Source organism: Acomys minous (assembly GCF_964271855.1).
Source record: "Acomys minous genome assembly, chromosome: 5".
Lineage (NCBI taxonomy): Eukaryota > Metazoa > Chordata > Mammalia > Rodentia > Muridae > Acomys > Acomys minous.
The window spans coordinates 108,425,574-108,712,222 of record NC_140494.1 but is presented as its reverse complement, the minus strand read 5'-3'; the positions used below and the strand labels follow the sequence as shown (position 1 = coordinate 108,712,222).

The 286,649-nt window shown below is 48.2% G+C and overlaps 2 protein-coding genes across 5 annotated transcripts; both read left to right on the top strand.

Annotated features, from left to right (window-relative positions):
* Positions 1–2,004: 2,004 nt before the first annotated feature.
* Positions 2,005–14,497, top strand: HTR3A (5-hydroxytryptamine receptor 3A). The gene is made up of 9 exons (XM_084781357.1): positions 2,005–2,284; positions 4,668–4,834; positions 5,975–6,019; positions 6,973–7,082; positions 8,651–8,820; positions 12,048–12,208; positions 12,549–12,759; positions 12,844–13,065; positions 13,697–14,497. The coding sequence occupies exons 1-9, from the start codon at positions 2,218–2,220 to the stop codon at positions 13,993–13,995; spliced, it is 1,452 nt and encodes a 483-aa protein (XP_084637483.1). The 5' UTR covers positions 2,005–2,217; the 3' UTR covers positions 13,996–14,497.
* A 71,188-nt stretch (positions 14,498–85,685) lies between these two features.
* On the top strand, positions 85,686–268,614 carry ZBTB16 (zinc finger and BTB domain containing 16). Of its 4 annotated transcripts, none has more exons than XM_084781353.1 (7): positions 85,686–85,982; positions 88,933–90,290; positions 175,897–175,994; positions 203,559–203,645; positions 255,760–255,930; positions 260,649–260,816; positions 263,147–268,614. In XM_084781353.1, exons 2-7 carry the CDS (start codon positions 89,023–89,025, stop codon positions 263,374–263,376), a joined length of 2,022 nt encoding a protein of 673 aa, XP_084637479.1. In that variant the 5' UTR covers positions 85,686–85,982; positions 88,933–89,022; the 3' UTR covers positions 263,377–268,614. The 4 variants fall into 4 exon arrangements, with proteins under 4 accessions (XP_084637479.1, XP_084637480.1, XP_084637481.1 ...); XM_084781354.1 differs by lacking the exon at positions 85,686–85,982 and adding an exon at positions 86,001–86,246; XM_084781355.1 differs by lacking the exon at positions 85,686–85,982 and adding an exon at positions 86,273–86,696.
* Positions 268,615–286,649: the final 18,035 nt, after the last annotated feature.

The following is a 286,649-nucleotide window of genomic DNA, read 5'->3' as shown; positions in this document are numbered from 1 at the left end:
CATGCCTGTAATCCCAGCCCTTGGGGAGGCAGAGGCAGGCTGATCTCTGTGAGTTCAAGGCTAGCCTGGGAGTCAAGGACAGCCAAGGCTACACAGAGAAACCCTGTCTTGAAAAATCAATAAACAAAAATAAATAAATGATAAAAAAATACATTTTAAAAGAAGGGGAGAAAGCTATAAAATGATATATGTAGTACATTTCATTTATTTATTTATTTTTATGTGTACGCATACAAGAGACTAAGGAGGTCAGAAGGGGCATTGGATCACCTATGGTGACAGACAGTTGTGAGCTGCCATTTTGGTGCTAGGAATTGAACCTGGGTCCTCTGGAAGAACATTCAGTGCCCTTAACCACCAAGCTATCTTTCTAATCTCCTATTTTTTAAATGATATACTTTATGGAAGGAACTCACAGAAGAACATACTCTTTCTGGGGTAGTAAGTCTATGGGTGCTTGTAATTATTCTTCATAATTTTCTATGATGAAAACTACATGTACTTATATCTAATAAAATGTATAAAAACAACTACACATGACATTCAAAAAAATTTTTTACAAGGCTAGGGAAATGGCTTGGAGGTTAAGAGCATATATTGTTCTTGCCAAGGACTCACGTTCAGTTCCTAGCACCCATGACAGGCAGCCTACATGGCCTGTATCTGAAGCTCTAGAGGATCCAATGTCCTCTTCTAGACTCTAAAGGCACCTGTACTCACACACGTGCATATCCACCCACCTCTCCCACACCCATCCATATGTGCATAATTAAAAGTAAAATAAATCCTTAAAGTATATACTTTATTATTGTTAGGGGGGAGTGAGGAAGAGAGGGACACACACACACACACACACACACACACACACAGAGAGAGAGAGAGAGAGAGAGAGAGAGAGAGAGAGGGAGAGAGAGAGAGAGACAGAGAGAGACAGACAGACAGACAGACACACAGACACACAGACACACAGACACAGAGACAGACAGAGACAGAGATCATCACTCTCCCATCTCAACCTCCCAAATACTGAGGTTGCAGGTGCAGATCACAGTGTCACAGTGCCTGGTCCATTTGGTTATTGAACTTTTAATTAATTTTTTTTGTTTATTTGCTTGTTTCCTGAGACAGGGTCTCATGTAGCCCAAAGTGCTCTGGAACCAGCTGTGTACCTCAGGGTGGCCTGGAACCTCTGGTCCTCCTGCCTCTTCCTCCCTGGGATTAAAGGTGAGCACCACCAGCCCTAGTCTAAAGCATCGTCCCCATGTGCCCCCCCCCCCCCCCCCGTTGCTAGGGATTGGACTCAGGGCTTTGTGCATGCCAGGCAAGCACTCACCAATATCCTCCAACACACTATAAGAATGCAATCACAAAAGGCTACACATTTAATGATAACTGTTAAAGCCCAGGAAACCAGGTAAAGTTAAGTAAAAGACACGTTTAGTTTCCCTCCATTCTTGGTGGCACCTGCCTTAAGTAATCCTAGTACTTGAGGGGTGAAGTCAAGAGGATTAGGAGTTCAAAGCCATTCTCAGCTTCTTAGTGACTTCAAGGACAGTGTGGGCTGCATGAGACCCTGGCTTTAAAAAAAAAATCAAAATGAGATCTTAAAAGATGTTTAATTGAATGAGGATAAAGGATCAAACCTTTAGTGTGACCCCCGCTATCCTCTATGTCTGCAGAAAATGTCCAGTCACCTGCTTTGCTAGGGGTAACACATCACTTTGGGAAGCCAAGGTGTATCTCTTGCCCCCTACTCCCCGCTTAAGCCCCCCTGGGGCCCCCCATGCTATACTTGTGAAGGGACAACAGTGACAGTGACAGACTCACAGTATACAACTCACAACTGTCAGGCTGCATCTTTGCTTCACAGATCCTCTAGGGCCTCTCCCCAAAACATTTCTTGGGCAAGATGCAGCCAAGCCACCTACTTGAATGGGTGGGCTGAGCTCCCTCTCCTGACATCTGCCAGCAGACTCCCCTCCCTTCCCTCCCGCCCTGAAACCTGATCCAGCTGAAAAGCTGCTTGCTAGAAAACTTGGCGGCTCCCCAACTTTGGTGGCCCGGGAGTGCCAGGCTGCAGCCTCACAAGGTGCAGACAGCAGTTGGAAGAGCAGGCTGCCTGGGACATGAGGTTGGCAGAGGGTGTGCAGGCTGGCAGTCAGGGGGACTCACCCTGAGTGGCTGCTCCGAGGCCCTCCCACGCCTGGGACGCTTGCCATGGTGCTCGGCATCCCGCAGGTGCTATTGGCGGTGTTCCTTGCCATGCGGCTCGCCCAGGGAGAAGGTAAGGAGTTTGGATGGTGAGGGGAATAGCAACCTAGGATGGGTGGGTGGCGGGGGGGGGGGGGGGGGAGAGGCCTTAGGTCTCAAAAGGCTGAAGGTAGGAGAGGCTGGAGCCACGGAAAGGCTACAGGAAAGTCAGTTATCTCCCCGATAATGAGTGAGGAAGCACTCTAAGGCATGGGGTCTAATTAGGTGAGAAGTTGAATCCAAGGTGAGTCCCATGCTGAGAAGGGGAGTGGAGTGGTTGTCAGTCTGTAAGAACTGCATAGGTAGGTGCTGGGAGATGGTTCCCGTTCTCTTTGCCTTGCCTTTCAGCGTAACAAATGGTAGCAGCTATGGACCTGTGAGCTCATTCGGTCCACTTTTTCTTCTTCTTCTTATAATCACAGTCTAGAGAGGGAGAATAATTCATTCAGGGCCGCACAGCTTTCCAGCAGCAGAGCAAGGACCGGGACCACTTTTTCTTGCGTCTGCTGGTTCGGTTGCATGGGTCCCGTGGGCTCTCTCCTCCCCAGGTTCCTCCAAGGCTCACCTCCAGTGACACCAAACTTTCCTGCCCGTTCTATCCAACCCTTTGCTGACTACCTCAGAACTAGGGCGTTCAGTCACAGGGGACCTGGTTCCTTCCACACAGCTGGCTTTTAGCACCTTGGGGGACAATGAGAAGGATGCCCCCAAGGGGTAGGACTGGCGTGAAGGTCAGGAACAGGATGTTCTCCTCTGCAAGCTGTCACTGGGAGAAGCAGGGTAGAGATGTGCATGTGGGCTCCCTTGCCTGTCTTGTTCTACCGTCCCAGTCATGACCTTGTTCTGAGGTCTGGCTGCCATAGCTAGACCTCCAAGAGCCCCCCAAAGCCCATCACAACCCCCTCCCCACTTTACAAGCTTCTCAGAGTCCCAGGTACTGATGCAGAATCTGGTTTGGATCTCAGTTTCTTGGCTAGCAGTGCATGCTATTTACCCTCCTGAGCCTTGGGGAGTCTTGTCTGTATAATGGTCTGTTTTGCTAGCTATGCTGGCAGGCTGCTCTGAGATTGAAATGGAAGACTTGTACAGATGCTATTCCATTATTCCAGAGAAGAGTCTCAAAAAAAAAAAAAGTCTCTCGAGGCTGGAGATAGAGCTTGGTTGGTGGGGAGGCCTGCCTAGCACACATGCACAAAAGCCCTGCTCCAAGCCCAGCATTGCACACATAAACCAGGAGTGGAGGGTTTTGTTTTGTTTACTGTTTTTGTTTTGTTTTGTTTTTTTGTTTTTTTTGAGACAGTGTTTCCTCTGTGTAGCCTTGGCTGTCCTGGACTCACTTTGTAAACCAGGCTGCTCTCAAACTCACAGTGATCCACCTGCCTCTGCCTCCCAAGTGCTGGGATTACAGGCATACACCACCATACCCAGCTCCAGGAGTGGAGGTATAACAAAGCCTCTAATCCCAGCATTTAGAATGGGACAGCAGAGGGATCAGAAGTTCAAGGTCATCCTTGGTCACATGGCAAGTTCTAGGCAAGCCTAGGCTGTGTAAGATCTTGTCTGAAAAGCAAAACAAAATACCACAAACTTAAAAAATAGTCTCTTGTCTTTCATTGCTAATTGCTCACCTCTGTCCCTCCAGACTGGAGGGAAGTTTATGGGGCCAGGCTGATGACACACCAGAGAAGAGCCTGCAAGAATGCCTCGTCACCTGCTGACACACATGAGGGCAGGTGATGAGGACACAGTACTGTTTAATAGTAACCAGCCTTGTTGGCCCCTGGTTTGCAAAGGACCAACCCACTCCTCAGTCCCACCTTCTTGCTGTCTGGGCCCTGGCTTTCTGGGCTGTGCTGTCCACATCCACTGCATGTTGACTTTCATTTTACATAATGAAATATGGACTGTTGTACAAGGTTGCATGTCTTCTCTGTGCAGGGCCCTCCATAACCTCTGTATCTTCTAATTTTTAGTATGTGTGCTGTCCACATCAGTGGGGCATTCATGTGTCACTCCTGCTTTCCTAGTTACTGCCACTGTTTTCCAGAAGGAAAGCAAAGGATGCTCAAAATCCCCAGCATAGCACCAGGGCCTGGAGCTAGGCTTTTTAAAAACTATGTATTGTTGTTATTGTGTGTGTGTGTGTGTGTGTGTGTGTGTGTGTGTGTGTGTGTGTGTTCACACATATGCCATATGCCATGGCATGTATGCAGAGGTCAGAGAACAACTTGCAGAAGTCCTCTCCTTCCCCCACACGGATGCCGAGATTGAACTCAGGCCATGGGGCTTGGTGGCAGGTGTCTTTACTCTCTGCACCGGTTCACCTGCCCAGAGGATGAAATTCTTTAACAGAGTCTAAACTTGGGACAAAGAGAAGCAGGGCTCTGGCATCTGTGTTACACTGTTCTCCTTCCCAGGCAGCCGGAGGGGGGCCACGCAAGCCCACAGCACTGCATGGCCCACTCTGCTCAGGCTGTCCGATCACCTCCTGGCCAACTACAGGAAAGGGGTGCGGCCTGTGCGGGACTGGAGGAAGCCTACAACTGTCTCCATCGATGTCATCCTGTACGCCATCCTCAGCGTGGTGAGCTGCCCTCGACCTGTTTGGGGGTCAGAGAAGCCATGTGAAGCCAAAGAGCCTACTGGGCAGTACAGTGGGCACTGAGAGTTCTAGTCCTTGTGGTCTGGCACCATGGCTAGTGACAGACTGAAGTTGTATCCGCATGGCTGCCCAAACCACAAACCCAGGCGGCCTAGGTGCACCCCTTCCCAGATGTGGTCACCTGCAGGTGGCTATCCTTATAGTGCACGAGGGGAATTGTGTCCCCCATATCATCTCTACACCCTTAGTGCCTTACACAGGTGAGTGGCAGGTGTCACTAAATGGCAACAGTAGACAAAATGCCAACTAACAGGTCAATTAACTAATCAATAACAAGAGTAGGGTGGGGTGCACTGCTAGGCGGATGAGGCTCAGCATTGCACGGAGATTGACAAAAAGGCAATTGCAGAATTTTGACTCTCTGCCTTGTAGTGGGAAGGTGGGACCTGAATTTACCACCTGCTAGGTTACATGCCCCTGCCCCATACAGGAGGGGATCCCAGTGTTTAGAACACCTCTGGAGAGACTAGCTAAAGGCAGGTTGTTGTGCTGCTGCTGAAAGCAGACTCGGAATCAGATGGGAAAAAGAGAGTAATCAATTTTTCCATTCTGTAGTTTTGAATTCTCCTAATTTCATAGCATAGCTGTCCACATATGTAGTACATATATTATATGCATATAATATATTGTATAGGGATATAATAAAAGGTAAGGTATCTATACATATTATTAAATATATATATGAATATGATAAACATAGCAACAGAAAATATACACAATTTATGTCTCTAGGGTTTTGTTTTCTGTTTTACTGAGACAGTGTTTCCAGGCTGTTCTGAAGCTCACACAATCTGCCTGTCTCAACACCCCCTGAGTTCTGGTGTACAGGCATATACCATGATGCCCTCACTATGTATCTTGGAAGCTGAAAAGAGACCATTTCATTTCTTTCTAGTTGTGTCCTCTTCACAGACCAGCTTCTCCTGGCTGGCCAGCAGCTCAGGTCCATCCCCTTTCCCTGTCCCGCCTTCCCAGCAGATGAGACACTCAGTGTCCACAGCAGCTCCTGCTTGGGTGGTGGGTAGCTGTGGGACCACCTGCCAGCTCCCTTTCCTTTCCTAGGATGAGAAGAACCAGGTACTGACCACTTACATCTGGTACCGGCAGGTGAGCGCACCAGCCTCTCACTTCCTTGGATGTCCCCCTCTCAAGGAGTCAGGAAACTCAATGGCCATGGTGAAGGGAAGTGGTGAGCAGGTTCTGACACACAGTAGACTGATACAAGATCTAAGAGTCTAAAATGTCCCATCTTGGGGTCAGGGGAAGATGTGGGGGACATCCTCCCAGCCCCCACCCCTGGTTTCTCACATGCTTTGGAGCATCTCCGACAAGTGCTAACTAGCTAACCCTGAAGGAAGGATAATTCTTGGCCTGAGAATTCACACCACAGTGGTGTGGCTTTACTTTAATGTGAACAGCTTCAACTTCTAGAAAGTTCTTCAATCTTCTACACTAAATTGGACGACAACCAAATTGAGCAATTGAAACAGGAAGAAGCCATCCACTTAACCCTTAGGATGCTGCCTTGTTGCCACCTGTCCAGTTCTGACAGGTGTAGGTCACACTGATATACAGATGTTTCTGGCCTTGGCTGATTTCTGAGGAGAAAGGTAACCTGGAGAGGCCTTGCCCTAGAGACTGTGTAGACACATCAGGCATACACAGGTTTCTGGAACCTGGCCATGGTCATGCCCTATCACCATCACACACTTATGGGACAGGGAGTGTTAATAGAGGGATGCGTATCCCTACCAGACACCTCCATCTTTATCTCACTGAAGGACCCCTTAATTCAGAACACACCCAGTCCGATGGCCAAGGAGACCAACAGGAATGGCTACAGGCTTCCCCAGAAGAGGCAGCAGTGGCCTGTGCTGTTACACATGCGCAGATGATTGAGAGTTGTAGGGGGTGGGGGTGGGGTCTCTCAGCAGCCAGTGAAGGGTGTAGGTCAATGCCCGGATTTCCCCCTAGAAGATGCCCACCTATTGTCTGATTTGCAGGCGACCATCACCAAAGACAGAGGGAGCTGCCTATGACAGTGTCTGCTTCTTCCACAGTTCTGGACTGACGAGTTTCTGCAGTGGACTCCTGAGGACTTTGACAATGTCACCAAACTGTCCATCCCCACAGACAGCATCTGGGTCCCTGACATCCTCATCAATGAGTTGTGAGTCCTCTCATCAAAGCATAGGGGGCTGGGAGGCTATGGCCAGGGAAGCTGGGACCAGCGACAATTACCTCTCTGGATCAGCTTAGAATTTGTTCAAGCTCTCCTTTACCCAGTTTTTTTTCTTTGATTATCCCCTCCCTCCCTCCCTCCCTCCCCCTTCCCCCCCCAACCTCCTGCCCTCTCTCTTGGATACTACAACCTTATACTTCTTAGTCCAGGATCCTCCATCAAAGGAACAGAAGCCAGTGAGTGACGTCACACTGAGTTCTAATTACTTAATAGAGACAGCTGCGTTTTTCAGAGGGGGACCAGTACATGTTTTGAACTGATGGCAGCCAATGCTCCTGGTCACAGAACAGACTGGGAGCCAAAGAACATGTTCAAATCTCCCAGGCCACACGTGTGCCTAGCAGGCCACAATTGGCACCTCCAGCGTGAAGTGGGTCCCATTAGCTTTTGTTTCCAGCAGCCCAACATGATCCCATTGCCTCCAGCCAGCTGACTTTCTCTCCATCCTGAAAGTTCATCCAGGGTCCACCAACTGGGCATCCGAGTTCAAAGGCAAGGGAAACGCGTGGGGAAAATACAGATAGAAGGGGGAAAGTAGGCTGGGGGCTGTAACTCAATTGATAGGCTACGTGCCTTGCAGGCACAAAGTCTGCGTTCCATGCCTAAACCCACTGTGGTTGCACATGGCCATCACCCCAGTACTTGGGAGATGGAGACAAGATTATAAGAAGATCAAGGACATTCCTGACTACATTGAAAGGTCAAGGCCAGCCTGAAATACATAAGACCTTTCCTCAAATAATAGGGGAATGTACCGGAGGGATTCATGCAGTATCAACTGCGCTGTCCAACTCCATGGCATTTTCTTAAAGAAGACCATGGAATTTGACCCACATAGCACAGCTGGCAATAGTTCTAGAAATTTCTTTCTGTCCTTATTTTAGCTTTTTGTTTTTTCAGTCTACCACATAGAAGGCCATGGGCTCAGCCTACCTCATGCCTTGGGGTTCAGGCTCAGTCAAGAGGATGGGCTCAATCCTTGTTGGATTTTCCAGGGCTCCTGGACTTCCTACTCATGGTCTCTACTCTCTTCCCTCTAGATGGCTCCTCTCATTTTGGGGGCTTCTAGACATGGGAAGCAAAGCAAAAATAAGAGTCAGAATGGAACATATGGTTCTTCTTTCCTATCTAACCACTGGCTATTCTGGGAGTCAGTTCTATTCTGTCTGGTGTGGGATGGGTGTGACAGCCATGAGACAGCTTGGCTAGCTCCCTACAGCCAGTGGCTTTGAGATCCATGGATTTCTTCTCTGCCTTTGAGAGCTAGGGTTGCTAAGGGAGTTAGCGAGAGAAACATCCTTTATTTTTGTAATAGCGGGTCAGAAAGCTAAGACTGATAACATTGGAAAATTAAGGCCAGACAAAATGTTTGGATTTTTCTTGCTGTCCAGACCCTCCTTGAATTCCTTTCCCTACTGGGCTACTCAAAAGATCTTTAGCCTTCCAGGGTCTGCCCCTTCAGCCCACAGATTGATCCGTCCCTCTTCCCTGACCAGTGTGGACGTGGGGAAGTCTCCAAGCATCCCTTATGTGTATGTGAGTCATCAAGGCGAAGTCCAAAACTACAAACCCCTGCAGGTGGTGACTGCCTGTAGCCTTGACATCTATAACTTCCCCTTTGATGTGCAGAACTGCTCGCTGACCTTCACCAGCTGGCTGCATACCAGTGAGTATGTGGGCTTGGGGTACGTGGGGTAGAGGTTGGGGCTCTTAGGGACTTGGGCCAGGAGCATCTTTCTGATACATCCTCCCTTAATCAAGGCACCACTTATTCCCTCCCTCCCTCTCTTCCCTTCACCTGGCTCAGGTCTTTCATTTGTCTTGTTCCTTTGTGGTTCTGGGACCTTGAACATGCTAGACAAGCACCCCACCACTAAGCAATATATCCTGCCATTTGTCTTTTGAATGTCTATGAGCCTCTGCTTCCTCTTCCTACAGATGGCACCAGTATCGCTGTTCTCACTGTCCCCCAGGATTAGTGAGGTGGTGTGAATGGGCCCCAAGGCACACAGCTAGGGACAGTTCTGAAGACCTGACAGGAAATGTGTCTTAGACTCACCCAATCCTCTTCACCCCTTGGTCAACCCCACCCCCTTCCCCACCAGGGGCGTGTCCTTATTCCCCCTCCTACCCTGGTCTTCCCCGTTCACCATCCCCGCTGTGGTTCACTGCTTCCAACTGCAGCCAGGGAGCTCTTATTAAAATGCAAATCTGATCATGTCATTTAAACCCCTCAATGGCTTCCCAGCAGTCCTGGGACCCAGTCCAAATCCTTGACCTGGTCCTGCCCACAGTGTTTCACAGTAGCTTCATCGGGTGTGTGCCAGGCCAGCTGCCTTCCTCTGGAGGCCTAGAGGTCCTGGCTGATCTCTTTATCACAGGCTGTTCTCTCTCCTAGGCTGTCTCTCCTCCTTCTCCTGCTCCCCGCACCTCAACCACAGCCTGGTCAATGCATCCACTCAGCCGATTATGCCCCAGCTCTCAAGAGCTCCTGGGAGGACTTTCCATAGCCCCCAAGACTAGCAGATTTTTAAAAAACTCTGTTTTTTCTTACTAACTTCATCACTTGCCAATGCTTGTGCAGTCCATGTCTAATTTTCTCACAGATACAATCTCGGAGGAGTGGGAAGATGGTCTCTGGTTCACTATTAGACTCCAGCACAGTGTCTGGTCCTGAGAATTTTTATTGAGTGTATAAATGCCAGATACTCAGTAGAGGGCTGGGAAAGGTATACTGCTGGAGTGCAGCAAGCTAGTCCTTTCTGTCTGACCTACTTGTTACATTAAACTTCAGTTATGGGGCCTGGAATGATGGTTCATCAGTTAGGAGCACTTGGGGCTCTTCCAGAGGACCCAAGTTCTGGTCTCATCACCCCACATGGAAGCTTACAACTGTCTCTACTCCAGCTCCATGGAATCCAGTGCCCTCTTCTGGCCTTCATAGGCACTTGACACACACAATACACAAACATACATGCAGGCAAAACATTCATAGAGATATTTTAAATACAACGTAACATGATAGAGTCTTGCAGTTCCTTCTCTATGCATTTCCACCCACATGCATGTGCACACACACACACACACACACACATGTGCTACCTATGGAAATCGCATAATGCATATACTATTCTATATAGCTACTTGATTCAACAATCAATTCTTTCTTTCTTTCTCTGTGTAGCCCTAGCTGTCCTGGAACTCATTCTGTAGACCAGGCTGGCCTCAAACTCATAGAGATTCACCTGTCTCTGCCTTCCAAGTGCATGAATTAAAGGAATGGGCCTTTAATCTCACCATGCTCAGCCCTGACCTTTTTCAAAGTTAGTGTGTATGAGGTCTTCCTCATAAATTTTAGTTGCAATAGACTCACCTAGATGTTTAATGGGTTTTTTTTTTCTTCACTAATGGACATTTAGATATTTTCTTTTGTTTTTTTTTGATAGGTGTGTGTGTGTGTGTGTGTGTGTGTGTGTGTGTGTGTGAGAGAGAGAGAGAGAGAGAGAGAGAGAGAGAGAGAGAGAGAGAGAGAGGTGTACACTGCACATGTGCATGCACATGTGCTTATATATGTGGAGGTCAGAGGTCAACCCAGGGTGCCTTCCTCAGTTGTTCTCCATCTTCTCTTTTTTAAAGGGAGGATTCCTCACTTTTCCCTGTCCTTGCCAATTTGGCTAGGCTGGCCAGTGAGCCCCAGGGATTCCACTGTCTTTCCTTCCCCAGAGCTGGGATGACAAGTGTGCATGACGACACCCAGACTTCTATGTGGCTTCTGGGGCTCTAACTGTGCTTGAACAGCAGACACTTTACTCACTGAGCCATTTCCTCAGCCCCTTCGCTACTTAAAAAATGTTTTAACTAATTTATTTTCTGTGTGTGAATGTTTTGCTTGCATGTATGTTTTGCTTGCATCCTGTGTGTTTCTGGTGTCCATGGAGAGAAAAGGACAACTGGATCCTCACAGATAGTTGTGAGCTGCCATCAGCATGTGGGGAACCAAACCCAGGTCCTCTGGAAGAGCAACAAGTGTTAACTGTTGAATGCCTTCTCTAGTGTCCACCCTCACTGTTTTACTTTTGGGCTTTGAACTCAATACATGAGATCAAACTGGCCTCTTAACCTGTCCTGGAAATCCTCCTGGCTCTTACTCCCATGTACTGAGATTACAAGCACATGCCACCAAGCCTGCCTGGATATTTAGACATTTTCCAATATTTTGTTTCAGTGAGTATTGCTGTCTTTCCAGATATATATAGATAGGTGATAGATAGATAGATAGATGATAGACAAATAGATAGATAGATAGATAGATGATAGATAGATAGACTGACAGAGGAGGATTTCTCTCTCTCTCTTTTTAAAAATTCTTCAAAGACAGTTCTGTGAAGGCAGAGGTAACAACATTGTGCTTTACCTATTTCCTAGATGAGAAACTCTAACAAAGAAACATAAAATGCTGTTTGAAAGGTATGTGTAAGTGAGTGTGAGAGACAGACACAGTGACAGCTTTTTTTCTTTTTCTTTTTTGTTTTTGTTTTTTAGACAGGGTATCTCTGTGTAGCCTTGGTTGTCCTGGACTTGATTTATATACTAGACTGGCCTTGAACTCATAGTGATCCACCTGCCTTTGCCTCCCTGAGTGCTGGGATCACAGGTATGGAGAGACAGCTTTCTAACGGTTGCTTCCTGCACCACAACCTCACTATAGGCTCGTGCGACAGACAAAGTGTGTTCTATCGCTTCTCTTCGTATAGTTGAGAAAACCAGGCTGAACGTTAAGGCCAGAGGTCTGAGGTCTAAGAGATCTGACAACAAGGCTCCTTGGGTGTCGTCCACTCTATATACCCCACTTTCTTTACTTGGGATTCTAACGCCTTTTGTCTTCTCTCTCAGTCCAGGACATCAACATTTCCCTATGGAGACCACCAGAAGAAGTGAGGTCAGACAAGAGAATCTTCATGAATCAGGGCGAGTGGGAGTTGCTGGGGGTGCTGCCTGAGTTTCAGGAGTTCAGTATGGAAACCAGCAACAGCTATGCGGAAATGAAGTTCTATGTGAGCGGGGCATGGCGGTGGATGGCAAAAGCACTTAGATCTCCACATTAGGGTAGCACCAGGAGGCAAACTGGGTAGCACATAGTAGGCCTTTTGCCAGCTCCAGGTACATACACATCCCACGCAACCTGAGCAAGGAAGGCTGGAACTCAACCGAAGCATCCCATGTTTATCCTCAATAGCCATAAGCCCAGTGCCAGAGGCAGAATATGGTTTTGTTATTCTTCTTCCTTGAGCAATCCAGGCTGGAGGTTCTATAGGAGAAGGGGCTGGGAATGGGCTGGTGGTTCCTGGGATCCTGTCTGCCCAGTCATTCCTCAAACTTCTATCCTGGTCCCAGGTGGTCATCCGCCGGCGGCCTTTATTCTACGCAGTCAGCCTCTTGCTGCCCAGTATCTTCCTCATGGTTGTGGACATCGTGGGCTTTTGTCTGCCCCCGGACAGTGGCGAGAGAGTCTCCTTCAAGATCACACTCCTTCTGGGGTACTCAGTCTTCCTCATCATTGTGTCAGACACACTGCCGGCGACGGCCATTGGCACCCCCCTCATCGGTAAGGCCTCTTCCCGGAGAAGAACTCACTGTGGCAAGGATCTGCCCTCCCCCCACACTTAGCGTGTCTCTTTCTCTGGCTCAGGTGTGTACTTTGTGGTATGCATGGCTCTGTTGGTGATAAGCCTCGCCGAGACCATCTTCATCGTGAGGCTGGTGCACAAGCAAGACCTACAGCGGCCAGTACCTGCCTGGCTGAGGCACCTGGTCCTAGAGAGGATGGCCTGGCTGCTCTGCTTAGGGGAGCAGCCCACGGCCCATAGGCCCCCAGCCACCTTCCAAGCCAACAAGACTGATGACTGCTCAGGTGAGCGATCCACATAGAGTCTGGAGGCGGTGGCATGTCAGGGATGCTGGATAGGACCTGGGAACTGGATACAGGATGGAAGCAGGGAGATGCTTCAGTCAAAGAAGTCAATCAGACTGGAACCCTGCCTCCCTTTCTACTCTTACTAGATAGCCCAGGTGACCTGGAACTTGCTATGTAGACCAGGCTGGCTTTCACAGAGATCTGTTCTCTCTCTTGCAAGTGATGGAGTTAAAGACATGCACAACCAGGCCCAGCCAGGATTTTTTTTTTGCTTTGTTTTCAAATCCCCCTCATTAGCCTAGGTGAGTAAAGGATGAGATCATGGGCTGCAAAGGGCCGGGGTGGGGCTGGGTATCGTGGTGCATGCCTTTAATCCCAGCACTTGGGAGACACGGGCAGGTGAGTCACTGTGAGTTTGATACCATTCTGGTTTACATAGTGAGCTTCAGACCAGTGAGAAATACATAGCGAGACCGTCTTAAGGGGAGAGAGAGAGAGAAAAAAAGGTGAGTGCAACTGAGGAAGACACCCATGGTTTACTGTGGCCACCATTAACACTCGAATCCACCTCCACAGTGTCAGGCTTTCTCGCTGCCTTCCCTTTCAGACCCATTCTCTGTTCTTCCAGCCATGGGAAACCACTGCAGCCATGTTGGGGGACCCCAGGACTTGGAGAAGATTCCAAGGGGCAGAGGTAGCCCTCCCCCACCACCAAGAGAGGCCTCGCTGGCCGTGCGTGGGCTCTTGCAAGAGCTATCCTCCATCCGCCACTTCCTGGAGAAGCGGGATGAGATGCGGGAGGTGGCTCGAGATTGGCTGCGAGTAGGATATGTCCTGGACCGGCTGCTGTTCCGCATCTACCTGCTGGCTGTGCTGGCCTACAGCATCACCCTGGTCACGCTCTGGTCCGTTTGGCATTATTCTTAATTGTGCACAACCTGGCAGGGAGGGGGTAACGGGGCTGGCTAGGAAAAGGATGGAGGAGTTCCCTTTAGATTCTTCATCCTGTTTCCAACACCAATTCCTCTGAGCAAACCCAAACAGTGTCTGGACCCTTGGCCCCCTAAACTTAGCGCTGAAGACTCATTCCTCCTCCCCCGTTTCATTCCCAACATCCCCATCATGGTTTTAAAGCATGATATCTTAGATCAAGAGAAACCGAGTACCTTCTTACCTTCTGACTTTACTCATCAACGCATAAAGCCCCCGTTTCCTTCCCAGGCCTTCCATGATTAAGGCCATTGGGACGGCTCACTTGCACAAAATTTGTTTTTCGATGGAAGAAAAGCAAATCCTCTAGCATAGGTGTTTGAGACTTCTGCATTCATTTTTACTGAGCCCCTAATGGCTCCCTCTTCAGCTCACCTGTAGCTACTCCCCTAGCATTTAGCTTAGTCAGTGGGGGTAGGGGATAATAAAATGCAATGATATCTTATTCTCCATCTGTGGCCATTTGTGTTCAGCTTTGGGGAAAGGTTGTAGGGTGGAATTGCCAGCAGTTTCAGCTGACTGCTGTTTCCTGGGCCAGGGAACCAGGGGACGATGTGATAGCCATCATGACGAAACAAAAGGAGGTGGCTCACGGTTTGAAGGTCAATGCTGACCACTTATCAAATGAGAGGAGAGAAATAAGGCCTTCTGAGACCCACTTGGAAGATTCTGGAAGCATCCATGTGGGCCACTGTTCGGGATTCATGGTCAACATGGGAAGCAAGGACCAAGCTTCCCCTATAAGAGACAAGTCTTCAGCACCACGGCCAGCACCCAACCCCTTGGTGCTTAGGAGATGCAGCAGAGACTGCAAGGCTTGGATTTGAGAACTTTTACTAGCCAGTGCCTGGCACCCCTAACCGAAAACCAGGACTGGGAGGAAGGCAGAGCTGAGATAGCACTTTTAGATATATCTTATCCTGGCCACCAGCCCTAGATGCCAGGGTTTAAGACATGCTAAGGAACGTCCCCAACTCAATACCACCCACTTAACAGGCATCTAAGGAAAGGAATATTCTGTCTCAGTCTCATGAGCATATAGATGAGGTTTCCTCTGACATTTTAGCTTGTTCCTACCTTATTTCTATCTTGAGTTGTTTGTCACTCATGGTAAAGCATGGTAGAGGGAGACTACACAAACATCAAGCTACAGGGACAGGACCCATCAAAAGTGTTTCCGATGATGATCAAACAGTTTCAATATGACCTAAAGTATCCCAGGGCTGCCAACAATAAGAGAGTCCGTATAAATACTCGGCGAGAATCAAACTGCCAAGCTTTGAAATTTCATTTCATAAACCATCTGGGAGGCTGAGATGAGGGCAGAACTCTGGGGCCTTGGGCTTTGTCACATCTGGAAGAGTCTAAGGCTGAAGAAAGGGCTTGTCAGGTTTACCTTTTCTTAGCTGCTTCCTGTCCCCAGATCCCCATCATATAGAAAGAACTCCTAGATTTCTAACTTGCTGCGACCTTCTCAGGTGAACTGGGATTGCAGTCTCATGGCCATCTCTACCCCAGACACACGCCCTTTTGAGATGACTTCAGGATTTCACATTTAGTTTTGTTTTGTTTGTGTGGACATCAGGGTCTGTTAGGAACTGGAGAGTGTGGGACGCAGAGTTGTCTTTGGCTGAGCAAGACCGGGCAAGAGGTGGGGACAATTCTCACTGTTCAGAATAGGCCGTGCAGTTCCTCACTTGGAGCCTGGTTTTAGAGCCAAAAGCTGCCGTACCTACTAGGACTGCTGGGCATAGTCTCACACGCTATCAGAAGGTTCTCATGTCCCAGGCCACAAGGATAGAAAGATGGACAGTCAATGCACCACTGGCCATTAAGTGGGTGGCTATTGACAAAGTGCTCAACCACAGAGCTAGTAAGACACTCATCAGCCTATTGATTCCCCATCTGCCCCTTCTCCCCCTTCATTCACAATCAATGGGGCGACAGAGCCCAGCGTTGAGGCGGCCAATTAACCACCTCAGGAATGAGCTGCCACATGTAACATCTTCTGGTCCACTGGCCACATCCAATAAGAGCATTGATCTGGCATATGGGTCATGCGTACCATAGATGGGAAACTGAGGCCCAGTACTGGAGAATGTCTCCAGTGCAGCAATTTCTACTCATCAATGCTAACTTTGGATTATATGTCCTGGGAGATCATTGCTCTGTCTGGGGACACCTCCAGTCACTTCCTTCCTCCCTCCCTTTCCTAACCCCCCACGCTCAGGCTGAGGCAGGAGGATTACTGTTAGTTCAATGTCAGCCTAGCATCCATAATGAGATCCAGGTCAGCCTGAGCTATAGTGAGACTCTGTTGGGGGGGGGGGGGTGAAGCTTAATAGTGCAGAGAGAGAGAGTTATCCAACATAGCTATATTGGAATAAATCATATAAAAGGGTACAATGACCCTAAATTCATGCTTGGGATACTGACATGAGCTTTAGGATTAAATGAAGGGAGACTTGTGGCAAGTGGCAAGAGATGTGAATAATTAATCAATCTTTGACTGGATAAAGACCTGCCTACTCCCACCCATCATTGTCTGGTGGTCCCAAGAAGTCCTTGGCTTGAGGGGTCAAGGTGGCTCTCAGGAGATACTGGCTTCTAGCCCAGAGCTGTCCTCATCTGGGGAGGGGGTAGTCTGAGGTAGGAATAAGACAAATTAGGCAGACAATCCTTGAGTGATTGATGTATAGGCCCAGAGAAGGAAAGCGCAAGGCTCTAGGTAAAAAAAGTCAGTAAAAGGCGAAGGCAGAGACCCAGCTTCTGGTTCTACTTCAGGTTAGCCTTGTAGCTCAGCACACTCCAGGTTCTAAAGGCAGGCCTGTGTTTTTAGTCTGCATGGCCCCACTGCTTCTGATTCTGTCCAACGCAAAGGGACCGGCTTCCGGTTGCCATGTCCCCGCTGCACTACTCTCTCCTCCCCACCTCACACCTCAAGTGCTCCATGTCCTTTCCCCACCCAGTATGTCTCCCCAAAAGCTCCATCAGTGACAACTGAGAGTGCATTGCAGCGCTGAGCCCTGGTGCTCCGCAAGTCTGCAGGCGAGGCTGCCAGGAGATTGCCACTGACTCCCGGGAGGGAAGCTGCTTTTGCTCCCGATGTTGCCCACCTGTGCTCAACAACACTTCAAAGGCGTGCCCTAGAGTGGACACCTGGCAGCTTTCAGGAGTGCTGGAACAGGGAGGCCGAGGTTAATGGCCAGCGCAGGAGACAGCAAGTTCCCCTAGGCTAGCTCAGAGGAAAAAGTTTCCTGGTGATGGTGGGGGGGTGGGGGTGGGGTTGAGAGTACAGCATAGTGTTCGCCAGCCAGCTTCTCCTCCCTCCCCCTGCCTCTGAATCAATACATTCTGAATCTAATCTAATAACAGAGATTTAACGAGGGGATAATGCGCGTGGAGCCGCCAGGCGCTTTGTCTCTTCTTTCAGGAGGCAGCTGGGGCCCATTATCTGGGGACAATGTCCCATGCTAATCACTCCCTCTGCCTCGATCTGCATGTTTGGGGGGAGGGGGAGTGCTGGGCAAGAAGGGGCAGCGCCTGTGACTGCTGCGCTGGAGGCAGGGAGAATAAAGTCAGATTGGTACAGCCCACCCCACACAACTGCCTTGGCCTAACACCAACTCCTCACCCTTCTCCTCCAGCCACTTGGGGTGCCTGTGCCTTGACCTTTGTGGGGTTGAAGGTGCCCCACCAAGGCAAGCACACAGCTGGGAGTTGGGTGGGCTTTTTTTGGGGGGGGGAGTGTTGTCGTTCCATTTTTCTAACTTAGTCCTCTATAATTTACACTATTCCACTGACACTTGTGATGGCCAGAGAAATTTCAAACTGTAGTTTTCAGGGAGTAAGAATACCTCATCCTGAAATAGAAGCCTAGCTCTTCAATCTCTTCCCCACCCCACACCCTGCCCCCACCCCGGAAGTGTGGAGGTTAGACTGGAGGAAGAACTTCCTGGGGAGGCCAGTGCTAACAATGATTATTAAATCAGGAGTCTAGAAAAGAGCAAATTGCCTCTCATTTCCTAGCGGCCTTTCCAAAAGAGACCTTTAGCTTCTGTCGCTTGGGAGAGGGTGCCCAGGGGGAGGACAGAGCTGCCTCAGTTTGCTATTGGAGCTTTTTAAGAGGAGGGAGCGCAGAGCTGTGCTGGGACATCCCATTACTTTCTGAAACACATTTATTGAGAACAATAATGAGCGTGTCCTGGAGGGTCAGAGCCCAAGTGGAAGATCTGTCCCCATCCCGGGTCTCTTTGCATGTCCACCTACTCATCTGTAAAGTGGGGCTCACACGGTTCCCACATCATAGGCATTACGGGCTCTGCAATCCCAGTGAAGACATGCTCAGGGAATCTACAAGGCTCTAGTAGAGACATCTGGCATCATGCTGGTCCTTCCTGATTGGCTCAGGGCACCAGTGAGAACTGAGCCTGGTAAGTGGTGGATGGGTACCTTTGCCCTGCTTGTTCCATAGTAAGGATAGGCAGAGCCAAATCCAGCTGGGAACTTACCTTAATGCCACAGGCTGAAGCGAGCCTGCATACAGACATCAGCGTCCCTTCTGTCCCCTTGGTATGTCTCACACGCACTCCATACTCTCAGCTTCTTAATAGAGTTCCTCCATAAAACATCAGCTTTGAGGTCCTTCTCTGACTGTGTGTGAGCCCTGCGTACACTAGGATCTCATTCTGAGCCTGGCCAGGTCTCCGAGGCAGCACTAATGTGTCCCTTTGTAATGCGCACTAATCCCACAGAAGAAAGAGCTTTGTGAGTGTGACACCTGGGACTACAGGGACTCTGGAACTCACATCCCCCAGCTATTAAAAACTCCCTGCCCCCCGCCCCCCCCCACTAAAGGTTCAGAAAGAAATACCCAATACCTGGCCACGACAACCACAACCATGACTTCTAGATTCTGTCCACCAGGTGGCAGCAAAGCCCAGAAGTTTTATAGAAAGTCGGTCACAAAGTCTCTTATTGCCCTCTTCCCTGCTGTGCCTCCCAAATAAAGACCCCTATCCTTCACCAGTGGTGTCTACAGCCCCCTTCTTTCAAGGCCAGGCCTGTCCTTTGGACCAGCATTCCTGAGCTGCGTCACCATCCCCTCTGTCACTCAACTGAGCCCACACTGAGCCCCTACGCTCTGAGGCTCCTGCCTATGCGCTGGCAGAATCCTAGGCTTTATCCACTCACCCACAAAGTTGGGTGGCTGGTAGTGCAGAATACTCTTACCCAAAGCTCTCTCAGCACAAGCCCTCGGAGGACTCTGTTTCTCTTTTCTGTCCAACTCCAGCCCATGCTACACCAACTTGGAACCACTCCTTTACTGTCCGGGGGAAAGAAGGGCCAGAGCGGGGTGCTGCAGAGTGGGGTGCTGGGCACAAGTAGCAGGAGATGATCAGTGTGGACAGACAGGGCAAGTGCCTGGGAAATGCTCACGCACCCCGGAGCCCGGCTCAGGAAAAACTGAAGAAGACAGGGCTCTCCTAAGCAGGGCTTTCAAGGATCCATTCCTTTAGCTATCAGGACAACACGGACAATGTCCACAGTATGGCTGCTGCCACGCCCACTAATCATGCTCCCTTCCCCCATCTGTGTCAAATCCTCAACCTCATACACCTGCCCTGTAGCAAGTCTTTGTGAACTGAAGTTTCTTTAAAAAAAAAAAAAAAAAGCCAGATCTGTGCATATTGATTGACCGATTAGAACATCCAAAACCGTGGAGACTTGGAATGTTGCAGATCCCGAGCTAAAATTACCATGAGCTATCTTTAGTGCCCATTAATAGCCATTGATCACCCATGTCTGAATCGAGCCTGACATGCTTTTGACTATCGGGTAAAATGTTGGACTTAACAGACTGCGCATGAGCTTCCATTAACCAAAGCTAAGCATGCCAGGAGATGGCACAGAACCTTAGCCCTACAGCAGGGACTTCCCGGCTTTACTGTGACCCACCTACCACAGTGCAGTTGGTAAATGCACGGACTGGCATTTGTCCTGTGACTGTAACTATTTCCACAGTGGAGTATGTCATCCAGGATAACTGAATCCACATTGCTGGCCACAGCCTCTCATATTTAACTCACCTAGAATGAAAACTGTGTGGTTGTTGGGTTTATTTTTTTGGGTGGTAGTGGTGGTGGTGTCATTTGTTTGCTGTCAACATCCTGGAGGACAGAAGTGCAAGATGGAGCCACAGGGCTCAGTGCCTCCTAGAAAGTCTAAAGGAGAATCTGCCTCCTTGCCTTTCCCAGACTTGGGCTACCTGTACCAGCTGCAGGGAGTTAGCTCTTCCTGCCTTCAAAGCCAAGCTCAAAATGTCTTAGCGCAGCTTGACATTGATATCCACCTTCCTCCAGCTCCCTCCCCCTCTCCCCCTCCCCCTCCCCCTCCCCCCTCCCCCTCTCCCCCTCTCTCTCAGTCCCTCCTCCACCTCCTTCATGGGCTTCCCTGCGTCAAAAAATCTTTGGGGAAAAGATTGAGTTTTAATTATGTACATGCATACGCTTCTGCGGGGGGAACATGTACATGAGTGTGCAAGTGCCTGAAGAAGTCAGAGCTGTCAGATGTCCCTGGTGGAGTTAAATGGCCATCGTGAGCTCCCAGGTATGTGTGCCGGGAACCCAACTCGCGTGCTCTGCAATAGCAGAAAGTGCTTTCAATCGCCGAGCCCTCTCTCCAGCCCCAACACATAATCCAGTTTTCGTGTGTGTGTGTGTGTGTGTGTGTGTGTGTGTGTGTGTGTGTGTGAGAGAGAGAGAGAGAGAGAGAGAGAGAGAGAGAGAGAGAGAGAGCTTCCTGTCCTGGCCACCTACTACTGTGCCATTCTCACCATTATGGACTTTCCACCTGAATCTGGAAGCCTAAGTAAACGTTTCCTTCCATAAATTGGTTTTGGTCATACAGTAACAGAAAAATAACTAATTCAGAAATGTATTTTCTCTCTCTCTCTCTCTCTCTCTCTCTCTCTCTCTCTCTCTCTCTCTCTGTGTGTGTGTGTGTGTGTGTGTGTGTGTGTGTGTGTGTGTGTGTGTGTGTGTGTTTGTTCTCCTGTACCCAGGTATGTGTGAACCTCAGGGTGAAGCCCAGAGATCAACTACCAGTGCTCCCCACCTTGTTTTTTAGGACATGGTCAATCTTTGGTTTGGCTCTCCCTGATTGCGCTAGATTGGCTGCCAGCCCAGGCTTCTGCCAGACTCCGCTTCCCCAGCATCGAGATTACAAAGGTGTACAACCACACCTGGCCCCTCTCTCTCCCTCATGTGTGTATCATAGTACACATGTAGAAGCCAAAGAACAAGCTATGTCAGTTCTCCCTATACTGTGTGGGTCCTAAATATTGAGTTCATGTCATTAGGGTCAAAGGTAAGTGCACCTACCCACTGGGCCCTCACGGTGGCTCCACGATCCTGGCCCTTGAAGTATATATCTTCCTAATAAACTATTTCTGCTTTTGCTGCAACTGTGTATCTCTGTTCAATTCCTCTTTCAGGGCTGCAAAGCCCTGGAACCCTGTGGAGGTGCCTTCTGAACCCTGTTGCCAGCTGCTGTATATAGCACCATCTACAAGGATGGAGTGTGAAGGGATCCTTGGAAGGTGCCTCCTTCCCTCAGGAGCACTCACACTACTCCCTTCCTCAGGAGGGCTTTCTGGTTACAGTGTCATTCTGGAAAGTTCCTGCCTTGCCACCAACATCCAGCTTGAGTCAGTTCCCCCACTGTGGAGCCTTGAGTCCTCTCTGCTATCTGCCTGTGACCTGCTTGGCTTTACACTGCCAATGGTCTCTCTTGCACCACCCCAGCTGCTAGCACAGTGCTAGGCTTATGGAAGCATGGGGGTTGAGTGGGAGCTGAGTACTGGCATGGTGGGGTTAAGGATGCTCTTGAGCCCTGTAACTGGACATAAAATGCTACGGTCTGGGAGAAGTGTCTTCTCCACTCCTCTGGTGGTGGTGGACTGAGGATTGGAAATGCAAGGCAGACTTGGGTAATGACTTAGTCATCACTACGGGACACAGCCAGCACTTTTGAACAGCCGTGCTCTCTTTTCCAGAAGAGCCGGAACTGACTCAAATCTTTCTAGCAGGTCACCCCTTGCCGTCGCTTTTTCTACCTCCTTTCACTTTGCAGTGTGGGGGTTTTTTAAAGCCTATTTTGACTCTCCCCGTTGTAATAAGAAACTAGCAATTAACTATTATAAGGCTATTTTACAATCGCGTAGAAACCCCTTTTATCCACTTTGCCTTAAATGGTTATATCTTTTATCCCTAGTTTTCAGGAATATAAAACTTTACAGCGCTTGCTGCAAACCTTCATACTTTGCTTTACGGTTTATTGTTCCCTATACAGATATAGCTTTCACATAAATAACGCCTTCATAGGTACTGTATTGGGCTGGGCCTGCTGGGGCTGCTGGGGCTGGTGCCATCGGTGGACTGGGTAGTGGAACATAAGGTGATTTCCACAGAGCCAATGTCCAGGTTGGCCACTATCAACCCATTTGCTGCCAATCAGGGCTGGGCCAGCAGACCTTGAAGGAAGTTATGGACCCCAGGGGAGAAAGACTTAGGGGTGGCCATCTCCCCCTCTCCTTATCATGCTCCTGGTCTGAGACTTGGCTTCCAACTGTTGAGCCGAGAATGTTCTAGATACTCCCAGTCTTGTATAGGGAAAGTTTCCCTCAAAGTCACTAGAGACCAGCAATCCTAAGCTTAGGCAGAGCTAGCTCTCCATGACAGGCCAGGGACAGAGGTCAAGCCATGCAGGCAGGCGCGGTCCTCAGGTGGAGTCCCTTGAATTTGAGTTTCTATCATTTAATCTGTAGTTTTGTGTTTCCGACATATGACAGCCGAGAACCTGTGCCCCATCCTTACTGCAGCCAGAGCTCCAGAATGACTCTGACATCTCACGTGGCTGGTGGAGGCCAGAGGCTTAACTGGGGCAGGTCTCTCCTGGGTTGGAGATGAAGCTCAGCTAGGAGAGTGTTGCCCAGCATGCATGAAGCCCTGAATCCAAGCCCCAGCACCGCATGAAACTGGGCATGGTGGCACCTGCCTGTGCTTGAGCACTCAGGAGGCAGAGATGGGAGAGGCGCAAACTGAGTTTTCTGCACAGAGATGTCAAACTTGATGGCAGCCTAGGCCTCAGGAGAACCTATCTTAAAGAAGAGGCTGGGGTTGTGGGGAGGGCTGCTACACTGTGCTGGAAGGCAGAGGCTCTTCCAGCACCTGACCTGTCAGAGATGCCCCCCACCCCAGTGGCCTTGCCAGACCTTTCCTTGCACTGCACAGTGGCCTAAGGAGGCACCTCCCAAACTTTCTCCCCTTCTTCCTTAATTCACGTCAGCCTTGCTATGCAGCCCAACAGTGTGGCCCTCGTTTCCTTTTATTAGACATTCCTCCTAATAAAATCCTTGCACACTTAATCCCCCTTTGACATCTGAGCTCCTGAGACCTGGAATAATGTGCATTTCATTTACAAAAGGAGAGGGGAGTGAAGGCAAGCATCGCTCACATCTCCCTCCTGTAGGCAGCTTCTAGAAAGACTCACAGCCAGGAAGATAGGCATGCAAATGTTTGTATGAAATTCTGGAAGCCAAGGTATGTGTGTGTGTATATATATATACACACACATACATATACACACACATATATACACACATACATATATACATACATGTATATATACATATATATATACATACATACATATATCCCTAGGTATAGTTTATGAAGGGGAGTGGATGTCAATAGCTATAAATACAGTTTTAAAATGATAATCATCCGACACCTTGGAATCAGTCTGTAATTAGTGGTGCTGTTCTGCGTGGGGAGAGCAATGGATGTGTAGCCACAACAGCAATTATCTTAATATACATCTTTATTTATACACGTGGTTTTACTTGATCCTCACAGCTCTTCCACGAGGGGTACAATTACTATCTCTGCATCAGAGATGCAGAAAGGGAGACCAGGAAAAGCATCCCAGAGCGAGGCAGAAGCTCGACTTGGCTGTAGATAATTTCATCCAGATGTATACATAGACGATGAATAAGTAGGGAGAAGAGGGGTTCAGAGGGCTCGGCACATGTCAGTGGATGTGGAAATGGATGTGGGACACACACACACACATGATCATGGCTTCTCATCTATAACTGAGGACCCAGAAGGGAGCTGTATTAGCCACTGAATTCAGAAGATAGTAGTATCTAATCAAATTCATTTCACTGTTCAGCAGCAATAAACGCCTCATACTTTTTTTGGGGGGGGGCTGTTTTCACTGTAACCCTGGTTGGCCTGGAACTCACAGAGCTCCAACTGCTTCTCCCTCCCCAATTGTTGGTTGGAAGGGAAAGCATGAGCTAGCACGCCTAACACAGCACAGCCGCGTATTCATCCTGCTGCAGGTGCAGCCAGCTTACTGTACAGGACAAAGAATTGCGCCAGGACATGTGGCAAAGGTGGCTTAATAAGAGGCAGCTTATTAAGAAAGTGAAAGAAACCGGGTGTGGTGGTGCATGCCTGTAAACCCAGCTCTCAGGAGGCAGAGGTAGGTGGATCTCTCTGTGAGTTCAAGGTCAGCCTGGTCTATAAAGCAAGTCCAGCACAGCCAGGACTACACAGAGAAACCCTGTGTCAAAAAAACCAAAACCAACCAACCAAGCAAACGAAACAAAAACCAAAAAGAAAGAGAGATAGGGAGAGACTCCCAAGAATGGGAGCAGCTATGAGTGAGGTTCAAAGGCGTAGGGCTTCAGGTCTCTGCCCTTATTTACAGTCATTTACATAGTGCTTGCCTTTCACATGCTTGTATGTGACTGACTTTTCTCATACTGAGCCCAGATGGGGAAGGTTCTAGTCCTCTGCCAACTGGCTTCTTTTATATGGTAACCTCTCTCCAGTCCCTACTTTCCTGCCACAGTCTATTTCCAGAAACACTAGTCCTGATGCTGGGAATTAATTAACTTTAGTACTTGGCAGATGATAATATATAAGTAACTCTGTTTTTTATATCACCATTGTTGTTGTTGTTGTTGTTTATTGATTGGCTTTTCAAAAAGAAGACAGGGCCTCACATTGTTTCCAGGACTGACCTGGAGTTCACTATGTAGCCTAGGCTAACCTTGAACTCATGGAAATCCTTCTGCTTCAGTCCCTAGAGTGCCAGGATTACATTTGTAAACAATAAACTGCCACACCTATCTCATAGCTTTGTACTTTCTGTGACTAGCCTTCTTTTTGTTTTCAGACTGAGAAGCAAGGTCAGGAAAGACTTCCCAGTTGCCCAATGGAACGGTGGCATTGTCAAGCTCACGCTCCCAGCCTTCTGTGACAAGAGCTAATAGTGTGGCCCACACACGCCAGTCTGAATCTCTTCTTGACCAGCTGAGGGCTTCTCACGGTCCACCGTGTTCCTTCCTGGTGGGAAGGCATCCTCTTGTAAATGGTAATATGCTTCCCATGAGTTGACCTTCATCTTTTGAGATGGATCCTGATTGGCCTAAACCCGAGGTTCTCAAAGACTGCTCTAAGTCAAGGGCTCCAAACTCTGGCCTGGCAAGATGGCTCAGTGGGTAAAGCACTTTCCCCACAACCTTAACCCCCTGAGTTGAGTCCTGGAACCTATAGTAGTACCTGAAAGTTGTTCTCTGACCTCTATAGACACACTGTGATATTTATGAGTCCACTCCCAACCCCTGTACCCAGTACATCCAACACAAAATAATAAAATAAGTCTAAAAACTTCATATTCAGGGCTAAGGATGGAGAGTGTTCGTCTTGCATACTTGAAGGCCTGGGTTCAATCCCCAGCACTCAAAGCAGGTCTGGTGGCACGTGCCTGCAATCCCAGTACTTAGTAGGGAGAGGCAAGAGGATCAGGAATTCAAAGTCATCCTTGACCACATAGTGAGTTTGAATCTAGCCTGGAATGCCTGTAACCCTGTCTCAACAACAACAAAACAAAACAAAACAAAAAGGCCTAAATTCTGGCAGAGCCTGGGGACCTTGTAGTACATGAAACAACCCTGTCACAGAAAAGATGGGCATTGCAAAAGCTCACTCGGACGTAGAAGAGGAGGTTGTCGGTGCAATAGAGGGCAGGACAGTGGTCATCAGGCTGAGAGGGAGGATGGGGAGAGGTTGGAGAACAGTTTCAAGGTCACAGTTAAATAGAACCAAGTTCAGGTACTCTGTTAACAGTGGGGTGACAGGAATGTACTATGAATTCCAAGAGAGCTTCGGGAAAAGCAATGTTCTCAGGCAGTAATGATACATTTTTGAAGTAACAAGCATGATAACAATGCTGATTTAATTATTTCTTCAAAGTATACACATAGCAAAAATTACATTGTATCCTATGATCCTGTACAATTACCAGCTGTCAATTAAAGTAAGATAAAGCTGAAGAGAAGGTTCAACTCCACAGGGCTCGCCTCCAGTGCAGATCTGTCGAACTGGAAACTGGAGGTGGACAGAGCCTTTTAATTTGAGGTGTTTGGGTTTTCCTGTTGTTGTTATTGTTGTCATTTGCTTTCCTGTTGCTAGGGATCGAATCCAGGGCCTTTCCCACGCTGGGCAAGGAATCTTCCACTGAGTCACACCCCAGCCTACAACCTGTGTTATAACAAGCCCTCTGAGCACTCAGATTTGAACCTATTTGTCTAAGCCAATGGTGATGGGTGGTCTTGATCTCTTCCCAGGGATTGGGTTAGACACGGTATGTGATGAGGTCACACTGTCTGCTGGTGAAGGAGTCTGTGCAAGTCAGGTGGGAGAGGAGATCCCTTTTTGTGTACCTGACACCAGCAGAACAGATGACTCGGGGACTATGACAGCCAGATCTGAGGAAGCCAAAAGGCAAGCATTGCGCTGACAATGGCAGAAAAGGAAAAAAGAAAAATAAGGGGACGTTTTAAGGGTTGGATTGAGTCCCCTACTAAGGTAAGCTGAAGCCTTCACTCCCAGTACTTCAGTATATGACCTTACTCAGAAAAAGGACGTTTGCAGTTGTAATTGGTTATGCATATGTCATATTAGAACAGGGTGGACACTAAAACCAATATGACTAGTGTCCTTGTGAGGACAGGAGAGAATTAATTACCCAAGAAAAAGACATTGCGCATTTCAGTGCTACCTCTGTGAGCCAAGGCTATGTGCATCCTCAGAGCCGAGGGAAGGGGCGTCCCCGTGTGATCAGCATCCGGAAGCCCTGTGAACAACCTGCAGCCTCTGTACACCTGGGGCCCAGCCTCTCTAGCTGTTAGTGTGTGTGGAATGGCTGGAGTGGCACAGCTGTGGCTTGGCAGTCTCCTCAGCAAGGGCAGCATTGGTCGGAGCAGCCTCAGAGGAATGTGGGTAGAGACTTTCTAAGACACCAGGAGTTCTTGGGGAAGCAGGCTGTGAGGATCTGCAGGTGGGAGCTTTGTGTCAGTATGATTTACATTTTATGGCCACCATGATGGCCTTTGCTCCTATGACCCTGTGAGGCTAAAGGACAATCAGAAGACACCATCCCAGTAAGAGGAGCTGTTCTACTTCCGTTTATGCTGTGTGATAAAATGCCTTGACCAAAAGCAACTTTGGGGGAAACAGGGTTTATTTCAGCTCTAGGCCCAGGTTACAGTCCATCTTAAATTGGAAATCACGGCGACAGACGCTTGAAGCAGTTAGCTGTCACAGTCATAGTCAAGAGCAGGGAGAAATGGGCCTGGCTCACTTCTTTCTCACTTGTTTGCTTTCTAGTATTCAGCTGAATTTCCCTACTCTTCCATAGGTCAGGTCAATCTGCCTAAGGAATGGTGTTGCCCACACTGGGCTGGGTCTTCCTACATCAATTAGGTTAATTAAGACACCCCTACACACAGGGACAAGCCCATAAGCCAAGGCAATATAGACTCAGTTCCCAAATGACTCTAGGTTGTGTCAAGTTGACAGCTAAAGCTAATCACCACAGGGGCCACATCTGACTTGACCTCAAACCTGAATGTGGGGTTACTTCAGGCTCCTTCATCTTTCCAAGTTAATTGGTCATTAAATCCTATTCTACTTCGCAGCTATTTTGTCATGTCTCATTATTGCTTTGCTGTGGCTACTGTTCTCATGGTAGCCACTATTCAGTCTCCTTTTGTGTGACAGTTTTATGCCGATATGACTGGGCCATGGGGTGTCCAGATAATTGGCCGAACATTCTCCAGGGGTTTTCCCAGAGGGTGATTTAGACAAATGGCTAATATGTAGATTTTCCACTGTTGTTCTCCTGTTTTGTTTTGGTTTTTGTTTATTTTTTTCTGGATCCCCTGCTAGAGGAAAAGGGAGGCCCATGGAACAAGACTTGTGAGGCTCCTCCTGAGGTTCTGTAGGCAGTGGCTCAGGGAGAGGAGACTTTTTAGTGAAGCTGCCTATATATTACACCAGAGAAGACTCCAGTGATGCAGTTTTTGCGAGTGGTCACACAATTTTTTTTGAGATTTTCGGTGACCCAGTTACCCAAAGTCACTTATATTCTTGTAAGTAAACTACCTTATTTCCTGTCTGTTGCTGAGATAAAATGCTGACCAGAAACAACTTAGGGGAGGAAAGGGTTTGTTTGGATGACACTTCCAGGTCACAGTCCAGTGTTGGAGGAAGACATGAGAAGAAGTTGAAGCAGAAACCACGGAGGAACACTGTTTGGAGGCTTGCTTTCAGTCTCATGCTCAGCTAGCTCTCTTGTGTAGCCCACAGCCCTAAGGGATGGTGCTGCCCAGAGTGGACTGAGCCCTCCAGCATCAACTAGTCATCAAGATAACTCCATACAGACAAGTCCACAGGGCGTCTGATATGGGAAATTCTTCAAGACTTGTCTCCGGTGATTCTAGCCTGTGTCCCCTTGGCAATTAAAGCTAACTGGGATTTGTTCCACTGTGGCTGTTTGCTGTGTTTGCTGTTGCTTTGCTGAGCTGCTGGAATCCTGGCGACAGAGTGTGGAATCCCCCCAAGGAACTGACTCTTAAAAAGGTCCATATCCTCTGTCCCTACTAACCTTTCTCCCCTACCTAGGTCGGTGGGATGGAAGGGAGGTTAAAGCATTAAGGAACCCCAAATAAAGTACACTTTAAAAAGATCAAAGCCTACACACCTCTAAGGAACAGAACTAAGAAACTACTCTATAGTTTTAGTTTCTACATAACTTCTTGCTAAATTACTGTTCCACATTGGTATGCCAAAATATTAAAGTTAATTTTATAAAATTGTTTGTTTCTCAATTTCTCTCTTTTTAAAAATTTAAAATGTATTATAATTTATTCAGAGACATCACGATTGTTATCCCCTTGCTTGTATCTTTATGTTCCCACCCTCCCTCCCTCTTCTGCCCTACTCCCCTCCCCTAGACTTCTGACAGAAGGAGACCTCCTCCCCCACCATGTGGATGCTACCTATCAGGTCTCATCCAGATAGGCTGCATCTCCTTCCTCTGTGTGCCCGTCAGGCCTCCCAACCAAAGGGAAGTGACCAAATCAAGGGCACCAGAGTTGATGTCAAAGGCAGTCCTTGCTCCTCCCCCACAATCATGGAGAATGAGCTGTCCATTGGCTAGATCCGAACAGGGGGTCTGGCTTCACTGTATGCATTGTCCTTGGTTGGTACAACAGTTTGTGGAGACCCCTCTGGATCCAGATCCACCGGCCTTGATGATCTGTGGGGCTCCTGAACCCTCAATGTCCTTCCATCCCCCCACTCTTCCAAACCACTTCCAGCACTCCATCCAGAGTCTGGAGTCTCTCAGAGGACATCTACGTTGGGCTAATATCCACTTATAAGTGAGTATATACCAGACATGTTTTTCTGGGTCTGAGTTACCTCACTCAGGATGATTGTTTTTTGGTTCCATCCATTTGCCTCCAAATCTCAAGATTACCTTGTTTTTAATAGCTGAGTTGTATTCCATTGTGTAAATGCACCACAGTTTCTTTGTCCATTATTTAGTTGAGAGACATCTAGGTTGTTTTCAGATTCTGGCTATTATGAATAAAACTGCTATGAACATAGTTGAGTAAATGTTCTTGTTGTATGGTGGAATATCGTCTTTCAGGTATATGCCCAGGAGTGGTATAGCTGGATCTTGCAGTAGCACTATTCCCAACTTTCTGAGAAAGCACCAGATTGATTTCCAAAGTGGTTGTACATGTTTGCACTCCCAGCAGCAATGGAGGAGTGTGCCCCTTTCTCCATATCCTCACCAGCATGTGCTGTCACTTGAGTTTTTGATTTTAGCCATTCCGACTGGTGTAAGGTGGAATCTCAGAGTTGTTTTGATTTGCATTTCCCTGATAACTAAAGGATCTTGAGCATTTCTTTAAGTGTTTTTTTGGCCATTTGGTGCTCTTCTGTTAAGAATTCTCTGTTAAGCTCTGTACCCCATTTTAAAATTGGATTATTTGGTTTAGTGGTGTTTAATTTCTCGAGTTCTTTATATATTTTGGTTGTTAGCCCTTTGTTGGATGTAGGGTTGGTGAAGATATTTTCCCAGTCTGTAGGCTGTTGATTTGTTCTGTTGACAGTGTCCTTTCCCTTACAGAAGCTTTTCTATTTCATAAGGTCCCATTTATTAATTGTTGATCTTAAAGCCTGAGCTATTGTTGTACTGTTCAGGAAGTTGTCTCCTGTGCCAATGAGTTCAAAGTTCTTCCCCACTTATTCTTCTAACAGATTTGGTGTATCTGGTTTTATGTTTAGGTCTTTAATCCACTTGGACTTTAGTTTTGTGCAAGGTGATGAATACGGATTGATTTTTATAGAGTGGACATGCAGTTAGAGCAGCACCATTTATTGAATATGCTATGTTTTGTCCATTGTATGGATTTAGCTTCGTTGTAAAAAATCAAGTGTCTATAGGTGTGTGGACTTACTTCTGGGTATTTGATTCAATTCCATTAATCAACCAACCTATTTCTATGCCACTACCATGCCATTTTTATTACTGTTGCTCTATAGTATAACTTGAGATCAGATATGGAGATTCCTCAGGAAGACCTTTTATTGTACAGGAGTTTGTTTTGCTTTTTTTGTTTGTTTTGTTTTGTTTTGTTTTGGTCTGTTTGTTTTGTTTTGAGCTATTCTGGTTTTTTTTTTTTCCATATGAAGTTGAGAATTGATCTTTCAAAGAATTGTGTAGGTATTTTGATAGGGATTGCATTGAATCTGTAGATTGCTTTTGGTAACATGGCAATATTTACTATGTTGATCCTTGCAGTCCATAAGCATGGGCCACCCTTCCATCTTCTGATGCCTTCTTCAATTTCTTTCTTCAGAGACTTGAAGTTTTTTTCATACAAATCTTTCACTTGCTTGGTTAGAGTTAACCAAGATACTTTATATTGTTTGTGGCTATTTGAAGGTGTAGTTTCCCTAATTTCTTTCTCAGCCCATTTGTCATTTGTATACAGGAAGGCTACTAATTTTTTTAAAATTAATGCTGTGTCCTGCTACTTTGCTGAAAGTGTTTACCAGTGAAAAGAATTCTCTGGTGAAATTTTGGGGGTCACTTATGTACACTATCATATTGTCTGAAAATAGTGATACTTTGAATTCCCTTTTTTCTGATGTGGATCCTCTTGATCTCTTTTTGTTGTCTTATTGTTCTAGCTACAACTTCAAGTTCTATATTGAAGAGATATGGAGAGAGTTGGCAACCTTGTCTAGTCCCTGATTTTAGAATTTCTTTGAGTTTTTCTCCACTTAATTTGATGTTGGCTATTGGTCTGCTGTATATAGCCTTTATTATGCCTAGGTATATGCCTTGTATTCCTGATCTCTCCAGGACTTTATACATGAATGGATTTTTTTTGGATTTTGTCAAATGCTTTTTACAGCATCTAAGGAGATGATATGGTTTTTTTTCTTTCCATTTGTTTATATGGTAGATTACATCGAAGGATTTCCATATATTGAACCATCCCTGCATGCCTGGGATGAAGCCTACTTGGTCATGGTGAATGATATCTTTGATGTGTTCTTGGATTTGGTTTGTGAATATTTTATTGAGTATTTTTACATCAATGTTCATAAAATAAATTGGTCTGAAATTCTCTTTCTTTGTTGGGTCTTTGTGTGGTTTAGTTATCAGGGTGACTGTGGCCTCATAGAATGAGTTTTGTAATGTTCATTCCATTTCTATTTTGTGGAATAGTTTGAAGAGTACTGGTATTAGCTTTTCTTTGAAAGTCTGGTAGAATTCTGTACTGAAACCATCTGGCCCTGGGCTGTTTTTGGTTGGGAGACTTTTGATGCTTGCTTCTATTTCTGCAGGATATATAGGACTATTTAATTTGTTTACCTGAGCTTGATTCAACTTTGGTAAGTGGAGTCTATCAAGAAAATGGTCCATTTCCCTTAATCTAAGGGAATCATTTTTTGTGGCATATAGATTTTTGAAGTAAGACCTAATGATTCTTTGGATTTTCTCAGTGACTGTTGTTATGTCTCCCTTTTCATTTCTAATTTTGTTGATTTGGATAGTGTCTCTCTGCCTTTTAGTTTGGCTAAGGGTTTGTCTATCTTGTTGATTTTCTCTAAGAATCAGCTCTGTGTTTCATTGATTCTTTCAATTGTTCTTTGTTTCAGTTCATTGATTTCAGCCCTGAGTCTGGTCCAGCTATCTACTCCTCTTGGGTGTGTCTGCTTCTTTTTTCCTAGGGCTTCCAGATGTGTTATTAAGTTGCTTGTATGAGATGCTTCCAGTCTCTTTATGAAGGCACTTAGTACTCTGAATTTAGTGCTTTTAGCACTGCTTTCATTGTGGCCTATACATTTGGGTATGTTGCACCTTCTTTTTCATAGAATTTTAGGAAGTCTCTTATTTATTTGTTTGTTTATTTATTTATTTATCTCTGACTGAGTTATCATTGAGTATAGAGTTGTTCAGTTTCCATGTGTGTGTAGGCTTTTTGTTATTTCTGTTGTTGTAGCGGTCCATGGTGGTCTGATAGGTTACAAGGAATTATTTCAATCTTCTTGTATCTGTTGAGGCTTGCTTTGTGACTACTATATGGCCAATTTTGGAGACGATTCCATGAGGTGCTGAGAAGAAGGCATAATCTTTTGTGTTTGGATAAAAGGTTCTGTAGATATTTGTTAGGTCGATTTGACTCATGTCATTTACTAGTATATATTTCTCAGTTTAGCTTCTGTTTCATTTACCTATCCTTTGGTGAAAGGAAGGTGTTTACACCTTCCCCTATTAATGTGTGAGAATCAATGTGTAGTTTAAGCTTTATGAATATTCCTTTTACAAATGTGAGTGCCCTTGTATTTGAGGCATAGATGTCCAGAATTGGGATGTCATCTTGGTTGACTTTTCCTTTGATGAGTATGAAAGTCTATTTTACTAGATATTAGAATGGCTACTCCAGCTTGCTTCTTGTGTCTATTTGCTTCAAAGATGTTCTTCTAGCCCTTTGTTCTCAGGTAATGTCTATCTTTGTGACTGAGGTGTGTTTCTTGTATGTAGCAGAATGTTGGGTCCTATTTACACATCCAATCTGTTAGTCTGTGTCTTTTTATTAGAGAGTTGACACCATTGCTGTTGAGAGAGATTAGTGATCAGTGCTTTTATTTTGATGTTGGTTACAGTAGTATATTTGTGTGCTTGTCTAACTTATTTTGCTAAAGTGAAGTTATCTGTTTTCTATATTTTCCTTGGTGTAGTTAGCCACTATGAGTTGTATTTTTCCTTCTAGTGTCTTCTATAGGACTGGACTTGTGGATAGGCACTGTTTAAATTTGTTTTTGTCATGGAATATCTTGTTTTCTCCATCTATAGTTATTAAAAGTTTACTGGTCCAGCTAGTCTGCACTGGCATCTGTGGCCTCTTAGGGTTTGTAAGACATCTGCCCAGGCCCTCCTGGCTTTTATGGTCTCTGCTGAAAAGTTGAGTGTGATTCTGACAGGTTTGCTATTGTATGTTATTTGGCCTTTTTTCCCTCACTGCTTTTAATATTTTTTTTTGTTCTATACATTTAGTGTTTTGATTCTTATGTGGTAGGAGGATTTTCTTTTCTGATCTACTCTATTTGGTGTTCTGTAGGCCTCTTGTATGTTTATATGCATATATTTCTTAAAGTTGGGGAAATTTTCTTCTATGATTTTGTTAAAAATATTTTCTGAGCCTTGGAGTTGGGTGTCTTCTTTTTCCTCAATTCCTATTATCCTTAGGTTTCATCTTTTCATGATTTTTTTGATTTCTTGGATGTTTTATGTCAGGAATTTTTTTAGATTTAATATTTTCTTTGTTGGTTGCATCAAATTCTTCCATTGTATCTTCTACACCTGAGATTCTTTCCTCCATCTTTTGTAGTCTGTTGGTGATGCTTACCTCTGCAGTTCCTGTTATTTTCCTCTAAGTTTTCTCTTTCCAGGCTTTCCTCAGTTTGTGCTTTTATTATTGTTTCCATTTTCCTCTTCAGATCTTGAAATTTTTTAATTGGTTTCCTTCATCTGGTTGCATTTTCCTAAATTTCTTCCTATGATTTTTTTTTAAATTTCCTCTCTATAGGCCTCTGTCATGGCCTATCTAAGGGCCTCAGTCTATTTGGTTGTATCCTCCTGTATTTGTTTACAAATTTTATTCATTTCCTCCATTATCATCTTCACAGGTAAATAGTTGAGGTCATTTTCTTGTTTTAGTTGTGTTAGCATTTCCAGGGCTGATTGCTTTGAGATAACTGGATTCTGGAGATGCCATATTATTTTGGCCTTTGTTGTTTGTGTTTTAATGTTGGCCTTTAGCCATCTTGCTCTCTGTGGCATTGGATGGTAGTTTACTCTACTGGCTATTGAAAGTGGCACAAAGGCAAGTGGTTTTAGGTTGAGACCCCTCATTTTCAGGGATCACGGAACTCTTCAGGTGGATCAAGCAGGTGACCTGAAATCAGATTTACCTGTGCTCCACACCATGGTGTCTCTTCTCAGCAAGGAGACACAGACACTGGTGTTTTGTAGCCCACAGAGTGCAGGTGCTTCACACCCACCAGGCATGTGTCTAGACTCTGGATCTGCACCAGTACCTGCTGGACCTGAGAACTTTCTGTCGATTGGCCAGGTACCTGAGGTCAGATCCACTTGTGTTCCAGACTGTGGAGTGTCCTCTGGGCTAGAAAACCCAGACACTGGTGTTTTCTAGTCTCAAGTTCAGTCTGATACCCAGAGCACAGGTATGGCATGCATGCAGTTGAGTGGCTAGACTATGGAGACTGCACACACATGCCAGCAGGGACCCAAGGACTTTTCTGTGGATTAGCCAGGTGGCTCAAGGCTGGACCCACCCGTGCTCTAGACAATGTGGACCCCTCTCATCTGGGAATCACCAGCACTGGCGTTTTGTAATTCTCAGTTTGGTCCTTAGGTTGCTGTGCAGTCACTGTTGTTCTGCTGATCAGACACAATGTGTGATTGGCTCTGCCATCTTGGGTGCCCCCCTCAATTTCTCTCTTAACCTGGCTATCACAAAAATAATTGAGACTCTTTAATACATAATCATCATCATTATCACCACCACCATCATCATCATCATCTCAACACAATAACTGAGCAGTCATTACTCTGTTCTTAACCCTCTAAGCTAATCTGGTTTCCTCCCAGTGTACATCCCAGAGATACTTGTACTTTGTAGCTTTCCCTGTGTTCCCAGCTCTCTCTCATGATGTCTTCTGGACCTCTGCTGGTGGCTCCATCCCCTATTTTATCCTTTAACTCCTCCTCCCCTGCCAGCCCCATTCTCTCCCCTGCTCAGCAATTGGCTGCAAGCTGCTTTATTGGCATACCAGAGACAATTGGGGAGCAGTGTTTACACAACATTGAGACAGGAGATCTCAGAACAAGGGTTATAACCAGATATGGGCGAGGGGTACAGAAATCAGCAGTTGAATTACACAATAACTTTATGCCTATAATAACCCCTCACCCATGTTCCTGTAGTAATCCCAATAAGATCATTTATTCAATTTCTCTTATCTGTCATCAGTGTCTTATCTGGGATAAATAATGTCAGTTCACATCTTCCCAGGAAAACTCACAGGATACCCACCATAATGTATATGGGCCTCATGCAGTCAAGTTGAAGGTCTGAACAAAGCAAAAGACTAACCATTGCTTTCATAAGACACTGTGAATTAGGACCTGTTTTCTTCTTGGCCTTTGGAGTTAAACAAGAAACATTAGCTCTTCCTTGAGCTGGCCAGTCTCCTGGGTCTCAGGCCTTCAGGGTTTGACAAGAACTGCATCCCAGCATCTCCTGGTTATTGCTTGCAGATCTTGGGACTTTATTTTTCTGGGTCTTTCTATCCATCTCACCCCTATTCATTGGGTTCTAGTTCTCTGGATACTTCCAACTCTCCTGGACTACTGCAGCAGCTTCTAGAAGGATCTCCCTGCCTTGCTGCAGCAGGCTTCTTCAGTTTGCCTCTGGGGCCATCTTGTCAGAACATGCTCTGAACGTGTCTCTGTGTCTCTATAGTCTACCTGACTGCAGTGACTTCCTATTCAACACTGCATCACCTACAACTTCTCGCCTCTCCCCTACTTCTCCGTGCTTCTCTTCTTGCTTCTTTGCTCATGTGCATAAACTCCAGCATCATCGGAAAAGCAATAACCCCTCAAAAAGGCCCGGCTACCTCCTGCCTCCAGGACTCTGCAAGCCACTGTTCCCACTCTGGAAGCCTGGGCATCACATCTGGTTTTGATGGCTTGACTCAGAGCTTGCTGCTAACGAACCTTTGCTCCCGTTCTATGCGGAGTTAAGGAATGTGTATGGCTGGGTGACAAGTCCATGTGAATGTACTGGCCAACATGCTCCAAGATGACCACGCATTTAACGATCCCCCAGGGAGAGGCCTCTGGCAAGAGCAGTGCAGAGGTCATGTGCTGGCCTGGTGTCTAGGCAAGGATGTGTACTTACTTGTCCAAGCAGAAGCAGATTTATGGACATCTAGGCTCCATGGTGCTTTATTCCAACAAATTCCTTCTAAGGACTCAGAAAATAATGTGTGCTGGGATTTTTTTTTGATACCCTTTATAATGTATTCTAATATATTCATTCTCTCTCTCTCTCTCTCTCTCTCTCTCTCTCTCTCTCTCTCTCTCTTTCTCTCTGTGTGTGTGTGTCTGTCTGTCTCTCTCTTTCTCTGTCTTTGTCTCTCTCTCTCTCTCATCTTTCTCTTCTTGAGCTTTTGATTCTCCTGTCTCTAACTCCCAAGTGTGGGATTACAGCCTTGTGCTGGTTTATACAGTAGGAAATCAATCAGTCCTAGGGCTTCATGTATACTACGCAAGCATTCTATAGACTAAGCTATATCTTTGTTTGCTTGTGTCTCACTGTGTAGCCCAGGCTGGCCTCAAGCTCACAGCAGGCTTCTTACCTCAGCCTTCTGAGTACTGCTGGGATCACAGGCATGAGCTACCCACACTTAGTTCGCCCTTATTTTATAGATGAGAAAACGGTCCCTATGGAGTTAAGTAGCTTCCTCATGTTCACCCAGGTAGAGGCTGAGGGACTAGGTCATCTGCTCTTAGTTCTCAGTGCTCTTGACCATAGGGTCACAGCCCATTCCCTAGTCACCCTCTGCTCTCACTGCGGTCTTCTCACCATTGCATTTCCTGCCACATGAACTCAGGCGACCATGGCTACGTGATTGGCAGGTATGCGATTGGGAGTGTGTGAGCCAGCCCTGGCAGCTCCAGGCTGGGGCAGGGGTCAGCATGGAAAACAGTAGAGAGGAGAGGTCAAGGGTGTACAAATCCTGCCTTGCTCTCTGACTTTGTGATCTTGCCCAAGTTACTGAATCCTTGAATGCCTTAAATGCCATCCTTAAAGCAGAGCTGAAGACATACCCAGATCCTTGTCAGCAGTAATGGCTATGATGAGCATCCTCTCTGTGTTCCCTCTTCCACCTGGTGTCAGGACAGTGCTGAGGTAGGGCTGGCCTTGCATTCTTAGAGCAGCCACACCAAGAAAGGGCAGGTGTCTGGACTTGGCCCAGCTGAGGGCTAAAATACCTGCTTTCACTTCTTGACACTGAAGCTGTGTGGGATTTGGGTCTGGTAAGGCCTCTGTGGCCATCCCCCTGCCTCCAGGCAGTCCTGGTAATATGGCACCCTGAAGAGCAGTGGCAGCACGTGGCTTCACAGAGCTTATGGTGCTGAAAGCTAGCTCAGGTTTCTATTTTGGGATCTAGAAAGGTCACAGTCAGCCCCTCCCTGTGGGAATGGCAGGAAAGACTCGTGGCAGCAGCTGGGATTCCCAGCCTCCTGGGTCCCACTAACCAGGAGACAGGAACCTCAGACCCATCAAGTACAGGGCTGACTTCCTGCTGAGGCCCATGGCGCTGCTCTGTACAGAATCCCCAGTGAGCTAAATGTAAGGAAAAATATAGAGTCTCTCAGCTCCTTCTTGGCACTTTCTGTCTCACCCTTTGCCTATCGTCACACCAATAGCTCAGCTAATTACTAAATACAGTGGCAATTAAAAGCTGTCCTTCACTGGAGCCTCTTCACTGGGTTGGGCAGGGCACTGTTGGCTCCAGAGACCTAAACCTCCAACCCCACCTCAATGCCAGTATTGAAAATGATCTTGCAAAACACCCTGTGAAAGCTTCAGGCATTAGCTGCTGCAATCAATGCTTGTCTAGCATGCATGGAGCCCCTGGGGCTTGATCTGTGGTGCTGCATAAACCCAGCACGGCAGTTCATGTCTGTAACCCCAGCACACAGGAGACGGAGGCAGAAGAACCAGGAATCCTATGTCATCCTAGGTTGCACAGCAAGTTCAGGTTCAAGGACAGTATGGGCTCTAAGAGATCCTATCTTAAAAAGGAGGAGGAAGAGGAGGAGGAGGAGGAGGAGGAGGAGGAGCAGGAAGAGGCACAGTAGCAGCAGCCATATGGCCAGTGAGCTATGCCTGTGGTCCAAGCCTCTATCCTCAGACGTTCTCTCTCATCATACCAGAGCTCAGAGCATTCATCCCTTGCTTTACTCCATTTACCACAAGTTTGGTGCTTTACAGGAGACTCTGCTCCACCTTTGCTATTGCCAGATCAACCAATTTCAAGGCATTGACCGTGATATTACAGAAGGAAGCCAGCTTTTGGGGGAGGGATCAGATTTAGGGTCATAAGTTCCCATTTTAATTCTCCCACTCAACTCACAGCTCTGACCTTGGACAGTGGTCCTCAAAGCATCCTCCTCCACACTTAGGAATTTGTTGAACACCACTTCTCAGGCTCTGAGACCTACAGACTTTAGAACGGAAACAGGGCCCTGCAGGCCACATCTCTGGGCAGGCACTCTTTCAGAAAAGTGGGGGAAGTAATGCTTTTCAGGGTTTTGCTTCGGAGACTATGGTGTATGACAGTGCCTAGCTCTTCACTTCATCCACATGCATACAATGCCGGTGGAGGCCATAAGAGGGCGCTAGACTGGAGCTACAGCCCATCCTGAGTCCAGGTCCTCCATAAGAACAGCAAGTGATTTTTAACTGCTGAGTCATGGCTCCAGCCCGTTTCTGACTATTTGAAACAATAATAAAACAGCTACTTTTTATTATCTACCTTATTCAGGCATTGCACTCTGCAGTTGGTCAGAACACTGATTGTTTACTTACTCCTCAGCAAAACACTGAAGAAGGAAGCTATTTACATTTGCTGTTGTTTCAGAGACAAGGTCTCATGTATACCAGGCTGGCCTCAAACTTGCTAGGCAGATAAATGGGACCCTAAACTTCTGATCCTCCTGCCTCTGCTGCCTGAGTGCTGATCATGGGCACATGCTGCCATGCCTGTGGCATGGGCACTGGGGATTGAACATAGGGCCTCATGTGTGCCAGGCAAGCATTGTACTATGTGGGCCACATGCCCAGTCCCTTTTCTCTGGTGAAACAAATGGGGGCCGAGTGAGGTCATGTAACATGTGCAAGACACACTGAAAAGAACAGGTCTAGAGTATTCTGCTCAGTTCTCTTTAATTCTAAAGCTATTTCCACAGTATTACCCAGCTACCACGGTTCCTCCTATATATACACTTGCTAATTTGTTAACACATAGTTTTGGACACCTACTTTGTACCAGGACCTGAGCTCGCAGCTAAAGCTCACTTGTTCTTCTGCTTTAATGTAAGGCAACATTTTGTTCTTTGTTAGGGCTGGGAACTGATTCCAGGCCTGGTATATGCTGAGCAAGTGCTCATCCACTGAGAGCTGTGTCTCCAGCCCTAAGCCAGTTTTCCTTGTTTTTTTTTTTTTATTGTTGTTGCTGTTACATTTATTTCCTCTCTCTCTCTCTCTCTCTCTCTCTCTCTCTCTCTCTGTGTGTGTGTGTGTGTGTGTGTGTGTGTCTGTGTGAGAGGAGACAGAGAGACAGAGACAGAGAGACAGAGGAGCAGAGGAGAGAGAGAGAGAGAGAACAACTCTTCAAGGCATCAATTTTCTCTCTATGAGGCAGTTCCAGGATAGAACTCAACTTGTCACCTTTGGCCACAAGCGCCATCACCAGCTAAGGCATTTTGTCAGCCTCAGCTATTTCTTATCCTGTTACCAAAAGAAAAGATAGTATTTTCCCAATCCTTTCTATTACTTGAGAAATTAAAATTGAAATTGAACCTAATAAGAAACCATGACAAAGCTGGGTGTGGTGGCGCACGCCTTTAATTCCAGCACTCAGAAGGCAGAGGCAGGCGGATCGCTGTGAGTTCGAGGCTAGCCTGGTCTACAAACTGAGTCCAGGATTGCCAAGGCTACACAGAGAAACCCTGACTCGAAAAACCAAAAAAAAAAAAAAAAAAAAAAAAAAGAAACCATGACAAGCCTGAGCCAAGATGTTTCTCCTCCTCCTCCTCCTCCTCCTTCTTTCATCTGTTCCCCTTTGTATCTCCTCCATTAGTTGAGAAAAGATTGACTAGTTTTGACTAGCCAGGGCCATCAGAAGGGCTTTGAGGAGACACCCCTTTGTATTAGAAGATAGTGGCGTTATCAATCCTTCCCTTTCTCCATACACATACCCCCACCCCCACCCCTACCCAACCCCTGACACACACATACCTTTTTCTGAGATTATCAAGGAGTTACAACAGGAGACATCTCTATTGTCCTGGTCATTTTATTAACAGCAGTGGGATACAGGCCTGAGACACAGCCCTGTTGCTCCCACTCTGGTCCCACTCCAGTCCCACTCTGGTGCCCCTTCTTTAACAGCAGGTTTCTTTGAGCAGCTATTTAAACCTTTGGAATGTGAGGCTTTCAGGGTGAGCGTGCATCACTGGCTGGGCTAAGGTGCAGGGAGTGACTTATTTGCATAAAGAGAAATTCCCAGTGTTTGCTGAACATGACTTTATAAGGAGAGAAGAAGTTTAACTTGCCTGTGACTTTGTGACCTCTTCTGGTGTGGGCAAAGGTGGGGGGCACAGGAGTATGCTTGCCATTTGCTGGGACATGCAGGCAGGGGAGGGAGTGGTCCTCACTCCTATGGAGATGAGATTTTCCGGCTTGGACAAGACTAGACCCCACTCCCGGCCCCACAAAACCCAACATGGCCATTTGGAGCAGCCTGAAGGTTTCTCAGAGACCTCCACTCAGGTGAAGAGGAGATCCTTGGCTGCACCACAGAAAAGAATTTCAAGACCAGTCAATATGAAACAGAGTTGGAGTTTATTGGGAAGAAAGTGTAACAAGTTTAAGCACAGAGTCAGGGGAGGGGAGTAACAGAGTGAAAGCATTGGGGGGCACTCAGGGAAAGAATGGGGAGTATCCGAGTGTGGGTGTGGGAGTCTTAAAAGAGTGCCCACTAGCCGTCTTTATGGTGGCTCTTGGATACACTCAAGGAGCTGCCTCAGAACATGACGGAAGACACAGGTGGTCCTGTGTGCACTGGGTGAGACTACAGCTGATAATGTAAAACCTAGCTCTCAAGATGTTTTTACTATCAAGTTTATTCGTATTTGTGAGACTTCCAGGAAATATCTGGGAAAGGAGTAGGCATATGCGAAGTAAGCATGATTCATTGCTATTTTAATATTCTTAGTTGAAAGTATCTCCGTATAAAAAAAACACTGTTTCTAGTCCAGTAACCTTCACTGGAGATGTGGTGAATTATGCTTCTCTCTTGGTTCTCTGCTGGTGATGGATTGATGTCAACCAGACTCTTTCTCCTTGTCTGCATCTCCACAATTACCCAGTCTTTCTAGCCTGCCTCAGTCTGGTGACAGGGACATGCCATAGCTTTGCCTCTTTACCCTACCATCTGATTCAAATCACAGTTTCAGATTCCTTCCCTCTGGCACCACCCCCTTAAGGGTGAAGACTAGTCTTCTGTAAGTCCAGCCATCCTAGTCACTAGGGCGACTGCCACAACTCAAGACAGGATCTCTGGTGCCCCATATTTGGCCATGTCCCTTTGTTGGGGAGGTCCAATGGCACTCGGAGGAAGGCTAGCGGACTACCAAGAAGAGACTTGATACCCTAGCATCATATTCAGGGGGAGGAGGTCCCCCTCAGTCACAGTCATAGGGAAGGGGGATTGGGGTGAAAGTGGGAGGGAGGGAGGAATGGGAGGATGCATGGGATGGGATAAAAAATGAGATGTAATATGACTTACTTTATTTTTCAATAAAAATGTGTTTTAAAAAAGGGGGGGGGACAGGCAATGTGGCAGAGGGGACAGCCCAACAGATCGGGTTCCCTTCGTGGAACAAAGAACAACAGAAAGGAGCAGTGTTGGCGACTTTTCTCAGGGCTGCAACCGAATGCCAGAGCAACTTAAGAGAGGAAGGGCTTACTTTGGCTCAGAGTTTGAGGGGAAGTTCATCATGGCAGGGAAGGCATAATGGAGGAAAGAGCTCACAACTGTGGCTTCTTGCTCACATGGAGATGGAGCAGAAGGCACACAGGAGACAGGAAGCCAGGCTGTGCTGTATAGCCTAACGATGCACCCTACAAATGTCCAATTCCAGGCCAGGCGTGGTGACACATGCCTTTAATCCTAGCACTCAGGAGGCAGAGGCAGGAGGATTGCTGTGAGTTCGAGGCTAGTCTGCTCTACAAAGCAAGTCCAGAACAGCCAAGGCTACACAGAGAAACCCTGTCTCAAAAAACAAGCAAGCAAGCAAGCAAACAAATAAACAAACAGTCCAATTCCTCCATCAAGGACTCATCTCTAAAGAGCCCACAACCTTTAAAATAGGGCCACAGCTGGGGTCAGGTGTTCAAACCCATGAAGGGGGGAAATCAAGTGTGATGGTGCATGAGTAATCCTAGCATTCAAGAGGCAAAGGCAGACAGGTCTCGGAATTCCAGGCTAGTGAGGGCTACACAGGGAGAAAGAAGAAGAAAAAGAAGAATAAGGAGGAGGAGGAGGAGGAGGAGGAGGAGGAGAAGACGGAGAAGGAGAAGGAGAAGGAGGAGGAGGAGGGGAAGGGGAGGGGGAGGAGGAGAGGAGGGGGAGGGAAGGGGGAGGGGGAGGGGAGGAGGAGTGGGGAGGATGACAAAGAAGATGAAGACAAGGAGGGGAAAAGCCCCATGGGAGGCATTTTACATCCAAACCATAACAGAATCCTCAAACATGTCACTGCTATGAAGAAAACAGGCTGGCCCAATCATGCTACAATTTTGTAGGCTTTGGTATCAGTCTCAGAAGCCATGCGGGGAGCCGTGTTAGAGCCACCACTTCCACACCTGCCCTCTACTAGGATGGGGCACTACATGCCAGATTGGCCATCAGTGGCATAAAGACTTTGAGTAGACCCCTAAGCAAAGTCTAACAGGTTCTTCTGCACATAGCACAGAGAACAGTGGTTTTGGCAGTGTGCTGGTTAACTGGAACTGTCAACCTGACAACCTAGGGTCAACTGGGAAGAGAGTCGTAATGAGGAATTATCTAGATCAGGTTGGCTTTGGGATGTTTCTATGGGAGGTTGTCTTGACTGTTAATTTACGTAGGAAGACTCATCCCAATGTGGGCAGCACCATTCCCTAGGCGTGGGGCACTGAACAGTATAAAAGAGAGAAAGCTTGTTGGGAGCAAACAACAGGCAGCATGCATGTGTTCATTTCTCTTGGCTCTTGACTATAGATGCACAAATTCCTGCCTTGACTTCCCCAGAATGAGGGGCTGTAACAGAATTGTGAGCTAAAAGAAACCCTTTCTCCCTCAGGTAACTTACCAGGAAATTTTATCACAACATCAGAAATGAAAGCAGAACAAGGCATCATCCAGATACACACCTATAATCCCAGCGTTTGGTAGGCAGAGACAGGAAGTCACCTTTGGCTATACGGAGATCTTGAGGCCAACCTTGCCTAAGTGAGACTGGCAAAACAAAAACAAAATTCTCTGACATGGGTTGCTCTTCTTGGACTGGAAGAGGGAGTAGGCAGCCTTTCATGTAGGGTATAACTTCTATAGAAGAGAAGGAAGGGGTTTCGGGCCATCTCAGAGGCTTTCATGGTTCTGGTCACACAGGTGATATCAAAGCCACTTGCACCAAAACATTAGCTGGAAAAGAGACTTGAGGTTAGAGTAGGCCCATGGGCTCATTCTGCCACACCAGCACCAAGTCCACACCACCATCAGCCTGGTCCTTGGAATAAGTTCAATGTATACCCTTATAAGTCCATTTACTTTCCAAAGCAGTTTACTCCTAGTTTGATAGCTACTGATTCCTCCCTCAGTCTTTTATGTTGCAACAGTTGCAAACACCTCATAATACTGTAGCCATTGGGAGCCCCTGTCCTGGGACGGTGATAGGCTTGTAGGAATCACTCACTGGCTCCTGGCTATGCCCAGAGGCTAGGAACTAAGTTATGCATTCCCACCCACTTCCAGCACAGTCACTTGTAGCAATGTGAAGGCCTCAAAGAGGCTTGGGTACTTGGGCTGGTAATGAACACAGCTAGGAGACTTTGAAAAAAAAAAAAAGGCAAAGGACTGGGAAGGATACAGGCAGGGCAGGATGACATATTACAAAATGCAGCTGTTGCAATATTAGACAAAGTTAGACTCCATTTCCATCTGGGCCCCACACCCAGCTAAGATTCAGTATTTGTTTTTGTTTTTCATTTTTTCAAGACAGGGTTTCTCTGTGTAGTCTTGGCTGTCCTGGACTCGCTTTGTAGACCAGGCTGTCCTCGAACTCACAGAGATCCACCTGCCTCTGCCTCCTGAGTGCTGGGATTAAAGGTGTGTGCCACCATGTCTGACTCAGTATTGTTAACTAGCACAATAAATGGATGAGCCATGATGGTGCTCTCTCTCTCTGTCTCTCTTTCTCTCTCATTCTCTCTCTCTCTCCCTGTCTGTGTGTCTGTATGTTCCTGTGTCCATGTATGCATAAAGAGGTCAGATGACAGTTTCAGGTCTCATTCCTCTGGTGCCATCTACCTTGTGTTTTGAGGCAGGGTCTCACTGGCCTACCGCTCCATGAGAAGGCTAGGATAACTGGCCAACAAGCCCCAGGGATCAGTCCACCTTGTCAGCACTGGGGTTACAAGCACACCCACTGTGCCGTGCCTTCAGACCCGGCTCTTTAAACTCAGGTACTGGAGGTCAAACTCAAGTCCTCATGCTTGTGGCAAGTACTTTACTGGTTCCCGGTGCCCTTCCACCTCCTAGGAAGGAAGCCAGGCTCCTATTCCTAGCCCCAACGTCCAGATGGAATGCTGTGGTCCCTGACGCATGCCAACCAGAAGGTCCAATTGCAGGCCTCCCAGAGCTTGACCGTAGGGAGCCGGAAGAGAAATTACAGATTGAGTCCTACAGCATCCTGGTAAAGAAAACAGTCCCAAGTGTTGGAGACTTGCAAACTTGCTGGGTGCGTGTGGGCTGCCTCAGGAGCAACAAATGAGCCTGTGCAGATGGTGCTGAGATAAACGGCACCATCTTTTTACTGTAGCAGTACAATTGTAAATTTCTAGAGACATTTATTAGGTGGCGTCTCCCTTCTGCGGGACTCTGCCCGGGCTGGCGCACAGAGCTGCTGCGAGCAAGGTGGAGAGTGGAAACTCGGCTCTAATGGCATAGTGGGCATCCGGAGCTCTCCCATCCCTCTCCTCCTGTTCTCGCTTCTGACAATTTATAGTTTAGTTTGATGTGAATAGCTGTATTCTCTCCAGTAATATGTATTCTCTGTAAGTATCCCCTGCTGTGGCGGATCCTAAGAGAACTCCATCAAATAATTATCTTCCCTTTTTTATTTATTCCCTGTCTTTTCACTTGTTCTGCACCACCATAATATATTCCCATGGTCTCTTCTGAGTAGAAAGCCGTGTGTGTGTGTGTGTGTGTGTGTGTGTGTGTGTGTGTGTGTGTGTGTATGATAGTAAAGTTTATTTATATACAGTATTAACTCTACACTCTTTGGTCATTTGTCTCAGCATTTACCGAATTTGACAGAGCTCCGAGCCTAGGAGCATTTCCTCCACCTCTCCACAGAACAGGGAGGAGAGCTCGGGTCTTGGATGTCACTGGCTTGGCCACAGGCACCAGTGGCATGGGCTCACCAGCTCAGGAGCTTCTGCCAGGCTTTTTCACCATCATCCTGACCTTGGGAAAGCAGCCCCTACCCCAGAGCCTTGGTGAACATCACTAAGGCTCCCTTCCCATAAAGCATCTCCATCTCCCTTAATCTAGAGAAACTGGTGGTCCTCAGTAGGAGACCCGAGGACCAGGATCTAGGTTTTGTACTCTTCAGGCTCAGTGCCCTACCTGATCTAGTGTCCTCTGGTCCTTTTGCAGCCTGTGGCATCTCTAGCTAGACTGATTCTGTCCCGTGAACAGGTGATATTTCTTCTGCCTTCTTGATTTTGCCCAAAGCCTTTGGCACAGGCTGGGTGTTTGGCTCATATCAAATTGCAAGAAGTTATAATCTGAACTCACTTCCAGGGAGGCACGGTCTGTTTAGGGTCTTCTTCCTAGCTCCCCTACATTCATAGTAAGTTGTATATTTAATACATAGCTCTGTCTTTTCTGTGAAATTCTCTCTAGCCAGATGACAGGATTCTGAAGTATCTTACAATTTCATGACCTCTCCAAGGTTCCACTGCCCCCCTCATCCCTGGAGTATAACCGTGGGTCCTGTGTTTGTTTTCTTTCTCTTTTTCTTTCTTTCTTTCTGTGTCTTTTTTTTTTTTTTTTTTTTTTTTTTTGGATTTTGGTTTTTTGAGACAGGGTTTCTTTGTGTAGCCTTGGCTGTCCTGGGCTCACTTTGTAGACCAGGCTGGCCTCAAACTCACATTAATCCACCTGTTCCGGCCCTTGTGTTCTTTCTTACTCCTATTTTATCTTCTACATACCTAGGTGGGTGGTGCAACCAGAGAGAAGGAAGCACAAAGTGTTCCAGAAAAAAAGAACACATTTGAAGTCAGGACACCAGGAATCTAGTCTATTCTGACACTGTCCTTCTGAGAATTATGAGATGTTCCTTGTGTATACAATATAAAGAAAACCGGCCAGGCATGGGAATGCACACTTTTAATCCCAGCAATTGGGAAGCAGAGGCAGATGGATCTCAATGAATCTAAGCCCAGCCTGGTGTACATCCCGAGTTCCAGGCCAGCCAGGCATACATAAAAGCAATAGTGGTGGTGGTGGTTGGAGTGGTGAAAACAACTTACAAGGTTTCAAAAACTAAAAGACTAAAAGGTCAGTCAGTTCTACCGTCCAGATGCCCTGTTGACGTGGTAATAAGTGGAACCCTGGGGCTTGCTGGGCAGCCAGATCTCTGAGCTCCAGACCAATGAGAGGCCCTGTCCCACAAAACAGAGTGGGTATCACCTGAGGAGGGACACTTAAGGCTGACCTCTGGCTTACACACACACACACACACACACACACACACACACACACACACACACACACGGGGGTGGGGGGGGTGGAGGGAGGGAGGGAAGGAGGGAGGGAGGGAGGGAGAGAGAGAGAGCGAGAGAGAGAGCGAGAGAGAGAGCGAGAGATAGATAGAGAGAGAGAGAGAGAGAGAGAGAGAGAGAGAGAGAGAACTGGGAGGCAAGGAGCACTGAGTCCTTCTGGTCCAAGTGTGGTTAACCATCGTCTCTAGTCTGTTTCTGCAAGGTGGATCTGAAGAACTGCTGTTGAGTACATGAGCTGCTTTGCAAGAGACAGAGGCTGCCCACTTCCGGGTACAGCCTAGCTACCCTGACTATTGTCTCCAGCTCGGAGTAGTTTGTCTTAAGAGGTGATGATGCGTCTGGCATCCAGAGTGACTGCAGGGGTAGGACTAGAGACCTGCCTGGAACATAACATTGCAAAAGCTGACAGTAACATGTCCTGGTGACTCTTTGTGCTTTCAGCCCTGACAGGGAAAGAGACGGGCGAGGTGTCACTGGCTGCTAGGTAGACATTACTTGAGTGACTAACAGGCTACATGCCTAGGTAGACAGGTGACTGGAAGTGAAGGAGACAGATGCAAGACGAAGGCAGCTGCCAGCTCCATCTTGCTTTGGGTGATGTTGATGGCCCAAGTGAGAAGCCAGTGTTCCTTAGCAAAAGCATGCTCTAAATGCTGTTTTAGATCCACCAGGATTGGAGGGACTGTGGGGAACCTATGGTCCTGCTTCCTCTTCCATTTCCCCATAGACAAGGATGGCATTAGGGTTGGGCTTAATCTTAGAGTTTGAAAAATCTCTAAAGTCTCAGTTGAGACAGAATAGAAAGATCGGGAAAAAGAAGGGGACATGGGAAGGAAAGAGACCTTTCATTGTCTCACTGCAGAGTCTGACTGAAGTATTTAAAAAAATTCTTCTTCTTCTCCTCCTCCTCCTCCTCCTCTTCCTCCTCCTTATTATTTTATATACATTGGATCCCCTGGAACAAGAGTTACAGATAGTTGTGAGCCGCCATGTGGGAATTGAACCTGAGTCCTCTGGAAGAGCAGCCAGTGGTCTTAGCAGCTGAGCTATCTCTCCAACCCAAGCCCCCCTCCCCCGTTTATTTATTTATTTTGGTTGATTGAAACCTTTATTGTGCTGAGAATTTCCACGACCTAAAAAAAATATGGTATGGAAATTGTCCACTTAGAGACAATATCCCTTTTATAGAGATGCTAAAAAAAAACCACAACAACAGTGGACCATGCTTATGGCCTAAGTGTATACGGCCAAGTATGGCCTTTCTCCTTTCCTAGTTGTAAATCTCCTAAGACTCTTACAAGGAACTCTATTTACAGGGAAAGACATGTCCTCACCTCTCAGCGCAAACACAAAGATTGATCCATGATTTTAGTTTATCAGAGCGTGAACCTATCCAAGATACCTCACAACAACCCTATCATCCCAGTTACCAAAAGAGGTGGGAACGGGTTGTTTGCTAGTGTGGTGGTCGAATGAGATGCACACATCTGAACTCTTGCTCCCTGGTTGGGGGTGGCCCTGTGTAAAGAGGTCATAGGACCTCCAGGAGGGAGAGCGTTGCTGGAGGAAGTTCACCACTAGGGAAGGACCTTGAGAGTTTATAGCCGTGCTCCACTTCCGGTTTGTTTTCTACTTCACGTTTCCTGTTGAAGATTCAACTCTTCGCTTCATGTTTTGGCTACCTGCAAAGGCGTCTCCCCACCATTATGGAGCCTCCCTCTGGAACCAAAAATAAACGTTTCTTCTGTAAGTTGATTCTGTAAGTGGTATTTTATCACACACAAAAAAGTAACTAATACACTTAGCAACCCTTTGGTATGTGACTTCAGAAGCTACCAGAACCATATGTACGGCTCTTCCAAGACACTTAAGTGTCACTGTCTGGAGAAGCTGACACCCACACTTGGCACAGATACCCTTTTCCTGCGCATTCCTCTTCCTTAGTGCTCATGCTTAAATCAACATCAAAGTTTCTTCTTAAACCCCAACTCAGCTTCGTGCTGACCCCAAGTTCTTTGCAGCACACCCAAGAAGCCTAGCTTTATCTGAGTAGGGTTTCTGAGAAGAATTTCTTGGGCTTCTATTCCTCTAGCTTGTACCCTTTTGCGGAAGACAAGCTTCTCTCATCACGAGGTCCCAGGGACAGGGCGTACAAAGCACCTGGTAGCATCCTTTTGGGTTCACAGCAATGGCTGAGCATGCAGACTTGAGGTGAGGCCAGGCCAGCAGCAGTGAAGCCGGAGGGAGAGAGGGTCTGGGTGGGGGGTGAGGTGGGGTCTTCCTTCCCTGCCTAGCAGAATTCTGCTTTTCTATTCTGTCTAAACTGACCAGAGGATCTGTCACCTCCAGTGCCTGCTTGGCATGTTGGGTCGGTACAGGTGCTTCCCTTCTCAGTCACGTTTGGAGGGAGCTTTTTCATGTCCACTTTGCTCCTTGTATTGGATGGCTGCTAAAAACGGACAGGAGGGGGTGGGGTGGGGTTTGGCTCAGAGGTTAAGAGCACTGGTTGTTCTTCCAAAAGTCCTGAGTTCAATTCCCAACAACCACATGGTGGCTCACAAATATCTATAGTGCAATCTGGTGCCCTCTTCTGGCCTGCAGGCATACAAACAGGCAGAACACTGTATAAATAATAAATAAATCCTTAAAAAACAAACAAACAAACAAAAAAACCGGACAGGAGATTCTTTATCTCTACCTAACCTTAGCAACAGTGCCTTAAAGGAGAGATAAACTTGTTTTTTATGATCCCAAGTGTTGGATTGGAATGGTCTTGTGAGAGAACAGGTGATGTTAATCCACTAGAAGACCAACCACCTCGTGTGAGAGCTTGATTGTTGTCAGCTGAAAAGATCCCATGAACAGACTCTGGGAGGAGATATATAAATGAGCCGAAAACTGGAGGCGGGGCTTTTTGGAGACTTGGGATAGTTTCTACTGTTCCTGGCTGCACTTCAAGTTGCTCCTAGAGAGAATTGCTCCAGGGAAGGCTTCAGGGCCCCGGCTCCTGCTGAGGTTCCGGGTTCTGGTTACTCCAGCTTCCAGCAGAAGAAATCCTGCTGATTACGCCAGGAGAATCGTTCCTCAGAACTGATATCCTTACGGTTTGTGTTCTTTAATCCTCATTTCCTATTGTTTTGGTTAGTCGGGATATAAGTGACATACGCTCAGTTAATAAGTTGTAATAAAATATATTGGCTAAGAAAATTGAGTCTACAGTGCCTCTTTCCTCAGGGAAGAGTTCCTCCCTGCACTTCAGACTCTGTATGTGTACCAAACTTCTTAGCATCAAATCTTCCCTTTTTGGAGGGGGACTTTGAGACAGGGGCCTCTCTATAATGTAGACCCAGCAGTCCTGGAACTTGCCATGTAGTTTAGGTTAGCCTTGGACTCATAGAGATCTGCCTGCTTCTGGCTTATGAACACTGAGATTAGAAGCATGCATGCACCATCATGCCAAGCTATGTGAAAGGTTCTGAGGGCTTTCTCCTATATATCCAACTGCTGGGCCTCCAGACCCTACCTAGGACCTCTTGTCTTTATATGCAGCGATGATGCTAAGCACACCTTAAGCTACACAAATGGGGCTTCATCCTAGCATTTGGGAAGGAGCCATGTGACCACACATTTCAGGATCTCACTTTGCTGGGTCAGACCCTTCTCTATACCTCTGCCAGCTCCCTGATTTTAGGGAACGTACTGCCTTCCCTTCCGTACACTTCTCCCTTGGCTGGCTTCCCCAGATCAGCTTTCTTCACATCTTCTGTACTTATGTGAAAATTCTCTGTTTCTAATACCCACACTCTCCCTCCTCTCAACCAGCCCCACCCATCCCTTTCTGCACGAAGGCAAGTTTAGCCCAGGCCTCTATCCCTGAAAGCTGCTCTTGTTTTGTGCTGGGGATTGATTGAACCTGGGGCCTCACCAATGTCAGGAAAAGGCTCTACCGCTGAACTTCATACCCAGCCAGGGTATGAAAAGACGTTTCTGAATCAGGCCTGATGACATGGGCTTATATAAGAGGATTTTAAACACAGGCCTACTTGGATTACAGAGCAAGTTTAAGGCCAATATGGGCAACTCAGCCCCTGTTTCAAAATAAAACTTTATAGGACAGTGTGTGTGTGTGTGTGTGTGTGTGTGTGTGTGTGTGTGTGTGTGTGTTAATTTAGCTCAGTAGAAGAATGCTTGCCAAGAAAAGTATGGAACCCTAGATTTAATCCCTGGTACTGGGAGGAGGAACAGAAGAAGGAAGAAGAAGAGGAGGAAAAGCATTTTAAGTTCTCCAAGGCAGAAGGTTGAAGCATCACCCTACAACATCTGCCTTGTACAGGAAAGGCACATGGAGATTAGCAACTGTTCAGGAGAGCCACACCCAGCTCTGGCTGACTTCAGGAGCCCCCTTTTCTGCTGCTGACCACTTCCTTCCGGGTCTCCAGGGTGAGCAGGATGTGTTTTAAACTCTAAAACTGACTTAGGAAGAAAGACATTTGCCCCAGTTCTCCCCTCCCTGGCAGCAGTGAGCTCTGCTCTCCCAGGGACCCTTGGAGACGCCTGGAAAGTTCAGTAGCAGCTGTGCAGCATTTAGACCTTACACAAAGCAAGGTTACAACGTGATCTTCTCTAGTTAATAACCTTGACTTATGGAATACTAGCAGCGATGGCTCTGTTCTTTTCCTGCAAGGGATTCTGGCTGCTTAGGAGTGGTGAGTGAGCACGGAAGCCTCTTCCAGGAGCCCATGTCTTCATGTCCCATAATGCAGGGTTAGAGAGGTCCAGAAGCCCATGCTGATGAGCAAACCTCCTCTCACCCCATCTCCTATGTGTGTCCTAGCTTAATAAACCGCCCCAACCCGAGTCACATAATACACCTTTTCTGACTCTGCTTCTTGGATCAGAGCCACAAATAGAAGAGGCCACAGTCCCGATGCCTCTACGCTCTCTCCAGGAGTGTTCCTGGCAAGGGTTAACTGTGTGTATAAAATTGATTGCGATTTTAGTAATTCGGTATAATCACAGTCTACCAGCAGGTTGCTTTTCCAGCAGGAGGGTTTGGAATTATTTTCTGGAGTTTGCAATATAGAACTTAAATTAAGCCTCAGAAGTCAGGGGAGCTCGGCAGCATCCCTAATGCGGTGCTAAATTCTCAGCAGCACAGGCTCTGTGTTAAAGCCTTCGCTGGCAATTAGGTTCATTAACTATCACAATACCTTATTTATTACTCTCCGTGCCATATGGTTTCCCAGCTAAAGAATGGCGCCCGTTCTCCTCCAGACCATTTGGCATCATAAAAATGTTAACAAATAATATTATGGCTCTCGGGGGCACAAGGCCTTGCTGGGTTCTGGGTCTTAGCGGCAGGAGAGAATATGAAAACATTTTTCTTCTATGGTGAAATAAAAACTTCCTTGAGACAGAAGTATTCAGAGAGAATCTCGCTGCATAACGTAAACCACAGTTTTATTTACTCTCATAATGGTTATGTCGATATTTGCATCAGCTGGGACTTTTACTCATCTTCCTCTCCACTCTTTTTGGGCTGTTTTCCTTTCTAGCCTCCCCTATTCTTGCTTTTTGACTTCCACGGTGTAAAACCAACTGGAGGCAGACCTACCACAAGGCTTGTGGACTGAGCTGCTGAGGAGCCAATAGCTGCTCCGGGGTTGGTTGCAGTTAGCCACTGCATCCGTCAGCTTTCCATCACTCTAACAAAGTACCTGAGACCATCAGATTATAGAGATAAAAGGGAAAATGAGCTCAGAGCATTAGGAATTCCTGTTGCTGTTAGGATGCGATGATGTAGGGCATTTTGTGGTGGGAGCACCTGGCCCACCAAAGTAGCCGGTAAGCAAAGGAGAGGATGAACCAGGAGCTCAGAACTCAAACAAACCTCTACGACATGCCAATGACAACCTGTTTTCTCCCCTGAGGTCTCAAAGGTTCTCCCATCCACCAATAGCCATTTGGGGGTCAGTCCTTTAACAGAGGGACTTCTGAAGGACACATAAAATTTGAGCTTTGGCACCTACCTAGCCTTAGTTGTGTGCTCTGCTCATCCTATCTCAGGGTTTTGTTCCTTGATCCTTCCTTTGCTAGTGTGTCCATGAAGACAGGAAGTGGCGCATGAGCCCACTAGTGTGTCCATGAAGACAGGAAATGACACACGAGCCTATGTTGCTCTGGCTTGACCAGGTATGCTCAGTCACCCAGGCTGGCAGCTTCCACTGTGGAGGAGAGAAAAGGCACGAAAAAAAACATGAGGAAAAGGCATCAGGAGGGTGGGGAAGATTGATCCCAAGTCACCCACTTGAGAAATCCACCCAAAGAGGACAAAGCATTGCCCTCTCCCCATCCCCAGATGTGGAGCTGCAGTGAGTGGATACACAGGTCCTGGCACTGAGCTTTAGCGGCTCCCGCTGTGGTCTGAATATGAACTGCCTTCCCTAGGCTTCCATAGCCTCATGGGGTTAAGCATCTGGTCCCACTGTTTGGGGAGGAAGTGAGTAGTTGGGAGAGTGGGCCTTGAGGATTATCACCTCAGCCCACTTCCAGACAAGCTTTGGCCCCTGACATTGGACACTGCACATCCAGCGTTCTCACACTTCTGCTGCCTCAGCCTGGAGCTGCGCCTGCACGGTGCCTCCCTAGCCTGGCGGAACATACCCAAGCAGGGAGCCCAGAGAAACCTTTCCTCCTTTAAGCTGCTTCTTGCCCTGTGTCTTGCTAGAACAGAAACAACATCATAACTAACGTGGCCCCCTCGCTGGCCAGTTACAGCCTTCCTCTAACGTGCAAAGTCTGTGTGGACAGAATTCCCATGCCGGTTCCAGAAAATGCTTTATGACTTCTCTTTCCTCAAATGACCTCTTTGGCTGGGAAACCCTCTTTGGAAAGCAACATAATATAGTGGTCAACATTATAACTTAAGGCAAGAGCCCCCAGTTTTGAGTTGCATAGCTTGTCTACGGCTGGGTGCTTCTATCTGTAAAATGAAAATAATGATGACAACACCTATTGTCTTTGCTTTCATTTTTGTTTGTTTTTTGAGACAGGATTTCTCTGTGTAGCCCTGGCTGTCCTAGACTCACTTTGTAGATCAGGCTGGCCTCGAACTCACAGAGATCCACCTGCCCTTGCCTCCCGAGTGCTGGGATTAAAGGCGTGCGCCACCATGCCCGGCTAACACCACCTATTGTCATATGGTTCCAAAGACTAAACGAATTAGACTTTCTTGGGACTCAGGCCTGTAGCTAGCACAAAGCAAGTTCTGTACAGGGAGAGCTGTGATGACAAAGGTCCTATTGGACCCCCTCTTTCTTTAGTCCTGAAGTTTCTTTTCATCTCTGCTATCATTGAGATTTAGGAAGTCATTAAAGACCCACGCGCTAAGAGCTTGGTCCCTAGCCATTGATGCTATTGCAAAGTTGTGCCATCTTTAAGATGTGGGGCCTAGTGGAAGGAAGCCAGGTCAGTTAGATATGTCCTTGAAAAGGACATTGGGATCCTGGCTCTATTCACTATTTTGCTTCCAGGCCGTCATGAGGTGATCAACCTGCCCTCCCACGTGCTCCCTCTGTGATGTACTCTCTCATAACAGGTCTGGAAAGTGGCCCTGGACTTGTTAGAACTGAGCCAACACAAACCTCATTTTTAAGTTGACTATATCAGGTGTTTCTTACTATAGTGAAAAACTGACCAGCACAGTTGCTTTGGGGACACTTAGAAGACTAGACCGATCCTAACTCCCTGGTTACACCATTACATCCCAAGTCTGGTCCTGATGCTGAGCTGTATATGCTGGGTGACATTCATTCCATCCCCATGTCATCGTCTCCCTGTGCCATGTATCCCCTGAGCTCCCAAACGCAAGGAGCTCCCCTGAATGTACTACCTGATCCAAAACTGTGGTGACACAGAATGATGGAGACCTGCTAGGAATCAGAGTCAAAACACCAAACTGAATGACACCTTGGAGGCGATCCGAGGTGATGCAGCCATACCCAACCATCTATGAAAGCGTGGAAGGGAATTCCCAAAGCCCCTCACCCCACCCCATCCCTCCAACCTCCTGCCCCCCACCCTCCCACCCCTCCAGCCCACTCAGGAGAGTGATGGAAGGAACAGAGTGCTACAGAGAAAAACCCAAGCTGAATGTGGTAAATGTCAATTGAGGCAAAGCTAGAAAGGCTCGGCTTGGAACAGAGCTGGCCCAGGCCTATTACCGGCTCCAGGGTCCTTAGAAAAAAAGAGCAGATTTGGGGAGAAGAATGCCTGTCCCTAAGCTGGCCTGGTGACACAGGCCAAAGAGACCAGCTACTGGGAAGGCAGAGGAAGGAGGATGGAGAATGCTGGCCTGGACTACAGCCTGGCAACATAGTGAAAGCCTTTCCTCCAAACAATACAAGCTGATTAAAGAACATTTTTAAACCCAGTCCTTCCCAAAAGCATGTATCACAGCATGAGGAGTAGGGATGGACTGTCCCCACCATCAGCCCAGAGGCTCCTCAGGACCCCTGGCTTCTTTTGAAGCTGCCCCTCTCTTCCTGCTCTTTTCCTCCCATGATTCCAGCTGACTACTGTGTTTCTTCTGTTTTCCCCAAGAGGGGGAAATCTTTTAGAAGGATTACAGGCACACATCGCCATACCTGGCTTTGCCTGCTTTGCTTTCATTGGGCGGTACCCTTAATTTGTTTTAGAGGTTTGTTTCATGTGAATGAATTGTCTGTGCATTGCCTGTGTGCCATGCTGTGACAGCCAGAAAAGGATGTTGAATCGCCTAGAATTGGAGTTACCCACAGTGAGCCACATGGGTGCTCTAGAAGAGCAGCAGGTGCTCTTAACCACTGAGATATCCCTCTGGTAGACTAGGCTTTGCTTGTTTGTTTGTTTTTGAAACAGTGTCCTGTTATTTAGCCCTCGCCTGAAATTCATAGCAATCTGCCTGCCTCTGCTTCCTGAATGCTGGGACTAAAGGTGTATACCACCATGCCCACCTGACTAGGCTATTTTTCAGCTTAGGGCTTTGTTTATTTTGTTTATGTGTGGGGTGTGTGTGTGTGTGTGTGTGTGTGTGTGTGTGTGTGTGTGTGTGTGGCACGCATGCATAAGTATGTACATATGGATTTGTACACATGTCCTTGCTTTTGCAGGCACATGCGGAGTTTAGAGGAAGATATCAGGTGTTTCCTTCCACCATTTTCTGGCTTGTTCCTTTGAGACAGTGTCTTACTGAACCGAGAGCTTCATGGAGGCTTTTCAGCTAAGCTGCCTGGCTCCAGTAATCCTCCTGCCTCCACACTCATGCAATGTGGCATCACAGGTGTGCACAGCCATGCTGGGCTTTTCACCTCGGTGCTGAGGGTCCGACTGTGGATCCTCACTGCTACTCAGCAAGTGTCCTTTCCTACTGATCCATCTCCACAGCCCCGTTCTTCGTTTTCTAAGGAACCTCCATGTTGATTTCCATGGTTGCTGTGCCAGTCTATTCTCTCCCTCTGCAGCGGTCCAGGCTTTTCTTTCCTCTCATCCTCACCAGCATTGGCTGTCATTGCGTTCGTTGATGATGCAGCAGAGACTACTAAACAATGCACATAAGAAGCTCAAAACATCATCCTACCATGTGCAGTAAATAACTGATAGCTCTAACATGATTATGTATGTAGCTCTAACATGATCATGCATGATGAGCCAGCCCACATCATCTATTATACGTGTATAATTGCTATACATTATCTCTCTTGGCTTTCACAACAGCCATGAGGTAGACATTCCCTTTTCTTTGTTAGAGAAAATGGGAGTAGATGAGTTAACACTGAGTCCACGTTTACTCTAACATCCGGTATATGCTTCATCCACTCTCTGAAAGGACAGGCATAGGGAGCCCAACATTTCACTTCCTAGGACCGGTGAGAGTGCTGAAATACTACGACAGATGGTTCCATTCTGGGAGTCTCACTGCCCCCAAATGTCACCCTAGCCCTGCACCCACAATGTTTGGGAGGGAGAGTACCAGGCCACTGAGCCATGGGGACCAGGGTCTCACCAGGCCACTGCCCTCTGGGCTGGCAGAAGGAAGGGCAGCTTGCTGGCATGGGAAAAGTAATCAGGAGTGAGTACACCCAAAGCTGTGACCCTGAGGAAAAGACGCCCAGGATCAGGAGATCGTTTCCAGGAACACTGCATAGAGACCAGAGAGAAGTAGGGGGGATTTTAATCCCACGCAGCTGCTGGAAATTAATTTAATTGTGCTGGCGCTGGCTCTTCTCCCTTCCAACCCATTTCACCCAGAGCCTGATGGAGTGCTGCGCCTGACAGGCAACTCAGTGTGCCATGCTGCCCTGGGTCCACAGCTCCACACCAGACTTCGTCCCCACGGCTGCTGCCAGAGCTGATGGAAAAAGATGTCATGAGGCATGAGGGCATGTGTGTGTGCCTGCAAACCCGTGTGTGTGTGTGTGTGTGTGTGTGTGTGTGTGTGTGTGTGTGTGTGCGCGCGCGCACATGAGCATTAGGCCAGAGATCAAACTCAGGTGTCTTTCTTAGGAGATGTCCACCTTGGTTTTTTTGAGGCAGAGTCTCTCACTGATCTGGAACTTGCTGACTGAACAAGGCTGGCTAGTCATTGAGACCAGAGACCCTCCTGTCTCTCTCTCCTCCCCTGTATTGTGGTAACAAACCCATGTAATCATGAGCTTTCAGTTGTGTGGGTTCTGGGGTTCGAACCTGGATCAGCATGCTTGCAGAGCAAACATTTTTACTGACCAGGCAACCACTCCAGTTCTTCTTCTTCTCAATCTAGACTTTTCTCCTCCTTAGGTGTGACTAGGGTGAGAGAATGTGAAGAATTTCACAACAGCGAAGAACGTAAACTACAAACAAGGGAGCGCAGCCATAAACTGTCTTTTTGAAGCATGATTTAACCCTGTATCTTGAGCTGACCTCAACTTAATGTGTAACCCATGCCCGTCTGTCTCAGGACCTTCTGCCTCAGCCTCTCAAATGTTAGGATGATAGGTATGTAACTACCTTCTCCTCTAAACCCCGAGGCCCAGCTTCATCTTCCTTAACTGCTAAGGACAGAAGAGGTACTGATGGGGGCCTTTTGCTCCCTGGACCTGTGCCAGGAGTTCTTAACCCGCCTCACCCTGAGCAGCCTGCACCCAGGCTCACTGCCTCAGCAGTAGGCAGACACTAGTCTCAAAACAGCTGTCAGGCAGGCACAAAGACCACACTGGTGCTCAGACATTCCACAGTAATCCAAGGAGACATGGCCATATGTAGGTGGCGACGTTGCAACCCACCCATGGGAGGTTTTGACTTAACTCCGAATAAACACCTGGATTGTGGTAGTTTTCAAAACTCCCAGGTGATTCTGCAGTGGTCCCCAAGACTGAGAGTCATGGATGGAGGAGAGCCTGCTTGACCGCCTGGTGTCCGGCTCAGTTCTCCGTTATGGCCACTAGAGGTCAGCAGGGCTTGGCAGAAGGGGCGGCAGGTGTCCTTGCGTAAAAAATAGAGCGGACTACACAGCCAACCACTCCTGGTCTGGCCTCTCGGCAGGAGAGAGGTTCCGGCGTCCTGCTCTGGGCGGAGGGGAGCTGGGAACACCGCAAGGGGGCGAAGGTGGCCTGCTGGCAGGATTAAGGCCTGTGAGCTACGGAAAGTCAACCTCACTTTAAAGATTTAAAAAAACTTGTCCCCATAAAACCTCACCTGACCTCTTGCACCACACCAGATTTGTAAGACCTGGTTATTCCAGGACGGTGCATAGCGGGTAGTGAATCTGTGTACAAAAGGTGGGGGTGGGAGTTGGGCGCAGGGGGGCGGGGCGGGGGGGGGGCAATAAATAGAAAGGAGAAAGTTTGCCCATAGGAAGAGCCCGCGTTTGCGCGTCAAAGGCTGTTGGTCTGGACTCACTGCTGTTTTTGCTGCCTCAGAGGTGACGCTTCCGATCTCACCGAATCCAGGTTCAGATGAGCTGGGAGACCGGGCCAGGGCTAAGTCTTGGCTCACCAAGAATAACCAGAGCAGGGGAAAAAGAGGCCTCTCCATCAGGCAGCTTAGGAGACAAAAAAGTCCCTGACTTCAGAATTCAGACCTGGGGAGACCCCTGCTCATTCCTGCCCCTCCTCCCCAGGATGATGTCTGGATGGCTGGTGGGCCGTTGAGTTATGTATGCACTGGTCAGCTGCCTTTCTGTGGGGCCCCTAGGTCCCTAAACTCCAAGACTGCTTCGTTGTAGAATAGGTTATTGTACAGAAAACAGGGATCAAAACAAAACGTTTGATGTTGTCAATCGTGTTTCAAATCTAATTTGCATATTTAAAAGCAACCTAAAGAAAACATTTCTAGATCTTTTATTATCTAGTCCCCCAAATCCTCATTCTTTTCCTCCCCATCCCCAGACAGGGTTTCTCTGTGTATCCTTGGCTGTTCTGGACTCGCTTTTGTAGACCAGGCTGGCCTCGAACTCACAGCAACCAGCCTGCCTCCCAAGTGCTGGGATTAATCTGCAAATGTTTGAGGGAAATCTGTTAAAGTTTTCCTGAGTCTCTTTCTTTTTAATCACACAACAGTAGAAATCTCATAAACTCGTGTGTGTGTGTGTTGGTGAGGTTGTGTGTGTAGAAAGAGTATAGTGCTGAGAGAGGTCAGTAGAGGTGATTATAGGTAGTTGTAAGCTGCTACGTGGGTGCTGGGAACCGGCCTTGGGTCCTCTGGAAGAGCAGGCCATGCTCTCACCCACTCTCCAGCTGCCGAGTAGAAGAACGGGCACATGTGGGGCATGCACATGCTTTGGCAAGCTGGAAAGGATGGGTGAGCAGATCCTGTTCCCAAACCTTCCCAACCTGCAACCCTCACTGTCTCCTGCCCAGGGTCCTCAACAGAACCATGAAGGAATGCATGTACCTGCTGTCAGCTTTCCTGCCTAATTCCCAAAGCAGATGTGAGGCTCACATTTTTATATTTATTTATTTTACCTTTTTTCTTTCTCTTTTTTTTTATTAACTTATTCAGATTACGTCTCCATTGTTATCCCATCACTTGTATCCTCCCTCCCTCCCGCTTTCACCGTATTCCCCTCCCCTCTGTCTATGACTGAGGGGGCCTCCTCCCCCACAATATGGTCAGAGGCTTTCAAGTCTCATCTTGGAAGCCTGCTGATTCTTTCTTTGAGTGCCACCAGGCCTCCCCACCAAGGGGAAGTGGTCAAATATGGGGCACCAGAGTTCATGTCAGAGTCAGTCCCGGCTCTTCACATAACTGTGGAGAGTGTCCTGTCCATCGGCTAGATCAGAATAGGGGTTTGATGTTTGTTGTGTTGTCCTTGGTTAGTGCCATAGTTTGAGCAGACCCCTCTGGGCCCCGATCCACCTGTCACGATGTGCTTCTTGTAGGTTTTAGGAACCCTCTGTAGCCTTCTATTTCCCCATTCTCCTATATCTTTTCTTATTTTTTTGGGCAGGGTTTCACTATGCAGTCCTGGTTGGTCTGGAGCTGCTATGTAGACTAGACTTGCCTCAAATGTGCAGAGATCTGCACGCTTCTGCTTCCAGAGTAATAGGATAAAAGGGATGAAAGGAGAGTGCCGCCAAGCCCAGCTACTGCCTTTTGAAAAACAACAACAACAAAAACAAAACAACAACAACAACAACAAAAAAATACAGCGTGTCTGAGAGTGAGTCCAAAGAGCCTGGATTGTGAAGGATGAAAATCTCCTGAAACAATAACTTCAGATCAAGCTAAGGATACACCCCCGACGATTTTATACACGCTTTGTGGGTTCTGTCTTATTGCAGATCACACTAGGTGTGGTGGTTTAAATGGGAAATGTCCCACCGTAAGCACATGCGATTGAACACTGGGACCCCGCTGGTGTATTGTTTGGGAGTCGTGGAACTTTTGGGGAAGTGAACACTTGTGGGAGGAAGGGCATCCTGAGGGAGGACTTTCAGAGATTTTTTAAAAAAATCTCTCCCCACTTCCCTGTCACTCAGTTCCCTTCATGTGGGTGGAAATGTGATCTCTGAGCTCCTTGCTCCTGCCACTTACTGCCGCGCCTCACTACCGTGAGGGATCTTCCTGCTGGAAACATAAGTCAAAACGAACCTTCTATCCTGTGTGTTGCTTTTGGCCGTGGTACCATCACTACAAGGGGTTCCTGGCTTCACAGGATCACCCTAGAGGCTTCATAGCCCTTGTTCCATGCAACTATTCTCTTTTATTAAGTGAAGTGGGGGGTTCTCTGCGTGCTTCTTTGTAACAAACACAAAATAACAGAACCCTTGTGAGAGGAAGTGGCCACAGCCATGTGAAGGCAGAGGCAGGCAGAGCTCTGCGAGTGTTAAGGCAAGCCTGGTCCACTTAATGAGACCCTGTCTTTTTTAGCTTTGTTTGTCAAGCGTGTGACCTTGAGCTAAGTTCTCCTTTGGAGATTGATGTGATAGTGTTTAGATTGAGCTGATATAATATACCAGCAAAAAGTGCATGGCTTACGCACTGATAAAATTTAGAAGTTGGGAAGCTGGAGACTGCGATGCCGGTCAGTTCCTTCGGTGGTAAAGATGCTGCTGTGGTTTGGAGTGTGTGTGTGTGTGTGTGTGTGTGTGTGTGTGTGTGTGTGTGTGTGTGTGTAAGTGATGCTGGGAATTAAAACCAAGAATCACGTACCTGCTAGGCAAGAATTTTACGACCAAGCTATTGTCTCTGCTCCTGCCTTTACTTCTTTCTTTTTTTTTGTCTTGGTTTTTTGTTTCGGGGTGTTTTTGTTTTGAGACAGGGTCTCCCCTGTCTCAAGACCTCACCTTGAATTAATCATCCTCCTGCTTTGGCCACCTAACTGCTGAGACTTTAAACCCTCACCACTAGATCTGTATTTTGGGGCTCCTGTCATCGGTGCTAATCCCATCCAGGGAAGCTCTACCCTCATCACCTTCCGATGGACCCACCTCGGTGACTGGGTTTCAGCCTTATCAACTGTGTGGATTACAAACACTTGCTTTATAGCAAACGCCCTCTTTAACGTGTATGTCCAGTAGCTGCCTAACCTTTCAGCATTTGCCTCACACGCTCAAGGCCCTGGTGAGATCCCTAACACTGTATAAAACAGACATGGTGGAGTATGTTTGTAACCCCAGTGCTGGGGCGCGAGAGGCAGGAGAATCAGAAGCTTAGGGTGGTGCTTGGCTGCATAGAAAGTTCAGTAGCAGCCTGGGCTGCAGGAAACCCTGCAGGAGGGAAGGGAAGAGGAAGGACAGAGGAAGGAAGGAAGGAAGGAAGGAAGGAAGGAAAGGGCAGAGTCAGAGACTGGTTGCTGTCTGGTTGGAGAAGCTACTCCTGAACCAACACACACATAAACTTTCCTTCCAGGATGAAGACTGGAACTCCCTGGGGACACCGGAACCAAAATGTCAGGCTGACTTTGACTTCATTGTCAAGAGCACACAAGGAAGGCAGAAAAGTTCAACACAAGGGAAGAAAGGAAATAAATAGCTGGCAACTGAGACAAAATGTGGAGGCAGTCGAGTAGCACCCCCAAAGACTGTGACTATGTGTGTGACGCCTTCAAGCCAATTACAACAACTCTGACCCTGGCAGCTTGGTCCAAATGCCAAAAGTTTAGTGATGAGCCCCAAAGCCCCAGGTAGAGTAGGAAGCCTCATAGCACTTGAGAACCTGGTTTCATCTCTTGAATGATGGGTAGGAACCACGTTGTCACAGGAAGAGGTAAACGAGTTCAAAGGTTGACTCACACTTTGCTGGATTGTAAAGTGAGTACTGCGGGCCATTGGTGGAGAAGACTCCCTACCTCTTTCTATGCAGGGAAAGTGGGTTACCACCCTAGGATGCCCTAGTGAAAGGGGTGTTAGGATTGTAGCCCTATGCCTAAGGCTGATGTGTACACCTGACTACTCCTTTGGCCCCTGATGGTGACCAGGGTTTGTGTAGGGTTTGTTCCAATTTCTCAGACAAATTATGAAGAGCAGGAACCCAACAAATGGCGGAGAGCTATGGTGACTTGAATGAGAACTGTCCCCCGCAGAGGCCGGCGTGTTCCAACACTTGGTCACAGCTGGAGCGCTGTTTGGGGAGGTTGTGGGATTTTAGAAGTGGAGACCTACCGGAAGCAGCACATCACCAGAGCTGGGGTTCTCAACTGTCCTAACGCTGTGACCTTTTAATACAGTCATCATGTTATGGCGACCCACCCACTAACTTATTTCTGTGCTGCTTCATAACTGTATTTTTGCTACTGTTATGAATAGTAATGCAGTATCTGATAGGCAGATATGAGACCCCTGTGAAAGGGCTGTTTGACCCCCAAAGGGGTCACAACCCACAGCTTCAGAACCACCGATTTGGAGTCTCCCGTGCTTCGAGCTCTTTCTTTTTGCTCCCTGTGTGTGGCTGAAAATAGGATCAGCCAGCTTTCTCTCTCTGCCACCGTGATTTCCCTATCTGTTCTTATGGCTTCCCTGCCAAAATGGATTCAGTCCCTCTAAAACCATAAGCCAGAATAAACCCTTTTATTTTTTTTAAGTTGATTTTTATCAGGTTATTTTATTACCGTAATGGAAAGGCAACTAATATAGTAGGTTACCAGAGTCCTGGTCAGACAAAATTCCATGGTACATCTATGTGGATTTTCTAGGAGCCTTTCTGATGTTGTCTGCCCCTGTGCATGTCTACTTTGATCTGAATATGTACCTGTGGGGTTATATACACAAGGACCTGTCCCTTCCTTTCTTCCTTCCTTCTTCCCTCCCTTCCTCCCTCCCTCCTTCCCTCCCTTCCTCTAACTACATACCCCACCCTCCTCCTCCTCATCGTTAAGGTGGCTTCCTGCTGTGGGAAGTCTGACAGGCTGCAGATAACCTCAGCATCTTTGTAGCTTTGAGTCTCAGCCGCCTCCTCCCACCTACTCATCCAAGTGTTCACTAGGACTTCTGATGAGGCTGTGAGCTGGGTGCAGTGACCCTGGAGTATGACACAGAAGGAGAACTATTTCAAGTTTACACAAAAGAGTGGCCCGGGTACAAGGCACACAACCTGTCCAGAGTCAGGGAAGCATGACAGTGCTAGCATGTTTAGGGAGCCAGGAGTGCGGGCTGGAGATGGAGCCGACTTGTAAAGGCTGTAAAGGTCGTGCTAAGTGGCTCACCATAGCCAGAAGTGTTCTGGGAGGATTTACGTTTGCTTTTTAAGGTTTTTATCTTATGTGGACACATGTTTTGCCTGCAAGCATCACTGTATACCACCAGTTGTCAGGTCTCCATGGAGGCCAGAAGCGGGCATTAGGTCCCCTGAAATTGGGGTTACAAACAATTGTGAACTGCCTCGAGGATGCTGGGAATTGAACCCTGGTGGATCAGCCAGTGCTATTAACTGCTGAGCCTACATTCCAGCCCCCCACCCCCACCCCTGCCCCAAAGGCTTTTGAGAAAGATTGAAAAAAAATTTTTTTTGCTTTGTTTTTCGAGGCAGGGTTTCTCTGTGTAGCCTTGGCTGTCCTGGACTCACTTTGTAGACCGGGTTGGCCTCGAACTCACAGCGATCTGCCTGCCTCTGCCTCCCGAGTGCTGGGATTAAAGGCATGCACCACCACGCCCGGCTGAAATGTCTTTTTCTTATTCCAGCAGCTATTTGCAGAAGAGCCTGTCAAGAGGTGGGTAGAAGCAAGACAGCAAAGCGGGCCACACCTTTCCCCAGCCAAGTGCTTCTTTGACAGGATTCAGGCTGTTTCTAGACAAAGAAGTTATCTGATGACCCCATAGCAAAGGCACTTGCTAAGATCGGGGCCAGAGTGATGAGAGGAAACTGGGGGTGGGTGTGGCCCAAAACATAAAGACATCACTCTTTGAAGCTGGACAAGTACCTGAGAGTGATGCCCCATAGGGCTGGAGCGTGGGTCGGTCGGCCTGGCACCCACAAAAACCCCGGGTTCAGTCTCCAGCGTTACATAGCCTGGCCTCAGCGGCACATGCCTATAGTGAATAATTAGGTGGTGAAGACAGAAGAGATGTAAGGTCATCCTCAGCTACATAGTGAGTTGAAGGCCAACCTGGGCTACTTGTGACCTGCTCTCAAAAAAAAACACAAAAAACAAAAACAAAAAACAAAACAAAAAAAAGGGATGCTTTCTGAGTTCTGCACCCTGCCCACCCTGCTGCCTTGTCCTGGTCTTGGTCCTGACAACAAAGCTCTCAGCAGCAGGGCCACTCTCAGTCTCTCCAAGGGAAAGGACGGCCACCGAGAGGCAGCAGTTCTGTGCTCGTTTGTTAAAGATTCTCACACGTAAATGTAAGAAGGCTTGGGCCGGGCGTGGTGGCGCACGCCTTTAGTCCCAGCACTCGGGAGGCAGAGGCAGGCGGATCGCTGTGAGTTCGAGGCCAGCCTGGTCTACAAAGCGAGTCCAGGACAGCCAAGGCTACGCAGAGAAACCCTGTCTCAAAAGACAAAAAAAAAAAAAAAAAAAAAAAAAAAAAAAAAAAAAAAAGAAGGCTGGCTGGTGTTGTGACAGGCCTGGGTCCGCTTCTTAGCTTTTCCACTTTGGGCCTCAGTGAAGTGGACTTAACTTCAGAAGCCTCGGGTTTCCTCCTGTAAAACGTTAAGTGAGAATCTGAGCTGGGACAGCACTGAGAACAGGACAGCACTGAGAACAGGGCGGCACAGACACCGGACACTGTCACTCGGTTCGCCGTCTCCTTGAAGGGCGCTGGTACACCCTTAGAGAGCAGGGACACAAAGATGCTTGAGGCCATTTCTTCTTGTGGCAACAACTGCCGTGTGCAAATGGCCAGTGGGAGGGACAGTTCGCTGCCTTTTCTGGCTGTTCATTATTTGGGCCTGGATCCCACACTCTCAAAAACACGTTGCCTATTTGTGTAAGCTTTCCTGGAAGGAGAGAGGAAAGAACAAATAAAGCAAACTTCTCCGTTTTCTTATTTCTTTGAGCAACCGCTTATCGTGTGCCTTGTGTGCTAAGTATCACTCTAATGCTGCTGGGTGCCCTACATAACTCAACAGTCTGGGCCTCTCAGAAAGCATAGGTTACATGGAAGGGAGGTCTGAGCAGGCTCTAGGGAAGCTAGCCAGTTAGTGAGCAAACAGTCAAAGCAAGGGAAACAATCTCTGCTTGGAAACCGGCAGCTGCCTAGGATAAGGGCAGCAAAAGGCAGCTCCGAGGACAGCTGCATCTCTCCGAGGATGCCCTATTTGGGCTGAAAGCTTGAGGCGATGGAGCCGAGGAAACAGGAGTACAGTGCTGTGAGCTGGAAGGAGCTCTTCGCATCTGCAGAACAAGGGCAAAGGCCCCGAGGCAGGAGTTGGAGAGCTGTCGTCCTGTGAGCTTGGGGTCAGCTGTGTGCCAACGGGGCTTGATTCTGGCAGAGGCAGGAATAGGCGTGTTTCTTGAGCTGCTGTATACTAAGCCTGCATTCAAGCCTCCATCCTCACTCCTTCATCTTATTTGGGTCACTGCTGAAGTCTTCTGCAAGTACGCTGACACGCCCTCATCTTGTAGTCCTTCCTCTGACCTGGCCATAACTTCCCCACTGGTATTTCCTTTTGTTTCTTTAACCACAGAACATTGTCCTCAGAGGCATCATGCCATTTCCTGCCCACACTGAAGCCCTCAGTTCAGCTGGCTCTAACCCTCTTTCCAGTTTGGATGTTCCTGTGGGTGAGGATCCCCCAGTACCTGGGTGCAGGTCAAAGTCACGATCCTGCGTCCTTGCTTTAAAAATACCCACACCACACCTCAGCATCTGAAGTCCCAGGCTTAACTTCAGTGAATCTGATACAGTTCACAGACTATTAGAGAATCGCATAATTACAGCAGAATTAGGGACAGAGCCAGCCAAATATGCTGTGGTATCCCAACTTGAGGGGGAAATACCTTGTCCAAAGGTAGAATGTGACTTAAGAGATAGGCCAGACGGCACCTCTAAAGAATAAAGCAGAGAGTTTAAAAAAAATTAAAGATACACATGAGAGGTGGAGGCAAGAAGGTTGCTGTGAGTTTGAGGTCAGTCTGGGTTACACAGTGAGTTCCAGGCAAGCCTGGGATACCCACTGAGTCCCAGGCCAAGCTGATCCTCAGTGGCAGGAACATGTCCCAAAGCAGACAAAAAGCCCCAAAGAAATGGAAGCAACCTCCACAAAAGTCAGACATTTTCCAAGATGTTTTCTGTTTGTTTTATTTCATTTTTGTGGTACTATGGATGACCCCAGGACCTTGTGAATGCTAGCAAAACTCTACCACTGAGCTAGTGCACATGCCCAGGCCTTTAAGATTTACCTACTTACTTATTTTTTGCATCTTTTGTACCATGCATGCCATGGTGCAAGCATGGAGGTCAGAGGCCAACCTGCTGAGGGAATAACTTCTGTCTTTTCGTTTTTTGGAGCCTGGGAACCAAATTCAGGTCCCGGCTTAGCAGCATGCACCTTTATCCACGGAGCCATCTCACCAGTCCAGCTATTTTTAATTTAATTTTGAAGCAAGATCTTATTAGCTGAGTTTGGCTTTGAACTTATAACCTTGCTCCCTCAGCCTCCAGAGTAGCTCCAGTTGGTTTCATGTCCGAAGAAGTTGAATCCCAGAGACATCTAGTGACTTGCCAGGGTTTACCTAGGAAACATTTGATAGAGCCAGCCATGACACCAGATCTCCTGAATAGAAATCCAATGTTCCTGACGTTGTACTATGTTCATTCTGTGCTAATGGGACAGAAAAAAAAAAAAGACATTCCAGAACATCTAAAGATATTGAGACTTGGGGAAAAAAACCCTCACTAGCCCTCCATCATTATTTTCTTTTCCTTGTCATTCATTAATGGTAAACTCAATAGAAGAAAGCCTCTTTTCGGAAACAGTCAATAGTAAGTCTTTCTTAGGAAATAAGTCATCAGTGTACAACCAGCTACCAGGATAACTTGTTTGAATGTGTCCCTAGAAATAAAGTCTCCTGGCAGGGCGTGGTGGATCACACCTTTAGACCCAGCACTCAGGAGGCAGAGGCAGGCGGATCACCATGAGTTCAAGTCCAGCCAGGTCTACAGTGAGTCCCAGACAGCCAAGTCTATAGAGAGAAACCCTGTCTCAAGAAAAAAAAGCAAACAAAAACAAACAAAGTCTGCTTTAAGGATGAAGCTTTGCAGAAGTGGGTCTCCATAAACTGGAACCATCTACACCTTTCAGTAGACTGTAGTCAATTTATAGTTTTTCCTGCTTTTCATTACATTTCTCTCCCAGGTAATATTTTTGGCATCTTATTTTTAGATATGGGTGAGGGGGTGGAAGAAGATTATTTTAAAAAACTGAAATCTAACATATATCACTGGAGCCATATATATAATATTAACATATATGCAATTTGAAATGATTCTTTCATGCAGGCTGTACACCATAGCTTTAAAAAGAGAGCGATCTGGGTGTGGTGGTGCATGCCCACCCAGAGATCCCAGAACTCAAGAGGCAGAGGCAGGCAGATCTCTGTGAGTTTGAGGCCAGCCTGGTCTACAAAGTGAGTCCAGGACAGCCAGGGTTACACACAGAGAGACCCTGTCTTGGAAAAAAAAAACAAGAAACAAACAACAACAACAACAACAACAAAAAGACTGGCCAGGCTATGCAGTACACCTGTGGAACATTCCATTTCCATTTAAGAGGATCATCCTGGCTCCTTCTGCATGGATACAGGGGGTGCCCAGCAAGGAGTCAGGTCTGGGTCTCTGACAGCCCTAGGCTAACTTCCGGTATTGTCCTTTATCATCGTGGAATCTTGGCCAAGTTCCTTCACTTCTTGGAGGTTCTTCAGAAGCTATAGTGTACCTGTTACTTTTCTTGTTTTGTGACAAAATACCTATAAATGCAACTTCAAGGAGGCTGTGTTTAATTTGGCTCATGATTTTTAAATTTTATTTGATGTTTATTTTATGTGCATTGGTCTTCCGCCTTGCCTGCATGTCTGTGTGAGGATGTCAGATCCCCTGGGACTGGAGTTACAGACAGTTGTGAGCTGCCATGTGGGTGCTAGGAACTGAACCCAGCCCCTCTGGGAGAGCTGGCTCAGCAGCTGAGAGTTCATGCTGCTCTATCATGAGGAATAGAGTTCAGGTCCCAGCGCTCACCTTGGGCAGCTCATAAATACCTGTAACTCCAGCTCCATAGGATCTCGTGCCTTCTGGGTACCTGTTCACATACACTCACACAGACATACATATACACAGAAATAAGTATTGTTTAAAAAATAAAATATATCCACCTTAAATGAATATGCCAAAATGGCTGTCACTGGGTATGTGCTTGTATATATGCATACATACACATACCTACATCAAATAATATAAATATAGAACAGAGAATAGGAATTCCCCCAAAGGAAATGATCTCTTTTACATGGTCACAGTGAGAACACCGATGGCCATCAGTGCTAGGTTATTAGTCATAGGAGACCTCAGCCTCCCTCCTCCCAGCTCCACGTGCTTGTGAGCTCACGTCTGGTCACCCAGTTTCATGACCCTCAGTGATGGCTGGCTCAGTTGTCACCTGGATAAACTCTGTAAGCAAGATGGGCCTTTGAGCATGCCTGTGGAAGGTTCTATTGGCTAGGTTAACTGAGATGAGAAGACCCGCCCACCACAGGCAGCATGAGCCTTAGGCAGGGGATGCCGGACTGTATGGAGCCGAGAAAGGGAGCGGAGCACCAGCATTCCTGTGCTCTGAGTCCTGACTATGGATGCAACGTGGCGAGCTGCTTCAAGCTCTAGGCTGCTTGACTTTCCCACCGCGATGGAGTATGCTCAGAATAAACTCTCCCTTCAGAGTATTTTATCACAGCAACAGAAAAAGAAATTAGGACATGCTCAGAGCTAGCTTTGAACACCAAACTGTTCCATGGGCCCTGACCAAAGGCTTCCAAAAGGTTCACATTGTTTACCAGGAAAGCAATTCCAGACGTCTTCCAAGAATAGCTGAATGCCTTCTGTGACATTCTCATCACAGCCCCAGACTGGCTCTGGTCCCCTGTCCTGGCTGAGCAGCCTTGCGGCTTTGGGAACAGTGTAGCACATCTCTACTCCGCTTCCTCGCTATTAAAGTGATCAGGTTGAATCGGGGGAGATTTGAAGTCCCTTTCTGCTGAAAAATGCACCAGGAGGACTGGAGAGGTGGCTCAGTGAGTAAAGCGCTTGCAATGCAGGCATGGGGGCCTGCGTCTGGATCCCCAGGATCTACATACAAAGACGAGGCAGTGAACACCTACAGCCTCATCACTGGGAGGATGGTGTATAGACACATGAGTGGATTCCTGGAGCTTGCTGACCAGTCATTGGTGAGCTCCAAGATCAGAGAGATCCTGTCTCAAAATAAAATGAGGTAGAGAAGCAATTGAAAAAAAGCAACCAACTCTGGTTTCTACCTACATGTGTACACACACACACACACATACACACTTTGAGGAGAGTTAGTTCATGGTTTTTGTTTTTCTTTTGTTTTTGAGACAGGTCTCTCTGTGTAGCTTTGGCTGTCCTAGACACCCTCTGTAGATCAGACTGATCTTGAACTCACAGAGATCTGCCGGCCTCTGCCTCCCGGAGTGCTGGGATTAAAGGCATACGCCACCTCCACCCAATTTTTGAGTTAATTTTTTTCTTTTTTCTTTTGTTTTTTAATTTTTGATTTTTGTTTTTTTGTTTTTGAGACAAGAGTTTCTCTGTGTAACAGCCCTTGCTGTCCTGGACTCACTCTGTAGACAAGGCTGGCCTTGAACTTACAGCGATCTGCCCGCCTCTGCCTCCCGAGTGCTGGGATCAAAGGCGTGCGCCACCACTGCCCGGCTTTGCGTTAATTCCTTACAGCAGTTGTGCTCATCCCTCTACAGCCCTGTAATATCACATCAGGTATCATGGACGTCATCTCCAGGGTCTGTCACTCTAGAAGTGGTCCCTTGTGAAGCTGCTGTTCAACTGTACTTCTCCAGTACCCTTGTGGGGTTGACTGGGAAACCCTTCTCATCACCACCTGCAGGAGACTGTAAAGAAACTCCGGTCTTAGCAAAAAAGCCTTTTACCGCCCAAACTTCTGCTTGAGGGCAAACAGGCAAGGCTCCCAGTGCTCCATTCCCAAGGAAGAGAGCCTCTTACCTACTTAGGATGGCCTGGCTGCAGATCTGAAAAGTCCAGTGATTTTAAGTCATCTTCATTTCACCTTTTTTCCTTCTACTAAGAGAGGCTCAGATGAATCTGCTGAGAGCAGTACAAGATAAATCAGAAAGGGAGAAGAAGGGCCTGGGAAGCTGACTCAGTGATCAAGTGCTTGGTGTGCAACCTGAGGATGTGAGTTCGAATCTCCTGCACTCCAGTGAAAGGCAGATGTGGTGGCATACACCTATAACCTCAGCTCTATGGGTGCAGAGACAAGTGGCTCCTGGGGGTTTTGCTGACCAGTCAGCCTACCCTAAAGGGCAAGCTCTAGGTCGAGTGACAGATTGTCTCAAGAGAAGAGGACACCCGGAGTTGACCTCTGGCTTCTACAGGTGTATGCACAAGTGGGCATACCCACACGTGTTGCATACCACATTCATGATATACATACTGTGGTGGTTTGATTGAGAATAGTCCCCGTAGTCTCATGTGTTTTAATGCCTGGTCCCTAGTTGGTGGAACTGTTTTGGAAGGATTAGGTGTGACCTTGTTGGAGAAGGTGAGCCACTAGGAATGAGCTAAAGACTGAGCCAGGCCCAGGCTTTGTGTCTCCAGTTTGTAGGTCCGATGTAAGTTCTTAACTACTGCTCCGGCACCATGCCTGCCTGCTGCCATGCTCCCCAATTAAATGCTCTCTTTTATAAGTTACCTCAGTCATGGTGTCTCTTCACAGTAATACAGAAGTCCCCGAGACACACATGAATCAAAAAAAAAAAAAAAAAAAAAAAAAAAAGAAAGAAAAGAAAAGAAAAGAAAAATAAAGGGGCTGTAGTTGCTGAGTTTGCAGGAGCAGGCTGCCTGCTGGCTGTGTGTTATTGGGAAGGTTACTTTGCCTCTCTGGCTCTGGCTCACCTTGAGGGACTATTTGCTGGTGACTCATGATGAAGGCCAGGGCTCAATATAATGTCAACTGCGGTTACTAGCACATGCACACTGTTCAATAAATGTCACGGCAAAAATAAAAGACAGGCATGCCTAAAGTATTTTTAAGCCTATCGTATTTGTAGCCATTCCACGTAAACTCCAGGATCCTTTTGGCAGAGTTATCTCCAGGAGACGGTGGAGAGTAGGTGAACAAGCAAGATGAGACCAGAAAGCTAGGCTGTGTGAGTTACAATGTCTCTCCCTCTCCCCAGCCTCCCACCTCCTGCCTTTCCTGTTTCCAGCCTTTGTTTATCAGACAGTAAGCCTCCTGAGTGGGCAATCTTGTTTCTTTTCTTTCAAATAAAGAAGTAACCCCCATCCTGCCTGCCCCCAACAGAGTCATGGGTGGTTGGGAAGACGGCCTTTTTTCTTCTCAGGTTTTGCAGAGACTGAACTCTGCAGAAAAGCAAGACAAACTGTCCACAGGAGGACATGCCATCCCCGCCAATCTGGTTACTCCACAAGGAGGAAAGAGAAAGACAAAGTGAGCGGATGACAGAACTAAGCACCATGGATCTGGGGCAGAGAGGAGCTTATGTGACAATTTTTCCTGTCCCTGTAGGCCTGGATGCCTGTTCCTGAACTGACTGTCATAAATATCTATAATGTTGTAAGTATATATAATTTCGGTGACCTAGCTACACTTAGGAAGTAGCCGTTGTTCCAGAAAGTTTTAGTTGCTTAGCTCAGCATTCTGCTAATAAATGGATGGCAAAGAGAAGAAATTGGCTGACGAATTATTTCTGACTATCAAGGCGTCCATAGAAGATCTCTTTTCCAGATCTTCCATAATGCCTGCTTTAAGATCTTATGAATATGAACAGAGAATACTGGATACCTTTAAATGTTTTTTTTGTCTTAGTCACTGTTCTATTGCTGTAAAGAAAGAGACTCCATGACCAAGGCAATCTTACAAAAGAAAACATGTAATTGGGGGCTGGCTTATGGTTTCAGAGGCTTAGACCATTATCACTATGACAGGGAGCAATGGTAACACATGTGCTGGAGCAGTGGCTGAGAGCTACACACACACACACACACACACACACACACACACACACACAGAGAGAGAGAGAGAGAGAGAGACAGACAGACAGACAGACAGACAGACAGACACAGACAGAGAAACTAGGTTTGGTATGGGCTTTTTTTTTTTCTTGAGACAGGGTTCTCTGTGTAGCCTTGACTGTCCTGGACTCGCTTTGAAGACCAGGCTGGCCTCGAACTCACAGAGAGCCATCCGCCTGCCTCTGCCTCCTGAGTGCTGTTATTACAGGCATGCATCACTGTGCCTGGCAGACTGGTACGGGTTTTTGAAACCTCTAAGTCCACCCCCAATGACACACTTCTTCCAACAAATCCACACCTCTTGGTCCTTCTAATCCTTTCAAATAGCACTGTTCTCTGATGACTAAGCATTCAAATATGTAAGCCTTTGGAGGCAACTCCTATTCAAACCGCCACATTCTGCTTCCTGGCCCTCACAGGCTTAGAGCCATATCGCAATGCAAAAACACATTTCGTTCAACTCCAAAGGTCCTCTCATAGGTTATCGCAGTCTCAACACTGTTTTTAAAAATACGAAGTTTGAAGTCTCTGAGACACGTGGCAATCTCTTAACTGTAACCACCTGTAAAGTAAAAATGCAGCTCACATACTTTGAACATACATTCCAAAAGGGAAGAAGGGGAACATAGTAAGGAAATACTGAGTCAACACAAGACTGAAAAACCAGCACGGAAAACTCCGTATTCTGCCCCTCTCTGTCCGATGTCAAAGCGCTATTCAGATCTCCAACTCCTTCCAGCTTTGTTGACCGCAGCACACTTCTCCCTCTTGGGCTGGGCCTTGTCTGCAGCTTTCCCTGGCAGGTGTCCCATGGCTCTGGCATCCCCGACGTCTTGGGAGTCTTCAGCACATTCCAGGCTTCACCTTCTCAGCTTCACACACGGCTTCCCCTTCTTCCGGCCTCCATGCAGGGGGGTGCCTCTGGTACTCACCCGGCCACAGCAGCTTTCCTTAGCTGTGGAGATTTCACAAACCCTTTCTTGTATCCTTGACTCTAAAGCTGGAAATCACATGATCGAAGCTGCCAAGTTCTGCTCTATGATGGAGCCGGAACTTGGGCTCCTCGCCTAACTGCATCTGCGTGAGGTTTCTGCTACTGATGGTCTCCTTTACTGCTCTAACGTTTCCTTTAATTACTTGTCAGAAGTTGGGAGGCTAGCTGGTGGGGTCTTTTTCTGAAGCCACTGTTCCCTTTATCCCATTTAGTGTCAGGTTTTTCTTTAAAACTTTTTTCCCCCCTAAGATAGGGGCCCTGGTTGTCCTGGAACTTGCTCTGTAGACCAGGCTGGCCTTGAACCCAGAGATCTGCCTGCCTCTGCTTCCCAAGTGCTTGCATTAAAGGTGTGTGCCACTATTTTTTACCTCCTTGAGCACAAGACTTAGCTCCAACATCACCTTTCCCAGTGCTCCTTTTTTCCTCAAATTGTACGTTTTTATATTTTTCTTTGTACGGCTTGCTCCTTTTCATTATACATCTGCAGAAGAGTGATTATTGCCGGGTGGAGGTGGAGCATACCTTTAATCCCAGCACTCAGGAGGCAGAGGCTGGTGGATCACTGTGAGTTCGAGGCCAGCCTGGTCTACAAAGCGAGTCCAGGACAGCCCAAGCTAACACAAAGAGACCCTGTCTCAAAACCAAACCAAACCAAACCAAACAACAACAACAACAACAAAAAGAGTGATTACTAATAACCACAGGACAGAGTCAATACGAGGCTGTCTTGAACTCTCTGCCAAAGCCATTAATTGAAAAAAATTTCAACTTAGCCTTAGGCAGACTTTTAGGGCAAAGGCAAAAAGGAGCCACATTATTATTTATTGACGAACTATCACAAGAATGGCTTCTAGGCTACTTCCTAATATTCTTCACCTCTGAAATCTCCTGGGCTGTTATAATTTGCATCACTCTCAACAGCACTGTCTTCCATGCACCTACTAGAGTGGCCTTTAAACCCTGCTTAAAGCACTCAAGGGCTTTTCTAATCCAAAGTGCCAATGCCTTCCACAGTCTTCCAAATAAAAGTACGGTCAGGCCTATCACAGCAATACCGTAGTCCCTGAAATCAACTTCTGCCTTAACCACTGTACTGTGCTATTGTTGTGAAGAGACACCATGACTATACAACTCTTATAAAAAGAAAACATTTAATTGAAGGTTTGCTTACAATTTCAGAAGTTTAGTCCAGCATCGCCATGGCCGGGGCATGCTGGCACACACGGTGCTGGAGCAGTTGCTGAGCCCTGCGTCCTGATCCACGGGCCAAAAGAGAGACACTGACTGAGTCAGGCACGGGCTCCTGAAACCTCAAAGCCCAACCCCAGTGACACACTTCCTCCAACAAGGTCACACCGAATCCTTCTAATTCTTTCAAATAGTGTCACTCCCTGGTAACTAATCATTCAAAAATATGGTTCTCAGTCAAACCCCCATGGCCACTGTCCCAGCAAGTTTCAGCTGCTCAGCTCAGCATTCTGCTAATAAATATATGGCGTAGAGAAGAAATTCTGGCTGAAAATTATTTCTGAATATTGATCGGCCCAAAGATCTCTTCTAGCTCTCCCATCATATCTGGCTTAACACCTTGTGAATATGAACACTGGAAAACCTTAAAAAATTTTTTTTAAACTTAAAAAAATTTTTTTGGAGCAACATCTCTCTATGTAGCCCTGGTTATCCTGGAACTATGTAGACCAAGCTACACTTGAACTCACAGAGAACTGCCTGCCATCAACACCCACATGTTGGTTTTAGCAGGATATCTTTCCCAACCACACCCAGAATTGACTTAACTTTTATTATTATGTTTTAAATCATGAGTATCTTTGTGTATGTGCACATAAGTGCAGTTACCCTCAGAGTCCAGAAAAGGGGGTTGGATCCTTGGAGCTGGAGTTGTAGGAGTCTGTGAACCACTTGCCACGGGTACTGGTACTCGAACCTCAGTCCTCTGCATAACAGTATACACTCTTGACATCCAAGCCATCTCTCTCTGGCCTCTGGACATGTTTGTTTGTTTGTTTCTAAACATAATCTCTTGCAGTCCAGGCTAGCCTTGAACACCCAATCTTCCTGATTCTGTCTTCCCACTGATGGGAACTACAGGCGTGTTCCCTTAAACTCCGTGCTTCTCCATCTGCCCAGCACACACCTCAAATCGCGGGCTGATGGGATGAGCCTCTTTGCTAGCTAGGCTAAGGGAACGCTCACAAGCTTGCTTCCCTGTGAAGAGATGCCAACTGGGCACGGTGGGCAGATGGGAGCCAGCAGCTTCGCTGCGGACCCCTTGGTCCTGTGAGCATAACGCTAAAGGTTAATAATAATCACAACAGGCAGCTCACCGCTGCGTCCCTATCTAGCTGAGCAGTTTACAACTTAAACTCACGGCAGAGGGAGAAATTGGCTCAATCACTTGGAGTAATGGTACATGAAGAGCCAGTTGGGCATGACCACTACTTAACTCAGGGAGACGGGGCTGCTGCATTTACCATCGGTACACACTAATAAACACGGAGTGCTGCTACAAGGTGAACATTAACACCACCCCCTGCCCACCTGGCCTTGCTTTCTATTTGCCAGCTTGCCTTGCTCTTTACAAAATAAAGGGGACCAGACTAGGGAGAACAGGGCCACAGATCACAAGTGAAATCTAAGAATTAACAGCCACTTAAAAAAAAAATCAGGGTCTTATGTAGCCCTGCTGGCCTGGAACTTACATTAAGCTGAGGGTAACCTTAGACATCTGATCCTCCTGTCTCTACCTCCCAAATACTGAGGCTATAGGTAAGCCCCATTTATACAATGCCAAGGATGAGACCCAGGGCTTCAGGCATGCCAGGCAAACACTACCAGCTGAGCTACATCTCCGGTCTCCTCCTACTTCATTCACGTGAGTGTGCCTAACTGTGTGTATGTGCACCATGGACACAGTCCTCAGAGGTCAGAAGAGGCCTCAGATGCTGAGAACTGAACCTAGGTCCTCTTGGAAGAGCAGTTAAGTGAGCTCTTAAGCACGGAGCCATCTCTCCAGCCCCAACTTCATTCGTTAGATGAGATGTAAGGGGGACAATGTGGCATATGTCAATAATATCAGTGCTTAGCAAGTTCAGGGCCAGCCTTGACTTCACAGTATCAAGTCAGCCAGGGCTAATAGCAAGATCCTGTCAAAACTAACTAACTAACTAACTAACTAACTAACTAACTAACTAACACAACCAACCAACAAACTAAAAGAAAAACAAGAGGGAAAGAAGGATTTAAAGTTTGTCAGCTCCAAGAGCTCATCTTAAAACTCTCCTACCAGAATATTAGATAGGGGGAAGTGGAGAGGTTGCCTGACGTCATTGCTAATAATATCTAACGTTTCACTTCTTTCAGTGCCGGGCTGGATTCCAGCCCCTCGCCTGTCTAGGCAAGTGCTTCCCCACTGAGCCACCTCCCAAGCCCTTGTTTTGTTTTTGAAATGAGAAAGCACTAAGTAGTCCAGGGTGGTTTTAAACCCCTCTACTCCTGCTATCGCGGCATGGGGGCTATATAGACACCCAATACCTGGATGACATTTACATCTTTGTGCCTCCTCCCAGTGACTTTAGTGAGGCGGACTCTGTGATGGCCCACAGTTTTCAGGTGAGGATCTTGCAGTGCAGGGCTCACTCAGATCCTGTGTTGGGAGTCCCAGTACTGAGTCCCTCGGATTCGAATGGAACCTAAGGATTCTGATGCCTCTCACCCTCCTGGCTCTGCTTCCAAAAATGCCTGGGCCATGGGGGTCAGGTCATAGGCAGGCAAGGGCAATGGAAGGCTCTAGGCAGAAGTTTTGTTTTGTTTTGCTTTGTTTTTAAATGGGCCAGTTCTACATATATTCGTGATCTGTCCTCACATATGTCTACCCAACTTGACAGCTAGCCTCGGGGGCTGGGAGAAGAGGTCCTACACCGAACAGGACCCGAGGTCTGGCCTTCTGGAAACTCCCAGGGGAGGGGGTGGTCAGAACACACACCAGTTAGTTAGATACGAGGCATATGGCGATAAGTGTCATGATCAACGTCCAAACACTGCACAGGGACTCACAGAGGAGGGAGAGATGGATTCTGACGGGGGTGGGGTGGGGTGGGGACAGAGGAGGACAGAGTACCAAGAGTCTGGCTGGAGTCCACAGCAGCCTCTGTTCTGTTCTGGGTCCTTGTCTCAAAAAAGCAAAAAGGAAAAAATTTGGGGAGAAAGCCTCACTGAGTAGAGACCAGGCTGGCCTTGAACTTGCAGAGATCACCTGCCTCTGCCTGCAGAGTTCTGGGATTAAAGGTTTGCTGGACTACACCAGGGTGTACACACACACACACACACACACACACACACACACACACACACACACACACACACACACGATGTAGAAGTAGAAATCAGAGGACAACTTGTGAAAGTCAGTTAGTTCTCTTCTACCGTGCGGGGCCTGGAGATGGAAGGTGGGTTGTCAGTCTTCACAGCAAGTGCCTTTGCCTGCTGAGCCATCTCCTTGGTCCCTGACAATTTCTGTCTCGAGAGGAACTTCGGAAACTCGCACGAAACGTGTGGCTGGAAGCAGAGCTTTCATGTATTCTGCTGGCTTGCCTTGTCTCCCTGGGTCAGGGTAAATGAAGGTGTGTTGCTAGAGATCTATCCCTGCCATCTTAGGAGGCAGTTTCGTCACGGTGTGAGTATGCACATACAGGCTAAGACAGCGCTAAAGACACTACCAGGTGATTACAGTTTCACAGACACTATCTTATCGGAACACTGGCACACATGTGGCCCACTATTGACCAAAACATAGTTACAGTGTGCCTAAGCATATTCTGCTTTAAGGACCCTCAGGAGGTCAGACTTTGTTTTGCAATCAGATCGTGGTAACCGTAAGTGCAGCCAGTAGTAGGGGAATAAAGCGGTTTCCATACATTTCTTTATTGTTAAGAAAGAAATGTTTAATAACGTAACAGAAGATGTCCCCAGTGGCACCTACAAGACCTTACACTCTTCCGGGCTTTGTCCATAGCTATGGCTTTCTCTCTGTAAAATAGGTGCCTTGCTTCCTCCCCTCCCCTCTCCTCTCCTCAATGTTCCCTCCCCTCTGCTCCCTTCCCTTTCCTTCCCCTCCCCTTCCTTCACCCCCCACCCCCTGTGTGTTTAGAGCTTTTTTTGGGGGGGGGGGAACAGTTTCAGTATGTAACCTTAGATGGCATAGAATTGGCCAAGTAGCCAGGCTGGCCTCAAACTTATAGATCCTCTGCCTCCTGAATGTTTGGATAAAAAGCATGTGCCACCATGTCTGTCTGTCTGTCTGTCTGTCTTTTGAGACAGGATCTCACTATGTAACTCTAGCTGGCCTGAAACTTGTTTGTAGACCAGGCTAGCCTCAAACTCACAGACATCTAACTGTCTCTGCCTCCAAGTACTGGGATTAAAGGTCTGTGCCACTACACTTAGCCCAGCCATATTTTTAAAGATTTATTTTTACTATAAATTATGTACATATGTGTGTGCCGGTATGTACATGTAAGTGTGGGCGCCTGAAGAGGTAGGAGGAAGGCACTGGATCTCCCGGAGGTACAGTTACAGGCAGCTGTGAGCCTGTAATTACAAACATGGGTGTTTGGAATGTTATTCTGGGCCTCTGCAAGAGTGCAACCATGCTTTCTTTCTTTAAAAAAAAAATTCATCTTTAATGTTTTGCCTGCATGTGTGTCTGTATACCATGTGTGTGCCTGATGCCCATAGAAGCTGAAGAATAAGATGCTGGATTCTCTGAGACTGGAGTTACAGGCAGTTGCAAGCTGCAACGTGAATGCTGGGAACCAAACCCAGGCGTTCTGGGGGACCAGCCAGTGCTCTTACCCACGGAGGCATCTCTCCAGCCCCCAAAGCAACCTTGGAATCTAAGTCCACAAGAGTAAACTGAGGAGGTAAACAGCTGCCGAATAAAAGCTGAACACCTAAAGGGTGTGACATGCTTCCCTTCTTCCCTGGCTCCTAACAAAGAAACATAAAGTTTTGTTTGTTTTAAAGGCCCCATTTCCCCAAGGAAAACTTGGGGGTTAGTTTTCAGCATGGTGCCTGGGGACTGAGTGGTGGGACTCTCATTACCTATAATGGGAGCCACGCCGACTCCCTCCATGCATGCTATATGGGAAATGCACCCCTTGATAGCTACAAAATTTTCGTTTTTTGAAATTGAGGCTGTCTTTTTCAGCGCAAAGCAGATTTCTAGAAACACCCAAAGCTATCTGGTGTTGGCCTGTGGCCTGCGTGAGTTTGTGTGTAAGGCAGAAAATGCGTGTGTGTGTGTGTGTGTGCGTGTATGTGTGTGTGTGTGTGTGTATAGACCCCCTCCAAACAGCAACATTAAAACGTTGTACCCTATAGCTGATTGAAGTAGTTGCTGTATCTCACCTCAAAGCTTTGTTAGGAGCCCTATAAACCTGGCACACAGTTTGTGACACCCAGTGAAATGCTGTACTTTCCCATAATAACCTGAGCCCTGCTGCCTGTCATTAAGGGACCTCTCTTATTAAACATCTCTTTTTTAAATGGCTGCTATCATCTGGTCCCAGTGTACATTAAATCCCATTATAATTATAAACACACTTCACCATAACATCCCGTGCAGATCTCATCCACACTGCCTGCCCCCTCAGGGCATCTTTGCACGAATAACAACTCAGATTTGCTATTTGAGTTGACAACATTAGGTCCCAACACCATTTGCAATATGCTGGGTAGAGAAAGAGGGAAGAAAACACTGTCTTGTCCTCAGTCACAAAGATCTTGGGGTCACAATGACCCTAAGGCTGCTGGAGCTAAAAAAAACATCCTTCCTTTATTCCTTCTCGAAAAGTTGTTCTCTGGTCAGGTGTATTGGTCTCTGGAGGTTATACAGTAAGACCCTGTCTCAACCGAACAATTGATCATATAGAAGCCAGCAAGAAGAGATGACTAAGTTTGCAGTCTCCACTGTTCAGTGCCTTGTGGTGGGAAAAGGATGATGAAAATTATCACCTAAGCAGCCATTTTTCTGTTTGTGTTTCCTGAGCCTAAACTACCAGAACATACAGGTCATCTCAGTACTTTGTTCTTTTTTTTTTTTTTTTTTTTTTTAAGGTATGTCTCACAGAGTTGTGCCACTTAATTCACTTATGGAATACAGAATGGGCACACACACCACACTTAAGTATGTGCAGTGCTGGGGATTCAAACCCAGGACTTGATGGTTGCTAATCAGGGACTTAATGTATTAAACTGCATCCCCAGCCCAAAGACTTGAGACTTCCCACTCACTTACAGGTAAGAGTGAAACTCCCTTTCAATATAGCCTGAGACTCAGGGGAAGGCAGGCAAGCGCAGGGAGCCTTATGGGATAGCCAAAGAACCACTCTGACTGGTGCGCTGTTTCCTAGCCTTGTCCGCAGCAGAGAAAGGAAAAGGGAATTAAGAGCCCAGAGGTTGTTTCTTTGCCTCCTGTTGGCAGCAGCCGGGTCATCTAGGCACGAAGGGCTCAAGGGCTTGAGCTGCACACTTACAGGGTGTGATTCAAAGCATCATGTTGGGTGGGAACGGTCTGTGAGCCCCACCTTTCTTATCTGCCCAAATGAGGCTGGTCACAGAATGCCAATGGGCTGTCATTGAAGGATTAACTAAAACTGGACAGGGGATGTGTTAAGGTTCACAGGGGAGGCTCTGAATGAATTCTTACACCCACCATCTCCTTCCTGTCTGTTTCCCTCAGACTGGAAGATGCTCTTCCACTAGCTGACTTTCGAGAGGGTCCATGGCTGGGAGGTACACACGGAGAAGAGGAGATGAGGGAACGAGGGCATCTGCAGTAGAATTCTGCCCAAGGCTTAATTAGCTCATCTTGTCTCTCTGCTTCTAGCATGACTAAGACTTCGAGCGTGACTCTTGGATTTTGTCAGCAAACCTTAAACCAAGGCTCTGTATTTTGTTTTGTTTTGTTTTTGAGAGACGGTTTCACTTAGGTGCCTGGGGCTGGTCTTGAACTCTGTCTCTACGGTGCTGGGATAAAAGGCAAGCACCACCAAGCTCTGTGGGTTTTGCCTTTTTAGGAGCTGACTTTCCAGTTTCCCTTACTGGAGAGAGAGAGAGGAAAAAAAAAAATCAAAATGACAGAGGAGAGAGAGAGAGAGAGAGAGAGAGAGAGAGAGAGAGAGAGAATATGAATATATCTCAATTGGGAGTCTCATCGTCTTCCAGGATCCAAGGACACAGCTCTGGCTATAAATGGTGCTGGTTTGGGAGTCGGGACTACTGTTGCTTTATCTGGGCCCAATAAACCTTATCAAACTGCTGTGCGGCCAGCCTTCATCACTAAGTGGAAACGCTCTGGAGCCCAAAGCTGGCACTCAGCCCACAGCCTTGCCTGTCTTCTCCCTTTCTGTTACCCTTCCCCACCTCTTAAATCCAGGTATTACTCTCTTTTTAACACTTACTAACAAGGGCTGGGCTCTTTAATGGGCAGAGTTTATGAAGCAGGGGAGATTTTCACAGAGTGAATATGGTGGGTGGTGGGGTAGGGGTGGGGTTGGGGGTGGGGAGGCCGGAGACAGGCAGAATTGTTCTTTCTTTTCCATTGTGTCCGCAGATCCCCTTTCCCTGATTTGAGGATTAATGGGAGAATAGGACCAGAAGTTAATTGTGTGCCTCTCTGGTGACTGCTTGAGAGAGGCCGGTAGGTGGATGTGGACCCTAGATAGCAAGCACACTTTAGGCAGGTAATCAACAAGTGCAATGTAGCTGGGCTTGGTGGCGCAGGCCTTTAATCCCAGCACTGTGAAGGCAGAGGCAGGCTGATCGCTTCGAGTTCGAGGCCAGCCTGTTCTACAAAGTGAGTCCAGGACAGCCAAAGCTGTCTCGAAAAAAACAAATCATCCTCATCATCATCAACAACAACAACAACAAAACAAAGACAAAAACAATGTTTCCATTCACCTGCCTAGGCATCCACAGGAATCTTTCCTGTTCCCCTATACTCATCCACTCTTGCTTTCTTCCTATGGCAGTTTCATCGTAACTTCCCTCAAATCCCCTTTGTCTTACAGAGGTTTGGCCTTTATATACGGTTGCGTTGCATGCCAACTGACTACAGGGGTGTTGCCCATTAGAGAGAGGGTAACTCAGCTGCTGCTTTCTCCCTTCAATTCCCTGTGCTCCCTTCTGCTGACTTCTCTGACCCACTGCGAGTCTGAGAACTGGAGTGTCACCTGCTAGGGTGGGAATGCCTTGACGTTATGACCACCACGATAGTTGCCCAGTGCAGACCCTGTGTAAGCTCTGCCACCTGGTCTTTGTGGGGTCTTGTCTTCATTCACCGCCCACCGTCCTCCTCCTGTACCTCTTGGATCAAGATGCGATTTTATGAGTCCTGTGGGACATCCGTGGCCCTTGATTGGTAAGCCAAGGAGGGTGGGGACTGTGTAGGTGACTTTTCTGAGACCCCTGGGTGGCGCTCCTCCACCACACCCCCAACATCAACGCATTGGGGCTTTTGCCTGAGGCCAGAGCTCAGAGAAGGACCTTCCATTCCCAACCCCCTGCCAGGCTCTGTGCGAAAAGGGAAAAGACAGGGCTTCCCCGCAGCTGGAGGAAGGACTTATTTTTCTTTGGTCTTGCTGCCCTATGGTTTGTCCCAACTACGCCCTTTAAAGAGGGCTAGCGACACAGGGGAAAGTATGCTAGAGCGGCTCTGCGCTCTTTCAAGCTTCCAGTCCCTCGGGAAGGCTGAGCTGAGCTAAGCGCAGGATCTTCAGACCTTTACATCCAGGTTCCTGGGGCTGGGAATGGTGTGTGTGTGTGTGTGTGTGTGTGTGTGTGTGTGTGTGTGTGTGTGTGTGTCTCCCCGAGATTGAGAGTGAGAAAGTTTTGCTTCTCAGGCCTTAGTCTCTCAGCTTGCAAATATTCAGAGAGCAAAAACAAGGTGCCTCCGCCCCCCTCGCCCCAAACCAGATCACTACTGGCCTGGCTGGATTTGACTGGCAAGCAGGAGAGGCCTGGTTTGGGACTGAAGAAACGATTCACTTAAAACCAATGTTTAGGGCAAAGGAGGATACAATCCGAGTCCCGAGGAAAAATGAAAGGCTAGGTGCCACACACTGAACTGCTGCAAATAATAGAAACCGGACAAAACTCCGCTACTGAGCACTGGAGTTGGGGGAGTTGGCGGCGCGGGATATCATGGTCAGTGGAAATGAAAAACCTGGGGCTTAAAGTAGGGACTACTCCCTCTCACCCCTTTGGTCCCTTGAGGGTTGCCAGGTACTCTGCGGCTCCTCTTCCTAGCAACCTTTTGCCCTCTCCACCTAGTCACAAGCAGCAGCGGCTGGCGCCTGGGCAGCAGCTAGATGTCAGGAGAAGCCCGGAGCGCCGAGCGCTGGGAAGGGAGGGGAGCGCCCGGGAAGGGAGGGCTAGACTAGGAGCGCGCACGGACTCTGCCAGGGCGGGGGTGGGGCGGGGTGGGCGGGCCGAGGCCGGCCAGGGGGAGGGGAGGGGGCAGCTGTGGGCAGGGAGCCGGGCTCGGCCGCCAGCACTAAAGATGGAGAGACGCCGGGGCCTCGCAGGGGAGGGGGCTTGGCGTTGACGTGGGACGCGGCGGAGGCGCCGCAGCCGGTGGTGATTTGCTAACCTAGCGGCAGAGAGGAGTTAAGGGTGATGAGAGCGGGTACTGCGAACTGCCGGGCGATGCCGCCGCTGCCGCCGTGAGATTCGGAGCAACAGTTCCCCAGCAACACCCCTTCCCCGATCCAGGCACACCCCTCACCCCCCAGGCACGCACACCCACCCTAAGCTCCTGGCTCTGCAAGCGGTGAGTGTGTGTGTGTTGGGAACCCGGGAAGGACACGCACCGCCCAGCGATCGCCTCCCGCCAGGGCGCCCTGGGGCGGGGGAGGTTTAGGCGGGTGGTGCTAGCTTTAGCCACTCGGCCCCTGGGCTCGTGCGGTTGCTCTCTGGTTGCTGCTACTGCAGCGGACGCCGGTGCCGGTTGGGGGTCAGCTAGAAAGCGGAGACGAGGTTGTCAGCTTGGGCGCAGCTGCCTCACCAACCTTCCTCCTCACAGGGCACGGTCCGGGTGAGAGGTGGCAGGCCGGGCGGTCGGCTAGGGCTGCGGGCGCGTGTGGTCGGAGACGGGGTGGCTTTGTACAGGCAACGGCTGGCGAAGGAGCAGAGAGCTTGTCTGTGGGTGCTCATATGTATGCGGACTGGAGCGCTTGGCGTGAGATAGGATTGTATCTTGTTTATTTGTGTTTATTCGCTGGACCGCTGGGGAGCTAGAACCGGAGGCGCCGAGGAGTGGACCTTGGGGGGCGGATGGGAGGGGACTGGTACCCGCTTGGGTTTTGTTTTCTTTAGAGAAAATGTGGTGGGAGCTTTTCTCTTTTTTTTCTTGATTGGACTTGATGCCCCTTTTTTTAAGGAGAGAGGGAAGCTTCGGAGAGACTCCGGCGCTCCGAGTCCTCCTCGGCTCTCGGTGGGAGCCGCCGTTGCACCGGAGCTCCTTGTGCGCTCCCGACCCCGCACGGTGGGTTCCCGGGCTCTGCACCTGATGCGTTCGGGATGCTTTTCCCACCCTGGCGCGCCGGCTGTAAGCTTGCCCAGCCCCTCGCACGCTCCCGCACGCGCTCGAAATGCGCACGATCCTGCCAGCCTGCGGACCCACCAGAATGCACAGACGCGCTCGGCAGCGACCAGCTCGCCTCCTCCCCGCCACGCTCCCAGCACGTCGGCAGCTGGTGCGGGAGGTCGGGGAACCTGCTGGTGGCTTCTCGGGGATCCCGATCCTGGGTGGGAGACGGAGGACGCGGAGATTTCTTCTCACTGGCCTCCCACCACTCGCCTTAGGGTTTTTGTGCTTCCCTCTTCTCCAGCGTGTTGCGCCGCCCGGCCGGCCTAGCTGCGGCGTCCACCCCGCTTGGACCTTCGCCTTTCCTGGTGTCTTTCGCTTTCCCTCTTTTCTTAGCTGGTTCCCTTTCTTCCAGGCACCTGACTTCCGGGGAAAAGTTGCTTTCCCAAGTTTGCCAAAGTCCTTTGCAAGTCTCGGCGGGGGTCTCTGGGAATGAGGGGTGTGTTGCGCGATCGATCCTTCCGAGCTCTGGCGGGTTAGCGCTGTCTTTTTGCCCAGAGCCGCCCGACTGGTCGCTGTACCGGTTGGATCGCAGGGTGCGGGAGCCGCTGGTTAGGGAGAGGGCACCTTGATTTGACTCAAGAACCAAAATGCTCCTTTGGGGGAAGGTATTCAGGCAGCGAACCTTTTTTCTATTTTGGCTTCTACCTCTGAGTTCTCTGAAACTCTGCTCTCTTCTGAAAGCACACCGTGTTCATGAAGCCTGTGATGAATGGATGTCTCACCCTAGTTGATACCCTACCGTTTCCAGTTTGGGGTGGACAGCCAGCCAGTACTGTTAACCCTTTCTGCATGAGTTTTGTGCCTAAGAGACCTTAAGACTCTTGTTGAGGGTGAAGGCAAGCTCTAAGAAGAGTGGATGAGAAGCCTAATTCTCTCCACCTTCTCCCCAGGCCGCTTGTTGGCTGTATGAGATTTTGGCCACAGCTAGACAGGCTGGGACATGAGCCCGTTAGGTCTTTCTGTCCATGCCTCAATGGCTGCTCAGAATCGGGAGCCCCTCGGTTATCCAGAACACGCTCTCTAGGAGAGGCCTTTGTGTTCCACCCTTGTCTTCCCCTCCTCACCTAACTCACACTAGAGGTGCTGTGCCAATGTCACTTACAGAGCCACGTTTCAGTGTCAGCTTTTTTCCTGGTCACTGGACTTGCCAACACACGGGAGGCATCCAGTCTGGCGTACACCCTCAAGGCTGCTGGAAATAGCCCCTCCTATGGGGTCTCTCTGCTTTCTCATTTTAGATCGTTCTGTCCGATGGGTGCTTGTGGCAGGAGGGAAAAGAGGCTTTGGCAGCTTGTGTAATTGTATGTAGGCCTGTTAACACTCTTTGGCTAGTGCGCGTGCACACACACCACACATCTTGGACATATGCAGTAGCTTTGAGGAACTTGTAGGTAGAAATTACTTAAGCTAGAATGCGAGGGATATGTGTGTGTCCCGCGCGCGCGCGCTTGCGCGCTCTGTTTGTCGTAGCTTAAGAATGGGTCTGCCTAATCCTTTGCAGCCTTGACTACATAGTGCAAGGACAGAAGCCTTAGAAGTCACTGGATGATGGAGAGAAAGCAAGTCTAAGAGAGGACAGCCTCATTGCTTGCAGATACGAGGCCACCATCATGTTTAGTAGCCCTGGCTAGATTAAAGTTGTCTCCTAAGGCCCTCTCAGTGAGGCAGAGCTAGAAAAACTTTGAAGACGAGGGTTTGCCTCTAGAGGGTGGACAGTAAAGCTGAATGCTTATGTTGACTAAAGGAAGGGGTTAAAAAACTCACTAATTTTAAGTAAGTTTGTGAACCTCATAGTGGACACTGGTCTAACATGGGAAAGCGCTAGTCTCAGGCTTAAAGAATGCCCTGGATTGACTGTGATCGGCATTTCCTTTCATTCAACTGATGCTACAGCACATTGGAGCAAGCTTATGGAGACGCACAACTTTCTTTTTTATTCTCAGCACCCTGGGCTTGTTGGAAATGGCTGCCTATAGACTTTTTAGGAAGCCCGGGCCCTTTCCATTAAGCCCCCAAGAGCCTCTTGCTGGAGAGCGAGCATACTGTAGTGTTTGACTCCTTATTTTTAGGGAACACTGGGGACGTTTGCACTTACTCATCTCTTTCTTCTTTCTTCTCTTCTCTTCTCCAGTCCCCTCTGCTGACTCAGAAGCCTACCCTGCCCCACCTCGCAGAACAGAGAAGGAAAGGAAAGCCCCATGCCTGAGCCCAGGGGAGCATCATGGATCTGACAAAGATGGGTATGATCCAGCTGCAGAACCCTAGCCACCCTACGGGGCTGCTGTGCAAGGCCAATCAGATGCGACTGGCCGGGACTCTGTGCGATGTGGTCATCATGGTGGACAGCCAGGAGTTCCATGCCCACCGGACGGTCCTCGCCTGCACCAGCAAGATGTTTGAGATTCTCTTCCACCGAAACAGCCAGCACTATACTCTGGACTTCCTCTCCCCAAAGACCTTCCAGCAGATCCTGGAGTATGCCTACACCGCCACACTGCAAGCCAAGGCAGAGGACCTGGATGACCTGCTGTACGCAGCGGAGATTCTGGAGATTGAGTACCTGGAGGAGCAGTGCCTGAAGATCCTGGAGACCATCCAGGCGTCTGATGACAATGACACAGAGGCCACCATGGCCGACGGTGGCGGCGAAGAAGAAGAGGACCGCAAGGCTCGATACCTCAAGAACATCTTCATCTCGAAGCATTCCAGCGAGGAGAGTGGGTATGCCAGTGTGGCTGGACAGAGCCTCCCTGGGCCCATGGTGGACCAGAGCCCTTCAGTCTCCACTTCTTTTGGTCTTTCGGCCATGAGTCCTACCAAGGCAGCAGTGGACAGTTTGATGACCATAGGACAGACTCTTCTGCAAGGAACTCTTCAGCCGCCTACAGGGCCTGAGGAGCCCACGCTGGCCGGGGCTGGGCGGCACCCTGGGGTGGCCGAGGTGAAGACAGAGATGATGCAGGTGGATGAAGTCCCTGGCCAGGACAGCCCCGGGGCAGCTGAGTCCAGCATCTCAGGAGGGATGGGGGACAAGCTTGAAGAAAGGAGCAAAGAGGGACCTGGGACCCCAACGAGAGGCAGTGTCATCACCAGTGCCAGGGAGCTGCATTATGGGCGAGAGGAGAGTGGTGAGCGGCTGTCACCTCCCGTTGAAGCTGGCCAGGGACCCCCTGGGCGACAGGAGCCTCTGGCACCGCCAGTGGAGAAGCATTTGGGCATTTACTCAGTGTTGCCCAACCACAAAGCTGACGCTGTGTTGAGCATGCCGTCTTCAGTGGCTTCCGGGCTCCATGTACAACCTGCCTTGGCTGTCTCCATGGACTTCAGCACCTATGGGGGCCTGCTGCCTCAGGGTTTCATCCAGAGGGAGCTGTTCAGCAAGCTGGGGGAGCTGGCCGTGGGCATGAAAGCCGAGAGCCGTCCCCTGGGCGAGCAGTGCAGCGTGTGTGGGGTCGATCTGCCAGACAACGAGGCTGTGGAGCAGCACAGGTAAGCCCCTGGTCCAGCCCTGAAGCCATGCCAGGCTTCTGGCCCTCACGGCCTATGCTGAATCTGGGGACCTGACTCCTTTGTGCTCTTTGGAAAACAAAAACCATACCCAAACATTTTTTTCTAATGTCGAGGAATAGGAGGGCACAGCTATTTTCAGAGCGTGGTGAGGAGAAATGGCGTCTAGCCACAGTGCCAGGGGAGTCACGGGCCCAGCTTCTAGGCCTTCCTTTCTGTTTTTTGCTTTTGGGCTTCTACCTGGCCTTCCTGTGGTTTGGTCTACGCTTTTGTTTTGCCTGGAGTGACTGTTTAATAATAAAGTCGCGAGAAGCGAGAAAAGGGGCAGGAAGTGGGGTTCAGCCTGAGGGTCTCCTGTGGCCAAGATCAAGCCATGTTATCAGACTTCAGCTTTTCCTACCCGCACTGACCATAGTTTGTGCAGTGGCAGGCCGGTGTCTGCAGCCTAGGAGAGTAGCACAGGCTGGATGCTGTTTCAAGTCCTACACATACCCGTAGGTCCCAAAATGTCTGTTCTGGCAGACACATTCCAAGACAGAGGAGGCTTTAGTTAAACTCAGAAGGATGCATAGAAGAGTTTCGGTTTTACAGCCTGTATATTCTCTTCTTATCTCTGATCATGAGGGCTAGCCTTGGTTACCCTCTGGCTTTCTGGTTTGCTCTCTGCAACCGTCCCCGACCCCCACCCCCAACCCCCAACCCCTCTTCTGAGTTCTTGTGACTTGCTTGGTTCAGGACCCAGTTCTTTACCTGGAATTGCCCATTTGTTACAATAGCCCCCAAGAAATAGGTAGTGTTTCTTTTACTAGATGGGGGGGAGACCGAATACTACCAAAGCAGAAACATTCAAACTTAAGACTTAACCTCTCTTGCATTGTGGTTCCTTGTAGCCATCCAGTGAAGAAGAGGATCCTTCCTGCAGAACAGGTGGGGGGAGCGCTGCCCAGTGCTCATCAGAGAGGGCGTCAACAGTGGACTTGCCTTTTCTGTTTGCCAGAATTTATAAGCCCATCGCCCCTCACCCCTGGGTCTGATGAGTTGTGCCCACAAACCTGGTTTTCTGTCGTTACGGATGCTAACCTTCTTCACAACTTCCGGCTGGCTGTTTTGCTGATCTTGGGTGGATTTTCCACTTTTGCCCCCCCGCTCTTGCCCCTCCTCCATCCCTGTTGCTCATTTAGGTAGGGGGCCTGGAGTGGGTGGGAAACCGATATAATCACCTCTAGCCACAGCTTGCTCCGAAGCTTGCCTGATCAGCTGCGTTGAGCTGTACCTTATGGAAAGCGGCACTCAGCTAAAAAGGTAGCCCCCCCTCCCCCCTGCACACACACACTGCGGATATTGCCTTCTTGGTACTTGGTCTGCTCAGAATTCGTCTCATGAAATTGTGCTTGATTTTGCTCACACTTTCCTTAAGAGGAAACCCCCTCCAAAACTTGACCAGTCGCCTATCACCTTCTATCTTCTCCGGATGTGAACCTGCTGTGAAAAGTGGGGTATGGTGGAAAGTCACTTTTTAGGGTCACTTTTTGGGTGAGGGGGGTGAGGTGAGAGAGACAGCTTAGTTGGTAAAGTGCTGAGGCCTTCCGTTTGGATCCCTAGCACATATGTAAAAACCCATGCGCACCAACAGAAAAACCAAGCTCAGCAAAATGCGGCTGTGATACTAGCCCTGGCGAGGTGGATTCCTGTAGGTTGCAGGCCTAGCCAAACCACACGCTACAGGCTCACCAAGATTTCTGGCTTCTATAAGCACACACATGTACACACAAATAAAATGCTATTTTTTCCAAAAAAAAATTTTTTTTTTACTTATTTATTTGCTTGAGACAAGGTCTTACTGTGTAGCCCTAGCTAGCCAGGGACTGGCTATGTAGACTAGGCTAGCCTTGAACTTACAAAGACCCACCTGTTTTTGCCTTTCCAGTGCTGGGACTATCTGGTTATACTATCTTCAGAGCCCTCCTTATAGAACCAAGGGTTTTCAGTGAGTCTTTCTACTCAAGAGGGGGGGAAAAAAAGTGATGTAACCATGTCGAGAGTTCTGGGTTCTTGTGTGAAGGGACCAAAGTGGAAAGAAAGGAGAGTTGGCTGAGCTGTATCTCAAAGCGACAGGATGGGGAGACCAGCCATGTGTAGGGTTGAGTATCTGTAGTTGTTCTCTAAGCTTTCTGAGCTCGGTTTTAGAATTGATGCTGATTGAAGTGACATCCAAAGTCACTGGGTCTGTGGCCACCATGTAGTCCACGTGGTGGCGAAGAACTTGCCTGTCTGTCACCTGCAATGCTCCAGCCTCGTTTCTACATCTTACCGTAGGCTCTGAGCTCTAATGTGTGGGGTTCCATGCTTTCCTGTGTATTGGTGCCTGTGTGAGGTGGTGTAGACTATTGTCCCTATCCTGATAAGCGTGTCACAACGAGGCTCGGTTCTGGAGTCCTTGGTGCCACCCCATAGGCTGCTGAAAGGGAAAGTGTGCTTTTGAGTGAGGGTAGAAATGACTCCTTCACCGTGAGCAGCTAGATCCGGTGCCAGACCCCCTTCTATGCTAAGCCATGAGGTCTGAGGAGATCAAGAGGTGGAGAAGATACTCCTGCGTGTGTGCATGCGTGCAGTCCTGGCCGCCCCTGGATAGATAGATGCACTTTGTGGGAGGCCTTTCCTCTCCTCTCTCCAGGCACCAGGATTAATGCATCACTTCCCCGTTTCCCACTGTTCTCTGTGCGTTGTCCCTGTCCCACCTATCAGCAATCTGAGAAATGTTCAGTGGAAGAAAAATCATCACGGCGACCGGTGCAAACAGAAAGGCAAGATAGAGCGAATCAGATGCCAGGAAGCCGTGGAATTGCCCGGGGATCCTGACAGGGATGACTGTGATAGGGTATGGGCCGCAAGGTTCAGTTTATTTTAAGGCAGCAGGCTAGAGTGTTGGTACAGATGAAGCATCTGGCATTTGTTTCTTGCTTCGGGGAAGAAGGAAGGGCAGAGCGTAGAGAAGCAAGTCGGGAAGGGGATTGTTGGTCATTGAGTTGCGTGCCTAGGTTTCCCCATAACTTGATCCCAACCTGGGGTGGCGTGGGGAGGAGAGCACCTTGTGGCTGGACAGAGAGTGGTAACGAAAACTTAGTGGGATTATATGTCATGATCCCTGGACCAAACGGCAGGGCATCAGTGAGATACAGAAGGAAGGAAGGATGGGTGGATGGATGGATGGAAAGACCAGACAAGACACCACTTGGATAAACCAGATGGACTTACTTAATGGACAGAACCTCAAGGGAACTAGCCAGTAAGAAGACACAATCGATCAGCAGCCTCTAATTTCTGGATCGCTGGGTCTTTGTCAGTAGGTCCCTAATACAAGGACAGGTCTGGAAAGGGTGTCAGGCTTCCTGTATTTTTTTTTCCTTCCTCTGAAAAATTGGAGCAGTTCTGCCTGTGGGTTGGTCTGGATACGGTCTAGGATCCAGCTCACCTGGGTCAGATGCTCCTGACCGTTCCCAGCCTTACACGTGAGCAGCAGAGTGGGCTCGTGTGGACACGTGGCCCTTGTTTATGGCTGTGTCTGCCGGACTCCCAAGTCAACAGTTACTGCACTTCTGGCCCCTTAGTGCTGTAGAGTCAGAGCGAGGCCTGGATCTTCTGTAGGAGCCTCTGCTGGATCAAATACTGAGCTGCCTTCAGGTCTTGGCTTGCTCCCTGACCCCACCTGTGTAGAAACCTTTCCAGAAGCTTCCTGGGGCCAGCTTGAGGACACATGAGCCCTGTTGCTGGACTGTCAGAGCTCCTTTTGCTCAGCTTGGCCTCTCTCACACAGCGGATACTCTTGTTTCCAATGAGGGACCATGCAGAGGTCTGATGGCCGTTAACAGTTTGTTTTGAGACAAGATCTAGTGTACTCCAGTTAGCTTTGAACTCATGATATAGCTGAGGAGGATCTTCTTTGAACATCTGATCCCCCTGCTTCTGCCTCCTGAATGCTGGGAATCACAGGTGTGTACCACCATGCTCAGTTACAGGTGATGCTGAGGATCAGATCCAAGGCTTTGTGTATGCTAGGAAAGCACTTTAAAACCTGAATACATGTACTACCGCCCCCTCCAGCCCAGAGTGGCCTTGAACTCCTGATGGTCCTCTGGCCACAGTGCCCCAGGTGCTGAGATCTTAATTCTGAGCTACCATGCCTGACTTCTAGGCACCTCTGAGGTCACACCGAGTTCTGTTTGGAACAAGGTAAGCTGTGAAGTTATGAGAGCCACAGCAAGCCACATTAACAACGCCCACCGTCCACGGCAAAGCACATCGACAGACTCTCTTCACCCTTCTTAATGGGGTGGGGAGTGGCTGACAGTCCTAGCTCTGTGATTACCCAAAGTCGGAGAAGCTCTGAAAGCAAAAAGGTTTTGTGTAAGTTTGCAGCAAACTCATTTAGCGGCAAAAGCTGATGTGAGGCTATATTTATCCTGCTTTATTTTGAATATTCATATGTTTTGCTGCAAAAATATTAATGTGTTTGATTACAGAGTGCTGCCCTAGATGCCACCGGAGCTGTTAAACACAGGTCCCAGTGAGCCCAACATCTGCGCAGGGCTGATTTCTGAAGCACCCAGGGGGTATGATAAGGGATCATGGGCCAGTATCAAGCCCCCACCCCCCAACTTAGAGATAAAGAAAAGATTAGAAGCAAGTGAGTGACTTGCTGATGGTCACACAGCTATAAATGGTTAGGGTCAGGCCTTCTGCTTCATGAGCTGTCGACACACTACAGCAGGCCTTATAAGAACATGGACAGTGCTGTTCTGGCTCCACTCCACCTGAGCCAGTCTTTAGGTACCAGCCACCACCCCTAAACTGCCAGGGTTGGAGGCTTCAGCCATCTTCCCTGACGTCAGTTCTAAAGGTCAGGTGTACCCGGGCTCTGCTTAGTGTAGCTATTTACAGCTACTATGTCATTCACAGATTTGCTCTACTCCTATTCAAACCCATTTCTGTTTCCAGGAAGTATCCTTTTTTGGGGTGATGAATGATTCTGTCCCTAATCTCCTGGGCTCCTGGAAACCTGGTCTTTTTTAGAGGTCTGTGGCTGTGAATGGAGGACGGTTTGCTAGGGTGTGACCAGGACTTTGGAGGCTGAGGTGCTGAGTTACCTGGGTTGTAGTCCCCATTCCATCCCCAACTTTCATTTCTGACTTTGATGAGTACTTTCTGGGCTGTTGGTTAATTGCATTTTATTCTGTGGTTTTGGCATTGTGGGATCAGACAGCCATAGTAGGGATCAGTTTGATTTTCTTCTGTCTGCACGGACTTGTGGTTCTATTATGGTGTTTTTTTGTTTTGTTTTGTTTTTGAGACAAGAGTCTCACTATATAACCCTGGCTGTCTTGGGATTCACTGTGTAGACCAGGCTGGCCTTGAACTCACAAGAGACTTACCTACCTTTGTCTCCTCAACTCCGGGATTAAAGGCATGCGCACCATGCCCAGCTTGCATTGGCTTGGGCTTTTTAACTTAACTTTTAAAGCCTGCCCAGGGCTACTGAGCCGTATGAGATTTAGAATGAACTTTTGAAACTTTTGTAGACCTGCATGTTCCACTTTTGATTTCTTGCTAGTTTGGAAGAAGAGCATTTCCAGTCACTACATGTATGTGCGTGCGTGCGTGTGCGTGCGTGCGTGTATTCTCGTGTGTGCATGCATGTGATGACTTTAAAACACATACAATTGAGAAGTCAAGTATAAGACTTAGGAGTCTTGCTAAATGAAAATAAAGAGATGAAAAGAAGGCTCTTGAATATTCCACAATGACCAAAAGTTCTCTGTGCTGTCTGAGGTGAAAGCGGTGACTCTTCCATAGTTATTTGGCAAGCGAGAGAGTGCGTCACAGTGTCCACTGCCACGTCCAACCCCGTGTTTTTATACATAGTGTGCTCGTGTTGACTCTGTCACAAGGCTGACTTCATCGCTTACCGGCTGTGTGGCTGGGGTTGTTGTAGTTAACCTCTCCGGGCTGCCTGTTTGTTCGTAAAGTGGGAATAACAACAGGACCTACTCAGGGGGTCACTGTAAGGAGCAACTTGTAAATATTTTGCCACGCATGGAAATGCACAATGCACGCGCTCTGTAGGTGTGTTTGCTGTGTGGTAGCCACTGGTGTTGTGCAGGAGGACCAGCCCGCAGTTCAGGCTCATGGTGTCCTGTGTCCCTTCCTACCACTGCTTCCCCGGAGACCTTGGCCTCCAGTAGGGTCCATCCATGCCTTCGGCACTGCGAAACTGCTGTCATGAATGTGTGTTGGAGCAGTGCTGCAGAGCACAGATGTGGTGTCCACGGGGCTTGACGTGGTGGAGGTTCTAGGGAGCACACTCACTACCTTACTGAGGAATGCTAGGTGCCAATCGTGCTCCCTAGGGATCCTTCCCAGAGTGGTTTAGGGACAGTGCTCCATGCTTGTCACATGTTAGCTTTGCTTAGCTCCTAGCTGGCCTGCAAGGGGGTGGGGTGTTAGTCTCATATTCCCGATGGCTTGGGAAAGCCAAGTGGTTAGAGGGCTTGCCCATGGTGAGCAGGAAAGCATGCCAGGGCTGGTGCTTTAGTCTTCTGATTTCATTGCTCCTGGTCACTTCAGAGGCCAGTCTACTGCACACACACATGGCACAGCGGACAGGTGTTTCGGGGCCCAGACCACAAAGATCCAGGAAACCTGGTGTCACATCTTAACTGACAGAGCAACCCGGCCTCTAGAGATAGAACCCTGTTATGCTGACTGGAAAACAGAAAAGCAGAGAAAGGGAGAGAAAAAGAAACACGCTTTCAAAAATAAAAATTCCGAGTTGTCAATTCCATGCCAGCATAATCAGAAATCCCCCTTTCTACTGTTTCCCCTTAAAAGCCCCTGTGTCCTTATTATGCTAGCTCAGTCTGAAAAAAAAACTATGCTTCGGTTTTGCCTATGTGAGGCTTAACACTGCAGCTGTGGGGAGGGGCTCCAGCCCTTTTTTTTGTTGGCATGGAAACTTTGGCTAAAATTCCCCGCTCCCCCCTGCCCCCCATATCCTGGTTTGAGTCTCCGTTCTGAGCTCACTTTCCACCCTGACCCTGAGACCCAATTTTCTTGAGTGTGCACAGGTTGTGTTCAGCATTACAACAGGAAGGATCCAAGTTAGGTACGAGAAGGAACGTCCTGGGGCAGCACAGCATTGCTGAGGAAATTACTAAAAGACCCGGTCACAGACATTTTGATGAAGGGGTACAAATTCCAGCCCTGTCAAAGTTCTTTACAGCCAATAGGAGTCCCCAGGAAGTAAGGACATGCAGTACCACCCATCAGACATGCTGAAAGTAAGATCCGCACTCCCATCAAGCCATTATCTTTGCGGAGGACAGGCTAGTCTTAATGCGGAAGCAAAAAAAAAAAAAAAAAAAAAAAAAGTTAACTGGTAGCAGTAAGGATAGACTGAGAAGTTGCCTACCTACCTTTCATTTCCCTTGTGACCCCAGCCTGATGGGTGAGCCACCGAGCCCCCTGCCATCCTCTCCTGGGCTAAGTGGATTAGCGGAGGGTTGTGTTCTTAATGCCATTAGGTCTGTTGGCACGAGGACTCTCCTTGCCATCATGAGAGTGGCCCTGTGGGTAATCCATCAAGCCTAAAGTTACTGAGGAAGCATTGCTAGTGTTAATTTGGGGGGGAGTCTTTTATGGTGACTAGGAAAGATGTGGAAGGATGGTTGGGAATTTATTTATTTAAGCCGTTCAGCAGGTTAGCGGCTGCCAAGGGTCTATGGAGGCCACCCCCACTCACCCCCCCTTTTCTTCAAGGAAGGCCCCTCCTTAATCCCTGAAGCTGGGGCCTGATTACTTCCAGAGTTGGAGCCAGGACTGAGCAGGCTCTTGTTTTTCACTGAGGTGCCTTATTAGGAGCACCTGGCATCATAAGCCTCTAATGGGAACCAGCACTCCCCTCTTGCATGACCAGTGACAAGTCACCCTGTCAGCCGGAGCTCGCCGCCGTGCGAGGAAGTTCTTATTAGCTTTATGGTCAGGAGGGCTTGTCCTGTTCAGGAAATGAATGTTGCCGCTAAAGGTCCTCGGCCCTGACCCCAGTGGTGTAACCTGTGCGGGGCCCGGGGAGACCCAGTCAGGATGCTTGGGACCGTATAGCCTCTCTCTGGTTCTCGTCATATGTAAAGAGGGGATCATTGTGGTGTGGTGCAGCCTTGAACTTTTGATTTATGCAGTGAGGGTAACTTAACCCTTGCTGAGCCCGGAGGCCTATGCAGTCATAGGACCCTGGGTGTGTCTCCACACACTCGTGAGTCCTTGTTTGTACATGAATGTGTGCATGTATGTTTGTACCTGTGTGCATGAGTGAGTGCACATCTGTGAGTGTGCACATGTGTGTACCTGTGTGTAGTTGGGAAAGAAGACTTACCACACACCAATGGAATGTTAGTGGCAGGGAGTGTTTCAGGGTCTCTCTCTCTCTTTTTCCCTCTTTTGTGCTTCATCCTTCTTGCCTAGAAGTCCTACAGGGGTTGACTGCAGGGAAGTGAGGCTGGGCTTGAATCTGTGCTCTTCTAGAAGCTGTGTGGACAGCTAGGGTCCCTAGCCCTTTGCATCTGGGTCAGTGGGAGGAAACCAGGAGCATGCCGTTTGGCATGGTAATATCCTGGTCAGTGGGATCACAATGCACACAGCACACACAGCACAGACACAGAGCCCCATGTGGGTGCTTGCTGGCCCTGGATTGTGGGTTTGAAAGGACATGCGGTGCTCTTTCTTTAATGTCGTCTTCATGAAGTCAGGTTTACAGAGTTAAAGAATAGTGCGTGAGTAGTGCTTGCACACGTGTGTGTGTGTGCGCCCGTGCGCGCGCGCGCGCATGTGTGTTTCTTTCAACACATCAAGTGCCCCCTCCCCCCATAGCTCCAAGTCCTTAAAGCAAAGCCTCTCTGGTTGTCATGCAGCCCCCCCACACCATGCCTGAGGGAATATTTCTAAATGTGATTTTTGCCAAGAACAGTGGCATCTGACCTCATTCTTAAGGGAAACTTCTGCCTGCTTCTTTCTGAGAGGAGATGTTTGTGAGTTGTCTGGCCAGTGGGTGCTCTGTCTGCTTTAAAGTCCTGTGGTGACAAAGGAATCTTCACCTGGAGGGGAAGCCTTCTCGGGTGTGGTCCAGGAGAGAGGGGTCAGTGCGAGCAAACACCTCCTTGGTAACTTTATAGATTGGTCTCTGTGTTCGTAGCATTGTTGGTGGTGGCTCACAGGAAAATACAAATAAGTGCTTTTCGAATTGTGGGCTTGGGGACAAAGAGAAATGACACACTGGTCAGCCAAGATGAGGCCATTAAGCCCAGAGTTTGGGAGAATAAGCCATGGGCCTGTTTCAGGCTGCGCACACTGGAAGCGAACTGTCACTTCCTCTTAAACTTTGCTTCTTCCTCAATGTGGGAACTGCACACGTCTCAGGAGTAGTTCCTGCACAGCTCAGAGAGGCGAAAGGCCGTGCTTTGAAGGCTCTGGCCACATCAAGAATTGGAAATAACTCAATGCAAAAGGGAAATCGTGACAGTTGTCCTCTGAAATGATCTGCTAAATCAAGGCCCTGCTAACATTTGTGAATCTACCTCCCAGAATCTCCCCACCCCACACCACCCCACCCCGCCCCCGCCCCCCGCCCCCTTGGCAGAAGGACTGAAGACGGTACCTAAATGCAACAGGAAGCTAAATCCAGTGAGGCTAAAAAACGCTTTTTTCCTTGAGGTTCCATGTGGGAAAACTGACTGGGCCTGTGCTGCCTACAGACTTCGTAGGGCGTCCAGCACACTGGGTTTTCAGACCCATCACTCACTTTTTCATAATTATCTGCTGTGTCTTGACAGCTATAAGAGTGTGTCCCCCTCCCCTTTTTTTGCCAAGTTGCAGATAAATACCACTTCCCCCAAGCCAGATTCAGTGGTGTTGGGGGAGGGGGGAAAAGGGGGGGGAGGAGTGTAGACCAGAACACATCTTGGCATTCCTTGTTGCAAAAGTGAAAAAATATCTCTGTTTGCAGTTAATTTTAGTGGCCAGCAGATCATGTTAACTGGGTGTAATTACTTCCAGATATGGCCGAGGGTTTTGTGTGTTGAGATGAAGGGCCGGGTAAGTACTCACTTCCTGTGTAAATTAGCCTCTTCCATTCTGTCTTTCATTCTGGCCAGCCCTGGATTGTGTCATTCTCCTGCTTTCCCCCTCCCAGCCTGCAGCCCTGGGGGTGAGACTGCTTGCCCTGTCCCCCTGAGTGCAATTCTTTTGTCACCTAGAGACAGTGGCCTCTCTGAGTTTGCACTTGGAATGAGAAGAGTTTTAAAAGGCACTGGCTGGTCCCAAGAGTATCCCCTGGTCATGTGGGTTGCATCTTAGAAATCAGAACTGGTGTGTGTGTGTGTGTGTGTGTGTGTGTGTGTGTGTGTGTGTGTGTGTGTCTGTCTCAGATGTTAGCTTTGGGTTCCTCAGGCACCCTCCACTTTTATTTTTCAGAGATGGAGTCTCTCAGTGGCATGGAACTCACTGGTTAGGTGTTAGGTTGGTTGCCCAGGAAGCCCTAGGGATTTGTCTGCTTCCTTCTCCCCAGTTCTGCGGTTATAAGGGTCACCACATCCAGGGTTTTACTTGGGTGCTTGTGATAGAACTCAAATCCCCATGCTTGCACAGCAAGCGCTTTTCTGGCTGAGCCATCTCCCCATCCCTTATTTTTAGTGTGTGTGTGTGTGTGTGTGTGTGTGTGTGTGTGTGTGTGTGTGTGTGTGTCTGTGTCTGCCTGTCTGTCACTCAGAACCCTCTCCTTTTGGAGACCGCAGCTCCCATTCTGTCTGTCTGATAGGGTCTCCTTGTGTATCTCTGGCTCCCCTGGGACTCACTATGTAGACCAGGATAACTTAGGACTCAGGCTTGCTTCTGCCTCCTGAGTGCTAGGATTAAAGGTGACAGTGACAGTGTGTCAGGAGTGTCAGAAAAAATGACATGGCTATTACCAGACTGTGAAGCTGTAGCCATAGAAAGGATTTATGTAAGTCCGGTGTGAAGCCACTAACCTTGACAAAACAGGGGGGCACTCACATATGCACAGACCCCTGCCAGAAAAGGAGGGGCGGGAGAAACCCACCTGAGCAGTATCTGCCAAGGTCCCCAGGATTAGACTAGAGAAGGATACTTAGTTCAAATTCTCCTGCACTCTGCTTCTGCTCCGTGGCCAGCCTCCTTGGTGCTATTTGCATAAGAGGTGACTGTTTATCATCCTCCATCGGCTCTACTGATAACCCTTGTGGTCCCTGAAACAATCTACTGGGAGTAGATGCCTTGATAAGGGCCACCTTTCTCAGTCTGTGAAGATAAACTGCAGGGGTCAGGTGAGGGGTGGTTAGGCGGCAGGGACCGGCCGAGGCTGTCAGATGGGGTGCAGTTGCAGGGAAGATCTTGAAGGGAGAGACAGTGGTTGTATTGTGTGGGCTGCATTGATCTCATGGTGACCCAGCTTCCTGCTATCACCACCTCACCCCTGCTTCATAGAGACATTTAGAGACTCTGGTCAACACTCATATCAAAGTGGAATGGTATTGGCCATTTTTTGTCTCTTATGGTCCTACCTTCTCCCGGTCTTCCCCCCCCCCCCCCAGCCTTTCTTGAGATAGGGTTTCTCTGTGTAGCCTTGGCTGTCCTGGATTCACTTTGTAAGACCAGGCTGGCCTCGAACTCACAGCCATCCTCCTGCCTCTACCTCCTGAGTGCTGGGATTAAAAGCATGCACCCAGTCTTAAAATTTAGGGTTTCACTAAAATGACGTCAGCCTGAGCTCCTGTACCTAACCCCAATATGCCGCTCTTGTGGAAAGCATCTGGACAAAGGAAAAACTTCTGACCCTCTCACCTGGTCAATAAGCTGCCTGATACTCAAACAAAAGAGTTTGGACTGGCTGCGAGAGGCAGGTACCCAGCTGATAGCTTTGTTTTGATGTCCTTGCAGTGTTTGCAGATCATGGAGTGGGCTATTTAGGGCAGGGGTATCCATGAGGGCAGACTTAGTGGGGAGCACAAAGTCCAGGAGATGTGGAGATAGAGCAGTGCAGCAGGGCATCAGGCATGTGTGTCGAGGGTGTGTGTGTGTGTGTGTGTGTGGACTGGGTTCCTCCCACAGAAGAGAGATTTTTTTTTTCTGGAAGGTGGTGGCAGTGTTAGTTTTTAGTCACCATTGAGTTGGCCACAAGAATGTGAGCCTTAGGGTGAGTGAGGCATGATGGCCGAGAAGCCAAGTGCTAAGATTTGCTAGCTGTGTGTGCCTTGGGCAAGTGGCATAACCTCTCTTTCTGTATGGCCTTGAGGATGTTAACATTTCAAATGCTCAGCGCAGCGAAGGTACTGGAGCTTTTGAAAGATAGAGCCGGGCTCCTTGGATGCTGCTGTTTTGGTGCAAGGGAGAGGCTATGACAGGAAGCAGTGGAATAGTGACTGAATGGTGTCATCCCTGTGCTAGCATCCAGCAGGTTAGATCATAGGAGATCGTGGAAGTGCATCAGGCTGCGGCTCAGTTGATAGAGTGATTGTCTAGCATACATGAGGTCATGGGTTTGATTCCCCAGCTCTCCATAAGCCCTAGTGCAGTGGTGCACGGCTGCAGTCTTACCAGGTGGGGGAGGTGAAGGGGTATAAGAAGCTCCCACTCAGCCGGGCCGTGGTGGCACACACCTTTAATCCCAGCGCTCGGGAGGCAGAGGCAGGTGGATGGATCTCTGTGAGATTGAGCCTGGCCTCGTCTACAAAGGGAGTCTAGGACAGTCAAGGGTACACAGAGAAACTCTGTCTCGAAAAACAAAAACCCAAAACAAAACAACAAAAAATGGGGAGAGGGGCTCCCGTTCTGCCTCAGGGTTACACAGTGAGTTTGAGGCTAGCCTGGGCCTCAGATTTTTACCTCAAACAAAACAACAACAAAGCAACCAACCAAGCAAATAAAGGTGTCTCTGCAGAAAGCTAGTATTGTAAAGAGGCCATATTTATCATAAATGTCTGTTGAACCAGGCAATGATGCTGCTAGCCCTGAGGTTTGGGGCATCCCTAGGACTTGAAGTCTACACTGCTTTCTTTTGCTTTGCCTTTGGGAGGGTAGCTTAGACTTTAGGAATCGATGACCCCAGGGGAGTTTGTGAGCGATGAACACTGGAGTGGTGGCGGGGCGCTTTCTGGGAAGGCAGGATCTGGAAGGGGCTGAACCTCTGTGAGGACTGACTTCACTTGTCAGCTAGAGAGTTGATGAGTCCAAAGGGCTTGCAACTTCAGGTGCTGTGGCTGGAATCCCAGTGAGGCAGTATTCATGGTGATGACCTGTCCTGGGCAAGACCCTTCTGACGACTGTACTAGTGTTTCTGAATTTGTGGGTCAGCCTCCTGTGAGTTTGGGTTCCTGGGAAGTCACATTGAATAACGCGCGCTTGCTCACACACACACACAGGCACGCACGCACACAGGCTCCTGCAATTTGGCCATCACTGAGAAAAGGTCAGAGTTGGAAAAGATGGATTAAGACTTTACTAAGCTATCCTAAGGTAAGTCCAGAGCCTGCTTTTGAATCCTGCTTGCACCTTTTGGGAAGGTTCCAGAAGGCTTGAGGATCGCATGTGTTCAAATTCTAGGCTAGTACCCAGCACACACTCTATGGTCTCAGTTCCCTTTCCTAACAGTTTTATTTTCCTGAGTCATGAGGTCAGAGTGGGGGGCTGTTTGCTGCTTCTCTGTCCTGGGGACAGAGTGGTGGAAAGCGGCCCTTCTGAACACACCTTAGCGTGTGTTGTTCTGTCTAGCTCTGCAGTGACCCAGCAGTCCGGCCGGGCAGGGCTTGTGCTTAGCCTGTGTGCCCCCCTTTGCATTATTTATAGTAAACCCCATGAGCACAGAGTGCTAAAGCGGAAGGGTGAGTCACCCATTGAAACCATCGATGACATAAAAACAAGCAAAATGCTTACTGTGTGTTTTGTGCAGTATTTCAGGGCAGGCTGTGCTAATTTGAACACTCCTAAACTGGATCTGTGAAATTGTACATGTGTGTGTCGGGGGGTGGGGGAGGGAGGTCAGTGGAGTGTTTGCTCTCTATCCTCTGCCCTCTGCCCCCTGCCCCCCTGCCCCCTGCCCTCTGCCCTCTGTCCCCTGCCCTCTGTCCTTGGATCCTTCTCACTTTCCACCAAGAGGACGGCTGCTCATTTGCTGTAGGTCACCCATAGTTTTGGAGGGTTAAAGAGGGGTGTGTGTGTGTGTGTGTGTGTGTGTGTGTGTGTGTGTGTGTTTAGATTCGACCTCACTCCTCCCTCTTCTTGCATCCTGCTGAGGAAGGCATCCACCTGCTTTATACATAAGGTGCTTGTGATAGTTGGCAGGGCCTTGGGGAGCCATTATTTCAAAATGCTCATTTAGGGAGGAGTTACTGAGTTCTAGGGAGGTTCTGTGATTTACCTCGGACCACACAGCAAGCTAGTGGCCAAACTAGGACTACAAAGTGGGGCTGTCATCCTCCGACTACTTTCATTCCTTCTTTATAACCCTGCCAGGAACTGCCCAGGCCTGCTCCCCACTTCCTCCATACTGGTGTCTGACTTGAGAACTATTTCAAACCTTTGCCATGGAGCCAGGGGTCAGGTGTGTTTTGGCATAGGCACTTGGGTTTGCTGCCCCCCCCCCCCCCCAGCCTCTTTTCTGTCAGCGTGGGTTGTCAGATGTCTTCTTTAGGATGAGAAGTAATGTCTTTGTTGTGGAAGTTGAGATGCAAGGACTGCTAAGACATGGGGGCTTTGCCCTTGAGTTTAGGATTTGAGCAGAGTTAAAAGTACCTGGCAGTGGTAGTGCATGCCTTTAATCCCAGCACTCGGGAGGCAGAATCAGGGGGAATCTCTAGGAGTTTGAGGCCAGCCTGGTCTACACAGTAAAGTCCTGGTGAGCAAGGACTATATTATGACACCCTGTCTCTAAATGTGTCTCTGTGTGTGAGAGAGAGATGCCAAAGAAACGGATCAATAGAAAAGGCACTTGATTTGAAGCTGAACAAGTGGGCTCAGGATAACCGATGCCATTAATCCGAGCACTTCAAGACCAGCCTGGTCTACAGAACAACCTTTAGGACAGCCAGGGCTACACGCACACAGAAACCCTGTCTTGGAGTTCCCCCAACTCCCAGAGTACTTACAGAGTATGTGTTGGTGTTGGTGATTGAGTTGAAGAGAATGGAGCGATGGCGAGAGAGAACGTGAGTGGTCAAATGGGTCGGCGTGCCCGCTGAAGGCACCTTCCTAAAAAGGCGCTGAGTTTATTTGTGATCAGCATGGAGGTGGACCTTGTAACAAAGTTGTGTGTGGCTTTGCTAACTGGTGAGAGGCATTCACCCAGTAGCCCTACCCCGTAACTGTTGTGTGGTGAGGGTGGGCAGTGCCAGGAGCCAGGATAGTGTGGGTGGCATTTGAGTGGGCTGTTGAAGGACAAGTTGAGTTCTGGGCCTGGTGGCTCACCCTTGGAACCTCAGCAGTTAGGAGGTTAGGGTGGGAGGAGGCCTGGCCACTGAGCACAACTCTGCCTCAACTACTTCTTCAAATCCAAAAGTAGGATGTTTTGTTTCGTTCTGAGACATTTTCTGCGTATCCCTGGCTGTCCTGGAGCATACTCTGTAGACCAGGTTGCCCTTGAACTCAGAGACCTACCTGCCTCTGCCTTCTGAGTGCAGGATTAAATGTACTGCCATGTCTGACATCCAAAAGAAGGATTTAAAGATGAAAACAGAAAGCGGGAACATGTGGTCAGACCCAGGAGACAGAGTAAGAAGTCTCCCATCTGCCAGGGGTGTGTGTGGGGGTCATCCATGCTCGGAGTGGGGGTGGGTTGACATCCCCTGGGCCTGCCCTTAATACTGGACCAGGCCTAGAGAAGGCAGAGTATGGCGAGGTTAACAGAGGGAGGTGCTGGAAGCTCAGTAGGCCTAAGTTCAGATTCTGACCCTTGCAGGTACCATGGCCACAAGGTCCTGAGCACTGTGGCCACCTTGTCCCCAGGTTATACACTTAGCATCACTACATAGCATGGGGAACAGTGTGATTGTTCAATAAATGCAACTGTTGTTCAGTTTGGGCTTTATCCTGGGGTAACTGGGGACCTTGGTAGGGCATTTTGAGAAGGAGCCTGGCCAGAACCCCATACGGACGTCACCTCCACTGAGAGTGCCTTTTATTGTCCCCAGCCTCTTTTCTATCTTGTAGAGTCTGTCTGAAAAGGAGCATTGAGGCTGACTGGTGGTCCCTAAAGAGTGTTGCTCCCCCTTGTTTCCTATCTGGCACACCACTAGTGAAAGATGAGATAGACCCTCCCCCCCCCGCCCTCCTCCCCTCCCCCCCTCCCCCTGCATCTCTGCATGCAGAGGGCCAAGGAGCTCTATGGTAGAAGAGTCTTCAGCCTGCAAGACCAGAGAAGTGGCACTATGACACTAGTCCCCAGACTGTTACCGGTCTCCTTGACTCTGGCTAACGGTCAAGCCTCACTTCTCGCCTGCACTGACAGCGGGGGCAGAGCTGGAGGCTATCTTTCACAGGCCATTCTGGGCTGTGGTTGTCACACCATGCAATGCCTGCAAACTGACAGTGGCCAGGGAAGATAAGGGCCCCCGTTGTGTAATGAGAGCCGTGGGCTGTTTGCCCGATGGATCTGGCCTCTAGGTAACTGCTAACCTCAACGGAGGGGTGGCTGGCTTGGCAGCGCCCAGGCCCCCTCGCTGACTTGCCGGGGCCTTTTTGTGGTTGGATAAAGGAAGCTCATGTAGGCCGCCTGCAGTGTCGAGGCTTGGCCCACAGCGCTGGCAAGGCTCTCTTCTTTGTCTTTTGTTGTTGTTGTTGCTGCTTGTTGGTGTTGAGAGAGAGGGAGAGGGGGGGGGGGGAAGAAAAGAGGAGAGAGAGAGGGGAGACAGAAAAAGAGAAGAGAGCATGCTCCCAATCAAAAGGGGACACAATTTGTCTCCTGCTTCATTTTAGCACAAAATAAAATGAATGATACAAGCTAGGAGCCCTCTAGGTCCCGAGTCCTTGAAATTTGGGAACCTTGGCTGGAAACGGAGCATGGCTGAAGTTTCTAGAAGCCAGCAGATGCTTGCAGGAGCAGCAGAGGGGGCTATGCTGCTGTTTCCTCCCTCTTTCCATCTCTGGATGCATAGGTGGACTCCAGCGTGTGTCCTTTGCCTTTTAGGAGTGATGGAGCCCAGACCCTTGTCTTCTGGTGTGTTCTGTAGTTCTCTGAGATAGCCAACAGCTGAGCAGGGCTTACGTGGCCACCGGGTTGTTTGTCACTCTATCACTGGCTCCATGTCCCCAGTCAAGAGTGGTTCTGTGGGTCTCTAAGCAACTCGCTTCATTTTCAGGGCTCTTGATGCCCTCTAGAAGTTCTTCCTGGGGAGGGGACCCCAGAAACTTGGTCAAAGCCCCTAGCTGTATTTTGTAAGGTGGGTTTGCGTATTTCCAGTTGAGGACAGTGGTTTTCCTTGAGCCATGATTTCAGTTCCTGATGTTATTCTTGTTCTCACACCTCTCTTCTAAATGTCTGACTTTGTAAAACCTGTACATCCCTGTTCTGGTCACGTCAGGGTGGCTATATTCGGTGGCATGACCGGGTGTATTTGCCAGTTTGGAAGAGAGCCAGGCTTTCACATCCATGTCCAGCACGTTAGGCACGCATTAACGTCCTCTCTCCTCGGAGTCCCTTTCCTGCTGTTTGTACTTGTGTTCTCTTGGTTGTTTCTGAGCTGTCTGATTGACCCCCAAGGCTGAGGTGTGGTATTTTCTTTCCCCCAGAGAGGTTAGGTATATTCTATCTTTTTGCCGTTAGGTTGAATGGACAGTCCTTTTAGTTAGAGGCTGCTTTGTGCCCTCTGTAGGGTTCTGGCTCAGGGATGGGCAGGAACAGGAAAGTGGTGATTTGCAGGAATCAGAGGCAGTGACTCATATTGATTTTTAGCTTATCGGACCCTTTAGCTTGAGGCTGCCCTTCCCTCAAAGTGTCCAGCGTGGCTGTGAGTTAGAGCAACTGAGAAATGTAACGAATGCCATCCTTTTCCTTGCATTAATTAGGACTGAGAAATCCATTATTTACTGGGACCTCAGCCACTGGAAGAAGGCTCTAGAGCTTTCTGTAGAGACCTGGGGGCCTTTCAAGGATCTGCAGCTAGAAGATTCCAGGTAGCGGTTGGGCAGGGAGATGGCGTTGGGAAGTTAGCAGAGGTGGCAGGTGCCTGTAGGGCGCACCTACACACTATGCTGTTGTCACTTTTCACTGTCTACCTGATTTCATTTCAAACATTCACCAAGACCTAGGCCCAGCTATGGTGGTGCACACCTTTAACATCACCACTATAGTTCCAGGATAGCCCAGTCTACATAGTGAGTTCCTGAGCAGTCAGGGCTACACAGAGAGACCCTGTCTCAAAAAACAAACCTGCAAACAAACAAACAAAAAACCCAACAAGTATCCACTCAGGGATGGCCACTGTTTGGAGAACTCACCACGATAGGAAGAGCAACGCCGTGGAGATTCAAGTCAGAAACCATTTATTGAGCACTTCTTGTGTGTGAAGTAGTTGCTTGTGCTGTGGAGAGACACAAGGCCCAAAGAGATCAAAGCTAGAGCTCACAGGAATACAAAAAAGAAAAAAAGAAAAAAAAAAAGACAGCTGTATGTGTCCTGTTGTGTGTGTTTATGTGCCTGGGCATATGTTCAACTATTGTATGAGTGAGGCTGAGGAAAGCAGAAGAGAGGAAGAGGACTCGGTGGTGCTGATAGAAAGCTCCAGGAGGGCTGCATGGAACAGGTGGCCCCTGGCTGGCCCTTGGAGAATAGCTGGGGCTTTGATCAAGCACTTCTACTCAGTAATTGTCATTTGTAGTTAGAGGGGAATAGAGATGTGGCAAAGCGAGAGTGGAGGCAGGGCTAGAGTCATGTGCTAGAGTGGAAGAGTAGTGTGGGGTGTGGGAGCCTCTCGGCAGAGAGTGAGTTAGGGCCAGGCCTGAAATGCTTTGGCTACTAGAATAGCAATCAGATTGTTTGCAAGGCTTGACTGATTGGAGTTGGGATGACAGATCTCAGCAGAGGGCATTTATGGTAAGATAGATATATGCTTGATAAGGATGCTGGACCCTCCGTGGTCACCTACCTTCCTTGCAGGCCTAGTGATAGCAGTTGGAGCTTATACCAGCTGCCCATGAGCTTGGCTGCCTTAGTAACCTGTTGGAGAAGCCTGCTTTCTGCACAGGGAAACATGGTCTATGAAGACAGCAGTCAAGGTCAGTCCCCTCTACTTATGCATGCTGGTAATGTCATGCAGAACGGTGAGTAAACACTTAGCAAACAGCAGAGCTTGGACTCATTTTACCCATAGTACATTTCTTCTCTGCAACTTAACACTTCTAGGATCACGTGGTACAACAGTTCATCAGCTGTTGGTGCTGTTCTTGCAGAGGTGACTGCTGACCTCTGTGGTGAGCCTCCTGCCCCTTTCCCCACTTCCTTGCATTCCTCTAGACTCTCTCCCTAGGTATAGGCAATCTCATATAAGGAGCTCTGGCATCGGTGACAGTCCCAGATTGGCTCCTTTCTAAGCAGCCATCTCTGTGTCCCCGGTGTGAGCTGAACACCTCTAATCTGGAAACCTGAAACTTTGTAAGCTCCCACAAGCAATGAATCTCAGATTTCAGATAGAAGATGCTCAAAGCTAAAGACCTCTGGGGTCTGGGAGGGTGGAGGGAGCAGCTCAGTGGACAAAGGAGCTTTCTACCAAGCCTGACACCCCAAGTTCAGTCCCTGGCACCCATGAGCGCTTCAGAATCTGAACACCTCTGGTCCCAAGCATTTCTAGGATGGAAAAAAGTGTGCACTCGGTGTGTCACTAGGTGCTGAAAGTGACCCTCTCCCTCAGAATGAGGGTGCTACCCAAGGCACTGTCTCTTTTGTCTCCTTTCTCTCCACATCTCTTTGTTGGCTGTCCCTTGGTTTCTGTGAATGCCTCTAAGGAAATCTAGTCTCCTAGTATTAGTTGTTTTTGTTTTTCTGAGCACACGCTTACATTCATTCCCCTTGCCTGCTGGGCATAGCAGTCCTGCCACTAACCAGACAGAATCTAGTGTCTCTCAAACTGCTGTGTAACACTGTTGCTCCAGCACCTTGGGTTGTGTCTTTATTTTGTGTGGGAGGCTCTGCCCTGTCCCAGGCATTTATCTTCAGCCTGTGGTGTTTCTTGTCCAACCGTTTGGCCTTTCATATCCACCATTGCCCTCTTCACACCGTTTCCTCACCTTGAGGTAACCACACAGTCTGTCCTGGTCTAATCAACCTCCTTCCCATGCTCTTCTCACCACATCCTTCCTAAGCAGTGCTGCACTCTGTAGTTACCAAGAAACTAGAGAACCCTCTGCTCAGAGCCTAGATCCCAGCTGCATGTCTACTGATCCCCTCTCTCAGCCTGTGTTGCAGGATGGCCACCTCTCAGGGAAGGGGATGTGTGTGTGTGTGTGTGTGTGTGTGTGTGTGTGTGTGTGTGTGTGTGTGTGTATATGTATACACACACACACATATATATACATCCACATACACACACACATACACACACATATATATGCTTTTTTTTTTTTGGCATCTGGGCTGCAACCTTGAAGTCCACTGTTCAGCTGGTGGAACTTCTTGTGTGTTCCTTGGCTCTCTCACTTGTCCTTCTCCCTGCCTCACTGTGTGGTTCAGGCCTCAAGGCCCAAGGTGCCTGATGCCACCTCCTTTGTAATGCATGTCAGCCCCTCCACTTCCAAGTGGGAACCAGCCTCCCCTTGGGACTTCTTTATATGACATAGTTTTGGAAGGCTGGCCTTCAGGGTAAGCCTGGATGGAGAGGTGAGTGCTGGCTGTTCCCTTGCTTGTGATTTTTCCTGGGGCTCATTTTCTGGACATTCTTGGAAGCCAAAGGATGTGGGTGCTGGTTTGGTTAACTCTATTACTATTCTCTTGACTCTCATTTTTCATTCTTTCTTTGTGGCAAGCTTGACATCACCCACCTCCCCTTAACCCCCACTGCTTCTCTCTCTCAAACTTGTTGTGCAGCTAGGGATGACCTTGCATTTTGGATCTTCCTGCCTTTTACCTTCCAAGAGGGCTTATAGGTGTGAGTGGTTTCCATCCTCTCTCTTTCCGTGGGGGTGGAGATCGGAGATCTTTAGTGTGGAGGACGAGGGCTGTGGTTTTTGCTCTGCTCCAACACTGGGAGGGGGCATAAGTTCGTGACCTGGGATGTACCAAGTGGGTTGGCTTGGGGAGGGAAGAACCTCTGATACCAAAGGCCCCAGGAAGCAGTAAGTCTTGTCTGTGCTGCCTGGAGACCTTCCCTGTCCACCTCAAACTAGAGTCGTGGGGGACAAAGGCTGTGAGTAAGAGGCAAGGGAAGCAGAGGGCAGATGGTCGCCACATAGTTCCAACAGTGCCTACTGGGGATGAGTCTGCACCTAGACTTGCCGAAGGCCATTCCAAGCCTGCAGTTTGTGCACCAGTGTACAGACAGAGACAAGAGGAAGTTGGTTGGCAAGAGTGAGGGGGCTAGTCACCCCTCCACCTTTCTTTCCACACCCAGATGGAATGTGTGCTTGGGGCCACCCTGGGGGGTGACCAGCCAGTCTTCAGAAAGGAAGTTGGGGATTCTGGGACACTTTGCTGCTCATGTTCTCCACTGAGATTGTTCCTGTAATGACGATGGGATGTTCAGAAAGGGACACTCAGAGCTCAGCTGGCCCATGGCCATCAAGGCAAGACAAGGAGCATCACGGCTTCGAGGCCCACTTCATGGATGAGTGACCAAGGGCCCCCACCCCTGCCCAGCACATGAGTCATTCTGAGTGACTTCCTAACGCTGCTGTGCTGTTTGCTTTCACATGCTGGTAGAGGCCCAAAGGAACAGGAGAAGGGCTCTTTTCCGAACTGGTAGCTTCATCTTGCCACAGCAGCACCTGAGTCCTGAGAGTGAGGGAACACATTCCAGTTTTATTCTCAGAGACTTAGTGCAAAGAGAGTAGCCTCTTGGATTCTTAACCTTGGAGGTCTTTGGTGGGTAGCAGATGTCTGTTTCAGCCATAGGAGTCTCATCGGTCCTTGGGCAAGATCTTTCAAGGTAGTACCTGGTTTTCTGCTGGTGAGAAAGTGGTGTAGCTTCAGACCATGTTTAGGTAGAGGTTCCAAATCTTAGGTTCAGAATCCCAGCCTATTGGGTCCCCAATCCTGGGGATCCCAAGAGCTCTTCCTCTTAGTTGTTGTGTGGGATGGGCTGGGCCTGTTCCTTCCTGGTGTTTGGCATCAACCGGACCGTTTGGCATCTCAGGTGCCCATTTCCTATAAGACACAAATGGTCAGACCAGTCCTTTGTTTATTTGTTTTGCTTTGTTTTCCTTGCAGCATTTTTTATCTCCATTGGAAAGTTAGAGAAATTGGTTAATACTTTATTAAGTTCTCCTCCTATCCCCTCCTTTCCTTTTGTGGGGTTGGTTCTGAAACCAAGAGCCATATATGTGTTAAGCGTGTGCTCTCTTACTGAGCTGCACACCTAATGGTTCAGTTGCTATAGTGCTGGCTGCAACCAGCATAAGGACCAGAGTTTAGATCCTAAGACACAAGGGTTCATGCCTATAATCTCAGCACTGGGGAGGTAGAGCCAGGCAGTTCCGGAAGTTCATTGGCTCATCAGGAGAAATAAAAAAAGCTACATGTTCAGTGAGAGACCCTGTCACACACAAAAAATGAGTGTCAGTAATTGCGGAAGATACTCAGTGCTGACCTGTAGTCATCACATGCAGGTATGTACATACTACCACATAAACATACACATGTACACACACACCCCCATTTTTGTTTTGAGATACTTATTGCCTAGGTTGGACTTGAACTCACTGGAACATAGGTGTGCCTTGAACTCGTGATCTTCTGCCTTAGCTTCCTGTATAGATGGGATCGCAGGCCTGTGCCACCAGACCTGGCATGTTTGTGTGTTCTCTCTCTCTCTCTCTCTCTCTCTCTCTCTCTCTCTCTCTCTCCCTCCCTCTCTCCCTCCCTCCCTTCCCTTCCCTTCATCCCAGATTTGCGATTTCATTTGTCTTCTCCCTGCCACTTCCCAGGGCAGAACTTGCGACTCTCTGGGTGGTATGGGGTGGGCTAGGGGCTGTGTGTCCTCCTTCCTGACCATAGATGAAACGCAGTGCTGTTTCAATAAAGAGTCTCATGCCACCTTCTCATGCCCTTGCCTGTCTGCTTGCCTACTCCAGCTGCCATCTTCCAACGCAGTCTGTGTTTGGCAGGTCTTATAATGCTGTTGTGTTTTGTTTTTGTTTTGTTTTTTGAGACAGGGTTTCTCTCTGTAGCCTTGGCTATCTTGGACTCGATTTGTAGACCAGACTGGCCTTGAATTCACAAGTCATCTGCCTGCCTCTGCAGCAGGCAGAGTGCTGGGATAAAAGGCGTGTGCACCATGCCTGGTGAGGGCTGGTTTTAAATGATGCCACTATGTGTGTGTGTGTGTGTGTGTGTGTGTGTGTGTGTTTGAAATAGCATTGACGTCAGTAGTTCAAGGCACACATAAATATTGCTGTTTGTGTCTTGTGGTGAAATAAAAACCCAGTGAGTCCACTTATCTAATCTGAGATGTGGGTTCACTCAACTCTTAGGAAGGTTTAACTTTTGGTTAGTGGGGACATAGGCCATCTCTGTGGGCAACAGAGCTGTGGCTCTCTGAGTGGTACCCACATCTAGGGGTCAGTGGGAAGCCTGGTGGGCTGACAATAAGAAGGCGGCCTCCAGATGGGGCCACCGCTGCTCAGGAAGTTCCTGTGTGGGCTCAGGCGCCGTTGCTAGTAGGCCCCCTTGGGCTTTGGTGTGAATTAGAAGAGGCACCCATCTTGTGGGAGGATGTGGTTCTAAAGGCCTAGGACACAGTAAGATGGACCTGGCTGGATCTTATATCTTCTTGCCCACCCTTCCATCTGATGTCTGTGTTCCTAGGCTCAAGGGTCTTTTGCAGCTGGAGAGGTCCCGGGTGGGTGGGTGAGTGGGTGGAAGCTGTTCTTTGTGTATGAGATGTTATGTCCTTTTGGTTCCTTGAGTTTCCAAAGATCATGGCCTTCAGAATCCATTTTGTTAGCCCCTCAGCCAGGTTGGGCCCTCAGATAATTAAGCAGTTTCTCTAGGGCATGCCACACCAGGCCACAGGTCACTATAGTTAGGTCTAGACAAATGTGGGACATCTCTGGGTGCTCTGGTGTCTCAAAGCCAGCCTAGGAGTGTGTCACATGGCATCGGCGGCATCCTTTTTAGCATGACTGTCTCTCGTGACCAAGGCCAAGAAAAATAGCACAGAGGTAGGAGTGGTGAGGAACGAAGACAAGTGCCCACGTCTCGCAGCCGTAGTCACCACAGTCCTTAGGCTTAGCCTGGGAGAGCACAGGTCTTATGTAATCAGTTTCTCACATGCTAATGATCAGCAATGACCAGGAGGACCCTTTCACTGGGCAGATTTGGGGTCTTTGCAAGAAGATCCAGCTTCCTCTCATATTTAATTTGTTTCATCAAGTCTGTGTTGTGTTGGTGTGTGCATGAGTGTGCGCGCGCGCCGGGGGTGGGGGTGGGGAGGGGAGGGAGCACAAGCGCGCAAGAGTGTACACATATTTGTGGAGACCCGAGGTTGACGTTAGGTGACATCTCCAATTGTTCTCCATGTTCTATTTTGAGACAGTCTTCTCTCCCTGAACTTGGAGCTTGCCGATTTGTCGAGGCTAGAAAACTCTGGATTCTCCTGCGTCCACCACCCTGGTGCTGGGATCACAGGTGCACCTACCACGTGGTAGATGTTGGAGAGCTGAACTCAGGTCGTCCATGTTTGCGTAGCGAAGACTTTGCTGATGGAGCCTTCACTTTTAGGTCTTTTGAGACTCATTTTTGTGCCCAGCCTGAAGGGTGGCTAGGCACGCAACATAAACCCTGGGTCTCAATGCCATGGCACGCTTGGGCACTGAGCTGACAAGCTACTGAAGTGCCCATGGGAAGTAGACCAGGCCCCGAGAATAATTTCCATTTAACTAATTATTATTCTTACTCCAATAGATTTGAAATCTATTTAACTTTTCAGGGTCCCCTAGCCTTTTAAGTGCTTCAAGTGTACTCTCTCTGATAGGTTACCTTTTCTCTCCCTGTAGGCTATAATTAGTGTCCTTTACACAAAATTGGCTTAGAATTGGATTTGGAGAAGATAAGAATCAAATTACCAGTATTTATCTTGTAAATTCCAAAAGATCTACTTAAGACACTGTATTAAAGAGAGAGAGAGAGAGAGAGAGAGAGAGAGAGAGAGAGAGAGAGAGAGAAGAGAAAGGAGAGAGAGAGAGAGAGAGAGAGAGAGAGAGAGAGAGAGAGAGAACACAGATCATTTCATTCTATGAAAAAGCACATTTCTTATGGTCTGAGCAATCCATGGACATTTAAACACTGTATTTCCAAAATTCCCATGCAGAAACCTGAAATTACCTCTTCCCATGCCTGTTTTCTTTTTCTTTTTTCCCCTCTTCAGTAGAGCATCTGAAATATGTTGCGAGGCTTTGAACAGTGGAGAGATGTGGGCTCAGCGTTCATTAAAACTCAGGGAGTTTGGCTGATCTGTTATCTCTATCTTGTGGTGAGATGTGTAAACCTCTTAAAGAATCTTAAAGAGATAGGCACGCTTTCTAAATTAAAAAAATTGTGTGTGTTTCTCTCTCTTTGTGTCTCTGTGTGTATGTGTGTTGTGTGTATGTGTATCTGTGTGTTTGTAGGTCAGAGGACAGCTTGAGCATCAGACTTTGCCTTCCCCCTTGATTGAGATGTCTATGTCTCTGTCTGTATCTCTGTCTCTGTGTCTCTGTCTGTCTCTCTGTCTCTGTCTCTCTCTGTCTCTGCCTCTCTCTCACACACACATTTGTTTGCTGCTGTGGATATCAGGCTAGCTGGCTTGAGGCATCTATGGATTCTCTGGGATATACACAGAACTACACCAGGCAGGTCTTCACAAGTGTATTGCAAATGTTTTACCCACCGAGAAAAGAAGCGCATACTTCATATTGGCATTTGAAGTTACAGCTGGTGGGAAACCAGATCTTGGGGGGGGGGGACTATGTGGCTGTTCACCCTATAAACATCACCGTGCTCCTTTGCACAGGCTGTGGAGTTAGTTTGAAGATGTCTGTGTTAGAAAACACGCCAGTGTTTTTAGCACTTTCTCAGAAAGGTACCTGGTGGTGCGGGCCTGTAGAAAGTGTCCATTAACCAACTTGGTCTATTCTCTGAACTCCACAATCTTTTGCTGAGATGCCCTGATGGTTTTGAACTCTTAAGCTTTTCTCTGTCAAGTCAGATAGGGAGAGGCTTCTGTGCCTGTCGCCGTCACGTGGCACTGGCGGTGCCTCTGTGACCACCTACCTTCTGCGTGACTTTCTGCTTTAGTAACGTCATCGAGTTTCCTAGCCTAATTCTGTCCTTTTTTGGTTTCGAAGAGAGTGTTGGATACCAAAGGGAGGGGGAAGAAAAAGACTTAAATTCTTTAAAAGGAAACAAAAATATGTTTTGTGAGTGATTCTACTTCTGGGTATCTACCCAGAAGAACTCAGGCAGGAATTTGAATAGCTACTTGGACGCCCCTGTTCACCTCAGTGCTATTCACAATAGCCAGAAGGTGGAAGCCACCCACGCACGCTCGCTGCCACATGGGTTCACAGACAGACTGTGTGGAATACTATTCAGCTTTAAAAAGGAAGGACATTCTGGCGCGTTGACTAACACAGATGGTCCTTGAAGGCGTGATACTAAGTGAAATAAAGCCAGACACAAAAGGACACATATTGTATGGCTCCCTGTAGCTCAGATTCCAACGTTCTATGACGTAAATTCATAGAGACCCAAAGTAGACTCAAGAGACAAGAGGAATGCAGGCTTAGTTGGGACAGAACTTCAATCCAGAAGCTTGTGCGGGTGGTGTCAGAGTTTTATGCATGTACCAAATGGCCTTGAACTGTGCACTTTAAAACAGTTCAGAAAACCTCCCAAGTTTATGTTGTGTGTATTTTTACTATCACAAAAACATGTTTGATGCTAATCGCTACACCTGGTGCTTGAGACAAAAATTCCTTTGAAAATACGTAGGGCATCATGCTATTAAAAAACCTCTTGCTAATTCACAGGAGTACATGGGCATAACACACACACACACACACACACACACACACACACATCTTACACACTCTCTGTTAGTTGTCTGTCCTTTAAACATCATTGTTATTAGCACTTTTTTTTTTTTTTGCTTTTAAGTCATGGTCTTGCCATGCCACTCAGGCTGACCTTTAATTAGCTGTGATCCACCTGCCTCATCCTCCCAAGTGCTGGGATTATACGAACGCCCCGGCAGGTCTCGAAAGTTTAAAGCACTTGTTTATGGTGCTGTATTGAACCTAGGGCCTTGCTCATAGTAAGCAGATGAGCAAACGTGGGACCACAAAGCTATAGCCATCCCCCTCCCCCGACCCAAGAATAGGAGAAGTTTTAGTTGTTGTTTTGGGGTGCTGGGGACTGAACCTACGACCTCGAATGTGTTAGACAGGCCTACTTGCCACCGAACTGCATCCCAGGTCCTTGCTTGTGTGTGTGTGCGCGCGCGCGCGCGCGCGCCGGTTGTATCAGCTATGTTGGTTAGAGCATTTAACTGTCATTTGTGCTTATGTGTAGCAAACATTCAAAGCGCACGTCATGGTCAAGTGTGTTGTGTAGCTCAGGCCACACTAAACGTGTTCTTGGTCTCCCCCAGAGTTCTAATGGATTTCTAGGTTGACTCCTTGTTTTGGTATTTTCTAATGAAAGTTTTCTTTGTTCGCTTTTGTTGTGTTTCTTCCTTCCTTCCTCCTTTCTTTCTTTCTTTCTTTCTTTCTTTCTTTCTTTCTTTCTTTCTTTCTTCCCCCTCCCCTCTCTTATTTTGAGGCAGGGTTGGTTATTTGGTTTTTCCCCTGTAGCCCTCGCTGTCCTGAACCTCACTCTGTAGACCTGGCTGGCCTTGAACTCAGAGATCCACCTGCCTCTGCACCCCCACCCCCATCCCCCCAACTAAAAAAGTATCCTTGGATAAATTAGAAAAGAAATTTAGCCTAGTTTGCAAAGCTACAAGAGAGGCTCAGGAGAGTTTAAGTTTGGCCCCCTTGTTAGAAGGCTTTTGGGGGCCTTCATTCCCTTCCTGGGATAGAACATACCTACTCTACAGCCTGTTGCAAATTTAGCCTGAGAGTTTTATGAGTTTCGGAGCAGAATAAAATGTCCCCTCTCTTGCTCTTTCCCCTTTCCGTTTGATTTCCACTTAAACGAAAATGTAAAAAAGCCCAAGGAAATGCAAGGCAAACAACAGCCAAACTCCCTATGCCCAAAGAAGTTGGACCAGTGAGATGAAAATTGTAGCATTGTCCCCTCACTGCCACCAGCCTCCTCACCCCCAAGGCAGGGAGCAGGGAGCAGCCAGCAGCCCCATTCTGGACTTTTGGAGGCTTAATGGCCAGCATGTGTAGGTATGGGGCTCACCATAGATATAGTACCAGGCGTGTGGGCGCACTGGTGGGGAATCTGAAAAAACATCATTTGGCATTTCTAGGTTTATTTTAGTCTTACAACCTTTAACGCCAGACACATAGCTGCGTTCCCACTTAATGTAACTATACATTGATTGCTTTTAATTAGTGTTGGATCTTTCTTGGTGTTTCACAGCTTGGGATATATAAAAAGTCTGACTTAAATTAAAAGAAGAAGAAAAAAAGAGGCAGCTAACTCTTTGGCAGTCTCTTGAGTCTTAACAGAAGCCAGCACTGGAGTGTGCAGAGCCCTAACCTCCTTACCTCTTCTTGTCTTGAGTTGTGTGGGCAGTGGAGCAAGGGCAGGGGGCAGAGGGCAGAGGGCATTTCCTCTTCAGAACTTAATTAAGCACCTGTATTGAAAAGGAGGTGGGGAAGAGCCCCCATCTTCACAGCATAGCCGATTGATGATCGGTCATGCCAGAGAAATGGGGTCCTGACCAGAAGAAGGGCGTGGGGACCTACTCTCTCAACACTTAGGGGCTGCTATGACTCATTTGTGGTTTCTGAGGCAGGATTCTCCATGTTTGCTTGCAAGCCTCTGTGGCCCTGGTGAATTCTACAGTAAATATTTCAGACATCCCCAGCCCGGCTTCCCTCTCCCTGCAGTAAATTACATATTAAAGTAACCTGGTAACTGAGCACTGGTTGCTGTGAGATAAGGGCTGGGAAATCAATATGTTTGCCATGTGGCTGCTTGTTTATGACACCTGCCTCTGGAACAGTTGAGCAATGTTCTGTTTGTTAAGGCTGCATTTCAGAAGCCGGCATCCTCCTAAAACACCCGAGATCTTAACAGGGAGAGAGAGAGAGAGAGGTGCTGCACAGGTATCGATTTTAGTTTTTCCAAGAGTGGAATGACGCTTGGAAACAGTGCTCACAGCCCATGAACCCTCCCTTCCCCCTTCTGCATCATCAATACAAGGGGGGGGGGTGGATCCTGTCTCCCGTGTATGTGTGTATAAAGGCTATTTGTATATAAGCATCTTATAATGATACAATGTGGTCAGTTAGCAGAAGGCGTACAGTGGGAGTACAGGTGTTGCTTTGATTTCTCTTTTCCACTTCTCTTATCTCCAATCCCCTCGTCTTCCCTGTTTTAAAAAAGAAAATTGCAGCCCCGGTGGTGATGGTATTGCCAAGGCCAAGGCTGGTGGATCTTTGAGTTCAGTGCCATCCTGGTTTACAGAGTGAGTTCCAGAAAAGCTAGGGCTACACAGAGAAACTCGGTTTCAAAAAAACAAAGAAAAACAAACAAACAAACAAACAAAAGCAACAAGTGAACAGGACTGTTGGGCATACCAACCTGTTGCTGGTTTTTTCTTTTCCTTCCTTTCTTCTCCTCCTCCTCTTCCTCCTCCCCTCCTCCCCCTCCCCCTCCCCCCTCCTCTTCCATCCCTCCTCCTCTTCCTCCTCTTCTTCTTTCTCTCCCCCCACCCCTTCTCTCTCTCTTTCTGAGTCAGGGTCTCATGGAGGCCATACTGGTCTCAAGGTCACTATGCATACCATGGATGGACTTGAACTCCCGATCTTCCTGCTTCTACTCACCCAGCACTTAGCGTATAGGGTGCACCACCATGTCTAATTTATGTGGTGCTAGGAATTGAACCCTCATGAATTCTAGGCAAGTATCCCACTTTAACTCAGCCAAATTCCAAGTCCTCTCTCCATTGCTCTCCCACTTTCTCCTCCACTCCTCCCCGACCGCCCCCCCCCCCCCCCAGCATTGAGACAGGATCTCACCATGTTGTAATCTTGGCTACCCTGGAACTCACTATGTAGTCCAGACTGGCCTCAAACTCACAGAGATCCTCCTGCCTCTACCTCTAGAGTACTGTGATTAAAGGCGTGCCCTTCCTGCCACACCCAGCTCTGGTGGGTTTTAACAGTGATAAGAAAGACGAGGTTTGTGACCAAACCTACTGATGGGAAATGAGTTTTTTGTTTGTTTGTTTGCTTGCTTGCTTGCTTGGTTTTTGAAATAAAGTCTTGCTGTGTAGCTATGGCTGGCCTGGAAGTTGTGTAGTCTAGGCTGCCCCTAAACACATCAATTTTACTGCAATCCTCCTGCCTCAACCTTCTTAAATCCGAAATTACAAGAGTGAGCTATCATGCCCCCACCAGGCAAGGCTTCTTAAAGCCATTGAATAACAAAACACCTCAAGTGAGCAAAAAATTAGTGTGAGCGTGTATGCATGGGTGTGCATGTGCTGGAAGGTAAGGGTGCCTGAGGCTGGCACCTTGGGAGAGAGAAAGATGGCAGCCTGGGTCCTCGCCACTTGGCCCTCCATTTTGTAAAAGAGGAGCATCATTACAGCGCCCTGTCTTCATCAGAGTGACTCCGTAGAAACAAATGTGTTTAAACTTAGTGCTCAGGAGTCCCTGGATGCCAGGCATAAAACCCGTGTTGTGTTGGCATGCCTGGGTGTGTCTGCAGCACACACCCTACAGTGTTCTGTACCTTTCTAAGGAGCATGCAACTTTCTATGTTCTGTTGATCTAATGAACACACAGCCCTCTCGGCGTTGCTTTGTCAAAAGGTGAGTTAAAGGCTTAAAAGGGATCGTGACCTCCTCACAGCAGCAGCTCAGGCAGATGCCCTGGGTATGCAGTCTTGTGGACAGGGGACACGATCTTCTAATGACACTGATGTATTCTGAGGTCTCATGGTTGTGTTGGTGTGTTTCTAAATCCAGATTGGCAGGCTCTCCTTAATCAATAGTGGCAAAATGTCTCTTTTCTTTCTACTTTTCACGTGCCGGTAAATGGCTTATCCAATCATCTCTGCTTACCCCAGAGCCCAAGATGACACTTAGGATGGAGGTAACTTAAGGTAGGAGAGCTTGGTGGCTTGAGCAGTAAGCAGCCGGGGCTGCACAGCTGGGGAGCCAGGAATTAAAGAAAACTCCTTTCCCCTCACCGTTGCTCACATCCCTGTTCCTTTATAAGATAACAGGCATGGCAGTCGACTTATTTTGAGACTACTAGCATATACTTAATATTTTGTCTCAGTTTTGTAGATTTCGCCTAACGGCATGACGAAGGTGTTTAAAGTAAGGTGGGCTGAACAAGGGTCACACACTCCATCTCAGGGCACTGAGGTCCTACAGTGATGTGGGAGTGTTGGGGTGTCAGCAAGCTGGCCCCTTTCTTCATGAATTTACTCAGGAAATGCTGGAAACAGGTGGAGCCCAGTGCGGATCCTGTTCTTTAGGTGTTTGGGGGAGACTGGGAATTTCTGAGAACCGAGAGTACGTTCTTTCTCTGTTTGGGGGGGGGGCAGGGTGGGGGTCGAACCCAGGGCTTCAGGCAGCCAGCGCAAGCTCCCTTTCAAAGGCATATATCCCAAGCCCACACTGACCTTTCTGATGGACCCTTTTATGAGATGTGACCCACTGTGCTTCGTGGAATTATTAACATTTCATGAACCTGGGCTAATGGTCAGCTCAGAGGGAGGCCAGATGATGCCACACTCCCTGCTCTCAGAAAGGCTGCCTTGGGAGCCTAGACAGAGCCAGGAGGGTGGGCCATCCCAGAGTCCCTTTTAATGATATTACTCACACATGGGTCTGCATTTCAGGGATGCAGGGGACACCACCAACAAGAAACACTTTGAATTGGGTTTTTTGTGGTGGTGGTGATGCTGCTGCTGGTGGTTTGGGTCTTGGATTGTCTCCTGTGCTGGGATTTGGAACACTTGGCTGTGACCCAGCCCTCCTTCCTTCCTCCTGCTCACCCATGATACTTTGTTGGCGAGTCTAAGATTGACTGGTTCATCTGTTTAACCAAATTTATTTTAGAGGTGTGACAGAAATCTGTGTGCCTGAACAGAGCAACACCGAGCTACACGATTCCAAACTTTGGAGTCAAGATGGGGTTTCAGCCAAGAGCTTGGCTACTGTTGAAAACTCCTGTACCATCTTTCAATTATCTTTAACATCAGACTCTGCTTGAATGAGTCTGTGTCGCCGTCCCCCTCCCCATGAGAAGGGCACGATACTGCCGATATTGATGAGGCCACATATGCATGGGCTGGGCAGATAGCTCATCGATGATGATCAAGAACACTTATTACTGCCCTAGAGCAGTTCCTAGCACCCACACCAGGCACCTTACAATTGCCTGCAGCTCTAGTTTCATGAGATCCGATGCCCATGGGCCTCCACAGGCACCAGGACCACATGTGCTACATTAAAAACTCATGCGAGAGCACGTGTGTTGCGAGCACATATACAAATAAGTAAACAAACGTCAAAAAAAAAGTGAGTGTGTATATTCCTCACTGTTACTGTAGTACACAGTAAGTGTTAGTTTTCCAAATCTTATCCTGACAGTAGAAATTCTGAATTTATTTCTTTGTATTTTTCATGCTGTGGCACAAGTGGAGATATATCTATTTATTTGTTTCTTAGGATATATAGTGTGTGCGTGTGTGTGAATATGTATATGTATTCTGCTAATGAAGAAGGAATTGCTGATGCCCCTGGGAGGGAGGAACAAGGTAAGGCTTTCCCTCATGTAAAGGCTTTTTCTTCATGAACCGGGTGATGCTCTACCAACCAGAAGTCTTTTGGACTGACCCATTTTCCCTGCCCACAGCCTCAGCATCGAAGGCTGCTAGCTGTCAGGTGGGATGGCCCTGTGAGTTCTACCATTGGTAGTGAATTCAAAGCAAAGGCTAGGACCATCCCACTCACCAACCTCTGAGACAAGACCCCTGCTGCTCTGCCCTGTGGACTCTCCTTGGCTTTTCTTTTCAAAGGAAAAGAAAAATCCTTAAAACCTACTTGGAGGAGGCGTTTTTTTGGTTTTTTTTTTTTTCCTCCTTGGCTGGAAGGCACCTGGGGAGCCGGTGGCAGCTTTGGGTTGTTGTGGTCTTAGGAGCCACGAAGCTGCTATTCCTAATGTGTGCTTGGCTTTTTTATTCCTCAACTGTTGCCCTCCAGCTCCTGGGCAAATTCCTCACTCCTGGGTTTTCAGGAGAAAGGTTTGTCATTTGTCATCACCCTTCTCATCCATCACAGCAACCAGGAGGCACTGCCTACGCCGGTGGGTAGGTGAGGGAGAAGGTTATATGCAGTTTTTCTTTATTCCACGTACAGCTCTGTCCCACCAATCCCTGCCCCCCCCAAGGCCCCCCTTTTCTTACGGAGGAGTGCATGGGCCTGAGTTTAGTGGATCCTTGTGGTGTGTGTAGGCAGAGGGCGTGTGTTGTTTTGCTGATAGCCCTGGTTGGTCTTGTCATCCCCGTGGTGTGGTTGAGTAAGAGGTAAACAGCCATTTAATTATTTATTGGGTGCCTGGAGGATTTTATAGGCGGGAAAGCTTTAGGGCAATTGAAGAAAAAAAAAAAGAGCCAGGCCTGGAGCTTCTTGTGTGGCTCCCTCTTTGAGATGGACACTTTTAAAAAATAGATTCATCTTTTAACAAATGATTTGTGTGCACATTTCTGTATATGCACAGGCGTATGGGTGCCTGCAGAAGCTAGAACGCGGTGTCAGCTCTCCTGGAGCTCAAGTTAACAGGGATAAACTGTCTGACATGAGTGCTGGGGCGAACGGAACTCAGGTCCTTTGCAAGAGCAGCAGGCACTCTTAACCCCTGAGCCAGCTCTTCAGTTCAGGCTTGGTGCTTTTCACTCATGTTGGCATGCCAGGCACCTATCGCTCCTCCTTGCTGACCAATCCCACCCATAGTAGGTATTCTGCCTGCTGTTGGGTCTTGCTTTTTTCCCATGGCTGGAGTTACTAAAAGGCCTTAGTTGCTGGCAGATGTGTGAGAGGCTGAAACCAGAGGTCGTCAGATGGCACTTTATCGCATTGATTATTATTTTTACTCTGAAGCACAGCACTGTTGTCATTGATGGTTAGAGGCTGGGGCTAAGAGGCCTGGATGTCATTGAGAGCCTACTCCCACATTGTGCGAGGCAGGGATGAGAGTGGAGATGCTGTGGAGCCGAGGCTCAGCTAGGGACAGTTTACCTAATGGGGGTAAGAGGAGTGAGGAATGCTCTGAGAGTAGATGTTGCCAGACTTGGCTATTGCCTGAACAGTCTGCCAATTTGCTTTCTCTTAAAAAAAAAAAAAAGAAGGAAGGAAGAAAGGAAGGAAGGAAAAAAAATTCCTTTTTAGTCTAGGACTAAAGACGTTTGGGTGGCTGCTTTCTTCACGTTGGGCACAAGAGGCTCAACCTGCAAGTGTGTTTTGGTGACCACATGTGACAGCTGGTGCAGCCTTTCTTCTCTTTGCTTTCTCTCTAAACCTTCCAGGGAGTGAGGCCCCTATCTCTTGGGGGGATTAACTCCTTGTGGCTCCAGGGTCGTTGGTACTCCCCCACACCCGCATGCATCCGTATCTAACCCTCCCTGCAAACAGGATGTTTTCTCTGCCTCTTATCAGATGGCAAAGGGGGAGATGCGTGTTGGAGATAGAGGTAACGATTAACTCATCTTGAATTCCTTTCACGAGCTGAGGCCCCAGACCAGCTTAACCACTGAGCACAGGGAGGTTTTGACAGGAACAAACCAGATTGGGCCCTCTGTCTTGAAAGGAGGTATAGGGGCCTGGCGATGGGGTTGCCTGCTCAAGCAGGAGCCTATCCCCCCCACCCCCCACCCTCCCAATACCACGGGTTTCCAGCTCAGCAAAGTCAAAGAGAAATTGACAAGCTATTCTTTCCTGTGTGGGGGCTAAATAATCGAATTTGTGGCTTAACCACTCTGGTTTCTTTATTTTTCTCACCCCCCTGCTTTTTCTTAAAACTAGCATTAGGGCTAAAGGGTCCGGTTTGTGCTTGTTTTTGAAGAGGCGGAAGGAAAGAGATGGGAACCCATTTAGGCACCTGTGCAGCATTTTTAAAGTGCTGCATTTGGGGTGCATAGAAGTTGAAATTTGTTTGTTTTATTCCAGGGTGAGCATTCACAGAAAACCTGTGCAACTAACAACATTTTGTTTTCCAGTCTCCTGGAAGTTCCCACTTGGGAGGCGGAAAGGACAGGAGCAGAACCAGGGAGTGGTCTGACATTTTTTTTTTTAAACAAGTAGACACCAAGCGTGTGTGAGCCTGCAGACATGGGCTGCTAGGCTGGGAAGGACCCACATACCTGGAGAAACATGTCAGCTCTCACGTCTGGTCCCCAAGATTTAAGCAGTTCTTATTCCTTGGGGTCAGGCCATTTCTACCCCATCACCACTCCCTGGGAAGGTGGTTCAGAGCTGCTGGCCCTTGGCGCTGAGTTCCCGTGCATACTCCCTTCCCTTGAATGCCAGTGCATTCTTCAGTTATGGCTGAAGCCACAGACGAAGGTGTGCCTCTGCTCATCTGGACCTCACACTGGTCTCAACCATGCTGAGTGACAGGAAAAAATCCAGCTAGGCACAAGAGAGTTTGTTATTGCAGGTTCCCCTGAGATCAGGGCTGGCTACCGCTCTGGCTCTAGAAGGCACACTTCCGGCCTGTAGCCTATTTGCAGGGCAGGGTAGCGTTCCAACCCAGATTGTAGCCATCTACCTGCACAGGGAAGAAACATTTGGGGGAAAAAAAAAAGCTAAGACATGTTGGTGAATTTGGCACCTGCAAGGTGAACATAGCAGCGTGGGTAGAAGGTTCCTTCTGTTTATCAGCCTTAGCTTAATCTTGCTATCCGAATGTATTTTAGATTCTTACAAGCATGTGAGGTAAGACTGGCTGGTCAGCCCAAAACTCGCTGAGTTAATTCTCTGGGGTTGAAACCTTGGGTGGGGCTGTACTTTGGGTGGAGGTGGTTTGAAAAAAAAAAAAAGGAGTGTGGGAAATCTATGTCGGTTTCAATTAAGGCTGAGATCTGGCTTGGCTCTGGACTCCTTGTTTGTTTATAAACTGTGCTTAGGTGAGTTTTTTTTTTTCCCCTCCACTCCCCCTCCCCTTGCGATCTCTCTTCCTCCTCTTATCCTAACAGTCTCATAGGTAAACTTAGAAGGAAGACAAATACTTCTCCAACTGTCACCGAGGGGGCCATAAAAGAGACATTTGGACAGTGGTTCTTCAGGGATCCTTGCCTTTGCTTAGTGCTAACACAAAGGGATTGGGGTAGCCCCATCACCAGGGGGGAAGACGGTTTTTCTTCATTTAGCTTTTAATTGCTTTCTTTCACTTTTATGTATAAAAGATTGTCCATTTAATTAACTCAAGAATGCAATTTCAAAACCACTAATGCTTTACACATGATAGCTTTTAAAATAAAAGTAGCGTTCTAATATTGCATAATGCTTTCCTCTTCCAACGCTGCTCACCCCTACCCCCTCCCACCCCCCCCACCCTCCAGACTCCACCCCCTCCTGCCTGTATTAACCTTTAACTGTGCAGGACTGCTGGAAGAAAATGCTGCTCCTTTCCGTGATGCCTTCCCACCTTCCCCTTTGCTGAGCTGAATCTCTGGCGGCGCCTGCCCGTTCTGAAGTGCTTTGTCACGTCTGTGAGTGTGTGTGTGTGTGTGTGTGTGTGTGTGTGTGTGTGTGTACTTCGTATCTATCTTCCAGGTGGCCCATTCCACATTGCAATTTGTCATCTTTGGGGGGTCACTGTGACCCCTCTCCTCCTCCTGCCTTTTAAGAAACATCACTGTTCTGAAATGTCTATGGGAAAATTAAAAATGAAAACGCCAATGTATTTCTTGTTTTCTTAGGCTGTAAAATTAGAAGAAGATGGTAAAGTGACACATGTGGGGTGTCTCCGATTCCACCCTCTCCTCATTAAAGTGAAAAAAAAAAAGTACTGCATTTTTATTTATTTGTGCGTGTACATGTGGGTAGGTAGATGTCCATGCTATTTTGCCACCGTTGAGGCCCAAGGATCAAAATTTCAGGTTGTTGGGCTTGGCGGCTTGGCGGCAGGGGTCTTTCCCTGCGGAGCCATCTCATCTTGGCCAGCTCTCTTCTCCTCTTTTCTGATGGGTAAGTGGTCAGGTTCGTTCTTATCTCTCATTATTATTCCCTTATCACTTCAAAAACTGTTGCGAATGTCTCAAGCCCTAGGCATTAAAAGAAAAGAAATTTTCATTAGTTTTCAGTCATTGTCCTTGTGAGTCCTACATGCAACTTCTTCTTCTCTCCTTCTTTCATTCCTCCTTTTCTCCTCCTTGTCCCCTTTTTAGGCAAGATTTCACTCTGCGGCCTGGAACTTACATAGACCAGTCTGCAAAGCTTCCTTCCCAGAATCACCCCTCCCAACCTCCAAGTGCTAGGATCACAGGTGGGTGCCACTGTGCCTACCTCCTCTGATCGGAACAGTTTTGAGCTTTGTCATGAAGTTTAGCCCAGCCCTCCTACCTCTGCCCTCAGTCAACTGTTGCATCTTGCAGCCAGACGTGGAAGGCTAAGTAAGGGTGCAGAAGGGATGGACTCTTGGACTTGTTGCTGTGATCCCGGGTCCTGAAGTGTCCACTGTGGCCTTTTTTTTTTTTTTTAAATGAGAGATAAACCAATAGGGTCTCTGAAAGGTCATGCTCCCCGTCCTCCAGGGTTCAGGTGGGATCCTGTTACCTGATAGGGGTAAGCGCCGGCTAGGGCACTCGCCGAACACAACGTACCCACCCTTGTCTACAGCAGCTGCCGTTTGCCTCTGATGACACCAAGAGCCTCCTAGACCTAAAGACGCACTGTGAACCCTTTCGTATCTAGGGCTGGGTTAATTCTTGAAGTCTCAGGCCGACCCTGTTTTCCTGTGTTCTGTTCCCCCTGGCTGCAGAGAGTGGGAGCCGCTTTGCCAAGATCCCCTTTTCCTTTATGATGCCTTTTCTCTAAAGCGCATTGCATTTCCAGCCAACCAGCATGGTCTTCTTGCTGTGTTTCCACAAGAAGAAACGGTTGGACAGCTAGTAGCTATTACTACCCAATTACTTTTTTTTTTTTTTTTTGCCAGGGTATGTGCCTCGCAAAACACTGCCTTGCCCTGAACTAGGAGGTGTGGATGCACACGTGCCTTGGGAGAGTCCTGCGCTCTGGATCTTTTTGCTGTAGTGGGAAAAAGGACCCTGGACAAATGTTCTCTGATGAGAAATAGGACTATGTTTGGGGTACAGTGGGGTGATGGTGGCTAGAGGCGACCTACCCTTAACAGCATATTTTTGTTGTTGTCGTCCACTCTTGTGGGGAGCGGGACTTTCACATTAACCTAGGGTGAATATAGTGAGAGCTTTGAACTGGCTCCATGGGTTCCCGTAGTGAGATCCCCTTCTACCTTGCATGCTTGTTTTTACTGCTGTTGCTGGTTTGTCCTTAGCAAATGGTTGTTGCAAAAAAAAAAAAAAAAATGGGGTGGTGGTGGTGGTTGTTGTCTGTGACAGAGAGGCTGATGGGAACCATGCGGCTTGGTCATTCATCAGTTCCTGGGTTTATTCATTGAGCTATTTAAGCCTGGATGTGTAAGGCAGCCACCCCGGATGGACTTTTTGGTGCCAGCTTTAGCTCTGAGACCCCAGGCTTTGACAGAGAGGACACAGAGTGGCTGAATGTGCAGTACCTTCCCTGCCGTTAGCAAGCTATTCCTGAGACTTGTGGCTTGGGACACAGAACACCCACATCTCCAACTTCTTCGGCTTCTTTTTCTTCTTTTTTTTAAGTGCAGTGTAGATATGTAAGCTAACATCTCTGGCTGCTGTGTTGGCCACGGTATCTGATTTTTATAGAATTGATGGCCCTACACTTATCCACAAGGTCTCTGTCTTGCTCTGTGCCCTTTTATTTTGGAGGGAGTTCACTTAACTATCGTGGTGACATTTGGCCCTCCTCCTGCGATACATAAGCCATCAGGACACGGCCAGCGGGGTTTGATGGCTCCAGCGGGGGTACATGGCAGAGGTGGCTCCTTTCTAACTTAGATCCGGGGAGGCAGCTACCTACAGCCCCTGAGCTGAGCGATGAGGCATATGGCTTCATTAGGTCTCTAGGACAGGCCTTGACACCCTGGTGTGACAGATGAGAAACTTCATTTCCACTGGTGAGAAGTTCAAAGTGGTCAGATATTTAGCTTAGGCTTTGAAGCTGGTATCCGGGATTGAGACTTGGGTTTTTCTGATTGCTTCGTTTGTTCGTGAAATGCTTGCTTGTATTCTCTCTGTTGGTGTTGAGATGGGCAGACTGAAGTCCAAGGTAGAACTGTCTTTATCATCAAATTGTGGTTCTTCTTTCCCCTTGTTGGTGGCAGTGGGGTGCAGACTAGATACAGCTTACTGCCACTAAGTAGCAGCCCAAGGCACCCTTTTTAGAAATCTCTGTTAATCCGGATTCTTAACTTTTCCTGCAGAAAAAAAGAACTCACAGAATGAAGCGGAACTGGAGTTTATTAAGAACACATTTTAAGGGCTGGAGAGGTGGCTCAGTGGTTAAGAGCACTGACTGCTCTTCCAGAGGTCCTGAGTTCCAATTCCCAGCAACCACATGGTGGCTCACAACCATCTATAATGTGATCTGATGCCCTCTTCTGGTCTGCAGAGGTACAATCAGGCAGAGTATTGTATACATAATAAATAAATAAATCTTACACACACACACACACACACACACACACACACACATTTTAAGAGAGACTTGGAGAGTTCCATTTAAATGTTTTAGTAGCAGCGATGGCTTCATTTGAAATTATATGGTTTTTGAGCACTCTCCATCCCTCACCTTTGGAAATGAGATTGTAGGATGGTCTCTGAGGTGCACTGGTTAAGATTACAGTGGCCAGGGTAAAACCATAGTCACAGAGCTGTGTGAAGGAGGTAAGGCATGCCTTTTACTGTAAGTGAAGTTCATACTCTTGTCTGTCAAAATTCCCAGAAAATGCCAAATTTATAGCTGAGCATGGAGAAAAGCCATACTTGATTACAGGGCCTGAAGCATGTCTATTACTATTTTAAAATTTGCATTTGAAATATCACTATATAAAAGTGATGCAGGGAGATGGAGATGGAGAGATGACCCAGCCCTTGAGAACACTTACTACTCTTCAGGTGACTGCAGTTCAGCTCCTAGCACTTACACTGGGTAGCTCACAACTGCCTGTAACTTCATCTTTAAGGTTTAAGGGATCTGGCACCCTCTCCTGGCTTCTACAGGCATCTACACACACACACACACACACACACACACACACACACACACACTCACTCACTCACTCACTGTTGGGGGGAGACCCCCCACTCCACAAACAAACAAATAAATAAGAGCCTGGTGAGATGGCTCAGTGGTTGATAGCACTTGCTGCTCTTGCAGAGAACCCAAGTTCAGTTCCCAGTAGCCACATAATGGCTCACAACTGTCTGCAACCACAATTCCAAAGAATCTGACATCTTCTGGCTTTCATGGGCACTAGATGTGCTCATGATATAAAGGCCTATACCTGTACGGGCAAAACAGTCATGCACATAAAAATATATAGGAATAATAATAATAATAATAATAATAATAATAATAATAATAATAATAATATAATAATAATAATAAAATCTTGTCTTAGGTAGGCAACCTTCACATCAAATTTTGTTAATTGTGCTCAAATCCTTCCCTCTTAGCTAGGAAGATGTTTTAACCAGACTCTGCGCTATTTCTTTTTCCTTGTCCCCTTAACTCCTCACCTTTGTATCCCTTCTCACTTCGCTTCATCAGTGGGTCTGTCCCACTACTGGTGTGGGAGGACAACAGACATTGTCCTAACCCATGACCAAGTGCTTAATTTAGCACTTTGAAGGGTGGGCTCAGGTAGAGGAAGTAGAAGAGATTGAGCGACCCCCTCATCCTTGGCATGCCTGTTTTCTCCTTCGGTGGAGTTCCTTGGTCCTGCCAGTAGATTCCCATCGAGTGTAACAGGCATCCAAGGAACCTTGTTCTTTGACTCACAGGTTTCTTTCGCTCGGTGAAAAATGGCTTTCTAGAAGCCATGGCTGTCCTGTGGTGAGGTCGGGCCCTTGTGCTTTGAGGTGTGACACCATTGGCTTAGCCAGGTCTTGGGCTAGGTCAGATATGTCTGTGTGAGTCTCTGACCCAGCCCCGTCCCTCATGACTAGTGACACTCATTTAGAGAGACTGTGGGCTTGAGGATTATGGAGTTGCCTGAGGCCAGGGTTGGGGAGCACAGGGACACCCAGATGGTTTGCATAGCTTGTCCATGGCCTTGATTAGGAATGTGTTCCCTCAGGATGGAGTATGGCCTGGAAGTGAGCCTGAGATAAACATCCTCCCTCGCCCAAGACTGTTTCACATTGGAATAGCATGGGCATGGTTTGAAAGGACAGCTTAGGAGTAGGGGAGACATCGAGGGCATAGTAGGTGGAGGGGGGGGAAGGCATAAGGACTGGCTTCTGAGACACAGCTACCCAAGGCCTGTGTCTTCCACTGTGTTTTTTTTTGTTTGTTTTTGTTTGTTTGTTTGTTTTAAAGCAGAAAACAGGCCTCACAGAGATGGTGCACTGTGAGCTGGTCTGCCTCTCCCGGGGAGTGGTGGTGGTGCTCAGGCAGTGTGTTGTGCTGGGGTGAAATATGGAAATCATGGTTTAAGTTGGCCAAGTGATTAGTGTGACAGAGAGAGAGAGAGAGGGGGGGGGGGAAGAAGAGAATGAATATGTAATTGCATAAGGGCCATACATAAACACTTTTAAAAAAATGATCATTTCAGGAAGTTGGACTCTGAGGAAACAGGGTCATGATGAGTTGGGAGGGAATTGGGGAGGGTAGGTGTAAATGCAGGAGAGGTACTTTGGGCTCTTCATAGGGACCTCTTAATGCCATGGAAAACTAGACTCTCTCTGGCTGGCTTTTTTTTTTTTTCCTTTCCTTTTTTTCTTTTCCTCTGAGAAGGAATCAGGCTTTCTCAGTGATTCTGAGATACAAGGTGGGTTACAGAATGGTCCTGTGGGACAACCTGCACACGTACCCCAAAACACGAGGAGCTTCCACGATTTTCATCTCACTTGGATATCATTCTCTCTTACAGGGGACTCAGGGAATGTTCTGGAGCTGGCAGAGTCTGGGCCAGCAAACTTTTAGGGCTTTTGTATTTTGTACAAGTCTCATTGAAAAGACTGTATAGAGATGCTATGGCTGTGGTGTTGATTTCGCTGACACAGATCCTAAGCAAGGAGAGAGGGAGAGGCCACAGCCGTGGGAAGGGGCGGCAGCCTTTCTTTTTCTCTTCTTGATACCTTCACGTCCTGATGCTCCAGTGTGCCAAGGAGAGGGGAGATGCAAACAATTCCGATTGCCTCCAGGACGCAGCATCTAATCTAAACATGATTAAGCTGATTTGATTTTATAGATTGGAATTTCTAAGTGATAGAAACGGATGAGGTTAATGTGAAATATTTACTTAATAAAAAGCCTCATTACCTGATGCTGAAGGGTACGGGGATAGAGATTCTTGGTAACGCGTTTGATCTTTTGGAAATGAAGTTGGATTCAAGTTTTCTTGGTAAAAACTGAATTCTGTGATCTTGTTTTTACACATGCTGTGCTTAAATATTAACACCAATTGAGCAAATTGCCTTTTAACTGCCTTTATTTGCTTTCATTAACAGTATAATTTAAAAGCTCAAGAATTTGCATGGAACCTGTTGTGCATGTTATGTGGTGGGGGGGAACTATTCATAAATTAATTAATTGTGAGAACATTTTTCTTTTAAGGGAGGTCACCAGACACTAGGCCAGTTTCTGAAAAGCAGTGACGTGTGTTTTGCTATTTTGTGGAGACATCATGTACTTTTGGCTTAGAGATCTGGGGTATGAGTGGTGTGTGTGTGTGTGTGTGTGTGTGTGTGTGTGTGTGTGTGTGTGTTAACTTGACTAGATCAAGAAAAATTTTAATGACTGGGCATGTTTTAAGTTAAGTTGACTGAACCTAATTACAGTAGTTTTAGAGTGCTGAAGGCAATATCGTTGGTATTTAAGTACCAGTGTGAAAATGAAAGCCAACCTATATAATTGGCTGAGCTCCCAAAATTCTTTATCTCTGTCGTCCCTCTGTCTCTGTACCCCTTTCACATCCTTTTCTCACTCCCAAACCAGTGGGAAGAGAGAGGCCCTGTCCCGCACTGCCAGTCGTGATGTTGTCCTATTTTGGGGGATAGCTCATTTGGACTGTTCTTGCATGAAATTACTCTAAATATCTTGAAATCGTCACAGTCCTCTGACCCCAGTTGCTTCCTTTTGGACAGATGTTCCTGTGGTTGAGAACCTCGGCCAAAGCAAACGTAGGATGGGAGACCACTGTGTCCTAGGGAGGCCCGGAACTCTGCCTCAGTTCCTCTGGGAGTTATTTGACACACGCTGTCCCAACAGCCCTGTTTTGACAGCAAGTCTCTGTTTCACCCTGCTCTCACATACGTTCCTACTCCTGTTTCCTCCTGGTGCTGTTGGTGTTTTTTGTCTTTATTTTTAATAATTTAACCTGTAGCCTTACCTTTTCTGGGTCTGCAGATGGCAGAACGCTGAATTTACTGATCTTGAGTGTTTTTGTTGGCTACTGCTGAGACACAGTCTTCCTTCCCCACCCCTACAGAGATCCTAGACCCTCTTGAAGAAAAGAATTTCTTGTTTTCATCTGTCAGATGTGTGTTATTTTGGGGGAAGGCTCATGCCAGAAATACTTCTGTAAGTATAACCCTTCTTCTTTGGAGGCTACTCGCCATCTCTTGCCTTTGGGTTCCCCACCATTTCTATCAGCTATGTGCCTTACCCATTGGTAAGTCACTAAGTTGCTCGGCAGATCAGTCATCCATCCTTTTCTCCTGTTCTCTCTTCTTTAGAAGCCAACACTGCAGGTATTTGGCCGTGAGTTAGGTTGAGATATGGGCTTGGAAAACAGCTGGAGTTGTGGGAAGGAGGAAGGAATAGTACCAGGCAAAAGAGGATCCTAGAGTGGTTGTTCTCAGCACCCATGCCTGACCCCACCTAAGAACCCCGTCATCATGATCACTTTCCAAAGGTGAGTGAGTTCAACAGTTCATCTTGGGTACCTGCCATGCTTTTTGCCTGGAGTTTGGCCATGGGGACGCGAGAGTCAAGAGTCTTCAATTCTGTCAAGCTATTGTTTGGTTTGGACCTTAGAAAAATTGTTCATGAAGAAAGGGAAGATAAATTACAGACATTCTGCAAATGGTCCTACTGAGTTACCTTGTCATTCATTTTTGCCGCCCGGTTTGTCCTTTCTTTGTTCGTGGCACAGTTATTCCCAAAGTTGACTCTATGGCAGATACTAAGGTAGCCATGGTGGCTAGATAGATACGCAGTTTGTCTTGAGCTGAAGCTTGGCTTTCATTCTTCTGTCTATGTGTGCATCCATCCATTCACTCATTTAGCCAGCCATTAGCAAAAACAAAAAACAAAAAAACAAAACCAAAAACAAAAAAAACCCTGCATAATTAATAGTAGCTAGATTAAACAGATTTTACATACATGGGAATAGTAGACTCTTATTTCCTCCTTGTTAGAAAGTTGAATTATTAATTAATGGTAGGAACAAGTACGGAGATAAAAATCACTATTACATGTATGTGTGTGGATGTACATGACATCTGTATATGAGTGTGGGTGCACATGGATTCTTGTGCATGTGTGGGTGCCACAGAATCCAAGCAGCAGTCAGAGGGCAGCCTGTGGAAATCCACCATGAGTTGTGGGGATTGAAATCAGGTCATCAAGATTTGGTGGCAAGCACTTTTATTATCCACCGAGACATCTACCTGCTCCTCTTTGCTTTTCAGACAGACTTTTGGGTACTCCAGGATGGCCTCACTGTGTACCCAAAGCTAGCCTTGAGTTCCTAATTCCTTCTTTTACCTCCGGAGTGCTAGGATGACAGAGATGTGTGCCACCGTGCCCAGCTAGCTAGTACTATTTTTATCTTTATAGTATATGTTCAGAAAAATAAGTCACATTTTCACTCTATTCACAAGTAAGTAAATTTAAAATTACCTGGATCCTGGGAGCAGAGTGTCTCTGATGCCTGTCTACCACAAAACAAGGGGCCCAGGAGTGCTTTTTGGAAGACAGAATAATGGACAAGGACTGGAGGGTGTATATTCCCGGCACTCAGAAAAAAAATGCTAAGTTCAAAGCTAGCATGGGCTACTAAGCCAGCCTTGACTACTCATAAGGCCTGTCTCTAACCAGAAACACCAGAGGTAGACACGATATTTTGGGTTACACAGCATGAAAGGGAAGCCATCTGGTTGGCTAGAGATAGGGTGTTTTGGGGTACCTGGATAATCTTTGATTTTTAAATTAAAAAGTTACTTGTTTGTTTATCTATAGAGGTGATTTCATTCTCAGCTCAGGCTGCCTTCAAACTCAGGACTCATCTTCTTTGAGGTCCAAGTGCTGGAGTTCCAGACGTGAGACACCACACCTAGTTTCGGCTTAGTTTTTTAAGACCTGTTGGTTGTCTGGACCATCTTTTACATTTCTTGTAGTTCCCTTACGCGGCCGACCCACAGATCCTTGGTGGTGGGGGGCTGGCTGTGGCTCAGTGGTGGGAGCCTGAAGTGATCTCAGCCACAGTGCTGTTGAGTTTGCCTTGGTTCTTATCAGAGTACTTTCTAGAGACAGAGCATACTTTCTAATATGTGGGGCAGAGGTTGGGGCAGAGATCAATGTGTCCCTGGAAATTCCAGGCCAGAGATCTCTTTCTGTAGATGATCAAGGTTCTGTAGATGTCTCTACGCAGACTGGGCAGGCTCTCGGGACCCAGAAACACAGCTTTCAGGGGTAGTGATTCCCCCCTTTTCATGCCCCTTTCTTTTGTTTGGTGGGAGGTAGGGAAGCAGGTTGTGTGGGAAGAACTTTTGCGTTGCTCCAGCTTTTTCACGCCCCTTTGACTTTCCGTCCCCCACCTGAGCTCTGACGCTTTTATTCCCACCCCTGGGAAATCCCCTCTCGTGGTGAACAGAGCCATTACTTTTATACACGGAGGAGCGGAGGGGACAGTAGGGACAGTGTGCATGTCCTCAAACAGTTAAAAGTGTTTGGGGTCTGTTGCCTCTCTAGAGGTCAAAGGTGAGGCAGACTTTTTTTTTTTTTGTTGGTGGCACCCCCTCCCCTTTTAAACTCCCTTTCCTTGTTATCTCAACCCCCAAATGTCAGCTTTGAAGTCTATTGTTGGGACTTCAAGAGGACTCTTAGCACATAGGCAGGTGTTGGTTTTAGTGAGAGGGCGGAGAGTTCCACATTCTTAGGGGCAAAGGGATGGAGCCACCACGTTTCCACCCCATGAGCAAAGGTCCCATTGCTGTGGCTCTCCCTAGGTTTGCTTGCAGAGGACCTCTGTTCCTGGTAGGTCTGGATAGTGGGTGGCACTGGGTCCCTTCTTCCTTTCTGAGTCTGTCCAACGGGATTTGCCTGAGCAGCTGAAGGGAGGTCGTCTAACAACCACGTATTAAGATTTCATTAATCAAAGACACTTCGATGGCCCCTTTACAGAAACACAACTGCTTTGGCTGTCCTCTGCTGACAGCCCGATAATTTATCTTTCCCAGAGGAAGGGAGGGGAGAGGGACAGAGAAACTCTCGGGGGTCCTACTCACAGAAGCGATCCTCATGCTAATTTCTGGCCTGTACTTGTAGGTTCACAAGTTGATTTTAGGGATCTGCACTCCAGCCTCACATGCACCATCAAAGCAGTGTGCAGCCAGCCACATCCCTCCCTGGCCCCCGCCACATCCCAACACAGTAGGGGATCACTCCCAATGTAGTATACTCCCTGCACAATAGATGGGCTGGCTATGCTTGCTTTTATTTGCAAGGAGGTGCTCTCCTCTGATTCCTAGCTCTATGATGTGCTGAAATCGGGATGACCATATGGGTGCATGTGTGTGTCTAATAGACACTTGGGGGTCACGGGAGGAGTGATGGGGGTAGTGAGACCTAGGGACCATTGATTTGAAATGTACAGTATTCCTTTTCTACTTTATAAAGGTGCTCACATGCAGAGTATCATCTGACTGTCACCCTTGGTGGCTATATGTACATTTGATCACTTCCCAGAGCCACCAGATTAGATGGCAGAACACTGCATTGGCTGCTTCTTCTGCTTCCTCCTCTTCCCCCTGTGCCTCCTCCTCCTCCTCCTTCTTATGGTCTCTACAGGGGAGTAGCTCTGAGCTCACTTTGTTGAACTCACCAAATATTTACCAGATCCCCACTAGATATGCTTGGCGGCTTTGTTGGGAATCATGCCGGTCGAGGTATACTTTGTTTCCTAGTTAGTTCTTTGGGGGCTAGAACCATCACACAATTAGCTATCATAAAAGATGTAATTTAGGAAAATCAGTTGGGGGGTGGGGGGGCGCTGCAGGAAGGACATGTGACCTTTCCCATCTGGCCAGAGTGCCCAAGGAGCATTTCTTTAATCCTGCCTGTGTGTCCTAGTAGAGTTATGAAGATCTAAAAACTTGGTTCCCAGGTTCCCAATGATGTAATAATCTAGCACGGGGGGTAGACGTGGAGATGTAGGAACACAGGACAGGATAACCCAGGAGGAAATGAAGGAAGAGTGGTGTGTGGAGGCTCAGAATGGAAACGGCCTTGTCTGTGCGAGGAGGTGCTGTAGATAGGGATATATTGGAATGATAACCTTGTGTCCTCACTGTGGCCTGAGCGGCGGAGCGAGGCAGAGAGAAGTAGGGACTGGAGGTGATGTTGGATGTTGCCTGAAGGTCCTTCTCACCCAGCAGAGGGGCCTGCACTTCATTTTGTAAGTTTTGAGAAGATCCTGGAAGGATTCAGTCAAGGAAGTAAAATAAGAGAAAGACTGTCCTAACGGGATACACTCTGAGAGCCGAATGGAGGCTGAGTATGTGGTGCTGTAAGGGGCTCACTGGGAAGCCAGTGGTTTGCTTTGGGTGGAATCAGTGATGGCGTGGTGAAGGAGATGAGGGTGGGGGTCAGAAGGTTGATGGATGCAGCGGGTTGTGGGGAGTGGGCGGAGAGACTTACGAGCTGCGAAGTAGAGAACTGGAGGGAGAGAAGAATGGGGATGTTCAGGGCAGGAACACTCTGGGTTTTGATTTTGGACATAGTATTTAAAGACGTCTTAGAAAAACCTTACATGGAGGCAGCCTGTGTACTCACAGCAATCTTGAAGAGGTGGTGTGTGTGTGTGTGTGTGTGTGTGTGTGTGTGTTATGTATATGTGTTCATATGTATGTGTTCCTGTGTGTATGTGTGTGTGTTGTTGGTGTGTGTGTTCATGTGTGTGGTGTGTGTATGTATGCATTCATGTGAGTATGTGTTTGTGTGTGTGTGTGTGTGTGTGTGGTGTGTGTGTTTGTTGTTCCTCTGTGTGTTGGTGTGTGTGTTCATTTGTATGGTGTGTGTATGTTCATGTGTGTATATGTGTGTGTGCATGTGACGTATGTTTGTTGTTCCTGTGTGTGTGTGTTCATTTATGTGGTATATGTATGTTCGTGTGTGTGTGTGTGTGTGTGTGTGTGTGTGTGTGTGTTTCTTTGTCAATTGCTCTTCACTTTATTCTGTCACTGAATCTGGAGCTCATCCGTTCAGCCCTCCTGGCTGAGCTTTCTTGGCCTCTGCAGCTACTGGGTTAGCGGAGCGTGCCAGCACACCTGACATTTTATATGGGTCCTGGGAATCTGCATTCAACCCTCAAGCGTGCACCACAAGCACTTTGCCGACTGAGCTATCTGCCCAGACTCAGGAAAGATATTTTGACAATCAGAAGACGTCAGCCTACAAATTCAGTTGTATTCACTGACTTCAGATGATATTTTCAAGTGACTACGAATCAGAAGTATCTTAATTCCACAGCAGAAAGCGGTCTTTTGGAGTTGCTTGAATCACGAGAAGTGTTTTCATCAAAGCCCTTTATTCATGGGTGTGCTGACATCTGGGGAGCAGAGATAGATATTTTTCTTAGGTCTGGACTCCTGAGCTATGAGCTCTTCCTTCGATCCTAATTAATCCTTTGTAGCTAGTGACTGATGAAATCACGGCTCTATGAAATTTTAATCCTTGGCTGTATGCAAGCAAACTGACTTTATCACAGGACTCCAGGTGTGTGTCAGAAATTAGTGTGTGGAATCGATTGCATATTTGATTGCCTTTGAAAATCCACTGGATCTGGAGAAAACAAGCCAGAATGTCAGAAAGGTTGTTTTTATTTCCATGGCCTTGCCTAATAGTCAAATGGACATTGTGTAATCTTGACCGGCGGGAGATTACTCAGTTAGCTATAATACCTTACCTGAGGAAGCCGTACACCCGGGGGAGACAAGTAGTTAGAGCCTAGGCCCTGGCATCATTTACTTTTGACTCTCTCTCTCCCCTTTGCTGGGAGACCAGATGGAAGAGCGAGTCTGTAGTGAGGGATTTAAAAAAAAAAAAAAAAAAAAGAAGAATGCTCCTGATGCAAGATGGGGCCCTGGTCTGTGATGAGATCACATGCTCTGGCTTTCACACTGTCTCGAAGGAAGTGGTGAGCTCTGCACAGGAGTAACAAGAGTTAGCCATACACGCTGTCCACCTGGTAGCTTAGAGTTTGGATGGAGAGTTCAGGTTGGCCCTTTCTGACACAGCGTTTAGGGGCAGTTGTACAGGTGTGTATGCTTGTGCCTCCATGGGTTGCTCTGTACCACTGCCATCCCCCTGTGGTAACTCTGGAATTGCCTTTTGAATGTCTCACCCAGGACTTCCTGCTGGGTCTCCTCTAGTTGGGCAGGTGCTGTACCAGCCCTCTTGGGGGGCGGGGGGATGCGGTGTGGGATTCCTGACGTTTGGAGTTAGAAACCTTGGTGACAGACTCATGGTCCCTCCTAGACAATGTGGAAGGCTTCTGCTTTAGGGGGTTCAAAGTGGTAGGAGGTGAGGTGAGTAGCTTTCCTTGAGTACCGTAGATCACAGTCCCTGTACAAGGGCTTTAAAGGCCAGATTTCAGCCAGATCTGAGTACAGCTGATAGACAGACGTTCAGGATGGTGACGCGCCGTTCTCGTTATCACACAGCTAGGAAGTAGTGGGGCTGGGGTCTTGATTCAGGGGGCCCTTGCTTTCCCCACCCCTGCGGAATGTTCATCCTCTTCTAGTAACCCAATGTGAGGGTAGTTCTCACAGGTAGGCTTTGCTCACTGTGGGGAGAGACTTTACTTTGCAGGAGGATTCTTCAGAAGCAGATTGCAGTTTTCTAACAAACAGGAAGGGCGGCGTCCAGTGGGCACCGTGAAAGACAGTGGAGGGGGATGTGCTAGGTGGTCTCTCGGGACCTCTTCTCAAGAGGGAATTCTGTAAGGAGAGAAGTGAACCATTCCATCTGATAGTGTAAAAAGGGGGCTACCTGGGGCTAGGGAGCATCTGCTGGTACTTCCCCAGAGATCCAGGAGGCTGTTAGACCCACACCAGGCTCTTTGGAATGCATATAGACCCCTAAGGCGGAGTTACTGGTCCAGATGGGGAGGGACCAGGAACAGAGCAGTAGGCCTGAGGCCATTTGGGTTCAAGACTAGCTTAGACCAGATTTCTCCAGCTCTCCCTTCACCCCTTTCCCAACCCCTCTCCCTGATTCCCCCCCACACTGTAAGGCCATTCATCATCTTGATGTTAACACATTCTATATCTCATCTTTGGAAGTTGCAGCCTCTTAGCATCTCTCCATCACTGCACTGGTACCCGAGAGTTTCCCTTCTAACTCATCCCATGTCCTTCCGGTTTCTCCCCATGGTGCTGGGTTTTGGGGTCTTCCCTATTCCTGCTCTGCATATCTTTGGGCTCTTTCTTCTAAACTTGATCAAACTGTAAGGTGTCAGTACCGTATTCAGAATTGGGCCATGATCCACTGAGGGTCTGGAGGGCATTTGACAGAGGATTGTAGTCTGTAGCAGTTCTGTCTCAGGTGATGTGCTTTGAGCAAAACAGAAAGGGTGTAAAAGGTCCCTGTGTTTTTTGTTTTGTTTTGTTGCAGCATTCTCTTTAAATCTTCTACCCCTCTCCTGGGAAGACACATAGCATTGGCCTTTCTATGATAATGCCTCCTTTGGCAAAGCCTTGTTGGGCAAACAAGCTCCATGGTTGAATGCTTGGAAAGAACACAGGAGCATCTATCTGCCCAGTTACAGTCCTGTGAAATACTACCTGCTTGTATAGAAGAGGAAACTGAGGCACAGGCAAGGGGAAGCCGTTCCTGCCCAGTTGCACAGCCTTGGCGTCCTAGAGTGAGGCTTCGAAAGCAGCAGTGTCTGACTCCAGATCCCAAACTGTTCCACAGCATCACACGATAGCGTTACACACATATGTACATGTTTTGACCTTCCTCCCAAGACAGGTATTTCCAACACAACCTTTACTCCTGCTGGCAGCTCTTCATTTCAGACTGTCAGGATGGAGTCTCTGAGGTGTGAAGTGTCATGACGTCATTTAAGGTAAATTTGGCTATGGGGTACGTACGGGCTGTCCTCTAGGATGATTCCTAAGTCTCAAGTCCACAGATTTCACAGAGACTGAAATGGCTGCATTCTTCATAGACACTGGGCTTGCCTGTTCCAAAAATGGTGATTTCTATAGCAACCATTTATTCTAGCAGATGTGTGCCTGGTATGGTTGGCAAGAAGGGTGGGATCAAAAATGGAAACGGCCTTTTATTCTTCACTTCCTGAACGCGTGCCCTGTATATGAGGCAAACAGGAGGGGGGGGGGCGGGAACATGGCATCCTTTGAGCCTGTATAACATGTAGGGCCCAGCACAAAGGGATCTGCTGCTTAAGGCTGGCTTCTGACTGCAGCTTAAGCTGGGCTGTGTTTGGTGGTGGAACTTTTCTTTGGCAGGCATTCCCGTTGGTTCCAGTTCAATGAATGTCTGTCACTTCAGTTTCTGCAAAATGTAGACGTTTATCATAAGGTGGTTAATAAATGTGGAGAGCACAGTAGTTACAGATCACAAAGTCTGTGCATTAGCCAGGGTCTTTGGCTGAAGGTTGTAGGTTGGATTATATGCATGCGTATATCCAGCTCAAGCCAAATAAAGGAACGTGTTGTCATAAAACAAGAGTTTCTTGGAGCCCAAGGGCAAGGAAACAGAACCTCCTTTGAAAGGTGAGAGAACGGAGTTAACATCTAGCTGTTGGAAACAGTTCTTTATGGCCCCCCCCTCAGTCTATGCATCCAGCTTAATTTTCCATCTTTTTGCAGAGTGACTCTAAAAATGGCCTCCCTAGGACCTGCAGGTGGACAGATGACAAGGTTAGGTTCTGCTGGCCATGTCTCTGGAACCGCAGATTCTGGGAAGGCATTCCGTCTTATGTAGCTGGGCTAATTGTACACACTGGGGCGACTCACCCACCAAGGCTTTGCAGTGAGGACCATGGGCGCAGTCTGCTCAGACTCACACAATAGCGCTGCACGGCACGGCTTATCAATAGCTGTGTGCTTCTCACTGTGCTAGCGCTTGGATTTCTGAGATCAGAGTGCTGAAGGATTCCTACAGACCATGCTCTTCCCGGCTTGTCTTCTCCTTGTCCTCACACCACCATATTAGGCTTGGGAAGTGGATGTGAGGGTTCTCTCTCTCTCTCTCTCTCTCTCTCTCTCTCTCTCTCTCTCTCTCTCTCTCTCTCTTTTTTATAAGGACACTAATGTTAAGGGATTAGGGCCCTACCCTTATGACCTTGTTTAACCTTCATTGCCTCCTTATAGGTAAGTCACATCCAGTGGTATTTGAGGTTAAGCTTCCAATATGCTAATTTTAAGGATACACAGTGTAGTCCATAGGCGTTCCATGGTTAAATATGGCTGCTGGGCTCCTTCTTCCCTTGCCTTTTGTGGATTGGAAGGGGCCTACCACAAACAGAGAGGATGGGTGTGCTTCAAGAAAATGTTGCCTGCTGGTCTTGACTACCTTCTATTTCTTTTACTTTTTTTTTTTTTTTTTTTAAATATTCTGTAGCCCTCACTAGCCAGATACTCACAGTGTAGTACAGCTAGCTTTGTACTTGTAGCAAGCCTCCTGCCTCAGCCTCAGGAAGTGTGGTGGTAAAGGGCTGAACCTTCGAGGGGCTCAGTGGGGCCTGGGAAGCCTTTGGGAAGGAGCTGAGTGTGGCTGTGGGAAGGAGGGGGTGCTACTATTATAGCTATGTGTCTCTATGCATGGCTTCTGCCTCCTCTTTGATTGCACTACATTTGAAGGTAGTAGCTATGTTGTGCGTGTATATATATGTATATGTACATGCATCTATAATGCATACATCAACATAACACGTGTATACATCTATATACATTCATGTATTTGCCCATGTGTATACATATCTATTTGTATATATATTTGCAAAAAAAAATACAGGACTTTCTAGAAAGAGGTTGCTTATGAATGGCTTTCCATCCCCTGTCTCATATTGAAACCAGCTGACCTGTTTAACATAAAGTTTGACATTGAGTAAAGTACATGTTTTTCACCATCATGAATCCTCCCATCTTTCTTGCTGAGAAACACCTCAATTTGCAATTCTGTAGTCTGCAAGTGCTGTGTGATAGAAGATTCCTGACAGTGGCCTTAAGATAGGGGTTTTAATGAAATGGAGAGAGAGAGTGAGCAAGACAGGAGCTAGGGACCCCAGACTGCTATCACCAGTGGCCAAGTGGAAATGTGGGCACCAGGCCGTTCCAGGGAGCCTCCTGCAGCATACGCTCCCGTGCCAGTGGGATACGTGCTGTGACAGAGACCAGATGATGAATATATTTTTAAACTTGGAAGCCGTGAACCACTTATTATTTCTGAATTAGGAATCAAAACATATGAATAATCTCAACAGGGGTTCAGCAGATGCATTCTGCCTTTAAGGTCACTTTGCTCTGGGGAGATGGCTGGGGGTGATGGGGAGCCAAGTCCAGCCCGATCTTCTTGTGACTCCTAAGACACTGTGTGGTGTTTGCTCAGTTAACCAGTCCCTTTGAGTGTGATGCAAGGTTATACTGTAAGAGTGATACCACAGGGTCAGGGGAACACTTGGTAGCAAAGCAGCCATCTTTATTTTTTTAATATGCCAGGGTTATTGGGTGTTGTGAGAGGAAGGGTCTGGTGGCTGTGGTAACTGAAACAGCAGTGGCCTGAAGCCCTGGGTTTTGATGCATCACACATACACATCTCTTGCCTTGCCTTTCCCTTTGCCTCCCTCTGCATCTCTTCCCCCACACCCCTGCCAAACAAGGTCCGGAACTGAGGTGCTCTGGAATTCCACCCTTGCTAAACTCTGGGATTAAGACCAGTCATTTAGGAAGGAGATGGAGGAAGGGAAGAGCCCCCTCCTCAGTGTTAACCCTTTAGCCCTGTAGCTGCCAGAGCCTCCACCATTCAGGCCCTGACAGATCAGCATTCTCTCTGACAGGGCCTTGAAACCTGAGCTTCACGCACCAGGAGACAGTTAAGCCCAGCCTAGCTGATGACAATCTCCCTGGTCATAATGACTGTGCAGGGAGCACCTGTTCCAGCCTCTTGCCTGTCTTCCACCGCCTCCCCCCCCCCCCCATTTCTCCTTGCTGCTCAGACACAGGTATTGAATAACCAGATGCAGAGTGCTACATGAGGCACTGCATAGGAGGGTCGTCGGTGGCAGGAGACTTTTTGGAACCTCAGTGGCTTGGATTGTAGCTGGAGAGCCATGTGTGGGCTCAGCTTGCTCTCTGAAGGGAGAGAGCCAAAGGTGGGCACTTGCTGGGCCTGGCCTTTTCTTCCGAGACGGGTGACTCCCAGACCCTTCGTTTTCCCTAGCTCCCTGTTTTCCAACAGACTCAAATGATGACAGTGGTGACGCCTACTATTTTGAGAAGTGACGCAAACAAATGCTCGAAGAGGTAACAGATAGCCCCTGTTTTCCTCCACCCCAACCCATTTCGTTTCTATGAAATTACTTCAGAACTACAGAAACGTTTCAGGAAAAATCCAGCATGCTCCCACATTCCCTCTGCCAATTCGGGGCATGCTCATACTAAGCCGGTTTGTTCACTGACCCCCTTCTTGGTTTCCCAGAGCCATGAGATAGCCGTTTCCAGTAGGAGGTAAGCTGTGTTTGGACATTTCCGTTTCAACCTTACAGGTTAGGAGGCCTATGGTTTCTCCTTAGGGCGGAACCTGGCCTAGCAGGAGGGGCAAGAGTGTGCTGAATGTAAGGGAGGTTGCTTTGAAGAACTAGCTTCAGACATGAGTCCAGAAAGGAAATCGCCTCACGAAAAGATCTGTTTTCTCAAGAAGTGGCAACAGAGGGAACTAGAGAGGCAAAGCAGGCCTTTCTGAGAAGAGGGTGGGGAAGCGCCCACCAGCCTCCAGGAGACTCGCATTTGGTACTCCCATCTTTTATAACAGATGCATCCTCATTGTACCAGGGGAGGACCTGAGAGCCCTGGACAGCCAGTCTTCTGCCCGCTCGCCCGCTAAGCACGGGCTCCTAGATGCATGGTTTGGAACGAGGTATACACGGAGACTGCCTTGTTGAGGGTCCTCCCACCTCTGAACCTCTCATTGCAGATTCCTTTACCTAGGAACAGCTGTGCCTTCTATCTAAGGTACCTCTGCCCGAGGTGAGTTCAGAGTGAGTTCCAGAACAGCCAGGGCTACCCAAAAAAAAAAAAAAAACAAAACAAAAAAAAAAACAAAAAAACAAAAAACAAACTCCTCTTTCAAAGGCAAAACAAAACAAAACACCAAAGAAAATCTTCCTGTTGCTGTGACCATCAGACACTTAACAGCCACAGCCCTGAGCTACCCTCATGGCCGTGGGCCTCAACAGAGACCATAAGGGAATGAAGAACTTCAGAGCCGCAGCCAGTACAGCCGCCACCTCACCAAACACATTAAATTCGTGGGGGGCACATTATCGAGGGGGGGGGTGGCGTGCTGATGAGCCAAGGAGCTGTTCAAGGTGTCCAAGGACAAGCGGGTGCTCAAGTTCATCCAGAAAAGGATGGGCATGCATGTCCATGCCAAGAGGAAGCAGGAGGAAATAAGCAATGTGCTGGCAGCTATGAGGCACTCACTGCCAAGAAGGACTGATGGCCCTGTCCCCTCCTCAATAAACATTTGTGCTAGGCTCGGGTTGGGGAGAGGCAACCACAAAACAAGAGTTTGAGAATCGACTTCTCTGGGTTTCATTGTTCGTGGACTGGTTCCAGGAAGTGTGGTGGAAAGGGGCTGAACCTTCGTGGGGCTCAGTGGGGCCTGGGAAGCCTTTGGGGGAGGGAGCTGAGTGTGGCTGTGGGAAGTAGGGTAGCATTGTCCTCATCTGGGGGTGGGGTCAGGGACCTGAGCTGCTGGATGAGAGCCTGGCTAAGTGGTCCAACATGACACCTGTTGAGAGTGAGGCTCTCTTTGTGTCCTTAAGTGCAGTGAGGGCCCCAGGTAGGGTGACTACTTGTGGTCTGAAGACCCAGTGAGCAAACAGGAGTTCTCCACCTTTCCATTCTCAACTTCCCTGACAGCATCCTGGAAACCACGAGGAGAAGTTCTTAGTGTTTTCAGGTACAGCCGCCTCTGCTTGCCTCTGCTTGTCTTTCCCACCAGGTAGAAGTCGCTTAAGGCTGGGATCTGATTTTTTTTTTCCTTCCTCAAGCAGAGACTTGGGAAATGTGACTCCTCTCCCTTTGTCCCCGTGACCCAAGGTTAGCTTTCTCTAACTCCTCTACCTACAGAGGACTAGGCCTAGTCCCTTGAGTCACAGAGCCTGGTGCCAGTGGTGTGTCTTCCTCTCAGGATGAAGGCGGGAGTGGTGTGATCATTGACGCCTTGTTCCGTACCCTGCCCCTTCACAGCAGCCCACAGAGGAAAACCAACGTGACCTGCTGAGCCACTGGGTAGAATGCCGTGGGATACATGTGTAAAACTCCCTGCCTGCTTGGCTGGGCTGGTAATCCGAATCCTTGAGGGTGGAAACAGATACCTGTTTAAATAAGCTTCCTAGATGATTGTAACATGAAAGTAGAGGTGCACTGCCTCTGTTTGATCCCCAAATACGCCCACTCTCATAAACATAAATGTGTACACCCACGAAATGGTTTTTTGATTGAAGATGTAGCTCAGTAGAACACTTGCCTCCTAGGTGTAAGACCCTGTTTAGGCTTTGTGTGTGTGTGTGTGTGTGTGTGTGTGTGTGTGTGTGTGTGTGTGTGTTTTGGTCTGTTGTTTGGTTTTGTCTTTTGAGACAGGGTTTCTCTTTGTAGACCTAGCTGTCCTAGAACTCACTCTGTACTCTGTAGACCAGGCTGGCCTTGAACTCAGAGATCTACCTGCCTCTGCCTCCCAAGTGCTGGGATTAACGATGTGTGCCACCAACCACCCAGCGCTAAAGAAAACATCAACACACACACACACACACACACACACACACACACACACCCCTTTTACTATTTAGGATGCTTTGCTGTCCAGGTGTTTGTAGGTAAACGGGGGTGGGTGGGGGCGGGGTCGGCAGTGCAGTGCTCCTGACTAGATATGCCAAGGGCCAGAGTAGGGAAGGCTGGAAGAGGGTCTCAGAATGGGGTTTTGTAGGGCTGCACAGGTGGCTGAGAGCTCAGGGATGGGCTCACTCTGACATGGATGAGGCCAGAAACTTCTACCTACTTGAGCAGCCCACAGATCTTAGCAATCAAGGAGTGGGGCTTGAGGAAATGTTATGGTGTTACTCTTGTGTTTGGGACGATACGGGTAAGCATATTAGAGTAGACTTGCAGAAGGTTGCAGTGTCCCCACAAGACGAGTGTCCGGTTACTCTTTAATTACCGACACTGCAGGTTCTAGACTCAGGGGAAGACAAACCTCTGTGGGCGTCCATCAGGGAGTTTCTAGATTAGCTATTCCTGATGGGAGACCCACCCTGACTGAAAGTGCTCCCATACATGAATTGGGGTCCCAGACTGAGTGAAAAGGAAAAGCTGAGCCCAACATCAGCATTCACGTTCCTTTGCTTCCCAGGTGCAGCCTGCTACTCCAAATTCCTGCTGCTCTGGCTGCCCTGCGGTGATGGGCTGCACCTGTAAACTGTGAGCCAAAAGAGACTCTTATTAAAATTGCTTCTGTTAGGTTATTTGTTCTTATGACGGGGAAACTAAGTTACTCCAGTAGGGGGGTGGGGGGCCAGGGCCTGAGAAAGAGAAGTCTTCCTCCTTCCACTCCCAGGCCCCTGTGTGGGTGAGTTTAAGAAGACTTGGCTGTCAGTCAGTGGGAGTGGGCGTTCCTCAGCTGGAGGTCAGGATTACCTGGGTTTCAGCCTCTCTTCCCTCAGTTAGATAATTGGAAAATCATTTTCTGGGAACTTGCCATCTTTTGTCATTGTCCCATTGGACTGCTGGGGTAAGGCTTGAGAAGCCACAAGAATTGCCTTAGGAGAGCTTGGGGGTCTCTAGATGGAGGTGATGGGGGAGGGTAGACCCAGAGTATGCGCTAGCCCCACCCCCACCCCCCCCACCCCCACCCTGCACCCTTCTCACTCCTGCCTGAGCATCTGGAAGCACCTCTTCAGGAGAACCTCTCCTAGCCTGAGGCATAAGCCTGGGCAACTTGGCTCGTGGTTAGCTTTACCAGTGGGCTGCCACCAAAGTGGCTCCTGCAGTGGCCATGTGAAAGGGGAAGGAGGTGGGCCGCAGTTCTGGAGAGCAGGTGCCATCCATGTGGGCACAATGGTGCAGGTGGGTAATTACTGATCTGCAGCCCAGGTGGGACTTAAGGGTGTACACATGTCTGCCTCATGCCTGCAGAGGTCAGAAGAGGGTCAGATCATGTGGAACTGGAGTCAACAGACAACTGTAAGCCATCCTGTGGGTGCTGGGAAATGAACTCTGGTCCCATTGAAGATCAGCAAGTGTCCTTAACCACTGAGCCACCTCCCTAGCCCCCATTGTGATCTTTGTAAGTGAAGTCCAGGTTCTCAAAGACGAAGCTGTGTCGAGGCTTGATTCTGGCCAGGGAGAGCCTAGGCTGGTTTAGACAGGGTGTGAGTTAGTCCAGTCAGCTTACCTTTCTCTGAAGTGGTCACGTGACGGTAACCTGCTCGCCCTTCCCGTGTGCCATTGACTTTTCATAGATTCTATTCTTGGGTCCACTGGAGAAGCCTAGGGTGGAGGTAGGAAGCCGACTCCAAACGGGGAGCGTACACAGTGTCTTCAGTCTCTAGAGCAAGAAGTGACAGTGGGAAGCTGGCTTCAGTGTGGGAGCAGGCCAGGTCTCTGCATGTTACCTAGATGTCTGGAACCTTGGTGACACAGGAGAGCCCTTTGTTGTAACCGTGGTCTGGGCGGGTGGTGTTCGTAGCCCAGGGCCCGCTCAGCCCCCAGTATCGTTCTGGCCTTTATTTCCGATAGCTATTTTCCTCTCATTTTCTTCATTTGGAAAATAATCAGCAAAATCCTTATTTCCATAAGCATTTTTTTTTTCCTGGCTGTAAAAAGCTGAATCCTAAACCCATTATTATAGCTGTTCATGCTATTTTAATCTACTCTGTTTAGAGGTGAGAGGGTAGCAGTGAATCTGCAATTACCGAGTACATTTGATCCATGGCACAGCCACTGGAGCCGGGGGGAGAACCCTCCCGCGTAGGGTGGTGCCATGCGTGGCAAATCACTTTCAAATTTACTAAAAATACGCCCCTCTGCAGCCATGTAGATATCATAATTTTCCTCCCCAAGCCTTCTTGAAATTTCCGTTCTCTTCCCGCCTGACGCTGGCTCTCGGCACACACTCCCTGGCTCACCCGCCGGTTTCCTTTAGTTCTTTCACTTGGCCTTCATGCCCACACACTGCCTGGTCTCTGTTGCCCTCCATGTCATGCCCGTTACTCCTCCTCCCCCCCCCCCCCCACTTTCATCTCCTGCTTAGAGATGCTTTCTATCCTGCTACCCAGCACGGTAGTGGAAACCGTTTTTGGTTTGCCACGGTCAAGAAGGAGAATACTTAGAATTTTAAATCTCCTAGCTATTTCACATTTAAACAAGCTGGCAAGCTGGACTGGTGCCGAGCCTCCTACATACAGTAATTGTTGCATCCCTAGGCTCCCTTTTCTATCTCTGTTCCTATTTCATTCATTTTTCTATTTGCAGCCAGTGCAGAATATGGGCTGCTCCCCCGCCCTAGCTCCGGCATCCCGCTTTCTAGCCAGTGACCTTGGCTTCCTTGAGCGCCGCACTGTAAATGAAATGTGGCATTGCCACATGGATCTTGATAAAGTATATCAGTGCATGAATTGATTTTCATATTGATTTCCTTGGACCAGCAAGGTGTGTGTATGTGGAAGCCTAGCGTCTTGTAATGACAGTCCTAGAGAGTGGGCGGGATGCCTGACGAGGGGCCAGGCTTTGTTTTCCTTTTCACCTAGGAAAACTTTGTGCTTGTTAGCTCTAAAGAGAGGCCCTTGTGCTCGCTGGGTTCGTTCTTGGAGGGAGAAAAGAGCCAAGGTTTTAAAGCCATATTATAGACTGACCCAAGAGAGGAAATCTCAATCTCTCCACCCCCTCTGTGTCTGTCTGTCTGTCTGTCTGTCTGTCTGTCTGTCTGTCTCTCTCTCTCTCTCTCTCTCTCTCTCTCTCTGTGTGTGTGTCTGTCTGTCTCTCTCTCTCTGTCTGTCTGTCTGTCTCTCTGTGTCTGTCTCTCTGTGTATCTCTGTCTCTGTCTCTCCTCCATGGCCCAGGCTTTGGGAGAATATGATCCCAGTGCTTCCAGCTGGTTTATTGCTAGAGAGACCTGGGGAAAGATCAGAGTAGATAGTGAAGGCCGTGTGCACACAGCTGTGGAGGGTCTGGGCTGGGGAGATGGTGCTTGCATCTTCCCCTTGGCCATTTCCTCTTTCCCCTTTTCAGGCTAGTTGAGATGCAGCACTTGTGAATTTAGGACTGATGCTCTGCCCTGAGGGGATGTGTATAATTCATGATGTGTCAACATTGATGGCTGGGTGTGTATTGGAATGTGTGCTTGCAGCTACATGCGCACACAGGCCTGTGTGCGTGTGTGAAGTTTTAAGGATGTGACTGTGACGACAGTGTCGTCCCCCCCCCCCCCACCTCACTCCTTACAGTGACTTTTATTAGTAAGCGATGGACAACCAAAAGAACAGTGTCAAGACATGATCAAAGCTTTATTTTCCCTCCTCCGTCATCACTTTCCCAGGTCCTTCTCTCAACGGCTTCTGTATAGACGCTATCAGCAATGGATCAGCTGATAGTTGATGAGATTAAGTAAACACAGCTTCATGAGATCCTGTGTGCATGTCTGTGCTTATGTAAAGAGAATAAGACTGTTGAAATAGTTGTGGTGAGTCATTGGAATTTTCTAGCTAACTAGAAAGGCCCAACTAGAAAACCTCTTTGGTCCTGAGCTCTGCTGAAGTGCCTTGCAGCATGGAGTAGTGTATCTCCTGCTTTGTTAAGTACCAGGAGGAGAAGTCGCTGAGTGCTCTGACATCCCATGAGCCTGAAGCACCAGGGGACTCGTATCTTGATCCCCAATAACTGTACAATGGCATTGGAAAACATAGAGCTGGTTTGGATTAATATAGTCAGTAGTGCTCAGGCAGGGACAGCTTTATGCTCAAGGGTGCATTAAATAAAATCTGGAGACGGCTTTGGTTGCCTCAGTGTATGTAGGAGAGTTGTTGCTGCTTTATACTGGGTAGGGCTGGGACTATTTCTCAACTCAACAGTTTCCACGCTCTGTTGCCCCACCCACTACAAACTTGTCTAAATGACAGCAGTGCTGGGGTGGAGAATCCTTGCTCCGAGGCAGGGCTTTCCATATTTTTGTTTGTTTGTTTTTGTTCAAAAGTTTGTGTTAAACTCTTACATGTAAAAATCATTTTCCCCATAGGCCTAGTTTTTTTCTTGAGTCAGGTGTTAGAAATGATCTGACATAATCAAAGTTTCTAATTCACTGGCATTTATTATTGTTCTAGAGAACAAACAAGGATGCCTGCCAGTGTGCAGATCAGCAGGCCTGTCCCCAGATGTCCCACCCTGTGAATGCCCAAATTCATTGACTCATGGAGGCCTATTCAAAGCCACAAGGATCACATGAGCTTGAAGTTGGACTTTGAGAGGCCATGGTCTCACAAGGGGACACAGTGCACCCTTGTTTTCTTTGCAACTTAAACCAAATATTCATAAACTTCTGATAGGACTTCCCAGAGATGCCAGCCAGGCTCATGGGACTGACGGTGCATCAGAGGCAGTTTGTCAGTGTGTGTATAACATCTTCAGTGTAGGTAGACATGGGCGTTGCTTCTTGACTTGCCCCGTGTGAGTCCTTGACGAATGGTTTGTTCTTGGTGAGACATGTGGGTGTGAGCACCAAGGCAGAGATTCTCTGTGTTCTGTTTCTTGGAATATATTATTGGAAGTCGATGATTCCCTTATGATCAATTTTATTAAGTAGAATCTCATCAGGTGGGGCAGGGGTTAGGAAACAGGAAGGACCTCCTTTATTGGGGTGCAGGGAAAACTAATTGCAAATGCAGCTTCAGTGTGGAACGTTCTGGAACCATTGCATATTTTACTAGCCTTCACTTCTGCCCTCTGGCTTGCTGGAAAAGAGAACTTAAATGAAGTCCGTGTGTCTGTCTGTCTGTGCTTCCGGTGAACACAAGTAATGTAGTTAAGAGACAGGGTGTTCCGTTTTTGATTGCCTGTGCCAACCACCTGTCATGGTGACCTCTGAAAGGACTTCATTGTCTCACACACACACTGAAAAGGGAAAGAAAACGGCCTCGGTAAGATTGGTTTTCCAAACCTCTTTCAAAGGGCAGAGTCGTGCTGTGGAAGTCAACTTTGTCTTCCCTGATGTATTTTTCTCTCATCTTGCCTTCCGGTGTCTGCGAGCAGGAGCAAAAGGGAGAGAAGGCTGTTGGTGGATTCCGGGTGATGAGGCTCTGGCCTGGCTCGGCAGCCTGCTGGCTGTGTGACCCTGTGCAAATTTCTCACCCTCTCTTGAGTCTGAGAGGGGTGACCGAATACTGTCTAGACCCTCTGCAGGCCTGCTTTCTTGACTAAAGTATAGAAAAGCACTGTACCTTGGCCAGAGCTGTGCATGTGTTTTGTGGGGTCAATACCAGGGTGAAAACCAGGTTTTGAATACATCCTAAGTATTGTTCCTGCGAAGGGAGAGCTTCTCTTTTCCCACTCCTGTTGTCATTATCACTCATCCGGGGTCACCTAACATGCTGTCAGCTAGATGGCATGCTTAGTAGAATTGGAGGCGTACTTGGGGTCTCCCTTAGTATGCTGTAGGTCCTGGGTGGATGTGTCTCCTATCCTTTTCTCTTGATGGAAGAATATTTATAGCTGGGTACAAGTACAGTCAGAAGGCTCTTATAAAACGCTGTTGTTACTGCAGTACAAAGTTAGAAATGCTTGAGGTTTCGGCTTCTTGGCTCTTCCACGCAGCCATGAATATTTTATGGGAAAGGAAATACTTAGTGTCTGACTCTTTTTATAGTGCAGCTACTCACGGGGCTGGGAACCTTCCAGATCTTGCCAAAATCAAAATCACTGCCTGTCCACCCGTCCCTCTACTTCCTCTTCAGAATCCACCAGAGCCCCACATCACTGAAGTGTCTGAATCTCTGAGTGGCCCCATTTGTAAAACATGTGGGGGGTGCAGCTTGTAGTCCTAATAACTGCCCCCCTGAGCCGGAGGGGAGGGGTGGGCTACCCCTCAGTCCTACCCAGTCCTTCTAGCCCTGGGCTACTGGTCAGTACCAGGTGGGCTTGCAGGCAGAGCGCCGAGTACTCTTCTAGGTGCCCACCAGCACTTTCTGCCAGAATCTTCTCTGCTCAAGAAGAGGTGGCTCAGAATCGCCAACGTCCATTGTGGTCTTGGATCATAAAAATTACCAGATTAACTTGGATGTGATGGTGTCCCTCTACAATCCCAGCACTTGGGAGGCTGAGGCAAGAAGCTCTCAAGTTTCAGATTGTCTCAAAAAGCAAAACTAAACAACACATACACACACACACACACACACACACACACACACACCCCAACAACAACAGATTAAGTTTAAAGTGTTGCAGGCCCCAAGGGGCTTGACCTTTAATGGTTAAAGGTTAAAGGTGGATAAGATACCCTTCCTTGGCCTTCTTTTTGTTCTAGTCAGTGACCCCCACAAAAATGCAGGAAAATGGGGCCTTTGTGGTTTCTGCTGTGGCTGGCTTGGTGAAGACTCAGTGAAGAGGAAAACAGGTCTCCTGGCAGGTGGACCACAGTGGGAGTTCTTCTCTGCTGGCCTCAGCGGAGCCCTCCAGGAGCAGGTGTTCATCTGGCTTGGACTCACATCCTTAGACACCTGTTATGACTACAGTTGCCCCAGACCAGGTGGCAGGTCAGATCACAGCATCCAAAAGCACTCTGTCTCGGGTAACTGGCCCAGTGGGACTTCTCAGAGGGGGACCCAGATAGTAAATGTCTCCTATGGAAGTAAAGTAAGAGGCCTCATTATTTGTACCAGCACCCCTAGACACCCAAGTTGAACCATGGCTTCTGATAAAGGCCAGGGATACAACTGGTTGTCTCTTGTGTCAGCTCGAGACATAAATCTTTGAAAGAGGTATTTTATTTTTGGTGATGTGCTGGATCCCTCGGAAGCTATGGTCACAGGTTGTTTGGACTGCCCCATGTAGGTGCTGGGAACCGAATTCTGGCCCTCTGGGGGAGTGTTATGCCCTCAATTACCACAGAGCTTCCCAGGGCAGATTCTCTTTGCAAGAACAAGGGGGGGAAATGTTTAAGTATAGTCTGAAGTTATCAGCTGGGCTCCGGGAGCTCAGGCTTGCACAGCGTCTGCCTCCCAGCCTGCCCTTGGCGCTCGCCTTGGCTTCTGGGCAGGTATGGTTCTGCACACCCTCAGTGCTTATGCTACTATGAATTAGGTGACTGTGAATATGAGCTCTTAATTCCTCATGGTGCTTCCCCCGCCCCTTTACCTCTTGCTCTTCAAACACAGCAGTACCAAAAGGTAAGGTGGGGGAATAGAAGGCTTCTGGGTCTGTGGGCTTAGAGGCTTCCATCCCTAATGGTGTGAAGGCCAAGGAGCAGGAGCCTCCTACCAACCGTGTTTATTATTCTTATTTCATGCTTAGGGCCACCCTTAGAGTTGACATATTTAGCATATTGATAGCCAGTGTCCATGTAACTACCATCTCGATGGGCGTGATAGATTGACTGAAAAATCTCAACTGGGGTTTAGCTCAGTTGGTAGGTACAGGAAGTTCGGGGTTTATCCCCTGGGATCGCTTAACCCAGACATTGTGACTTACGCTTGCAATTCCAGCGCCTGGGAAGTAGAGTCACGAAGTTCACGATAACCCTTGGCTACATAGAGATTTTGAGGCCAGCCTGGGCCTTGGGGAAAAAAAAGGGAAGTGGAGAGTTCACGGGAGACGAAGAGGCTGGTGCAAGGCTCTTTGCGCTTCTCAGCCTCACTGAACAGGAACTTGGTGGCTGCTTGTTGGGTACACAGAAGTGACACAAAGAGGCTGTTGAGATGGCAATTAAGTATTTATATGATGAGACTGGAGGGGTTCCAGGCGTCTAAATCCTCCCAGCTTGTGTGTGGAGAGAGGCTGGAGGCTTCCAACAAAGCAAATACGTGTGAGTTAGATTGTGTCTCTGGGAAAAGGAGGTGCGCTTCCCTGCCCACTCTGTTACTTTGGATCTCACTGATCTTGACTATGTCCTCCTCCTTGGTCAGAGGGAACAGGGTGGGTTCTGTAGAGCAGACAGTAAGCTATGACATTGGAGGACAGCGTTCTGAGTCCCTGCTGGGGTTGCCATCCTGGCCCCAGGGGACAGGTAAGAATAGAGGTTGAGGTGCTTCTTGACTGTCCGAGCTCATCATCTTCTTCTGGTTCCTCTCTGCACTGGTGAGAGGTAGAAAGAGGACCACTTAGGCAAGCACTTAGGTTCTTCTTCAGGTGGGCTCGCGAAGAGGGTAGCGAGCGAGGTGTGGTCTGTTGAGCATGAAGTGAGGATGGTGAAGGGACCAGGATACAAGGATGCATGGCAGCTGCTGGCTGTCACTGTGCTTGGGACATGTGCCCCTTAAGGAGGAGAGAAAACCAGTGGTGTGGGAGGGCAGGAGGTGGCTCCTAGAGCCAGGTATGGCTTTTAACTGTGGGGGTGTGGAACACACCATGTGACTAAGGAGTAGGCAGGGCTTGCTATTTCAGTCTTCTGGGTAGGCTTTAGAATTTTGCAGCAGAGGCCAAGGAAGGATGTAAGAGCCGAAAGAAGGATGGATAGAGGTTTGGAGGTGGGTGTGACCCCAGATGGCAATAATCTTTACATATGAAAAACAGGCTATTTTTTGCATAAGCTGCTTGGAGCTTCCACGCAAAACTTCTGGCACTGTTTATGCAGCCTTAAGCCTTGTACCTTCTTTTCTTGCCACCTCTCCCTGCGGCATTATCAGTGCCCTGGGTTTTGTCTTGTTTTGTTTGTTGTTGTTCTTTTTAAGTATTTGATATACAATGTCTTAACATTCCCTACTTGATTGTAGACTCTTTGCAGGCGTGGCCAGTATAACATGTTTCTTTGAAGCTCTTCACTGTGACTGGCCATATGCTTTGCATTATTAGACAGTAAGCTTGAACTGATGGTAAGACTGTTACTTGCTCTTTTCTTCTCAGGAGAGCTGTTGTTCACTTCTCCTCAACTATCCCAGGCCAGTTTTAATCTCAGAAAGAGGCAGGCGCCAGCCTCTTCCTGTTCTAGAAGTGATTCTGTGAGGGTTTATAACATGTACACTGTCAAAACATGGGTAGGTGTATAGAGATGGAGCAGTTGCTACAACGTGGAAGACCACACTCCAAACACCAGCGGAGAACCTTCTAGGCTGACATTTAGAAAAATAAAAACTGGTGTGTGTTGTGTGTGTGTGTGTGTGTGTGTGTGTGTGTGTGTGTGTATACTTACGTACGTACACATGCACTTTGGTTCTCACACACGTGCATGTATATCTGAAGAAGCCAGAAGAGGGTATCCGAGTCCTCTGGAACTGGAGTTACAAGTTGTAAGCTGCCTGATGGGCGCCGGGGGTGAAACCCAGTCCTCTGGAGGAACAGCAAACGCTCTTAACCACTGAACTGAACTGCCTCTCCACTTTGAGGGCTGGCATTTTCAATTCGTGCTCTTCTGCTACTGACTGGTCAAGATAACCCCCCAGCTCTGGAAAAGAAGGGATGGCTTCTAATTCCCTGGCACGTCTCGGTTTCCTCTTTCCCCCTGGTTACTGCTTTTATTGTGCTTCCTTCATGCCCGTGCCTTTGTGAGCGTTGCTAGTTTGTTCAGGTGCTTGCTTCAGCTTTCTTTGGAAATGGGAAAACCTAATTTTACTATAATAGTTCCTTAATGGTCCTCTAAATGGAACCTGCTTATTTCATCTGCTCCCCCACTTTTCAGATATTAAACAACTATCACCAAGAGTTTTTCTTCTTTCCCCTCAGAGAGCAGCAGTTTGCTCGTGTAGATGGTAAGAGGCAGTGTGTGTGTGTGTGTGTGTGTGTGTGTATGTGTGTGTGGTAAGGGTTCTGGGGATGATGCCCTTTTCTGTAACTTTTTATTTTTTTATTTTTTGACTTGTTAGGTTCCGACCACAGAAAAGACTGAGTATGCTGGCAAGTGGCCAAGCACAGAGTGAGTGGCAGGAAGGGCCTGTCACTTCAATATTCTCAAAAGAAATCCAGTTTTCCATGAATGGGAGGCTGTGGAGGAGGTTGGAGAAGCAAATTCCTGGCTTGTCTCCAAGGCCAGATGTTCTGTAGTGCCATATGTCATGATAGGAGGACTAGCACTGAAGCTTGGAGACTGTGTCAGACCCATGCTCTGAGCTACCAGTCCTTCCATGCCTATTTTTTTTCCTGCTTTCCAGGACCATGTCTCTCTCTTACAGCATTGTGGTTTGAACCGTTTATACCAGTCTCCAGTGCTCATACCTGCTAGAGTTGGCTTGAGTCTAGGGTGCTGCCCCTTAGCCAAGAGTGATGCTCTGCTACCAGGCAGTGCCTGATGGATCCTGGTATACTCTCAGATCAGTATTGAGCCCACCTGAGTCTTGTGGCCATTGGATATGGCACCCAATATGGGGTGTGAGTCTTGTTTTCAGTAGTGTCTTCATTTCTCCTCCAAATTATCCTTCCTTCCTTGTCTGGTATATCGTGTGTGTGTGTGTGTGTGTGTGTGTGTGTGTGTGTGTGTGTGTGTGTGTGTGGCGCGCCTGGAAAATACCAAATGTCTTCTCCCTGTGTTTAGAGATAGGTTCTCTCACTGAACCTGGAACACACTGTTCAGTTAGGCTGGATGGCCAGTGAGCTGCTAGGATCCTCCTGTCTCAGGCTCTGTAGGTTCTTGAGAGAAGGGAGACTCAGAGTAATCTTGCTTCTCACAGTATTGAATTGGTGGCCAGTTTACCTGCTAAAGAGGCAAAGTAACAGGGCACAGCCCTTCTATACCATATTGCTGATGTCTGTGCTCTGTGGCGGTGGTGGCACGCTTAATTGAATGGAGGTAGCAAGCAGATGCAACTGTTCTTTGGGTTTCCTATCGTGGTAATTTACAATCTGTGGAGCCAGGGACCTTTAGAAATAGAAGCCGCTTGGTCCAGTCTCTTTCCTCTTTCCTCTTAGGAGCATCTCGCGTTGCCATTTTGTTCTGGACTGCTGACCTAATGACTATCTTTGGAAATGTCGTCATTCTCAATTTAGAATTTGGGCACTTGGTCTCTTTCTCTGCTTCTGTGCTCCCTGCCCACACCAAGTCTTCTGCTCCCAGCTAACTCCATTGTTCGAAGAAAGGTTTTGGCAGTTCTTCAGGGGCTGTAGCAGTAGGAGCAAGTCCCCATCCGGTTTGCCAGGATTCTGCCTAATCCAGCCCAGCTTACTACCTCGGCTCTGCCTTTTCCATGAGACCACTTGTGATGAGTCAGGCCAAACTCCCGGATGCTTGCCTCTGTCATCCTAATACCAGCCTCAGACACGATGTTTTCCATTCTTAACACTACCTGGGTGGATAGAGCTATTCCATCTAAAAACATCTCAAGAGAAAAAAAACCAAAAAAACAAAAAAAAACAAGCTCAGCTTTGTCCTGTCCTCACGCCATTTTCAGCTACAGCACCCACAGTTTCTCTGTTCCTCTTTTGTACCTCCATAGCATTTTGGACATATTTGGATATATATTTTTTTGACACATTGACACATCACCACTTCCTCCTTTTTGAATCCCATCTGTCATTTTCTCCTGTTCTGAGTCTCTTCCCCCGCCCAGGTCTGAGTCTTGGGGCTGTATTATGGGCTGGCCAGGGAACAAGGATGTCTCCCTGTCCTGCAGTCCACTCTACATGTGTTGTCACCACCGCGCTTGCTCCCGTGCAGCCTCCTTTAACAGCCTAGTGAAGCAGCATTGATTGTCATTACTGCCCCTGTTGACAAGTGAGCAGCAAACTGCGAATCCCAGTCCACTGCAGACCTGGGATTTGAACGTAGGGCTAGCGCCAGAGTTTGGCTTCTTAAGCTCTCTGGACTGTACTAATCCTACAAGGCTCTCTTACCCAATGACCTGCACTGCTGCAGGCGAGCTGGTTTTGTTCTGTGTTTCAGTTTTTCTTCTCGGCAAGACAGAAGTAAAATTAATCTGTGTCTCATAGAGTTGTTCCGAGGGCAGAATGGGAAGAAACAAAATAGAACCGTTGTCAGTACCTAGCTGTGTGCTGTACAAGTCTCTCTTAGTTTCTCCTTACTGGCATCATCTAATTAAATATTATCATTTGCACTTAAAAAAAAAACAACCACCTGTTGTGTGTCTCTGGGCCTCTTTTGTGGGTAGAACAAATCAGGCTTTTGCACGTGGTGGGCAAGTTTTCTTCAACAGAGCTTCACCTTCTCGCGTCATCTTAGGACCCAGGACTGTGCTGTGCGCCTGGCTTGTGTCCAGAAAAACGCTTTGTGAATGAACACAAAGTCTCTTCTGGGCCTCCTAGAGGTGCTTCGAAGGCACATGTGCATGTGCTGTTGTCTTTGCGGCAGATGTTGACCACAAGCTTGTCTTTGCCGGTATCCAACCTTGGCAGGCTCTTTAGGGTGGCCAGAGGCTGGGGACAAAGCATGGCAGCGTTGGATGGAGGCTGCAGTCCGCAGCCCTCTTGTTGCCTGTGAACTTTTTCCTCCCACCCCCTTCCCGGTAGCTCTGTGCCCTGCCAAGCCTGTGCACAAGCCTTGAAATGACAAAGTACCCTTTAGTTAATTGCACAACGGATTGCCTAGAGTTAAAAGTTCTGATTTATATGACTATAGCTCTAACTGCTCAATAACACAGGCCTGTAATCTACTTTCATTTCAAACAGAACGGTGATTTATAGGGCAGCATGCCGCTTTAGCTCAGAAATGAGGTGTTCAACATATGCTCTGTTGACATAAATTTGGAATTTATCGCTGTTGTCAAAACTGCCTGTTGGACAAAGGTGGGTATTAAGGCAATAAATGGCTCAGAATAGTTTTCTGTCACATTTCCTAACCATTGTATTCAGTCTATTTGAGGGAAAAATATATACTTAAAAGTAATCAAATGTCCAAAATCCATGCATCTTGTTTTGAATGAAGAAAACAGAGAGGATGCAGGGGTGGCGGGGGTGGAGGGGACCCAGAGGCGTGGGGAGGGGCAGATGGGGGATGGTGAAGGCGGCGTTCTGGGAAGTTATGGTCCATTTAAGAGATTCTACTTTGCCTCCTCTTCCCATCCCCATTAGGAGGTAGGCTTTCCTTTCTCATTTACAAAAAGGGGGGGAAGAAAAATGAAAGCTCATTAAATAAAAATAGTGAAGGACATTTTTATGGGTGGGCTTAAAGCCAGCCATGTCAGTGAGGAGTTAGTGAGTGGGCTGGGAGGGGGGCAGGCAGGGATTTTGTTTATGGGGAAATAAAGCCACCAGCTGGGCTTGGGTTCTTTGCTAGGTTGGTGAGTGGTGAGCGCAGCCTTTCTTCCAAATGCCCTTCTCTAAGCTTGAAGTTCCTGTGGACTTGGGGGATATTTGATTGGCTGGCTGATAGCAGTAAGGAGCTGGTGGGCACTGTACCCCAACCAGGTCCTGGTTGATTTATTATCCACGGTGTGACCAACACCCACCAACTACTCCACTCAACAGCATATCTTTTCAGTAGCTATTATTCCCGTGCCTTTTGTTGGACTTGAGAATTCAACTATAAACAAGGTAAATCTGTCTTTTGGGGTTGCCCATCTAGAAGGAGAGACAGAGAAGCAAGGAGGCCAAGGCAGGGGATATGGTTTTAGGAAGGGAGGCACCAGGGAGGGAGATGCTGGCTCAGATGGCCCTTTAAGGGCACTAGGTCCTTCCTGGAGGGAAATGGGGTCTTGGGAATTACTCTACAAAGATAGGACTTTTTTAGTTAGTTAGTTTATTGAGACAAAGTCTTAACTGTATTATCCCCGGCTGGCCTGGAACTTAATATGCAAACCAGGCTGGCTTTGAACTCACAGAAAGCCACCTTTACCTCCAGAGTACTAGGATTAAAGTCATGTGTCACCATGTCCAGTGTCACTGTATTTTGTTAATGTATGATACGCTGCTGACATACAGATGACTACTTGCATACACCACTGGTTTTTCTATATTGTGTTATCATCATCATCATCATCATCATCATCATCATCATCATCATCATAATTATGTTTTATTATAGTATATAAAATTATAATTATATAAAATAATAATAACAACAACAACAATAATAATTGCTGTGATACAGATTGAACCTAGGACCTTGTCTGCTACTGAGCCACATCTCGATCTGTCACATATAATAAAAAGCAGAGCCCCAGTCCTTGTCACCACACCATCTCAACCAGAGTACCAGAGTACCAGGGTAGGCAATAGGCAGAGCAGGGGAACTTAGTCGAAGTTAAGACTCCCAGCACTTGGGAGGCAGAGGCAGGCGGATCTTTGTGAGTTCGAGGCCAGCCTGATCTACAAAGGAAGTCCAGAATAGCAAGGTTACACAGAGAAACCTTGTCTCGAAAAACCAAAAGAAAGAAATAAAGAAAGAAAAAAAGGAATCTATCTCTCAGTTTCAGGATAGCAACCTGCAGTGACTTGTGGGGCGGTGTGCACCATGCTGCAGGCACATCCAGGAAGCTGCACTCAGACCCTAGCAGTGTATTACGTATGGCCTGTGAGCTTGTCAGGAGGCAGAGGAACTGTCAGTACGGTGCTTCTTCTCATGAAAATGAGGCCCAGTGGGGAAGAGGGTGCATATTTGTTGCCTGCATTTTATTTTTCCTTTTATCTCTACCCACATGCTTGGACCGTCTCAACGTTGATAAATGTGCGTACTCACTCTCACTCTCCTTCACTGTTCCACGTGCACGCACACGCACACACACACACACACACACACACACACACACACACACACAGACATACATTGTCTTCATTCTCTAGCTCGTGTGTGACAACACACACACACACACACACACACACACAGAGTCTTGTGCACACCGAGCATGGACCCCAATTGTAAACCCCCCTTTGTGTGGCTCACCCCCCACCCCTTTGCCACCAACTCCTGTCCTTTTCACACAAAGCTCCCCGTTGGGAAAACTCATAATTTTTACACCACACAGTCTTGACTGGCCATTGCTGGAATTACTGGCTCTTTGAAGTGCTTTCTGTCGGGGCATTTACAGGCTGTTTTAATTACCTGCAGCTTGCAAAGGGCCTTGCTCGGTCCCTGCCTTTGTTTGTTTGTTCTTTGCAAGGAGTCTGTGCAGAAAGGGGACAAGAAGTTTAGGACCTGTGTACAGAGCTTTCCTAAGCCTCCCGCTTCAGGAAGCTCTGCCCCCTCGGGCAAGCTCTACTTGTGGCTTGCCCCACTACCAACTCTGTGGGTCCCCGCTTAGAATTTGCTCAAGATTTTGTTTGTTGGTTTGTTTGTTTCGTTTGTACATTTTTAAGACGTCTATGCATGCAAGCCATGATGCGAGGATTGAGTGTATGGCCTTACACATGCTAAGCAAACGCCTCACTGCTGGACTACACTCCCAGCCTCGTTGCATTTTCGTATTTAAGCATTAAGTCTATTTTCAGACCTCCCAGCTGAGAGAGCAGGGCTGTGACGTCACACAACCTCCTGTTGACCAGATCAAAGTTGGTTACACTTGAGCCAGGATCCTGTTCCCATTTCCAGCTAAATCTGTTGAAAGGAAGGCAGCATTAGCTTATTGAGTCTGGACTTCAGATATGGGGGAGGGGCTTGAAATAATATACATGAAAATGGTATTCAATTTGAGGCCATCTGGTGTATTCTGTCTTTTTCCTCACGTGTTTTTCCATTGACGCTTTTAAGAAGGAACTTTTCAGGGGTTGGAGAGATGGTTTAGCAGTAAAGAGCACTTGTTGATCTTGTGGAAGACCCGGGTTCAGTTGCCAGCACCCACATGGCAGCTCTCAACCACGTGAAACTCCAGTTTCAGGAGATTCAACCGCTCTTCTCTGACGTCTTTGGGTACCAGACACACACATAATGCACATACATATGTGTAGGCAAATGCTTATATACTTCCCTCCCCACCCCCCGGAGATAGGGTTTCTCTGTGTCCTTGGCTTTTCTGGAGCTCACTCTGTAGCCCAGGCTGGCCTTGAACTCACGGAGGTCTGCCTGCCTCTGCCTGTCTGAGTGTGCCTTGTACACTGATGCTCATGGCAGCAGTGTTTGTAACAGCCACAAGGTTGGAACAGCTGCATGTCCATTAGCTGATGAGCAGACACACAGGGTGTGGTATAGACATACCATGGCGTATTATTCACAGCAGGGAAGAATGAGGTAGTTTACACAAGCATGCTATGGATGAAACTTGAGCAAGTGTGTCCTGTGGGGCACAGTGAGGTCTAAAGGGGTCCATGTTGTATGATTGTCACACCTATGAAATGTTCAAGATAAGTGAATCTACAGAAGAAGGTAGGTTAGCTAGAGGCTGGGCTTGGGCAGAAGACAGAAGAGCCGGCATTGTTAGTGTAGGGAGATATTCTAGATTAGATAGTGGTGATGGGTACATGATTCTGTGAATGTACTAAAGGCAAGCGCTCTCAACAGTACACTTTAAGAGGGCAAATTGTAGGGAGCATAGATAATACCTCAATAAAGTTCTATTTAGAAATACCCACTGACTGTGTCCCAGGCACCCTGCCAGATTCTGACAGTGCACCAGACAGCTTCTGTCTTGACAAAGCTTACAGTCTAGGTGAGATTAAGAATAGTAAAAACCCACTGTGTACCTGCAGGTCGTGTTAGACCCTGGACAGGAGACATTAATAATAAGAGAGTGTAGCAACAGAACGTTGTTGGTATAGAAGCTGCGCCCGTGGGCTGTGGCTCCAGCGCAGTCTGGCTTCTGTGGGAGCTGGCGCACAGGTGCAGAACAGATACAGCGTGGACATTGGTGGGGCACGGGTCAACATGTCTTCCCTGTGGGAGCTTCTGAGATGATCCTGCCAGTGGAGTGTGGCCTCTTTTCCTTGAGGCGTCTCTGTAGCTCAGGTGAGGAAGGCTAGGCAGGTTCCTGGCAGCTTGTCAGGAAGCCCCTTCAGTGTGAAATGATGTGCACTCAGCCTTTGAGATTATACAACCTGAGGTGACTTGATTGCTACCCACCCCCTGTGTGTGTGTGTGTGTGTGTGTGTGTGTGTGTGTGTGTGTGTGTGAGAGATGTGGTGATGATGGTGTGTATGTATGTGTGTGTGTGTTATGTGGTGATGATGATGGTGTGTGTGTGTATGTGTGTGAGATGTGGTGATGATGATGGTGTGTGTGTGTGTGTGTGTGTGTGTGTGTGAGAGATGTGGTGATGATGGTGTGTATGTATGTGTGTGTGTGTGTTATGTGGTGATGATGATGGTGTGTGTGTGTATGTGTGTGAGATGTGGTGATGATGATGGTGTGTGTGTGTGTGTGTGTGTGTTATGTGGTGATGATGATGGTGTGTGTGTGTGTGTGTTATGTGGTGATGATGATGGTGTGTGTGTGTGTGTGTGTGTGTGTGATGTGGTGATGATGGTGTGTATGTATGTGTGTGTGTGTGTTATGTGGTGATGATGATGATGGTGTGTGTGTGTGTGTGTGTGTGTGTGTGTGTGTGTGTGTGTCTTTTTTCTTTCTCAGAACTGAGTCTCGCTGTGCAGCCCTGGCTAACATACAACTCTATGTAGACCAGGCTGGCCTCAAACTTAAGAGATCCTCTGCCTCCTGATTAAAGTGGATTTCTCCCTTCATTGTTCTAGAAGAAAAGGGGGGCACTAGGGTTTGGGGTTGTTGTTGTTGTTGTTGTTTGCTTTTTAAAGTAAAAATCTGTCTGAAAACTGACAAATCCCCATTCTCCAAAACTGAAAGGAAAAAAAAAATCTCTGCATCCCCTTCATTAAAATGACAATAATTTTCCCACTGTGATTTGAATGTGATTTGATGTCCATACAGATAATCTGCCCAGCTCATCTCTGGTGTTCATAACTGATGTGGAGAGCCCGGCTCTCAACTGCAGAATCCTCATAGAAAAGTAATTTAATTTTCAGTGTAGTAAAGCAGGAAGAATGAGGCAATATACATTAAAAGGGTTTTCAGAGTGGTTTAATTCTGAAGGCACCGGCTTGCAGGGGCTTTAAGAGGGCCCTGTTATTTTCCGCAATGGTCCAAGTTTGCAGGCGGGTCCCTGGCTCCCAAGAAACAATTCCTGATAACTAAGAGCCAGACATCTCCCCTACTATGCAACATGGCCAGATTACCAAAATGTCTGTAGATTCTTGAAAACTGTTTTCTTAGAAACTGGCTATTGGAATTGAAGAAAAGCCTTGTATGGGAGACAGAAAGATTTAAAAAAAAAAAAAAACACACAAAAAAAACCAAGCCCTGCTCATCCGTAACTGTAGCCTGATTCCCTTATAGGGCCGTGAGGATCTGGAGAGAACACTGGATTTATTTTTGCTTCCCCTGGGCTGACACCATCTAGTATGCATCATGGTACCCTGTTTTGGGTTTGGAAAAAAGCTCAGGAATGCTATAAATCTTGAAGCTTTTTACTATTCTTCTCTTCTCTCATTTTCTTTTTCTTTCTTTAAAAAAAAACCCACAACTTTTCTTTGTTAAAAAGAAAAACTACAAACGTGTGTATTGATTCCTGCCTTCAGATCTTAACTGCCTTGGCTGTAATACCTTGCTTACATCTGCCAGGTTTTTGTGCAGTGTTGCAACGTCTCCTTAATCCAGTGAGCATAAATAGAACATTTCAGTCATATTTGGCTACCAGCAGCTTCACAGATAAGCATGCTAAGACCTTGTTGAAAGAGACTGTATGTGATGGTGCGCGATACCATCAGCCCACAGCCTGGAGCCCAAATGAAACACTTTTGTTCTTGGTGAAATTTGTTGATAGAGATATTTCAAATAAATGACTTGGGAGAACTCAATGTTTTAAAACTAGGGGGTAGGTTATGTAACAGCCAGGAGCCTGGGGCCATCCAATCTCAGTCCCTGAGGGTCCATCTTATAACACTTCCTCAGGGAGACAGATCAACATGGTCCTTTCCTCAAAATTTCCCCCTCTTTCCTTCGGTTTTCCTTTCTTGAAAAAGGCTTTCACTATATATAGTCCTTATGCACTGGAGCTCCCTATGTACCTCAGGTTGTCCTTGAACTCACAGAGATCCACCTGCCTCTGCCTCCCAAGTGCTGGCACTAAAGGCGTGTGCTACCATCTCCCATCTTCCACTTTATTCTTTAAAACAGTGTCTCTCTGAATCCAACTGAGTCCACCAACTGCTTAGACAGGCTAGCCAATGCTCTAGGGATGGGCGCATCTTTTCCACCTTCCTAATACTAGGCTCACAGGTATACAAGACCATGACCCTCTTTCATGTAGGAGTTGGAGATCTGACCTCAGGGGGGGTCCATGTGCTTACACAGCAAGCACTTTACCTACAGAACCATCTCTCCAAGCCTCTGATGCTTTTTGAAGCATAGGACTATCCCATCTACCCACATGTCGGCCAGATTGGGGTCAATGATGTATGTATGGCTTTCATTCTGAGAGCCCATAATAGGGCAGGAGAGGGTTCTGTCTTGAGCAACAGGTACATTTATTCTTGCACTGAAGGGTGTGGGTATGTTTACAGAGGGAAGGTAGGCTTCTCCATCTCCCATATTTTCTCTTCAGACTCTCCCATTTTTGGTTTGTTTCCATCATTTAGAGAGATGCATTATGCATTTCATGGAACCCTTTGCATGTGCTGTGGACCCTTCACAAAGCTGATAGAGTACAGCCAGTGTAGACTGCATCAGCCCCACCACCGCCTTGCAGTTTGTGAAGCCGACCGACTAGCAAGAACCTAAGAGCTCATCTTGATCTAGCCTTACCTGGATTCAAAGACGTAAAGGCAAAGGCTGGAGAGACAAGAAGTTTGACCCACGATGCCCACTGGATGCTAGAATAATACCTGGTGTGAAAACCGTGTCTTCTGTACCCAGCCCAGTAGATACATATGCCTGGTCAATGCATATCTTCTATCTAGATGATTATTGAGGAAGAATGGCTCCTTTCCTTCTCCTTCCCTATAAAGACTCCACAGCAATCAAAATGGCCACTTGTTTCTCATCTCTGTGGCTTTGCGTCCCTAGCTCCTCCTACCCACCACAGCAGGGAAAGTGTTAACCAATACTGTTAGTTCTCGGTTGTTTTTTTAAATTGCTTCTTTGAAATCCTTGGCGTTTATTAGTATATTTACTTTATGGCATACATAAAGATCTGTATTAAAAAATAAATTGTGCTGTAAAAGCATTGGGTAATGTTTATTAATATTGACTAGTCAGGGAGCCACGAACTATATTGCTAGAAGAATAATTTGTAGTAATATCAGCTATGCCTTTGAAGCTTGTCAAATGCCTGTCTAATCTTCCCATTTAAAAAAAAAAAAAAGAAGTGGGTAAAAGGGCAGTTTCCCTTTTCTCTTGAGGAAATAGAAGCGACCCATTCCTAGCTGAGGCTGGAACTGTCCTTTCCCTTCCTCTGGGGCTCACCGGCCCTGCTCTCCAGCTCCAGGTGGGTGCATGGGGCTATGTGGCAGTGGCCAGGTGTGTCCCTCTGTCTTAGAGCAGCTAGACATTCCATGTCTCTGTCTGCTTGAGCCTATGCTGAAGGCGTTAAAGATGAAGGTGGAGCCTTAACGCTCGGAGTGTCCTTGAGCCTGGAGTTCTGAGGAACATATTAACAGCGTAGTTTTGAATGTTGTATATATAGCACAGTGACCCTGGGAGTGACTAATGACCTGCCCAACTTGGAATATGGCACTGCTGGTGGCATTAAGAAACATTCTCTGGGGCCTGGGGGCGGGGGTGGGTGGGTGGGTAGGAGAGGTATCTAATGTCACAGTTACAAGGTAGGGAACATTCATTAAGTGTCCTCAGGCCCTGTGAAGAGCTTGCTTTGGTTTAGGATAGAGGCCTGTGGTAACACTCATTGTTCAGAGGTTTCCGTTCCCATAAAGACCTACGGAGACAGCTGAGCATGCTGATCCACACTGTAACCCTAGCGTTTGAGATGCTGAGGCAGGGGGATTGTGAACACAAGCCCAGCCTGGGCCTCAGAGTGAGGTCAAGGTGAGTCAGGGTTGCACAGGTAGACCCAAAGAAAAACAAACCAAGGAAATGCACTAAATCAGCAGAGAATGCAGGAGGCTGGACTGGGTAGCACAAGAAGCCCCCATTTCCCTGGAACTTGGCTTTTGGGGGTGGGGGTGGGGGATTTCCTATAAGCTCATCCTTGTGTCTTTCTCAGACTACCACTGCCTGGCTGACCTTTGTCGTGTCATTTGAAATAAGGGTCTTCGAGCCTCAGAATTAGGATTTTTTTTTTTAAACCACATCAGCCTTCAGGAAGGTAAGAAAGCCCAAGATTAAAGTTTCTTTCCTCTCTCTGTTTAGTTCCTGTTTAGAAAGGTGAGTGAGCCCAGCCAGATGGTTTTACATCTGTGCTGGGAGCCTATTTCTTTTTGAGGCTGGAAGCTTTGGCCTAGTTCATGTTGTTCCCACAGGGAGAGATTGGCTGGGTGTCACTGTTTGTTGATGCAGTCTCCCTCCAGAGAAGCCCAGCAAGTTTGCATGGGGCTGGCTTCCCGTGTGAGTAGAGGACCTTCCAGAGGGTTGTTGATCCCGTGGGCTTCAGGCTTTTTTGAGAATGCATTTAGACCTTAGTCTGGATTTCATTCACTGACACTCTCATTTCTTTCTGAGGTTTGCCTTAGAATCACCGAGTGGGCCACATTCTCTCAACTTGACATAACCTAGATCCTCCCGGGGGAGAAATCTCCCTGAAGGATTGTCTTCTACAATGGGTTGGCTGATGTGCTTGTCTGTGATTGGCTGTCTTAACTTATATGGGGATGTGAGTGTGAGTGGCAGCAATTTTCCCTAAGCAGGAGATCTTGAGCTATCTAAGAGTAGAGAAATTAAGCTGGTCACGCGCAAGCAGGTGAGCATGTGTGGTGCATCACCCCCCCCCCATTCTCAGCTGCAGATGTGACCAGATGCTGCAGCCCTTCTGTTTCTCTGGACTTTAAACCTGAAATGTTAAGCAGAAATAAACTCCTCTCTCCCCCTAATATGCTTTTTGTTGTAGTAACAAAAATGAAAGTGGCACACATGGTCATGATGTTAGAAGGCAGAAGCCCTAGCTGGGGTTTGGGGGGCATGGGCCTGTAATCCCACCTGCCCTGGAGGCTCTAGGGAGATTTTTACAGTGAGTTCAAAGCTTGTTTGGGTCACAGAGGGAGTTCAAGGCAGCCTGGTGACCTAGGGAGATCCTGTGTCAGAATGGGGGGGGGGGGGGAACCACTAAAGAGGGATGCATGCTCAAGGTTTTTAGTCCCGAGTACCACTAAAAGAAACCAGCAAGGAGAGAGCAAAATGGCCGGCATCAGGGAGCTGTCATAAGCAGATCAGCCTCTGATCAGGCACTGAGTGAATTGAAAGGATTGCCTGGACCTCATTGGCCCGGTCTGAATGTCAGTTCAGAAGATACTTCAGCTAAGCAGCTGTGCATTCTTGTCCACTGTCTTTTCCTAGTTGCCAGGTCCTGATTCCCTGTACTGGTCTCTCCCTCTGCCCCCAAACTCACAGGTCAGGTCATTTCAGCATCCTTTCAGCAGAGTGAGGAAGTACAGCCCTTGGGCTAATGGAACTGAGAGCTTTTCTCTCAACTTTTCTTGCTTGTGGATAAGTCCCATCTTTGCCACCTATCCCTATACAGGCCATGGGAAAGAAATGAGACATGACCAGGGCAGGGCCTTGAGCTCTTTCACTCCCCCCCCCCCCCCCAGTCCAGAAGCCAGAGCCTCTGGTCTTTTTCTCTTGGGGATTGTGAGAACCCTCCTGTCATCTTGCCTCCTTGGTTCTTGGCTGAAGGGATGGAAGTGGCCTACTTCTGTAGAGAGCATGCATGTAGGACTCCCTTAAAGTTAGGGCCAGCTGTCTCTGGGGACTGAGGTAAGGAAGACAGGAGAGGTCACTCCTTGCTGATATTCGTGCCTTTGTGCTGTCTTTTTCTTAGCTGGGTTGACCAAGGCCTATTCTGGAGGTGTGAGAGGTTGGTCTGAAGCTCAACTTTTATCAGTGCAGGAAATTGCCATTGGTTTTCCTTATGTGGATATCAGGAAGCACTCGTGAACGGTCTGGTTCTGGGATGGAGGCTGCCTATGTAGCTGTTGTATTCAGGATATTTCTTGGATAAGCAGAGGAGTGCCCTATACCTGCTTTACCTAGAGTTTAAAAAAAAAATCTTTGAACAGTCCCTTTAAAATGGGCCTTATGAGCAAAGTCAAGATAGACATAGCATCTGTCATTGAACATCTTGTAGTCCTTCATGAGTTGCAGATTCAGTGAGCACAGACATGGCCCCAGTGACAACCTGCCCATGGTGGCCTTGTTACTGAGGGCTGCATGGGTGAGAACTGATGAGAAAAAACAAACAAACAAACAAAAATCGAGCCCTTCTCTTGTGTTGCGAAAAGCTTCATATTTTCTTAGATCTAATTTCTCATAGTGATTCTGCTTTCCTGAGAATATAGGTAGAAATGGTCAGGAGGTAACTTTTTAATCTTCTTGGATACAAGTGAACCACTGTTCCCCTGCAAGGTGAGTTACCTGTTACGTCACGTGCTATCTGAGATGGATGGAGACACTCTAGAACCAGATTGCTTTCAAAATGGTTGACCATCAGTGTGGCTTCCTCTCAGAGAATGCGTGTGGGAACTCCATCAAGGGAGAAAGCACAAAGTAAGAAATTAGGCCTTGTGAAAAGACAGGACCTGACTGGGGAGATGTGTTGATCATCGAGAGGGGAGAGGCATTTTGCTCTAAATCTTTGCGGAGAGTGGAGATGGTGGGTAAAGATGGGTGACAGTGACCTCATGCAGAGTCGACAGTTTGCTTTAGCTGGGATTAGTTTCTACGGGGCCTCCTCTGAAGACTGTGCCAGAGTCAGGTGACGGCCGGTTCTGTAGAGTGCACTCAATTCTCACCTACCACGTAATGTTTTCTTGGAAGTCAGGGAAACCTCCGTTTCAGACCTTCTTCCTGGCTGTGCAAGCAATAATATTTTTTAATGAGCAAACTCAGGTATAGGGCTCCATTGGCATCCTAGGCCCGCCTGTGAGGCTGCCCCCTTTCTGTTTTGAACTTTGTACTCTGTCTGCCTGTCCCTGCCAGGGAAGCATGGCCTTTGTCCTTGTCACATGTGGACTCACTCGGGTGCCATGCCGGTCTCTGGAAATCTGTGTGGGGCACTGAGTTAGTAGGTCAGTTTCAGGGCAGTGTGCTTCCCCTGAGAATTGGGCAAGACAGAACACCAGTATCACCAAAGACTAGAAAACTCACGGTGACCAAAATAGTTCTGAGGAAAGCCTCCTGCTAAACTTGTAGATGTTTCTTTTACTGAAAGAAAGAGGGGGAAAAAAACCCACCAGGCCTCTGGCTTAGAAAGTCTTAAAATAGATTTCTGGGTTGGTTCTAGAGTTTTGTTTGCTATATCGTAGCCTGATGGCCTGGATGTGACAGTACACCATAGTAGTCAGTGACAAACAGATCATCCCCAGGAAAATACATGTTTCTTCCAGGGGTTCCTTGGAGGCTAAGTCAAAAGGATGTGGTTGAGATTTTGAATAATAAAACTTATCTCCACCTAAAATTTCAGTCAAGGAGCTATATCCTTTTACATGTGAGAAAGAATCTGATGGCTGGGCGTGGTGGAGCACACCTCTGATCCCAGCACTCGAGAGGCAAACAGATCTTTAAGAGCTCAAGGCTAGCCTGGTCTGCATATCAAGTTCCAGGCCTTGTCAGGCCTACAGAGTAAGACCCTGTCTCAAAAAAAGTAAAATAAAAAAATTCAAGTGGCTATGACGGCATGGCTTGTTCAAGGTCTTTAGACCAGCCAGGACTGGGTCAGGGTGAGAGTCTGGGTCATGTGTCTGTGTGCTGGGCATTCCTCCGCGTGCCCTGCTATACATACAGTGCAGCAAACAGGCTGGGCTCCATCACCTTTCACACGGAGCCAGTCTGGTTGGCAACTGGAAGAAAAGCCACTTTCAGCAATTGCTGAGCAAAGCCACTCCTATCCAGGGAAAAGGCAATGGTGTTACTTAAGAGTGTTTGTCAGGGTGAGAGATTCCATCTGGACTCCTTGAGGGCGAATCAATCGAGTGTAGGATGATGGGAGGTGCTTCCCAGATCTGAAGGCTGACCATTCCTTAGTCCGTAGGGAAAACAAGTCCACATGGGGTCTGTTCTACCATGCTCTAAGCGTGGACACCTCTGGAAGCTAACAAATCACAAATGAATAAGCGGTGAAAATCAGCTGGTGCCCATTCATAGCCAACTTTCAGGAAAGTGCCTGGGAAACCACCCTTGAAGAGATTGAGCATTGTGTAGCTATCTCTTAGAAAGGCAAGTATTTATCATGCCCAGGCAAGCAAGGGACAGGAGTGTTCCACTGCCACTGCACCGTGTGTGTGTGTGTGTGTGTGTGTGTGTGTGTGTGTGTGTGTGTGTGTGAGTGAGAGAGTGACATGCCTGGGTACCTATTTAAAAACATACTTTGCCCCAAACACTATTCAGACATGCCCCAGTACCCTGCCATTGTGAAATATAATCATGGTAAAGAATGTTCAGTTAAAATGTTCTGTACTCTTTCTCAATTTGGATAGATCAGCCACAGCCAAGAGTGAGATAACACATGGGGGATGGGTGGGGCGCCCTACAGTGTTGTGAGAGACCGTGTGTTTATGTGTTTGTGCTTGAGAAATCATTTGTCTTTGGCAAGGGGGAAGAGGAAGGCAGCAAACAGAACAATGTGATTGAGAAAGAGTTCTGCAAAGGGAACTGTCTGTGATCTCTATCAGAAGGCTGTGCTCATGGTGTCTGTCGGGTGCTGTCCTCCTGCTATGGTGGCCCATTGTTTGGCATGCTACAGAGGCTCCTGCCCCCCCACCCCCATGGGGGTTGACATAGTGCTGGGATCTGTAAGTTGGTAGCAGTGTGTGGTTGGGTGTCAGTGTGATATTGGCACTGTCAGTCTCGGTACACACTACCACTCAGTTTTCTCTAGCATGGTTAGTACCAGCTCTGCAGCCCACTGTGGTTTCACTATGCCATCATTCTGCCAAGCAATTGTCCAGGCTCTCAGAGAGGACCCCCACCCCCCTACCCATGTCCCACCTGCCCCTGTCCTGTCTCTGGTTATCACTCTCTGCCCAGCTCCTTAGTAACAGGGAAGACACAGAGATTGGGGTAGGTGTTGTAGCTGGACCCTGCATCCCCAGTGGCTGCTGGGGGCTTGAGACTAGGAGTGTGGTTGGGAAGAGGGTCAGCACTGGAACCAGCTCACTTAGTAGCTCAGAGCTCCTCCCCAGTCCTCAGCTTCCCACTTTGCTGGCCCACAGGGTTCCTTGCAAATGACCAGCCCCAGGGCAAAGAAAGGGTCTGAGCAGAAACACCCCAGCAGGGAGTTAGGGAAAGAGGTGGCATTGTCTGAGAGCCTTTGACCAGTTGTTGCCATGGTGATAACATGCCACTTCATAGAACCTTAATGGTGTAAGTGAGATGACACCTATGGAAGAACCTTGGCAGGCTAAAGAACCTTGTTCTACATTGAAGTTAGCTGATGTTTTTGCAATTCTTCTGTCTGTTGGGGGTTGGAGGTTTGTCCCAGCTACTCTGAAAACATCTTCTCACACACACACACACACACACACACTCACACACACACACACACACACACACACAGAAGGGGGGGGCACATCCATGTCCATAGTACTGGTCAGTTCCTTCTTAGACTTTTATTTAGAAGCACACTGTCCTGACCATTGGAGGTGGAGAGAAAGACACAGTGCAACCTTCCAAGTCTAGCAGGTGGCAGGCACTTGAATGGTGCAGTGGTTGGTTGGGGAGGGGGTGAGTTAGTGCTGCCTGGAGGTAAACAAAGGCCAGAGGGCTTCATTCATGATCCTGTGCTGGTTGGACAGTGAGCCCTCTGTTTGACTGTCCCAGATGCTTGAACACTTCTTCTCTGAACCAATATCTGATTTCTGAGTCTGAGTACCAGTGTTTAAAGTAATAGGAAGTGCCCTTCCCTTCTAGGAACCAAATTAGGGATGTATACAGCAGTCCATGGACATGGGGGGGGGGGCAGGGGGGCACAAAGAGACTGTACCAGAATCAGGGATGGGATAAGACTCTTACCAGTGCTACCCCTTACCATCTTCTCCTTCCTCTACCCTTGCTGGGCATGGCTCTGAAAGCTTATAGGTGAGGTGGGGGCGGGGGAGGTGCCTTCTGTCCAGTTGGAGCAGCAGCAACCAGACTTTTCTTTTCCCCTACAGGAAGCTGCACAGTGGAATGAAGACGTACGGGTGCGAGCTCTGCGGAAAACGGTTCCTGGATAGTTTGCGACTGAGAATGCATTTACTGGCTCATTCAGGTAGGCGAGGTCTCCTTCGATGGCCCCGTGTTCACTCTCAACTCAGAACTGGCCGTGGTCTGGTTGTCTTCCCTGCCAACCAGGGCTTAGGTCCACCTTGGCTTGTAAATCCTCCTTCCGTGTTCCATGGAGCATAAGAGCCACCCTGAGAGTGTGCCCATCAGAGGAACCTATCCGTATGCTCTCCCCTGGGGTTCCCAGGCCATCACTGGTACCCATGCCCTGTGCGATCTACCTTCTAAAGTAGACTGCAGTTTCATTAGCAGAAACAGTTGTGGAATTAGGTTCTCGCTGTCTAATGAATCTGACTATTGGGTTCACATTACACAAGAGCCTTTAATTAAATAGATATAGAAAGGTTGGAACTCAAAGCTAGTTATAGCGTGCTGCCTTTTGCAAGTTAATTTTATCCAATTCTAGTGGGGTTGAGTATGTGGTGGCTGCTAGTAATTTTGCTCATGTTTGGGCAAAGCTGTTCTGCCCCCAAGAGGTGTGCGAAGAGGGGAGAAGCCCTTGCCATCCTGGGTGCCTGGTGTTCTGGGTACAAGGAAGGGTCCTGTAGAGCTAATTCTGCAGCCTTTGAGATAAGGGCACACAGCCTGCCTTCTAATGTGGAGGTTGTAACTTCCTTGCCTGGTCATAGACTTTTCACTCTAGTTGCTTTGTCTTTTAACTTTGCACTAGTACTTTAGGGGAAATGCTGTCTGTCTTCTTTGGGCTTGCTCTCCTTATGTAGGTGACTACCAATAACTGCCTCTGCTTTGGCCATATTGCCTCAAGCAGTATGTCCTCCAGGCATTTACCATGTGATTCACGTCCCCTCCCGTGACAGACACTCACTGTGTGGCTGTGGGTGGTTCATCCCATCTCTTGTGTCGGTCAGTGCAGGTGTCGACCCCACATAGAGGTGATTTTTCTGCTTTGAGAATTAAGACGGAAGACTACAAAATGTAATGTCTCCATAGAAGGCTCCCTGGCTTGCAGTTGGTGATTCACAGATACTGATGGCTTCTACCTAGATTTCCTTCCCTGCTCTGTACCTCTGAAGCTGTCACCTTGGGGCGTTCTCCACCATCTCGCTCCAGATGCTTCCTGCCTGGTGGGCTGTCTGTGCACTGTTCTTCCCTCACCCTGTTGTGGGGATGCTGGTATAAGTTTTCATTGGCAGCTTTGTGGTACCCCACTGAAACTTCGCCCCGTAGCCCACGTGGCTTCCCTCACTCAGTGCTTACCAAGTGCTCTGGGTCTCCTCATCTCATCGTGTCTGCATGACAGAACCCTTCTCCTACCTTTGGAGGATTTTTCCCGATGCTTTCCAAAAGCAAGGCCACCTTCTGCCATTCCCCCACTTCTCGTCAGAGGCAGCCATGCCTTCCTCTGGCACCCATGTCTCCATGTCTGTCTGATGCTCTCTTTGGGCACAATTCCATTTCCTTGTGTTACTGTTATTTCTGGGCTTTCCTTATCTCCCCTCATGAGAGGCAGGACGGCACAAAGGAAGAAACTTGGGCGTCTACCTCCTGATAAGGTGAGTTGGCCTTTCTGAGCCTCAGCATCCGTGTTAGTAAAGCAGGAATATTTAGCTCGAACTCACACAACCACTTTGCCACTATGCCCACCGTGTGGTGGGTGCTTGGTAAGTAGAGTCCTCCTTAAGAGACAGAGCTCGGGATTAGGCCTGTGCTGTGTCTAACATGTAGCCTGCCATCAGTAAATGCTTACTGAATAAGTATAGCCTAGGCATTTGATGAGGACCTCAAGAGGACTCTTAATAAGGTGCTATCTGGTCTCACCAGCAGCAGACATCCTTTCATGGCTGAAGGGCTGGATGGAATGGACACACACTGGCCTTCTTGGCCCTCTTCCAGGCACTGGGAGCAGGCATGACTTGGCTACAATCTTTGCTGTGACCCTCATGTCTACATTGTTGGTGGGTGTGGCTGAGATATGCTGCAGGCTACTGAGCTCTTACTGTTAGGTGGGTTTGTTGTCCGCAGTTCTGACAAGGTGGTGATTGTGCATCACTTAGCTGTAAGCTGGCAGGTACACGGTAGGGTTAGGGCTGGGGGTTGGGGGAAAGAGTCCATTTTGGTCGTATCTGAGTCTCCACTTGAGGCTCCCACGGGCTTATCTGTGATCTTCATGAGCTGCAGGAAGTGGGCTGTGCTTTCTTGGTTTTCCATTTCAGTGCTGCTGTATTGACCACTGAAGACTAACTCTTAACATGATTGGCCCCCTCTGAAATCCATGTGCCAGTGCCCTTGTGAAGGAGGGTTTGGCGATGAGTCTCCATTTTGTTTTAATTCACCCCAGCACACAGCTCATAGTCTGCAGAGTCTGAGGCTTGTGTGTAGTCTTTGCTTTTTTGTCCCATTGCCCTACAGACCCCCTCACTCCTATACAGGTGTGTCTTGACATTCAAGTAGTGCCAAAGGCCAGGGAGGTTAGACCACTTCCTGCCCTTTGCCCCCTGCAGAGACCTGAGCTTGCTTTAAGTTAGTGCCTAGGGCTGAGCATGTCCCTTACGCTCATACCAGACAAGAGAACTCTGTTGCTTTAGAGGACATCATCCTAACACTTGGGAGGGAGAGGCAAGGAGCTCAGGAAATCAAGGCCAGATGCAGCTACATCGAAAATTCAAGGCCAGCCTGGGCTACAAGACAGACACCCTGTATTAAAAGACAAAAGACAGCCGGGCGTGGTGGCGCACGCCTTTAATCCCAGCACTTGGGAGGCAGAGGCAGGCGGATGGCTGTGAGTTCAAGGCCAGCCTGGTCTACAAAGCGAGTCCAGGACAGCCAAGGCTACACAGAGAAACCCTGTCTTGAAAAACCAAAAACCAACCAAACAACAACAAAACAAAACAAAACCAAAAGACAGCTTTTTATTTGTTTGTTTGTTTGTTTTGAGACACAGCTTGGCTGGCCTGGGACACACTATGCACAGCATGGATTTCTTACTCTCTGGTTTGAAGGTTCTGCGCTACAAACTGACAGTGAGCAGCCTGGGGATCTATAGTGCAGACCCATTTTATAGAGGGTAGAGGGTTGGAACTGGGAAGGTGAATAGTTCAGGGCCTGGGGAACCTGTCTTTGTCCTTTTCTTTTGGTTTTTTTTTTTTTTTTTTAAGAGCAGGCTGTGGGGAAGTGAATCCCAGCCTGGGCAGGGGTCTTGGTTGCTCCATCATTGTTGCAGCTTTCCATGCTAGGCTTATCCCAGGCGGCTGTTTCTTCTGCTCCACCACGCTGCTTGCCTCTCCCTTCCTCCCTCTCTTGCTGGTGCTGGCCGCCCCACCCCCTCTTGGCTAGCACAGCCTGTGTTTGTTATTGTAGACCTGGCACAGAGCCAGGCCTGGCTGTGAGCCAGACTTGTGGGTACAGTATGTACAGTGAGTGCTCAGCCAAGTTTGTCATCATTCTTTTTTTTTTTTTTTTTTTTTTTTTTTTTCTAATCTGGAAGGGGTGGGGTGAAAACAAGAGTTTCTGCAATGCTGGAGGAGAGAAGGCTCTGAGTTCCATGATGTTATTTCTGTAAGAAAGGTGCTCCAGTCTGGCTTGCTTTACCTCTTCTGTATCTTTCCGTCCTTTCCTTGTCTTCTCTCCTCTTCACGTCCCATAGCTATCAGATGAAATCAGCCTGTAGGAGATCAACAAGGCAAGCTCTTATTTGCAGTGACTAGAATACTAAATTTACACTCTTAAATCAGTTTTCATTGTGTTGGAATTGACAATTTGTTTAATTAGAAGTTTGCCCTGTAGGAGGCCCTTCCGAGAGGCTGCGATTTCTCCCCTCCCCTCTCCCTTACTTTCTCTTTTTTAGTTGTGTTGGTTTTTTTTTTTTAAGACCCTAAATGGTGGGTAGTGAATGTTCAGTTTAATTGAAGTTTTTATTCCGATTCGAATGCATTAACTACCCAAGTGTTTATGAGATATACCTGATGATAACAGTAAGTTTAAATTAACCACCACCAACCCAACTCATTAACTAATGAGTGATCTGGCCGAGCTCTGCAGTTTGGAGACAGCTTTAGGCATCTGAAGGGATTGGGGAGTGTGGCTCACAGAGGGAAGAGCAATGGCTTCCATCCAAGTCTCTGCCAAACTTAGGCACAAGGTTGTGGCGGGGAGCAGAAGAGTGTCCCCCAGCCCACCATCCATGTGACTCTAAAACCTCCGTCACTGCCCTGTTCCCATGTGAGTCAGGCCTGGAAGCATTAATGGGTCCCCAATTCTTGGTCTTTACTTTTTAAAAAAAAGAGTTAATTTCCAGCTGTGGTGTGGGATTAGACAGACCACAGAGCACAAGCTGTGACTCAGTGCGTTCTGAACTTGCCCAGGATACGCCTTCCCATCATGCTTCTGTGAACTCTCGACGCCTTGGCTTGACATATCGGTGGCTTAGAAACACCACAACACCTTGCTCTGTTTTGGACACAGCTGTTTACTAGGACGGGTCTGGTGGGTATCTAGGTGGTCAGGTCCCATTCTGGGGGGTATTGTTCGCCTTTGGAATGGAGTGCATGTTTAATACGCACTAATTATGGGTGAAGCTGTGTGCACTTAGCAGTGATGGATGCCACAGCGTCCTTCCCCTCGAGGAACTCGGTCTAGTAGGAGGCATCAGGTTAATTATAAGACAGTGCTGAAAGAATAGTACCAAGTGTCAAGAAAGAAGAATAGGAGAGGTTCGGACGATGTGGACCCTGAGTAGAAGGTAAGAGCAGTGTTCTGGAGGGACCACAGAAAGCCGGACCTGAGGATGAACAGTACCATTTGGAGCAGAGTACGTAGGCAGGATGTGTGGAAGGCCTTGAGGCACAGAGTGATTTGTAACTCCCTACCTAGCACTGGAAACCCACTAACACATTGAGATGGGACTGAGCAGTGCCGTCTTCCCTTCAGAAGGGCTGTTGAGCTTTGGCTGTCGGCTGGCCTGGACTGTTCGGTAAATGAGACCCTTCAACACTCAAGACAGGTAGCCCACATTGGGTGTGGCTGACGTGAGAAGTATCCCAAGTTTCCCACACTAGGATAAGCTGTTGGGTGGGGATGCCCAATGCACACACTCTCTCCCTGTTTGCTCTGGCTGGTGCTCAGGTGCTGCCAGCCTTACTGTTTGAGAGCCACCCTTGTGACTAGGCTTGTCTGCCATACTCAGAGCCACAGTGGAGGGATGAAGGCTTGGGGTGGTGCGTTTTGCAATCCCAGCAGGAGCATGGGGTAACCAGGGCATATTATCTGAGATCTGAGTCATCCGTGGAGCAGGTGAAAGGGCTAGAGAAGTTGGGGCTAGATTCAAGATTGGTTTTCTTAGGCTGCTGTGGTGGGTGGGTGTGTAGGTTGAGGGGGAGGTTGGGGAATAAATACAAAGTTGATGAAGATCAGTGAGTTGACCTGGTTTCTTTGGTCCCTCCCTCACCCCCTCCTAGCACTTAGCTTTTGGCTTCAGGGTTCTTAGAGACAGAAGAGGAGGGAAAGTAGGCAGCTGGCCAGTCCCTGTGACTGCTAAATGAGGGGTCCCCACAGTGACCATCAGAAAGGCTGCTTTACAGTTCAAAGATGGCTCTTCAGGACTTCAGCTTAGAGCCGGCCAGGTATACAAGTTCCCTAAGCAGTCCTTTTATCCTGTCTCCTCTTTGGGGAATACCAACTTTCCTTTTCTGCTATCAGGGTAAAATTGGAGACGCCTGGAAATACCCTCTCCTGGAGCTCTTTAACTCCCTCCCAGGTCTTTAGAGGTGCCCACCCACTGAGCAGTCCTGTTGGCAGTGGGGTGTCTCAGAGGTCCACACACTGGGGTAACAGAGAGGAAAGAGCTGGGAAAGCACTTTCTCCCGTCTCTCCCTTGAACACACTTTTCCCTCTTCCTCTCCCTCCCTCTGAATTTGGCCAGCTTCCTGAACTTTTTCCCAGAGTGGTGTCGTCACTGGCCTGCCGGCAGGTCTGGATGTTCTGCCAGCATTCCAGAGAGTTTATGATCGCTTGCAGATGCGTCTCCAAGAACACACTGTACCCAAAGCAGAAATTAATGCAGGCTTGACTGCGGTCCAAGCCCCTACACGGGAGAGAGGAGAAAGAAAACAAAAACTGTTTAATGCTGTTTATAAATTATACACTCACTGGCTGATGAAAAATACATTTCTTTCCTGCCCCCTTCCACGCTCCCCCCTTCCCTGCAGCCCCCTCTGCGCCCCCTCCCACCCCTTCTCCATTTCTGCCTCAAGAGCCTCAGCTGAGCACAGGCAGAATATGGTTTTGCTTTTTAGCTCCTGTTTTGGCTGGGATCCGAAACCCTGCAGCTGATTTTTTAGCCAGAGTACTTTTCCCCTTTACCTGATGAAATACACTGATTCTTCCAGCCCACAAGGGCTGTTTTTGGTTTTGTTGTTTGGGTGGGTAGCTTTTTTTTTTTTTTTTAATTTAAAAAAAAAATTTTTTTTTTTTAAATTTTTTGGCCTGGGTCTGGGGTTGTGTTTACAAGTGTCCTACTTGATGATGAAGGGTGCCACGCTGGTCCCAGGAGGATAAGTCCCCCTACCACATCCTCCCACTAGTGTCACTGAGTATATACTCCGAAGTCCTAAAACCTTCGAGGCTAACTGAACTGAGAAAAGTTGGGGAAATTCTTTGCAGGTCATTGTATTAAACAATATTTCCCGTCACTTCTCTTCCAGCCCTTCACCTATAACATGTGTGACGAGGGGGCTCGCGTACCGCCCCCAGCACGCATCTCTACATATGGTAGTATAGCAAGCCTGGAGAACTCAGTCCATCTACCCAGCTTCTTCCCACACCCTACAATCCCCCCCCCCATCCCAATTTATTCTATAAATTCGTTTCTACATTATGTCTATCCATTTACATGGCTTTTGTGTTTTTTAATACTGCTAATGTTTATCATTTGCCCAACAGGCTCGACAGATTTTGCTTCCTGTAGAGCACTGAGGCTTTAGAGCCCCCTCGTTGCTAAGTAGCAGTCTCTCTGTACTGTAATGGGCTGATTTTGTATTCTGTTCAGCGCTGTATCTTATTTTTGTATGCAAGACAAAGTGTTTTGATGGAGGACGATTGCAGCAGTGTCTGGAGGCTGTTTGGAGTTTTATGGGCTGTACAGTACACTGTGTGCTCTCTGAACAGAACACAGGCTGTTGAATTTTGGATTGGATTTGTCATTCTCCCCCCCCTCCCCACCTCCCCCCTCAGAGAGGAGCCTGTCAGATAGAACATGGCTTTAAGAGTGGAAGGAAGAAAGTAGGAATTATGTAATATCTCCTTCCTCTCTCCGTCTTTCTGTCTCTCACTCTCTCTCTCGGTGATCTTTCCGTTCCCAAATAGGGCGGCACACCCCCTTTCCCATTGCAGCAGGATTTTGCACAGCTAGGTGGTGACATTCCTATTAGGACTGAATGGTGCCCTAGAGGAGAGGGTGGGACATCTGTCTGTCTGCTGTTCTCCTGAGTCTTTGGTCTCTCCTTGCTCCTTCCACCCTGCCTATGTTCTGGATGCTGTTATGAGCCCTTGATTTTGTTTGAGGATGGGTGGAATGGAGCTGCAGGGTAGCACTGTTTTTGTGGAACGGACACGAAAGCAAAGAGGTTTTATTATTCTCAGAGTTTCTATGCCTTCGTTTGGGCTTCCTACATAGGCCCCCCCCCCCCGACAGAAGTGTGTTTCTGGGTGGACTTTCTGGTGGCTGTCTCTTTCTCTAGCCTCTGTTCCCTAGTCCTTGAGCCAGGAGGGGCTTGTGTGGTGTGGAGTCCAGACCTCAGCCTGTGGATCATGACTTGCCCACCATGCTGCCGCTGTTCCCCTCAGCACTCCCTCCAGGGGTCGGGTCTCTGCCGTGGCAGGTGTTTATTTTGCAGCTCTTCTCTCCCTTGATTTCCACTCCCCTCCCCTCCCCCCCCTCACTCCCCCCCTCCACTCCCCTCCCCTCCCCTCCCCCCCTCCCCTCCCCCCCTCCCCTCCCCCCCCTCCCCTCCCCCCCTCCACTCCCCCCCCCACTCCCCAATCTCCTTCCATCTCACTTCATCTCTTTGTCACCGTCCTTGTGTCTATGTCAGCAGCAGCCGTTGCTTGACACTGCTGTGTGTTTTCTGTCTCCCTTCCTGTGTCTTCATCTGTCTTTGTCACCATCTGCCTTAGCCCGTCTTCTCTCATCTATCTGTTGGTCTGTCTGTCTCCTTTCTTACCACTCTCAGTGTTTCTGAGCTTAGAAGTTGGGCAGCAGCCAGAGTGGGGGAACTTAATGTCATTCTGGCCCAGAGGCCTGGTGAGGACTCTTGAGCACGAGACTGGAGGAAGCTTGAGGCACACAGGAGCTTACATGGGCTTCTCTCTTGCCTTCAAGGGACAAGAGTAGGTTGCTTTAGCATGGCTTCTGTTCTTCCTAGGTCCTCCTACATACTGTTTTTTAAGTGGAGTGGGTAGGTAGAAGAACAGGGTTAGGTTTTCTCAAAATTCCTGTCACCAGACCCCATGCTCACACAGGTGTGCACTATGTACCTACCAGAGCAAGAAAGCCCCCAGCCAGCCCTTGCCAATGGTTCTCCTGTACCTTTGATCTGGTAAGGTGCTCCTCGGCACACTGAAGGCTCGGATCGGTATTTTTGGATCAATGACTATCCTGTAACTAAAGTGAGGTGGCTCAGTGAGTAAAGAAAGGCACCTGCTACACAAGCCTTGGTGGCCTGAGCTCCATCCTTGGAGCCCATGTAAGATGGAAGGAGAAGACCTATGTCACAGGATTGTCCTCTGACCTACACACACGACACACACACACACACACTACCACCACCACCACCACCAGTAATAACACATACATAAAGTGTTTGTACTACTAGGGGAGATCTAGGTGTGGTGGGACCTGAAGATGATGGAGGTTTGGATGCTTATTCTGAGTGTTCGTTGTTGGAGATCTGCTAGGAAAGGAGCAGGTGCCAGAGGGGAGGAGGCAGAAAGTCTCAACAGCAGGTCCATTCTGAGAGGCAGACCTCTGCAGCTCCATCATGAGAAGCTGCTAACTGAGGCCCCCGGATGTAATAGCTCAACAGGTAGAAGATAGTGGCATCCATCCGGAAACCTGCGGGGCACAGGGAAGCCATATCTGTTGGCTTTCGGTTTCTATTCTTCAGGGCTCGAGTCCTCTTGTTTTTGGTAAACCATCACCTGTCACAGAAGCCTAGAAGCTTCTTGCTATTTCCTGCTCTGTTATCAGCCGGTAAAAACTGATTGTTGGCAGCTAGAGCCTGAGTTCTATCATGCCCAGAGCCTGTAGGCAGGTGGATAGCCATGTCACCCTGGCCTTCACATCAACAGTACTGACGAAAGTAACTGTGGGTTGTTATGGTGTTTGACCCTGTCTTGGTAATCCTTCTGCCTAGATCAGTGGCTTTGGCTCTTTTGGGGAAGAATCTAGTTAGATGCCGGGCCAGTGGCAGACTGGACATCTTGCAGTGTGTGTGTGTGTGGGGGGGCCTGGAGGTGCTGGAAGTTGCCTATAGATGTCTAAGGTCTGCTCTGTGGATCCCACAGATTCATCAGGTCCAGGCTAGGTGTGGGTAACCCTGCATAGGTGTTGAGTTAAGAAGGTTTGGAGAAACAGCCAAAATGAGGGGCAGACTCTTCATCAGACACCGTGTGCACGTGGTTGTGTGCACAAGTGTGAGAAAGGAAAAAAAAAAAGAGAGAGAGAGATTGAGACAAAGCGCTTACATGAAATACTGAAAATTGTTCCTTTGCTGTAATGGGCCCACACAGGCCATTACCTTGAAGATTAAAAAACAAAATGAGTTCATGATATCCGGTGACTGCCACCGACATCCATGCTCCGACTGCAAAGTCGGTTTTACCTTGGAATTTCTGCTTCGATTTTGGTTGTTAATTTTTGGACATTGGTGGTACATCCCCCCCGCCCCCCCCCCAACCTCCACTGCTTGGATTCCTACAGGAACAAGTTGATGGATGGATAGGTGTGTTTCTCAACAAGACCCCAAATGAAGAACCTTTTCATTTTCAAAACAATTTCTGACCTTTCCGGCCAGCAGGGCAGGTTTTCTCTGTAGAAATCCAGAGGGCCTAGGCCTGAGACTCCGGGTTGACTTCAGAGGGGGGGGTAGAAGTTTGCTTTTTTTTTTTTTTAATTTAATAATTTGGGTTTCCTATGAATGGTTCTGCACGGTGTGCAGTAGTATGCGTTTTCATAACTGTCTCTTCCACTTTGGGTAAAGGAAGGGAGGGAAAAAATAACAGCGGCAGCATTCTGTGGGCAAAGGAAGAAAACAAGAGAATGGGGCAGAGAACAGGCTAAATTTAAAATTGTAATTGGCTGACTTCCACTGGCTTGCGGGTGTTTTAATGACTCATAATAACTTCATTTAAAACCAGCTGAGCAGAAAATAGATTGGAGAGGAGCCTCGGGCCATTATGGATTTGTTTTTTTTTTTTTTTTTTTTTTTTTTTTTTTTTTTTTTTTTTGACAAGCTCGGTTTTCAGCAGCCAGGAAGGCTCTCAGAGAGGGTTTGGCATGTTCTCTCTCTCTCTCTCTCTCTCTCTCTCTCTCTCTCTCTCTCTCTCTCTCTCATATGACTGGGAGAGGTTGTATTAAAAAAAAAAAACAACCAGAGATAGTTTCTTTATTCAACTTTCCCCCTTACCCCTTTTAATTTTTTTTTTTTTAAACCTGATTAAAATAAATGCCTTGGGGTATTATTTTAGCATTTTAGGATCCTCACACACCCACACACACACTTTTGATGTGGTAAACAACATAAATAAAATTATTTTGGAAATGACTGAATTGATTAGGTAGTAAACGGCTCCAATGCATAAATTCCTTGTGCTGGTTTGCTCTCGCCGCCGTCATCCATACTTTGCGCATCCCCCTCCTCTTTCCCCAGCCCCTCCTTCCTCAGGAGGGGATGCTCCCTTTACATGGCAAGCGTCATCTAACAGCGGTTCAGTGACTCACCTTCCCCACACACATCACTGAGATCTCAATAGGACTGATTCTGTCCAGGAAGTTTCTAGAGACTCTCTCCTGCCTCTAGTCGTTTCTAAATAAAATCCTGCCTGTTTTCCCATGCTAGGAACAGTGCCAGGACCAGAGACTGGCCCCTTCTTTTCTATCTTTTGAAAGTGCGTCCACTCAGCCCCAGGGTGCGCCTGGCTGGGCAGCACAGGCTTCCTCCATATGATCGCTCTCGGCCACCCACTCTCCCCTCTCATATCTTAACACCTCCTTTGTTTAGGAGTTTAAAAAAATTTTTATTTTATTTTATTTTATTTTATTTTATTTTATTTTTAATTCACTTGCCCCTTTTCTGTACTAGGATGTAGGCTTCCTGGGAACCTGTGATTCATGTATGTCTGTGTACCCTCAAATCACCTAGCATAGGAACATGAATGGTGGTTAGAACCTGGCCTTTTGTGTAGATGAGTGGGGGTGGGGCAGGAAATGCACTGGAAGCTCCCCTTTGCGGCCTCTAGCCCCGGGAACCTGCCGTCTGGACCAGAAGAGGGAAGCAGAGGCCTTATCAGCAGCCTGTTTCCTTACCTCCCTACAGCCCAGCACGTAGTAGGCAATCAGTAAATATCTACTGAACAACGTGCATTGGTCATGGACGGGGACAGAGAGAAGGGCGCTGTGTGTGCCAGGCATTGTGAGTGGTGACATTCTGACAGCTTTGACACTCTGGTGCTACTTTATGGATGAGGACATTGAGACTCAAAGTAGCCTTTGCTTAGCCTGTCATAAGATCAGAAATTCCAGAAATTCGGGGGCTTGGCAGAGCTGGTTCCCACTTAAATCTCTCCCTGTGCCCAAGCTTGGCTGCACCGTGGACTGTCAGGATTCTCGCTTTTCTGTTTGTTAAGCTCCTGGTGCCTTAGAGATTGCGGAGGTGAGGCTGGAGAGCTAAGCCGAGTTAGACCTTGTCTGCGGTCTGTGGGACCTCTGAGATGGAAAGCACCATATGGGACGCTGCTCCAGCTCCTTGCTCTGGGCCAGCTACCAGGAGCAAGTGTGGCCTATTAACCTTTCCTGCTAGGCCAGGCCAGCATGTGGTTAGTGATTTCCTGATGCTGTCCCTCCTCTGCATTGCTTTGGAGGACTGGAGGAAGGTGGTTCTGGGAACAGCGCTAGAGGGTTCATAGGCTACTCAGTCAGTATGCGGCTTCACCTTGAGGAGAGCTTGGTAGCGTCATGCCCTTCATCCCTCTCCATCACTGTGCCCCACAGAGAGGGGGGAGAGAAAGAGACAGCTACCTGCAGTCTCATATCTTCTAGGGAAGGCACCCTGAGTTCAGGAATAAAAGGGGTAGTCCTCATGTGCTGCCACTATGAAAGGAGGATGTTGGATGTCACTGGATCCATGGGCATCCAACATCTTGGAGTGTGACTTATCACAGAGGTGTGATCGCCCTAGCCTTTCAGACCTTGTCCAGTGTGGAGCTGTAGCCTTTGGCACGAGGCTGTTTTGTCTGCTGTAGAACAACCTCATTGTCTCCAGGCACACACTGAGGGTGCTGGAACCTTCTGAAGTGTGTGTGTGTGTGTGTGTGTGTGTGTGTGTGTGTGTGTGTGTGAAATCTTCACCTTGTGAGAACCAGATTGTGAAGATTGGTCAGCTATCGAGGATCCCACCCACGTGTGGCTCTGTTTTAGGGGGAGGAGAGGAGATAATCAGTACAGACTCAGCAGTTAGCAGTTGGACTGCTGGCCAGTGGTGCGGAAACCAGGCAGAGCAGACAAGGGTTGGTGCTGCCGTCCTTACACACCTTTTGCTAGTGAGTTAGTGGAAAGGATTGCAGGAGCCTGGAAAAGAAAGGGTGTTTACTGTTTCCGTATGGGAAACAAGTGTCTGCTGTGGAAGTTTGGAGCTGTGAGAATATCCCGGGGATGGGGTGGGGTGGGAGTGAGGAAAGGAATCCAGAAGAGGGTTGGTGGTGTTTCATTGTGAGGGTGGAGTGGGGGGGGGGTCCACTGGTGGGTGGGTTGTCCGGGTGTCGTGTCCAGGAGCTCAGGCTGGCGACAAGGGGGTGGGGGTGCGGTGGGGGTTGTCTTACTTTCCAGGTGAGAAGACGCTAGAACATCTGGATGCTGGAAGCAGCCAGGCAGGCAGCTCTGCTCTTCTGCCTCCCGGGGCGAACGTTAGAAGTTTATAGTCCGGTGTCTTGCACCTGAGGGTCCTCCGGCACCCCCAGGGTATGGTGGGCATCCTTATTTGGCAGGTTGAGAAGCTCTCCAGTGAGAATGCAAATGGCCTGCTGTGGATGGGTGGCTGCCCGGTATCCCAGCACTTGGGAGGCAGAGGCAGGAGGATTGAGAATTACAGGCCCGCTTTCGAAGACTGAGGCTTGAGGGGTTTAGCTTCGTACTAAGAGTACTTACCCAACGTGCACAAGGATCTATGGGCAACTTCAAACAAACCAAGAGGAAAAGAGATAGGTAGATATGTGAGAGAGAGAGGGGGGGGGGAGGAAGAGAGAGGGAGAGAGAGAGACACACAGAGAGAGAGAGACAGATAGACACACACACACACACACACACACACACACACACAGACACAGACAGACAGAGACACAGAGAGAGTAAGTTCTGTAAGCAAGCCTCACCTGTGAGTACAGTGCTTATTGCATTGCCCCTGGGTGAACTGAAGCTACTGAGGACCAGTGGAGCTATGAGGACTTGTCCCAGCTGAACACCACGAACCGCAAACCATCTCCTTAGGTCACATGACAGATACCGCTATGTGTGCATCAGTAAGACTGAGCTGGTTCCCTCCCGTCGAAAGCGGGACTAAGGGCTGCTGTGTTGGCGGTGTCCAGGATTCAGTGTGGCACACATGCCTCTTCTAGATGCAACCCCCTTATCCCAGTGCCCCCCTGTGCCCCCCCAATTGTTGGCATACTCCTTTCCCCACACCCCCAGCCAAGCTTCATTTGGAACAGAATTCTTTCACTTGCCAGAGAAAAAGAAGAAGAAGAAAAAAAAGTCCCAAGTTCTAAACTTTTCATTAGGTAGTTGGGATAAAAAGCCTTCTGGGGTAGGCGGATTAAACCTCGCAGCTCTCTCACTGGCTATTAGAAGCTAATTGAGCACCTAGAGCTCATTGGCACTGAGTTCTGCTGGCGTAATTATGCAAGGCCACAGTCATTTCAGTAACAAGGTAACTCCAGGTAAAGAGACAATGCCCTGAAACTTCTGATTTGCTGGGGTCTTCCTCGGTTGCTTTCCTTAAATGAGCCCAGGACAGACAAAAGCCTGGGCATGAGATTTGGGGGAGTAAGCTGTTGTCATGGGTGATGACTGCCTCCCCAACCTGAGCTCTCCCATGGAAACAGCCCAGTGTGTCTGGTAGAGGCCTGCTGTGAGCTAGTTTGCTCCTTGATTGAGGTTTGGGGTCAGGGCCCTTGCGGAGCGGGAGGAAGAGGAGCAGGTGGTGTAGGAGTAGGGGTAAGGAGGTTGAGTGAGGAACAGGGAGGCTCCCAGGACAGTGTCTTCCACAGGCATGGAGGGCAGGATCTGACACAGGCAATAAGGTAGATGCTGTCTGTCTGTCCGTCCAGTGTGGTGACACTTTCTCTGCCACAACATCTTTACATTGAACCCTGTCTTTACTTAGAATCAGGATTTATGAGGGGGGGGGCTGTGTCCCTGAGGACTTGGGCTCCACAGGTGCCAACTGGACCTTGAGTGTGTTTTTGGAAGGAGCCATAGGGCATGGACAAGCTGATTGTGACCTCTAGGTGGCCCTGCCTGACCTATGGCCCTGCCACCCATCAGCCTTGAATCATGCCGTCTAGGAGGACAGCATGTAACTCGGCTTCCCAATATAGGCCCCTGCCTCCCAAGGTGACAGGAAGTCACTGTCACTAGGACACTCCATCTTCTGACACACATGGCTGGCCTGGCTCTCTTCCTTCACTCCTCAGCCCTGTATTACCTTGAATTCTGCTCCAGGGGGCCTCTGTAAAGCTGGGTTTTATTTTAGTTTTTAAGTGAGCCATTGCCCAGCATTGTTTTCAAGCCCCTGCCTTCAGCCTCTGGCCTGGGATGAATCCTTCTCACCATCTCCACAATGATAAGTTTGTCACAGTCAGAGGCTGGCTGAATGGAGGCAGAAATGTGGTGTTTGGTTAAATTGTAAAATTAGCTAGCAAAGTTAATGAGGCATTTCTGCCTCTGCCTCTGCCTCTCGAAACGCAGGAAGCTTATGAAGGTGCTTTTCAGGTACCTTGCCTAAGAAGAACAGGCGGGTGGGGGTGGGGTCTGGCTCAGCATGCTTAGAACCCCAGCACTTAGAAGTTGAGACAGGAGGATTACCATGAGTTTGAGGGCAGCTTAGAAGGCATAGTGAGTATCAGGATTGCCAGGACTACCTAGCAACAAGACCTTGTCTTAACAACAACAACGAATAAAGAAGGAAAGAGGGGAAGGAGCTTTTGGCTCATCAGATGCGGGTAAGACCTGTTTCCAGTCGATACCCCGTGTCCATTGTATGGATGAAGCCGTGCTTATTACTTGTCTGAGCTTTCCAACCTGCCGCTTCTCCAGCCTGAAGTTCACGTGGTGCCGCTTGCCCACTTGCAAGCGCTGACCCTCACGCTCTGGAAGTCACAGTCCAGAGGTGCATGCGGAAGCACTGCCAACAGTCTATTTTCTGCACACACCAAATTCGCAGGTCCTCTAATTACACCAAACAAACCGCTCTGTTTTCAAGCAGCAATTCGATGTCATTTTGGTTGTCAGGAGGACTTTAATAACGCCATGGGCTTCACCCTGGACATAGTCCCCTGCACCCTCGGGACCTTTTGTAGAGCGTGAACCAAAGACTGCCAGTCCTGTTTTCCCCCAGTTGGGGAGATGGGCATTAATTGTGACAGGCAATATTTTTGTTTTGAGAAGTGTGGCGCCTTGAGCCTTCTGAATTTTGAGCCTGAAGCCGGCAGAGCCGCGGCTGTAATGTAACACCTCAATTATGGTGCAGGGGGCCACAGAGCCAGACTCTGCAACCTACAAGGTTCCTTAGATCCCGTGGCTGGAACCACAATTAGGGCTCCAGAAACACCAAAGGCAAGCCAATGAGTGTCATTTCTAACCGGTTTGAACTTTTTACTACTCCCCAACATCAGAAGCACCCGGCTAGAGAGCTCACTTCTTGTCCTCAATAAAGCGATTAAAGCTGAATGGGTGTTGGGGAGGTTTTTAGGCTGAGAAGGGCTAAAAATAGGCCCCACTCTGTTTTCTGAAAGCCACAGCAGGCCTGGAGAGGTTGGCAGCCTGGAGGTGCTACTGGAGGGGGGCAGAGGAAGGGAAAGGGATTGTGGCAGGCTCTTGGGGTGCAAGGTCTGAGATGGGGTGGTGGAAGTGAAGCAAGGAAAACAGATGGAGGGGCTTCTCCTAGCTGCTGTCAATAGTAAAGGTGGCTTGGTTGCTTCTTTTCCCTTAACGAATCCTCCAGACGGGAAGAGAAATGAAAATAATGGTATTAGTTCTAAATGATTGGCAGGTCCAGATTTTAGAATGGATTGCCTGGACTAAATTTTACCTATTTAGCCCTTACCCTGTTGAAATCTCCTGCTGTTTGAGGTAAAGGGGTTAGGGCAGTGAGTAAATGAGCGTGTTATCAGAGGGATATGCAGAGAAAGGTGGGGGTGGGGGAACCCTGGGAGCCAAGAGGGAGGATGCTTTCAACAAAGCCTTAATGTACCATGGATGCCCAGGAGGAGTGAAACTGAAAGGACTCTGGTAACTGAAGGTCAAGCAAGAAAACCTTGTCAGTTTTAGTCTTTTGAGGGTGCTGTCCTTTGTTAACACGAGTCCATTTCTCTACTTTGAGTGAATACTATTGTTTCTTATGACAGGGCATGTTGCTTCCATAGATGCCAAAAGGAGGACTATTGGAGGAGACAGCCTGGGCTGGACACCTGGGAGAGCTGGATGTTGCTTCCGGTTGGCATTTCTAGAAGAGAAGCACCATCTTTGGGGCTTGTACAGCTCACAGTCAAGGGAATAATGCAGAACAGGCCTGCCGAGCCCTGCCAAGTGCTCTCTCTAAAAGCGCTGTAGTGGTCACACTAGTGACAGGGTTTGAACTCCTCGGAAGGGCTGTGTCTTGCCAAGTGTTGAAATATTATCACTACTTAACACGCACGCACGCACGCACTCAACACCACAGAGTTGTAAGAGGAATTGGAGAGAGATGGAAGGAGTAGGGGAGAGCAGACGATTCTAGAAAGAGAGGAGATAAGAGAACTGTCCGTATGGAGGTCACAAAGAGATCACACATTTTGAGAGGACAAGGCATCATCCTTGGTGAGAAAAGGAGGAGCCGCCTGGAGGAGGGGAGGACCAGCATGCTCCTGGGGGAGGAAGGCTTCCTAGTCCCAAAGACAAGGCCAAACGTAGTAGCAGTGTCAGGGATGGTGGTACCTGGGCAGTGTCAGGCACAAGCTTGAAGTTTTATAGACTAGGCAGTGCCCCAGTCCTTGGTTGGTATCTTTGGATACCAAGCCCTGGTTTGTTTGTTTGTTTTTTTCTTACCACCACCACCACCACCACCTTTTTTTGAGACAGGGTTTTACTGTGTAGACCAGGATGTCCTCAGACTCACATGCATCCCTCTGCCCCCACCCCCTCTCTCTGAGCTTCTGTCCAAGAAGCCATGTGAATTCTTACCCTGGGAAGTACAGTCCATGTATGCTGCAGGTGTGTTTTGTGCTGACATGCATGTGTTCTAGGATATCAGCTGGGGACCAAGCAGTCTGAGGATGTGACAGAAGGAGGAGTGTGGTGTTTAAAGATGAGAAGAGGAGGTCTGAGGCTTAGGTGGAAGATAGGGCCTTGGGGTTGCTTGGTACCAGAAGTACCTCTTACTGCTCTGAATCTCTTACCTGAACATTCCAAAGTGAGGTCAGCAAGGAAGATGTCTAGAGTATGAGATTTTGTATTCTCACAAAATGGCCGTATTTCCCCCTCGTTATTTCCCTGGCTTTTAAAAATAGAACCTAGACAAGATGGCAGCACCAACTCCCTTAGATAAAACTGTTCTGAACACCTGAAAGTTCAGCTCAACCTCCAAGGTGGCCTTTTTGGTCCATTCTGGGCCCAGGCTAATGATGGCTCCAGCACCAGACCCTGCTCCATCTGTTCCATCAGAGGTTTCCAAGCTGAACGGAGGCACCCAGCCCTCAATAAATGCAGCCAGAGTCAGCCTTCCCAGTGCCAAGGCTGAGAGCAGTCATGTTCGCTCTTGTACGCGTATTGGGCTTTCTTTGATGGTGACCTTCTGGGTGCATCTCTCCTGCCCCGCTCCATTCCCTTTTTTTCCTCCTAAACTTTAAACCAGCTCAGGCAGTGACAGTCAGAGACCTTGAACACATTTCTTTTGTTGCTTTCGGGCATGTCTTAGTTGCTCTGGAGCAGGTAATTTGCCATACTGCATCTAGGTGTGGCCTTGTTTTCTTTCCCAAGCAGTGGGGTCTGTAACCAAGAGCCTCGAGGTAGTGTCTCGTCTATCCAGGCTATTCACTTTCTGTAATGGGCCTTCCCCTCAGGAGCTGGGGGAACAGGGGAGGCACAAACCTGGGGGGAGGGGGGCTGTTACTCATCAGCCTGAGGATGTGAAGCTAGCCTGTCACCATCCTAGTGATGATGACTTGGACATTTACGATGCACTAAGTTCTTCACACAGTTTCTTATTTAAACTATTGTATGAAGGTAAACAGTTCCCCCTTTGAGAGAGGGAGAGAGATGAGAGAGATGAGAGAGAGAGAGAGAGAGAGAGAGAGAGAGAGAGAGAGAGAGAGAGAGAGAGAGAGATGATATGGATGTAAGGCTTCAGAGTTCATACTGCGCCACTAGGAACAAAAGACACCGAAGCCCCACAGCACTGTAGCACCTCCCCGGGCTTGACCATCAGCCTTGGTCCCCATCAGTATAATGTGTGTGGAAGGCTGTTTCATCCTTCATAGGCCTTATAATAAGAGGCATTCATGGGGCCTTGATTACCTAGTTACAGAAGTTGCTATGGGGAAGTGGCGCCCGAGACTGTAGTCAGGTGAGACCCTCCAGATCAGCTCTTAGACTTGAGTGTGTGTGTGTGTGTGTGTGTGTGTGTGTGTGTGTGTGTGTGTGTGTGTGTGTAAGTAACTATCATCAATTTACCAACAGACTTGGATTTTTTTTTTTTTTACATAGTTCAGCAGTCACTGGTTTTGCGTGTCACCTTCTGGATGCCTAGAAGATAATGATGTTAAAAATTGCCCATGAGTGATGATGGAAACGGATCAAAGAGACACCTTGTCCTTGACCTCCTAGACTCTGGTCTGTCCTTGTAACCGTTGTTTTGTATTGGGGTCCCCTAGCTGGGAGGCACACTGTTCAGTGACACCTGTCTTTCCTTAATTTCTGCTGAATGAAGAATTATCAGAGTGGGTAGCTTTTCTCCTTTCTTTTTCTTTTCACTTTTCTGGGGTGGAAAATGTATCCTAAATGTTACAGCGTGTCCCTCGTGTCACTTGTTTTATCCATCTTATATAGTAACTTTGGGGAATCTTAATGGTAAATTTATTGATGTTTATGACGTGTAGCATTCATTGAACAGTTACTGTATGCACGTGTAGGGCTAAAGACTTTACATGTATAATTCAAATTAACCATCACCTGATCACACAGGGAAACAACTCACGCATTCAGGGTGACAGCTAGGACTGGTAGAGTTGAGACTTGAAACAAGGTTTCTTTGATTCTGGAATGCATGTCTTTAATGACATTACTATGTAGCTCTCTCTCTCTCTCTCTCTCTCTCTCTCTCTCTCTCTCTCTCTCTCTCTCTGTGTGTGTGTGTGTGTGTGTGTGTGTGTGTGTGTATGTGTGTGTGTGTGTGTGTTGGAGGTGTTTTTAAGTCTCCTACGGGGTCTGTGTAGTCTTGAACTCTTTATCTTCTTGGCTCTTCTTCCAAAGTGCTGAGATGATGGTGTGCGCACCACCAAGCCAGACTCCAGGACTAAGAACTATGGCAGAAGTTCTTTCCAAGCCTTTCAGGTTCAAGTGGGAGGAAACTATGGGACAAGGTGTTTTGTTTTGTTTTTTGTTTTCCATATGGGACCTGAGACAGGAGACTGTAAGATTGCTACAAACTCTCAAGGCACTGGACAGCACGCTGCCTCTCCAACCCCATTAGCTTAGTGTTGTTCTCTCAGGTCTAGCAGTGCCTAGCTCTTGTCCCCAACCCATCCCAAGGCCTCAGCTCCTTCAGAGTAGACCCTGAGCCATGCACAAGGTACTAGCCTTTTCCAAGTCAACAGCTGGCTCTGCACACGGCCACCCTCAGCTCACACAACACCCGCCACACCCCACATTCCTTTGGCTTTCTGCACCCTCCCTTTGATTCGGGACCTTGGATTCCGTGGCCTCTGAGTGGGGCCGGTGTCCCCACCGCAACTGTAGTACCATAGAGCCAGACCCTGGAGCAGCACACCTGGAACCGGTGGGCTTCCATTCGGTGGCATCTGGCCACCTGTCCCCACTTTTCCTGTCCTGTGTCCCTTAGCAAAAAACGGATCCTTCCCAGTTTTTCATTTTGTTGATAAAGGAGAAAGCGAGAGCTGAAGAGAGCCAGAGCGGGTGTGAGGCTGCAGGCAGCGCTCTCCGGGAGTACACAGCTCCTTGAGGGAAGGGAACACACAGTGCTGGCCTTTGGAACTGGCAGCCAGTGTGCTGTTCTCGGTCTGATAAGAGGTACTGTAAATAAAACTGTACACTGTGGCCTGTTGTAAAATGCCCGAGTCTGTACTCTTTGTTCTGACAGCTTATGCTTTTTTTGGGTCTGCTGTTTTGGTACACTCTGTACTTCCTTATGTAAGCAGGCATGCATATCTCATCAGAACATTCAAGATGTTTATTTTAAAATCAAGAGGAATTAAAAAAAAAAAAAGGACACACTACTCAACATCAGTTGCTGGCAAGGCACTAGGTGTCCCCCACCCCCCACCCCCACCCCCTCAGCGGCTCCTTTTAAAAACATTATTATTAGCTTGGGGGTTGGGGAGGCTTTGAAGAACGAGGGATTTTTGAAAAAATTTTTTTTTCTTTTCTTTTGGCTTTAGCCCTGCTTCTCTAGAGAGACACACCCCTCTGCATCTGATTGTGTGTAGTATCTTTTATGGATTTCTACATGCCCAGGACCCCAACCCCTACTCCCAGCCCCATTTCTGGTTAGGAAGATGAGAGAGAAGGTTCTATACTTTGCCAAGAGTACTAGGGACAGGAGGAGGAGGAGGCTGCTGTGGGGAGTGCCATGGCTTCCACTGGGCCTCAGCTCTGCTCTCACTGAAATCCTGGCATTTAGGTAAAGCTTTATGGGTTTTTGTTGTTGTTGTTGTTGTTGTTGTTGTTGTTTTGTTTTTCTAGTGCCTTTGGCTGGTCTTGATTTGATTCCTGTGAGCCAGGGATGTGGGGGTGGGGTGCAGGTTCAGAGTGGGGACCCCTCCCCGTCCTGCTGAAACCTTAGACTAGCTCCAGCTTATCCTTCTCACCAAACCTTTACCTGATTGTGCATTTGTTTGTGGCCTCTGTCTAACCTGGATGGCACCAGGAAGTTGGGGCTCCCAAGGGGAAAGTGACCCTGAAAAACCCTGGCTATTCAGGCAACTCTCTGTACCTCAGTGTGATACTGAGAGCTTCCTTGGACTGTGGTATGTGGGGGTCCCTGAGTATCTGATAAGAGCAAGAATGTCTGTTTGTCTCTAACATAAATCAGACTTATTGACATCCTCCCCCAGATAAACTTAGTTGGGAGGGTGTCCCCGAAAGCAAACCTCCGCCAGCCAGTGAGTGTCCGTCCTGGCCTCCTGAGGGAAGACTGCCTGGAGATGAGAGGCTCAGAGTATATTAAAGGGAAGGAAGGAATTTGCTGCTGTTGTGGGGTACACAGCCAAGAGGAAATAGGAGCCCCATTTTTCTAACTTTTTCTCCTTTCTCTGTGCGCTGCCCGAGTCGTAGCAAGAAACAAACACGACCTAGAGTTTCTACAAAGGGCCTGTAGAGAACCCAGAAGGTGCAGATTCAGGACTTCGCCACCCCTCCCTCCCCCTTCCACACACCCCCTCCCCCCTCCTCACCCCACCCTCTCTACCCCCACCCCCACCCCTACCCCACCCAAGGCAACAGCCTGACAGTGCTCTGAATGCCCACCGTCTCCTTCTCAGGCCAGTTTTATACCCAAGTCTACTCCCATAGAGCTCCCAATGTGCTGGGGAAGGCAGGACAGAAACAGGAAGCAGGCCCATTGCAGGAGGCTGGAGGCTGTAGGAGCTCATCCCCCAGAAGATTTAAGAGGTGGATGACTGAATTGCTGTTGATGCTGACATATTGGTCCTATGGCAGATTTTTCTTCTCCCCTCAACAAAACAACCACTGCCTTTTAAATCAACAGGACAAGCGAGGTAGGATGTGTGTGTGTGTGTGTGTGTGTGTGTGTGTGTGTGTGTGTGTGTTGAAATACATCTTTACAAACGTGAGACTCACTTTATACAAGATAAATAGCTCTCAAATACCAGTGCATTGAATCTCAGTAAAATCAATCATACTTCAGGTGCACAAAGGCCATGTTTTAAAGGAATCCTAGGTGGCAGTGATGGGGTAGCCGCTGTTTACTGCTCCTCTGTCTCCACCCACAATAAGGAGGTTATGCACTTGGTCCGCATCTCTTGCCAGTTCTCTGAGGCACTTACTCTTCCTGATCCCATTTTACAGATGACATGGACAGCTCCCCAAGTGTCACAGTTGGTGAGTTCTTCTGCCACGGTTGAACTACTTTGTCCGACCCAGCTCCCAAGTCCTTTACCACAACACAGCCACCTTGGGAGGAATGAATAAATCCCAGTGATCTCTACTCAGCAAAGACTTTCGTACTTATTAGTTTTTGGCATCTGCCTCAAAGAAACAACAGAGGGGACAGTGAGGTGCCATCCTGCATAAAGAAACTTGTCAACAAACCTGAGGACCTGAGTTCTATCCCTGGGTCCCACATGGTGAAAAGAGAAGACTGACCTCCACATTCCTGCCATAGCGTGCCCCACCCCTTATCAATAAGTTAAAATGTAACGAGAAAATTAGACAGATAAGGTCAAACCCATTTTATAGCCAGGGAGCCACAGGTTTACTGAGGTAAGGAGACTTGAATCTTGTGCGATGTCCACAGCATCAAGTATCTGACTCAAGCCTGGGCCGCAGGTCTCCTAGTTCACGATGATTGATACAAAGGTTTGGATGGGACCAGCTCCCCTTCCTTCCTGTTACTGCTCCTCTTCCATTTCACATCTCCATTTATGGGGTCCCTTTCTCAGCTCTGCCAGCCACACCTCCCACAGGCCCCCCCATCTCTCTCCAGCCTGGTCTCCTTGTTCTCCGTTTGCCAAGAGGCTATTTCATGACAGCGATCTCGTTTCTTCCTGCCTGCTCTCCTGTGTTTTCCCCACCAGGATGCCAACTCATCAGAGGTTGCTGCTCTGATCCCTCCTCCGCACCCCGCTTGTCTCTGTATCACACGCTACTACCTGGCCTCTTTAAAAACTGCGTTCGCATTGTAATTATAAGCTCTATGTCACCCACCTCCTGGCTTTACGGATGGGTACCCATGAGACAGCCTCACGTAGGAAGGATGTAACAATCAGGACCATTTCAGAGCTGTGTCCCTGGAGTTCTTTTGGCTCTGGGCTGAGCCCCAGGGTAAATGTTGCTGTTAGGCCCATATGCACCCACCTTCTTTTAGCTGGCACGGCCACTTTTGACACCCCATCCCCCAGCCTTTCCATGAATGCTTTCTAAATGTATCAAGGGTAGATGATGTCACTGTTATGCATCTCAGGAATGGCGGTGTGGTTTATACAGATCGAGTTGCTTTGAATGCAAACCTGACATCACACCGAAGGCAGCAGGGAACAACATACGCACAGTAAACAGGCAGAGACTGTCTTATTGATTAACAGATGAGGCCTCTATTATCGATCAAAGCTTGGTGAGGAAATTTATCACTTTTAATTTCAGGGCTGCCAAATATTTCTGCCTCTGAGCCAGCCATTACAGAGACAAGTTAATGTACAGCCTTCTTGGGAGAGGGGATTTCATCTGGGCACTCCGCTCTGGTGTTAGATCGGCCTTGTGGAGAGTCTGAGGTGTGAGCCTCTCTGGGGAGGGGCGGAAGGAATAGTAGGGCTTCATGAATGGGATCCAGCCGTGGGAACCATTGTCTGTGCTTCCGAGTGGAGCGTTGGAGGCTGACCCAGGGTTCCTTGCGGGAGAGGGACTTTTCACATGCTGAGCTTAATATCTTGACTTTGGCAAGTGTGGAGAGAAGGGGACGTTGCAGGCCACCTGATGCGGTCAGGCAGGCACTGAGGAGGCAATCTTTTAGTAGCTGCTGTGTGCTGGTCTGTTTTTATCTTCATCCGAACCGTGGGTGATGGTGCACATTTGCCCTTCATTTCCTCCCTCCCTCCTTCCTCTCTCTGCTCATTCGCCATGAAAGCGAGACGCTCCCTACAGCCCCATTGACGGCTGTTTCTAAGACCCTCTCTGCGCCACATCCCTTTGAAGCTCACAGCACTATTGGGTTCCTAAGTTGATTACAGCTACAGGCTCCAAAGCAATGGTCCGAGCCCACGAGGTGCCTGCCCCTCCCAGTCTCCATCAGGGAGCTGTGAGAACAGATAGAACCAAAGAGAATCAGATCCCTCGCAAATCCACCGAAAATCATTGATGGTTAATGATTCAGGCTCACGGGAAGTTGCTCATTGTGAGGGAGCGGGGACTCCATCCAGCCCCAGCTTTCCCCATCCTGACCCTCTGTGTGCTTTTTTGAAGCATTTCCCGTGTGCTCCCTCCCCCAGAACATAGATGAAAGTGGTCTTAGCTGTCACCTCTGAACACACAGACGCAGCCTTGCCATCGTCCCCATAGAAATTTTCTTGGCTTCATTTTCAAAGCTCTGTAAGCCATGGGCCAGGTGCTTGGCCTGAGGAGATCCCGTGGCTCTTGGGGACACCCAGAGGTTGTGGAAGGCCTCCTCCTGCCCCCAGGTAAAACTCAGCCCCAGTCACCTGAGGCAGAGGACTATAATTATTTTGAAGTCTCTTCAGGAAAAGCAATTTCATATCTGCCCTGGAGTGTTTTCAGTCCTCTTTATTTAGTCAACTCTTGTGCTGAACACAGATTAGAGTATGCGTAGCCTGTTTGCTACTGGAGATACAGGTGCCAGTGAGGCTGAGATCGTGGTTGCTTGTCAGCCCTTGTCCTCGGCCTTGACTAGAACTGCTCTTTGGTGTCTAAGTCTTTGTGTTTTGATTCTTACCCCTTAAGGCACAGGTTTTCAAACTTACTCTTTTGACACAAAGTCTTTCTTTGTAGCCCAGGCTGACCTGGGATTCACCATGTAGCCCAGGCTGACCTGGGACTCACCCATGTGGCCCAGGCTGACCTGGGACTCACCATGTAGCCCAGGCTGACCTGGGATTCACCATGTAGCCCAGGGTGACCTGGGACTCACCCATGTGGCCCAGGCTGACCTGGGACTCACCATGTGGCCCAGGCTGGTTTTATGATCCCTCTGTTTCATTTTCCTGAGTGCTGGATTTACAAATACGCATGCACAACCATGTCTATCCTCAGCTGGGGGAAAAAAAAGTACTGGAACAATTTTTTTCCAAATGCAGTTTGACGTGAAACACTGATACATAAAGTGGGCGACTGGATTTGGTTTTGTTGCATTGTTGGAAGGGAGTGGGGAGCTCGCCTCGTTATCCATAAGGCTTATTTCCGGTTGCAAGCCCGAGGAAGCTGAAGATAAGGAGGATTAAGAGTTCTGAGATCAGGCTGCTGAGATGTGCATCTGTGTCTGCCCTCTGTTCTGTGTGACAGCTGGCACATTCTTAACCTCTCTGAGCTCGAAGGCTGTTCATCCTCAAAGCAGGGGGCAGTAGCGGTGCACACTCCAGATGTAATTGTTAGGCCTTGATGAAGTAATGCATGTTCAGCATTTAGCATGGTGCCAGGTATCTTGCAAATCCGTGGGAAATCCTACGTGGATTGAACATAGCCGGAGGGCCTGCAAATGTGCATAAAAACTGTCTGGCTCGTACAAGGTATTACTAAGACCCTTGGACACACGTAAGGAAGAGCTCGGACACAATGAACCGTACAGAGAAGATGGCAAAGGGCAGAGCAGTGACGGCTGGAGGTCATGCCCATGGTCCGTGGTCGTGTACATGAAATGGCATAAAATAAACAGGAGTGTGACTAGTACAGAGACGCGAGGAGAGTCAGGCACCACCTAAAGATGGTGCTAAGGGACAGTCTGGCTTGCTGGGTCAGGGTATGGAAGACCCTGAGGTAAAATGAAGGAATCAAGAAGTAGTACAAATGGCAAATCTCTTACATAAAGAAGTGTGAGGAAATGATACGGCCTTCAAGGGAGGATCAGGCCATATAAACCCAACCTTGAGTCTTCCAGTGTTTCAGGACTGATAGAGGATAGGGGAGGAGTAAACCCACATGGTGGAGTGGTGTCTATTGAAGACGTTTAGATGGGAAAGCACTGAGACTTGAGAAGGGGGATCCTTCGATGAGCTGTAGGAAACTGCCGAGCCAATAGTGTGATGTTTCATAGCGACATGGCGACACCGTTGCTTTGAGCTATCCAAGTACCGCTCTTGCTGGCCCTGAGAATACGGATGGAGTTTAGGTTGCCATAGTCTCCCACCCTGAGTGAGGCAGATATAGGCTGAAGACAAGATGATAATGGTTTCTCAGGGAGTCGGGCTCTCAGGGTGTCACGGCACAGAAAGCTGAGTCACAGTCACCATGCCCAGTTGTGAAGGCGCAGGTATCACAGCAGGGGCCTCGCGGATGACTAGGGATTGAGCATCTAAGGGACGCAGAGAGGCAGAAAGGTGTGGAAGAATGGGCAGTAAGGAGGAGGACCACAGCCCCTTCCTTCAGGGAGTCACCGCAGCTCATTCTGGCTAGAGGAGAATGAGGTGAGAAATGAAGCAGGAAAGAATACGGCAGCAAGATCTGGGTGCATCCTAGGAAGGACTTTAGAGCTAATATCCGAAGTACTGGGAAATTTTGCAGGGGTCAGATTCAACTGGTAGTTTGGGGGTTCACCAGTGAGTTAAATTTGCACAGACTTGAGTCAGCGGGTATGTAGATATAAGAGGCATATACTTTTTCATGAATTACAAGGCAACGTCACATGTCTCTCCGTGTTGGTGTCTGGTTTGCTCCTATCTAGCCATCCAACAGAGCTGGCCTTTCCTCTTCATGGGGCTTCTTAGCTAGACTCTGCCTTAGTTTGTCTTACTTGTGCTGGCTTTGTTGCTTCTCCTCTGGGAGGCCTGGTTGGGTGCTCACCTGTCCAAGGCAGATCTGGGCTAGCTACTGGGGCTATGGATTAGCTCCAACTCAGAACCTTCACAGGTTTCCCCGCTGCTCCCCTAGTACCTAGGACACGCCCCACCCTCTGGACGGTGGTTCTAAATGTTAACCGTTTGTTTCTTTCAGCGGGTGCCAAAGCCTTTGTGTGTGATCAGTGTGGTGCCCAGTTCTCAAAGGAGGATGCCCTGGAGACACACAGACAGACCCATACTGGTGAGTGTCCCTGTCTCTAGTCCCCCAGACTAGCCAGTATTAAAGTACGAAGGAGGTCAGGGGATTGGGTGACATCCTCTTCCTGGGAAAAATGGTATCATCATGTCCAAGGTCTTTGTGGACAGGAATGGGCTTGTATAGACGCCTGTCCATGGGGCTGGACAAGCATTACAGACAGGACAGTTCCCCCCCACACACACACCCCCACCCCCACCGTGAAAACAGCTATTCTGAGTTAGGCCAAGACTCTGTAAAAAGCTGCTGAGCTCTCATCTTCCTGAGGTGTCTTGCAAGCTCTTGCTGGGGGCCTAAGGAATCTTCTGTGGTGTTGCCTAAATTCCCATAGTTAATGGCAGGAAACCTCTTTACACTCTCTCCGGTGATGTCCAGAAGCCCTGGTGTAGCCACAGCGACTGATCCTCCCTCTGTAACCGGTTGAGTCATCGTCTATAACACATCCATCCAGACACAGGGCTGAAGAGTGTTAACAGACAGAGGTAGAGCTCTTTGGGATACAATGGTGCTGATTGCACAGTGTCAGCACCATTTTGTCACCATGATTGACAGCCCTGTTGCCATCATGGCCAAAATTCACACTGGTTGGTTGCTCATGGCATGCCATGGTCTCTCTTGGCTAGCCTTTCAGGGACCCTGTAAACTAACAGGGAGGCTACTCTTAAGTCAAAAAAAAAGAAGAAGAAGAAGAAGAGGAGGAGGAGGAGGAGGAGGAGGAGGAGGAGGAGGAGGAGGAGGAGTCCTAAAAGAGGGCAGGGGCTTGCTTAAGTAAGGAGCAGGAGTAAGCATGATGGTTAGGAGGTTGGAGTGCCTATGGCAGTTCCTAAATGGAACCGTGGACTAATTATTTAGCCTCTTTTTACGTGGGTTTCCTCATCCAATAGGAAAATGGAGCAGTGACAGTATGGATCCCCCCTACAAACAGGGCTTTGTGAGGAATAAACAAAATATTTTACCTAAAGTGCTTTGTAGAGTATTTGGTTCATAGTAAGAATTTAATAGCCAGTAGTTGATTGATACAATGTAAAAATATTTATTGGGTCCCCTCAGTGTGTCCAGGCTGGTGGAGGAATTTAGGATATGGTAGCATCCAAGACACACAATTCTGACTCTCATGGGACTGAGGTTGCTGCTGGGACATACAATGAAAAGTTAAAGTGACTGCTGCCAAGAAAAAAGAAAGCAGATGCGTGGGAGAAAATGAGAGGAAGAAATGTGGTATTTTGGATAAAATGGTTAGGGAAGAAGGCGTCTTTGAGAAGGTGACATCTGAGCAGAAGCCTGCAGTGAGGGGTGAGCTGCTCAGATTCCCCGGGAGGAGTGCCTGGGTAGTGGCACCTGCACTTGGAAAGGTCTCAAGGTCAGGTAGGGCCTCATAAGTTCAGAAGAGCAGTGTGCAGAGCAGAGAGCAGAAATGGCCAGTGAGCATGGAAACTAGGCAGGTCTCTCAGTCCTGGATTCTGAGCTTTAGTCTGTGTTTGCTAAGCATTCTTCTGAGGGGCGTGTTAGTTCCTTGTTTTACAGCTGTGACGAAGTACTTGACACAAGCAGCACAGTGGTGGAAGTGGTGATTTTTGGCTCACTGAGCTTACAAGTCAGCCATGTCCCTCCTCAGGTAAACCTCGTTGGCAACAGCTTCTCAGACAGGCCCCGAGGTGTGTCTCCCAAGTGGTTGCAAACCAGGTCGTGTTGACACTGAAGATTAACTATCACAAGGAGAGGGACACTATTTGCAAATGGCTTGCGAAATTTATAGCTAGGAAATATAAAGAGCTCTTACGAGCCGAAAATACAATACAGATAGCTAGAAAACAAACAAGTAAAGGAAATGCCACACAACTCCAAAGATAGACATAGCTAGAGAACACATAAAACGATGTTCCGTGCCATTAGCCATCAGGCAGATGCAGATCACGCCGCAACGAGATACCACTCAGTCCATCAGGATGTGGCTCTCCAAGGAGACAGATAGTGGCAAGCGTTGCTGAGGACACAGAGAAACCAAAAGCCTCACATGTTACCGACGGGAGGGTAGAGGGAGGCACAGCCACATTGGAGAACCACCTGGAAGCTCTTAAGAGGTTTAAACATAGAACCACCAGATTACACAGCAGTTTTGCTCCTTCCTGTCTACTGAAAGAGATGAAACTGCGTTGTCCATGCAGAATCGTGAATGTGAGCATCCACAGCACTGGTCAGGTGGAACAACCCACTGTCAGTTAACAAAGAAGCAAAAGACTAGGTGGACACGGTCATTGAGTTCAGTTTAGCTGTAAGAAGGGTTGAAGTGTTGAGACATGCTACAGCATGGCTGAACCTTAAAAGCATTCCCTGAAAGAAGCCAGACATGAAAGTCCATGTATTATATGGCCCCGCGCTCACGTGTAATGCCCAGAATGGGCAAATCTGTCCAGACCGGGAGTACATTAGTAGGGGCCGTAGACTGCAGATGTCAGGAGTGAATGGGGATTGACTGCTAAGGGATCCAGTGTTTCTTTCGGGGGAGACAAAACATGTTCTAGAGTTGTCTGGGGTGATGATTATGCAGTATATTAAAATCCATTAAACTGTATACTTTAAAAGTGTAGATATGCTGCATGCTGTGTGTTTTGGAGCTTTTAGAGATGGGCGAAAGTGTACGTGCGTGCATTTGCAATCTGTCTTTGTCAGGAAGACTAACTGGTAGGCCACATATGCCACCTCCTGTATTTTCATAGATAAATACAGATATAGCAATGTAAGAAAAGACACACACGCACGCACACACGCACGCACGCACGCATAGAGAAGGGAGGGGCAATAGTCCATTAAGGAGCCTTGGAGAGGGGGAACTCTGGAGAGGAACTCCCAGGCCTCGTGCTTGCTCTAAATGTGCTCTACCACTGAGTGACATTCCCATGCTCCACTGGGGCATTTTGAGTGCTAGTGATTTGGCTTGATTTGTGTGTGTGGAAGAGCACTGTGGAACTTGCCTTGGGAGTTGACCAAAGAGAAATGTCCCAGCTGTTAGTTTCTGTGTGGGGCACCACTCCGGCAACCCCTTAGAAGACCTGAGTGTTCTGAGGGTTGGTTGGGCCCAGCTGAATGGTTTTCACTTGGACTCTCTTATGGCTGCCACTGGGCGATGGTTGGGGCTGGCACCCTCTAAATGGTCCTCTGGGGTGTGTGTCACGGTGACTTCTCTGCTTACACATCTGACTTAGGACTCATCTGGCTTGGCCTGTCAGCAGCAGAGCAGCTTTTGTCTGTTTCTACTGAAGACTTAAAACCTCAGGCTACGGGAGTCATGAAGCGCTGATAGCAGCCCCATTCCTGCTGGGAACACAACTAGAAACATACAGTCTTACTTCTGTTCTATTTTACTGTTTAATATTGTCACAGGTCAGCCCCACATTTAAAGGAGTACAAGCCTAGATTTCCCTCCTAGTGAGAACTTACAGAGAAAGAAATTAGTGGCAGCCATCTTGGAGACAAGCAACTACAGTGTCTGGAGGGGACAAAGGAAGATTAGGTTGGATTCTGGTGTTTGTTTTTTTTTTTTTGAGGCAGGGTTTCTCTGTGTAGCCTTGGCTGTGCTAGAGTTTGTTTTATAGACCATGCCAGACTCAAAATCACAGAGATACACCTGCCTCTGCCTCTGTGAGTGCTGAGATTACAGGTGTGCACCACCACTCCTGGCTTCTGGTGCCATTTTCTTATTGCTAGACCATGCAGACTCAGGAATCCCATTCCAGGAATTCTGACCTAGGGTAGCTGGGGGGGATTTTGAGGCAGCTTTGTCATGTAGCTTCGCTCTGTCCAACTGGACTAAGTTCACAGCAGTAGGAAGCAAGCGTCCTTCTAAACCAGAGGCTGGGCAAGCAGAGTGCCGAGGCCAAGCATCAGGTTGCTTCCTCTTAGACAGGCCCAGGCGCTCACTGACTATCGCCTGTGTCTTAGGCGCGTGCTTGGAGGGAGTAACAGCACGGCCATGTTCCAAGAACACTGAGGAGCTAAGGGTGGTCTTGTGAACCTTGCTTTCTCTCAGCCAGCAGAGAGATGCTCCATCTAAGAGAAACCAGCTCTCCAGTGTCTTCTGTGATGGCTACTCAGTAGACCACTTGTGACTTTCTAGGTAAAGACTGAGAAAACTAAGCTCAGGCAAAGACAAAGAGTAGGGAAACTGGGATGAAAGGCCAAGGTAGCTGCAGGGTGGAGGCTATGGGCAAACTACCCCAGAAGCTAAGAACATCAGCTACCTACTAGTACCGAGCAGGCACTCAGTGAGGAGGCTGTGTCACTCCCGAGCCTCTCCCTTATGTGTGGCAAGGCTCCTTTATCTGTACGAATACTACTTCCTGCCAAACTCTGTTGTACCCCTTGGGCTTCCCTTAATGTCAGTAAAAGAACATGCAAACTCTATTCACCGTCCCTGTTTTAGAAAGAAGGCCTCAGGAGCCAGAGTTGGGCTCAGCTGGCAGAGTTCCCACCCAACACTACGTACACAGAGCATGGTGGTGCATGCTGGTAGTCCCGTCATCTCTGGAGGTAGAAGCAGGTGGATCAGAAGTTCATTTTCACCTGTATACTGAATTTGAGGCCAGCTTGGGAAACATGAGCTCCCCGCCCCCCACCACACACACACACACACACACACACACACACACACACACACACACACACACACAGGGACCCAAGAGAGGGGTTCTAAAGGAATAGCAAAAATAATACTGCCTAGGTATAGTAATGCACACCTTTAATCCCAGCACTTGGGAGGCAGAGGTAGATGGATCTCTGTGAGTTCAAGGCCAACCTGGTTTACATAGTAAGCTTTAGGACATAGACAGACCCTAACTCAACAAACAAACAAACAAACAAACAAAACAAAAGGAAGCAAGAAAGAAAATAAAATAAAAGAATACTGGAGACAGACTAGCCAAGTGAGGTGGCCGGTGCCACCAGAGAGCTAACAGGAGGACAGAGAAGCCATCTGAGAGGGGAAGGATTGGTGCCCCTCCCCCCTGGGGAGCCTTGACAGCTGCTCACATCACTTGATACTTTAGCTACATCTGTTTATAAATAGCCTCAGCTGACCAATTTTACAGACCAGAAGATGGAGGCCTAGAAGGAACCCAGCAGGACCCACAGAGCCGAAACCTGACCCAACTTCAACTTCAGTAGCCTTCCCGTAGCTCCTCAGCTGCCTGCGTGGACACGCCTCCCTGTGAGCCTGTGGGCTGAACGGCGTCAGGGAGAGCCTGTGCTGTCCTTTACCTCATGGCCCTGTCCTGGCGCTCCTCATGACCCAGTTAACTAAGAATTCCTAACACTCTTGATGCTCACAGTTTCATCTTGGGGTAGGATATAATTTCCCTGATTCGGACCGGCCCAGGCATTCCCTGTTTACGGGCCCTACATGGGGACGGATGCTAACACCAGATACTACATAGGATGCAAGACACAGTGTCTTGAAGATTATTACTGAGCCCCAGAACTGAGTGTAGTAGAAAGTAGCAGCAGATCCAGCGTAAGCTAAGCAGATGGTACCGTCACCTCTCCCCCTTTTGACTCCTCTTAGCCTGGATTTCTATCCCGGTGCATATGACACCTCTCCCAACGCTCCCCACCCCCACCCTGTTCTCCATGGGCTCAGCTGGCGCTTCAGGGAGGCCATCCTTATGGCAGGGCTGGGCTCCGGCTTTGTTGTCACATTCTGGTTTTCTGTTTGGGTACAGCAAAGACTTTGAGGAGATAAACAGAGATCATTTTACACCTTTTATATTATGACAGATACATACTGCAAAACACTGCTGCTTCCAAAATGTTTGGGTTGCAGAGCAGCGAGGAATTAACCGCTAGGCAGCTCCCTGAGAGGCTCATTCTTCATTTACACATCAGAAGTTTTTTTTTTCTTTTTTCTTTTTTTACCCTGTTCAGTCAAACCAGAGTGAGAAAACACATGCATGTATATGCATTTTCGTATGCAAAACCAAGGCATCTCTTGGGTTCAGTAACAGGACCATCTTAAATTAATAAGTAGTTCTTTAAGCCCAGATAAACTGATAAATACCATTAATGGCTTAATTTATACTCTGGGTTTGAAATTTGACACACGGACACTATCTTGGCTCAGGAAACACAAGTGGTTTTGTGCCCGAGGTTTTAATGACCGATCAGTAATATAAATTGCTACATCACTGAGCAGAAATAGCCTCTCCTTGTCATTTGATCTGGAAACTTCTCCGGCCAGGCAGCAGTTAATAAATTTAAAAATAATTACCCTCTTTATTCAAAGCCAAACTAATTAGGAGTGGGTTTTACAAATCATAACGTTGTTCAAGGCACTGTTCATGCCCTCTTGAGACTTGAACAGGCCTGGGGGCAACAGACAATACTGGATGGTTGTAATAAGAGGGCAGAGGAGCTGTCTCGGCTACTGGGCTTAAGGGGAGTGGCTGGGACAGTCTTATGTTCCAAGGAGAAGGCAGCAGGAAAGTGAGGCGCCCATGAAGCTTGCCACGTGGGAACCTTTATTCTGGGCATCCATATGGAACTCTGGGCAGTTGCCTACTGTGGTGTGTACATGGGAGAGTCGGGGTCAAGGCCAGTCTGTGTGGGAGCCAGACTGAGAGTCAGAGAGTTCAAGACACAGGAGTGAGCACAGGTACACATGCTTATGACCATTAAGGGAGAATCAACATACAGAGGCAGAGGGATGGGTGGGATAGCCTCGGAAAAGAGTTGCTTTCTTGGCAAGTGTGGGTCTTAATGGAGTGGCTTAGGTTTAGGTAGCACGATATACAAGAAAGGGACTCCGAGATACGTGCAGCCTTAAGTCTTAAGTGTAGAGCCCGGGGTACCAGTGCATGGTGGGCCCAGGACTTGGGTCTGGTGTCACACAGTCTTACCTTTTTGTCATTTATAAATTTTTTCTATCATGGTTGGACTGTTGAACTTCTTTAAGTCAGAGTTCGCTCAGCATAGTATCAAGACCCATATGAGAAAAGTAATGATAGAACCTCCCAGTCTCTTTTGCCTTAAAATAGGAAGAGTCCTTTGAGCAAGTGTCTTCCACTGCCCACTCTTTAAGTGCAATTCAGAGGAATAAGAGCACAACAGGCCTATACTTCAAACACATTCATGTGGCAGATATGGCAGATAAGAAGAATGCAGGGCCTGGAATGTCCAAAGGTGCCATTGCCCTGTCACATATAAACGAGACTGACCCAATGCAGAACTAGGCACAGGATTAAGCAGGTGCTCCAGCCTTAAGCAGTACCAGGCATGTCCCCTACAACATCTTAGGGGAGGCCAAAGTAATGCCTTGGAGGACTCAGGAGATGAGAGTTTCCCAGTAGGATCTCATGTCTGCCATCATCACATCCCTAGAGTTCTGAATCTCCAACCTTCTCATAGACTTTCTACCTCATCCTACCCATTTCCCAGAAAGACAGAAACAGACAGACAAAAGACGACTAAGGTCCTTATAATTCCTGGGTTTTGCGCCCCTGGGTACAGGGAACTAGGTTGAACTGGACTATGAACTTGACCCTGAGAAGTTAAAGCCTTGTCTCCTGCCGCAGCCTGTTCCAGAAGGTACTCTAAGCTGACAGTCTTGTTTTCTGTCAGACGGAAGAGGCTGTTCCTTCATTCGCTAACTCTCTTGGCTTTTGGAGTGTTAGACCTAGGGTGCACCAGGTGCTTTGTGGATGTTGTAATTCATAAGGGTGAATACAACTTGGCTCCTACCTTCCTGAAGGCCACACGTTTGAAAGACACGAACAAGAAAGTTGCACTTGCTTTTAGGAGTGGACAGTTGAAGAGCTGGCCTTCATGAGTATTTAGCAGTTTTGACTGCGTTAACTCTTCACGACTAAGGCAGGCATTATTTCTCTCTCATCTGTGGTAGAGAACACTGAGATCTAGGGAAACCCTTTTTTAAGTGTTATCTTCTCTTCCTGTGTCCCTTGGGTATTGAATCTGATACGCAAACCAGAGGCTTAAAGCCGATGCTTGGAAAAGGTAGTCAGTTAAGAGGGGGAAAATAAAATAAAACAAAACAACCCCCCCAAAACCCAACAACAACAAACATGATTTCATTTTCAGCCCAAGCTTCTCTCCTCTCTGACTACAAAATAAGGACTTTCTTTGACTGGCCTAGAAAAAGAAAATGTTTAGTTTCCCCATTGCCATATGACAGGGGAAGCCACTCAACCATACTGAGTGTTTAGACACTGCTTTTCATAGACTTACAACTGGCTTCAAGCTGGTCTCTCAATCCAGAAGCTGTGGACACACCCAGCAGTGAGGGGTGTTCTGTGGACTCCGCCTTTCCCTTCCAACAGGGAGTGGGCAGTGGAGGACACTTGTTCAGAGGATCTTCCTGTTTTAGGCAAAAGGAGACTAGAAGGTTGTCACTTGCTTTTCTCATTGTTGTGACCACAAAAATTACCTAACAAGAAGCACCTTAATGACAGATGGCCGGTTCTGGCTCACAGTCTAAAGGCAGACAGTCCATAGCAGTGAAGGCGTGGCAGCAGGTAGCTTCATGGTGCCTGGAATGTGCAGCTGGGACTCGTAACTTCCTGACATCTGTGTGAAATAGGAAATGTGGGAAAGAGTTATTCACCTGTTTTTTACCACCCTCCTTTCCCCCCCTAATTGGAGACTCCAACCTAGAGGATGTTACACCCCCACACTCAGGGTGGATCTTTCTTCTTCAATTGGTCCTCTCTAGAAATGCCATCAAAGACATATCCAGAGGGGTGTTTCCAAGTCCATTCAAGATCACAATCGAGATTAGCCCTCCCAGAACAGCTGTTTGACTCCTTGGGCAGTGCAAACTGTTGTCTTCAGCTTTGGTGTTTGCGTCCTCCCTCTCCTGGCCCGCGTCTCACGTTTGATATGTCAGTGACACCTAAAAAAAAAAGAGTGAGACATGCCCTTGGCTCTGATCTTCGGTTGGAAAAGGGAGCCCTTGTTTTAAGGGTTCCTCATGGAGGCTGGCTGTGGGAGAAATGCAGGAGTAAGTAGCAGGTAGAGTCAAAGGTTTAAAGGGTAAACACCAGCAAGATCACTGAGAGCCAGCCATGTCCATCTGCTGACCTGGGCATGGCTAGAAGGGCATGTTGGACACATAGAGGCCATCTCAGGGTGATGAGACCCAGATTTCAGGTACTGTCACCATCTCCCGAGGCCCAACCTCGGAGGAAACAGGAGCGAGAAGAACACGCAGATGACTAGAAATAACCTTGATCTCCATGATACGTGACATAAATTTAAAAAAAAAGGAAGACAGGGCTTCAGGCCTCTGCCCAAGGTGGAAGGTAGGAGGGAGGTCAGGACAGTGAGTCATCAGACGGACAGGCAGACTCCATGCTAGTTGGCAGGATCTCACCATTGAAAGCATAATAGCATTTGACTTTTATAAATATCAGAGGTGATTCGTATAGCGTTTCACATGGTGTGCCAAGGAATTTAACACGAGGAAGCTCAAACCCCAGAATGGCCACAGAACGTCATAGGCACTTGGGGAGGGAGGGTCATGTGCTGCTGTTTGTACAGTCAGTGCCCCAGCATAGATTTACTCTTGACCTAATTTCATGCTGTTACTATAAAGGCATGCTTGATGCCTAATATAGACTTTTATTTTCCAAGCACAGATCTCGCAGTTCTGCGGAAGCTGCCTGCTGTAGAGTAGGGAGGGGGACCCAGCTGTCACTTGCTGCTCTATACAAACTGCCTTCTCTCTCCCCCCCACCCCCACCCCCGACTGCTCCCAGGATCCCTCCAGCCATCTTTGGGAGGTGCTCCCTCAGTGCTGATTTTTAAACTGGCATTAATGATGGGTTTTTTGTTTTTGTTTTGTTTTGTTTAGAGCAGTTTTAGGCTTGAAGCAAAATTGCCTGAAAGGAATAGAGACTTCCAAGGAAGCCCTTGTCCTCACACACGCGCAGTCTTCACTAGGGTCAGTGCCCTGCAGTGCCATGGCTCATTTGTCCCCTCAGTGAGCCTCCATGTGCTAAGCATGTCATTCTATGTCCCATAGCTGACATTCAGTTCCGTCTTGGTGTGGGTCATGTCGTAGGCTTAGAGCACTGTGTATGTAATGACACACAGCCACCATATGAAGCAGTTCCACTGCCTTGGAAATGCTTCTGTTTCCTCTTTCATCTCCCCAGTACTTTGAAGAGTTAGTTTATTTTACATTATGTATATGTGGGTGTTCTGTGGGGTGACGGGGGTACTTATGAGTGCACGTGCCTGAGGAAGCCAGAATATATGTCAGATCGCCTGGAGCTGGAGTAAAAGGCAGATGAGGGTTCTGGGAACTGAACTTGGGTCTGCTGCAAGAGCAGCACATGTTCCTAGCTGCTTTGCCAACTTTCTAGCCCTGCCCCCGATATATTTTATATTTTATATTTTTTTTCTTGTAAAAAGATTGCTTTTTGTACATGTGCCACTGGAGGTTGAAGCTGTGGCCTTGAGCATGCTAAGAGAGTGCTCGGCCACTGAGCTGTATTCCCAGACCTTGGTACCGGGAAGTCACATGGTCAGGGCTGTGCAGCAAATGCGTGTACCTCACAAGCCACCTTAACAGCCTCAGTTTTTCTTTTTCTCTTTGCTTTTTCCCCTCTCTTCCTTTGTTCCTTTCCTCATTTACCCCACCCTGGCATCAGACTCCGAGTTGAGGCTGGCCTTCACTTTCTGTCCTGCTTCCAAGTGCTAGCATTGAAGGCATTCATCTCCACACTCGGATCCCCACACTGTTCCTGTGAATCATTCCTGCCTTGGGCCATGTTTGAGCAAATCAGTGGTGTTTGATTGTCTGGGCATGGGTAAAAAAAAAAAAAAAAGACTTGACCCAAGACAGGTTCGAGAAGAAAGCTTCTTGAGTTGTCACCTTGAAACATCCACTTCATGCCAGGTGTTCTGCTGGGGTCCTGGGGTAGGGGAGCAGCAGTGGGCAGGACCCACATGGGCCTCACTGTCCCTCCCCTCCTACCATGGCAAAAAAAATGATGTTGGATACTACTGTTAACATAGGGCGAGGCAGTGTGGTACTTGAAAGGGACAATGACTTAGGAGAAAGGAGAAGACGGTTTTCATCCTATTTCAGCTACAAGTATGCTTTAATGACACAGGGGGTTAGGGGCGGGTGTGGAAATGCTTTGTTTCTTTGACACTCACATGTGTAGTGTGGGAACAGAGCCTAAGAGCTGATCTTGTATTGATAGTGTGACTTTCTCTCAGCCTGTCTTCATATTTGATGACTATGTTTAAGATACGTAGGTGTAGTCCAGTTTGTAGAGTGTGTGTCTGGCATGTACCAAGCCCCGGCTTTAGGCCCCAACATTGCATACATTGTACATGGTAGTGTATGTCTGTAATCCCAGCACTCAGATAATGCAAGCAGAAAGATCAGAAGTTCAAGGTCACCTTCACAGATAACGGTGAGTTTGGGACAAGCCTGGGATGGAGATGTATGTATGTATGTATGTATGTATGTATGTATGTATGTATGTATATTCTCCATGTTAGTAGATGCCTGTTGTAAGCACTACAACAATATCTGGGAAATGCCCATAGCTGAAGACGACTAGAGAACAGCATGTGCCTTAGCAGTGCTGGCTGCTTCTGCTTTGAGATATGTAGCTTCTTTCCCTCAGCTGAAGACAGAATTTCCTTTGCTTTATTTCCAAGCGTGCTTCATAGCTTTGCATTAAATACATACTGTGTCTGCATGGGAGACTAAGACGAAGACGTTCTGCCACATAAAAACTGCAGAAGTGGAGGAAAAGCGAAGGGTTTGCCACTCTCTGGGGTTTAGGTAGACTTCCGCACATGTGACTGACTGATGGGGGCGATCACGGGTCCCAAGAAGCCTAAATGATAGTGGTAGAGCCGGATGCAGGTGGATAAAACTGTCTTGGAGACTTCCCGTGTTCTTCTTCTTGCCCCATTCAGACTGCTCACCATCAGAGTCCCTGCAGCCAGCCTTACCCCCTCACACTTCTCCTCTGTCCTTCCTGCTGCCACTTGGTGCTCTGTTCCTTCCTTTCTGACACCCTCCCTTCTCCCCAGTGTCACCCCTGCTGCCTACTGACAGAAAGGAGTTAATAAAAACCTATGTGTAACTGAAACTTGAAAAGCCATAAATCGCCTTGTTTTTTTTTTTTTTCTAGAATGTTGGTAGCATTTTGATTTAATAGTTGGACAAACACAAGGGCCTATTTTATTCAGAGTTTACAGGCCTCAAGGCTGTTATTCCTCCAAATTTAATAGCATCGAAATTGCAGGGTTCGCTATAATTTGCCTATCGCTCGCTGCTCCGCCATTGATGTTTATTGTCAGCGGGATGGAATCTCAATCCGACTCACTTAGATAACATGTCTGTTAAACATTTAGATAATTGTACAATCATTAACTTGTCACATTATTTTAGAGATTCAAAACAGAGGCAGGGTAAGTAGAGGTACCAAGGGGAGTAGAGGTGGTGGTGGGGGAAGAGGGAACCCCTTTGGAGTTAGATAACCGGAGATGAGAGAATTGATTGCACGCGCTGCTGTCTCACCCAAGGTGTCTGAATTATGGGGGTGTATGCTGCAGAGAGAGGCCTATGGGGTCTTTTTCCCCTTCGAGCCACCTTCTTAACCACACTACCATGGTAATCAAGCTGCTGTTTGCTGACCTGTGGGACAGAGTGGCAGGTACTCAGAAACCTTTGATGCTTTATCTCCAACTTTGTCCAGGAAATCGGTTCTGTTTTGTTTTTGCTTTTGTTTTTCAAGACAGGGTCTCTATGAGTAGCCTTGGCTGTCCTGGACTCCCCTTTGTAGACCAGGATGGCCTCAAACTCATAGCGATCTGCTTGCCTCCGCCTCCCTGAGTGTTGGCATTAAAAGCGTGCGCCACCATGGCCGGCTTGTCCAGGAAATCTGAATGTGAGAATATGTGTAACTACTAAGCATTATAAATGGATTAAATGGTTATAAAATCTCTTAACTGAGATACCTGACCTACAATGCTATCTGTGATGTTTTGAAGTTGTTTTTTTTTTAAGGGTATTTTAAAATAAATTTGGATGAGGGCTGAGGATGGCTCAGTCTGTATAGTGCTTGCTGTACACACGTGGGAGAGCCTGAGTTTGGGGATTCTAAGCACTCACATAAAAACCCGGGTTAATATAAACAGAAGCCACCCTATAATAGTCTGTAATGCTCTATTGATATTAACAGGGAACTATTTTAGAAACAGGATTAGAGGGTATTTTACTTTCTGTTTTTCTATGTTTTAGTAATTATTGTGATTAAACATTTGCCACTTAGATAATGCTAAAACCCTGATGCCACCTTATAAATTAGTAAAACTTCATGCTTACATCTCATTCTTCCCAAGGAGGGAGATTTCTAAGAGGATTTGAGACGAGATGAAGGATATTCACTCTCCAGCCACCTTGACAGGTGCCTCAGTTTCCCCACTGTGCAGACAGACAGATGCCCAGAGGAGAACTCAGCAACCTGGCATGGGCCTGTGCTGGTCTCTACAGGTCAGAGGTTTTGGGAACAACCACAGAAATAATAGTAGGGCAGTGATATGGGCATGTACATCTGCCCCTCAGAAATAAGAGGGTGCACTCCTTCTGGGCTGAGAAGGTCCTGGGGCAGGGAAGTTGTGACTGTAAGTCTGTCTGGCTTTAAATAGACTGTCATATCCTGCATCCCCACAGTCTACACTGTGACTGAGGCAAGAACAGCGCCCCCCGTGCCCCCCCCCCCCGTTTCCTGGAACAGCCTGTGTGTAACCAGATAGCATAGAAGAACGGGGGAAATACAAGTTTAAAACAAAACAACTCCCCCCCCACACACATACAGCTTAGTGTTTCCCCAATTGTATTGTAGATAATGCAGGTATTTGGGGGTAAGAGGATAAACAATATAAATATCTTATAGGTTGTAAGCTAAATAATGCATATATTTAGAAAAACAACTTAAATATTTCATATGATGCGGTGTAGACTCCTGTCTAAATGATGACACTGGCTGCTGAGGGTGAGGGTTCTGTGGAGGCCAGAGTGGAGAACAGCAAGGATGCCATAAAAGAACGAGAGGCTGAAACTTGGCAAAAGATAGCCAACTATTACTAGCCCGGAACCCAAGTAGGGAGTTTTGAATTTTTTCTTCATCTGTGTCTTAACCATCTAATACCATTAGTTTCTGACATAACCATGGGAGAACTTATTTTTTTAAGATTCATTTGTGTGTGTGTGTGTGTGTGTGTGTGTGTGTGTGTGTGTGTGTGTGTGTAATTTATTTTCTAAGGTTTATTTGTGTGTGTCTTTGCTGTGTGCCTATGGAAGCCAAATGAGACTACCTGAGCTGCTGGACCTGGGGTTATAGGAAGCTGTGAGCTCCTGACCTGGGGACCGGAAGCAGGCTCTAGTCCTCCAGAAGAGCAACAAGTACCCTTAACCTTCCTATCTCTAAGAATTTATTCTCAAAATGCAATTTCAATCAAAAGGAACTGAAGAACACACACCTCCACAAAAACTTACATCAGCGGCAGCCTCATAGTCCAAAGGCGGGAACTAGCCAACTTTTCACCAACTGAGGAGTGGACATTTTGGTATATCCATAAAATAGAATATGATTCACCCATTAAAAAAAAAGGTGTAATACTTGTAAATGCCGTGTGAAAGAGGTCCAAATGAAAGAAAGAACGTAGACAGGAAAGGCTATATTCTGTGAGATTCCATTTATTTGAAATGTGCAGAATAGGCAAGGCCACAGAGAGGCTAGGTTACTGATTGCCAGGGGCCGGAGAGAAGAGGAATAGCTGTGAGTTTTCTTCAAGAGAGGATGAGAACATACTGGAATTAGTGGTGGTGATGGCTTTGGCCTTTGCTGAATGTATGAAAAAAATCATTAATAGGGCAAAAATTTGAGGTGTATGATTTACACTTCAACTAAGGGCAATGTTTTTTTTTAAATGTGTGAATTACATCCAAACTAAAACAAAAGGCATCTTCAAGCATGCCTTAATCCCACATTGTTACTGTATCACCGAAGTCTAGACAGGTAGCACTCTGTATCTAGTGACCCTTAGGAAATACAGGAGAGTGTGGCCATTCTGTCTGGAGACAGCAGTAGGAGAGCAAGATGGCTCAGGGCTGCCTCTTTGCTCTCCTCATTCCTGTATCTTCAGGAATAAGAAGGAAGCTGTGTTTTTGTACTGGTACAACGTTCACAAGGTCAGGAGACCAGGCAGTTGTGTGCTGGCCAGATCTGGAGTGGAAAAGCTACCCCGAATCTGGCATTGGTGTATTCACTTGTCAAGGACAGGACAGGACAGTTATTGGCTCAGTGGCTCCTTTGGAAAATGAACCCCACCACTGATATGTGCTCAATGTGGGAGAAATTAGAAAACACACAGAAACTAAGGGACTATGCCCCCGAGTCTCCCCCCTCCCCGCTTCTTTGTGCCCTTCTTTTAAGTACCAGTAGCGTGGTGAGAGGCAAGGCACACTGTTTTGTAACCAACCGGTGGCTTGGTGGTCATTTTAATGCCCCATTCCTTTTCTTCTGTAAGCCCAGTGTGCCTTACATGGGCAGTGAGGGTCCAGAATCCCTTCCAGATGCTGGTTCTGGACCAGTGGAAGCAGTGGGCAGCAGACCAGGTGATAACCTTTTAGCTGTCTTGGCTTCTGTCAGCAAGATAGAGCCCGGCAGTGCTGTGGCTGCTGCTCGCCGGACCCGTTGCAGGCAGGCTCCGGATGCTGGGTACACATCTCGTCCCCACCTTTAATCTTCCCTGAAGCTGTTTCCTTTGGTTTTCTTCAGCTTTGTAAATGGTCACTGGCCCTGGGCAGGGTTTAGGCAGGTAATTTGTGTCTTCTCCTCACTTAACAAATGACACTGCCTTAAGGCTGGGCCAATGGAGGAAAATCTGAGCATCAATTTGTTTGCCAGGCTAAAATCTGTAGTTAGGTAGCAAAATTAAGGATGGCCATACATACTCAGGACCAGCTGGGGGAAGTTTCATAGAGTTGATGAACTTCAGGCAGGTGATAAGGGGGTGGGGGTGGGGCAGCAAATAGCTTTTGTTCTAGAACGTTTTCTTGTGAGCATTAGGAAAAGGTACCTCACAAGAGGATTGTGGGTTTGGGTCAGACAAAATGTCTCCTGTCCCTACCAGGAGAAGATCCATTACAGATTGGAAATGACTTTGTCTCTAAGAGCCCGTTGTCAGATGGGCTGTGCCTTCCCTTCAGCCAAACAAATATAAAATGTTTCCAGCCTCTGCCTTGATTTTCTATTACTGTTTCACGGGACTCCAGAGAGTTTTAAGATAGCAATTTGATTAAGCTTATAGGGAAGATTCCGTCAGATAACATTCTTTTTCTGCAGGTAGGAAGAATGTGTTCGAGTATTAAGTATGTTTTAAAGGCAATTATCTTTTCCCTATTCATTTTAGTTACAGGAATTGAGAAGGGGGAGACCTTGCATCTGTAAGTTGCCCCTTAGGCCCTCAGAGTCACTGTGACTTCTTTCTGGGGAACACAGCGAAATGCTTTGGACAAATGAGTAAGCACCAAGTGTTTTTGAATTTGAGATGACTCAGAGGTTCGCCACCCCCACCCCCACCCCCACCCCCAGAGAGCTGGTCTTACAGGTGAGGGCTGGGCACTGACCTTGTCTGACTCCCCAACTTACGGAATGATCCTGGGTGTCCAGAGGGGGCTTGGCTGTTACTCAGAAGACATGCCTCATTAAAGGGCATCATGGTTCTACATGCCTGAAATTAGCATGTTTATGTAACTGGCCCAGAATTAGGGGGTGTTTAATGGAGAGATGTCCGAGGTCCTCGGGAGTCTAAAATCTGTGCATTCCTAAATCGTAGGACTGGAGCAAGGGATGCTAGAGAATGTGCCTCTGAGCCTCAGAAATGCTCTGTGATTTTTCCCATGATCACACAGCAAGTCTGACAGATACTCTCTGTGCTTATGACAGAAATCCCTGGTCTTAGAGCATTCCTGCTGTCTCTTAGTATATCGACACCTTTGTACAACCACAAACCCCTGTCCTTTCCTCCCTTTCCTGCAATGGTCAGGGCAGGAAAGTATGTCCTGGAGGGGGGTTGTCTATGTTGGTTAGTTGTTGTTGTTGGTTTTGTTTTGTTTTGTTTTGTTTGTCAATGTGTCACAAAACGAGAATCATTTGGGAAGAGGGTAACTCAATTAAGGCCATCAAATTGGCCTGTGGGCAAACCTGATGGGTGTGGGGGTTTTTTTTGTTTTTGTTTTTTTGATTAGCAATTAATGTGTGTGGGCCGAGTTTACCGTGGGTAAGGCCAATCTTTGGCTGATGGTCCAGAGTTGTATAAGAAAGCAAGCTGAGAAAACCATGAAGAGCAGCAGATGAGTAAAAAAATATTCCTCAAAAGAAAAAGAAAGAAAGGAAGGAAGGAAACATTCCTCCACAGCTTCTGCATCAGCTAGCGCCTTCCAGGTTCTTGCCTTGACTTCCTTCGATGATAGACTGTGACGTGGAAGTGTAAAGCCTTTCTTCCCCAAGTTGTTTCCAATTGTGATGTTGTATACAGCAGTAGAAACTTTAAGGCAGCCTCCGTAGTAATTTTGGAGAATGAGGGTCTTCACAGAGAAGCCTTAAGAGCCTTGAGAGCCTGCAGGGACCCATAACAGGCTTGGCGCTTGATACTGTGCAGCTCCATGAAAGCCACTCTGCCCATTAGCTGTAGTTCTAAGTACTTTGCATTTCTTTGGGAAAGCCTACACACACACACACACACACACACACACACACACACACACACACACACACACACACACACACACACACACCCCTGAAACAATACTCTAGAGAACACACTGAATGTGATGCCTGCTTGAGGGGTTGAGGGTGGCTTTGGTGTTCCCTCCGTTTGCCTGCAGTCCTTCTTGCTATGGCCAGAAACCCATAATTCTTTATGCATCATTCCCCTATGTTACTTCCCCAGTGCACGCTCTATCGTTTACTGGTCTGAAGCTTAACAGGAACCCAGATTAGAGAGTTTACCACCTATACCTCAGCGTGGTACCCTGGCCTGCACAGCGACCCCTGAGTGCCTGCTCCATCTCTGTTAAGAGGCTGGTGGCAGTGGAGGAACAGATGTGAAGTTGGTGGGTGTGTGGCATCACAGGCTGAGTTCCAGATGTAGGCAATGTTGGCATCCGTGATGTATGTGTCCTCTTGCATCCTTGAAGACTTCTGTTCTTCAAAACAGCCTCCCCCTGGTCTTATTCCAAGTACCCATTAGACTCTTGTGAGTGAAGCCAGCAAGATGGCTCAGAAGTTAAAGTGCTTGTCCCACAATCCATTAAAAGGCACACATTATCCACACATGCCTTGCGCACACATTGATGGCTGCTGCTGCTGATCATGATCATTATCATGATAAAAAGAGGAAACATACCAAGCAAGGACTTCCGAGACTCCCAAGTGAAATCAGGAGATCTCCACCTGGAGCCCAGACATTGCTGATCTTCAGAGATGCTTAGGAGATTCTTACATGTCACCAGAGCTCAGAACTCCTGAGAGAGAGAAGATCAGATTTTGTTGTGTGGCCTGGAAAGTATCCCCCACTCCCTTTTAGTCCTGGACCTAATCGCTGGCCACCCTGTAATGCACCTACACGGAATACTTGCTCCTGTTTTTACCCTATGAGTTGATGGTGATGTCTGAACCACTTGACAACATAGCCCTTCTGCTGTCTTATTTCAGGTAGACGCTCGGTAGGGATTTGTTGTGTGGTTAACTAAAGGCTTCCTCATTAGAAGACTCTTGTGTTTGCATTCCGATTTCTACTTCCTTATGGTCAGCTGTAAGGCCTTGGCTAAGTCACTCGACCTTCACAAATCTCAGGGTCTTTAAATGAGACACGGGGACACAAAAGGCAGGGGAGATTGGTCAGGCAGTAAAGGTCTTGCTGTGCCAAGCATGAGGACCTGCATGGGATTCTCAGAACCCAGGTACCATCCAGGGACATCACTGGGGACAGGAGACAGTGACAGGCGGAGTCCTCAGGCTTGATGGACAGCTCCTAGCTGAACGGGTGAATTCTGTAGGACTTTATCTCATAAAACAAGGTGGAGAGCAATTGAGGAGGATACTAGACTGCACATTGACTTCTGACCTCCCCATGTATGTACACATGCACGCATATGTTCCTATACTACACACACAGACACACACACACACACACACACACACACACACACACACAGACACACACACACACACACACACACACACTCACACACAGAGGATATCACACTTGGAGCATATACCCTAAACTTCAAAGAGCGATTTATGTGAGGATCAAAATTACCTTGGAACAAAGTATACTGTTTGTGAGTGATGAAACACCGCTCAGGTTTGGCTCAGGTTTGAAGTGGTGATCATTGCCGTCTCTTCTCGGCATCCACAGGGGCTTTGGCTTCTGTGTGCTCTGTGATGCTAGTGCCCTCCATGTGCCCTCCCATCCCAACCCTCCGGCCCCTTTTTTCCCCCTGTGGCTTGCTTCCTGCACCTGCCATGCTCTGCGCCTGCACACAGGATGAATGCAGTACAAAGGCAAAGCCAACCACTATTATGTTCTGAATGGTGAAGACAGTAATGAGGGGAATGGGCTGAGCCATTCAGGACTGAAGAGCCCAGTGTCAGGTGGTGGGCAGAAGTTAGGAGGAGAGGTTTCCTACGATTGGGACCCTCTGTCGTCTGAATGGGTGCATGAGTCAGACCCCGCATCGTCTGGTAGGTTGAGTTCTAGAAGAACAAGAAGACTGCACACACCTGCAAGCCTTTCCGCCATCAGACATGGTTTGAGTAGCAAGCCCTGACACTTGGCTGGCCTTCCAGGAGCTGGCGAGCATGATCAAAGGCTGGGTCAGAGGTGCCCTCTGGGTGGCTGCACAAGCTGAGTGCAGAAAGAGTGGGCACCCAACCCTGATGGTGCGAGCAGGCAGGGCTGAATTAGCCTATGCTCAAACTGAGGGTTTTTTTCCCTTACCCATTCCCCCCTGCTTTGGGTAAACATATTTTACCGGCCATCTCTTGGGGTGTCGACCTTTGTGTGCGTGCCTGTGTGTGCACGCAGGCTTTCATTAATCCCCTTCCTTTTTTTTTTTTTTTTTTTTTTTTTGAGGTTAGGAGCGTCTGGGATTTGCTGAGGGAGGAATGGTAAAAAAGGGTAAGGCAGGAGACCCTGGTGCCTGGATTCAGCCTCCCACATTCCGGAGATCCCCAGAGGCCCCTCTCCCCAGGCCCTTCAGCTCTGAAAACTATTGTGCTCCCTTCTGGCCTCTGACCCCGAGGCTCTGGGAAGCAGCAGGTTGTTGACACATGGACAATCATTTCTTGCAAAGCACAGGCTTCCCCTCCCCAGCTCTGCGCTCTCCCTCGTGTTCTCTCTCTCTCTCTCTCTCTCTCTCTCTCTCTCTCTCTCTCTCTCTCTCTCTCTCTCTCTCTCTCTCTCCCTTGGAGAAGAAGAAAATTAATCAAGAATGCAAAGAAGGGAGAAGCCCTATTTCAGGTCCCCCAGACATCTTCCCACTTGTCTGGGGGATTCTGTAGCCTCCTAAGGCAGAAGCGTGAGTCCCCTCTCAGCCACTCGAATCCCGGTAGTATGTAATGTGGCCAGGAAGTGGCTCAGAAGGAGCCTTTCTTTTCTGAGTGTCACTCACATGAGGAACCCTACATTTTTTTCGTGAAAGGTCTCTGTGTCTGTCCTCAGTCACAGTAACGAAGAGCTTCCTAGCCCTGTTGCTGCTCCTCATGGGGAGTTAGACTTCAGGGAAGTCATTTGTCCTTTTGGAGGTTTCATTTGCTCTTTGGTAGGAGAGGGAGAGGGTGGGATAAGCTGCTTGCCTAATGGGCCTAGTGTGTGCCTCACATAGACGTTTATGTCAGGGAGTGCTTGGCACGCTGTGCATCCTTCTGCAAATGCACACATGGATTATCGATGGCTTCCCTTAGAGCCACGGCTTTTATTTTGTATTATTCTTACTGGCAGGATGGGGTTCCCAAACTTTTCCCCCCTCCTGTCTCTGTCTAGGCCATTTTAAAAGTATTATTCAGAGAAACAGGTGGAGTGGGAAAGAGACTCCTTTAAAATTTCAAGCACCACTTTGCATGCCTTTCACCTTGGTCTTAGTAAGTGGCTAGTCAGGAGCCAGTTAGACCAAATAAACTCAAGTCTGTGTTGCCAGCCGCCAGATAGCCTCGTTCAAGGAAAGAAAAAAAAAATAGCTTGTTAACTACAGAAATATCTCTCCCTTGTGCTCTAATTCTGAAAGAAGTGGATTAGTGTGGCCATATTTAACCTTTGACCCTGAGACAAAGGCATTATCAAAATTAGTTACTAAGAGAGTCTGTCTTCCCCCTCTCTGCCCCCACTCCCCTGTTTGCAGGGGCTTGGCTAGGATCTTGGTAAACTTATGAGCCAGAGCAAAGGTTTTGAAGGCCATGGTTGCCTTGGAGACAGTCTGGGTCTTTCGTTCACAGCCTGGGCCCTAGAGATAGTCAAATGTGGACTAAAGGACAGAGCAGGGAATCTTGCACTCATGTGTGGGTTGTTCTGGCATTGTTGAAGATCAGTTTCTATTCAGACAATCTATTGGATTTTAGAACGATACTTTCACAATGTTTAACAGCTCTGTATACTCAACTGTCCTTAGAGCTCAAATCGTGAGTTGGAAGAACCGGTATCCAGTGCCTTCTTCTATCCATCCCTCTGTCTACCCTGGAGTCCAGTTTCTTTGGGTATAGAGGTACATCCTGATCTAACTTAGCACTTGGTTCAAACCTCATCCTTTCTGTTACTGACTGTCAGTATAGCCTGGGCTAATTGAACTCTGTCTTCTTATCTGCAACAGCAGAGTGACAGTAACGCCTCTTGGAGCTATCTATGTCTGAGGTTAGATAACGGTGGGATATTTTACCAGTGGTTAGTGACTATCATCTGCCACAGTGTTGCCATTGTCACCAGTGTCCTTGCCACAACTTCTTCATCACCCGCCCCCTCCAAGTCCCCATTGGCTCCTCCTCAGATAGTCCAGGCCACCCTGGGGTTTCCTGCTTCTCCTCTCCCCTTGCTCTGTGTGTGTGTGTGTGTGTGTGTGTGTGTGTGTGTGTGTGTGTGTGTGTGTGTTTACAGACACCCCACCTAGCCTTCCTGGATGGAGTGTAAAGTTTGACTTTCTTTCACATCAGGAAGTCCAACTTGCCTGGCAGGATTGCAAGGGAAAGGCGCTTTCTTTATAAGCTCGTGATGAAAGCTGTAAAGCAAGGTGGTCAAGGGTCTGGCTGGCCCTGGCTCAGGATTAAGGCCAGCCCTGGAATGCTGAGGGGGGGCCTCTCTCAAGAAGCGAGTATCTATTTACAGTGTATGTCTCATAAACCCCAAAGCCAGGGCGAGGGCAGGGGGACTTGCCCTCCTGGCATGTGATTGATTATCTGGTATTTATGCCATTGAGGACTTGTCAGCGGTCTGGGGTCACAGGGTCATCTCGTGTGTCTTGCCGCCATCCCACCCCCTTTTGTACAGTGTGGGCCGGGTGCACTGGGCACAAAACAGCTTTTTCTTTTCCTTGGGAAAAGGGGGAGGGAGGTGGGGGTGGGGGTGAGTGTCAATGAAAAAAAAATTTTTTTCAACGTTTGTGAATGGCGCCCTTTTAATTCTAAAGAACATTTAATTAAAAGTAGCAGGAAAATTCGTCTTAGATGGTTTAACTTACTTTAACAGATAGATACTTTTGTGCCCCCAAGAAGCTGAGAGTGACGACAGAGAGAGAGAGAGAGAGAGAGAGAGAGAGAGAGAGAGAGAGAGAGAGAGAGAGAAATTAAGTGAGAGGTTTTGTGTCTCCCTCTTCTACACATCTCAAGAGTTCCCCTGAGCCACTTTCACTTGCTGGGCAATATGCTTCTGGCTTAGGCAAAAAGGAAAGAAAGACTAGATTTATTGCCAAGTAGGGTTCAGTTGGTGTTTGTTGGCTGTACAGCTTTTTCTTGTTTTGGATGGAGAGTCTGCGTTGGATATATGAGCACTGTCACCCAGAGGCAGCAGCCAGGCCCTGGAGTCTCCTCCTGACCCTCTTTGCCAGTGCTTTTTCAGCACTCAAAGCTTTGGGCCACCTGGAGATAAACATCGTGTCAGTGCTGTTGTTTTTCAGCTCAGGTGCCTGGCTCTTGGAAACCACTCTCTTCTTCTTTGTGTTGAAGGGGGTCCCTAGGGAAGCTACTGCCTCTGGGCCAGCACTGTGTGCTTGCGGTTCAGAGAAATCACCCCTTTCTAAACCACTTAGAGCTGGGCTCAGTTCCCCAGCTTTGTAGGAGAGGCTAGTTCCCTTCCCCAGCCTTGGTCATTGGAGAAAGAAGTCTGTGGACAGCCATCGGCGAGCTTCCTTCTGCTGAGTATCAGGAATGGCTGCAGAGGCCTTAGTCTGTTTGGCCCCATATCCTTAGGGGAACCTTCCAGAGCTGTGGCAAGCCAGAGCACAAGTAGGTGCACAGTGATCTTGCTGCTGTGAGGAAGGGTCAGCTTCTGAGACCCACCCAAGGCTCCCGGCTGTGGGACACCCAGGATGGTGACACGTGAGGCCTTCCTGGGATGGTCTGACTGTCACTCTCAGTTTCTTAAATTACCATGCAAATCTGAGCAGAGGGATTATGTGTATAGGGCCAGCTATGTTATTTGCTGTAAAGCGCCATGTCCCCATACTGCAGGGTTTTGTCCTTCCTGTCCCACCCACGCACCAAGCTCCACAACAGAGGATTGTTGTCTACAGAATAGCTTTAGAAATCCCAATTCCTTTCTACTTCCTTCATTCCCATTCAAGTTAAATTAGTGAATGCTAATTTGGGTTGATGGGACACTTCTCGTGTGGAAGCTGAGGTTCTGGCTCCTGCTCAGGAAAGGACCAACAAGGCTGTATGCGCTCTTACTAGAGTCACCCAGTACCCAGCTCTCTGTGCATGCCCAACTTGGATTATTTTATTAGTCTCACATCAGCTGTACAAGGTTAACATTCTTGTGTCTCTGGGACAAAAACTCAGAGTGATATCAAGAAGAGACTTGATACCCTATGAGCATATACAGAGGGAGGAGGTCCCCCTCAGCCACAGTCATAGGGGAGGGGAGTAAGGGGAAAATGGGAGGAAGGGAGGAATGGGAGGATACTGGGGATGGGATAACAACTGAGATGTAATATAATAAATTAATAAAATATATTTTTAAAAAACTCAGAGTGAGCACAAGTAGACTTTCCTGGGGTTATGTCTAACCAGCACAGCTAACCCTGAAATTGCTTTAAGCTAAATAGTAACGAGCATTTCCCTCCTCCTTGAAGCTGCTTAAAATCCCTATAAGAAGACTGTTACTGTAGTTTTCTCAAAGATGGGACAAGTACAGTGGCGTCGGGCAACTTCTTCCAGGTGACACAGCAGCAGCAAGGGTTAGAACAGTGGTGTGTGGGGCGTGTGTGGATCTGACTCACGGTGAATGACGAAAGCAAGATCGGAACCCAGGGCTTTCTGAGGCCAGCGCTCAGCTTGAGCTGTGTTTTTTCTCACTATCCTGACATCCATTTGCTAGGAGACACTATACAGAGACATATATATAAATCAGCCAGAGACCAGCAAAAGGTCACTGTGTAATCAGACGCCAACCTGGGTGGTGTGCGCAGAGGAATTCAGAGGAAGACTGGGTATTCAGGCTTCTCTCTGGACTCTAATAGTAAGAGGCCAATGTCTTTCCCCATTACATTCCCTTATTCCCCCCCCCCCCCGTGTGTGTATGTGGGGGGGTGCACGCCCACCCCCATGTGCTCATGCACACATTTGCTTGAGAAGGTCAGAGGACAACTGCCAGAGTTAGCGTTCTTTCCCAGCATGTAAGTTCCAAGGATTGAGCACAGTTCTCTCTAGGCTTGGTGACAAGAACTGTTGCTCACTGAGCCATCTCACTAGCCCAAGAGCAATGCCTTATCCATCCACCATCTCTGGACACCTCAGAGCTGATAATATTAAATAATTAATTGACCAAGAAAGATTTAATTAGGGGCCTGAACTGACTGTCTCATGACAATAGTATTGATAACTATCTACCTCTTATTGTTTGTTTACCAGATCCTAGGGGCTCCCCCAATATCCCTATGTGTCTTCATATCTTGAAGGTAAACCCATGCTTTAAAGAGGTATTTATATCTTAATAAGGAGCTTATCGAAAAATTTGGGCTTATCGAAAAATTAAAAATTTTTTCTATTAAAAAATAAATGGGTTAGTGGAATGACTCAGCAGGTAAAGGCATTCACCACCATACCTGAGGCCTATATGGTAGAAGGGCAGAATACACACACACACAAACACACACACACACACACACACACACACAGAGCGGGGTGGGGGGGAGGTAATGAAAAAATTTTTTCTGATTACAGAATCTTTTCCTTTTCCTGAAATGTCAAAAAGCAGGAGTGGAGGGACAGATGCCGAGGCCCCCATGGGCATGAGTTGTGCAGGCTGACTGCATGCACCGCTCTTTCATGCTCCTAGTTGGGAGCATGCCCCTTTGATATAAGGATTTCTGGATCTATGAAGTTAAACTGTGTCCGGTTGATTGAATTGATAATTCAGACCCCAAATGCTAAAAAGAATGGTCTTTTATGTCCCTTAATGAATGCTATAAAAATAAGTGGTGAATCTAATTTTTACGAATGATCCTTTATGACTTACCTGATAACTAGTATTTGTTCCGCACAAAGGACACATAACTCATTCTGGTCCTGTGCTGGCTGCCTGCAACCACATGGCCTGTGTTAGAAGACTCCATAGCATTGCCCCTGAAGGGACCTGGATTCGGGCGTTCTCAGTACTGCTTTCTCTGGTGGATCATAAGGCTGGGGTGCTTTGTTTGGGGAGGTGGCGGTGGTATCATTCTCATTGGTGCAACAAAGTACTTACTAAAGCAGCGTAAGACAGGAAGAGTTCGTTTGGTTCAGGCTTTTAGGAAGGAACATAGTCTGTCAGAGTAAGGAAAGCATGTCCACAGCCATGAAGCAGAGAGGCCAAAGCTGTCAGTTGCCTGACTTCCTCCTGTCTGCTTCTCTCTTCCTGTCCCTTGGGACGGCATCACCCACTTTCAGGGTGGGTCCTCCCTCTGAAGTCAAACCTCCCCTGAAACGCCCTGGAAGACATCATCAGCTGGGTCTCCTAGGTGATTCCAAGCCTAGGCAGGTTGACAGTGAATGTTGGGGCAAGTGAAAAGAGACCCACTTGGCCTGACAACACAGTATGACCAAGGGCTCAGACCTGGTTCTTACTAAGAACGGGTTGAAAGGGGGAAATACAGTAGATTATCAGAGGCCTAGTGGAGGGCATTGATTGGAATGACTCCTTTTATTATTATCCAACAGTGAGAGGAAAGCATAAAGGAGGGAGAGAGGGAGAGAGGGGGGGGAGGGCGGGAGGGAGGAAGGGAGAGAGGGAGAACAGGAGCAACAGCTTAGGTGAGACGTTGGCGAGAACTTTCAGAGTTGCAAAGATGTTCCTGCGTGTGTTATGTGTGGGCACACATATGCCTACCAGCCTGTCTGTTTTAAAAGTTCAGCTTGAATTGCTTTATGATAACCAATTTTAAAGAAGGTTTTCTTTTTAAATTATGTGTACGGGTGTGTGGATTTGCACACGTGACTGCAGAGCCCGAGGAGGCACACAGAGAGCATGCCATCTCCCCTCTCTCCCTTAACCAGAGTTACAGGTGGCTGTGAGAGGTTGGGGTGGGCGGTGGGAACTGAATCTGGTCCTCTGAGCTTTTAACTGCTGAGCTATCTCTCTAGACCCATGGTCACAAATCTTTAAAAATGGCACATGCTGGCTCTAGAATTGCAGCCTTGTCCATGAGCGCTGTTTAGAAAGGCTGGCAGCTTCTCTTTTACGTAAACAGAGGCAGTTTGGATCCAGCGGGGTCCTTCGTGCTGACTTGGAAGCAGATCATCTTTGGATAGAGTGTCCAGGTTTGAAATCTGGGAGTGTTAGTGAAGGAAAGGTAGGGTAAAACTGTGGTCACCATTTGTCCCCTCTCTCCACTCCATGAGAACAGGCCAGGCAGTTTTTAAATAGGTACCCAGACATGTCACTCACACATACACACACACACACACACACACACACACGCACGCACGCACGCACGCACGCACACACTCGCGCCCCCCCCCCCCAAGCATTTTTAGAAGACCCACGTCTTTCTTACTTATCTGTTCTAAGTTTACCTGGGATGAAGGCAGAACTGGAGACTACAGCTGATGTCTTGTTCCAGCTGTGGGGGGTGACAGACATGAGGAGACAGGCCACATTTGCACCAAATGCCCTGAGGGAGACAGAGATGCCCAGAAGCGTGTGGGGGCCAGAGGAAGGGTGCAGACACCCGGGGCACAGGTAAGGAAGTAACACGTGGTTATAAAGAAACAGCAGGTGTGAGCCATGACCTCGGGAGTTAGAATAGAAGCAAGACCATGTGGAGTCCTGTATGTTTGAAAACTGTTCCCAGAAGGCTTCAGTGTCATAGCTGAAGGCCACATGTGGCTGGAGGAGATGGGGACAGGCCACATTATGTCTATTATTTAGGATGCACTCTTGACAGCAGCTCCCTCCGGTGCTGGGGTGCAAGTTTGTCACTCAGAAGCCGCGCTGTGCTGAGGAGTCTGGGGTGGAGTGAGCCGATTCTGGAGAGGGGTGCAGGTGGCTTGGGATAGCTTGGCTGCTGTCTGTCAGAAATGAAGAGGAAGGGACAGAGAAGAGAAGTGCTAGATGACTGGGTGAGGAGGGTTGGAGAACGCAGTGGAGTCAATGTGGTGTCTAGTGCGGGCAACAGGATGCCTGTTCACTGCGCCCACAGCCCAGGCGAACAGCAGAGAGACAAAGACAGAGATCTCAGATTGAATATGTTGAGTACAGGTAAAGCACTCGGACTTGTGGCTTTTGCTCTCCAAGGAGAAGTGTGGGCTGCAGTCACTAGCTTCCCAGTGCTCACTGAGAACACGAGAGTTGAGACAGTTGTGGAATAAAACTTACTGATCAAAGACCAAGCACAGCATGAATGAACGTGGGTTGAAGGACAGCGCTCGGCAGAGACGGAGCGCCTCGCGTTTCAGGAAGGTGAAAAGGGGGCTTGTAGTTAGAAGGTCCTGCAGGAGTGAACTGGTGCTGGAATCCTAGGGGCCTGGCTAGATAGATGTGCTCTCAGAGTGAGGAGGCCCCCTGCTGGCCCGGCTCCTAGGCTACTAAAAGCCTGGGTGTCTACCTGGCCCTGCTGGAAAGAAGAGACTGAAAAGCTGAGCCTTAGAACCACTGGGACCTCTGGGGACTGTAGGTCTACTGGCACCAAGGGATTGGATGTTCTGTCCTTAATGTCACTGGCAAGTTCTCAGAGGACCTATTGCTATTGCCTTCCTGGGCAGCCTATGCCAGGGGAAGCCTTGCACTGTTCCCTCGCCTCACCCTTATACACATGTGCCTCTATTCTCAGATGTGCTAAGCTTGGTTCCATCTCACTGGTGGGGATGCTGGTGGGGTAAAAGCACTTAGCCTCCTTCCAAAGGAAGCAGAGAAGCAGGGTCCCTGTGCCCCTCCTCGTACAGTCCTTACGTTCTTATGCCCCTGCTGCCCACACCAGATCCTGAGATGAGCACTTCATTTGGGATGTGTGTCCTGCTTCCCCTGCAGACCGTTCCCTCCGTGGCGTGGCGCTTGGGGACCAGCTGCCAGAGTGATTGACACAAAGCCAATCTATAAATAAAGTCTTTTTCTTTTCTCATAAAGACTTTGTGGTTGAGTTTGCCTTCAAGGTCAAGATCAGACCTTTCTAAATAAACACATATCAAAGGATCATTAGCAAAGCAGCGCTGTTAAATTGAGATATTAACTTCTGTCAAGCGCTTGTTTCTTTTTTGTTCTGTAACTCATGACTGCAGTAGGTTTTTATTATTTTGTCCTTAGGCGGTAGCATCTGGCTTCTGTAGAGACTGTAAAAATTAAAAAGCAACACAAATCATTGCGAGAGAAAAAAGCAGTAAATTCAATGATAAGAATTTAAAATTAAAATGTTGCAAAGCTTTTATATTCTGCAAAACATGAAACGAATGAATCTGTTGCCTGTTGCCATAAACCTAGCCCAGCTAATTGTCTGCTCCAGCTTTTTTCCTGTCTCCTTTGCTCATCACCATCAATTCTGTCTTGGCACGAGGTGAGACATAAAGTGAGAGCTCTGTGTGTGTGTGTGTGTGTGTGTGTGTGTGTGTCCATGCATGTGAAGTTTTTTGCATTTGCATGTATATGTATATGCAAATATGTATGTGTGCTTGTGTGTGTTTGTGTATGTGTGCACTCATGTGTGTATGTATACATTTGAGAAGCTACATCTTCTGGCTTTCCTAGCCAGAAGATTATGTTTCTGTATCAGAGTCATTCATTCTTACTGCAAAAGAAAATTGCAGTTCTGGGCCTAGCTATGTCCTAGGCAATAAGGGAGATTAAAAGTAGATAGCTTTTCCCATCCCTGCTCTGGAAGAACTAACATACATATGCGTGCATACATACATACATTCACACATGTATGTGTATACATATGCGCGCACACACACACATATGAGATAATGTAGGGCTGGAGAGATGGCTCAGTGATTACCAGCACCTGCTCCATTGCGGAGGACCTGGATTTGGTTCCCAGCACACCTATTAGGTAGTTCACAATCACCTGTATCCAGCGCTGGGGGAATCATGACACCCTCTTCTGGCCTCTATGAGCACACATTCATGCATATAAACACATGCACAAACACACACATAAATAAGAAAATAAATATTTTAACTAAAAATAGAGCTCTCCAGTAAATAGTTAGAAAGCAGTTTAGGGTGACTGTTCATAAGGCTATGCTGATGCTACTTAAGCTGTTTGCAGTTCTGCCAGGAGCCAGTGGTGGCTTTCTTCAGAACCTGGTTGCCTTGGGCTAATCCCGCAGTACGCCTGGCTCGGGATCTGGAAGCCCTAGTGTGTTCAGAGTGAGCATTTGTGGAGGTGAGTGAGTTTACCGCCATGTCTGAACAGAACTGCAGGGATGGAAGAGTGGATTGGGGCCCATGCAGGTCCCTTTGCTGTCTGACTCCTAGACCATAGGCTCGAGGCTAGAGTTCTTCATCCACGATGAGTTTCTCTAGCCCAGGGAGATGACCGGAAGGAGTGGGCCTTGACCTCTGTCAAAGGCGATGAAGGAAAGTGTGAACATTAGGGGACAGAGAGGTCAACTAAAGAGGGGCTGACTAACTCGAGGTCACTGAGAGAGGAGAATACACTGTTCTTTGGCCCCAGATGGTCCTTGGAATAAATCAGCGCAGGCAGAAGCAGACTTCCAGTGCAAGGAAATTGGAGCAAAGACTTGCCTGCCATTGCGCAGTGACATAACCCAGGCCTCTGGCCCTGAATGGCGGCCATTCATTTCTCCATGGACGGTGTCAGAAAGAGGGGATGGCTGTGTGTGTGCACACGTGCATGCATATGGTGCATATAAACATGTCCTTTTATAGCCTCTTATTCTCACAGGCAAGTGTGGGTGTTTATAGGGTGAGGAACATAGGGAGGTTTTTAAGTTGGAGCCCAATACTGGAAGGTTTATAAGTGGCTGTTTGTTTCCCTCTGTCTCAACCAGTGGAAGGAAAGGACTCTTAGGGCAGGGCCTTCATTGGTCTCTTTTATCAGTGTGTTCCCAATCTGCACATGGTACAGGGGCACATCACAGGAGGTGCCAGAGGAATAAAAATGGGCAAAGCTTCGGCACAGGTGTTTGTCTCCCCTCCTTCACCAATCCACTTGTACGTAAGTAAATTGTTGACGACTGGGTAAGGTAGGGTAGGGACACACTCCTCATAGCCGTCACATGAGTAGGTGTCACTGTCAGGCATGTTTCCCAGGTAGGCATCACTGTGGCCCGTGCTTGGAGACTTGTAAGCACATGCAGGACACAAGCTGAGTGTGAGCGTTACGGTGCCCTGTGGCACTGTTGCTGGCCCAGAAAGCAAGAGGCAAAGTGAGAGGCTGTCTTCCCTTGTTTGCCCGTGATCTCCCTCCAAAGGCTGTGGCCTTTCCTTTCTCTTTGCGAGAATCCACACAGGCTTCTTAGGGGTGAGGATAGGGCACAACTGTGCCGCAAGAGCACTGAGTAAATACCAGTGAGCGAACGCATGGTCCCCCGAGAGGGTCTTCCTCCCACAAAGATGTTAATTGGTATAAATGTACTGCCCTTACATTCGAAGACATCCTCTCTGTACAGGCCACGCAGACCTAAGAATTCAGCTCAGCTTAAGCTGTAATCTTGGGGTCTTTTAAGCTGTATTCTTGGGGTCTCCATCCACTGGAATGAAGCTCCTTTGGAGCATCAAGCCCCATCCTGCCTGTTTAGAAGTGAAGCAGTTGGCTTTGTTATAACATGTAAAGCAATGTGCGCAGTAGCTGAAGAGATCTCTGGCTGACTTGGCAGTTGAGGTAGATTTTACCTATTCCCCACGGGGCACCCTTCCCCGCCCCTGCCCCCCCTGCCCCCCCCCCCCCCCCCCCGCCTTCATCTCTCACCTTCCACTCCTTTCTGATAGCCACCAGCCTCCTGGTATTCCAGAAGATCCAAGACGTAGGTTGCCACCATGTCTAGTGGGGTGGTGTTCCTTCTCCCATTCACATCTTAAGACCTCGGGGAGTCTCCTCGGCTGTCTCGGGAATGCTTTCTCCTCTAGGCCCCTCAGTGAGGGCTTGGGAGTGATTAACACCCTCCGGCCAGTGCATTTAGCAGGAACCCCCAGCCTTCTTTCAGCAAAGCCCTTGTTAGCAACTGCCACTGAGTAGCAGAAGGCTGAAGAATGAAGGGGGCATGGAGTAAGGGTGTGCTAGGCAGCCCAGGAATGTGTGGAAGTGGAAGTGGTCAAGGCGTGGTAAAGGGCTGGTGGCTATGACTCACTGTTTGCTTCTTGTGCTAAGTACTTTTGCGTCTTTGTGACCTGTAGGCTTAGATTTTTTTTTTTTTTCAAAACCTACCTTAATCAGGATTCTTAAAACACTTCAACCTCACTTCTAACTCACCCACCAGAGGAAAGGGAGAAAGAATGTTAATAGGAAAAAGGGGTCGTGGACCAGTTTTAGACGTAGTTCCCTGGGCCAGTTGTACTCCGCGTTGTCAGGATACCGGCAGTCCAACACCAAGCTGCAACATGAGTCCATAGAGGTGTCACAACGCAGCAGAAATGGCAAGGCACCGGCCAATCAGTAGAAGGAGCCAGAGGCAGTCGGATTACCATGAGAAGTTCCTTGGAACATTTCTCTCTTCGAAGCAAAGACCAAGGAAGACCAGCGAAGTGTCGCACAGTGGTGTAGCAAGGCATAAAGTGTCGTCCCGCTGTCTGTGGGGTTCTATTTACTTGTTCTAAACATCACCTGCTCTCTCACGTGTCTGCTCCCAGCAAAACATCACATGCCCTCTCATAAGACATCTTCCAGAAAAACATCATATGACACAACTGAGTTTTCAAAGGAACCAGAAATTTCCATTTACCTGATTGAACTTCCAAATAACCCGATTGAACAACTGAAGAGAGATGAAAGGTCTGTGTTGGCTCCTGGTTGTAAAAGTTCAGCCTGTGGTCACTTTGCCCCATGTGTTGGGACAGAGCGTCGTGGAGGAAGAGTGTATATGGTGGAGGCACGGGGCCTAGTCTTCACTTCTAGACAGATGGGAAACTGAGAAAAGTGCATGCCCGTGCTCTAAGTTGCTATCTCCTTTTTCCTCTTTTAGTCTGCCAGTGTTCTCAGTCCGTGGGATCATGGCACCTATTTTCAGAGTGAATTCCTCTCCCCTCCTCCTCCACCCCCGATTAATCTTTACTGGGAATTCACACAGAGTGAGCCTAACCAGGTTCCCAGGTAACGGTAGATCCAATAGAGATGACAATGAAGATGGCCAACTACAACCCTGCAGTAAAATATACTTCATGGTACAGAGTAGTCCTAGGCAATAGCTGCATGTCGCTAGATTCTTCATATAGGCATCTTGGGAATGGCAAGTTCTTCCGTTCTTGCTTTTCCCATGGATCTGAGGACTTGGGAAAACACTGGAGGACCCCCATCTAGGCTTGAATGAGCCTGTGCTATAGACAGATAAATACAAGTTAAATGTGTAAAGGATACACACTTAAAGAATATGTGGGCCCTGAAGCTTATAACTTAGAGGGAATCTGGCTGGGTAGTTGGAGTGGATGGGTAAGAGTGGTAAGTTGCCCAAGGATAGAAAGAGTCAAATGTTTTGGGCTCTGGACATCATAACTAGCGATTCTGGCTCACACTCACAGAGAGGCAGTACCAGATTTCATTTGTTCATGCATCCGTTTGTCCGTTAATCCACTTAGTAAATATTGAGTACCCGAGATGTAGCCGAGTAATTTATTAGGTTCTGGGAATTGAGTGACATGAAAGACAAGAGTCCCTGTCTTGATGAGTCTCATGCCTTCTATGAAAACAGATAAGAGGTTAGGCGAACCATGTACGTACCGTCACATTGCGATGCTGAATGTCAAAGATTATATTTGAGTCCCCCACCCAACCCCACACAGTTGTAGATAGGCCTTTGGGAGGTCTCCTGGGTGTCGTCTCATCAGAAGACAGTGTTTAGTTAAGACAGATGAGTAGTGGCAGAAAGGGGAAACTGGTATGCAGAGAGCCAACATGGGCACAGGTCCAAAGGTGGGAGAGTTAGGGCAACTTCATAAACTAAAAATGGCTGTGGGGAGAGGCTAAGATTCACGGTTAGAGGCAAAAGCCTCCCCAAAGCCATTGTAAGTGTGTTGGTCTCTTTTTTAGGGACAGAGGAGAGCTATTAGGAATTGTAATCAAGGACACGACATTAAACGATGGCAAGGAATGGTTACCTTAAGGGCCACGTGTGAGTAGATTGGAGGGCTTTTACCACGAAGTGGGGAGATTATGTGGGATGAAGTTGACGTCGTCTAGGCAGTCAATAAACAAACAAACAAATAAATAAATGATAGCCAGGTGTGCTAATGTGCACCTTTAGTCCCAGAACTCGGGAGGCAGAGGCAGGTCGATCTCTGTGTGTTTGAGACCAGCCTGATCTACAAAGCACAGGAGAGCCCGGGTTGTTACACAGAGAAACCCTATCTTGAAAAAAAAAATAACAAGTTTGAGCTTATATAGTTGGCAGCAAGGATGGATAGGAATGGATCAGAAGACACGGGAGAGCTGAAGACATTTGGCTGATTCTCTATGAGAGGTGAGAGAACACCTAAGATGATGCCTGGTTTTATTTCCCTGCATCATCGAGTGATGATGGAGTTGGAAAGTGAGATGGGGTACAAGGGATTTGTTCCTAAGCTAATCAAGTGTGTTGACACTATACTAGTGAGAGTTGGGCCATTTATAGGTGGAGTGGGGTTGGCAAAAGACTGGGCTGGCTCTTCAGAACTCATCAGCATGTAAGTGGTTGTCCAGAGCCCTGGAAGGAGAAAATTTTACATTACGAAACCCCCTACCCATCATCTCCTCCAAGCCAAGCAAGACTAGACAAGGAGTTGGGTTGAGAAGGAGTCGGGGGTGGGACTCGAGAAGGTAGAGTTACTCCATGGAAGAGGTTGCCAGTTTTAAATGCTGCTGATAACGTCCCCTAAGAGGAAGATGAAAAATGTTGGCTTTAGCGGCATGGCGACCACTGGTTATCAGAGAGGAACAGTTTTGGGTGTTGGTAGAATGATGGAGGCCACAATGTGATGATGCTGGCCTGAGGGGTGCATGGGCATTTGGGAGGTGGAGGCAGCATGTGTGGGTGGCTCTGGGGTACCCGGGGTTAGACTGATAAAAGTCCAGGAGGTGAGGTGAGTGCGATAGGATATTGGACAGGGAAGCCCAAGGATTGGCCGGTAGCCAGAGGGTAACTGAACCACTGTCTTAACAAAGCAAACAAAGGGAAGATACTGGAAGGTCAAAGAGCCATCCTATTGGGAGGAAGTGGACCGGAGAACTTGAAAGGTGTACAAGTAGATCGGAACTGAACAAAGGAGAAGCTGCCGGTTTCATGACACAAAGCCCTGAACTGTCTCTTTAAGTGCCTCCTGGGACAACTCTTGAGTAATTCAGACTCAGTAGGCTTGTTGCATCTCTTGCAGGGTTTGGTAAATCACACAAGTTTATTCCTTCATGGTTTGGGAGGCTGGGCAGATCCACATTAAAGTGCCAACATCTGTTGATGACCTTCTCACTGGGTTATCCCATAGCACAAGACTAGAGGACAGAAGGAAAGTAGTAAGGGTCGTGAGTAGTGCAAAGGAAGTAAGGCCCAGGACAACGCATCATTTACAAAGGAACACACCTCATCCATTAGGCCCTGCCTTCTAACACTGCCAATTGGAGGGGGGCGGACATGTTCAGATTACGGCAGTACCTAAGTTAGAACATCACGATCTACCATGTATGTCATTGCCTCCCTCCTCCCAAAACACCCTCATGCAACCTGCTGGATCTGTAATCTAAACAGCTACTGTTTTTCAACCTTTACCATATGTTGTCATAATAGACACTTCCAGATGGGATCTAACTGGCTTGTTTGGTGGGTATTATGACCAACTCTTAACAGAGAAGAAGCTGACGTTCAGAGAGGTCAGGTCACTACATATGATTATATAGCTAGGAAGTAGATGGTTCTGGGGGAAGTTGAGCCTCGGCTTGGTCTGCCAGGAGATCATAGGCTGGCTCTCGCTGTGGTCTTCTCAGCCCACAAGCTTCTTGGGGAACTAGGAGGGCTTTATCGTGGTCATGGTCTCAGAGCATGACGCTTGCACTGCCTTTGTTTGTTCTCGGTTTGTTTGAGAAAGGGTCTCAGTGTGTAACCCAGGCCAGGCTTGACCTCACTTTACAGTCCAGGCTAGTCTTTTACTTGTGTGGATCCTCCTGCCTCAGCCCTCTGGCTGCTAGGATCCAGGTGTGCGTTAGAACATACTACTGGATAAGCCTACTTCCTTTTTCAGTGTTAGGATCTGAGGTGAGGCTCCCTCCTGACCTTTCTCTGTAGTAGCATCCTGGGTATGCAGGCGGTAGGGTGTGGTACCAAGGAGCATATTACATACCAGTTGTCTGTGGAATGTGCCCACTGTGCAACTTCCTATTCCTGGAGCAGATTTAGTCAGGCAAGTTATAGGGGACAGCGTGTGTGTGTGTGTGTGTGTGTGTGTGTGTGTGTGTGTGTGTGTGTGTGTGTGTGTTTCTGTGTTTCTGTGTTTCTTGACAACAATCCAGTTCCAATCCCACCCACCCTTCTGAATAGCGAGATGGACAGTCTTCTCCTTCCAGGCTTTAAAGTCCATGCCAAGCCTCCAGACACTGCATTTGATTCTCTTGCTCAGGCTGCCGAAGTTACCTCTCCATTGTGCTGTGCAGCAGACCTTCAGATTGACTGGCCTCTGACTCACCACTATACTCACCCCCACCCCCACCCCCATCCCCCACTCAGTTCCTCTTGTGGTAGGACAGGAAACCTGGTGATTCCTTAGAATCCTCCAAAGACAGCAGCAGGGGATGTATGCAGCACAGAGCAGGGCTGAAGTTCACAGGAAAGCTCTGGGGCACCAGAGGGCAGTGGCCTGCCACCCCTAGCATCCCACATCAGATATGCCCTTCTAGAACCCTTCTGTGTGCTCACACCCGGGGCTCCACATACAGCAGAGGCATGGAGAGAGTGTGGGGATGGAGAAAGTGAGGTGGGCAGTAGGGAAGGTGTCCAAGACACAAGGCCATAGGACAGAAGGAGCTCTACAGGGCTGCTGCCCAGCTTCTTTATTTTGTAGAGTAGAAGTCCAGTGAGAGAAAAATCAACTAGGTTAGGCTTTCATCCGACTGTTCATCCTTCTTTCTCATCCAGTAAATTTTCATACATCATTTATTGGGGCCAGGTGACACACTGGTGTATAAGAGAAGTGAGCCTCACTTTCGAGTAGCAATCATTCTGACAGAGGGGGGGGGGGGGACAGTAAACTGTAAACTTGAAGGACTCGCTGATGGTAGAGCTGAGAAGCAAACTTAGCCCTCACCCAGTGTCATGGAAGGAGCCTCACACTGTAGCCCTCCTGGCGGGCAAACTGAACAGCTCATCTGTTCTTGGGGGCAGATGGCAAGGCTTAAAGAAGTTAACCCAGATTTTAGTCTGACTACCTCTTGACAGTAGGGTAGTTGGAGAGTACAGGGAACTGGGAACTTTAAACCAGCCTACGCCATGGATTTGAATTATTGTTATTTTAATATGAGTAATTTGAAAATACCAAAACCATTTCCCCCCATGACAAAGGTTTCTCTGTGTAGCCTTGGCTGTCCTGAACTCACTTTGTAGACCAGGCTGGCCTCGACCTCACAGAGATCCACCTGCCTCTGCCTCCCAGAGTGCTGGGATTACAGGCATATGCTACCACACTCTGGCTCCCTGAAGCATTTTTAAGAGTATACTTTAGTGGTGCTAATGCATCTTCGTTGTTGCGTAACCATCACCAGCATCCGTCTCCGGCAACCCTCATCCTGTAGAACTGAAACTGTGTATAGTAAGCCTGACATCCAAAACGCCTTTCTCTAATCCCATGAGCCATGATGGTTTGTTTGTTTGCCATGGATTCCTCAGAAAGGTGAAGCCTCAGCACACATCCTCAGAATGATGTCTGTGAGAAGTGGGCGTATAGCAAAGTAGTTGAGCACTTGCCCAGCACACAAGATCCTAGGCTCAGTCCTGAGCAGTGCTAAGACCAAGAAAGACAAACAAGAAAAAGGACAGTGTTCATGAATGTGTAAAGCAAAACACGTAAGAGCTTAATATACTTCTTAAAAATACTTCTTCCAAAATCATTTGTAGGCTGGGTGCAGTATAAGCATCAGTAACCCCTTACACACAGGAAGCTAAAGCAGGATTGTTAGTCCAAGGCTACCCTGGGATGGATGGATGGATGGATGGATATATATATTGAGTTTGGAGGCTAGCCTGAGCTACATAATGAACTCTAGGCAAGCCTGGACCATATAGCAAGACCTTGTCTGAAGAAACAAATAATATATGCTTAGTACAGTAACATTTGTGATTCATTGTTATCTATGACCTAAGAAGACATGGTTGGATAGCTGCCATATTTGTGTAGGTGTGGCTTTGATAAAAGACATCTCCAATGTGGCATGAAAATAGCTCATCCATGACAAAGGTGCTCCAGGCACCGCGAATCTGGCTCCTTTGTGGTTAATACCCACCCTCTGCCGCCCAGGTCCGAAGAACTGCAAAATTTCTCAGTGAAACCCAATATGGTCTACTTCCCCATCCACGTGCACCAACATCCTGAATTCTAGCCCTGGCAGCTGGGGAGTTTCACAGGCTTCTGCTTAAAGAAGCCTTGCTGAGACCCGAGTCTGCCCTGCCTGCAGGGGCAGAGCAGACGGTGGGAGATGCTGGTGAGCAGGCTGTGGCGAATGAAGCCTTCCTCGTGCCCAGCATCACAGGAGCCCAGCCAACAGGAAAAGTTCCCCACTTTCCCCGGGAGGCCGCCAGCCTGCTGTCTGAGAGGGGTGGGGCCAGTGCCCTCTAGAAGTGTGCCTTCTGGCAGCTTCTCCACGCCCCCTCCCACCCCGTTGTCCAAAGGCCTCATGCAGAAGGGAGCCATATGGCCCTTTGTGGACACATTTTCCCTGGTACAGTATCTTCCTGGTATAAATGTGGGACCCAGTGCCCCAGAGTCAGCTGTCCATCTCCTCCCTGACTGGGCCCCTCCCCACACCAGCCTAGGGGAGAAGCAAGTTGTTTTTTGGGGGGGGGGACAAGCTCACAGAAGCAGGGAGCCCTTTGGAGTCAGGGTGAGTGAGAAGTGTCTCAGCGGCACCCACACCCATGCCCACACAGAAAACAGTTGAAGTAAGTCAAATGTCTCAAAGTCAGATCCTTTTTAGTATGAATTTGCTGTGTCTCATTCCGAGCACTAATTCCAATTTAATTGCAAGTGGCCTGAAGCCTCTTCAATAGGAGTAACAAATGGTTTGATTTTGTAAACTTCATCAGACTGCATTTTAAATGCGACACAGTAGCCCAACTCGAATGCCAATGAAGCGCTGGAGTAGCTCTCTGTTTACTAATTATCCGTTTTTACTCCAAGCCACGCTGGCTGGCTTGTCTGATTAAATCGGATTTGTGGGATAGAGAGCAGCTAGCTGAGTTTTCTCTATAGTAAACGAGATTGAAACTATGGGCCGCCTGGCTGCACACTGTAAATTATATTTCCTTTTAAAGGGGACGTGTCTCTTTTATTTCACCGTGGTCCCCCCTGCATATTAAACTTTTACAGCACGGAGCTGGACCCAGCCGCTTCTCGATGTGGCCTCTCACTCTCTACCAGGCAGCCCCACGCGTGTCAGGGATGAAGGGAAAACCCTGGGCACTGCAGTCTGTGGTCCCTCACCCCTCTACCTACTTTCCCCTTTAATTCCTTTCTTTCTCCCCTTTATACTGGAGTTAAATTTTCTTCTATTACCTCTTTCATCCATGATTTTCAAAGGTCCTTGAGATGATAAGGATTCTTAGAAATCATACAGAGTTAGCTGGAAGAGGGTTCTGTAACCACCCTCTACCAGAGTGATGGCAGGTTTGGTAGCGGTGAGTGGGCAGAGGTTGGCCAAGCATTTGGTTACCGTGGCTTTAATGGCAACGGAAGAGATTTGCTAACAATGTCGGGCTATTTTGGTTCATGCTACAGTGACAGGCATCCTTCTTGCTGAACGACGTGAAGTGTAAGGATCACCGAGCATCTAATACCTGTGGCCCAGCAGACCAGGACACGCTGCAGTCACTAGAGTGTGTGTCTGTGTGTGTGTGTGTATGTGTGTGTGTGTGTGTATGTATGTGTGTGTGTGTGTTCAAGGTTCTACCCTCCCGCTGTCAGCCCAAGTGCTCTCAATTATTTGTTTCTTACTGTTTTTAGGATAGCCGATCAGTGTCTATCACCGGTTCTTGCATGTGTGTAAGCACGCTCACCCACACCCACACGTACACACAAACCTGTGTGCACGCGCCACATGAATGCAGGCATATTGAGTCGGGGTGTAATCAGACCACACTTAAAGGCTGCTGCCATTTCTGAGACTTTCGGTCCTTGTTTCATCCATTCTGTCCTCATCCTTGGAGTCTGTCTTTGTGCCTGGAGCTTTTTGTGTGTTCCTTTGCTTTTGAATGTCCTGCAACATTAACACATACACTCTTCCCTCTCGGGCCATTGTGTGCTGTACCACAAGAAGCCTCTCGGTGTCTCTGATAGCCTGGTTACCGTGGGAATGAATGGCCCGCCATGCTCTCGGGCCTACAGTCCTCTTTTTAATTGTTGACAGTAAAAAGCATTTAAATGCTGCTTAATTTGTAATCATCTTCGGGGGAGAAGGAGAGGACCCATTAAAATGTCAGTAAAATGAATATACATCTTCTCTTTCTCTTGATTTTTTTTTTTTTTTGTTTATTTACAGGATACTTTTTTTTTCTTTTCACTGCCAGTGTTTGTCAGATATTGTCAATGCTCCCAACCAATCAGTATTGCTCTTATTTCTAGTTTTTGTCTGCCTTGCTCCCTCCCCGCTCGATGCTATTCTCTGGGGCTTTGTTTTTGTCTCGGCTCTATCCTGCACCCCTTTCTTATACTTGGTTTTTGTGCCCAGGTAAATTGTTTTCCCCACAAAGAGTCCATTTCTGGGCCCCATAGCCCTTTCCGGGGGGCCTCTGGTGACTCTGTGGGTACTAGAGAAATGCCTTCTTTGGAAAAATGTCTCCTGTGCTTGAAGAACTACCTGAGAACCATTTTCTACACCAGTATGGAAACTGGTCCCATCCTTAGCTAGCAGCTCCATGCTCTCTGCCAGCCTCTGGGTGCTCTTCGTAGAATGCAGGAGCATCTACTGGGCATTGGGACCTGACTAAAAGCCCTAGGGCACTAGAGTCAGAGGAGCCCACTCATCCTGCTCTGTGTATACCCTGTACTTCGCTATCATCCTGATGCTGAGATGTGGAGCTTTGTGTCTCTACTTTGCTGCTTTCTCACCCCCACAGAAGAGCCCTTGCCTGGCTCACACGGGGCTCAGGGGGATCCCTATCCCCAGCTACTCAAGAACCGCTCAACAGGCCAGTTTTAGGAATAGCACACTAGATCTCTGGGAGTGGTCCCCCAAGGCCTTGCTTCGTTCCTTTGCCAGGAGCTCCCACCTCACAGGGCCCTTGGGAATGTTTATGACCTGGATCAGCCCCCAGCCCTACCTAGTCAGGTCCTTCCTCCGCCTTGCGTTTGGTTACTGTCAGCGTGTGGTTCCCATTGAAAGCCTACTGAATCACTTGAAAGCCCTCAGCACTGTGCTCCACGGGCCTAGAGCAGTGGATATTAGAGATGGACAAATAAATTCTCCAAGGGCCTTTTATGTCCCCCTTCATTGTCCCCACGCAGAGCTGAAGGCATCTAGCCAGGAGCCCCCGCTGAGAGTCCTTGAGGCAGGCAGGCCTTCTCACCAAAGCTGTCACTGCTCTCTGTCCTGTAGCCTCTTCTTCAGTCGGGAGTCTACTAACGATGGTCACAGAAGGGTTGGGGCAAGAGGCAAAGGCTGGATGAATAGCCTGTCCTGGCTGGTCGCGTGCCTTCTGACTCCTCACGACACACTTCTGGAGCTTCTGTTCCCAGAAGCCCCCAAAACCAGGTGAATTGGACTCCAAGAAACCCCATTTTCTCATAGTCCCCGGGGCAGCCTTGCAGAAGAGCAACAGGTCACCCACTATCCATAGAGGTCGCAGAACTGAAGACAGCCAAAGGGGATGGACTTAGGGGAGAAGTGACTTGGCCTAGATGCCAGCTATAAGAGCTCTGGGTGAGGTTCAGAAAGCCCAGAGAGTTGACCGTCTCTCTCACCTCAACGCTATGCTTCAGTACAACAAGCCCAATAGGGAAATAGAAGGATGCTTTTTTTCCTACAAGGCTCTGGGAGAAGTTGGCATGACATCTACCGGTACCAGGCTCCATACCATCCTTCTCCGAGACCGACTAAATCATCCTTGACAGATGGAATCCCCCCAAGAAGTCCTCGCTTCACACCCACAGGCCTGGTCCAGAGTCAGGCTAGGTGAGGGTCTTGTGGGCTGCCTGATCCTTCTCCCAGGGCCGTTGAAGTTGGTCCAATTTTTCAATCGCGGGCCAATTAGTTTGACAAATGGGGGCCCCTGTGGTGCCAGGGCACATTTGTTCCGGGCCTGCGCACTGGCCAGGCCCCATTGTCCTGCGTCCCACCCCCGCGTGAGCCCATTGTCGTTCCCCCCACCCCCCAATCTCCAGCAGGCCCTGCTTACAGTTGATTTATATGGGCAGGCGTCCTGCGGGCTCCAGGCTTCCCCGCCACAGCTGGCTGAGGTGCTTAAGGCCTCGGACTCCCTGACCTTTGCCCTGGTCCTGCTGTCATTTTGAAAGTTACAGACCAGAGGGCTGCATACCTCTCCGGATTTACTTTCCACCCCCACCCCCCACCCCAACCCCCCAGCCCCTTCTCACGCTGCCTTCCCTCCCCGGTTCCCTTCTAGCTCCCTCTGCTTTGACTGACTGTAGAGGTTTTTCAGTTCATTTTGGAATGTCTGCAAGGGTCCAGCAAGTAGCCTGGGAAGCCAAGAGGACAGGGGATGCTGGAGCAGGTGAAGAGACCACCAGAGGCAGCAATTCCTTGCCAGGCTGCCGAAGCTGCAGCTGCCGCTGGCAATGCAATCTCATTCTCAAGTTCATGGCGTTCTGAGTCGTATGGGCATTTTGGAGATTCGGAGTAACCCACAGGAAACCAGCACGTGTGATGTCATTATCCCTTGGCATCTCTGCCAGGGTCGTTGCACCCTAGGAAAGGGGACCTGGCATATATGAAGTGGGCTGTCCATAGTGGCTGACAGCAAAGAACAGGTCTGGTCCCATTGTCACCCCCTTTATTCTCTTTTATAAGCCAACACCCCCCTTCTTCCCCCCTCCTGCCTTTCCTTTACTTCCCTTCCTTTCTCTTCCACCCCTCCCACATTTTCTCCCCATCTTGGGCGGGTTTGTTAGAATGATTGACAAAATTAGTAAATCCATTCATGTTACTTTTATTGTGCAGGTCTCAATAAATCCCGAGTGTCCGGGACGCACCTTAATGAGCTAGTGAGCTGACAAATTTGTTTACTGTAGCTAGAGGTGCCGGGTAATGAAATGCGCTTGTGTCTGGGGCTCACTGCTAAACAAATACCCAGTTTCCGGGAGGCAGCAGGCTCTGCTAGCTGCCACACAGTCTTGAGGAAGCAGCCGAATTCCCCAAGAGGCTAAAGCTGGGGTGTGTTTCGAAAACTGCAGCCACTCACCCTTCCGTTGCTTAGCTTTAAAACAAAATTCAATCAGCTGACTGCTCTCCTTTTATGTTAACTCATTGAGGAATTTCTGTTCCTCTGACAATACCAAACCCCGGTTGGAGAAACGTGTTAAGTACCTCCCAAGGTTTTAAAAAGATAAGAAAAAGGAGAAAGAGGGAGTGAGACTGGAGACTTGACAGGGAGACTGGAGCTTGACAGGGAAGGCTAGAGGCTGGGAAAAAGTGACCAGCAGTAAGTGACCATATAGGAGACAAACGCCTATGCACAAGCTAATGCTAACTCTTTTGGAGGTCAGGCTTTCCAGGGTTTTTTTTTTTTTTCAGCCTAAGGTGAGCAGTCATAGGCAGAAAGTGGTTGAGAGGGACTGAGCTCTCTGCCTTGCTGCCAGCTGATGTCACTGAAGGATCAAGAGGCCTGAGATGTGCTTCAGTCACTCAGCACCCAGAGAGAACTCAGAGGACAAGTGACCCGGGCAGCTGGTGGGCCTTCTTGTAGTGGTTTCCTAAGTCCTCAGTGATGGCTCAGGGGAAATCAGAGAGAGATGGTCTGCATTTGTCTTCTTCCTGCTGCCCCTTGCATCCACACCCCCCAGAGCCTTTTCAGCCTCTTAAGATGCAGACAGAACCTTCTGCCTTTAGTGTGAGTCAGCCTCTGCCTGCATCTGCCTCTAGCACGGTAGGTGACGCATCTCTGTACCTTCTTCAACAACAACCTGAAGGCACATACATGGAAGTGGGGGGGGGGGGCGGGATTTAACTGATGGCTCTGGCATCATAGGGAAGATAATCCCCAGGGCTCAGCAGCAGCAGAGAGACCTGCCTGCAGGATTAGACAGGGGGAATGGAGGTAGAGAGGTTTCCAGTTTAAATCGAGGTTTTTTTTTTTACTTAGCCTCAGTTTGACATCCGTTCCCACCCGGGGAAGCAGCTGCTCGGGGTAGTAAGAGAGATGGCTTTTCCTTGCTGACTGGGATTGGACACAAAACACCCATCTGTGTTCAACACGTGCGCACACACACACGCACGCAAATGCACGCACGTATGTACTCGTGCACTCGCACGTATGCATGTGCACACACGCACACACACAACATGCACACCCCACATGGAGCAGTCCCAGCTTGCTTACAACAACAACAACAACAAAAATCCAAAGAAAAACAAAAAACGGAAGTATATTTAGTTTCCTCTGCTCCTTTGATTAAGGAACTGTTTGTGTCGAGGGAGATAATAAGAGCCTTGCCCCAAGACGGCGTCCCACCTGAGCGCCTCCGCCAGCTGCTTGCCCCTCCAACCGTGCTCCTTCCTTTCCATTCAAGAGCTAATTGGCATGGAAGTGGCACAGGTGTAAACACGAGGCTTTTGTGTCTCACAGTTTCAGACCCCATCATCACCTGGACAAGATAAAGGGCCGAGATCTGTGTCATCCCTCCTGCCTCCCTGTTCCACCCTGGCCTGGCTTGCTCCCAGTTGTTGCTAAAATTAAACGTTTTAAAATCAGGAACCTGTAAGTTGTACCCGCATTACACCCCAGACTGGCTGTGCTACTTTGGGGGACATGGTGTGACTCTCTTTCTCCTGTGATAGTGGCTTGGCATAGCTCCATGCTGCTGCCTGCGGCATTCTCAGTTTCTCTCAGAGCCAAGAGGTTCAACTGTACTGCAGAAAAGAGTTTCAGGATAAGTTGGTAGTTTTTGTTTTTTTTAAGAAGATGAGATTGTAGGGTGGTTTCTGAGGTGCATTAGACAGGACTTAGTCTGGTAAGGAAAAACCCTGGATCACAGTGATCTGAAGACCTCCTTCCTAGGGACCACCTTAAAGTTCCGGCCCACTTCCCAGCAGCACCATGTCATAGGGGGGCGTTTCTAACCTAGTCAGCAGCTACAGCAAGGACAGTAGTTGCCTGCGCCAGGATCACAAAGCCAAGAGCAGCTATACTAGGCCAAAAGTGGTGCTTTTGCACTGTCTCACCATATAGTATAGAGTGACTGGTCCTTCAATGGTCAGAACTCAGACAATGGTATAGTCTGAAAGACTGGTAGGCGGTGTCTTAGTCAGGGTTACTATTGCTATGATGGTACTTGGGGAGGAGAGGGTTTATTTCACTCACAGTTTCATATAATAGCTTGTCATCAAAAGCAGAGAAGGCAGGAACTCAGAACAGGAACCTGGAGGCAGGAGCAGATGCAGAGGCCACGGAGGAGTGCCGCTTACTGGCTTGCTGCCATGGGCTTGGTCAGCCTGTCCTCTTACAGAGCCCAGGACCTCCAGGCCAGGGGTGGCCCCAACTCACATCAACCACTAATTAAGAAAATGCTCTGCAGTCTTGCCTACAGTCTTATGTTACAGAGGCATTTTCTTTGAGGTTCCCTCTTCTCTAATGACTAGCTTGTGTCAAGTTGACACAAAACTGTCCAGTGTAGGGAGCTAGTGAGTTTGACACCTGTGTATCACCCGGCATTAGTGATTGCCATGGAGATGGGATAGGATTGTGTGGGAGGCTCTTCCTAGCAACGTTGCATATAGACTTAACTTCTGAGCTCTCACCAATCCGAGCTGTCTGTTTCTGTACCAGGACCTACTGACCAACACCCACCCTTCCTGCATGCATACAACTTTTGTCGACATCCCAAAGTCCCTGTGTATTGTCACTGCAACATAGAGTTATCAAGGGCTGGTTTGCATTAGTACCTGTGCTGTGTGTTGGGGGGACATACGATGGCTTTTCTGGTTCCGCCTTTGGCAGCTTAGTCTCATAGGCAGAACCAAAAAATCAAAAGTAAATGCAATAAAGGGTTTTATGTGTTGTGACAATGAGTGTTCGGAGGAACGTGGTGTCCTTGGCACGAAGTCCTAAATAGTGCAAGTCGTCCAAGATGCCATTGCTGGGGTCAGCTTCCTGGAAGAGGCAACCCAGAATCAATAAAACAACATATGCGTGGTCATGGAGGAGGAGTTCCAGGAGTCACCATCCACGTTGTTTGTTCACTGCACAAGGGTGTCCAGTGGAGAGAGAGGTGGAGATTAAACTCTAGCTCTCTCACTGGCCAACAGGGAGGACATGTTGTCTGTCCAAGACAGGAGACGGGCTTTTCCGGCTTAGAGGAAGGCATCGTTTGGGCTGGCATTAGCTCTACCACTAACCACTTTGTGAAGTCTTTTCAAGTGGGGCTCTCTCGTCTATTGTTCTAAGCAGCCATAGTATTATGGGAAAGGATGGGCACGCTCCAACCTCACAGAAGATCCCAAGGCAACCGAATTGGCGGAACCGGAATCTCTGCTCCTTTTTCCTCTCTCCATCTCACTGACCGTGATTCCTGAAGACTCTCGTCTTCATACCGTCAGAGTCCTCCTCCTCCTTCCTGATGAGGGGGGACTAGCTCGGATGCTGGTTGTTACCTCAGCGGAGGATGGAGCTCAGGCATTGCAGGGAGCAGTGTGCTAGCGCCGTGGGTCCCTCGCCCCCCGCCACACATCTCACCGCCGCTAATGAATTGCTAATACAATTTTCTAGATAATTTTATTTCCATAGCCCCACATTTTAATGTGTTTCCAAAAGCTAGCATTTATTTGCTTAATCTCCCAGTGTAATAGAATCGGCCCTGACTCATCATACATGCAAACAATCAGCTAGGCAGAAACGACAGCAAATCGTTTAATAACTCGCATCTAGTCTTTAGATTTTTAACTTGCATGCGCCAATAGTTTTTTCCTGTGTCTTGTTTGCTCCTCAATCCTTTTCTTTTCTTTTCTTTCAAAGTCTTTTTCTTTCACCACGACTGGTTGGTTTTTCAAGCAAAAGAACGGGGAAAGTAGCTACAGAACCGCTAAGTCATCTTCTTACCCCTCCCCCTGCGGCCCCACCGCTGCCCTGAGTCTTGGTTGGTGGGTAGGGGACCACCAAGGAGGGACCTCATGCTTGTGTGAGATCCCAGGAAGGAGAGACTGCTGGGGTCCTAATATTTCTTTTTAGTTGATAATCATGGAACTGCAAGCCTGTCAACAGTGTCAACACGGCCATTTGGGATTTTTCACTTTTCCCTACTAGAGCCCAGCTCCAGTCAGGCTGCTTTCTTCCTGTCTACAAAACCTCTGACTTCATCTAGCCTCCACCTTCCTCCTGTAGTAGCGAATAAAAGCCATTAATTCTCTATCTGGTTCCAGCCACTTAGGGCCATCCACGCCTTGGCTATGTACAGAGACACTGTCCACCAGGCTGTTGGCCACTTGCACCTGTCTTGAGTCAGTTTGAGTCGCTATTACATGTGACTGGTGACTGGATGCCTTGTATCTAGAAACTAGTGTATCACAGTCCTGAAGGCTGAACATAGCCGGCTTCCCAGGATGCCCTTCTTCCTAATTGCAGACTCCAGACTTCTAACTGCATCCAGTGCTGTGACTACGAAAAGGAATCTTTTTGGTAAGGGCACTAATCTGGTTGAGGAGGGCTCCACCCTGGTAATAGAAGACTTTGTAAAGCTTCTACCTGCTAATACCATCACCTGAGGATAATGATTTTTAACATACTCAATTTTTTTTTGCAGTGGGGGAGGGGACACAAACATCTAGACCTTTGCAGTTCCCTAGCCCTTCTGTGGCCCTGTTTTGCCTGTAGGATGCCATCTGTGCTGTTCTTCCTGGCACATGTGGTCCTCTGTAATCTGATCTCCCCAGTTTTTCTGGCTTGTCTCCATCCTCTGTGCTACCTGCTCTGAAATCCATTGGCAGTGTTTCCTTAGCCAGGGGTGGGTGCCCCATTTCTGGCTTCTCAGATACACCCCGTTTCTCAGAGCTGAACTCAAAATCTCCTTTGAGGCTCTCTCAGTCACCTTTGTTTTATCCATGTGCTGGGTGGTATTTCTTGACCAGTGCCCCAACCCCAGCAAATCCTCTGCATCATCGCAGCCTTTTCCTGGTCACTTGCTAATGGAGTACAACAGGCAAGTGGACACAAAGCTAGTTCAGGCCTTCGAGATGGAGGTGACCCACTAGAGCGGCTTCCAAGCATCTTGGGAGCAGCAGCAAGGGGCCAGAATGCCACAGGAGACTCGGTCTGCTCTGTTAGGTGGCAACTTTTCAGGGTGTCCTCCCGGAGTGCCATTCATTCACCCTCTTAGTCTATCCTGGGGATCTCAGAATAGGAAATCTTGGCTCGGAGAGGCATGGCTGTCTAGAAAGCCTTCTCCCTTGGGCTGATTTAAGGCAGCTCTTTGAACACCTGGCCTAGTTGGGCTTTGTGTGGGGTAGAGTTCATGGTAAAGTGGGTGCAGGTGCTGAGAACCCTCAGCTTGAATAAGCTGGAACTGCCGTGCTGTGCTGTGCATTGGGATGTGTTGTGGATGGACTCTTGTTTACCAAGCTGGGCTGGACACTGGAGGACTCGTGTCAGCCTTGCAGCTGCTTCTGCCCAGGCAGACTGTCTCTTTCAGCATGTCCTCCTCCATTGGAAGGGGCTGAGTCCCTGAGATGCTTCCTGTGGGGCTTGGGTTCGGAAAGCTTCAGATAGCTGTGCCCCGTGACCAGCCTCTGTCTAAACTTCCTGGGCCATAGCTGCAGTGATCCCAGCATGCTTTGCTGCTCAAGCTCCTTATTACCGTGTCTCTTCCGGGGAAGCCCAGGCAGACAGATGTGTCCAAAATGGGGTTCAGAAGCCAGGGAGGCGGCTCAGTTGGGTGAAATGTTTGATGGGCAAACATGAGGACCTGCACTTGGGTACCCGGCACTCACATAACAGCCAGGCATGACTGTGTGGTCCTGTCATTCTAACACAGTTGGTGGGGACAGGGCAATTCCATGGCTAACTGGCCAGCTAGTCTAGCCGAAACTGCAAGGTTCAATGAAAGATCCTGTCTTAATAAAACAGATGGAGAGCCATCCTCATGTCAGCCTCTGGCCTCCAAACACCCTTCACACATGTGCATCCTACATGTGGTATAAAGGTCCACCACACACACACACACACACACACACACACACACACACACACACACAAAGTAAAAACTAAAAATAATTGGGGTTCAATCAGTGATTCCTAGAATCCAACAGACCTAGGCATTTTCTAGATTCTCGGCTCTGCCTCTTTCCTCACTGTGTGACCTTAGGCAAGTTATTTAATCTCTGTTTTTCCCTTTGTAAGAAGGTTGGCTAGATGCCTGCCCTAGAGGGATGCAAGTTTTAAATGAGATGACAGCTCAGATAAAGCACCTAGTTAAAATGGCTTTTTTTTTTTTAAAGCTCTCTTTCCCTTCTGCATTCAGACCTTAGGAAGAAATCAGGTGTTCTTCCACCATGCAGTCCTGCTAGTAGATAAAGCATGGCTGCAGGTATCTAGGCTTCAGTGTCTGCCAAGAGAGGCACCGATGGGTAACTGAGAAGAGAATGGATGGTGGTCAGTGGAGGTCTTTGCCTTTTATTCCAAACTGAGCCAGTGTGTGGTCCTGAGGAGGCAAGAACCAGCAGACCTCCCATTTGCTGTTGCCATTGCTAGTCAGGGAGGCAGCAAAGCTCTTCTTATTGCTCCTCCCCTTCCTCTCTCACCTGCCCCATGGAAGCTTCCTCATGACGGCACTGAGCAGCCCAAGATCTTCAGTGGCCCAAATGTTCTGACACACCTTCCACTCTGGATGAAACTGACAGACTTGACCATCTTTTCTGTTGGTGTCCTTCACGCAAGGGACAGCACTGTGGGACTGAGCACTGGCAATGCTGCCCAGATAATGACAGAGAGAAAAGCAGACGGGCTTGTGTCGGGAAATGAAATCCAAAATGGCTGTCAGGGAGCTATGAGATAAGACTCAGCTGGAAAGCTGTGGGTCCAGAGTGGCCCCTGGAAGGTGTTGAGGAATGGAAAATAGCATCTCTGCCTTTGGAGGGTTCAGTGGGGACACTTGGGCTACTGGGCCAGCCAACCAAGTGACTGAGTAGAGCTGAATGGATATCTCATGCTACTCAATAGTTTGCTATCTTTTTGACAACTTCCTATAGGTTTTATGATGAAGCCCAGAGCTTGTAGCATAGCTATTCAGGACCACCCCCTTCTGCTTCTCCCTGCTTCTACAGTTAGGACTGGTTATCCTACTCAGCCTGGTTTTGCCATCCTTGAGTGTTTACAGACTCCGTTCCATCGTCTTGAATGCTCTCTTGATGAACTGTGTGTTGGGTGGTTGAGAGTAGAGCAGGAGCTAGTATGCGCCCCCATTGCTTCACCCCCAGACCCTCAAACTGAAGGAGAGATAAACCTGTTTTTTAGGATCCCAAGTGTGGGGTTGGAATGGTCTTGTGAGAGAACAGGTGAGGCTAATCCACTAGAAGACCGACCACCGCGTGCGGGAGCTTGATTGTTGCCAGCTGAAAAGATCCTGTGAACAGACTCTGAGAGGAAATATATAAATGAGCCCAGAACTGGAGGCGGGGCTTTTTGGAGACTTGGGATAGTTTTGGCTGTTCATTGCTGCACTTCGAGACGCTACTAGAGAGAACAGCTCGAGGGAAGGCTTTGGGGCTCCAGCTCCTGCTGAGGTTCTGCGTTCTGGTTACTTCAGGTTCCAGCAGAAGAAATCCTGCTGATTATGCCAGGAGAATCATTCCTCAGAACTGACATCCTTACGGTTTTGTTATTGTGTCCATTAATCCTCGTTTCCTATTGTTTTGGTTAGTCAGGTTATAAGTGATGTATGCTTAGTCACTAAGTTGTTAATAAAATATATTGGTTAAGAAAATTGAGCCTACACTCAGACTCTTCCTTGTGGGAAGGATCATAATACCACCTGTCGAATGAAGTGGCTCTCAAGATCCCTGATTTCCTAAAGGGAAAGTGGTTCTAAGAATGTAGTCACCGGTGGTGGTGGTGGCGGCGGCAGTGGTGGCGGCCGTAGCAGCAGTGGCAGCGTGCACCTTTAATCCCAGCACTTGGGAGGCAGAGGCAGGCAGATCTCTGAGTTCAAGGTCAGCCTGGTCTACAGAGTGGGTTCCAGGACAGGGAAGGCTACACAGAGAAACCACATCTGGAGGGTAGGGGTTGGGAAGTGGAGGATATGGTGTGCAGCTAACCTCAGGAAAGAAATGAAGAAGTCCCTTTGTTGTTCCCAACTACGAGCTCTCTGGAAACTGGGACACGTTAGTCTCCTCATAGTTATCTCTCCTTATATGAAGTTTGTGGTTTTAGGTGAGTTATGACACAGCAATGGCCGGCCCATCAGACCCAGGTTATTGTTGGTTTCCTCAGAGTCTATCCTGTCTTCCCACTGTTGCCTCAGACTCTGTAAGATCCCTGTGATCACAGGCCCTTCATCACCTACCTTTTCCTGTGCTGCACTCAAGACATTGGCAGAAATACATCTCCTTTCTCATCCATGTGGTTTTGTGTCTTTTCTCCACTAATCTTTAGGTCTCGTGGATGCAGGGAACCTGTTGGCGTTTTCCCTCTAGAGCTCCATCCAGGGTGCTCAGTCAACATTGCATGGCCTGGGCTGCCCCTGGGTTTGACCTTGAGTGTGGAGTTTAGGATTTCTAGGGTCAGTGCTGGTCTTACCCACCCCACCCCACCCAGGGGTGAAAATCTGGTCTTGGGTCTCTACCTTGCTGAGGCTTTCCTGCTGCTGTCTCCCACAGGCACGGACATGGCTGTCTTCTGTCTGCTGTGTGGGAAGCGCTTCCAGGCACAAAGCGCACTCCAGCAGCACATGGAGGTTCATGCAGGCGTGCGCAGCTATATCTGCAGTGAGTGCAACCGCACCTTTCCCAGCCACACTGCTCTCAAACGCCACCTTCGCTCACATACAGGTAGGCTGGTCCAGGGCATCGATGGGTGGGGAAAATCTCTGGACCTTATATGTGGGCTTAACCTCTAAAAATATATGGTGTGTGGTGTGTGTATGTGTGCATGTGTATGTGTTTATGTGGGGTGTGTGGGGGGGTGTGTGTGTGTGTGTATGTGTGTGAGGTGTGTGTGGGGTGTGTATGTGTGTTGTGTGTGGGGGTGTGTGTGTATAGGGTGTGTGTGTGTGGTATGTGTGGTGTATGTGTGTGCATGTGTATGTGGTATGGTTGTGTGTGTGGTGTCTGTGTATGGTGTGTATGTGTGTGTGTGTGTGTGTGTACAGGTGTTCAGATTGAAGAACTTTCAGCCATTCTCAGCTTGAAGCTGGACACGACTCATCCTGCCTTCACAACAGAGACAGGAGGCCTCCACTTTGGTCTTAATGCTGTTTAGGAAAGACAGTGAGAGTATTTGAGCATCGAGCCATGAGCTAGCCCTGCTCAGCCAATTCACAGGATGGAGTGAGAGACAGGGCATGTGTGAGTCAAGTAGACCAGAGCTAGTTGCCCAGTCATAGCCTTTCCCTGTCATCACCCTCTCACTTCAGGGGATAGGAAATCTAGTTAAGTCAGAGGGCCTTGAAGGAACTCTTGATCTTTTCCTAGCAGGGGAGTAGACGACTTGACTCTTTTCTTTGCTCTAAAACAAAATGAGATTATCTCTACTATCCCCGAGTGAAAGAATGTCAATTTCTGAAGAGTGTGTGTGTGTGTGTGTGTGTGTGTGTGTGTGTGTGTGTGTGTGTTGTGGGAGAGCTGGGATCATGCCTCTATGTAAGCATGTAAGTAGAGTACACACACAGGCCTGCTTGAGAGGACATGAGTGCTCCCTACATGCTTGACAGAGGGTTGGAAGAACTTTTCATTCTTCAGAGCCTTCTCATAGCTAAGGGACGGAGTGTGTGCCTGGTCCTTGCCCGGGTGACAGGCTGTGATGAAGAAGGAAGGAGTTTTACTTTCAGGGGCTGAGCTGGACTGTCCTGCCAGTTTGTCAGCATTCTCACCAAGGAGCCTGCCTCGGCTCTGGGGTTCTGCATACCATCCTCGTCAGAGGAGCACAATGCCATATAGTTACCCAATGTGAAAGGCTCACCAGATGCTTAGAACTGCCTTAGGCTGCTAACTAGAAAGGAAGAGGTCTTAGAGGGTAAGCTCCCCCGAGAAGGACCAAAGAGAAAGTAGTAGACGCAGCAACGACTTTGTCTACTGTGTCTGCATAAAAGGGTCTCCCTTTAAAATGTATATACCATCCCATCAATGTCTCCCTCAATGGGTCTTAGGGAAGATGGCCAACCTCCTTTAACCACTTGCAGGTATGCCCCTGGGTCAAGTTACCTGACTTCCTATGGCATGAATGAATTAGGCCCTACTGATCCCACCCAGGACGCAACTTCCTTTGCCCATGTCACCTTCTCAGAGTTCAGTTAGCCACAATTTAGCCCTGGTCTACCCTGTGTCAGCCAAGCATCAGGTCTCCAGCAAGGACAGAGTTTGGGAGAAACCCTTGCTTATTCTAGAAACACAGACGTGTCTGCCCCTTGTGTGCATGTGTGCGCGCACAGATGCACACACACACTCAGCACTCATTCATTTTCACACCAGCCCAGCACAGGCACTGCACACCCCGGACACAATGCCTCATTAATATTCCGTTGTTCTTGGCCCATTTGCTTCTGGGGCCGGTGTTTAGCATCAGCAGCTGTGTTTGGTGCGTTGGTCCAGTCGTGTTCTTGGCATTGATGGATCCTTGATTCACATGGCTCCTCATAGAATAAACTCTCAGCTGCACTGAAGGGAGGGGCCGAGAGGAAGGGATCTGAGGAGCCCAGGGGCTAGGGCTGGGGTGGGAGAGGTGACATTGGGGTTGGCCAGAGCTAAGGAAGCCACTAGGTAATGACAAACTGGGAAAGAAAGAGGGTCACAGGTGCCCTGGGCAGGCCGAAAGGTCTCTAATTAGTCTCGTTTGTCCTGCACTTAATGTCAAGCTCATTAACGCGTCTACAGAGTTAATCAACATACCACAAATTGGATTTTGACTTTTGTCGCCAGCTTTATGTACATTATGGCCAGCCTGACACGATTAGCTCTCAGGGAGAGGGTTGTAGGTCTGGTGGCCACCGAGCTGTAAAACCTGGGTGGGGTGAGAGTCGGGTATGTGTCATGGTAAATTGTCATTTTTTTTTTTCCGTTCTCTGAATGCTTTTTATTCTTTCCCTGGGCAGACTCAAGAGAGTTCCTATTTAAACTCATTTAACATGTGATTCACTTCATAATTAAATTCATAAAAATCTGATCAAACAAACCCCTCTGTTGTTTGTTAAACTCTTAGGGCCCCCCTCTGGAAGCAAGAGGCACACACAGGCAGCCAGCCCTCCCTCACTGCCACCCCCCCCTCTTCCCGGGGGGGTGGAGGGGGGGGGCTGGGTGACTGCCGATGTACGTTTTAATTACCGGCTTCAGCTGAAGTCTCACGTGGCCCTTGTTTTATTTATTTATTTATATCTTAATGAGGATACTGAATCTTTGATTAAAGTCGTAATCGTTGCCGATTCAGGAAGGAGGGGGAGCTGGATGTCAGACCAGACGGGGCCACGTGTGCAGACAGAGAAAGAGGAGGGGGCGGTCTCATACACAAGATACCCCTCACTATGGTAAACCCACAGTCGTCAATTAGTACCTGTGTCTGTGAGGGCTAGCATCTTGGCTTTGATATGGGGATGGGAACAGGTCCTTGGTATAGCTCTAGTAATGAGAAAGAACGGTTAGTTTCCCCAGTCCAGAACTCCAGGACTCAGTCCATTTCCAGATCATTGGCCAGGCATGCCTCTGAGGCAGGCCAGTGCCCCCTTAGATGCTGAGGACTGGATAGAAGGATGGTTCTTCTCTTTGCGTGTCTTTCGTGGCGCCCCACCCATCCCTACACCCTCCGTGCTTTTTTTTTTTTTTTTTACATCCTTCATCCCATGAGAGAGTCTGCCAGTGAACAGATCCCCACAGAGCCTCCTTACAGAGCCTCAGGAAAACGTTCTGAGCCGCCCTCAGAGGAGGTGAGAATTTATGTGGGTGCAGGGGCCTGCATTCAGCAAGAGGGACGTTTGGTTAGCGGCCCACAGAGGGGAAATGGCAGAGAGAGTAAAATATCATTTTAAAGAGGAAGTGAAGGCACAGGCATGCGAGTCTATAAGGAGAAGGACAATTTATGCCCAGGCACGAGCACAGTTTGACATGGGGATAATGAAAAAACGTAGGTCATTGTGGATGACTTAAGCCTTCAGCAGCTGAAGAGAATGTATGAAATGCAGAGGACATTACACGGTTGGCAGCCTCGCACATCTGCAGAGGGACAAGTGAAATACAGTGGGCCATTCTTTACCATAAACTGTGGTTGTTGGAGATGCAGCCCAGAGAAATTGTAATTACAGTGACAAGACGAATCAGCGATATTTAAATATTCATGAACAAAGTCTGGGTGATCAATCTATCTTTATTGTCTGCGCCTTCATTCCTGTAATAAATAAGTAGCTCAAGACCTCACCTTTCATTCCCCAAGCTCGACACCTCGGTTACAAAACTGCAAGGTGGTTAACCCCACTTCTACCACCTCAGCCCACAGGGATTGAAAGTGGAGTGTCCCAGGGAGAAGGCGGTGAGCTGGGGGACATCGTTCTAGCTTGAGGAAGGGCTTGTCTTCGTAGTCCAAGCCACAGAATTCTCGTTTAAGAGTTGGTTCTGAGTCATTCCAGGACAAACACGTAGGGTACAAGAGTGGGAAAAGGTCGATTCTTACCCTGGATGTGCTTCTTGGCGGCCCTGTCAGTCAGTACAATGCAATGGTGTCACTTAGTCATGTGTTAAAGTGCCCAGTGTCCAGACTCTGGGACCAGACCAGAGCTGAAGTCCTAACCTAGCTACTTCTAGCTAGGTGACCTTGGGACAGTGGCTACGTATCTCTAAGCAACTCATTTTTTTTTTCTTTCATTTGTGAGATAAGCCTATCTTTCATCAGATAGCTTCTATGGCCATGTGGCAAGATTTTCATGAAGCATAGCAGAGAGAATACAGCCAAATTGGGACCACTTTAAATGGGCAAGAGTTCTTTTAAAAATTGTATGCTGGGAATTAAAGACCAAAACGTGGACGATATTCTTCCCTATAGGGACAGAAGAAAATATTGCTTAGTCTGCCTGGGGAGCTGAAGGGAAGCGTCCAAATGAGGGTGATGTGTGAGCAGGGCTTGAGGGGTGCTTAGGTTCACCAGGATAAGTAGAAAGGACGCAGAGGGAATAAGTTAACTGGTCGAGTAGGAGAAAGAGCAGATGATGTCTGGGGACTAAAGGGAAGTTCTTCAAGTTGGAGGGATTTTTTTGAGAGTAGGGAAGCAAGGCTGATGGCCCTTAGCCCCGAGCCCGGAGCCAGAAGAAAGGGAAAAGAGCTAGGGTAAGGCAAGGTCTGGGAAGCCCCCAGCTCTGCTCTGCCCTCCTGGGGCCTGTATCCTGAGGGCTGTTGCTCTTGGCTGGGCCAAGCAGGCTTTCTTTCCCTGGGACTGGCCAGTTACCCGTGGATGACTTTGCAGCCATAGTAAAGTCTGGATGTCTGAACACAGGAATGGGCTCTCCACTGCTGTCCCCCGAACCAGAGGGAGGAAGAAGCAAAGGCGTGACCTAGCCCATTTGTTCCCACAGGTGACCACCCCTATGAGTGTGAGTTCTGTGGCAGCTGCTTCCGGGATGAGAGCACACTCAAGAGCCACAAGCGCATCCACACAGGGGAGAAGCCCTACGAGTGCAATGGCTGCGGCAAGAAGTTCAGCCTCAAGCACCAGCTGGAGACGCACTACCGGGTTCACACAGGTACTGAGGGCCAGGCATGGGCCCTGAGCTGGGGTTGGGTGGTGACTGGAAGCTGGTGGTTATCCCGAGGAGAAGTTCAAGTAACCAAGGCTCAAGGCTCAACCAGAAAGAGAAAGGCTTAACTAAGGGATAATACAGGGACTGGAGAGATGGCTCCGTGGTTTAAAAGTGCATCTTGTTCTTCCAGAATAAAAGAGTTTGGTTCCCAGCACCTGTACTGGATGGCCCGTAATCGGCTCTAACTACAACTCCAGGAGATCTGATGCCCTCTTCTGGCTTCAGAAGGCATTACATTCATGAGCACAGGCACACAAATAAAATTTATTTCTTTATTATTTATTTATTTATTGCTTTTTCAAGACAGGGTATCTCTGTGTATCCTTGCCTGTCCTGAACTCACTTAGTAGACCAGGCTGGCCTTGAACTCACAGAGATCCACCTGCCCCTGCCTCTTGCATGCTGGGATTAGAGATATATGTACCTCTACCACCCAGCATAAAAAATTTTTGTTGTTGTTGTTGTTTTCAAAGAGATAATATGGTGGTCTGAGAACCATGGCCCTCCTCTCAAAGCCAAGGCAGGCATTGCTAATCAGTGGTGGCAGGTGATAGTCATTCATTGCAATAGGGTCTCATGGGCCCAGTCAGTCCCCTGAAGCATTCGCACCAAAACCCGTCCAAGAGAGCTGGGCAATAGGATGCTCAGTCCAAGTCCTAAATTAATGGTTAAGTTGGCCACATTAGTGAAAAGGGAAATCTGAGCGGTTTTATTTTGCGCCATTCATGGTTAGAGGCATAACCGGAGGGCATTAAGTTAGGATAAAGGTTGGGAAGCTGTGACGTTAGTTCTGGTCTGTTCTGAAATGAAAAGAGCCAATGCATTTAATAGAAGACTTTTCCACCATGTCAGAGTGCTGCCACGTTCCTCTTTACATAGAAGACATAGAAGTCTCTGTCGTTATTGGGGTCTGAGGACAGAGAGGGTTTAGGGTTGGAGGAAGCGGATCCCTAGGACTCGCCTTACTCGAAAAGCCTATTTCTTCCCCGTTTCAAGTTCAATGACATCACCTCAGTTGCTTAAAATGAGCCCCAGTGGGAGTATTGACCGGAGAGCAGTAGAGTTCTGTCTTTGGAGAGCTGGTTGTTAAATACCCACCCCCTGTAGTCGGCCATATGCGGGGAATTCCTGTGAAGGTAAGGGTGAAACAGAGCAAAAGACGATGCCCTATCTGATCAATGGGGACAGCACCCAGTCCAGAGAAGGGCATGGTGACCTCAGCTTAAGGGAGAGAATAGCCTGGGGAGGGGCAGGCAGGCAGCCAGAAGTAGATGGCCGAGCTGTTCTTAGAGCTCTGTCTTCTTGCCTGAGCTCTGTTTTTCTTGCCTCCGGCTTAAAGTCACAAGAGAGGATGGGGTGCTCACTGCTGACAACTGGAGTGTGACCCAAGGGATATCCCAGAGTTCCCGGGGTTTCCTCAGTCCCTTGTTGTGGGATGTGACCTAGTGGGCAGATCATTAAATGCATGGGCAGTGACTATTGTAAATAGCTGGTCGATTGTTAGATCACTTTGGCTGTTCATTACTTCATTATTTGCTGGGTCCTCAGCACGGAGGAGTATCGATAGCGAGATGGCTGACCAGTTAATTACTGTATTGAAACGAGGTTCCCTTACATCTCTGCTCAGCTCCAGGGAACGCTAGTGGGAGGGAAGTCCGGAGAGCCAACTAGGGTGTCGTCATGCACTCCCTAGGTGCTCTGTACCTCCCGCCCCACCGCTCCTAGACCCATAGGCAAAGCCCAGAGGAGGTTCTCATGCTGGTCTCTCAGATTTCCCTTTCCTCTCCTCCCCTTTTATCTGCAGTTTTCTCCACCCATTCTCCTGTTCCCTGTGGCTGAGCTTTGTTATGTAAAAGCATCCTGAAGGGCTTTAGGGACTTCCTCCTACCTCAGCACACATTTCCTTAATTAGAAGGGAAGCACCCCCAGGGCGGCGGGAAAAAGGGGGCAGCCCCTTCCTAGCCCCCCCACCCCTGGACTTAATAAGACAAGGGGCCAGGGCTACATGGACCATCCTCCTGTTACTAACCGAATTAGCCTACTTAACAACAGTTACAAAATAAAGTAGAAGTGCAGTACCCCCCAATAATCAGACCAAGAGCCCCTTGTGATCAATGGGTTGCCATAGTAGATGGTCCATAGTAGATGGCCTTGGGATGTTCTGTTGGAGAATACAGAGCGGGAAGGATGGATGTTCTCCAACAAACCCGAGGACAGCACAGGGTCCTTCCAGTCCTCACATTTCCCCTGCTCCTCTCTTGTCTCCTCCACAGGTGAGAAGCCCTTTGAGTGCAAACTCTGCCACCAGCGCTCCCGAGACTACTCAGCCATGATCAAGCACCTGAGGACGCACAACGGCGCCTCGCCCTACCAGTGCACCATCTGCACGGAGTACTGCCCCAGCCTCTCCTCCATGCAGAAGCACATGAAAGGCCACAAGCCGGAGGAGATCCCGCCCGACTGGAGGATAGAGAAGACGTACCTCTACCTGTGTTATGTGTGATTGGGGACAACACCCCCACCCACACACACACATACACACACACAGGGTAGAGCAGCGGCAGGAGCCAGCAAAGACAAACTAGAGAGATAAAAGTGGAAAGACTGTGGAGAAAAGAAATCAGAAGGGAAATGAAAGAGAGAGAGAGACAGATAGACAGACAGACAGACTGACTTGGTAGATTCCTTCTGGGACTCCAAGTGATCTGGCTGTCATACCACTGCCCCGTCCCGGGGGGTCTTGGCCCTCCTTGATTTCTCTTGGGTGGGTGGGGTGGTTTTGCTCATTCACACAATGGCATATATATATATTTTTTTTCCTCTCTGCAACCTAGACTTTCCTTTTGTGTCCAGAAATGGAGAGCAGGAAGCAGGTGTGAGGCCCTCTGGTCAGCCCTGGGCCTCTGCCCTTAGTCATCCTTTCCCGTCCTCTGAAGAGGGTAGCAGGGGAGCTGGAGATGGTACGGGATCCCTGGCTGATGCTCAGAGTGGCAGCTCAGGCGTAGCGGGGCAGACTGGGAAGGTAAAGGTTTTCTTTTCTTCCCAGCTCCATCTGCTGCCCCCCATAGTCTCCGAGAGCCCTGTGGCTCCGTCTCATCCTTCAGCATCTTGCACCTGCTTGGTGGCTGTCGGCTAGTCACAGGGGCTCACGCCCTGTGTGGATCTGGACTCTAGATCTTCCTTAAGTTCCTCCTGGGGAGAGCTGTGTCAGATTCCAAAACCCCTTCCTTCCTTCCTTCCTTCCTTCCTTCTTTCCTTCCTTCCTTCCTTCCTTCCTTCCTTCCTTCCGCTTTCAGAGAACACAGAACAAAATAAACTAGGCACTGTACCCCAGCCAACCTCCTCATGAGCAAGATCCCTGCTGAGCTGCTTTCTGCTTGCAAAACAGAAACAAAACAAAACAAAAACCAACTAAATATATATTCCATCCCACCATCCAAATAAGCGCACATCCCTGCAACCCCATTTTAGCCCCTAGCGGGAAGGAATCCCATCATCTTACTGAAAGGTCCCAATGTCCAAGAGAAGGAGTAGATGCCCTCCTGCAGGTGAGCTTTCCTTGCAGGTGGGAGTGGGTGCACTGCCTGAGAGAAGTGGGGAGGGGTGGGGAACTGGCCTCGGGGAGACAGGAAGACTAAGTTGTTGCTATTGTACTGAGGGAGAAGCCCAGATCCGGAGTTCCTGGCTCAGGCCCTCTCATTCCCCAGGGAGCATAGGGAGTTGCTGATGGCTGCTTTGGCCACTTGTTATGGTCGCTTTTTAGCACATTGTACTTGAATTACCTCAGTTTCATTTTTTTGTGACCTCATGAGCTTTTCAGTCCTCTATCTTTCCCCCCTCCCCCCTTTGAGTGTATGGGGGTATTCTGTTCTAACATAAGTTAATAGTTAGCCTTGAACTTGACCTGGTAGAGAGGCCCTCTCCTTTGGCTGGAAGCTGTAGGAAAAAGTGGACCACTCAGGATCTGAATGGAAGGCCAGGAGAGCTGAGGAAGGTGGGAACAGAGAGGAGGATGATTGGGCTGTCACTGTCCCCAGAGTGTCACTTATGAGTCACTGTTGGCACAGTCCAGGGTTTAGACCATCAGCACTTCAGTTCAGTCTGAAACACTCTAGAGAAAACTCCCCTGGTCATAGAATTATCTGGGCTGTTTAGGTTTTCAGAGGGCCTATTATTAAGATCTGTACAACCACATGGTCCCGTCTTGCTGTTAATCACTGCCAAAATTTCCATGGTTGGTGCGTATGCACGTGGTGTACGTGAGGGGCAGACCAGCTTGATTTTATTATGCTGGGTGGGGCAATGTTTTTCTAAAAGCTACCTCTTCTGTTTGTCCAGTCTTTTCGTTCCTTCTGCCTCCTCCTACCCTCCAGCCTCCCCACCCTGAGATTTGGAAAGCACGTTTGCAATAACCCCCTTTGCTTTGGGACGGACCCCCCCCCTTTCATTTCGTGCTTTATATGATATGTTGTTGTTGTTGTTGTTGTTGTTTTTCTCCTCTTTGTTATGAGAGAGTCATGGCTGTGTTTTGATCTTAGATTTTAAAAAGTGGTTTAGGGAAGCCGTTGGCAGGGGCAAGGGGTTGTGAAAAGTTAACAGAAGGTCAGAGGGATGGGCACTGCTGTAACCCCGCCTCCTGCCCTTAGGCCATGCCCGCATCCCTGCCCACCTTCCCTCCAAGCTCATCCACCATATCTGAAGGCCTTAAATGTTGTGTGTTGGGAGGGTATGGGTTTGGGGAGGGGGTGGCGCTTGACTCTCTGGTGTGAACCTAGGGATGGTGAAGTTCGGAGGGCAACTATTTTGGAACGACAGTGATGACTTAGTGCAATGGAAAGGAAAAAAAATGTTAAAATTTGAAATATGTGATCAGAACAGTTATCATGCTCATAATGTGAAAGGAGAGTTTTTTTTTTTTTTTTTAGGGAGGAGCGGTCTTTAAAAATCACTATGCCTCTCTCCCCAAGTCCTGGGGGATAAAATGGGAACTGCTGACCTTCAGGGGAATCTGTGAATCACAGAAAACAGTATCTTTAACAGTAAGATGTCATTCAGGATTGGTGGCAGAGGGAAAACTATCCGGCTATTCCACAGAATAAGTGGCTGGCTTCTTGCTTCCTAGCCCTTTCCCATTCAGCTCACGCCTACCCTTGCCCAATCACAAAAGCTTAAGAGGGCTAAGCTGATCTTTGCAAAGTGTAATATTTTTGTAGTATTTGTTAGTCCCTTCTTCAGTTCTACAGGACCTTCTTGCTCTTTCCTTTTGTAATGTGAATGGGGCTGGGGGAGATTTAAAAAGAGAAAAAGTTAAAAAAAAAAAAGTTCACTATCAACAGTAAAATTTGTACGTGTGTGTGTGTGTGTGTGTGTGTGTGTGTGTGTGTGTGTGTGTGTGTGAAATCACGCTGTGTTGTCTGTGCTGCTGTCTCACTGTTTGGTTGGTACTCACTCAGCACCTACCTGCCCTGTCTGCCCTTGAGGGTTCTGGGGATCCTAGTAGAGGGAGGGACAGCTTAGAAAGGGGTACCTTCCTTCTGTTTCCCTCTGCAGCCCAGCCCCTGCAAGATGTTCGAGGATGTCTCTTCCCCCAGCTTCCCAGTCACGAGGAGGAAATGGTTTTAAAGTTGCCAGGGCCTTCTCTGCTGGGCTCGATGGCCAATGGGCAGGTAGGAGGCTGTCGGGGACGCCTTCTGCAGCAGCTGGAGTTGAGGGGGCTAGAAGGGCCAACTCGCTGTCTGTCCTTCTGAGGAAGCTTGAACTGTATTTGTCCCACTCTTCTTTGAGCATTCTGGTTTGTCAAGCCTCTGCCTTTGGCCATGATCTTAAAGAACCCTGGAACCCTGGCTTGCTGCTGCCTTATCTTCTTGGGGACCTTCTCCCACCTAGCAAATCCAAGCTGCTTACTGGTTCCCTTCCCCTGCCCAGCTTCTACGAATGAATCCCTTAATGCTTCTGACGTCACTGGACCCTTCCCTCAGTGCTTCTCCCCTACTCACTCCTTTGCTCATTTAAAGCATTTAAAATCCTATGTGTATATAGGATAAACAAATATATATATATATATAGAAAGAGAGATATAGCAAGAGAGATATAAAATAGAAAATGTCGTTGCTGCTTGGTTGCTTTATGTGAAGAAGAGGAAGGCAGATCTGGGGTACAAGGGGTGGGTTGGAAGGCTGGGGGGACCCGGTGATTGAGTACAATCCAGGGATGCTATGCGGGCTTATTTCAATCTTTGTGCCTGAACGGTTTTTTCCATGTTGAGGGGAAAAAAAAAAAAACTGCTGCAGATTTTTACAAGTGTATGGTACGCTTCTGGATGAGAGGGCCCTTCTTAGAGGAGAGGGGAGCAGGAAGCACTTTGGTCTTGGGGCGTTGGGGGGGAAGTGAGGTGGGCGGCAAAGCCAGACTAGGGTGGACACTGGGGAACACCGACCTGTGAGACTGATATGCATAAAGAAGCTGGGGTTCTGTGGCTTTTGTTTTCCCTCTGCTTCCTCTCTCACCCCCTTACATCCAGTCTCCTGGAACGTCTGGCTTGGCAGCTGTGGCTGCACTTACCAGGAGATGCCAGTTAGGAGGACAAACAGCAGAACTAAAGGGTAGAGAAGGGGGCGGGGACAAGAAGAGAGAGAGAGAGAGATGCCCAAGAGAAGGGCGCAAGACAAACAGAACAGTTGGAATCGGGAGAGAGTGAGGAGAAAGGAGTAAAGGCCCCAGCAAGCCTGCCTGCTAGCTGCTCTGAGTCCTCCGCTCCTGGGTGGCCCCACTTTGCAGACAGGGTCCCCCCCATACCCCCCACCCCCACCCCCGCGCGTGTATCATAGTATTTGTTCACATAGTGTTATGCATGAACCCTTGTAAGGTGAAGAACCGTTAATGATGCACCATGCCGTCGCCCTATATATAAAGATAAATAAATAAATATATATATATGTATGTATGTAAGTTATAGCACTGAGGGCCCTGTGGCCCTGCTGGACCAAGCAAATCTAAGCCTTTTGGTTTGGGTGTTATGTTTTGTTCTTTTTTTTTTTTTTTTTTCCTTGCTTGTCTGATATTGTGAGAGAGCACAAGTGCCAGTCCAGTTGCTTTGTATCACAGAATAGTGTTTTGACTTCATCAATGTTCTAGTTAATGTCTACCTCAGCACCTCCACTTAGCCTAATTCTAGGAGGTTGCCCAATTTTGTTTCTTCAATTTTATTGGTTCTTTTCGTTGTACAAATCAATCTCCCCGCCCGTGTCTCTTTCTCCTCCCTCTTCTGCTCCTCTCTCCTGTCCTCTCCCCTCAGCCACCCTCTTCTTTTGTCAGGTCCCCCCCTCCTCTTGTTAGCCCCATCTCTCCCTCCCCCTGCCTCACCTTCCTCCAGTCCAGATTGCAGGTTCTTTCTGTCCACTCGAAGTGTGCTCCCCGTCGCCGCTTACCCTGCCTTCGTTTCGTGTAGATTGATGCGTTTCTTTGTAACTTCAGTGTTTCTGACAAGATTTAAAAAAAAAAAAAAATGAAAAAAAAAATGAATTTACTGCTGCAGGTTTTTTTCTCCATGTGTCACTAAGTGAAGTTTGTGCCTTCTATAGCAAAGAGAATATTTTTTACATCCTACTAACAGTAGATTTTTTTGTAGTGAACATTTTTTGTATTTTTATTTATAAGTCTCATAAGAAAAAAATAGCAATGTTCAGTTGTATACCTTGAATCTGCAGTTAGAAGAGAATAAAGTTAATTCAGTTGTCTCTGGCTCCAAGTGTCCTTTAAAAAAAAAAAAAGCATGCCACACGCTCTTTCTTTTCTGTCTTGGGTGGGAGCACACTAGAGGCACTGAAATTTCTGTCTGGAGATGAAGGAATAGAAAGCTATGTGTTAACATTAAGTCTGAATTTCTATATTTTCCCCCCTTTGAGACAAAGTTTCTCTGCGTAGCCCTGGCTGTCCTGGAACTCACTCTATAGCCAGGCTGGCCTGGAACTCACTCTATAGCCAGGCTGGCCTCGAACTCAAAAACCTGTTCTTTTACATTGTTACGATGTAATGTGTCTGTGTGTGCACATGTACATGGATACACACGTGAACATCTGTCATGGTGCTGATGTCGAGGTCAGAGTACAACTTCTAGACGTCAGTTCTCTCCTTCTACCATATGGATTCTGGGGACCACACTCAAATCCTCAGTGTCAAGTTCCTTTGCTGCTAAGCCATCTCAACAGCCCCACATCCAGCCTTTTCACATGACACTTTAGTGCTACATTTACAAGTCGTATAGCCAGGGATTGAACCCAGGGCATCAGGCCTGCCAGCAAGCACTTCATCCACTGAGCCATTTTTCTGGCTCCCGTTCCTGCACATTTGCCAAGCACATGTGTAGAGGTCAGAAGATAATTATTAAAAAGTTGAATTATTTTCTGTTTTTTTTTCTACATGTATTTATGTGTACCATATGTGTGCCTGATGCCTGCCCTCTGAGGTGAGAAGAGGTCCTCAGACTCCCTGGAACCAGGGTTAAAAATGCTTGTAAAGCCATCGGTCAGGCGCTGGGAACTGAGTCTGGGTCCTCAGCAAGAGCAACAAAGTGCTCTTAAAGTGCATCTCTCCATCCCAGAATATAACTTTTGGGAGTCTGTTAACACTCTCCATTTACCATGTGAATCCTGGGAATTGAACTTTGGTCATCTGGCTTGGCAGCAGATACCTTTACTCACTGTGCCATCTGCCGTCTCACCAACCCAACAGCCTTGCTTTGGGGACGGGGCCTAAGCAGTGTCAAATACATGAATGCCATTTGATCTTGGAACAACGTACTAAGTGACTTTCATCATTCATTCAATAGAACTTGCCTGAGTGGCAGTTCTGCAACTGGGAATTCAGGAAGCGGCACTCAGGTTGTCAACGTGGTTCAAAGTGTGTGGCGATTGCTCAGTGTCACGCAGCCCGTTGTTGGTGATCTAGCCATGTCCGGAGCAGATACCAAGGCAAGCTGCTTTTCCTTGGCTTGAGGCATGATCTCCTGTCTTCTGACAAGTTTCACAACTGGCTCAACACAAAAGCTTCCACCCGATTGAAGGCCCTCGGTTCTGAGGCAGCCACGACCTGTTGCAAAGCAGGAGGTTTTGCTCAGTGGTCTAGCAACTGCCTGACATGTACAAAGCCCGGGGTGGGGGTGGGGAAGCACATCCTGTTTCCAGCTGCACCTGGCTCCTTTTCAGCTCTGCATCCAGTTCTGCTCCAGGGACACACAGCCCGACATCTCTTGTCTTTTTCCACCAGCATCAAGCCATCTTCCCTCCGAAACCCAGAACGCGCTTCAACTCACAGCCACCATGATGGGTCACTGCAGCGCTAAACAGTGCCAAGCATTGACCTGGCCCACAGCTGACTTGAGAGTCACCAGCCCGTGTTCCTGCACTTGCACTGCCGTGCAATGTGAAAGAAAGCGTGTGTGCGGGCGCAGGTGTGCGTGCGTGCGTGCGTGCAGTTCCTATCCGCACAGGTCGGCTAGCCCTGAGGTGGTTGAGCTGAGAGCCATGAAGTTACACTAACCCTACCACCCACTGCCAGGAAGAGGTCCAGCCCAGGACAGGCAGCTAGCCTCCAGTCTCCCTCCGGTCCTCTCCTCTGTTTTTCCTTCCTTCCCTATTCTTTCCCCTCATCTTCCACCCACCCAGATTTGCTTCTCTCTTTTTAACCCCTCTTTTTTTTTCCCAATCTCCCACTCTCATCTCTTGGAGATTTCTTTGCCCTGTATTTCCGTCCCATGCCACACGTCTCCCCTCTAGGACAACAGTCTTTGGCTAAAAGATGGGTATGTTTTGATTAGGATCTGGCACCCCTCAACCCTTAACCCCCTCTCAGCCAGTTCCACCCCTCTCCCCCCCCCCCCCCCCCGCTGCACCCCGCCCCTCCCTCAGGCCTCAGCTTTCTCTTGACAGATGGGAGGGCAGTGGGCACTCCCTCTTTAAAACAACATTTAATCGCTGTTTTCTGTTCTTGGACATCAAAGCTGGGGCTTAGGCGCTGCACTGGGGTCCTGGCGGCTCGGGCTCTAGGGGAGAGGAGGTGAGTGAATAGGGGCTGGCTGAATGGGCTTTGTGTGACCGCCGGGGTCTGCCTGCTCTTCGTGCTCTTTGACCCAGATATGATCTCATGGAGAGAAAGGGGCCCCCGGCCAGGCCAGCCTGAGAACGCTCCTCCAAGGCCTGCGGCAGCCCCCTCCCCTCCCTCCCTCCCTCCCTGGGCAGCGGGCCGCAGCTGCCCTCTGCCCCAGTCCGCAGCATGGGCAACTGCCTCCAGGGCAGGCCCCGCCGGGGATGGGGGTGGGGTGAGGCATGAGGCTGAGGTCAAAAGAAGGGGGTGAGAGGGGGAGAGGCAGCTGGACTGGAAAGATACAGCCCCATGTTGGGCGGATAGAGATCTTCCGACTTGTGGTGTATGACTTGTGTCCTATGGGGTGGTTGGCGGGGAGCCCTCTCCACACATACACACAGCTCGCTATGCTCCTTCTGGCCTTTCCTTTCTAGTGCTCTCTGTTCTAGTACAGCCTTGATGGCTCTCTTTCCAGTGGCTCTGGATGGCCTCCAAGGAGAAGAGAGGAAGCCCAGAACTAACAGAAGACCCACACGAGTGTGGCAGGGGAAACACAGAAGGCCAAATCCAAGGACTTTTCCATCCATCCAGTCAGAAGCACCCACCCACTTCTCCACAACCACATTGCCTTCCACCTGGTTGCCTGGCTCCTCTGGCCTCAGCATCATCACCCGCATCTTCTGGTCCCTCTTCCATCCTGTGCTTTCCTTGAGGTGAATGGACCCCTCCCTATAGATAGCATTATCACCGCTTTGAAGAGACCCTGGTGGTTCTTCATGACTCCTGGATAGGATGCAAGCTCCCCCAGTGAGACCTCATCGGCTGCTGACCCTGCAGTCTCTCCTCCACATCCACCACCACCTTGCTGTTTCCCAAGCTGAACAAAGCACAGAGCAAGCTTCCTTCCTGGTCCTCTCAGTTTCCCGGAGGGAAGTCTTGTTTTACCTCAAACACTACCTGAGACTGAATTAGGTGCCATGCTCCATCCTACCTCTTGTCATCGCCCCCCCCCCAGCCCCCATCTTACAGTCACGTAAGCTCTCTGTTGTCCCCATCTCCAGACGTCATGTTCCTTGAGGTTAGGAACCCTGCGCTCTATACCCCTGGTGTTCCTAGGGCCTAATACTGCCCTTGGCAGCTGCCCAATAGATCTTTGTTGAATGCACGGGAGGCAAACAGTGGGAAGAGGAGAGGAAATTAGCTCCCTGAAACTGAGGATGCAGTTGTCAAGGGTGAGGGAAACGAGCTAAGTAGGGAGAAGCCCCTCACATACGCATCTAGTCACCTCCGCACGACATCAAGGACTGGCATACATGAGGGTGGGGTGGGGTGGGGGAGGGGGTAGGTACTCACTGTGGGCTCCTGTTTCCCTACCCCGATGCCTTCATTTGTTCCTAAGATCACCCTAACAGAACAAGGTGTGGCAGGCTCAGGATGGTGGCATTTTATAACTGGGGACTACCTGGCTCCAGCCTGTCTAGGATGAGATGTTAACATGAAGACATGAGATCTTCGCCTCATGGGGAGCACTGTTGTTTCCCCCCCCCCCGCCCCCGCACCTCTTTGCTTCCAGATTCAGAGCTACAGCTCTGCCCACTTTCAGCCCCAGCCACTCCTCACCCAGAGTGCCAGTGGACTCCCCTGGGCTGCTTTTTTTTTTTTTTTGCACCCCAGGGGGTGTCTCAGTGAAAGTGAACTCTCTCATTTAAACCTGACTCTGCAGCCCTGCAGCCCCCTGCAGAGCTAATTACCCTGTAGCTCCAAACTGATTGCTGTACACTAAGCTTAAGCCCTCCTTTATTTATTTACTGACTACATTAATAGCAAAGCCGGATGGCTTTCAGCTGCTCCTCACTGTACACGTCTGGCTTTTTCCCCCCCGGTGCCCAGCTTCTCTAAGCTGGACAAAGAGCCTCTGAACTGACCACCCTAACTGAATCCCCCGTGCCAGACAAAAATGAGAGACCACAATTTTGTCCGTATCCTACTCCTGACATGTTGGGTGCTTTCTCTGGCCCACTCTTGGGCAGTGGGAGAGCCAGCTGAGCTCACCAGCTGGAGGGGTAAGTGGGGCAGGAGGTGGGGCAGCCCTCGTTTACAGGATATGTAATAAATATGTTTCCATTCGGCTTCACAGCCCTTGGGAAGAGGTACCAGCCATTGGCTTCCTTTTACAAGAGAGTAAACAGAGGCTGTGACACTTTTCCTCCCTCACCTCCACCTCCCACCCCCTGTTAAGGGCTGAGCCTCCTCCTCTCAGTCTCTGGTTCCCACAGCACCTAGTGCTTGTCACCCACTAAGGATTTCCTCCCTGTACTGAATCAAACCCCACAATCCCCCAGTGTTTGCTCATGTACTTGGCCAGACTTTGCTGGAAACCAGGGAACATTCCCGGGTGAGCCTGAATCAGGTCTCTTTACCCTCCCTGGTGACTCACACACGTGAGAAAGAACTGCAAGGACAGACAGCATCCGTACCTGTGACACGCGCCCTGCCTCTTTCCCCGTTTTTTCTGCGGTTCAGGAGGCCCACAAGAGTCACGGGCAGTTTCTCTAACGCCCCCTGAGGTCTTGAGGCAATACTGGGTTCTAGCTGTGAGACTCAGCAGTATTCTGAAGACCAGAAAGCCCCAAAGGGCTTCTGGAGTCAAGCCTCTAGCCTCTACTTTGAGTCATACTTGCTCTGAGGAAAGAGGACGGATAGGATTTGGCAAGAAGAATCCGGGACTCAGAGTCAAAAGGACCCTGTGTTTTGGGACAGCTCTGCCATGCTCTGTATGGCTTTGATTACTTATTAAGACAAGCCAAGGACCCCTCTTCTCAAATGTGAGATGGGACAGCAATTTTTAGCCCATCTACCCTCAGGGCACCTATGCCAACTGGAGTAAGACCCCCTAGATCAGCTTTCTAAAGACTCCTATGACAATGTAAGCTGTAATGGGATGGGACCGGGATGATCCGGCCTAGAAGGGGAGCTAGAGGCCTAGGTGTTACTTCCCAGCCCTTGGTCTAAGTGGCTCCCGAAAGGACCACAGTGCCAGTCCGGAAACATAACTAGGACTCTGTCTCCACCTAGTGGACAATGACTGAAAGTGCATCTACTGCTCAGGCGCTTGGAAAATAAAGGGCTTTAATTGCTGAGTCTGCCCTGGTTGAGATTAAAGACAGGTAAGCAGGGACCATGATTCGCATTCATGCCAGGGAAGGAACAGAACTTGGTAAAGGAAGGGATCTCCCTGGAAGCCCTCCTGAGCCACGACGTCTTCACTTTTGACATGTTCTCCCATCTTTACTTCCCTTGACCTCTTAGCCATTTAACCCCCACCCCTCCCATCCTCCCAAACACTAATTCATCTTTAACCCTCACCTCACACAGAGCGATGACCAGACTCACATGGACTTCTGCTCTGCACAGCTTTTCTACCAAGAATGACCCAGCAGGCCAATGGAAGTGAGTGCCCCCCCCCCCCAGGCTGGCTAATAAGAAGTGATGACAGGGCACACTGTGTGTAGGGACAATGCAACAATCTATGCCCTGTGTCCTAGAACCACCAGGAATCCCAGAAGTGGCTACTACCTTGACACAGAATTGTCCTCCCAGGGCGGGGAGTGACCCCGGTGCATTGGCCCCATCTTTCCCTGGCTAGACCTCAGTTCTCCGAGACAGTGGCTCTCTCACACTTGGACACTTCGGTCTTCAGATGATGTGCCATGGTGTCTCTTTCCTCCTGTTCCTTGGCACCTCTGGCCACCCCAGATAGTTGCATTAGAATGGGTTTACAAGATGCCCCCCAGAAGCACGTCTCTAGCATTCTATGACTCTGGTTAGCTCCACACAGCTTTAGGGAGAAAAAAAAAATCACTGCCTCCATATCACCTGTTACCTTTTCCTCCTTCTCTTTTAAATCAGTTTGTGTGTGTGTGTGTGTGTGTGTGTGTGTGTGTGTGTGTGTGTGTGTGTGTGTGTGTGTGTTTCTTTTTCTTTTTTAACCCCATACCTAATTGGAGGGGTGTGCAGAGGTTGTCTTTAGGATCGAGCGAGCTTTTAGTGACCTCTGGTGGACAGAAGGGGAAATGCACATGTGGCTGGCTGGCTGGTAAGGCCTTCCGTAACCACTTAGCTCCTTGGGAGGAGCACGTGGGGCCATCCAAGCCTGACCTGAGAGACACTGACCTGGATCTCAGATCTCTCTTAATAATTGTGCCCGCCCCTGCTTTGCCCCCACTGCACAAACCAGTGCTTGATATTCCCATTAATTCTGCACAAAACAGCTGAGACCAGGCTGGGCTGTCTAAATTATATTTCTCTGGTCTCAAAGAAAGTAAACAACAACAACAAAAAACGAAAACTGCCAAAATAAAAACAGGAAGCACATGGATGGCATAGCACGATGGTTCACAAGCCCCAGAGGGTCTTCTCAGAGCACTCCCCAGTACAGGTTCCCTGTCTGCCTTCAGAGACTGGAGGCTGCCGTGAACTCCCACCACGGACGAACTCTATGAGGGAAGGCACCTGAGTTCTGCTGGCTTCTGGGATATGCAGGCGGGATGTCCTGTCAAAGGTCAGTTCCTCCTCTTGGGCTCTGCACCCTTTCCTACAGTCTCCTTAAGCTCTTAGTTCCCCTCTTTCTCTCTCTCTCTCTCTCTCTCTCTCTCTCTCTCTCTCTCTCTCTCTGTCTCTCTCGCTCGCGCGCGCCCACTTCTCCCTCACCATTTACTCCCATAGCTATGCAAACCAGTCTTTATGCAGCTTAGGATCAAGGATTGGTTAGTTCTCTTATATCCAAGAAAACCTAAACATCTGGATTTCCCGAATTCCCTTTCTTCTTGGAAAGTTGTCAGACTCTGAGAATTTATGTCTTAACGGCAATGTCTACTCACACATTCTAATCCTGGCTTCCCCCACTTCACCCTGTACTCCTGGAGGCTAGCTCTGTCCTGGGCTCGGCCTGCCCTGCCGTTTTGTTGTTGTTGTTGTTGTTTTGTTTTTTGTTTTGTTACTCCATGCAAGAGTCATTTTGAATGTTTTAGTCCCTGCCTACACAGGACTGCATCTTCCTCACCTGAAGAGGCTTGAAAGCTGTGCCAATGTGAAACGTGCCTCCCAGGCTTGTGTGTTTGGGCACTGGGTGGCCAGCCGGTGTGCTGTTTTAGGAGGTACCTCGGAACTTTGCCGGAGGAAATGAGTCACTTAGAGAAGGCTTCCATGTTTCATATTCCAGCCCCACCGCCCATCAACTCTCCACTTGCTGCCTGCAGCCTTCGTGTAAACTGTTGCTTCCTGTTCCTGCCCCCCATACCTCCCTTACCGCGATAGATTATAGCCTTTCTTAAGCCGTGCATAGGATGCTAGGGAAGGTCCTAAGCCATGTAGCCATGGTCTACCTCTTTGAACTACTGCATTCTTTTCATTACCCTTTCACCCTGGTGCCCAGCTCCACTGCCTTCCACATGTTTCAAGGACAGGGCAAGGTTTTATACAAAGGGTTTATCCCCCCCCTGTCCTTTGCCAAGACCTTCTTGGCCCCATAGACCTATATATGGCTCTTTCTTTCACATGCAATTCAGATCTCAGCTCACCTGTTCCTGACCATACCATCCCAACCTTGCTTTTTGTAGCATGCACCACGTCCTGACATGATCCTCTTTTGTTTGTTTGTTTGTTTTGTTTTGTTTTGTTTTTCAAGATACGGGTTTCTCTGTTGTAGCCTTGGCTGTCCTGGACTCACTTTGTAGACCAGGCTGGCCTCGAACTCACAGTGATCCATCTGCCTCTGCCTCCTGAGTGCTGGGATCAAAGGTGTGCGCCACAACTGCCCGGCCACATGATCCTCTTGTATGAGTTTACAACCCTGCTGGCCTTGCTTGCGCCATACGCTTATTGAAAAGTGTGCTTGCCACACAATTGTTGTTATAACCAATGTTAATATTTATTTAATATCATTGTGTATCATACATTGTCTTAGGTCTTACATTTTTCTCATTGGAGTATTATATATTAATTGCTAATTGTACAAAATAGGGAGAAATGGCTCTGTTGATAAAGATGCCTACTGCCAAACCCGATGACCTGAGTTTGGTCCCTTGAACCCACATGGTGGAAGAAGAGGACTGACTCCTACAGGACATCCTTTGACTCCGCCTCCCACGTTAAGTATACAAATAAATAAACGTTTAAAAAACAGTACACAACTGTATAAAATAATGGTTTTTACTATGACAGTTCTTCCTACATAATATTATAGTTTGTATTGGTTATTTTTCTTGCTATGAAAAAAACCTAACAAAAACAACTTAAAAGGAAGGAAGGGTTTATTTCTGGGTCTTTGATTTGGTTCCATTGATCCACCAGGCTGTTTCTATGCCAGTACTACACAGTTTTTAATTATTGCTGCTCTGTAGTACAGCTTGAGATTAGAGAGGGAGATGCCTCCAGAAGACCTTTGATTGTACCAGATTGACATAGCTATTTGGCTATTCGTTTTGTTTGTTTGTTTGTTTGTGTGTTTTTGTTTTTTATTTTCCCATACGAATCTGAGAATTGTTCTTTCAAGGTCTGTAAAGAATTTTGTTGGCATTTTGATGGGACTTGCACTGGGTTGATATAGATTGCTTTTGGTAAGATGGCCATTTTTACTATGTTGATCCTACTGAACCATGAGCGTGGGAGATCTTTCCATCTTCTGATATCGTCTTCAACTTCTTTCTTCAGAAACCTGAAGTATTTTTCATACCAAGTTTACAGTTACACCAAGATATTATATATACATGTAAATATATACACACACACACATGTATGTATGTATATAACACCAAGATATTTTATGATGGTTTTTGTTGTTGCTGATATTTTGGGATTTTTGTTTGTTTGTTTTTGTTTGTTTGCTTGGTGTGTGTGTGTGTGTGTGTGTGGTGAAAGATGTTCTTTTCCTATTTTCTTTCTAAGCCCAATTGTCTTTTGTACACAGGAAGGGTCCCTGATTTTTTTTTTTTAGCTGATTTTGTATCTAGCCACATTGCTGAAGGTGTTTATCAGCTGGAGGAGCTTCCTTGGTAGAATTTTGGGGGTCACTCATGTATGCTATCATATCATGCGCAAACTGTGATACTCTGACTTCTTCTTTTCCAAGTTGTATCCTCTTCATCTACTCAACTATTAAATACAAAGAAATTTGAAATTTGCAGGTAAATGGATGGAACTAGAAAAGATCATCCTGACCCAGACCCAGAAGCACACGCATAGTATCTACTCACTTATAACCGGATATTAGCTATATAATACAGGATTTGCCTATAACCAGATATTAGCTACGTAATACAGGATAACCACACTACAATCCACAGACGTAAAGAAGCTGAATAAGAAGGAGGACCCCGATGGAGGATGTTAAGGAAGGGCAACCAGAACAGACACAGGAAGTGGTTGAAGAGAGGGAACCATAGAGACAGGAAGTGTCTGAAGAGAGGGAACAGGACGGGAGCCTACCATAGAGGTCCTCTGAGAGACTCCACCCAGCAGGGGACGGAAGCCGATGCTGAGACTCACAGCCAAACTTTGGGGCAGAGTGCGGGGAGTCCTATGGAAGATTGGGGGATAGAAGGACCTAGAGGGGACAGGAGCTCCACAAGGAGAACAACAGAGCCAACAAATCTGGGCCCAGGGGGACCTGCAGAGACTGATACGTCAACTAAGGACCATGCATGGAGAGGACCTGGACCACCTGCTCAGGTGTAGTCAATAGGCAGCACAGTCGCCTTTTGGGTCCCATAATATGATGACTAGGGACTGCCTCTGACATGGACTCTGGTGCTCACTTGTTGGTCACTTCCCACTGGTGGGGCAGCCTTGTCAGGCTACAGATGAAGAAGATACAGGCAGTCCAGATGAGACTTGATAGGTCTTGGGTCAGATGTAAGGGGAGGAGAGCCCCCCCCTTTCTGAGGATTAGGGGACGGGGAGGGGGAGAGGGAGGGAGGGAGGGCGGGACCAGGAGGAGATGACAGAAAGGGCCTATAATAGGGATGTAAAGTGAATAAATTAAAAGTAAATTTTAAAAAAAGGAAGGGTTTATTTTGGCTGAGGGTTTGAAGGTGCAGCCCATCGTGGCAAGGGAGTTGCGGTGGTGGGAATGTGGGACAGATGGCCACGTGGCATCTGTCGCCAGGAGGCAGAGGCTGGTAAATGAGGTGCCGCTTGCTTTCTTCTTTGTACTCAGTCTGGGTGCCCAGCCCACGAGACAGTGATGCCTAGATTCAGTTTGGGTCTTCCCTGTTCAGCTAACCCTTTGTGAAAACACCCCATAGACACATACCAGGGGCGTGTTTCCATGGTGATTCTAAGGCCCATTAAGCCGATGATGAAGATTTAACCATCATATCCTTTGATCAAACCCCCCATCCCATAACGTTCGTCTTGTCTTAGGCCTTTATTGGAAGCACTTTAAAATGAAACCTTTCAAAGATAGTCAGAAGCCAAGGAAATAAAATAACCTTCATAAAACCCATCATCTAGACTCGAAATTACAAAAAAAAATGTTAATCCTGCTCCATAACCCTCTATTTTGTCATTTTTTTTGTTTCTGTATAAGTATATATGAATTTAATATCCCAGCCATCATGCCATTTTTCTTCTATGTACTCCATTTTTTTTTTAAATGAGTTTTCACCTGGACATGGTGGCACCTTAATCCCCAGCACTGAGAAAGTTGAGGCAAATGAATCTCTGTGAGTTCAAGGCCCACCTGGCCTACATGGTAAATTTTACAGCCATTGCTACATAGTGAGACTGTCTGAAAGAAAAAAGAAAGAAACAAAAGCTTTCTTCTGCAATGTCCATGTTGTCCAGACGCTTTTAAAGATTGGGAATGAGAGGCTGAAGAGCTGGGTAAGACAGTGGCTGATCGTGCAGAGGACTTGGGGTTAAGTGGTTTACAAGGGTCTGTAACTCTACCTCCATGTGATCTGATGCCCTCTTCAGGCCTCTGTGGGCATTGCATGCTTATGGCACACATAGATTCATGCAGGCAAACATTTGTACACATAAAATAAATACAAGTACTTCTTTAAAAAAAAAATTAGGAAAGACCCCTCAATAGCATTACCAGACTCTGTTCAGATTTTCCTGATTGTCTTAAAAATAAGTCTTGGAAGCTTGTTTTGTTAAAGAGCCAAATTAGGTCCCGGTGTTACAGTGGTTTGCATTTTTTCTGAAGTCTTATTTCCCGAGCTGCTGACTTGCTGAAGGCAGGTGGGAGACTATTTGAGCCTGCTCTAGGGCTAGGCTATGGAAATTTAATCTGGGGAGATCCTGTGGAATGCAGTCATCTGGTCAGCAGAATGGGGACTCCTGGCCTCCGTGAGATACTTTAGACGCTTTGAAATAGCCAGTGGCCTCGCTCCCTTGTACGGGGTCACTAAGGTTCAGCTGAGAGCAGCTTCTCTCACAGAACAGCTAATTGCGCGTCTTGTCTCAACCCTTCGGCCAGCTTCTCCCAGATGGCCAGAACATCTGTGGGATCTTCCCACTCCTTCGCAGAGTTGCCTCTTTATCGCGCACCCTCTGGAGCTCATTGGATAGGCTCCCAGACCAGCCGCATGACAAAGCTTATGGAGTATTCTTATGTTCCTGTATTAGATATTTTTCTCACAGCTATCACCAAATACCTATAAGAGCAACTCGAGGAAGAAAGGGTTGTTTTGTCTCATGGTTTCAAGGGACATGACACATTGCCGTGGGGAAGCCACGGTGGCAGAAACTTGGTCGCATCGTCTCTGCAGTCCGGAAGCGGAGTGGTGAAGGACGTTACTCCGCCCACTCCGCCCACTCCGCCCACAGGACAAGGCTGCCCACATTCGGGATGGGTCTTCCTTTCCCAGCTAAACTTTTCTAGAAACATCCTCACAAATGCATCCAGAGAGACGTTTGCCGGGTGATTCTATACCCATCTGAGTTGACAGTGAAGACGAGTCATCACAGACATGCTGGATTCTTATTCTGTGACCTGCGCCGAACCTCTCCTAAATTAACCACTGAGAAGACAAGCAAGTAACGCCGGTAGGCCAAGTTTCACAAGGACCGTGTTTTCTGTTCCTGTGGTGCCTGTCTTAGATCTCTTGGGATCAGGACGTAAACATTTTCCTAATGGGTGCATTAAATTGACAAGGGGAGATGAGCGGGTCCAGGTGTGAGCTCTGGGTGAGGAAGGCTGGCCTGCACAGTGTGGAGCCTTCCCCCTGGCCTGTCTTTCCTTTCTGTAGAGCTGAGGCCCCACTTAGTCTTTTCTCACTTCTGGAAACGCTTCCCTTATCATTTTCGTCATGAAGATTTAATCTAACACATAGCCTTAACCTTAAAAAAAAACCCTTTAAACAAAATCTTATTACACAAAGGTTGTCACATAATTTGACACTTCCCTACTTTGTACACAATTGTTCTCACTCTCCACAGGAAGGCTGCTTCTGAACTTCTCATGTGGTGACACAACGCCACAATCCTGACTGTAACAGACCAGTTAGAAATGCCTCGGAGACTTAAGCTAAAAGCAGGGTGCTGGCATGTGGCTCTTTCACCCCAGTATCAGGGATGGACAAATGTCTTGATTTAATAACACAAAATAAATTGTCTGTATGCGTGGACAACGACAGCAGTAAACCACTATACATTGTTCATGGGAACCAGTAACTGATAGTTAAGAGTGACCGGCCAGCCTTGTCTTCAGTCATTTTCTTCAGATGACTTCTCTGTAGTTATGATGAGGAACCTGCCTGGACTTTCCTGTCATAGTTCATTGATAAAGCCAAAGCTCTACTCTAGGAGCTACAACATACCATCCCCCATAGCCCCTCCCATCCTGCCCACTGCCCACTCTAGGGCCCTTCTCTTCTTTAGGAATTTCTGTCACTACAGCAAGGAGGCCACCCCAGCAGCATCCAGTGGAGCAGTTCTTACAGCCCTTGGAGCAGTCGTTTCCCCCTCTCTACTCTGACATCACATGTTTGTATTTTAAAGTCTAGATTCCACATGTGAGAAAAAAAAAACAGGATATTTGTCTTTTTGACTCTGGCTTCTTGGCTGGATACATGACCTCCACCCTCCTTTTCTATAAGTAAATGGCACTGGTTCTGTCTTCAGTATGTCTGAGTAAAACTACATAGTTGTATATTTCTCATCTTTAGCCTTCTAACTGGATAATTTCTATATTTCTGTTTCCAAGCTTATGGATTCTTATTTTTGAAGCCTTCAGCCTGCTGTTAATGCCATATTGCAAACTCTTTTTATTTCATTTCAGGCTTTGCGTTTTTCATTCCATAACTTCTTTTTAAAAAAAACTTTTTCTGTCAAGAATTTCTTTTTGTGGCTCATTAAAATCACCTTTTCTTTAACTCCCTGAACACATCCATAATGGGTTTAAAGTCCTGGTCCATTAATTTTAGCATCAAAAAGTCTGTTTCCATTGACACCTTGCCATTTACAAATAACACTTTCCTGTTTCTTGACATATTTAGCATTTTTTTTTCTCCTGGAAGTTGGGACTTGCCAGTGATGTGGTATGAGAAGTCTGGATTGTGCTGTTGACCAGTTAAAAGTACTAACATCTTTGTTTCCTCAGGCTGGTTTGGGTCAGTGTTTTTGTCACAGCAACAGAAAGCAAACAAGATCAAAGGGCCTGGGGAGATGGCCCAGCAGGCAGAAGCAGTCAATATGTGTTTGAGTTTGGTTTCTGTGGCTAGACCCAAACACCAGGACCAAAAGCAACTTGGGAGAACAAAGGATTTATTTAGCTTACAGGTTATAGTCCATCGAGGGAAGCCAGGCAGGAACTTGATGCTGCAGCCTCTGAAGTAGAGACCACGGAGGAGTGAGTGCTGCTTGCCGGCTTGCCGGCCTTGACTCTGGCAGCTCGCTTTCTCAGTACACCGCAGCACACCCGCTCAGAGGTGGCACTGCTCTCAGTGTGATGGGTCTTCCCTAGGCCAACTTGATGGAGTTAACATCCTATCTGAGGTTTCTTCTTCCCAGACGACCCTAGTTTGTGTTAAGATGACAAAAACTAACCAGCACAATGCACAAGCATAAAGACCTGAATTCAGACTTTCAGAATCACATAAAAAGCCACACATGGCTACTTGCACCTGTAACCCCAGTGCTGGCCGAGAACAGAGGAGACAAGAGGATTACCAGGGTGCTGGCTACCAGCCTACCTGAAAAACTTCAGGTTCAGAAAGAGACCTTGCCTCAAGGGAGTAAGGATGAGAATGACAGGAAGAAACCCAGCATTCTCTTCTGGCTTCCGTCTGAATTCATGTGTATACACACATGTACACACTACACATATAGACATGTATACACTACACACACATGCGCACACTATACACACATGTACACACTATACACACACGTATACACGATATACACATGTACACACTATACACACATGTACACACTATACACACATGTACACACTATACACACATGTACACACTATACACACATGTATACACGATATACACATGTACACACTATACACACATGTACACACTATACACACATGTACACACTATACACACATGTACACACTGTACACATACATACACAAGTACATACACACACATACACACACCACCACCACCACCACCACCAAAACATGGAGAAACCACTGTTGCAGATTGAGTTGTTTCCTTCTAAAATGATTTGTTAAGTCTTAGCCTTCTACTTCAGAATGTGACCTTTACAAGGGCAGTCAAGATCATTAGGGTGGGTCCAACCCAGCATGACTGATTTCCTGATGTAAGCAGAGATTGAAACATACATACACACACACACACACACACACACACACACACACACACACACAGATACCACATGAAGAAGGTAGGCTGCATTCACAAGCCAGTAAACATCCAAGAAATCCAGAAAGCACAGAGTCCAGGAGAGAGTGGGGAACACATCTGTGTCTGCACTAGGGAGGAGAGAGTGTGGACACACCTGTGTCTGTCTACACTGGGGGGAGGAGAGAGTGGGGGCACATCTGCATCTGCGCTGGGGAGGAGAGGGTGGGGGCACACCTGTATCTGCACTGGGGAGGTGAGAGTGGGGGGCATCTCTCTCTGCACTGGGGAGGAACCAACCCTGCCAACAACTTGCTCTCAACTTCTGGCCCCAGAACTGTATAACAGTGAAGTTCTGTTGTGTCACTCATCCAGACTGTGACACTCCGTTGCAGCAATCCAAAGAGTGCACCCTTACATGTGACCTTCAGGGTGCCCTCTGGGGAGCTCCTTCCTCCCACGTCCCATCAACTCCATTTGCTTCAGCAGCTCCAAAGGATGCTGATGTTTTCTTTTGGAACCTATCAGGTCAGCTGGAGTCTCCTTGGGTACCATGTTTCTGTGCTGGGGTTGAAAAGTCATCCCCAGGCATCATATAGAGTTGGTGAGTATGGAACTGTTCTTCTTAGGGATTGTGGTCCTGCATACATACACATCCGCATGCCAGCACTCTCACCCACAGAGGCCAGAACGGGGTGTTGGATCCCCTGGAACTGGAGTTACAGTCAGTTATGAGCTGCCTGACTTGGGTGCTGGGAACCAAACGTGGATCCTCTGGAAGAGCAGTAGGCATTCTTAAGCACTGGGCCATCTCTCCAGCTCCCAGAGGTTTAGCTTGACTCTGGGTTTCATTCATGGTGAGTTGGCTCCATAGCTTTGAGGCCCGAGGCAAAGCTGTGTGTCAGGGGCAGGGAGTGTGGTGTGGGGAGCTGCTACCTCATGGGGTCTGGGAAGCAAACAGAGAAAGGAAAAGACTAGCAGCCCAGCCCTTCCTTTAAGGGCACATTTAGTGAGGTGACTTCCTTCCCACCAGGCCCTACCTTCTGAAGGCTTCACAACCTCTCCAAAGCACCACAGGCTGGGAACAAAGCCTTTGATGCATAGCCTTTGGGGCATGTCCAGGATCCAAACTACAGCCTTATAACACTAAATGATGGGTTAAGATTCTCATGTTTTACAAATAAAAAATACAGAGACAAAAATAGACCAAATAATCTGTCCAAACACCCATATCTGGTAGACTATAAAGCCAGATTCTGAATCCAGGCAGTTTAGATGCAGACTCCGCCTCCTTGCGTATCTTATAGGTACTCAGTGAGAACATTTTAGATGGATGCCAAGATGGCTCTCTCATCTCTTCTATCTCTGTAGCCCATTGTTTTAGTTACGTGTTGTTGTTGTTGTTGTTACCATGACAAAATACTAGAGAACAGCAGCACGGGGAAGGAAGGCTTATTCTAGCTCACAGTTTGAGGTGCACAGTCCCTCATGGCGGAGAAGGCGGAGACAGCTGGCCACATTGTACAGAGACAGGAAGCTGATGGCAGAACGTTGACTTTGCTTTCTCTCTCCTTTTCGTTTTATCCAAGACCCCACCCAGCCCATGGAATGATGCAGCACAGTGCTCATCCAGGGTGAATCTTCCCTCCTCGGTCTTCTCTGGAAACACCCTACAGACACACTCAGAGGTTTATCTTCTGGATGATTCTACATCTCATCAAGATGACGATAAAGATCAACCCCACTCCCACTAGCCTGTTCCACCTGCTTGAGAAAAATCCCAAGCTTACATAGGTCCAGAACAGTTATTTCTCCTGCACCCAGGCTGTAGTGCATGCTGGAGAAAACAGCGCTTGTTGGCAGACTGGGATCCTGGTAAGTTACCCAGACCATTCAACAGCATCTGACACATTTGTTCCTTTCCAGCTGGGGGATCATGGGATTCAGGACAGCCTCCCAGGATCCCACACTCCATGATACTCGAGTCCCTTGTATAAAATTTTGTTTGAACAGAACCCACACATATCTTCCAGAATGATTTTTTTTTTTTGGTTGAAAGATTCATTTTAATTTTTATGTGTATGTGCCTGTGTTTCTGTGTGTGGGTATGTGCACAGGGGTGCAGGTGCTCATGGAGGCCAGCAGGGGGCATTTGAATTCCTAGCACTGGAGGTACAGGTGTTTGTGAGCCACACAGTGTAGATTCTGCAAACCAAATGGGCTTCTGGAAGAGCAGTACTTGCTCTTAACCACTGAGCCATCCCTCCACCCTCCTAGATGCACTTTAAATACTCTCTACAGTGCACACAGTGACACAACGTAAATGTTATACAAATGGTTACTGCTTAGGATATAGTGACAAGGAGAAAGGTCTATATATGTTCAGTTCAACACCTTCCCCTGCAAATGTTTCTAACACCTGTGGGTCTAGATACAGAGGGCCGCACTGTGTCTCCTTACCCCTCACTTGCCATGGGGTTCTCACCCCACATCTTAAACACCTGCCCCTCCCCATCCCGACTTTCAGGAAAAACACCATTTCCAACTGTGAATGCTGTTTCCTGCGTCTCCTCGTACATTTGACTTGTTTTGGCACCCGTCCTTGCTTTTCCCTCTCCTGTCAAAATATTTAGTGTTTCTCTGTCAAAACCTCATCCACTTTTAGCTACTACCCTGTGTCTTTCACAGCCAGGCTTTTTTTTGCAAGCTTGTTTTCGCTCCCTGTCTGCACTCCCTCTCACCTCAGCTCACTCCAGCATCACAAGCTGGCTTCTGTGCTCTGGCTTTACTGATGTACAACTGTCGCCTTTGATCTTGGTTAATTGTGCCCTGTGCCTTCCTTGAGTCTATTTACTCTTTCAGTAGCGTC

Bases quoted from the DNA above. Each gene is read 5' to 3' on its own strand.
- ZBTB16 (XM_084781353.1), top strand. From the start codon at position 89,023: ATGGATCTGACAAAGATGGGTATGATCCAGCTGCAGAACCCTAGCCAC. The intron at 90,291-175,896 runs GTAAGCCCCTGG...TTTCCCCTACAG, and splicing joins GAGGCTGTGGAGCAGCACAG to GAAGCTGCACAGTGGAATGA. The intron at 203,646-255,759 runs GTGAGTGTCCCT...TGTCTCCCACAG, and splicing joins ACACAGACAGACCCATACTG to GCACGGACATGGCTGTCTTC.
- HTR3A (XM_084781357.1), top strand. From the start codon at position 2,218: ATGGTGCTCGGCATCCCGCAGGTGCTATTGGCGGTGTTCCTTGCCATG. The intron at 12,760-12,843 runs GTAAGGCCTCTT...TCTCTGGCTCAG, and splicing joins CATTGGCACCCCCCTCATCG to GTGTGTACTTTGTGGTATGC. The intron at 13,066-13,696 runs GTGAGCGATCCA...CTGTTCTTCCAG, and splicing joins CAAGACTGATGACTGCTCAG to CCATGGGAAACCACTGCAGC.